At 49.5% G+C, this 255,299-nt stretch overlaps 9 protein-coding genes across 22 annotated transcripts; 6 read left to right on the plus strand and 3 right to left on the minus strand.

Annotated features, from left to right (window-relative positions):
* Positions 1-3,248: 3,248 nt before the first annotated feature.
* GAL3ST3 (galactose-3-O-sulfotransferase 3) lies at positions 3,249-6,827 on the minus strand (the record flags this gene model as incomplete). Its single annotated transcript, XM_081239387.1, has 2 exons — positions 3,249-4,410; positions 6,706-6,827. The coding sequence occupies 2 exons, from the start codon at positions 6,825-6,827 to the stop codon at positions 3,249-3,251; spliced, it is 1,284 nt and encodes a 427-aa protein (XP_081095513.1).
* Positions 6,828-13,555: 6,728 nt separating this feature from the next.
* Positions 13,556-27,328, plus strand: SF3B2 (splicing factor 3b subunit 2). Of its 3 annotated transcripts, none has more exons than XM_081241508.1 (22): positions 13,556-13,722; positions 13,882-13,931; positions 14,207-14,284; positions 15,072-15,320; positions 15,521-15,571; positions 16,698-16,815; positions 17,518-17,618; positions 17,970-18,066; positions 18,232-18,323; positions 18,712-18,927; positions 19,078-19,215; positions 19,536-19,616; positions 19,823-20,050; positions 20,873-21,022; positions 21,665-21,754; positions 21,867-21,974; positions 22,964-23,071; positions 23,382-23,524; positions 23,616-23,717; positions 26,349-26,448; positions 26,553-26,738; positions 27,079-27,328. In XM_081241508.1, exons 1-22 carry the CDS (start codon positions 13,590-13,592, stop codon positions 27,148-27,150), a joined length of 2,691 nt encoding a protein of 896 aa, XP_081097634.1. In that variant the 5' UTR covers positions 13,556-13,589; the 3' UTR covers positions 27,151-27,328. The 3 variants fall into 3 exon arrangements, with proteins under 3 accessions (XP_081097634.1, XP_081097636.1, XP_081097635.1); XM_081241510.1 differs by having other exon boundaries at positions 15,524-15,571; XM_081241509.1 differs by having other exon boundaries at positions 13,885-13,931.
* A 1,483-nt stretch (positions 27,329-28,811) lies between these two features.
* On the plus strand, positions 28,812-176,736 carry PACS1 (phosphofurin acidic cluster sorting protein 1). 2 transcript variants are annotated; one of them, XM_081238800.1, is made up of 24 exons: positions 28,812-29,367; positions 137,336-137,423; positions 148,208-148,297; positions 149,653-149,778; positions 152,383-152,527; positions 152,768-152,859; positions 152,954-153,034; positions 155,792-155,851; positions 156,655-156,815; positions 157,181-157,274; positions 161,760-161,839; positions 163,453-163,572; positions 163,711-163,846; positions 165,116-165,220; positions 165,925-166,031; positions 166,704-166,858; positions 166,994-167,104; positions 167,735-167,837; positions 168,234-168,276; positions 170,687-170,729; positions 170,981-171,116; positions 173,350-173,576; positions 175,004-175,123; positions 175,244-176,736. In XM_081238800.1, exons 1-24 carry the CDS (start codon positions 29,021-29,023, stop codon positions 175,357-175,359), a joined length of 2,886 nt encoding a protein of 961 aa, XP_081094926.1. In that variant the 5' UTR covers positions 28,812-29,020; the 3' UTR covers positions 175,360-176,736. The 2 variants fall into 2 exon arrangements, with proteins under 2 accessions (XP_081094926.1, XP_081094927.1); XM_081238801.1 differs by having other exon boundaries at positions 28,813-29,367; positions 161,760-161,840; positions 163,457-163,572.
* Positions 176,737-188,498: 11,762 nt separating this feature from the next.
* Positions 188,499-198,215, plus strand: KLC2 (kinesin light chain 2). 7 transcript variants are annotated; one of them, XM_081240393.1, is made up of 16 exons: positions 188,644-188,750; positions 189,433-189,707; positions 192,050-192,280; positions 192,406-192,475; positions 193,139-193,361; positions 194,015-194,102; positions 194,202-194,303; positions 194,401-194,574; positions 194,679-194,778; positions 195,421-195,470; positions 195,578-195,645; positions 196,079-196,187; positions 196,290-196,448; positions 196,525-196,649; positions 196,868-196,925; positions 197,252-198,215. In XM_081240393.1, the coding sequence occupies exons 2-16, from the start codon at positions 189,480-189,482 to the stop codon at positions 197,333-197,335; spliced, it is 1,869 nt and encodes a 622-aa protein (XP_081096519.1). In that variant the 5' UTR covers positions 188,644-188,750; positions 189,433-189,479; the 3' UTR covers positions 197,336-198,215. The 7 variants fall into 7 exon arrangements, with proteins under 7 accessions (XP_081096522.1, XP_081096518.1, XP_081096521.1 ...); XM_081240396.1 differs by lacking the exons at positions 188,644-188,750; positions 197,252-198,215 and adding an exon at positions 188,499-188,602 and having other exon boundaries at positions 196,868-197,224; XM_081240392.1 differs by lacking the exons at positions 188,644-188,750; positions 197,252-198,215 and adding an exon at positions 188,521-188,602 and having other exon boundaries at positions 189,469-189,707; positions 196,868-197,224.
* Positions 198,216-198,934: 719 nt separating this feature from the next.
* On the plus strand, positions 198,935-206,251 carry RAB1B (RAB1B, member RAS oncogene family). The gene is made up of 6 exons (XM_081239187.1): positions 198,935-199,056; positions 200,705-200,777; positions 201,070-201,165; positions 201,279-201,374; positions 204,560-204,691; positions 204,784-206,251. The coding sequence occupies exons 1-6, from the start codon at positions 199,043-199,045 to the stop codon at positions 204,976-204,978; spliced, it is 606 nt and encodes a 201-aa protein (XP_081095313.1). The 5' UTR covers positions 198,935-199,042; the 3' UTR covers positions 204,979-206,251.
* A 1,003-nt stretch (positions 206,252-207,254) lies between these two features.
* CNIH2 (cornichon family AMPA receptor auxiliary protein 2) lies at positions 207,255-213,130 on the plus strand (the record flags this gene model as incomplete). 2 transcript variants are annotated; one of them, XM_081239611.1, is made up of 6 exons in its annotated part: positions 207,255-207,335; positions 211,168-211,236; positions 211,680-211,727; positions 211,964-212,076; positions 212,178-212,321; positions 212,486-213,130. In XM_081239611.1, the coding sequence occupies 6 exons, from the start codon at positions 207,255-207,257 to the stop codon at positions 212,511-212,513; spliced, it is 483 nt and encodes a 160-aa protein (XP_081095737.1). In that variant the 3' UTR covers positions 212,514-213,130. The 2 variants fall into 2 exon arrangements, with proteins under 2 accessions (XP_081095737.1, XP_081095738.1); XM_081239612.1 differs by having other exon boundaries at positions 207,280-207,335; positions 211,059-211,236.
* Positions 213,131-213,522: 392 nt separating this feature from the next.
* On the minus strand, positions 213,523-217,656 carry YIF1A (Yip1 interacting factor homolog A, membrane trafficking protein). 4 transcript variants are annotated; one of them, XM_081239640.1, is made up of 8 exons: positions 217,455-217,656; positions 216,551-216,762; positions 216,282-216,386; positions 216,069-216,147; positions 214,686-214,743; positions 214,360-214,515; positions 213,819-213,912; positions 213,523-213,749 (listed from the first exon to the last, which is right to left on the minus strand). In XM_081239640.1, exons 1-8 carry the CDS (start codon positions 217,483-217,485, stop codon positions 213,579-213,581), a joined length of 906 nt encoding a protein of 301 aa, XP_081095766.1. In that variant the 5' UTR covers positions 217,486-217,656; the 3' UTR covers positions 213,523-213,578. The 4 variants fall into 4 exon arrangements, with proteins under 4 accessions (XP_081095766.1, XP_081095767.1, XP_081095768.1 ...); XM_081239641.1 differs by having other exon boundaries at positions 213,523-213,725; positions 217,455-217,653; XM_081239642.1 differs by lacking the exon at positions 214,360-214,515.
* Positions 217,657-220,049: 2,393 nt separating this feature from the next.
* On the plus strand, positions 220,050-223,808 carry TMEM151A (transmembrane protein 151A; the record flags this gene model as incomplete). The annotated part of the gene is made up of 2 exons (XM_081239860.1): positions 220,050-220,230; positions 222,477-223,808. Exons 1-2 carry the CDS (start codon positions 220,153-220,155, stop codon positions 223,806-223,808), a joined length of 1,410 nt encoding a protein of 469 aa, XP_081095986.1. The 5' UTR covers positions 220,050-220,152.
* Positions 223,809-242,234: 18,426 nt separating this feature from the next.
* Positions 242,235-244,854, minus strand: CD248 (CD248 molecule). Its single transcript, XM_081239809.1, has one exon. The coding sequence runs from the start codon at positions 244,824-244,826 to the stop codon at positions 242,517-242,519; it is 2,310 nt and encodes a 769-aa protein (XP_081095935.1). The 5' UTR covers positions 244,827-244,854; the 3' UTR covers positions 242,235-242,516.
* Positions 244,855-255,299: the final 10,445 nt, after the last annotated feature.

A 255,299-nucleotide genomic window follows, 5' to 3' on the forward strand; every position in this document is an offset into this window, starting at 1 on the left:
GCACATCCTTCTATAATCACAAAAGTCAAAGCTGCTGCTCGTCCATACAGTGCCTTTGAGCAAAAAGGCACCCTTACCTCAAAGTGCTTTCTCCTATCTGCTGGAAAACTCTTGGAATAGATGTGCCAACCTATAACATCTACAGCGTGAAGGGTGTCTGTCCCAAAGGAGCCCTGACGACTCCAGAGCGGCCACTTTGGGGACATTTCCACGTGTCGGGCACCGTGCTAAGCACCTTATCTCAACTACTGTTCACAAAGCTCCGGAGGGTTCATTTCACAGATGAGGAAAGTGAGGCTCAAATGCTAAGACCAAGGTCATGTAACCAGTAGGTGGCAGAGCCAGGGTTTGAATTCCAAAGCACTGATGGAGGTAGTTGCTTCCATCAAGTCACTGTCACCCAGGTTGCTGCTTACACATCTGTCCCAGACCTGAGTGTGAGCTTCTCAAGGAGAAGACATGCACAAAGGGCACAGATGGAAGGAGGCTCTCTGCAGGGCACTGGAGTCGCAGGGGCTGGGGCCTGTTCCTGTGGGCTGTGGTTGAAGCTGGAGATGTTCAGACCAGAGTCTCAGCCACTGAAGGCTAATCTTTGATTCAGTGTCTGCTTAGGGTCTGCCCTTGCTCCTACCTCAAACAGAGAAACCCTCTTCTATGGCTTGATAATTCCAGATGATTCCAGTTAGTCCCTGAATCCAGATTTTTCTGAGTCCGGAGTTGTGCTCTTTGCTGAAGTGGGGCAAGGTCTATAAAAGAGGCCCACCTGCCTGAGGATGAGGGAAGGCAGGAGAGGCCTTTCAAGGCAAACCTTAAAGGCATGTATGAGTTTTCCAGGAGGATACAGGGCACGGTGCAGGCTGTTCCTGGCAAAGGTATGACCAGATGTTAGGGCTGGGGGGAGCAGGGGCGGGGGACAGTAGTGGACAGACATCTTCTTGGCCTGAGGGCCACAGCATGTTTGTCTGCTTGTTTTTGGTTAGATGACTTTGAGTCTAGTACAATTCTTTAAAGCTGCTTAACACCAGAAACCTAATTATGTCTTTGCAGGTCTCTAATTATGTCTTTGCAGGTCTCTAATTATTGTCTTTTGCCTTTTCCAGAGTGCCACTGTAAAAAGTGCTGTGTTTTCAAGCCCAGGGAGAGTCATGTAATCTGCCAACTAAACCTTGCAATCTCCATTGCCCAACCAGGCCAACGATTGTCTCTGTGAAAGATAAAATGAAGAGGAGCTGACCGCAATGTCTTGGTTTCTTCACTTATCATTCTTTTGGGAAAGATCCTGGGCATCAGCCTAGCCTGGGGAGTGGGAACTTCTTTATTCTAGTGGCAGTGTGAGAACACTTAGGAACTATCCGTCTGGGTTCAGACTCTAGCTGTGTGACCCTGAGCATCACTTAACCTCTCCCAGTTTCAATTCCCTCATCCATAAAATGGTACCTATCTCATTAATTAATACATGTGAAGCCCTTCAACAGCAGCTGGCACATAGTATACCATGTTAGCTATTGTTTTTATTGCTTGTCCAGATGTGTCAATGTAGCACTGAAGAAAGTAACAGAAGAAGTCCTGATTCTCTGCTGGTCTTAACGGAGGTTTCATTTGAAAGTGCTGGGTGTATTACTGTGGAGGCAGGGAGTGGTCCTCATCTGAGTCCATGTTGTCTTCTTGTGGGGAAGGAAGACCAGTGGTGAAGTCAGTGACTCAAAAGGGAGATAAAGTCCTGAGTTAAGCCTCTCCTGACCTGAAACGATCCTCCTTCCAGCCTCTGCTCTGCCCAAGGAGGGGTTGTCAGTCCTATCTGCCTTGTTCCCGTGTCCCTAAGTTAGGGGGACGATGCTCAATACATGGTGCTGAAATGAATGAAAAGGAATGATTTAGATCTTCTCAAAGAGAAGTGAGTAGGGCTGGGGTGGCCAGTCTGGTGAACCCAGTCAATCAAGGGCTTGATGAGTGTTGTGAGCCTCTGGGAAGGGCAGTGATTGAGCCTGGTGATACCGAAAACGCAGCCTCCGTACACCGGTGCCTAATCGAATCTTGGAGACAGAGTTTTGGGGGAAGTAGGAAAGAATAACTTTATTGCTTTGCCAGGCAAAGGGGGACACAGCAGGCTCCTGCCCTCAAAAACTGTGTCCCACCTGGGAGGATTTGGTAAGGAGTTTTAGAGCAATGATTCAAGGGCGGGGTTGCTGATTAGTGTGTGTGCAGGGCCTGCACTCCTTTAATCTGGTCTCAGGTCATCTCTTGATGAGCTTCTCTGGTTACTTCTAGCCTCAGGCAGTCTTTTTCTGGAATGAAGAATGCTGACATCTTCCATTTATTGGGGGTTTTAGTTCTATAAAGCTCAAAAGATATTATGTGTGTCCCTTGAGGCGAACCAGGACCCTGCCCCAAGGCCCCAGTATTGTTCTTGGCGGCTCCTCCCTTGTCTCTGCATCCCCTCCCTTCCCTGATTAGCAACTGTTCGAATCGGCCCTTTGGAACTCAGGGAGGTTCATGGAGACGGGAGTCTGCATCCCCTACAAACAAGTAATGGGGGACACGGAAAGGCTTCTGTGCCAGGAGCCCCACAGGGTCCTGCTCGGTTTCACTGGGCCCCCATCCTCATGGTAACAGCCACACCTATTCTTGGGCATCTGCCTCATCCTCAAACGTGGGGAATCTGGCTTTTAATGAGTGACATACAATCTGTATATTTTAAAATATTTTATTAAAAACCAGGAAAACCAACCAAACAAAAAGCTCAACCCAAGAACTCTGAGCTCTGGGGGTCTGGGAGCAGCTTAGGTCTGCGGGAAGGGTGGAACCTGGAAGACGGACAGTGTGGGGGGGCCTCTGACCCCTGGCAGGAAGAGCAAGAGCCGGGGAGGCTGACAGGCAGCGCAGCCTTCCCCAGGGCTCAGCCCCTTTCTGTGGCATGGGCTCATCCACTTGGGGAAGACAGGTGGGGGTCCTCAATCCCCATAAAAAGGCAGGGTGGGCGGTTCTGCACGGGTCTCAGACCTCTTGGCAAAGCCACCAACCAGTTAGGACGGAGGAGAGGGTGGCCCGGGGCTCGTTCGGGCCTATCAGCACCCTCCTCAAAGGCGGGGTTCAGCTCCCCCTCAGGAGGTGGGCTCAGACGGGGAGATGCGCCCTCAAGTACTGCTGCAGCCCCTCTCGGGAGAAAGGGGCCCGATGGGGTGGGACCTGGAGGCAGCCCTAGGCAAGATCCTGGTGGGCAGGGCAGGGTCCAGACTCCCATCCAGAGCTCAGTGGCCCCGGGGCAGCGCCCGGATGGGCCGAGGAGGGGGATTGTCCAGGACCGGTTCGGGCCGGGGGCGCACGCCACCTCGGCGCTTCTGCTTGCGCAGCAGGTAGCTCGAGTACTGCACCTCGGGCATGGCCAGCTTGAGGCAGGCCTCGGTGGCCGGGCCGGCGCGGCCGCTGGGCAGGTCGTAGCCCATGATGTCCACCTTGCGGCTGGGCTGCCAGGGCTGCAGCTGCTTGGTGCGGATCTGCGCCGCAGGCCGCAGCACAGGTTCGTCACCAAAGCAGCGCCGCAGCAGGCGCTCTCGGGCCTCGCGCAGCTCGCGCGCCTCGCGCTCCACGCAGGCGCGGCCGGCGAGCGCCACGCGGCGCCAGAAGGTGGCGTTGAAGTGGTCGTAGAGGCCGGCGTCGAGCGCGTTCCAGGCGCGCGCGGCCCTCGCGAGAGCCGCGGGGATGGCGGCGAGGCGCGAGCTGGCGGCGCGCGCGTTGAGCCTGGCGTAGAGCACGTCGTCCAGGTCCCAAGCCAGCAGGCGCCGCAGCAGCACGAGCGACTCGTCGAAGTACTCGGCGATCATGACAAGCGAGAAGACCTCCTCCACCTGGCGGATGAGGCCGGCCAGGTAGGCGGCGTCGTCGCGCGGGCTGCGCTCGTTGTCACCGCCCAGGTCGTAGGCCAGCGTGTTGTGCGCGAACATGGCGAAGTGCTCGCCTGCGCGGTAGTAGGCCTCGGGCGCGCTCAGGAAGGCCTCGAGCGACGCGTTGGGCACGCGCCGGAAGGCAGGGCAGTACTGGTTGTAGTAGCTGAAGAGCGACTCGAACATGGCGGCCGGCTCGCGCAGGATGGTGACGTAGACGGTGCCCGGGGGCATGAGGCGCTGCAGCTCCGCGCGGTCGAAGCGCAGGTGGCTGGCCAGCATGTGCGGCGGCCGCGTGGCCGGGTGCACGAAGTGCGCCGAGAAGTTGCGCGGGTAGCAGAACTGGTGCTCGCAGCTCGGGTGCGGCAGGGCCACGGTCAGGTTGTGGCGCTCGGCGAAGCGGAACAGGATGTTCTGCACTGTAGTGCCCGCAGTCTTGTGCGTCTTCAGAAAGGCTACGGTCATGTGCTTGGGGCGCGGCGGAGAGTCCTGCAGAGGCGGGCAGCTCTGAGGGAACAGCTTGGGGTACCTGCAGGGTTCAGGGGGTGTGCAGGGAGGAGGGCGTCAGAAGGGTGCGGCTTGACCCTGCCTCTCCCCAAGGATGGTGGGGATGGGCCAGGGCCCATCCTGGGCTTTACCCACAGAACAGTAGAGGCGTATGATAGGCAGCCTCTGAGATGACCCCCAGTGATCCCTGCTGATCTCCTGGCATTCACGCTCTTGTGTATTTCCCTTTTCTTGAATATGAGTGGGACTTATTGATGCCTCTTAGGGAGTAGAACAGGGCAGAAATAGTGGGATGTCACTTGTGAGATTACATTATAAAAAGATTACGTTTTCTGACTTGGTATCTTTCACTCTCTCTAGGGCAGCTCATGCAGGGGACGAGGAGGTACCAGGTGGGAACAGTCCCCAGGGAACCAGGCCCTCAGTCCAGCAGCCTGCTTGAAGAGCTGAAGGCTCCTCCACCAACCACTTGAATGGGCTTATAAGTGGAGCCCTTCCAATCAAGGCTTCAGATGAGACTGCATCCCCAGCAGCCAACTTGATTGCAACTCTGTGAAAGACCTTGAGCCAGAGGTATGCAGCTAGGGCACACCTGGGTTCCTGACCCACAGGAGTGAGATAATAAATGTTTAATGTTTTTAGCTGCTAAGTTTTGAGGTAACTTCGTTACACATAAAAGATAACACAAGGACAAAGGCCCTTGGAGATCCTTGAGGAATTCCACTTCACAGATGTACAAACTGAGGAACAGAAGGAGAAAAATCATTTCTATAAGTCTGGCAACTCAGATTAAGTCACTAAATCCTCTTGCTCTCTGTCTTCTTTCCACTGGCTCCTCACATTGTAGGTGAGTGGCATGGGCTTTGAAGCAACCTGTTGTTATGTGATTCTATTAAGTCCTCTGGAACCTCATTCATTTATTCAAGTAGTAGTTTTTTAAGCATCTGCTATGTGCCAGGCGCCGTTCTAGGCTCAAGAAATATGATAGTATAAAAAACATAATAATCCTAGCCTTCATGAAGCTTTAATTTCTGTTTCCTCATTCCTGAAACAAGGGCCTTCGGGATTACAGGTGACCTGTGAGTTCCCTTCAGACTTTGAGTCACTCTCTTGTTTCTTTTCTGCCATCCTAAGTGTCATGTAACAAGGACAACTCTAAACAGCTTTGAGAACACCATTGAGACTTCCTATCAGTGGCTGGTTTGGGTTCAGGATAACGTCTACATGGATGCTCCTGAAGACCAGCAAATCATCTGGCAAGAGGGACGGGGCCCATTCACACTGTTCTCATGGGCAGACCATGTAGCAAATGGCGAGATTGAGGCCCTAAGGGGGTGCAAGGATTCACTGGGTCAGGGTTGCAACTAGTCATCACATGGTATCCTGTATCAGGGTGACTGGCTGGGTCACACATACATCATTCCCATTTTATAGATGAGCAAATGGGCTCAGAGAAGTGAGGAGGCTTGGCCAGCACAACAGTAGTGAGAAGTTGTTTGCAGTTCTCTGGGAGTGTGTGGCTGAAGCACATTGTCTCCATCTTGTCAGCTCCATCGTAGGGCCACAGTCCTACCCCCTCCCCTTTCTGCGAAACTGAGCTTTAGCCTACGCACAGGGGGTGTGTCCAAGCCCGATAAGTTCCCTGCCAACCTTTACGCTTGCCTTCATCCCATGTGAAAGCTGCAAGAGTGCCTTTTGCTGATGCAGATGGTTAATGGCCATGAGACCCACCCCCCCGGGGGCGGGGAGGAACCCCGTCCTTCCCATCCACGCGGATGTGCTTCTCCTTAATAGTCAGATTCTGTTTTTAGTTCTGGCCCCTTTAAATCCCCCTGTACCCCTTTCGGTGCCGCGGTGAATGCCTCTGGATCGACCGTCCAATCGTTCCTTCCTGCCTGTATGTAAGTTACCCACAATAAACTTCATAGTTGCGGTTTATGGAGTCGCCCACTTCATTTTTTGGTCTTAAAGTTCCTTCTCACTTTGGAGAATATTATTCACCATCTCTGCCTTCCGACAGGGAGGCACTCAGAAGGAGATGCCGAGGGAAGACTTGAGCTGGAATAGAATCCCAGATTACTCACTCAGCCCTTTGAATGAAGTCCCTACCCAGGGAGGTTGTGTGAATCTAAGGAGAATGTATGGAAAGCACTTCAGAACAGAGGGAAGGAGCAAAGCCCATCAGAAGACGGACTCTTCTGGCAGCTTTAAGGACCAAGAAGGAGAGCTCCCGTCAGCTAAGGCTAACCAGGCGGCTGACTTCTAGAGGAACCCAACTCCCGGGCCCCGCCCCCTCACCGAGGCCCCGCCCCCTTACCAGCTGAGCTGCGCCCCCTGGTGGATGAGGAGGCTTAAGGTGCTGCATCCTAGCACCAGCAGCAGGATTTTCCTGCGGCTCATCTTGGTGGCCTGCTGCAGGCGCTGGAGGATGGGTGGCATGATGGGGTATCCACCCCTGGACCAGCCAGGGCCTCACTATCCAGGACTCCCTTCGCCGGCACTCATGGGGGCTCTTGGGGCTCTGGTAGCAGGGCCAGTGTTCCTGTGAGGCCTGGCAGGAGAAGGAGGCAAACAGGTTTGTAGCAGGCAGAGGAGATGGGCTCTGAGCCCCAACAGGACTGCTGCAAAGGAGAGCTGCAAAGGGTGGGGTGAGCAGAGAGGCCAGGGAAGATCAGATTCCTACCTCCTGTTACCATGACCCTATCTCCACACTGCTCCAGATAACTTCGTCTTGGGTGGAATTACACGCTCTGGGGTCCGGCCAGCCCTTCAGGCTGTAGCCACTCCCTTCCTTGAGCCCTGTCTCTGCTTTTCTGCCTGCCCTTAATTGTCTTTGTTTCATGGCCATTTGTGTCTGTCTCCCCAGTAGATGTGCCTTAGCACCAGCACTTGGCTCGGGGCACAGAAGTCTCAGTTCGGGGTTTCCTCTCCTCTAGGACTCCTTGCCTCATTGCTTCAGCCAGCGGTTGGTCTTGACTCCCCAGACACTGAGCTCCTCAGAAACACTGACCAGGTCTTCACCTTCTTGAGTTTCTTGACATGAGGAAGAGGCTTTCTCTACATATTATACTACCACACACTTAATCCCATTTAATCCTCGCTGCAAGCCTAACATAGGTATTATTCCCATTTCACAGACAAGGAAACTGAGGCTGTAAGAGATGATGTCACTTGTCCGTGGTCATGCAGCTGGTATTAGCAGAATCTGGATTCAGATCTGTTCCTTCTGGCTCCAAAGTCCATGCCCTCAGACAGTATGTGTGCTGCTTCTACAGAGAACTGATTTCCCCATCCCTGCCCTGGACTCTGGCAATTCTGCATGCTTCTGAGCCCCGAGGGCCCAAGACCAATAAATCCACGAGGGAAAGAAAGGAGGACTTGAAATCCTGGAACCCTATCTGGATTCCATCCCCAGACACCTGAAACCCTGGCCACCTCATCAGACGATTGCAGTGAGAGGTGCCTGGCCAAGGGAGGGGGGAGGGGAATACAGAGCTTGCCCTGCTGAGACTCTTCAGGAGAGGTGGGCCTCTATCCCAGCTGAGTGGCAGCAGTGAGAGGCAGGAGAAGGGCCTGGTTTCTGGCCAGTCACCTGTCCCCACATGAATGTCTTGGCTCAAGGGCAGCTCCAGGGGAAAGTCAACTTCAGTAGCAATGCCTGCCCCCCAGTTAGGGTGGGCTCTCTGTCTCAGCAGCCTCAGTCTCCAGGTCCAGGTTTGGCTTCATCCTCGCACACACCCTTCTCCAAAGGGGAGGGGGAGCCTGGAACCTTATGGGCACGTGCATGTGTGTGGAACTAGGACACCTCAGTCCCAGGAGGGTTGAGGTAATGTTAAAACTCTTTTGACCATGACCTTCCCCTAGGCCCCTGCACTTGGCTTCCAATCCTTCTCCTTTAGCCCCCGCTTCCCCCAATTAATCCTGGATTACATTTAAATCTGTTTGGGTGGAAAGGTGTACTGGTTACGCCTTTCCCTTCTCTCCAGTTCCCATCACCTGGTTTCCTCCACCCCTGCAGATAGCCTTAATCCTCCCAGAGCCAAGGGGTATGAAAGATCCAGCCACAGAGGGCAACCAAGCTAAGGTCCCTCTGTCTTCAAGGATGGCTAGGGCAGAGGAGGGCTGGCGCTGCCCACGTGAGGCTGCCGGCAGGAGGGAGTCAGAGCCAAGGCCCTCTCAGGATGCACACCTTCTTTGCCTGTCACTTATCTTGCCTAGAGGACTTGGTGACCAGGCAGGAGTTTCCCAAGGAGGCCAAGTGGAGGGCCAGCCTATTCCCATCTTTGCTCAAGTCACTGAAACCACCCTATTTTTCAGTGGACTCTGGGTCAGCCAAGGAGAGGTCAAGCCTGGAGAGAGCTGCAGTGGGACTTTCCCTGGGAGACGCTTCAACCAGGCCATACAGAGAAGGGTGATGGGGTGCTTGGTAGCCCCCTCCATCCCACTCCCCTCCATGGCTTAGCCCTGGGCAGCCAGCCAGACCCCAGTCTGAGGCCCACTGGGTACAGGGTATCATCACCACAAGAATTCCCTGGACACCAGCCTTCCAAGGTGGGCACCAGCTTCTGCGCGTTCCCGGTCAATGACTGGATGCTCACCGCCTTCAGATACAGCCTGGTCCATTTCTGAGCAGCCTTGGCTGTTCAAAAGTTCTTTCTGGGACAGCTGGGATCAGCCTGCCACTGGTGGCACCCTCCTCTCCTTGTCCGCTTCCACCTTCCACTCTCATGGTTGCTAGTGCTGCCCTGCTACACCACACGAACCGTTTTTTCTCCATGACAGACCTTCAGGTATTTCAAAGCAGTAACCCTGTCTCCTCTGGGTGGGCACTCGGCCAGGCTAAACATTCCAGGTCCCGAGAGAGGGTGCTGCTCGGACACTGGAGGAGGCCTCCCTTCCCTTGGCAAGTTCACTCTGCGATGCCTATTCTGGAGATGGAGTCAGGTCACTGGCACCCAGGAAGGGGGCCACCTGGGGCTGGGTTTCTCTTTGTAACCTCCGGGGCGGTGTGGGGTGGGCGGCAGTCTGCTGGGGCCAGAATTTAGAGCAACAGCCCTGGCTCCTGCCCCTCACGTGTTTCAGACTACTCCCTGGCGTCCCCTGTGCCTTCTCTGTGGAGACAGAGTTTCTCTCAGTCGTCCGAGACAAGTCAGGGTGCCCAGCCTCATCAGAAAATCAGTGCTAATTTTAGTCAGAACAATCAACCTCAGGCTGCTGCCTGGTTTTGCAAATTGCTCTCCTTTCTCCAGGGAACCAAAGAAGAAATGGTTTAGCTAGCCAAAGCTTTGAAAACCGGCCTGGATGCCCACCCACTCCCACATAAGCCCTTTGCTCTCTCCCTGTAAGCTCTAGGGCTGATATTAGTGCCTTTGGAGGAGGGGGGGCACCCTGGCCTGGACCACCCGCATCTGACCGTCGGATGACCTGGAGACTCTATCCTTACCTGAGGATGGCACAGCCCACTGTATAGGGCAACTGCCCAGTGCACTAAAGAGGAAAGGGCCAAGGGCTGAGTGGGCTGCAAATTAGTGGCCCAGGAGATCAAATATTTTTCAACCTTCCACTTTTCCTTCCTTTCTTCCCCCCCACCCCCCGGCCTGCGCCAGGTCAGCCCCCCCTCCAGTCCCCTCTCCCTGTCATCCACCCCCACGTCATCCCTGCCTCTGAATTCCCTTCATCCTCCTCTCTCCATCATTACTGCCCACCCTCCCAGCCCCCATTCCCTCAATTGCATCTCAGCCTCCCCCAGGGATCGGTCACTGGGATCTGGTCCCCATAAGGGATAGGCCAGATTCGCTCTCTCACCCGCGTCCTCTCCTGCTCTGCAGGGGGCCAAGAGCCCGCCTCCTCATGCTCTTCGGGGACTGGCCCCCACGGCACCCTCCCGCCCAGCCGGCATCCCCCATCCTAGCCCGGTCCACCCCCGCGCCTCCAGCCCCAGGCCGTCCCGCTGCAGTACTCACGCTGAGCGAGCTCTGCTTTGACCCGGGTTGAGGGTGGTCGCCGCTACCTCCCAACCTTGGCCGCGAAATCCGCTGAGGGTCCGAGGGCGCTGGGGGCCCTGCGAGCAGAGTGCTGGTCGCTCGCCTCTCCGCGCCTGGATGGGATCAGGTGGCAGCGTCGGCTCAGCTCCGCCGCTCTTGGCTCTGCCCGCCGCCCGCCCCCCATCGCACACCGGAGGCGGAGGCGGGGCGGGGGCGGGGGCCGGCGAGGAGGGGAGGGGGAGGGGAAGAGGAGTGGGAAGGGGAGGGGGCAGCCCTGACTCGCAGGCTCCCCGAGAACACTTTCCGAGTGGCGTCTTCGCATGCGGGCATCTTCCCTGGGCGGCCTTGCAGAGTCTGGACACCCAGGTGGCCAGCTGCTTGCCCTCACTCTACAGAAGGGGAAACTGAGGCCTGGACGGTATCTGGATACTCCGGCTTTGCTGAGCATTTCTGGGCCCCACTGGTCACCCTTGGGCGGGGTAGGCCCTGGGAGAGTTAGAGACACAGGTACATGTACAAGTACCTACATGGTTTCCCCCCACCCCCTTCTCCTCTTTCCACCTCCAGCAGAGAAATACCCTCCAGCCGGGGGTCTGGTCCCATCTGTCCTCACACCCCTAGGGACCCTTTCCTTTCCAGCTCCTGCTGCTGACCCGGGAGTCCAGATCCGCTCACTCTTGGCCAGAACTGTAGTGGGCCTGGGACCCCTGCCTAGGCACTTGTGTGCTGGGAATCAGAGAACCCAAGTTCAACCCGGCTTGAACTTAAGTTCCAGAGTCAAGAGGCAACTTCCTGGGCCTGGATGCTTCCAGCTCTACAATAGGGAGCTGTTCTTGGAGCTGTTCTCAGGCTGCAGAGATGATACATGTGAAGGCTCTGTGTGAACTCTGTGTGAGGATCCTGAATTTTCTACTGCCTTCTTTGTCCTTAGCTCCAGCCACCTGGGAGCCGAGCAGCAGCAGCTCCCAAAGTCGTACCAGACACCAAGAGCCCCAGCCCCACATTTAGTTATGTGGTTCTCATGAACCCCTGCTTTCTCCTGCCTTCTTGGACTGGTATGGCAAGGATCCTGGAGCTGGGGTAGCCACCCAAAGCTGGGACCTTGCCTGGTATGGGAAGGAAGGGACTGGATTCCATTCTAGACCCACACAGATAGGTATCGTGTGAGGGTCCTTGTTAAGGAGAAGGGAATGGGGACTCTCAGAGTCAAGAGAACTGCTCGTGGTCCCAGTTTGGCCCCTTGGGGACATCAGTGTCTCTCTGCCCCTCAGTCTTCCCTTCCGCACAACTGGAGGAGGGTCATATCCTGCCTGGGTCCCAGGGCTGTTGGGAGAAAATGAGGCCCCACTTGGCCTGTCCTTTTCTGGCCCTGGCTACATTGCACCCTCACCCATCGGCCCTTAGTTTATCCTGCCTCAGAGACCCCCAACCTCTTCCCTAGCACGTACACATGCTTTGGGGCCTTTGGCCTCAGATGACCTGCAGTGGCTCTCCAGTTACAGGGAGCAGAAAGACACTTCCTTTGGGTCAGGAATGGTGCTGCCTGAGTGGGCTGACAAGCTGGAGGGGAGGGCACTGCTGTTCTTTCTTCTGTCCCTTCTGGGTTTGGCTTCTCCTCTGGGAGTGTCAGGAGACTGGGATGGCGGTAGTGATGAAAAGGGGAAGGGTCCAGGTTTGGGTGGGAGCAAAGAGAATTTTCTAGCCTGGGTTAGGATGTGAGCAACCTTCCTGGTCCACTCCTTTTCTTTGTCTCTCCTAAATCTCACCTTCCCTGGACCTGACATCCCATTCTTTTTCCCCTGCTCCCAGCTACTCCTCTGTTGGGGGTGGTTGGTGAAATAGAGCATGCTAGAGAGAAGATCTCAAAGATGTGGGTGTCAGGGGGAAGGGAGACCATTCTGAGGTTCCCAGCTCTCTCACCCAACACACACACACTCACACAGGACGGGAGCCTGGCTGTCAGTGAGAGAGCAGAGCTAGAATGGGAGAGGGACCTCACAGCTAGTGGCAGAGGGGGGAAGGTTAACTGAATTGACTGGTCAGGACAGGGAGAAGTAGAAGGTGGGCAAGCAGGGGGCACCCGCCCATCCCTCCCTCAGGGGCACAGGCCGCTGGTGGGGTAGGGGAGCAGCAGACAGGGTCAGCTGCAATGGTAGGCTGGTGGGGATGAGGGAAGAAAAGGTCCTGAGTTTATTTTCTTTATTTATTTATTTTGGCTGCGCCGTGAGGCCTGTGGGGTCTGTCTTAGTTCCCTGACCAGGGATGGAACCCCAGCCCCGCAGTGAAAGCACTGAGTCCTTGTCACTGGACAGCCAGGGAATCCCCTGAGTTATTTTCAAGACTAAAAAAGACCCAAATCCTGTAGCCAGAAAGACTGTTACATTTGCTTTTTTCTTTTTTTCCCAGTAATAATTTATTGAACGCCTCCTTAACGCCAGGTACTGCGAGCCAGTAAAAACTCCTGTCTTGGGGTTGGAAGTGCGGAGAAAGGGCAAGAAAGAATTCAGAACAAATGGTGGAGGTTTCGACGTGTTATGGGCACTCCAGGGCAGGAAAGGCGGGAGACAGCTTAGAGGAGATGACATTTGAGCTGGCCAGGAAGGTGGAAAAAGGGGCTTTAGTGTGGCCCTTCCCCCAGGTCGGCAGCTGGAGCTCAGCCGGGAGGGCCCACTTCGCTCCCGGCCCCGATCCCCTTTCAGCCCATTCATCCATGCCTGGGCCGGGGGTGGGCGGGCAGACAATCAGACACTGTTTTATCACAGGCATCGGCTGCAACCTCCCGCTTGGCGCCCACAGCGCGCGGCCGCCGGGGGAACGAGTCCCCCCGGAACGTAAGCGTCCGGGCCTCTCACGCCCGACCAGGGAGTCGGGCCGCAAGGCGGGAGGTCAGTGCTGCGGCCGGTGAGACGCTGAAAGCACGCTCTCCAGGCAGGTCCATCTTTCCCCGCAGCCCCGCCCCGGCTCCGGCCCCCAGTGTTCCCGGGGCCGTGGCCGGCCACCGTCCTCCCCTCCCGGCTTTTGACCCGCAGAGACCGTGACCTGCGCACTACAACTCCCAGAAGGCTTCGCGACCAGGCCGCTTAGGACCATTGGAGAACGGCACGGGGTGGGCCCTAATCGGAAACTAACAACGCTCGAACGCTGCCGGAAGTTCCGGGAGTGGGCTGGGAGGCTGGCCCGAGCTTCCGGGTTGGTCGCGCGCCTTCCTGCGGCTAAGATGGCGGCCGAGCATCCCGAGCCCCCTAAAGGAGAGTTGCAGCTGCCGCCGCCGCCGCCCCCTGGGCACTATGGTGCCTGGGCTGCCCAGGAGCTTCAGGCCAAATTAGCGGAGATCGGAGCTCCGATCCAGGGTGAGGAGCACGGGAGGTCAAGAGCGGGAAAGTGCAGGCCTGCGGGGAAGCGGAGCTGGTTACCCCGGAGACTCGGGGGCGGGGGTGGAGGCTGGCCGCGGGGGCCTGACTTGGGCCTGCTCCGCCTGACCTACCCCATTGATCCTGTGCTTTGCCCAGCAGGGAGTCGCGAGGAGCTGGTGGAGCGGCTGCAGACCTACACCCGCCAGGTAAGTGTTGGTGGCGGGACATCAGGGTAGGCCGAGCTTTTCGAGGAGGCATTAATGATCCCTCACAACTCGGTCTTCGTTCTTAACGTATCTCGGTACAGCAAGTGGGGTCTTGCTCTTTTTGCCTCTTCTTGCCTGCTCAGATATATCGGTCCTCCTAAGAGCCCAGTCCGAGCTCCGGCAGACAGGCGCTGGGTAAATTTTGTTGAACAGAGCGAATGTTGTTCAGTGGAAGAGCCCCTTTTGGGCTGACTCAGAGTCCTTCTCTTTCTCAGACTGGCATCGTCCTGAATCGGCCCGTTCTGAGAGGTGAAGATGGGGACAAAGCTGCTCCCCCTCCTATGTCAGCTCAGGTAAGGAGGTTGTCCGGCTTGATAAGATCCGTTTCTACTCACAGTAGCCCATCCTCTCACAGGGAATGTACGGGGGGGATGCAACTAGCCGATTGGGCAGGGAGGTACTGTGATGACAGAATTGGGAACTCTTCAGTTCTCCCTTGGTCCTGATCCTTGCCTCTTTGCTCGGTGTCAGGTCCTCCAAACACTGCATGTCATTTAAGATTCAGTTTAAATATCCGGAAGCCTGAGTTACTCCTCCCCCAGTGGAACGGAATCACCCTCTTCTCTGCCCTCCCAGCACACAGTTGCCATGTTATTCAGTGAGAAACTAGGGCTTACTCCCTGATTTGATTTCATACTCTCTATATTTAGTGAGTCCTTGGGGGCACACTGGCTCCAACTCCGCTCAACTTCCGTGTCTTTTCTGATCCAGGATTTGACTCTCTTTCTTTAGAGCAGTGGCTCTGACTTGGGGTCCAGGGACTTCTATGTGTGGGATGAGAAGTTCTTAGATGGCCTTTTGAGGTGTCCCTGAATCTCCTGAAATTGTATGCAAAGTCTGTGTTCGTGATATTTTTCTGGAGAGCAAGTTGATAGCTTCCGTTAGTTGGTGCCCCAGAGTTAACATTGCTATAGAGTATTCTCGATATCCCTGATATTGCTGTAGAGTATTCTTTTCCCGAGTGCAAGAATTATGCGTCATTTGACTTCACATCCCAGCACCTGGCTTATAGCAGTTCCCCCAGCAAATGTCTGCAGTTAGATAAATGCTGCCTAGTTAACGGTCTTATTTTCCCCACAGCTCTCTGGGATTCCCATGCCACCTCCCCCCATGGGACTCCCTCCTCTGCAACCTCCTCCGCCACCCCCACCACCCCCACCCGGCCTTGGCCTTGGCTTTCCTATGGCAGTTGGACCCCGCCCACCAAACCTGGGGCCCCCTCCTCCTCTCCGGGGGATCGAGCCTGTGGCGCTGTCAGAGGAAGACCGGCTAAAGCTGGCGCAGCAGCAGGCGGCGTTGCTGATGCAGCAGGAGGAGCGTGCCAAGCAGGTAGGGCAGGTGGCAGCCTGAGCCTGGGTCCCATCAGGGTCCCGAGAGGGGAGTGGAGCCTCAGAGAGAGCCAAAACTTCTGGGAAGGTCTGAACCAAAGACTTGGGCCCTAGGCTGGAAGAGGATGCCAGGAAGCAGAGTTGTGGCAGACTTGGCCTGTGGGGTATTGGTGCCGATATGAGCTTGTTTTCTTTTTTAAGCAGGGAGATCATTCACTGAAGGAACATGAACTTTTGGAGCAGCAGAAGCGGGTAATGCCTCCCTCATCCTAACCTTTGACCTCAGGGTCCAATTCGTTGTCTGTCACTTCTAGTGCTTAGTGTCTAAAACGAGAAGTACCATTCAAGTTTTCCATGGAGGGAATTCCCTGGCGGTTCAGTGGTTAGGACTCTGCGCTTCCACTGCTGGGGGCCTGGGTTTGATCCCTGGTGAGGGAACTAAGATCCTGCAAGCCGCATGGTATGGCCACAAAAAAAAAAAAAAAAAAAAAAGTTTTCCATGGAGGTTACCTCATCCTCATCTAAGTTCCAGTAGCTCCCAAATAATTCTCTCTTTCATGTAGCCCAAGGGTTGGTAAACTGTGGAGTACAGCCTGTTTTTGTATGGCCTGTGATGTAAGAATGGTTTTTATATTTTTGAAGGATCGTTAAAAAAAAAAAACAAAAAACGGAGAATACACAACAGAGTCTGTACAGACAGTCTGAAAAGGCTAAAATGTTTACTGACTGGCCCATTACAGAAAAGGTTTCCTGACCCCTACTAGTCTTACATGATATCATTTGAGGTACATTGGAGAGAACTCTGGGCTAATTTAGTCATTTGTATCAGATTTAGTTTAAACGTGATGGCTCTGAGTCAGGGAATGATACATGAGACATTCAGCCACAGAGATGCATTATATCAGTTGTTACCCCATAGGTTACTCAGGAGTATTAGAAAATAAGCATTAACAGCAACAAATATGGAAGTATTTACAGAGTACTGTCTTTGCCCAGATTGTGCTAGACCTTGAGGGGTGGGTACAAGAAAAGAATTCAGTGTTCCTTAGAAATAACTTAATCTCTTGGGGAAGAAAAATCTTGTTAAAAAACAGAAGGTAGTGTTTATTAAGTATTAAATTCTCTGTTAGGAACCAGAAGTTTCCCAGGGTTTTTATTGGTTTCATCTCCAGGGGTTTTCTTTTGTGGTGAGAGGGCTCCTTCACTTGGATCAATAGCCTGGAAGTGTGGGTGTGGCAAGGATGTCAGAACACGGGTGGTACCTGATTAATCAGTTCTCCCTGGGCCAGTTACCTGGCTGAAAGGCTGCATTTGCCAGGGGCTGCCTGCCCAACAGATTTCTAAAGCGGTGCCTCCAACTCCTACTTCCCTCTCGTAGGCAGCTGTGTTACTGGAGCAGGAACGGCAGCAGGAGATTGCCAAGATGGGCACGCCAGTCCCTCGGCCCCCACAAGACATGGGCCAAATTGGTGTTCGCACTCCTCTGGGTCCTCGAGGTAAGACCGTGGAAATGGAAGGGAAGGGCAAGGAAGACGATGACAGTTTTTAACTTTGGTATATATCACGTTAAAAAAGTGCACATATCTTAAGTGTACAGTTCAGTGAATTTTCACAAACTGAATACATCCGTACAACTAGCACTTGGACCAAGAACCAAAACTACCAGCACCCTAGTAGCCCTGCACCCTTCTAGCCACCCCCTCTCCCAAGGGTAACCATTACCCTGACTTTGAAGCAAGGAAGGTAATTTTTATTTTTTAATTTTTTTTTCAAATCATTCTTTTTAAAAAATTTTATTTTATTTTTGGCTGCATTGGGCCTTCATTGATGTGCACGGGCTTTCTCTAGTTGCGGCGAGCAGGGGCTACTCTTCTTTGCGGTGCGCAGGCTTCTCATTGCGTTGGTTTCTCTTTGTTGTGGAGCACGGGCTCTAGGCACGTGGGCTTCAGTAGTTGTGGCATGTGGGCTCAGTAGTTGTGGTTCGCGGGCTCTAGTGCACAGGCTCAGTAGTTGTGGCACACAGGCTTACTTGCTCTGCGGCATGTGGGATCTTCCTGGACCAGGGCTCGAACCCGTGTCCCCTGCACTGGCAGGCGGATTCCCAACCACTGAGCCGCCAGGGAAGCCCCAAGGAAGGTAATTTTTAAAATGTGTGATTTGTCTTTTCTGACTTGAGATTTTGTTTTTTCTCCTCTCAGTGGCTGCTCCAGTGGGTCCCACTCCCACTGTCCTGCCTATGGGGGCCCCTGTTCCTCGGCCTCGTGGTCCCCCACCACCTCCTGGAGATGAGAACAGAGAGGTGAGATTGCTGATTTCCTCCGAGGGACAGGAGAATGTGTTTTAGAAGGGGACTGTTTCTGGATTTTTTGAGAAGGATTCCAGAGAAGATGGAAGAACTTCTGGGGGTGGGGGGAGCCACATTTACTTAAAACATACTTAGGTAGGGCAGGAAGTAGGGTCTGGGAGACGTTTCTGGGGTAGGGTTCTGGGCTTCACTTTGAGGGATGCTGAGGGATGGTTGAATTCAGTTGGTGTTGTCCCCTATCTGCTGTTCCCAACACCTGGCCAGCAGACTTTCGAGTACAAGAGGTAGGAGTCGGAGGAAAGAGGGCACCGTGATCACCCCCTCTGCCTGGGTTGTCTCTGGCAGATGGATGACCCCTCTGTGGGCCCCAAGATCCCCCAGGCTTTGGAAAAGATCCTGCAGCTAAAGGAGAGCCGCCAGGAAGAGATGAACTCTCAGCAGGGTGAGCGTGTCACCGTGTCCCGAGGGCTGCAGGGACAGAACCTGCAGAGCTGAAGTCAAGTTTGCTTCCCTCCTCCCTCCCCCGAGGAGGATTTGAGAGAGAAACTGGCTCTTGGTAAAGAGGGGTTACCGCGAAGAGACTGATGGCCTCCTTCCTCCCTTACAGAGGAAGAGGAAATGGAGGCAGATACTCGCTCATCCCTGGGCCACTCGGCGTCAGAGACTGAGGAGGACACAGTGTCCATATCTAAAAAAGAGGTAACGGATGGAGCTGGGTCTGGAGGGGATGTCAGAGAGAGGGTTTGGGCCCTAAAATAACTCCTATTCTAAGTGTTCAATAAGCAGTAGCTGCTGTCTCGTGCCAGTTCTTTGTCCAAAGTGTCTTACAGGTATTTTTTATTCAATTGACTAAATCCTTTGAGTTCTGGGTATGATGCATGCTTCCATTTTAGAACTGAAATAACTGAGGTTCTGAGAGATGCAGTAATGTACTCAGAGGCACACAGCTTGAGAGGGGTAGAACTTTGTGGTCTGACGTCAAGGCCTCTTTTCTCAGTCACTTGGGGAAATGGGGTGAGGTTAGGGGTTGGGAGGCAAGCATGGTGCTTGGATTCCCTGACCCAGTTGGTTTTCCACGTTTTGGCAGAAAAACCGGAAGCGCCGGAACCGAAAGAAGAAGAAAAAGCCCCAGCGGGTGCGGGGGGCATCATCTGAGAGCTCTGGGGACCGAGACAAAGAGTCAAGCCGCTCCCGTGTCTCTGACTCCCCAGCAGCTGATGTGGAAATTGAGTACGTGACTGAAGAGCCTGAAATCTATGAGCCCAACTTCATCTTCTTCAAGAGGATTTTTGAGGCTTTCAAGGTACGAGGAGGAGCGCACCCGGCAGGGGCAGAGCCTGCAGCGTGGGGCAGGGACGGGGCAGGCGGGGTGAGGAGGGCACCTCTTCAGTGCCAGGTTCAGGAACCGGGGAGGGGCCCAGGGCTGGGGTTTCCATGCTGTCTGCCTCCTCAGCTCACTGATGACGTGAAGAAGGAGAAGGAGAAGGAGCCAGAGAAACTTGACAAACTGGAGAACTCTGCGGCCCCCAAGAAGAAGGGCTTTGAGGAGGAGCACAAGGACAGCGACGACGACACCAGTGATGACGAACAGGTGAGGCCCACGCTCTCCTGTTGGGGAAACAAGGACTCTGGGGACGAGTAGCTGAGATGCGTCCAGCGAGGGACCGTGGTGAACTCTTGCAGGGGAGAAGTCCTTTGGTGGCTTTAGTTTCAGGGTAAGCTGGGCGGTCTGATTCACACCTCAGAATCCTGCTCACAAGAGATGATTGTTCTGAGACTTCCCTGGTGGTCCAGTGGTTAGGACTCCACACTTCCACTGCAGGGGGCACGGGTTCGATCCCATGTTGGGGAAGTAAGATCCTGCAAGCCGTGCAGCGAGGCCAAGAAAAAGAAAAAAATGTCCTGTTCTAGGAAAAGAAGCCAGAAGCCCCCAAGCTGTCCAAGAAGAAGCTGCGCCGAATGAATCGCTTCACTGTGGCTGAACTCAAGCAGGTGAGCGCTGAGACGCTCCATCAGGGCCTGGAGCCCAGCTGGGAGAGCACAGGAGGAGCTCCCAGAACCCCACAGGGGGTTTGCTCTTGGGGTGGGGAGGAGGGCTTTGAAGGAGGCCCGGGACGGGCCCTTTGAGGAAGAGAAAGCAAGCAAGGTTTAGATTGAGAAGTTCAGGCTTTCCAGAGGGATGCTGCTGTGTTTTCCAGCTTGTGGCTCGGCCCGACGTTGTGGAGATGCATGACGTGACTGCGCAGGACCCCAAGCTCTTGGTTCACCTCAAGGCCACTCGGAATTCTGTGCCCGTGCCTCGCCACTGGTGTTTTAAGCGCAAGTACCTGCAGGGCAAACGAGGCATTGAGAAGCCCCCCTTCGAGCTACCCGACTTCATCAAACGCACGGGCATCCAGGAGATGCGGGAGGCCCTGCAGGAGAAGGTGAGGGCCTGGCTGGGGTTCAGATCTGCCCTGGGGGATCCACATCCTTAGCAGCAACCGGCTTCAAAATTGCAGCTGGCTCCCAAAACCCACCTATACATTAATTGTCTGATTATTTATTCTTCAGTTTAGAAGTCAGCACTGCATGTCACACATGGCGGGGAGGGCAGGAGGGGAAGGACATCTCACGAAAGGCAGACCTCACCTGTATGCTCAGAGCTCGCTCTCTTGCCCCCGCTGAGACTTCCGGTTCTGTGTGGTTCGGTTTGCCCCTTTGTCTCCTTGTCCCCCTGCCTGCACGTTGCCGGCTCTCTCATTTGCATACGGTGACTCTTCCCTCTGCAGGTTGCTGCGTCTGTAGTTCTCTGCCCCCTGTGTGAACCTGATGTACTTGTGGCTAGAAATGTATGGTGGTTGTGTAACTTCTTGAATTTAAAATTTTTAATTAAACACTCTCATTAGGTAATAGTTGCATGTAGTGCAGAAATTCAGGAGGTACCAAAGCGCATGGTGAAAACTGCCTCCCAGTTAGATTCTAGTCACCTAGCTCTCTGCAGAGGCAACTGATGAGCTCAGTCTCTTGATCAGATGGCTTAAAAAATATTTGACCTAGATGGCTGAGGCTGATTTCATATGTTACATCTATTTTGTTCAGCGTGGATCATGTAATTCTGAGGGGCTTGAGCAGGAAGGATTTTGGTGACTTCAGGAATGAGGCAAATGAGGCTTCACTCTGTCTCTTTTGGGAGTGGGGATTTAGACCTGCCAAGAGTTGAACTTGGTGAATACCTTTTATGGTGTGTCTTCTGCCATTCTCCACAGGAAGAACAGAAAACCATGAAGTCAAAAATGCGCGAGAAGGTTCGGCCCAAGATGGGGAAGATCGACATTGACTACCAGAAACTGCATGATGCCTTCTTCAAGTGGCAGACCAAGCCAAAGCTGACCATCCACGGGGACCTGTACTATGAGGTCCGGGAGGGGGTGGGGAGGCCAGGCTGGGCCTTTGGTCATGGCTGTGTAACTCTGGGTCAGAAGGGGTTTGGAAGCTGGAAATGGGTACAGGGCCCCTCTCCTCAGCCTTAGAGTTTGGAATGAGGTGGTTTTCTGAAAGAGAGATGCAGACTATGTCTTTAAGGTGATCACTGTTTATTGTGGGTGGTTCAGGAACAGAGGGGCCAAGGGCAGATGCTTTTAGGAAACGTTTAGTATTGAGGGTAGGAGAAAAGTATTTTTTTTTCTGGTGCTTGAAATAATTAATCACCATGATACCATGCAATTTTTGAAGTGGAAGGACCTTGGAGATCATCTTCTCGAACGTCCTCATTTAGCAGATGAGAAAGCCTGTCCTTAGATTTGGCCACGTTCTCATAGCGGGTTAGTGACTGCACTGGGAGTCTTGCCTTTCTCCCTACTTCCTGGCCTTTATTCCTTTCCCTACTCTAGCCAGGGAAAGAAGTGATGAGAATCAGAGTGGGAACTGGGTAGCCCTCAGTGGGACTTTGTGTCTGATGTGGATTCGGACATCTCGTCTTTGTTCTCATGTCCTCTTGCAATTGACCTCCCAGCGTGTGTCTGGTGTCCACAATACAGCATGCTTGGCTTTTTCCTCAGGGGAAGGAGTTTGAGACACGACTGAAGGAGAAGAAGCCAGGAGATCTGTCTGATGAGCTGAGGATTTCCTTGGGGATGCCAGTAGGACCAGTGAGTGCCAGTTATCTGACTGGGAAAGCAGAGAGGGGGTTGGGAATTGGGGCAGGAGAGAGACAAAGGGATAGGGTTGGGCAGATGGCATCCTGTCCTCTTTTTCCTGCAGAATGCCCACAAGGTCCCTCCCCCGTGGCTGATTGCCATGCAGCGATATGGACCACCCCCGTCGTACCCCAACCTGAAAATCCCTGGGCTGAACTCGCCTATCCCCGAGGTGAGCACTGTCCTTTCTTTCATTCTTAGCTGGCTCTACTTTTTTTTTTTGCGGTACGCGGGCCTCTCACTGTTGTGGCATCTCCCGTTGTGGAGCACAGGCTCCGGACGCGCAGGCTCAGCGGCCATGGCTCACGGGCCTAGCTGCTCTGCGGCATGTGGGATCTTCCCGGACCGGGGCACGAACCCGTGTCCCCTGCATCAGCAGGCGGACTCTCAACCACTGCGCCACCAGGGAAGCCCTGGCTCTACTTTTAAACTAGAGGATGATTTTCTTTTCCCTTTTCTCATTCTACCGTGTGTCCTTTTTTTTTTTTTTTTAAAGGAGTAAAATGGTTTTTGTTTTAAAAAAAAATCTGAGATGCTTGTCATAAATTGGTCAATCAGAATTGACAAGTACAAAGATGAAGACATCATCACGCACATTTCACCACTCAGAAATAACCAAATTCGGTATCTGGTGAATGTGTTTCCAGATAATCTCTCTGATATTATCAGAGAGATAGACAGATATAATTTTATCTCAGGAATGGCATTGAACTTATTTTTATTTAAAAAAATTTTTTAAAGAAAGATTTATTAAAGTGAAAAAGAAGTAATTGTTAAACTTCAGATAAAAATTTCTGTCCCTTAAGAGTAATAGATTCTAAAAGCTTACCAAAGTTAGGAAAAATCAGTAAGAAGTTGGACTCATGTTTTTTAAAGTGTATGTTTCAGTTTCAGATAGCATGGACTCTGCCACAAAGGCTGAAATTATTAGCACGCGTTCTGCTCCCATCTCCCCATCCTATTACCTCCAGATTTTTGTTGTTTACTACTTTTGCTTTGTAATGCTTTATAAGATTTAATTCTTCTCTGAAATCATAATCTCCAGAGTTCCCAGGTGTTAGTTCTTTGGAGTTAGTACTTTGGAGCATGACTTTTCTTTAGGGCTTCAGTGTTTCTTTTGGAGCATAGGAGTGGAACTGACTTGCTTTTCCTGCCTTGCAGAGCTGTTCCTTTGGGTACCATGCTGGTGGCTGGGGCAAACCCCCAGTAGATGAGACCGGGAAACCCCTCTACGGGGATGTGTTTGGAACCAATGCTGCTGAATTTCAGGTATGGGCCATGGCTGGCAAGCTTGGTCTTAGTTAAGGTCATGAAGTTCAGAGATAGTTGGTTTATAGCTTCATTAGCAGAGAGCTGTGTGTTCTGAAGTTTCAGAGCTGTGTGTTCTGAAGTTTCAGAGTCTGAAAAAGGGACATATGTTTTCCTGAGATGTAATGCAAGCTCCCCACTAGCATATGAGCTCTCTGTGGGTAGGGATTATTGTCTTTTTGTTTACTCTCATAGCCCTCTGTTTATAACCGCCTGACACATAATAGGTATATAGTAAACATTTGTTGAATGAATGAGTGGTGTCTTTCAGACCAAGACTGAGGAAGAAGAGATTGATCGGACCCCTTGGGGGGAGCTGGAGCCATCTGATGAAGAGTCTTCAGAAGAAGAGGAAGAGGAAGAAAGTGATGAAGATAAGCCAGATGAGACGGGCTTCATTACCCCTGCAGACAGGTGGGGGAAGCAGAGAGTCTGCATCTCTGAAGTGGTATGTCTGTCTTTGGGGGCCTTGTCTTTACTCCAGAGCTTGTTCCTCTCTTCACAGTGGCCTCATCACTCCTGGAGGGTTCTCATCAGTGCCAGCTGGAATGGAGACCCCTGAACTCATTGAACTGAGGAAGAAGAAGATTGAGGAGGCGATGGATGGGTGAGGGAACTAGGGAGGGCTGAGAGGGGAGGATTTTCAGCCTCTAGGTGGACTGGCTGACTTTTTGTCTCCCGGCCCCCCTGCCCCGCCTTTTTCTTTTTAAACAATTATTGAACACTAGCTCTGTGCCAGGCACTGCTCTAGGCACTGGGATATCTGCAGTGAAAAAGTCAGGCGAGGTAAATAAGTGATCAGAGAACAAGATAACTTCAGATGTGGATAAGACGTGTAGCAAAGGAAACTGAGTAATAGGATGTAGAGGGATTTGGGTGGTGGGGAGGCCTTTGGGAAGGCTTATGGAGGAAGAGGTATTTGGGCTGAGAGCTGGGGCAGAAAGAACTGTAGGAGCAAGTAAAAGAACACTGGAGATGATAATAGACAATTCTTATTAGTTAAATCTCTCTAAAAGATAATTGACCACTTAAACAAAAATAATAACCATGTAGTAGCCTTCCTTTTGGAAAGATACAGGATTCTAGGTTGACAGTGTTTTTTTCTTTCATTACTTTAAAGATGTTGATTCAGTGTCTTCTTTCTTGCATCATTTCTGACAGGAAATCTGTCATCATCCTTCCTTTGTTCCTCTGTGCATTTGTGCCATTTTTCTCTGGCTGCTTTTAAGATTTTCTTTTTATCACTGTTTTGAACAGATTATGACATGCAGTGTAGTACAGCATGTTAGTGTAGTTTTCTTCGTATTTCTTTCTTTTTTAAAAATGGTTTGGTGGGTTTTTTTTCCTTCTTTTTCTGGCCATGCTGCATGGCTTGCAGGATCTTAGTTCCCCAACCTTGTGAAAGCCAGGAGTGAAAGCAGTGAAAGTGGCAAGTCCTAACCACTGGACTGCCAGGGAAGTCCCATCTTTGTGTTTCTTTACTTGGGGTTTGTTAAGCATCTGGAATCTGTGCCTTTATAGTTTTTATTAATTTTGGAAAAATTCTGGCCATTATTTCTCCAAATATTTTTTTCTGTTCCCTTCTCTTTCTCCTCTCCTTTGGGAACTCCAATTATACATCTATTAGATTTCTTGAAGTTGACCTACAGCTCACTGATGCTCTGTTCATTTAAAAAATTTCTCATTTCTCTTTTTATTTTATTTTAGAAGTTTTCTATTCCTATGTCTTCAAGTTTGCTAATATTTTTTCCACTATTTCTAATCTGACATTAATCCCATCCAGTGTAGTTTTCATCTCTAGAAGTACAATTTGGGTCTTTTTATATCTCCTGTGTCTCTTATTTGACTTTTGAACATATGGAATCCAATTATAATAACATTTTAATGTACTTGCCTGCTAATGCTAACATCTGTGCCAGTTCTGTGTTGATTTAAGTGGATTGATTGTTTTCCTCATTGAAGATTGTATTTTCATGCTTCTTTGCATGCCTGGTAATTTTTGATTGGATGCCAGACTTTGTGAAATGTACCTTGTCAGGTCCAGAATACTTTCATAGTCCTATAAATCTGCTTTAGTTTTGTTCAAGGTTACAGTTAAGGTACTTGGAAACAGTTTGATTCTTTCAGGTCTTGCTTTTCAGGTTCATTAGGCAGGACTGAAGCAGTGCTCAGTCCTCTTCACTAGTGAGGCACAAGACCCTATACTCTATCCAGTATCCTGTTAATCAGGAGGTTTTTCAGTCTGGCTAGTGGGACGAGGTACTATTCCCAGTCCCGTGTGAAGAGCAGGCACGTATGATACCACTAATGCTTCCGGGAGGTTCTTTCCCTGGCCTTGGTAGTCTCCTCCCACACAGTACTCACCTGAGAACTTGAGGGGATTCTCTGTAGGTCTCTTGAGTTCTCGAGTCTCTGCTGCTTTCTCTTCTCCAGTTCTCTGTCCTGTGATCTCTAGTCGCCTTAGTCTCCCTGCACTTTCAGCTTCACCCCTTCAACTCCTAGAGTCCTCTGGGCTCTACAGGAGTTCCCCTCCTTATTCTGTAGCCTGGAAACTCTCAGTGCAGTAGGATGGACAATTGAAGGAATCACCTCATTTGTTGCCTGTCTCTCAGGAATCACTGTCCTTTGTTGCTTCGTGTCCAGTGACTTGAAAACCACTGTTTCATATATTTTGCCCATTTTTTGATAGTTTCAGTGGGAGGGTCAATCTGGCCCCTATTACTCCTTATCCAGAAGCAGGAGTCTCAAGTTTTGAGGAAGAAAAAGAAAGAAGGGTATTGGGGCTAGACTGTAGTGAGCAGGGATTAAGTACGGGACCAGATGATGAACCCTATAGGTCATGGTAAAGAGTTTGGGTTTATTCAAACAATGATCAGAAGCCTCAAAGGGTTTTGAGCAAAGGAGTGACAGGATGTGAATTCAGTTTTTCTTTCTGGCTGCTTTGTGAGAATAGATTTTCACCTCTTCCAGGGGGAGGGGTGGGGATGAAGTCATGGTCTGGGTTGGTATTGGTAGATTTGCTGTTGTATTTCAAGTAGCATTCTTGAAATAGGTGGCACTTCTTCCTCCCATGGGTCTCCATGACTTGCAGAGGCAGCTTGGGCAGAATTTTTCCCCTGGGTATCTTGGAACCTCGCTGGGGAGCTCGGTGGGGATGCTGCCCTTACTCCTTTTGCTGTCCCTCCTGGAGACCCTTTTATCCTTTGCTTTTTGGGCTTGACCCCCTCGTCCTTTGCAGAAGTGAGACGCCTCAGCTGTTCACCGTGTTGCCGGAGAAGAGAACGGCCACTGTTGGGGGGGCCATGATGGGATCAACCCACATCTATGACATGTCCACGGTGAGCACTTGGAGGACACCGCTTTTGGTTGCTGGGAAGGGGGGCAGGAGCTAGGGCTTCTGAGCTTCCCTTTGGAGATGACAAGGCTCTGATTCCTTTTCCAGGTTATGAGCCGGAAGGGCCCAGCCCCTGAGCTGCAAGGTGTGGAAGTGGCCCTGGCACCCGAAGAGTTGGAGCTGGATCCCATGGCCATGACCCAGAAGTATGAGGAGCACGTGCGGGAGCAGCAGGCACAAGTGGAGAAGGAAGACTTCAGTGACATGGTGGCCGAGCACGCGGCCAAGCAGAAGGTGGGCGCACACAACGGAGCCTGGCTTCGTGAGAGCCAGGGACCAGGGCCGCCTCTCTCAGTGGGCTGGTGTCCTCTAGTGGTGAGAGGAGGGAGGACGCAGTCAGTGCCTGCTGCCCTGAGCTTCCTTGGGGTTGGGAACCTAGGAATCCTCCAGTGGGCTGCCCTCTTTAAGAATGATGAAACAGGCACAGGAAGGGGAGGGAACTCATCCAATCTGAGAATTCCAGTTTCAGTACTTTTTCCACAGATGTATGTGGCTCTGTCAGGCTGCCCACCCTTTGTTTTGGGGATCAGACGATTGTTTAACCTGTTGTAACCTGTTTCTTTCTCTCCTACAGCAAAAGAAACGGAAAGCTCAGCCCCAGGACAGCCGTGGGGGCAGCAAGAAATACAAGGAGTTCAAATTTTAGGTCCCCTCCCACACCTGGTCCTCCTTTCGGCCCTTTGCCTGGACACCTGGGCTTCTTCACATATGGGTCCCCAAGAGCCAGCTCTCCTGCTCTTCCCAGGGGCTTGTTATTTCATGTTCTTATTTTAGACCTGTTTTGTAAATAAAGCTGTTTCCCAAGGAAAGAGATGAATATGTAACACTGCTGGTCCTCCTTCATCTTGTTTTAGTCCCCTCCTGCAAAAGAATGGAAACAGCCATTTTCTACAACCTGAAGTTGCTCCAGTGGCTGGGGGCAGGCACTTGGATCAGATGTTGCAGTTGAGACTGGTGATGAAGCTAAAGCCACACTGAGATTGTGTGTTTTACCACTGCCTGCTTTTGTAGGAAGGCTCTGGGGGAAGGACCTCCAGGTCTGGTTTGACCTTACTGGTGTGTCCTTGGGGACTAAAAATAGCCAGCTTAACGCCCTGGCTGGGCTGAGGAAGTACAGTGGGCTTGGGAAGTAGGCCAGGTCAGGCCTTCCTAATAGACCTTGCGGCCAAGAGTCCAAGTCATTACATGGGAGACAGCACAGCTCAAAGTCTGTATAGGTTGTCCTGAGTCCATGTGAGCCCCTGGGTGGTTTCATCAACCAGTCTCCAGGTTTTGGTGGGCGGGGGCTGCTTTCCAGGTTCTAGTCCCCCTGTCCTGGGAGGTCTTTCTGACAGGCTAGACTACGTTGGACCAATGGTTCCAACAGGCGTTTGCCAAGCATTGGGGAGGGAAGTCACATATTGCTGCCGTACCACTGATGCTGGTCCAAGTCCACCATCTGGGGTGCCTGCGTGCAGGAGGCTTCGAGATGGTTTCTGGAGCCGGGAGTGTGGGTGACTCCAGGGAGGATGAGGCAGTTGAGTAAGGCCTCGGGAGGAGTAGGATTTTAGAAATTTAGTAAGTGACGAAGCAGAAAAACATCCCAAGTAGAAGAAATTGAGGGTTGAGATGGCTTGGGACTGTGATGGTTCTTTGTGGGAGGGGGACATTAGGGGCAGAAAATAGGTGGTTGGCTCCAGATGGGTCAGGGCTTAACTTCAGATTCACCCGTGCCAAAGGCCTTCTGAACTCCAGGTCCTTGAGCCCTTGCCCACACTGGGGAGAAGCGGGGCGGAAACTGCCGGGCCCACAGGCGCCCAGTCGGCCGCTGGGTCTCCATCGCTCCCTCCGCTGGTCGTGACGGCGAAGAAGCCCCGGGGCCGCAGGGCGGGGGCCAGGGCGGAGGTCGGAAAGCGGGCTTGGGTGGGCAGCGGGTTGGGCCTCTGGTCCACAGACCCGAGAGGGCCGAGGCGCGCTCCCGCGGTAGCCCCCTCCGGTCCGGGGCCGCGCCCCGGAAAAGCGAGGTTTCCGCTGGCTCGGCTGCCGCCGTGGAAAGGACGACGCGAGAGAGGAAGGGGGGACAGCTGGCTGCCACCAGGCCGCGAACTTAAGGAGATGATCCGGCCGAGGGCGCCAATCGCTGAACCCTCTCCTGAAGAGCGAGGGGCGCGCACGCCCACAGGCCCGCCCGGGGCGCGAGCGCAAGCGCGAGCGCGGCCCCGGCCCCGCCCCTCGGCGCTGGGTGGGGCGGGCGCGGGCCAGGCCTCCCCGCCCCCTCCCCGGGCACGCCCACCTAGGGCTTTGGCGGCGCGAGCCGCAACTGGCAGCGGCGGGCGAGCGCGAGGACCGCGCGCCGCGAGGCCCCGCGCGTGCGTGCAGTCTCTCGCTCGCGCGCTCTGGCGGGCGGGCTGAACAGACGAGTCGAGCCCCCGCCGCCGCCGCCGCCGCCGCCGCCGCGACCGCCGGAGAAGCCTCGGCGTCCGCTCGGCGTCGCCTGATTCCCGTAACCCCCGTGCCTCCCTGCCCCCGGCCGGGCCATGGCGGAACGTGGAGGGGCGGGCGGTGGTCCCGGAGGCGCCGGGGGCGGCAGTGGCCAGCGGGGCTCTGGGGTCGCCCAGTCCCCGCCTCAGCAGCCACCGCCGCAGCAGCTGCCGCAGCAGCCGACGCCCCCCAAGCTGGCCCAGGCCACCTCGTCGTCCTCATCCACCTCGGCGGCGGCCGCCTCCTCCTCGTCCTCGTCCACCTCCACCTCCATGGCCGTCGCGGTGGCCTCGGGCTCTGCGACTCCCGGCGGCCCGGGGCCAGGCCGCACCCCCGCCCCCGTGCAGATGAACCTGTACGCCACCTGGGAGGTGGACCGGAGCTCGTCCAGCTGCGTGCCCAGGTGAGCGGCGGGTGGGGGGGACCGGGCCCTCGGGGGTCGCCCAGCCGGGTCTGTGACAGGCCCCCGCCTTCCTCCCCGTCCCATCGCCCAAGGGGGCACCCCGACCCTAGATTCTCTTTGGCTGCTTTGCCGCCGGGCCTGGCTCCTGCCCGGCCTCCCGGGACTCCTCCCGAGGGGACCCCGCCCTCTCCTGGCATCCCCACCTTATGTCTGGGGCCGGGGCCACCCTCTTCCCCTCCCTGAGCTGGGCCTTCTGGACTCTCAGCCCTGGGCCTCCTCTTGTTGATCTGACCGAATCCGGCCTTCCTGTCAGTTTCCCCGTGAAAGTCACAGACTCCTCCCGGCCTTGCCAGCTCCCGTGGGCTGTACCTACGTTACATAGATGTGGTATGGATCTCTTTAGATATTATTATTTCCCAGTATACTCGGCACGTGTCAAACTCGGTTGTCACCTTCTGCCAGGTAAAGCCGGTATAGTAACCCTTGGCGCTTCTAGTTTGTCTTTAACACACATGTTCATTTGTACTCCAAATACACACATTCTGTCCCGGCCTCTACGTCTTGTAAAAGTCCTATTTAATGTGTCTTCAAGTGTATTTTTCATCCTCTGCTCCCTCCTCACCCCCCCAGTAACTGGTCACAACTTCTAGCCCTGCAGGGCTACATAAAATTACTGCCTGTTCCTAAATTCAGTCCATTCCTCTGTCTGTTGGAACCATCTGGGGACTTTCCTTCCATTGGTAAAATATACCTGAGTTTGGGATATTTTCTGTTTCTGTTTTGGCAAGGCAGTCTTTCTCAAACTCTTTGGGGACAGTGTGCAACATCCTACAGTTTACTCCTTGAATAGACACCGTGAAGCTGGTTTCACCCAGGAAGCCCAGAGAAGTGCCTGGAGGTGGTCTTTTTTGTCACTTGTAAACTGAGTTGATTCTGTTGTCTTGGAGTCTGGCTGGCTCCTTACTCTGTCAGCCCTGTCTTGGGCAGATGGACGTGTAAGTGGGGTTGGGGAGCATTGTCTGGTTCCATCTTCAACTCTTTATTTCTCTCCATGCCTCCCCCTTTATTTTGAATTGTTTCATGCATGCAAAATTATATATGTCCTGGAAAGGATTGTAAATCAAAATGACAAGAAGTACATCTCTGTACTTGACTCAGCTTGAGAAAGAGCATTACAGTTGTGTTGAAGCCCTCGGGGTGCCACTTCCTGGTCACATCCTCTTCTTCCCCCTACAAAGGTAAACATTATTCTGAATTGTGTGTCTATCATCTCCCTGTCTTATAAAATTAGTTTTACTGACATATGTGCATCTCTAAGCTATGTTTTTTAGTTGTGGATGTTTTTGGAAGTTTATATAAATGCTATCATACTGTATGTGTTCTGTGGCCTATTTGTGTGTGTGTGTGTGTGTGTTTAAACTCAACGTTAAGTTCGTGAGAATCATCAGTGTTGTATGGTGGCTCTAAATATTTTCACTAATGGGTAGAATTTCATTGTATGAATATATCATAAAGCTCCTTTTGATGAACATTTGGGTCATTTCCTGTTTGTTAATACAAACAGTAATGCTGTAAATATTTTTGTCCAGGACTCTTGGTGCTCCTTGCAGAAGTTTCTTTAGGATGTCTTTATATGTAGGGGTGGAATTGCTGTTTGAGAGATACACGTCTGGAACATTTTTAGATAATGCTGACTTGTTTTCCATTAGCCCCCCTCTACTCTTCGTGTCCCTTGTGTTTCAGCGTTCACTTCACTAATTTATACTTTCTTTTTTCTCTGTCCTTTCTTCAGGGTAATCAGGAGCCACATTAGTTTAGTTAGGTTTGGCCAGTACCCTAACACACACCAGACGCCACTGGGAGTGTAGTATGTGGTGGTTTTCCTCTCTTGGTCCTAAGCAGGCCTGCCTTTCTCTTTCTGTACAGGCCCATCTATAGTTGAAGTATTCTCATCTACTTCTTTCAAACATAAAAGCGCTGGGTCCTTTCCTCCATGGGTCCAGTGTTAGTAATGCATGCTTGCCTGTTCTTCCGTCACCTCTATCACTGTTTGACTGGTGACATTTGGACAGCTGCCTTCTCTAGCTTGTTAGATCAGAAAGGCATGAGCCTACTGGCAAGAAGCTGCTGTGCAACCGAGGGGGATAAATAAAATCCCTGATTGCTCTTGATTTCCAGTCTGTCCCTATTGGTCACTGAAAGGTCCACACAATAAATTATTAGCCAAAGAAACAGCCAGGCATCCTGATCAAATCAGTAATTGTTACGTTGACTTGGTGTGAGAGCCTTAGACTGTCTTGTTGTTTTCACCTGCAGGGAGCATGCAGGTCTGTCATGTCTACCAACCAATCTTTGGGATTGTCAGCTGTCCTGCTCTGACTTTTTTTTTAACCGGCACCCTTGTGCCTCCCAGCTCTTTGTGGAACACTTGTGCTCTTTGGAGCAGGCTGTTTTATCTGCAGGATGGAAAATAACACCCTGTGGGGAGAAAATGGCCTGCTATTGGCCCTTCCAGTGATTAGAGTCATCCAGTTAATTTGAGGTCTCCTTAGTATGCTTGTTCACATTGTCTGGAATGTATTGGCAGCGAGCACTCTGTATACAGCACGCTGAATATCGTCTAGGATTAACATTCTTGTCTTGTGTAACTCAAATGAGACACAGATGTATGATTTGTATGCACTTGAGAAATGCACGCATGATTGTATGATCTAAGGTTGGATATGTATAAAATGTCCTGGGATTCAGTCTTGTGAAATTGTCATCCTCTTCCTAGTGCAGAGAAGCGAGTTGAAAAGTCGAGTGTTAGGAAGGTCATGCTCCTTTTGTTGATCCCTGTAGAAATATAATTTACTTTTGGAAAAAAAAATGTTTTCCTTTATTAGATGTTTAAATATAGTTGTTGTTTCTCAGGTATGTACTCTGCTCTGTCTTAACAGCTACTAAATTCTCTCAGAATCCATAGTATTTTTTTTTTTTACTTTTTATGAATGAAGAGCATACCTATAGTTGGCTTTAAAATAACTAAATTGTTCTTTTCATTGCCATTTTTACCAGCATTTTTTTAAAATAAAAAGATGTTTTTTTTCCTGATAGTAGATTTTTATTCTCACAAGGAATTTCAAAATTTTAACTGAAATATAATTTAACTGAAATATAATTGACATACAATATTATGTTGGTTTAATTTGCATTTGATTTGACATTTGCATACATTATGAAATGATCACCACGACAAGTCTAGTAACCATCTGTCTCCACACAAAGTTATTACAGTATTATTGACCATATCCCTATGCTGTACATTACATCCCTATGGCTTAAAATAAAAAGATCAATACACGTCCATGATTAGAAATTCAGGCAGTACAGAAAGGTGGAAATGGTAAAGGAAAGCCCCAGCCCTGTGTCTCTTCTCACTCCCCAGAGGTAATCATTGTAAAATACAGTTGGCTGTTGAGATTCTGTCACCAGCAGGTAGGTCTGTTACAGTTCCATTATGAAATTCACAGCTTTGGAAGTTGATGCTGTTTTCCCTCCACACTAAGGAGTGCTCCCTGGTCTGTGGTCCAGAGTATGGACAGTGGTGTGGCGCTGTCGTAAGTACCAGGTGGCAAGATGCTTGACGTTAAAGGCAGGGTTTTAGAGTATCATTGACCCTTTCTCTTTGGTCTTTGTATGGTGACATTTCCCCTGATGTTCTTTTCTCTTTTTGAGTTGCTTAAGTAGGAGAGACTGAAAAATTATTCAATTTCCTAAGTGTACAAAATTTCCTCAGGGGTGTAAAACTGACAGGAGACAAAATGTGCTCTGCTGTATCACCCACTAACTGTATCACATTTGTCTTTGAGTACAGAGCACATTTGGGTATCCTTATCTCTGTGCTTAGGGAAGGAGTTCAGTGGTTATCAGTCACATTTCTCCTTTAGACCACATTTGGAAAAAAAAGGGGGAGGTGACCATGGCCAAGTTTGTGTGACTGTCCTGCAATAGAAGTGTTAATTTCATGAAGGCACTTGAGGCCAGTTACCCCTCTAACCATGAAAGCACTGGGCAAGCCAGGATGTATTGCTGTATGTGCTTCCTGTGTGCTAGGGCAAACTCTCCCACACCTTAGCGTTTTCATCCATTGATTGGGAATACTTTTACTTACTATCCATTCCAAAATGTGGGTGAAATAAATATAAAATAGGACCTATAGATCTACAGGAGAAAGTACTTCTTAAATGATAGATGTAAGGTAAATGTAATTGATCAAATAAGAGAGAGCTGTTGAACTTTCTTTTATTTCCCTAGCATTAAAAGTCTTGGAAGCAGGGCTCCCCTGGTGGCGCAGTGGTTGAGAGTCCGCCTGCCGATGCAGGGGACACGGGTTCGTGCCCCGGTCCGGGAAGATCCCACGTGCCGCGGAGCGGCCGGGCCCATGAGCCATGGCCGCTAAGCCTGCGCGTCTGGAGCCTGTGCTCCGCAACGGGAGAGGCCACAACAGTGAGAGGCCCGCATACCGCAAAAAAAAAAAGTCTTGGAAGCATATTTGTATCTTAGAAGATTTGAATTTCACATTGTGCGTGTTGTAATAGAATATGCTCTCTATCGGAGTAATACAATCCACCGTCCCTGTGGAAGCTCAGATTCCTTAAGTCAGAAAGAGAATGACTTTCACAGAGTCTGTCTTACATGTATTGATTTACAGATCTTTTGGACACATTAGTGGTTATGTGATTTCCTTTTAAGCTAGATTTCCAATTTCTTAGCTGAGCCAATAAGCTGCCACTGTTATTAAGGTTGGTGCCGTCTCTGTGTGCACCAGGGAGGTGCAAGCCAGAAAGTGTTTGGGCTGTGTCTTTTCACTGCTTCACCCCAGGAGGCTTGTCCTGTTTTGGCCGGGACTTGAAGGCTCAGTGGGTCCTCTGAAATTTGGAGTTGGCTTGGCTTGGACCTGTGGTGTCACATTCTGGGAGTACTTTGGGAATCCAGGGAAGCTGTGGGAATGATTGCAAGAGTTGGTCTTTTTCCAGTGTGAGTTTGGAGTGGTATTAAGGGCTCTTGAGAAAAAACAGAGTTTGAAGTTGGCCTTAAAATGTCTTTCGGAGCCCACTGGGCTGGAATTGAGCAAGACGGTTTGGTTCTAGATTGGCGAGCCCTGACGCAGTCCTCCTTTCTCCAGGCCTAATTAAAGGAATAACCAGCATAACTTCAGAGGACTTTAGGGAACCAATGTGTGTGCCTGGGCACCAACTCTGGAGTCATTCACAGGGCAGTTATCTGATTAGAAAGCCTGCTGGACCTGCTTTCCCTTTTATGTTATTACAAACCAGAGAATAGCTGTAGTCACAGCTTAGGGAGCTGCTTAGGCAGACACGTGCCTGGCCTCTACCTTGGGTAGCGCAGTAGAGAAGGCCAGTAAATGATGATGTATTGTTGCTGAGCTTTTATATCTTCTAGAAAACAGTTACTTAAAACATTTTGTTTGACGTTCAATTATGTCTTAAGATCATAGGCCATTTCATCTTTTAAAGCTCTGCTGTTCAATACAGTAGCCACTAGCCACATGTGACTGTTTAAATATTAATTAAAATTGAATGAAATTTAAAATTCTCTTCCTTAGTTGCACTGGCCACATTTCATTTCACACCAGTCACGTGTGGCTGGTGGCTGCCATATTGGACAGGGCAGATCTAGAACATTTCCAGGACCACAGAAAGTTCTGTTAGATAACACTGTTTTAGAGAGAACATTGCCTAAGTGTGGGCATTTCTCGTATTAATATTTATGGCTTCTCCTTATTTGTTTAATTAGACTGAGTACTCAGTCTGTCCTCTTCCAGGTTATTTTAAAATGTCCCCTTTCTTCGCTATTCCAAGGGCCCATTAGTTTTCTTTTGTTAGTTTTCCCCCTTTAAGTGTTGTTACCTTCTAGTCTGTTCACTTCCTCCTGGAGGGAATTAGCTTCCTGGTGCTTCCCTGTCATTCGTTTCTCACAATTTTAGGTCTTAGTCAATATCTACAGAGAAAACTGTCTGGAGGCGTTAACTCCAAAATGGTTTTGGATGGTAGGATTATGTGTGATACTAATTTTTGTCCTTGTGTATTTTTTGGTGATTTCCAGACTTTCTGTAACAGACATGTATTACAGAAAAGACCAGTAAATGTTGTTTTAAAAAAATATATTTAGGGACTTCCCTGGTGGCGCAGTGGTTAAGACTCTACCCTCCCAATGCAGGGAGCCTGGGTTCGATCCCTGGTCAGGGAACTAGATCTCACATGCATCCCACCTGCTGCAACTAAGACCCAGTGCAACCAAATAAATGAGTAAATATTTAAATATATATATATATATATATATTTAAAGATGCGTATCAACTCTTCTCGGTTGTATACGTACCTCAAAGGAGGGAACCTTACAAATTTTATATCACTATAAAGATGTAAAAAAATAGGATTTATTGAATGGATGAAGACATTGGGGGGAGCTGAGGTTTCACTCCACTCACCTTCCTTTCTTGGTTCTAGAGTTGCTTGTTCATCTTTATTGATAGCAAAAATGGTGACTGGAGAATGCTGTAGCCTGTTGCCCACCTCATGGTGTGTGGATGGTGAGGCACAGGTGAGGAGGGGGCATTGATAGAGGCACATTAGTTATTTGATGTTCATGTAGCTTCTTTTATTTTATTTTTATTTTTTATTTTTGGCCACACCGTGCTGCATGCGGGATCTTAGTTCCCTGACCAGGGATCGAACCCGCACCCCCTGCATTAGGTGCGCTGAGTCTTAACCACTGGACCGCCAGGAAAGTCCCATGTAGCTTCTTTAAGATTGTAAAGTTTTTAAATACATTAAAGGTCAGAATATCTGAGTTGAGTTCTAGCTTCACCAATTTTTCTGACCCCGAGTACTGTTCTTCCTCTTTTCTCCTTGGAAGTAATGATCCTCCACGACTCCCAGATGAACCTGTGTTTCATTCATCCTTTCAGCACTTTCAGTTCGTTCTGTAAACAGAGGCACTACGTAATATCCAGAGCCTATTTTGGCAAAAAAATTTTTTAGAACTGTGACAGACCTCTTAGCAGTTACACCGTGAGTGGTTTACGCTGTATGTTTTTTTAGTGACCTGGTGCAGGTATAGGTAGGCGTGAAAGGAGTGATGTTTTAAAACTTGGTTCCTGTTACAGCACCTCCTCCTGTCTTCTTAGTCCGCAGACTCCTCCGAACGGCAGTCTGCCTCTCAGAGCAGTGTTCTGAGCAAGACTCCCCCCAGGTAACAGTTTGGATGTGGTAAGTGGAATGTTAATTGTCCCTGAGGAAATTTAGCCTGGTTATTGTGCTTAGATGTAGGAAGGTGTTTTTTCTTTACAGTTTTTCTCCAAAACTGTGTGTGTGTGTGTGTGTGTGTGTGTGTGTGTCTGTGTGTATCTGGCTTTGAGCTTCCTTTTGTTCCTTTTTTTATAAATGAGACAGAGATTCTTTGTAGTGTTTTTTTTTGTTTTTGTTTTTATAACAGTTGAGGAGAACACAAAAGGCTTAGGACATCAGTTGTCATTTATTTGGTCCCTCCTCCTGGACCTTTTCCTGTCTGTTGTTTAGAAACACCAAATGGCTTCAGGGGTTAGATAGTAGCTTCTTCCTCCCATGTCTGTGATTTATGGTGCCTGGAAAGCACATCGCACTCCCTCATGTGTAATTCTCCCCATCCTCTGTGACCCTGATCTCCTCCCAGAAGGTAACCACTAGTAGCAGTTCAGAGTGATATGTTACAATGAAAATCAGATCATGTCACTCCCCTGTTCATAATCTTCCCAGTTCATTCATTTAGCAGATGCTTGTAGGCCAGCCGGCATGGGCCACAAACAAAATCCTTGATCTCATAAAGTATACGTTCTGTTGGGTGAAGATAAGAGACCCTATCAAATAACTTTTCATCACACTTAGAGTAAAACCCTTTTTCTGACTTAGGAGATACTTCGGGGTGGGACTCTTCCCGTGGCTTCCACCTCGTTGCTGCCATTCTCCCCATGCTCACCTGGCTCTGGGCAAGCTGGACCCGGGCACGGTCACCCTGCCTTTGGGCTTTTGCACTTGCTGTTCCCTCTACCCGGAATGCTGTGTCCCCAGATCATCGTGTGGCTGGCTCCTGGGTCTCATTCAGGTCTCAGCTGACCTGCTACCTTGGAAAGCTTCTCTCATCTGCCCATTCCATCCTGGGAGTTTATAAATCTTCTTCACACCAGTTACCTTCATCTGAAATAAATCCTGTTCATTACTTTACATAGTAGTTACTTTATAGGTGCTTAATGGATACATTTGTCAACGAACAGTGCCTGTTTATTTGTAAAGTTTATTGAATGAAAATCTATCCTACACAGTTCTTTCATTCAACAAATATTTTTTGAGTATTTCTATATGCCAAATACTGCTCCAGGTGCTGGGGAACCAGCAGCAAACTGGTTGACGAAGCCCATTCTCCCCTAGAGTGAACATTCTTCTGGAGGGAGACAGATAATAAACACGTAATTAGGTCTATAGTGAATAGTCAGGTGGTGAGCAGTGCCATGATGAAAAACAAGTCGGAGTGCGGACTTGAGAGGGTTGGGTAGTGTGGTCAGAGAAGGCCTCTGGTGAGGTGCTGTTTGGGCTGATGCCTGGGTGAGGTGAACCAGACTGCTGAGCGTTTGCTATGTGCACAGCACCTCCGCAGGAAGGGAAGTCGAGACCTGGGGAGGTGAAGGCAGTTCTGCAGGGCTCCCCAGTTTAGAAGTAGGTGGAGGGCTTCCCTGGTGGCGCAGTGGTTAAGAATCCTCCTGCCAATGCAGGGGACACAGGTTTGAGCCCTGGTCTGGGAAGATCCCACGTGCCGTGGAGCAACTAAGCCCGTGCGCCACAACTACTGAAGCCCGCGTGCCTAGAGCCTGTGCTCCGCAACAAGAGAAGCCCCCTGCTCGGTGCAACTAGAGAAAGCCCACGCACAGCAATGAACACCCAGCGCAGCCAAAAATAAAATAAATTAATTAATTAAAAAAAATAACTTGGTGTCCCCTGAGATCTGTCTGGTTCTCATGGTTGACAAATAATATTTAATGCTTTATACTTTGTAATGTTGGGATTACAGAATGCTGCTTTATTACCAAGTTGTAGACAGTGAGAGGCTTCGTAGCACAGTGGCTACAGGTGTCAGTTCTGGAGCCAGTTAGCCAGGATTTTAATCCTGACTCTGTTTTTACTGTTTGAGTGACTTGGGCAAATTACTTAACCTCTCTAATGCTTCATTTTTCTCATCTTGTAAAATGGGCATAGTAATTGCCCCTACTGTTCATTTATTATGAGGATTAAATGAGATTAATACACGTTAAGTGCTTATGTGGCACATAGAAAACACTTAAAAATGTTACTATTACTCTTGCTGTCTTTATTGCCAGCCTAGCTTCTCTGTCTCTCCCCCACACCCCTCGAAAAACTGCTTTCTGTCTAGAATCAGGGCAACCTTGTTTATATTCTGATTTCCTCAGGGGGACCATTACAAGGTCTTGGGTTCACTTTGGCCACAGATCCCTGCCAAACCCCAAGCTTAATAGACTAGAAAGTCAAAGGAAAATATTTTGGTTCTCTGAAGCAGTGGCTGGGTCGGGATCCTGTTTCTACATCCTGCCAGCTTATATGAACGGAAGAGATGGTTCAGGCCCGGCCTGCAAACCACAACTTTGTTTTGAGCCAACTTGACTTGACAGCTTCCCTATTCTACCTGCTGACTTCTTTAGCTCTGTTTTGGCAGCCAGAAGAGCAACTAAACCGGTTTACAGCTAGCCATTTATCAGCAGTAAAAGCTGAGCGACTCCTAGGAAAATCAGGATTTAAACGGAGTTGATCTTTTTCTCTTTTCTCCTTAAGCTTTCCTTTTTATGTCTCAAACTGTAGAAAAACTGTATTCTACTTTTGTAGGAGAACCTGATAATACATTTAAGGCCTATTGTGAAACATTTGGATCTTTGTATACATGTCAGTTTTTTCCTTTAATAAGCACCAAGACTTTTTATCTTCCCATTTTGGTTAGAAACCCACAAATATATTTATGTGTTTCTGGTTCTTCCTTGAGAATATATAAAACACAGATTTACCGCTTCTCAAGTGTGGATGGTCACAATGAATGGGACCCTCATGGCGAACATCAGGGCTTGAAATGAAGAGTGTGGACTGGTACGTGGTGCGTAACTGTTTTTAAAGTCATATGTTTGCTTTTTTAGTTTTGTTTTTGTCTTCTTTTCTCCCTGTTGCTATCAGTATGCCTCCTTTCTGCTTTGTTGCTTCTAATATTCCATGAGCTGAAGAATCATATAGTCAAATAAGTTAAGAAGGAATGGGCTCTGAATATGAGGCTGAGAGTAATGGGCAGTGTAATCTGAGAGCGTGAGAGCCACAGCGGGGCTGTTTTGCTCACCTCTTGGTCCAGTTTGTGCTCTAGAGGTAGGCTTGCTGGTGAGTTGAGGGTGAGGGTTTAATCTTCTATTAAACTATTTAATCTTCTATTACTGTTATGGATTAGTAAGTAAAGCCCTATATCTAGTGCTTAGTTAAATCTGTTTTGATTACCTCTGGGCAAGTCACTTTTTCTCCTGATTTTTTTTACAAGTGGGGATACCTTTTTTGGCCTTGTTGATTTGTTATGCAGAGAAACAAAATATTTGTAAAACGTTTGAGCATCTGTATTCATAGAAATCATTACCTTAACATCTTTGGGTAATGGCAGTAAAACTATGAATATGAGGGTATAGTATTTGTAGGCCTGATTTACATTAGTCATCATTTACATAGCCTCTGCAAGTAGGTTTTTGTTTCGCACTTTCAGGTCGTATCCAATAGAATGTGGCAGCGTAATCTACCCTAAGTCTGTTGTTTAATAAAATTGTCTCCTCAAAATTAAAATATGTGGAAAGTAGACTACAGCATTCAGTCATCCATGCCATGTACTGTTTTTGCTGTGAATGAAAATGAATAAGCAGCTCTGGAAACCAGCGTCCTCTGGGAACATAAAAACTCTGTGGCTATTAATGGATTTAATTGTATTTCCACTCTGCCACCAAGATGTGCAATAAATTGTTTATGCCCTTATCTTGAATGGGGAGAATTGTTCATTAACTGTATATGATATCATTATCCCTTTGTTTTTATTACTTGTGGATAATCCCCTCTATCTTTCCTTTTTAAAAAAAGAAACTTACGAAAAGGAGCAGCTAAAATGTTATTAAACAGTGCCCATTAATCTCTTTGGTTGACTTTTCTCTCCGTGGAGGAAAAGGAAAGTGTCATCTCACTGGGAAGACAAATGCTTGGGTTGGGAATGGGACATGACCTGAACTAGGATTTGGCGTAGGATTAGTTTGGTGTGCTTTGGACTTAGGCCAGCAATGTGTTTGCTTATGTTCCAGAAGGGCCTCATTCTCAGGCAGCCTCACTGATAAATGAGTGCCCTGTGTCCGTGTGCTGAGGCGTCGTCTGATTGGAGTCCATTTAAGAGAACGTGTTATAGAACGTTTGTGGCGACGGCTCTGTTTGGGTTTGGGTTTTGTTTGGTTTTGCTTTGTTCTCTTTGGTGCTCATTCAGGTATTTCCTCCTAATTCTTATAAAATACCTGGAGGAAAAAAGTCAGCACGTTGTTATCATCTCTTTAAAACCACGTGCCAAAAACGCTTTGGCTCTAGAATCTGGTTTCTTATCCGGCTTTACCTCACCACGTGGGTTTGCATAAGTCTCTGTGAGTCCTCCTCTCCCTAATAGTAACTTCATGTAGTTGGCAGGTACTCCCCGCACAGAAACCGTATATGCCTCGTCACCATTTTAGACACCGAGGAGAGAGTGCTTATTACTAAGACAGGCAAAATCAAGCTCTCCTGGAGGTTACCTTCTAGGGGCAGAGGGGGCAGCAGGCAATAAACAAATGAGTGAGCAAGTGGTAGGGTATGTCAGACGGGGAAAATTAAAGCGGGAAAGGGGTATATGTGAGGCAGAGAGTGTTACCGTTTTAAATAAGGTAGTTTAGAAGACCACAGAGAAGGTGAGTCATCATGTGCAGCACACACTTAGGCAAGTCATTAGAGGGAACAGTAAGTACTAGTAGGTTCCAGGAACATCCGGGAGGCCAGTGGACTGGAGCCAAGTGAACAAGGTGGAGAATAGTGGGAGAGAAAGTCAGAGAAGTGAAGGGACCAGATCTCGTAGGCCAGTGTAGGACTCCGGCTTTGACCTTGAGTGAGATGAGGAAGCCATTGGGGATTTCGAGCCAGAGAAGAGGCATGGTAATGCCTTACGTATTAAAATAACCACGGGTCCCTGTGTGTAGCGTAGCCCGTAGAGAAGGGCAAGGGTGAAAGCAGGGAGTCCAGTTAGGAGTATGAAGATGATGTACTGGGAGCTGATGTTGCCTTCGGCAGGGTGGTAGAGAAGATGAGAAGTCATCAGAGTCGGGTATAGTCTTTTCAAGCCTAAAGGATTTGCTTATGGATTACATTTGGGATATGACAAAAGAAAAGGATTCAAGGACGACTTCAAGATTTCATTTAACCTCCTTGTGTCAGTTTTCTGTTTTTCACTAAAAAAATGATAGTGGCTGTCATCTCTTTATCATAAGTGACGTTATATGAGAATGAGATCTGTGTAACAGAACTCTTCAAAGCTCTTGAGGAAGGTTGTTTGTCTCTATTTTTGCCATTTGTGATTAACTGGGAATAAATTTCCTTGGGGATTTACTGGGCGATGGAATAATCCATAGGTTGGCAACTGATTGTGTTAAAAATCTAGATAAATTCTTTTTATGCTGTAGGCCATGGTGAAGGTGTTGGAGCAGCAGAGTCTCAACGTCCCTAATTATTCTACTGTCATATTTGTTTGGTCTGATATCTCCTCTGTGGTCTTTACCTATTTGATGGCTTTTGGTGAGGGAGCTCTATTGCAAAGGCCATTTACAGCCATAGCACCGACCCTTTGTCACTATCCCAGTGGAACTGAAAAATAAAAAACATCTGTTTTTGTTTTTGTTTTTTTTAAATGACTGGTTTGCTACAGCAGACAGCCTGTCTGTGCTTCCTAGGAGCTGCTCTATAAGGAGGACTCCTGCTGCAGAATGATCTAATTTGTGTAATCTTGAAGGTGGAGCTATTTTTGAAAGAGAACAGAAAAATAATGGAACCCTTTGCTTGTGAATGCCAAGCTGGATCTTACTGACTTAAAAGGAAAGGGGCTCCGTTAGATCTTGTAGTTTGAACTCTAATTTCCCTCTTGTCCTGCTCACCAGGTCTAGGTAAAATTTATAATAGATATATTTAGGTAATTGCTCTTGAAAATGGTAGAAAACATTTTAGATAAATATGTTACTTGTGATTTGGATAATGTGAGTAGCATAAAAGAGCAGTTACCAAATTCAAGAATTAGAATTCTCTTTACAGTTATTAGATAGACTGATGGTTTGTAACTGGTTCTCAAAACTATCAGATTTTATGGCCCCTTTTCTATCCTGAAATGCAATTCCCGGATAATCAGATTTACCAGCACGTCTACAATGTCTTAACTGCAATATAAAGGAAAAATAAAAGGAAAGCTGTTTGTGATGCAATATGTGTTTCTATATGTAAATTCTCAGAAGACGTGTGTAAGTGTTCACAGCACATTAGAAACCACAGCTGTCAGGTGCTTGCAGGTACACATCGCCTTATCTCTGTGGATATGGCTCCCATAGATAGAGATTGATACAGGTGTACTGCATGGGTGCCTCACGATATGTGGCAGTGCCATCGGTGATACAGTTTTCTAAAATGGTGGATAAATCTTCATCAAATTCTACACAAAACAGGGCCTCCCTGGTGACGCAGTGGTTGAGAGTCCGCCTGCCGATGCAGGGGATACGGGTTCGTGCCCCGGTCCGGGAGGATCCCATATGCCGCGGGGCGGCTGGGCCCGTGAGCCATGGCCGCTGAGCCTGCGCATCCGGAGCGTGTGCTCCGCAGCGGGAGAGGCCACAACAGTGAGAGGCCCGCATACCGCAAAAAAAAAAAAAAAAAAAAAAAAAAATCTACACAAAACAAAATATAGTCTTTTCTCTGTTTACTGTAGTTACATTAGTTACATTCCTGGAAAATCCAGTGTATATTGGTTGGTGAAAAAATCAATTAAGTTTCTATGTAAAATCTATTTAAATCTAGGCTTAGAACATTATAAGCTGCTTTTTATTTACATAACGTTTGTGTCTGGCAAGACCAAGGCAAATTTATTAGGAAACTAATGAAACTTAAGTTTCAAGGTCCTTTATTTGCCTTAAATTCAAAGCAAATTTATTATGGAGCTAATGAAACTTAAGTTTCAGGCTACTTCCGTGGCCCTATAACTAACTTTTTTTAAAAAACTTTTTATTCAAAAAATATAATATATAGTACTTAGCAAAGGACACATATAATAAGTACAATTGATGACTTTTTACAAACTGAACAAAACTAGCACCCATGGGCTTCCCTGGTGGTGCAGTGGTTGAGAATCTGCCTGCTAATGCAGGGGACACGGGTTCGAGCCCTGGTCTGGGAAGATCCCACATGCCGCGGAGCAACTAGGCCCGTGAGCCACAACTACTGAACCTGCGCGTCTGGAGCCTGTGCTCCGCAACAAGAGAGGCCACGATAGTGAGAGGCCCGCGCACCGCGATGAAGAGTGGCCCCCGCTTGCCACAACTAGAGAAAGCCCTCGCACAGAAATGAAGACCCAACACAGCCATAAATAAAAAAAAAAAAAAAAAAAAAAAAAAAACTAGCACCCATATCAGGAAACAACACATTACCGACACCCCAGAACGTTACCTTGTCTGCTTCTAATCACTGCCTTTGCCCCCACCAAAGATGACTAGCATCCTAACATGTAAGAGCATAAGTTATCTCTGCCTGCTTCGGTACTTCATACCGTGTGTACTCTTGTATCTGACTTCTTTTGCTCAACACGATGTTTGTGTGAATCAGCCATGTTGTTGCATATGGTTGCAGCTCATATATTCTTGAGCTCCTATATTCTTGGTGTTCCATGTGCGCATGTATCACAAGTTATTTAATCACTGGGCTGGCGGTGGTCATATAGGAGATTTCCCATATTGTGAATAGGGCTGCCGTGGACGTTCTCACCCGTCTGTCGGAGGTCATAAGCACTCTCGTACAGTTCATTTCGTTTCTCTTGAGAGGACAGCCAGGAGTGCAGTTGCTGGGTTGTGTGAGAGTTCCACTTGGGTCAGATCGCTACCGTCAGTTGGGATTGTCTTTTGCGTTTCAGTTATTCTGAGTGGAGGTAAAGTGGCTGCTCCAGTGGTGTTAATCTGCATTTCCCTCGTGATGTTGGGAACCTTTTCATAAGCTTACCAGCCGTCCGGTATCCTCTTTTATGAATTGTCTGTTCAGGTAGTTTTTCTATTGGGTTGTCTGTTTTCATTGAATTGTAGGAGTTCTTTTTCTTCCAAATATCTTCTCATACTCTGTGGGCTTCCTTTTTACTCTTTCAATGGTGTTGTTTGTTGAACACAAATTTTTAAATCTGTCCAGTTTATCCATTTCCCCCTTTATATTTAGTGTCTTTTATGCCCTGTTTAAGAAATCTTAGTCCATTCAAGATCATGAAGAGGTTCTCTAATATTTTCTTCTCAAGCTGTATTATTTTTCTTTCACATTTAGATCTGTAGTCCATCTGGAATGGATATTTGTGTGTGGAATGGAGGGTTAAGATACATTCCCCCCACATGGATCTTCCATTACCCCTGTACCATTTACTTAAAAGATCTTTTTTTTTTTTTTTTTTTTTGCGGTACACGGGCCTCTCACTGCTGTGGCCTCTCCCGTTGTGGAGCACAGGCTCCGGACGTGCAGGCTCAGCGGCCATGGCTCACGGGCCCAGCCGCTCTGCGGCATGCGGGATCCTCCCGGACCGGGGCACGAACCCATGTCCCCTGCATCGGCAGGCGGACTCTCAACCACTGGGCCACCAGGGGAGCCCAAGATCGTCTTTTTTGATGGAAATAAATGTTCTGTGTTTTGATTGTGATGGTGCTTACGCCATTTGTCAAAACTCATAAAACTGTACTCTCAAAATAGGTGAATTTTATTGTATATACATTAGACTAAAATTGAAAATAAAACAGAACAAAACTAAAAAAAAAAAAAGATCATCTTTTTCCACTGCTCTGCACGTCACCTTGATTGTAAACCACATGACATTTTACATGTGGGTCTATTTTTAGACTTTCTGTCTGTACCGTTGGTCAGGTTGTCCATGCTTGTGCCAGTGTTCCCCCTGCTCTACTCCTTGGTCTTTCCTTTATCTTTATAATAGTCCTATTACCTGGTGTTAAGTCTTCAACTTGGTGCTTTCATGATTGCCTTGACTTGTCTTTGCTCTTTCATTTCTTTTTTTTTTTTTTTTTTTGCTGTACGCGGGCCTCTCACTGTTGTGGCATCTCCCGTAGCGGAGCACAGGCTCCGGACGCGCAGGCTCAGCGGCCATGGCTCACGGGCCCAGCCGCTCCGCGGCATGTGGGATCTTCCCGTACCAGGGCACGAACCCGTGTCCCTTGCATCGGCAGGCGGACTCTCAACCACTGCACCACCAGGGAAGCCCTGCTCTTTCATTACCTTAAAAATTTTAGAATCAATTTTTCAATTTCCTTAAAAGTTTTTTGAGAATTTTATTAAGATTGCATTGACTCTGGATTAATATGGAGAGAACTGAAGTCTTTAAAGTATCGGGTCTTTCAGTCCATGGATGTGTTATGTCCCTCCATTTATTTAGATCTTCTTTCACTGATATTGCACTTTTAGCATAGAGGTATTGCAAATCTTTCTTTAGATGTATTCTTATATATTTGATATTTTAAAATCCTAGACCTAATTTTGTAAGTGTAATTTTGTATGCTTCTCCTATAGAGGACCCTCCAGCTTATAAAAGCTTTAGGCCCTACAAGACCTGGTTCTGCCCCTGGTCAGAGCGTTTCCACTTACGTGAATGTTGGAAATTGTGCAGGAAGCTAGTCATTTCTTAATTGTGCGGGACTCAAAGGAATTGTGGGTTGTAGGAGATCTGGCTTTCTTGTTTTTTCCACCACTGAATGTCAGTGAAGTCTCTAGTCACTGTGACAATCCAGAAAGCCCCCTGGAGGCGTTAGCACCACCATTATATTCCAGTTATGATACTCCATGATGTAAGTGTGCTTGAGTATCTTCCAGTGTGTTTGGCTTTTTGTTTGTTATAGGAAGAGACCTAAAGTAAACCAGCAATTTCAAATGTTGTCATCCCTAATCTAGACCTTAAAAACTAGCAAATGATTGATCTTCACAGACTTCTGTTTGCACAGATAGACTGGTAGAGTGGATTGAACACTGGACTTGCAGCCAGAAGAGTTTAATCCTTCCTTAAAGAAAAACTGTGATTTGGGGTTGGTTACCTTTTGAGCCTCCATCTCATCAGAATGGAAAGAAATAAGAAAGACTGTCCAGCTGACTACCCAGGGTTGTTGGGAAGAACAGATGAAATAATTTATAGGTACCGTCTTAAGTCTTAGAGTACTATAGAAAAGCCATTGAGTCAGTCTGTGAGTTTGCTAACTTCAGTTTTTGCTGGAGCTGTAGGCAGAATTACCAAGATGAAGTCTCCTAAACGGTATGGATCTGCCTAGTCTGGGGTTCTTTGAGTTTGGTCACTTTAGAGATAACTTATTCATGGAAAGTGGTGTCTGCTTTTTAAAAGCTGTGTGTTTATAGGAAGGCAACAAGAGCACTACTCTGTTGGGATTCCTATGTCTTAATTCAAATTCTGGTTTTCAACATGAAAGTAGGCAAACCACTCACTTTCCATTTCCTTCGTCATCTTACTGCTTAGAAATGCTTTGCGGATTCTGGTAAAATTTAAGCAAATTTTATGTTCCTCAGTGAAAGTTTCCATGTGAATATAGGTGTTACATTATTATAATTAAATTCTCATTCATATTAATTCACTATAACCCTGGCCTTCCAGCCAGTGGATTGAGAAATCCCTGGCCTGTTACTGGATGAAAAGGTGATAAGATTTTGGAATGTAAGCTGTGAGAGAGGAAGGATACTGTCTCTGCAGTTTTAACATGGAATATACTTAATACTCGTATGAAACTGAATTACAATGTGATCTCCTCACCCCCTCCCGTAACTAAGTCTCCGTAGTTAGTGTTACCTCTGGAACGCACCTTCTCATACAGACTGATGCTCGTTTGAACTGCATTTTGGTTTCATTTGAAGTTTCAACATTTGATTATTTTCCAACCTGGTTTTATTTTTTTTACTAGTCCACTTCCCCTTAATAGTTTCCTTCCCCTTGTTGTTGTATTTATTTCTAGTCAAAGTTGTACATATATTTCAAGAGTCAAGTAGTTCTACAAGACTCCTTTCAAAAACAATCTTTGGATAGTATCTGGTGAATTCCAAATGTGGAAGATTGTTTGGCTTTTTCACCATCACCTCATTCTCCCAATAAAATTGTAATTTTGGTTATGTTATTATTCTTTTATTATTATGACTTTTATTATTGTGACCGTAGAAAAGTCAAGTCACTGCTGAGCCGTGTGGCCAACTATGATTTTCCTCTCCTGGCCAATTTTTAGTTTTTCCAAGCATTCATAATCATCTTTTTAGTTTTGTTTGATTAATAGCTAATGTTAACTGAATACATAATATGTACTAGGTGCTGCTCTAATTGCTGTCCACGAGTTAATTCATTTAATTATCAGATAGGTAGAGATGTGCAAAGGGGTTAGGTAACTCGCTGAAGAAAGCCGCATTGCCAGAGTTTGGACCCTAGCAGTCTGGCCTCAGGATCTATGCTCTTAACTACTGTGCTACACTTTTTTCATTGTCTATTAATATGCACTTAAACATTTTTTTAATTGAGGTAAAATTTGAATGCAGTGAAATGCACAGATCTTGGGGTTATAGTTGGATGAGTTTTGACAAACATATACATTCATGTAACCAACACCTTAATCAAGAATGTTTTTGTCACTTCCAGTCATTCCCCACCTGTCATAGGCAGTTACTGTTCTGGTTTATATGGTCTAGATTATGTTCGTCTGTTCTTGAGCCTCATATAAATGGAATCATATATATTCTTGTGTTGACCTTCTTTTGCCAGATTCATCCATGTTGTGTGTGTTAGTGGTTCATTCTTTTTTATTGCCAACAAATACTACAATTTTTAAATCTATTCTCCTGCTGATGGACATATGGGTTGTGTACAGTTTTGGGCTTTTCTTTATAAGTCTGCTATGAATGCTCTTGTACAAGCCTTTTGTGGACTTACATTTTCGTTTCTTTGGGGGTAAATATGTAGGATTGGAATGGTAGGACTTAGTGTAGGTTTATGCTTAACTTTATTTTTTATATTATTTATTTAATTTATTTTTATTTTTGGCTGTGTCAGTTCTTAGTTGCAGCATGCGGGATCTTCGTTGAGGCATGTGGGATTTTTTCTCGTTGTGGTGCGTGGGCTTCTCTCTAGTTGTGGCATGCGGGTTTTCTCTTCTCTAGTTGTGGCGCACAGGCTCCAGGGCGCGTGGGCTCTGTAGTTTGTGGCACGAGGGCTTAGTCGCCCTGCGGGCAGGTGGGATCTTATTTTCCTGACCAGGGATCAAACCCGCGTCCCCGCATTGCAAGACGGATTCTTTACCACTGGACCACCAGGATGTCTCTATGCTTAACTTTATAAGGTGGCTGTGTCAGTTTACATTCTCACTTTCTGTGGCAGATTCTAAGGTGGCCCCCATGATCCCTGTCCCTTCGTATTTAAGCTTTAGTGTAATCCCCTCCCTTTGAGCGTGGGCGGGACCTGTGACTTGCTCCTTCCTAACAGAAAATGGCAGAGGTGATGGGATGTACGTGATTATGTTGCATCAGACTGTAGTGCCCACCCTGTGAGGAGACTCCCTTGCTGGCTTTGGAGAAACAAGTTACCATGCCGTGAGCTGCCTATGGAGAGGGCCGTGTGGCAGGGAGCTGGGGCGGCTTCAAGTCCACAGCCAGCAGGAAACGTGGCCCTCGGTCCAGTAGCCCACGAAGAACTGAATGCTGCCAACAAGGAGGTGAGCTTGGACACGGATCCTACCCAACTCAAGCCGCACATGAGACCACAGCCCCAGTCGACACCTTAATTGGAACCTTGTGGAGGATCCAGCCCAGCCACGCCTGGGCTTCTAACCCACTTAAACTGGGAGATGATTAACATGTGTTGTTGTAAGCTGCTAAGTTTGTGGTAATATTGTTGTGCAGCAGTAGATAACTAACACCAGCAGTATACAAAAGGTCCTGTTGCTCCACATTTCCACCAACATTTAATTTTGTCAGCCTTTTTAATTTTAGCCATTTGAATGGGTATGAAACGTTCACTCCTTGTGGTTTTAATTTGCATTTCCCTAATTACTAATGACATTGAATATCTGCTGATTGGCCATTTGGATATCTTCCTTTGTGAAGTATCTATTCAAGCCTTGCCTGTTTTATAAATTGTTTTATAAATTTTAATAATTTATTTGTAGCAGTTCTTTATATATTACAGACAAGTCCTTTCAGATGTAGGTCTGTGCATGTGACTGTGTGTGTGTGTGTGTGTGTGTGTGTGTGTCTGATATATATTCTTTTCTTCCAGTCTGTGACTGGGAGGAACTCCCACATCCCTCTTACCTCACCCATGTTCCCAAACTTTTTACATTTTTCCACATTTATTCTACTATGCTAGCTTTCTCTAAATTAGTTTTTCTGAGCCATCTGAGACCAAGTTATGTACATGATGCCCTACCACCCCCAAATACTCCCCCGAATCAAGTGCACTCCTAAATAACTAGTACACGGCCTCTAAGTCAGGTAATTAGCATTGATAAAACCCTTTTCTCCAATCCATAGACCCCAATCACATTTTGCCATCTGCCCAGCAATACCTCCTTTTGGTTTTGCTCCAGGATCCCAACAAGGAGCATGCATTGGATTTAGCTGTCATGTCTTTTCTTTTTTCTTTTTTAATATTTAATTTAATTTATTTATTTCATTGCTCCGGGTCTTAGTTGTGGCAGGCGGGCTCCTTAGTTGCAGCTTACTGGCTCCTTAGTTGTGGCATGCAAACTCTTAGTTGTGGCATGCCTGTGGGATCTAGTTCCCTGACCAGCGATTGAACCCAGGCCCCCTGCATTAGGAGCGCGGAGTCTTACCCACTGCGCCACCAGGGAAGTCCTCTGTTATGTCTTTTCGTGTCCTCCAACCTGGGATAACCTCTTAGTCTTTTCCTGTCATTCATGTCCTCAGCTCGTATGTTCAGTAGGATGATCTTCAAGCTGAATCTATTAATATTTGCTTGTTGACCAGGTTGTGATTTCTTGCCAAAAATATCACAGAAATGATGCTGTGAATATTCTCAGTACATCAGATCAAGGAACACATGGTGTTAACCAGTCCCATTACCGGTGATGTTAACCTTGATCATCTGGTCATGTTGGTGTCTGTGACGTATCTCTACTTTTCTGCAGTGTAAAGTCATTGCTTTTCTTTTTGTAACTGATGAGTATTTTGTGTGGAGACAGTTTGAGATTATGCCAGTATTCTGTTCCTCATCGCACTTCGAACTTACCAGCATTAGTGTCTTATCTAAATCAGCAAGGACTATGTGTTTGCCAAATGGTGATCTTTTTTTGTTTCCATTATTCCTTCTACATTTATAAATTGTTCTATTGTAAAGATGAGCCTTTATCATCTCCTTCCTCCCTTCCTCCCTTGCTCCTTTTCTTCCTTTCAGTATGGAGTTACGGATTTGTGATTTATTCATTGTGTTGTAATTTACTAGTGTTATTATTAATTTTGATGCTCAAAGTACTCCAGATTTGGTCAGTGAGAGCTCTTCCGAGCTGTTTCCCTTTTATATGTTCTTTGCATTCTTTGAACACTTCTAATTTTCTAGAACAAGATGTTCCAGGCTTATCTTGTGTTTTCTCTGCCCTGGCTCTGGAATCAGCCATTTCTCTAAAGAGTCCTGGTTCTTTTAGTGGAGGATGGTATCTAGAAGCCAAGATTGGAGGTTTGTTGTGCTCATTGTTACAGGATGTCATTACTTCTAGGTGCTCTCAGAAAACAGAGCCTGGGGCTTCCCTGGTGACGCAGTGGTTAAGAATCCACCTGCCAATGCAGGGGACATGGGTTAGAGCCCTGGTCTGGGAAGATCCCACATGCCGTGGAGCAACTAAGCCCATGTGCCACAGCTACTGAGCCTGCACTCTAGAGCCCATGAGCCACAACCACTGAGCCCGCGTGCTAAACTACTGAAGCCCACGCACCTAGAGCCCGTGCTCCGCAACAAGAGAAACCACTGCAACGAGAAGCCCGCGCACTGCAACAAAGAGTAGCCCCTGCTCGTCACAACTAGAGAAAGCCCGCATGCAGCAACAAAGACCCAATGCAGCCAAAAATAAATAAATAAAATAAATAAATTTATTAAAAAAGAAAAAAGAAAACAGAGCCTGGAAATGTAAGTATGTATCTATAGCACATACCCGCCCCCGCCGCCAAAAACACACACACACTCTCTATTTCTGTAGAGAAACCATATGTTTTTTTTTAAACTGTAAAAGACCCAGGAGTTCATACTAACACCTTCATTTCCAGTATAATACCTCAAGGTTCTCTCCAGCCCTACCCTTTTCCATGTTTGTTAGTACCTTTTTCAATTTCAAAAATATACCAAAGTAGAGAAAATGTGTAATGAATCCCCGGGACCTCATCACCCAGCTTCATTATCAGCTGATTGTTGCATCTGTATCCCTACCTCCTACCCCGACTTTCACTCCCAGATAATTGAAGCAAATCCCAGATGTCATAGGATTTCTTCTATAATAATTTCAACATATATCTCTAAGAGGTAAGGGCACGTTTTAAGAGTATATAACAGCGATACCTTTATCCCACCTAAAATAATTAAGTCCTTAAGTCCTTAATATTAACTACTTACAGTCAGTTGAGCTGGACTTCACAGAGAGAAGATTTAATAGTGGGAGGAAGAGAATTCAGGTTGAGGGAAATGTGGGTAAGTGACAGGGGTTACAAGACTGGTTTAGGGCTGCGGCAATGGAAGTGGAAAGGAAATGGCAGATACGAGTCATTGTGGAGGAAAACTCAATGGAATTGTCGCATTGCAGACAGCAGGTGTCTCTTCCCTCTGTTTCTGGTTAACGGTGTTTGAGTGATCGTTTCGAGCCGTATAGAAAAGGGTCAGCAGACCGAGTCCTACTGTCAGCCAGTGTTTGTAAGTAGTTTTCGGGCACACAGCCACATCCATTTGTGCACACATTGTCTACAGCTGCTCTCGCCCTGCAGAGGCAGAGTTGAGTGATTGCGACAGATACCCTGTGACCTGTGAAGCCCCAGATATTTACTGTCTAGCCCTTTATAGAAAACGTTTGCTGACCCCTGATCCAGAGGAAACTGGGTCCTGGGTTTAGTGCTCTCAGAAGGCTGTGTTGAATGTGCTGGTGAGGAGCAGCCGAGTTTGTGACATATACGAGTGAGAAGGCTGGGGGGGTTTGCTTTGTCCTGTCTTGATCATTCACTCTGTAGCCTGAGGAAGCAAGTTTCTCTAAGAATTTCTCTGCCTGTTTGCCTGTTACCTTATTTATTGTCTTTCTCTCCCACTAGTCAGGGATTTTTTTTCTTTTTTTTTCTTTTTTTTTTTTTGCGGTACGCGGGCCTCTCACCGCTGTGGCCTCTCCTGTTGCGGAGCACAGGCTCCGGACGCGCAGGCTCAGCGGCCATGGCTCATGGGCCCAGCCGCTCCACGGCACGTGGGATCTTCCCGGACCGGGGCACGAACCCGTGTCCCCTGCATCGGCAGGCGGACTCTCAACCACTGCGTCACCAGGGAAGCCCTAGTCAGGGATTTTTTCATATTTTGTTCACTACTCTATCCCCAGGGCCTGGATTAGCGCCAGACACTTAGCAGGCACTCAGTAAACAATTATTGAGTAAACAAGTCAGTGCATTAGTGTTTCTGCTCCTCTTCTGCATTAGACACATTTGGAGCTTCTTGGGGGATAAGAATGATGTATTTTTAGGTGACAATGATGCTATTATGTAAATCCATTATAATTTTCCCCCAACAAAGTTTAGAGACGTGTTCATCAATACAATGGAGTGTTAAGCAGCAACTAAAACTAGTAATTGTGAAGATCGTAGAAATGTGGGAACATGTTTTATAATGGGTCAAAATCTTATGCACACTGCCTCTCTAAAATATATATGAATATGGACAAAGGCTAGAAGATAATGAAAAAATGAAATCATTGTTTTAAGACAGTGGATTTTTTGGGTGGTTTTTCTCTCCAGAGTTTTCTTTAATACTGTTGTTTTCTCATATTTTCAGTAGTGATTTTTAAAATATATAATTTTTCTGTGCCTCTCCGCCCGCCCCATACACGTACCTCTGCTCCATGTCCAGAAATATAACCTTTAGCTTGGGTCACAAATAACGCAATAATCAGAAATTAGAGTTAGTATTGGAAAGGTTGGTGGGCATTATGGGTGAATGGTTCACTTTATCCCATGGTAAACTGCTACAGTATACTTCCCAGCAGGACATGCCTGTAAGCATTCTTGGTTAGAGCCTGATTTGGGTTTATATGTAAGCTTACATTTAGACAAAAGCCCTTTTATTTGAAATGGAACATGAACAGGCATGGTGGGAAGGAGTGGTCTGGGTGAGAATGTCTTATGTTTGCGTTTTCTCAAAGCAGTACTTCCCCCTTCCTCTTATTCTGAGATGCACGTTCTGCCTGGCTTTTCTTTTTTCCATAGAAAGGCAGCATTTTCTCGGGGATGCAGTCATTTGGAGCAGTCACGTGGTTTTCTTCCCATTTCACTTTTAGGCTGCCTTTAAAAACATGGATAAATCTTTTCTTTGTACCTCAGTTCCTCTATGTGCAAAATTGTTGTTCGCTATACATCTTCCAAGGATGTGGTGAGTTTATAGCCGTTTTATTTAAATAGGTATTTGTGTTTGTTCTTCCTAACTACGTTTCTAGGTTATATATAGTTGGTGTTCCAGCCATTGCCTCTAGGCTTCGTCTGAGTGTCTTGTCAGGGGCTGGAATTCTGCACTGCAAAACAAAATACAGAAAGATCCCACGATTTCAGCCTGCTCTTTAAGGGAATATTACCTCTCAGGTTTAGCAAATGGGAAGATGATAAAGTATCTTAGTTAATTCAAGGTAAAACCCAGAGTCCTTCCAGTGGTCTACAAGAGCCTGTGTGATATGGCTGTCTGCCCCTCTTACTAATCTGACCGCCTGCCACTTCCTCGTAGGTCACTCCATTCACAGTGGGCCTCTTGCACTTCCTTGAAAATGTCACATGACCTGCCTCTTTGCACTGCCTCTGCCAGTAGATACATGGTTCATTCTCATTCTTCTTCTAAGTGTTTACTCAAGAGTCACCTTCCCAGTGAAGTCTGCCCCAAGCCCTCCTTCCCCCATGTCGTTCCTGCTTCTTTTTGTCCATAGCAGTTGTCAACCTCTAACACACTATATAATTTTCTTATATATTATGTTTGTTGTTTACTGTCTCCTCCCTGCTCTTAACTAGAATGGGCGCTCTGTGAGGACAAGGATTTTTGCTGGTTTGGTTCACTGTTGCATCCCTTGTGGTTAGATTAGGGTCAGCTGTATAGTAAGTGCTTGGTAAATATTTGTTGAATATTTACAGTGATTGGGACACTGACTTTCACTTTCCACTTGGAATCTTACTTATGTGATTGTTACTACCATACCCCCTTGACCCCAGGGGTACTCTGTTCCCTTTAATGAGCAAAGGTGAAAACATCTCTTGGTTCTGCTTTGGCGTAACTGAGATAGGCTGGAGAGTTCAAGGAAATGTTTTTGTTTTTGTTTTAATTAGGGGGTGTTCATTTTATTTATTTATTTATCTATTTATTTATTTTTATTTTTGGCTGCACCAGGTCTTAGTTGCGGCATGCATGCGAGATCTAGTTCCCTGACCAGGGATCGAACCCAGGCCCCCTGCATTGGGAGCACAGAGTCTTACCCACTGGACCACCAGTGATGTCCCCAAGGAAACGTTTTGAGTGTTAAGAACAATGGAGAAATGAGTACAGAAAATGCAAGACATGTAGTAGTCTAGCTTATAGTGTATGACTCTTGAATCTGCCTTAGCTAGCTGGCTCTGGTATCTTGCATGCCCTATCCTAGTCTACCCATTTATGAGAAATCTAATCTTAGCTTTGAAGGACTAGTACTGACCTTGCCTTGATGTCCTTGCATGTGGCTCCATCTCATAATCTGCTACTGAGGAGCTTCCCCCTGTACATCTTCACAACTGTCAATGAGACCAATGGAACATTCATTTTCTAGTTTGAGTATCAGTCAGCTCGGGCTGCCATAACAAAATACCACAGACCGAGTAGCTTAAACAACAGACATTTATTTTCTCGCAGTTCTGGAGACTGGAAGTCCAAGATCAAGGTGCTGTCAGAGTTGGTTTCTGGTAAGACCTCTCTTCCTGACTTGTAGATAGCCACCTTCACATGGCCTTTCTTCTGTGTACACTTAGAGAGAGAGATCTTCCGTATCTCTTACTCTTCTTATAAGGACACCAGTCCTATTGGATTAGAGCCCCACCCTTATGACCTCATTTAACTTTAATTACTTCCCTAAAGGCCCTGTCTCAAAACACAGTCACATTGGAGGTTAGGGCTTCAATATATGAATTGGGGGTGGGAGTTGGGGAGAGGAGACACAGTTCAGTCCATAAGTGTCATCTCTTTTACTGGAACAAATAACATTATGCTTCAGCTGAGATAGCACACAGGTGGCATGGCCTTCATTAGTATTTTAGCTGGCATTTATTGAGAGCTAACCATGTTCCAAAATGCATGCTGGATGCAGGGGATATCCTGTACCCTGCCATCATGAAGCCCACGGCTCAGCAGAGGAGACAGACAAGGGTGACGGGTACTGTGAGGGTGCATCTATGTGTCAAGGAAAGCATACTTGAGGAGATTGTGTAATATTCTTGCAGATCTGTCAATAAATATATCCATAGCATATAGTGTACTAATACGGTAATAATACACATATACAGCAACAGGAAGGCAGTTCCTTCCACCTCTAGCCTAAACCCTCTTCCTTGTCTTCCCCTGGCTTTAGTCCTCCAGCCCCTCTCCCCAACCTTGACCCCCGCCCAACATTTTTCCCTTTTATTTTAACAATCCATGACTTTTCTTCTCATTCTCTATAGAAAGTTACTGATTTTTTTTTCTTATTAATTTTCCTTAACAAGTTGAGTTGAACATTTAGTTCTCTGTTCTCGTGTCTTAGCTTTCTGCAGAGGCAGTTCCTGATGCTAAGTGAAAACTGTTCCCATCAGAGCCTACTGTTTGCCATTAATAAATGCTAAAAGAAATTGTCAGCCAACATTAATGCTCTGTTCATAAAATTGCAATTACTGATGCAGCATTCTGTGAAGTTCTTACTATATAAATGGTACAAGTGATTTGATCAGTTATGACTCCTGAGAATTCCACACATAGTAAGCCAACATTTCTTTTTCCTTCTCAGGGGGATATACATAACATTAAGTTTGTTTTGCTTGCCATACATTTTAAACTGAGCTGGCTCTCCTGCCTGTGCCCAGGCACGTTTATGAGAGTGTAACTGATTTCTCTCACAGCATGGACATCGAGGGAGCAGCCTTCTCCTGCCTCAGTCTCATTAATGCTTTATGGTCTTGAAATAATCAAAAAGCACTTACTACTTGCCTTATTGCTTTATGACCCTGTGATAAACTACCAAAGCTCCTACCAGACAACTCCTGATTTTGATGGCACGGCTTTACCTCACAGCACACTCCATAAAGTACTCAGTCTAATAGATATTATTTGTGGTCCTTCTCTTTTCTGTTGGTTCTGTTCCCAAGTCTTTGTATATGATGTTTCTAGTCCTTGGGTTGTCAACTTCCCCAGATAGGTGACGTGCTGATCCATAAGTTGAACTTATTTTTAGTAGCTTTTATAATTGTGTAGTGGAGTCTTTTAAAGAAAGGGTTTTGGGCTTCCCTGGTGGCGCAGTGGTTGACAGACCGCCTGCCAATGCAGGGGACGCGGGTTCGTGCCCCGGTCCGGGAAGATCCCACATGCCGCGGAGCGGCTGGGCCCATGAGCCATGGCCGCTGAGCCTGCGCGTCCGGAGCCTGTGCCCCGCAATGGGAGAGGCCACAACAGTGAGAGGCCTGCGTACCGCAAAAAAAAAATAAAGGGTTTTTTTTAAAAAAATCTTTTTTCTTTCCTATTATCCTTTCCTTTTATCTTTCTGTTCCAATTTGGCTTGTTCATTCATCCATCTGTTGTTCTGTCCCTCTACCTGACATTTGTTGAACATTTACTAGGTGATAGTTGTTGTGGAACTTTCTTGGTCCTCTTGACCATAGCCCTGGCCTTCACATACTTCTTTTGGTCCCTGTAACCCATTTTCCTTTTCCATCCTCACATGGAATATTTTCTGATACTCTGATAGCTGTCGGTTGTAAGTAGTGAAGTTAATTTCTTCAGTAGATGATTCTCTTTTTTATTAGCTTTAGAATTTTACTGGCCTTGTTTTGTAAATAGGTCTATCACAAAGGCTATTATACAAACAGGAAATAAATGTGATTTTCTTTCTCAGTATTACTATAACTGACTCATGGTACCTTCATAAATGGAGAAACTGTCACTGTCAAGTAGAAATACAGTGTGAGCTGCACATGAATTTTTTTAAAAAACAGCTTTATTGAGATGGGATGCACATACCATACAATTCACTTACTTAAAGTGTGCAATCCACTGTTTTTAGTATATTCACAGAGACTGTACTTTAAAATTTTCTAATAGCCACATGAAAAAAGGGAAGAGAAACAGGTGAAATTAATTATGTATTTTATTTAACCCACTGTATCTAAAGCAAGTGTGATCAATGTAAAAGAATTTCCACTGCTTCCGTTTTTAAATTTAAATTCATTCAAGTTCAATAAAAAATTTAAATGTCATTTCTTAGTCGAACTAGCTTCCTTTTAAGTGCTCAGCAACCACATGTGGTCAGTGGTTATAACCCTATTGGACCATGGAGCTCTAGAAGGACAATCTTGTTGCAAGATGATACTGCCTCAGGCAACTGTAATATTTATTGAAAGTGTAAGTTTTCTGACTGTTTGGTAATGAGGCTGTTTTGGAACATGACTCAAAGTTATTTGACTGACATGGTTGAGAGACAGTATGTTTATTTGCTGTTGGACAGTGAGAGAGGAGGTAAGATGCAGAAGAAAGTCTTGCCAACGTGACTCCAAGAGGAGGCAAGAGTTGGCAGAAGATTTCACTTGGGCTATAGCTTTCCCATTCGCACACACTCATCCTCATACACGGATGCACTTAGTTGATATTAAGCACCTCTTTCTCATTTCTCATAAAGAACTATAATTTTGGCTTTTGTATCTAGTTTGTCCCATGAAGCTTTTCAGTGTTTTCAAGGAGGAAACAAAGGTATAGTGTTCTCTTTTTCTAGCCTTTTAATCTGCTATCTCCTACATGTTTACTTTTTCCTACAGACTCTTTACCACCAACTTAAAAATCATTAAACAATTTTAAAGTATGAGAAGTGGTAGTAACTTCAGGTGCTCCAAGATGTTAGTCAGGTAGTTAGTTACTGCCTTTTGAATACTTGGAGCTTACTGTATTGACTGGAAAAGTCTGGCAGTTCCTCAAAAGATTAAACAGTTTAACCATAAGACCCAGCAATTCTACTCCTGGATAGATACCTAAAAGAAGTGAAAACACATGTCCATACAAAAACTTGTACATGAAGGTTCATAGCAGCGTTACTCATAGTAGCTAAAAAGTAGAAACAACCCACCTGTCCATCAGTGATGGGTGGATGAATAAAATGTGGTATATCCTTACAGTAGAATATTTTTTGGCAATAGAAGTATGAAGTACTGATTCATTCTACAGCATGGGTGAACTTTGAAAACATTGTGCTAAGGGAAAGAAGCCTATCACATGCTGTATGATTGTATTTATATGAAATGTCCAGAATAGGAAAATCCATAGAGACAGAAGGCAGATTAGTGATTGCCTAGGGCTTGTGGGGTTGAAAGAAAATGGGGAGTGACTCCTAATGGGTATGGGGTTTCTTTTTGGGGATGATGAAAAGGTACTAAAATGGATTGTGGTGGTAGTTGCACAGTTCTGTGAATGCAGTGACAACAACTGAATCGTACACCTAAGTGGATGAATTGTATAGTGCATGTGAGTTGCATCTCGAAGTTTTTTTAAAAAGTGCTGACAGGCAAGAGTTCTCAGCAAGTTCTCAGTAAATGGTAGTTCTTGTCCTCTCCACATTGGTTTTACCTTCTTTCCTTTATTTATTCCCCCTGAGATAAAAATAAAAAGAAATTTAAAAAAAAAGAAAAAAAAGAAATCAAAGCTGAAAGCCTTCTGGTCTTCCTGTATCTTAAAAAAATTTTTTTTAATTAAGGTAACATTGGTATATAACTTTATATAAGTTTCGTGTGTACAACATCATATTTCTACTTCTGTATACACTACAGCGTGCTCACCACCAAAAATTTGGTTTCCATCTGTCGCTGTACAGTTGACCCCCTTAACCCGTTTCACCCTTCCCCCACCCCTTCCCCAGTGGTAGCCACCACTTTGTTCTCTGTATCTACGTATTTGTTTTTGTTTGATTTGGTTGTTCATTTACTTTGTTTGTTTTGCATATTCCACATATGAGTGAAATCATATGGTATTTGTCTTTTTCCATCTGACTTATTTCACTTAGCATAATTTCCTCAAGGTCCGTCTATGCTGTTGCAAATGGCAAGATTTCATCTTTTCTTTTCTTCTTTTTTTTAAAAATTAATTAATTTAATTTATTTTATTTTTGGCTGCATTGGGTCCTCGCTGCTGTGCACGGGCCCCCTCCAGTTGCGGAGAGTGGGAGCCACTCTTCGTTGCGGTGCGTGGGCTTCCCACCGCAGTGGTCCCCGCCGTTGCAGAGCACAGGCTCCAGAGCGCAGGCTCAGTAGTTGTGGCACACAGGCTCAGCTGCTCCGCGGCATGTGGGATCTTCCTGGACCAGGGCTCGAACCCACGTCCCCTGCATTGGCAGGCGGATTCCTAACCACTGCAGCACCAGGGAAGCCCTCATCTTTTCTTATGGCTGAATAATATTCCATTGCAAATATGGAATTGTATATATATATATACCACAACTTCTTTATCCATTCATCTATTGATGGGCACTTAGGTTGTTTCCATATCTTGGCTGTTATAAATGATGCTGCAGTGGACATGGGGGTACATGTAGCTTTTTGAATTAATGTTTTCATATTCTTTGGATAAATACACAGAAGTAGAATTGCTAGATAATATGGTAGTTCTAGTTTTAATTTTTTTAGGAATCCCTATACTGTTTTCCATACTGGCTGCACCATTTTACATTCCCACCAACAGCGTGTGGGGTTCCTGTATCAGTCTTCTTCAGCCCAGATTTCAGTGCTTTCCCGACCAATCCTACCAACCACATTTAGCGTTTTTCATATGTAACATATTATTTTCTTTTGATACTTATGTCTTGTAGATCTTATTATGCAGTGAGACCCTGTAGAGAGAAAATATTGGGGCTAGTGTTTAACCAGGGGCTATGCTTAAGCGCCTTGTCTGTATTCTGTCATTTAACCCCTGCAGTGACCCTGTGCCTCCACAGTTAACGAGCAGCACAGGTGGATGTGAACCGAGGCCCGTGGGCTCTGAAGTCCACGTCCTAACAGCTGTGCTGCTCTGCCTTCTTGTGAGCCCCACAGCCTCAGGCCCTGGGCTCTAGTCCCTATGTTACATTTTTGCTAACTGATTGTTGTGTATTCTGATACTTGTCCAACTTTTTTCCTGAAATACTCCCAAGAGATACATGAAGATGTATCACTAGGTGTCTTGTGGTATAGTCCAAAGGCTGCCAGCCACAAACACAAAATGGCTTTGAAATCTTATGTTTAATCATGAACAATTGTGTAAATCCAGCATTTTAGTCTTCATGTGTGTGCATTCAAATATAAAATTCATCCCTCCCTACCCCCTCACCCCCAAATCGCAGTAAAATTGTTCTTGGAGTCCGATTCATCTGGTGTGATCCAGGCGCACTGAGGTATATGTCAGAATATTTTCAGAAGCACAATTTTATAATCTGTTTCTCAGTTTCAGATACTATTCTCTGATACTATCAATACATATCCAGCACTGACTTCTCGTCTTAACTTCAAACTCATATATCCAAGTGCCTATTTGACATCTGCATTTGGACGTTTAATCAGCATCACAACTTCATTCTGGTGGCGATGGCTTGGACTACAGGGAGAGCAAAGAAAACACCTTGTAGATGTGCAGAATACGCTAGACTAGACTAGATTCTCCCCACAAGTCCAAACCTCTTTTTCCTCCAATTTTCCGCATGTCAGTAAATGGTACTACCATCAACCTAGTTGCCCAAGCCAAACACCTAGAAAGTATCCTAGATTCTTCTTTTTTATTCCTACTACATCTAATCCATTAGCAAGAGCTATTGATGCTACTTTTAAGATATCTTGAAATCATCCCCAGCTCTTCTCTTTTCTTTGCTTTCCCTGTTGTCCAAGCCATCACCACCTGCATCATGCAGTAGCTACCTAACAAATCTGCTTCTCCTCTTTGCCTTTACAATTCTTCTCTACACAGCCAGGGTGATGCTTTTAAAATGCAAATCTGATTATTTTACTCCCCTGCTTAATAGACTCCAGTAAAACCCAGACTTCTTGGCCCATAAGATTATTTGGCTTGGCCTCCGCCTGCCTCTCCAGCCTCATCTTTTACCCTCATTCACTACATTTCTTTCTTTTTTTTTTAATTGTTATGATTATTTTTTTAAATTATTTATTTATTTATTTGGCTGTGTCAGGTCTTGGTTGCAGCACACGGGATCTTCCGTGGTGGCACATGGACTTCTCTCTAATTGTGGCATGTGGGTTTTTCTCTCTCTAGTTGTGGCACGCAGGCTCCAGGGTGTGTGGGCTCTGTAGTTTGCAGCACACGGGCTCAGTAGTTGTGGTGCGTGGGCTTAGTTGCCCCGAGGCATGTGGGATCTTAGTTCCCCAACCAGGGATTGAACCCGTGTCCAATGGAAAGTGGATTTTTTACCACTGGACTGCCAGGGAAGTCAGTCCCTCGTTCACTACATTTCTATCACACTGGCCTTTCTGCTGCTCCTAGATGAGGAGAAGTTCAGTCTGTCCTTAGGGCCTTTGCACTTGCAGTTCTCTTTGCCTGGGATGCTTTGATCTTAGATAGTCACAAGGCCGTCTCCTTGGTGTCATTCAGATCTCAGCTCAGATAGGCCTTCCCTGGCTGCCGGATCTGAATTAGACACCCATGCTTCTAGCCACTTTCTGAATATGTTACTTTTAACTTTTTCTATTTTTATCCTCTCTGAAATTTTCTTTTATTTTTGTATATCTCCCCTTCTGCAGTCCCTCCCCTCAAAAAAGATTCTAAGTTTTACAGAAGAGGGATTATACTGTCTTGTTCATTACTGTGTCCCTGGTGCCTGAACAGTCCTTGGCAAACAGTAGGTCCTTAATATATGTTTGTTGAATAAGCGATTGCTTTTGCCATTGTACATAGGGCCAATGTAAGAATGGGACTTATGTTGAGCTGAGAGTATATGGACAGTGCTGAGGTAGAAAATGAAAGGAATGAAAAGCTTCTGGTGCCTTGCATGTTCATCACAGATTTAGTCATAATAATTCAAAACTGGAAACAACCCAAATGTCCATCAACAAATGAGTGGATAAATAAATTGTGGTCTGTACAGTAGAATATTATTTGGCCCTAAAAAGGAGTGAAGTACTGATACATGGTACAACATGGGTGAACCTTGGAAACATTACGCTGAGTGAAAGGAAGCCAGACACAAAAGAGCATTACTTATCCTTTCATTTCTACGAAATTCTAGAAAAGACAGATCTAATCTGGAGTGACAGAAAAGTAGTTAACCCAGGGTGGGAGTGGATTGACTGGAATGGGACACAAGAAAACCTTTAGGGTTTTGGAAATGTTTTATATCTTCAATATGGTGGCAATCACACAGGTATATAGATTTGTCAAAATGTATTGAAACATAAAATTTAAATGGGTCCATTTTATTATATGTAGACTATATCTCAATAGAGTTGATGAAAAAAACTTGTGGTGCCTGCATTTAAGAGCAGTTTGGATTTCTCGTTTACCTGCCTGTTTCTTGGGCAGATGACTTTTAAATTTCAAGATCCCCTGGTCACCTGCCGACTCATCCTAGACATGCTGGCATTCCAGTTCATGAATCAGTACCAGCATCCTTTGGTCTCTTGTCCTCTATCTCTAGTTGGCAAAGTATCTTTTTAATTGTAGTGCTGTTGGTTATTTTCAGATATGCTGTTGGAATTTGCCATCAAGGCTAGTTGGATTTCTTTTTTCTTTTTTGGGGACACACCCCTTGGCTTGTGGAATCTTAGTTCCCTGACCAGAGATTGAACCCAGGCCCTTGGCAGTGAAAGCATGGAGTCCTAACCACTGGACTGCCAGGGAATTCCCTTTCTTCCCTTTTCTGTTATTAAGTTTTTTTTAATATACAAGCGATATGTGAATGATGTGAAAATTTCTCCAAACTCCCCCTCTTCTCTCACCCTCCCCCAGTTGAAATAGTTATTAAGAATTTGGCATATATTCTTCTAGATCTTTTTCCCAAGTATTTAAGTACAATATGTGTACAGGTTCACGTAAATGTTTTACATAAGCAGAATCACTATGAGTTGTTCAGTTTGCTCTTTTCCTGTAACAAAGGTGTCTTGGAGATTTTTCCATTTCGTACTTGGAGGTCTCTCTCATTCTTTTTCATGGCTGTGTACTATTCCATAGAATTGACAAAACACAGTTTATTTAACTAATCCCACTAGGTGGATATTTAGTTTGTTTCTGATTTTCACTTTAACAGTCAATTGAATTTAGACTAATATAAATAATTTGTGTTTTTAAGGTTTTTCATTTCTTTCTTATTCAGTTATGTAATTATCCATACTACATTTTCTAAGCTTATTGGGGTGAGATATACCTCACTGATATTGTAAAGTTGGAACGACACTGTTTGAAGACCTTTACTTTGAAAGAAAAGGTTGAATATAAGTTCTCTGTGCTTGTGGGTTTTATTTATCATTGTGTCTTCCATGCTTTCTTTTAAGGTGTGTTTATAAAGCAACAGTAGTTACAAAATTGTATTACAGTTTTTATCTGGCTAGTTCAAAAGAAGCATACATCTCTAAGGATCAGAACTAGGACAATACAGGAAGTCAGCAGTTGGTTATAATGGTTGCTCTAGGTTAATATTTTCCCATTGAGCTGGAGTCAAGCCTACGTGAAAAATGTTTTTGTCTCCCTTTTTTTTCCAACTTGAAATCCTGTTAATACACATCATTGCCATGGAACTTGCTGTTATTGACCAGCTGTTGCTGGTTTATTAGCACTTGAAATGTTAAAAACACCCACAAAAACCCCTGTCTCTTCCCGTTTTCTTGCCCTGTATGTAAGAAGATACACATATATGGATAATTCTGATGTTTAAAGGGATTTAGGAGGTTGTATTTTAAGCACATGGGTTTGAGTGTCTCAAAACCCTCATGATACAAGCGCATTTCCTCTGCTCTGCTTTTGCGCCAGCGCTGGGGTTGGGGAACAGGCTGACGTTTGCGTGACCACCCAAGAGGGGCCCAGACTGCCTTCCGGTGAGGTTTTGACGGCTGCCTAGTTATGAAACAGTCTCAGGACACCGTTTCTGTCATATTAACTGACCTTGTTGTTAACCTCATCTTCCCTCCCCACCTTTCTTTTTCTGGTTTGCCTTTCCAATCTGTTATCACACTGCAGCATGAAGGCGTTGCAGTTGGTAGAAATTATGACATTTCTCTGGAGCTTTGAGTTGTCTTGGCTCTGAGCTTCCTTCCTCTTTGGACTTTGTGAGACAAACAGCATAGGCAGCCTGTCGTGTCTGAGGGTTTACATTCTTGTTAACCTTTTAATTTACTGTGAATAAGATGAATTAAAAACTTTTTTCCTCTATTTAAGAGTTGCCTTGGCAAGAAGCTGGAAACCCTAGAACCTTATTGCCAAGGAGAGTGTGGCTATTTGTTGTGAATGAGTTGTCTCTTATCGTTAGCGTGCAGCTAGATACCTTCAGTGGGAAAGAGACGGAAGGCAGCGCAACAAAAGCTTCAGAGGGCAAAGGGTAAAGTGAAGGGAGAGTTAATAAGCAGGAGACCTGGCCCATGGATTTTGTTCACTGACTATCCTGGAGGCATTTGAGTTCTCTACCTCACCTCCCTTCTTCGCCCTCAGTCAGTAGATGTTGAGTTTATCGTGGAGGCATGAAGTTGCCTTTATAAAAGGTTTCCAGCGGTACTAAGAAGTTAGTAAACATGAAGCCTTGTGTATTATCTTGCTTAAGGAAGACAGATCCTAGTAGAACTGCCTGTGATTCCTCTGAGAGTAATAGCTCGTAGGAGACAAGAGGTTTATTTACTAATTCAGAATATATTTATTGGGCATCTGTTAGCTACCAGGCATTTTGTAGGTTTTGGAAATGGAGTGGTAAGCAAAATAGATAAACTTCCCTGCCCTCGTGGGAACAAGGTTCTAGTTGGGAAGACATCTACTAAATAAGAGAACAGAAGTAAAATATGCATAGTGTGTTAGATAGTGACAAACGCTAAGCAGAAAAAATAAAGTAGGGAAAGGAGACAGGAAGTGTCGGGGGAGGTAGTGTGGGCTAATTATTATAACTGGTTTCCTTTTTTAAACTACGCATACTATCTTATGTATTCGAAAACATTGTCCTGAGCAGGGATCTGCTGGCTTCTCCGGACTGCCAGAGGGACCTCCGGCACAGAGAAGATTAATGACCCAGCAGTACAGGATCATCCACCCGACCATGTGTGATTGAAATATGTTTATTTCTCTTTTATGCTTTATGTGATAATGATGAGGTAGACTTTTCCATGTTGATTTTCACGTTATATCTGGTAATTGTGGCTTTTCAGGTTTTCTTCAAACGATTTGAAGCCATTGGTTTTTTTCTTGTTTTTTTTTTTGCGGTACGCGGGCCTCTCACTGTTGTGGCCTCTCCCGTTGCGGAGCACAGGCTCCGGACGCGCAGGCTCAGCGGCCATGGCTCACGGGCCCAGCCCTCCGCGGCACGTGGGATCTTCCCAGACCAGGGCACGAACCCGTGTCCCCTGCATCGGCAGGCGGACTCTCAACCACTGCGCCACCAGGGAAGCCCTATCGTTCGTTTTTGAGGCTAGTGTTATAGGACAGTAGCTTTTCCATTTGTGTTCTGCAGACCCCCAGCGTACCCCGAGCCTTTCTGGAGACTCAGTGGTCATTTTAAATTTATGCTTGGATCTTTTTCATGCAGATTAGTCTAAACAAGTTAGTCCGATGCCTGGCTTGAGGGAGGTATAAGTATGGAGAATAGATGGAGGGGTTGGTGCATATTTATAGGGCATAAACAACAAAGATTATTTAACAGATACAAAAAGTAGCTGAACCACTGATCTAGCTCCTTAGGTGTATGTCATGGAACCACTGTCAAGACTTTGTGCTGATATCTAGTGTCTATATAAAGATAAGAATTTCTGAGCTTATTCCTTTTTTATTTTCCTTTTTTATTTTCCTTATCACCCTTACCCCCGCTATTTTTGAACATCCGCATCGGCTAGGAATACAGATTTAAAAACAAACAAAAACATATACGAATGATTGATTGAATATATTATGGTAAGTGTTAGGATAGAGATAGACCCAAGTTTCAGTAAGAATACAAAAGTGGGACACCTCCCCCAAGTGGGAGTGGGGGATGGCCCAAGAGGCCTCCTGAATCAGTGACTCCAGAACTGAGTCAAGAAAAAGGCCGTAGCCTTGCTTTGTTGCAAACTGCTTTTCCTTTGATCACTTCTGCCTTTTACTTCTTTGTTTTAATGCGGGGTCAGCATATGCCCTCTGGCCCACTACCTGTTTTTCTATAGCCTGAAACCTGTAGCTTTTTAAGTAGTTGGGAAAAATCAAGAATAATAGTTCATGACATGTGAAAACTATATGAAATTCAAATTTTTGAGTCCAAATATTAAACTTTATTGGAACATCACCAGGCTCATTTGTGTATTGTCTGTGGCTGCTTTTTCTCCTCACTAACGTGCTTTTAATGCCCTACTGAAAGGCAGGAGGCTGCAAAAATGATGGTGGTGGAAAGGAATGCATGAAATCCTGTTATCTTCTGTTAGCTGGTTGCAAGTAATGTACAGGAAATGTTTGAGGCGTCTCTTGTCCTGTCTCCCACGAAAACATGATGCATCCATAGCTCAAGACACAGTGACAGGCATTTACATATATCATTCTTGTTTTGTCTGTTTTATGGGGAAATTTTTAATATTTCTCAAAAAGAAAGGATCTGGTATGAGTCAAAATGATTACAGACTGTGCTTGCCTCAGAGTAGGAAATCTGGGGTTCACTTCCAGTTGTGCTGTAAACTAGCCATAGGACCTAAGGAAAGTCCTTTACCCTCCCTACAGGTCTCTTTAAATGATAGGGTTGATTGGTGAATAAACCAGATAATCTCTAGGCACCTTTCAGCCCAGTAGAGATGATGCTGCTTGGTGGAAGGAGCATGCACTTCGGCATCAGACAGACCTGTGTGTACATCCTGGCTCTGTCACTTCCTACCCAGGTGACCTTGAGCAATTGATCTAAACCCTCTGTGCCTTTGTTAGCTCATCCGAAAGTGAGGCTGTAAGAATGAAGTGAGCACTTGTTCTTAAAACTTCTGGCACTAATAAATGTTTAATCTGGTATAATTATGATAATTATTGTCAGTCTGTGAACTCTTACTGTACATTATGAGACATTTAAAAAAGCAAAGATCTCCCAGCAGTTTGTTTTAATGATTTATTAATAGCCCATCAACTGTGACTTAGTACATTTGCATTTTTGCTGAACGGCTTCCGAAAAAACTGAGTTCTTTGAACCAAGACTTTCCCTAACTGATAAAATTTCTGCTCATGTTTTAACTGGAATTGGCACATAGACTGTTTGTCTTGCCTTGTAAACACATTCAGTGACAATTTCTATGCTTAAAGCAAATGATAGTGAGGAAAAGAGATTTCGTGTGTCATATCATCTTTCCTCTGTCTTAGCTACTTTCTTTTCTTTCCACCCATTCTCAATAATTGATTGAGATGTTTAATTAATAAGTTTAATTCTCCTTAGGAAGGTTAGTTTTGATGAGGCGACTTAGAAGTTCTAGTGTTTGCTTAGCATAATTTTTGATGGTTTAGAGGTAACGTAATTCTAGAGACAGTATTGGAGTATCAGTTCAAGACACTGCATTTTCTGTCTCTGAATAATTTTCATTTGATCTTCATTTTAAAAAGTCTATTGAAAAGGGCTTCCCTGGTGGCACTGTGGTTAAGAATCTGCCTGCCAATGCAGGGGACACAGGTTCGAGCCCTGGTCCAGGATGATCCCACGTGCTGCGGAGCATTTGGGCCTGTGTGCCACAGCTACTGAGCCTGTGCTCTGGAGCCCGCGCACCACAACTACTGAAGCCCGCACGCCTAGAGCCTGTGCTCTGCAACAAGAGAAGCCACCGCAATGAGAAGCCCGCGCACTGTAGTGAAGAGTAACCCCTGCTCGCCGCAACTAGAGAAAAGCCCGCGTGCAGCAGCGAAGACCCAACACAGCCAAAAAAAAAAAAAAAAAAACTCTATTGAACACTAATTATATACTTTATTTTAAACAATCTCAGTGTATGAAATATTTGTGTTTATGATTCGCTTAATGAAAAAGATATGGATTCCTTAAATAGCCAGCTTTCCTAGTAGGATCAAGATAATTATTTGAATTACATACATCTATATAAGATCACGTCAGTGCACAGTGAGCTAGACAAGGATTAGACTGTGGTTAAGAGCACAGGCTTTGGAGTCATGTAATACAGCTGCGGTTCAGAGCCTGGCTTTGCCATTTGCTAGCTGTGTGTGATCTTACCTCCTCGTGGGAGTAATAATGCTCAGGGTGGTTGTGAAGATGAAATTATACATATGAGGTACTTAGCGTGGTGCCTGATGTACAGTGAGCGCTTCCATCATATCCATTGTTATTGGATTATTTTAGGGATCTTTACAACGTATTGATATCTCTGAATATCGAACTGAATCTTGCTGTCTCTCAAGCTTCATTTATCTCTGTCTGATCTCAGACTCCAGCCATAGTGAGCTTGTAGTTCCCCTAAAATTCCATGGCTGCTTGCTTCTCTAAAGATATACCTAATGCTCTGTCCCCCTAGGACACCCTTGTCCTCAGTTCTTTTCCTCCCAACTTCCTTGTCCTTCAGGGCTCTGTTTGGGGGATTCTCCTCCATGAAGCCTCCCCCTGACGCACTGTCTTGTGCGTGCTTCCATAGAGCCCTGTGCACACCTCTGTCCACCTCCCGCATTGTGTTGGAAGGGACTGTTCATTTGCAGTCTCTCAGACTGTGAGCCTCTTAAGGGCAAGGTGTTCTGCTCAGCTTTGGAAATGCCGTGTGGCGGTGGACAAGAAAGAGCTGTTCTCAGGGCATGTACATCCTGTACATTTGGGGAAGACAAATATTTACATAATCGCGAGTACACACAGTGCTTCAGTAGAGCATTGCATGCAGTGGAGTGTAACAGGAGCTTTAGACCTTGTCTGGACACATCAAAGAAGCCTTCTTCTAAGGAAGTGATGTTTCTGTTTTGTTTTGTTTTGTTTTATAAATTTATTTATTTATGGCCGCATTGGGTCTCCGTTGCTGCACGCGGACTTTCTCTAGTTGAGCGGGGGCTACTCTTCGTTGCGGTGAGTGGGCTTCTCATTGTGGTGGCTTCTCTTTTGTTTCGGAGCGTGGGCTCTAGGCTCGCAGGCTTCAGTAGTTGTGGCATGCGGGCTCAGTAGTTGTGGCGCACGGGCTTAGTTGCTCCGTGGCATGTGGGATCTTCCCGGACCAGGGATTGAACCCATGTCGCCTGCATTGGCAGACGGATTCTTAACCACTGCACTACCAGGGAAGTCCCGGAAGTGATGTTTATGCAAGTTGGAACCTGGAAGATGTGTAGGAGTTAGCAAAGGGCAGAAAGGGGAGAGTTCCAGGTGGAGAAAAGTGCATGGATGGGGTGACTTTGGCCAGTTACTTAGCTTCTCTGTGCTTCAGTTTTCTCATTTGTAAAATAGGAATAGTGTGACTATTCTCAGAGGACTGTTGCACACATAAGTACTGTATGTAAAGTCATCGTCTTCTAATAAATATTTCTGAAATGAAGCACAATCAGTTCATGCAGGCCAGTTTCCGGGTCCAAGTTTATTTATTGAATTGTTAAACGTGTGGATTCGCTTACTGTATTTTACCTCGTAACCTTGCTCTTTACCTGTCCCAAAGCCTTTCTCATGTTTTAATGACAAGAATGGGGTATTTCGTTTTGTTTTCTTGTTTGTTTGTTTTAATTATAGAGATCCAGTTCTGCCTTTCATTGCTGCACGCAGCTAATGGTGTGCCCAGCCTTTTAGGTCAATAAGTGTCATCGGTTGGAATGCTTTTACCTTCAAGAAAAACAGAAGAGCCAACTCAGTGACTTAAACAAACAGGCAGTATTTCAGATAACAAGAAGTCTGGAGGTAGGGTGACTCCAAAGCTGGTTAATTCAGCAGCTGGGGAGCCACGTTCATTTTTCTTCTTCCTGCCCTGCCATCCCCAGAACACTGGCTTGTCCTGGCTGCTCCCGTGGTCTCAGGTGGTCTGTCGCCATTCCAGGTGTTGCAGATAGACACCAGAATATCCAGCTGAGGAAGAGGGGCCGTTGTTTTTCCTTGTCTGTCTCTTTATCGGTGGACTTCTGGGTTGTTTTGGCTATTATGAGTGAAGCTGCTAGAAGAAAGGAAATCAAAACCTAGGTAGGTTGATTTACCAGCTTCACACAGCCGGCTGGTTTGACACAGCAGTAGTGGCCTGCAGGGGAAAGCACCAGGCCAGGAGTGAGAGTTCCTTGTTTGGGCTTTACTTTGCCCTGGACTGCTAGTAATCAGGGTGTTTCCTTCTCCTGAAAAACGTTTGTTAGTCACCACAGGGTTCCCAGCAGAGCACTGACTGGAAACAGACTCAGGACATGCAGCCAGGTAATCCCTGAACAAGTAAATCCCAGTGGAACCAGAAAACTGGGTCTTGCTTTCCTTAATTGGAGCCTGACTTAGAATCAGATATTGAACTGGAAAGGAAGTATTAGCCATTAGAAAAAGAATTTAAATTACTGGTCTGTCCATATTTAGAATTTCTTGCAATCATTTCCACTGTATGTAACACTGAAATCCTTTGTGGTTGTCTGCTGCAAAAATGGATCTTTGACCCGGCAGCTTTAAATGTGTTTGACACCATTGGGAATTTTGAGAATTCTTAATTTAATCTGTGCTTGTCCAGAGGTGGAGGCTAGGATGAGGGAGAACTCGATGCTTTTGTACTGAAGGTTATGCTGTTTGTAAGAGAGGCCCGTGCTTCTGGAACTTATGTTACCAGGCAGTAGTTACTGGCATAATAATTATCATATTCTAACTTTTACTTCTGAAGGGAGTAAGAACCAGCCAAGCACGGAGATGAGTAGGAGGTGGCTGGCAGTGGAGGGCCCTGTAGCTGTTAGTGCAACATCGTGCTGCAGGTGGCTGAGGGTTTATCAGAGTGGGAAAAAGAGAGAGGCCCCAGTCGTCCTGCCAGCGACTCTAACTTCCTGCGCATGGCTCAGTAACAGTGGGCCTCTCCCCTGGACTTGGGTGAGGTTGGAATGTACACTTGCTTTCCTCTTCCCCATCCCAAATGTCCCAGGTTACCTCTTTAATTTAACTGATTCGTATTCTCTTTTGTGATAACTTAGTTCTTGTCAAGCAGGGACTTGCCCTGCCAAAGAGAGCAGGAAGGTCACTTTACCGGGCCCTCTGGTTCCTTGTGTAAACAGCATCCACAGCCCTTTCCCTCAGAGACTCAGATTGTTTAGACTCACGCATCTCCCTGAAGGGAAGGAGGAGGCATTAGAGTAGAAACACATGCAACTCAGCAGGTTTCTCCGAACAACCAGTGATCTGTGATTTCTCATGGTAACCTTCCACCGATTCACTCTTCATACTTCTTCTCTGCACCTCTGTTTTCTGGTTGGTAAAATCTGGATGTCGCTGGCTCTGGAGGAAGGTTGTAAAGAGCTGATGAAGGAGGCTGGACCTCGTCAGGGATAGAGAAGGGCCTTTCCTCAGTGGAGAAGCGTATGGCGGTCACTCTTGCCTGGGTGATACCTGTGTGCAGAGCCAGTGTTGAGGGTGGAGGAGAGGCCTAAGACTGCACCTCTCCTCTCGGAGATAAGACGTGCGCAGAAGATGGACGTGGCAGCGTGTGTTCAGTGTGTGACTTCAAGTAAGTGATACATGGATACGATGGATGGAACCATCTGAGACAGTGACTCAAAGCCTATTTTTCCTTTGTAGCAACACCACCGTCCAGAATCAGTCTGTTAAAATGGGGGTCAATGTCCTATACTTTTACACTTTTCTAGATTATATGAATCTTATAAACTATCATAAATGCTTTTCTTTTCAATTAGTTGAGGAAAAGACTATGGTTTTCAAAACGTGAGACAAAGAGAATATGGAACATGATATGTGTCTCCTGATAGAGGTCCACGATACTGCCCATAATGTAGCCTTGCCAGCTATAACAGAACCTGAATTTGTTACAACTTCTAGCTCTTATTACAAATTTATAGGGAACACAAGGGACAGAAACTTGGTAAATGTTTTTTAGGGAAGCAGTCAGCAAATTCCAAACTGCAGGTGCTTTATAGGACAAACTAGTTTCTTCAACAAATAAATTATAAGGGGGGAAAGAAAAGATGGAGGGGACACCTGTAGATAAAAAGGGACTTAAGAGATGAATGAACCAATAGTAATATATGGATCTGATTCAGACAAACATAATGAAGGCAAAAATGTGAGGCAATCTGAGAAATGCAGGTACTGATTGATTATTTCATGGTATTGAGAAGCTTATTCTTAATTATTTTAAGCGTTGAAAATGGTTTTTTGTATATGTTTTAAAAGAATATCCTTCAGAGATATGTACTGAAGTATTTACACGTGAAGAGAAATAATGTCTGGGATTTTCTTCAAAATAATCCATGCAGGGGCGTGGGCAGGAGTATAGATGAGACAGGATTGGTCATGCATTAAAAATCATTGAAGCTGAGTGTTTGGTAAATCACTTTCATTATACTCCTCTACTGTGTGTGTGTGTGTGTATGTGTGTGTGTGTGTGTGTGTGTGTGTGTGTGTTTTAAATTTTCCAAATATTAAGTGAACCTTTTTTTATATTAGAAAAAATATAAAGATGGGTATCTTGACAGAGGGCAATCAGTGGTTGCCTGGAGCCAGGGTGGAGGGGTGGACTGATTGCATAGGAGCATGAGGGAACTTTTGAGGTGATGGAAATATTCTACATCTCGATTGTGGTGGTAGCTGCATTCATTTAAACTCATCAAACTGTTCATTTAAAAATGGGTGCAGGCAGGACGTACTTAGTGATGAAAGGGAAAAACCTACAACCAAGATTACTCTACCCAGCAAGGATCTCATTCAGTTTCTATGGAGAAATTAAAACCTTTACAGATAAGCAAAAGTTAAGAGAATTCAGCACCACCAAACCAGCTTTACAACAAATGCTAAAGGAACTTCTCTAGGCAGGAAACACAAGAGAAGGAAAAGGCCTACAATAACAAACCCAAGACAATTGAGAAAATGGTAATAGGAACATACATCTCGATAATTACCTTAAAAGTAAATGGATTAAATGCTCCAACCAAAAGACACAGGCTGGGGGGATGCATACAAAAACAAGACCCGTGTATACACCGTCTACAAGAGACCCACTTCATTCAGACCTAAGGACACATACAGACTGAAAGTGAGGGGATGGAAAAAGATATTCCATGCAAATGGAAATCAAAAGAAGGCTGGAGTAGCAATTCTCATATCAGACAAAATAGACTTTAAAATAAAGACTATTACAAGAGACAAAGAAGGACACTACATAATGATCAAGGGATCAATCCAAGAAGAAGATATAACAATTATAAGTATTTATGCATCCAACATAGGAGTGCCTCAATACATAAGGCAAATGCTAACAGCCATAAAAGGGGAAACTGACAGTAACACAATCATAGTAGGGGACTTTAACACCCCACTTTCTCCAATGGACAGATCATCCAAAATGAAAATAAATAAGGAAACACAAGCTTTAAATGACACATTAAACAAGATGGACTTAATTGGTATTTATAGGACATTCCATCCGAAAACAACAGAATACACTTTCTTCTCAAGTGCTCATGGAACATTCTCCAAGATAGACCATATCTTGGGTCACAATCAAGCCTTGGTAAATTTAAGAAAATTGAAATCATATCAAGTATCTTTTCCGACCACAATGCTATGAGACTAGATATCAATTACAGGAAAAAAACTGTAAAAAATACAAACACATGGAGGCTAAACAATACGCTACTAAATAGCCAAGAGACCACTGAAGAAATCAAAGAGGAAGGCAAAAAAATACCTAGAAACAAATGACAATGAAAACACGATGACCCAAAACCTATGGGATGCAGCAAAAACACTTCTAAGAGGGAAGTTTATAGCAATACAACCCTACATCAAGAAACAAGAAAAATCTCAAACAACCTAACCTTACACCTAAAGCAGTTAGAGAAAGAAGAACAAAAAAACCCCAAAGTTAGCAGAAGGAAAGAAATCATAAAGATCAAATCAGAAATAAATGAAAAAGAAATGAAGGAAGCAGTAGCAAAGATCAATAAAACTAAAAGCTGGTTCTTTGAGAAGATAAACAAAATTGATAAACCATTAGACTCATCAAGAAAAATGGAGAAAACTCAAATCAACAGAATTAGAAATGAAAAAGGAGAAGTAACAGCTGACACTGCAGAAATACAAAGGATCATGAGAGATTACTACAAGCAACTATATGCCAATAAAATGGACAACCTGGAAGAAATGGACAAATTCTTTGAAAAGCACAACCTTCTGAGACTGAACCAGGAAGACAGAAAATATAAACAGACCCATCACAAGCACTGAAATTGAAACTGTGATTAAAAATCTTCCAACACGGGCTTCCCTGGTGGTGCAGTGGTTGGGAGTCTGCCTGCCAATGCAGGGGACATGGGTTCGAGCCCTGGTCTGGGAGGATCCCGCATGCCGCGGAGCGGCTGGCCCCGTGAGCCACAATTACTGAGCCTGCGCGTCTGGAGCCTGTGCTCCGCAACGGGAGAGGCCGCGATAGTGAGAGGCCCGTGCACCGTGATGAGGAGTGGCCCCCACTTGCCGCAACTAGAGGAAGCCCTCGCACAGAAGCGAAGACCCAACACAGCCATAAATAAATAAATAAAATTAAAAAAAGAAAAAAAAAAAAAGAAAGTTTTAAAAATCTTCCAACAAACAAAAGCCCAGGACCAGATGGCTTCACAGGTGAATTCTGTCAAACATTTAGAGAAGAGCTAACACCTATCCTTCTCAAACTCTTCCAAAATCTAGCAGAGGGGGGAACACTCCCAAACTCATTCTATGAGGCCACCATCACCCTGATACCAAAACCAGACGAAGATGTCATAAGACAAGAAAACTACAGGCCAATATCTCTGAAGAATATAGATGCAAAAATCCTCAGCAGAATACTAGCAAACAGAATCCAACAGCACATTAAAAGGGTCATACACCATGATCAAGTGGGGTTCATCCCAGGGATGCAAGGATTCTTCAATATATGCAAATCAGTCAATGTGATACACCATATTAACAAATTGAAGGATAAAAACCATGTGATAATCTCAGTAGATGCAGAAAAAGCTTTTGACAAAATTCAACACCTATTTAAAAGCTCTCCAGAAAGTAGGCATAGAGGGAACTACCTCAACATAATAAAGGCCATATACGGCAAACCCACAGCCAACATCGTTCTCAGTGGTGAAAAACTGAAAGCATTTCCTCTAAGATCAGGAACAAGACAAGGTTGCCCACTCTCATCACCGTTATTCAACATAGTTTTGGAAGTTTTAGCCACAGCAATCAGAGAAGAAAAAGAAATAAAAGGAATCCAAATTGGAAAAGAAGAAGTAAAACTGTCATTGTTTGCAGATGACATGATACTATACATAGAGAATCCTAAAGATGCTACCAGAAAGCTACTAGAGCTAATCAATGAATTTGGTAGAGTTGCAGGATACAAAATCAATGCACAGAAATCTCTTGCATTCCTATACACTAATGATGAAAAATCTGAAAGAGAAATTAAGGAAACACTCCCATTTACCACTGCAACAAAAAGAATAAAATACCTAGGAATAAACCTACCTAAGGAGACAAAAGACTTCTATGCAGAAAACTATAAGACACTGATGAAAGAAATTAAAGGTGATACAAACAGATGGAGAGATACACTATGTTCTTGGATTGGAAGAATCAACACTGTGAAAATGACTATACTACCCAAAGCAATCTACAGATTCAGTGCAATCCATATCAAACTACCAATGGCATTTTTCACAGAACTAGAACAAAAAATTGCACAATTTGTATGGAAACACAAAAGACCCCAAATAGCCAAAGCAACCTTGAGAAAGAAAAATGGAGCTAGAGGAATCAGGCTTCCTGACTTCAGACTATACTAAAAAGCTACAGTAATCAAGACAGTATGGTACTGGCACAAAAACTATGTTGATCTATATTAAAATATAGATCAGTGGAACAGAATGGAAAGCCCAGGCAGAGATAAACCCATGCACATATGGTCACCTTATCTTTGATAAAGGAGGCAAGCATGTACAATGGAGAAATGACAGCCTCTTCAGTAAGTGGTGATGGGAAAACTGGACAGCTACATGTAAAAGAATGAAATTAGAACACTTCCTAACACCATACACAAAAATAAACTCAAAATGGATTAAAGACCTAAATGTAAGGCCAGACACTATAAAACTCTTAAAGGAAAACACAGGCAGAACACTCTATGACATAAATCACAGCAAGACCCTTTTTGACCCACCTCCTAGAGAAATGGAAATAAAAACACAAATAAACAAATGGGACCTAATGAAACTTAAAAGCTTTTGCACAGCAAAGGAAACCATAAAAAAGACAAAAAGACAACCCTCAGAATGGGAGAAAATATTTGCAAATGAAGCAACAGACAAAGGATTAATCTCCAAGATATACAAGGAGCTCATGCGGCTCAATATCAGAAAAACAAACAACCCAATCCAAAAATGGGCAGAAGACCTAGATAGACATTTCTCCAAAGAAGATACACAGATTGCCAACAGACACATGAAAAGATGCTCAGCATCACTAATCATTAGAGAAATGCACATCAAAACTACAATGAGATATCACCTCACACTGGTCAGAATGGCCATCATCAAAAAATCTACAAACAGTAAATGCTGGAGAGGGTGTGGAGAAAAGGGAACCCTCTTGCACTGTTGGTGGGAATGTAAATTGATACAGCCACTATTGTGAACAGTATGGAAGTTCCTTAAAAAACTAAAATTAGGGCTTCCCTGGTGGCGCAGTGGTTGAGAGTCCGCCTGCCGATGCAGGGGACACGAGTTCGTGCCCTGGTCCGGGAAGATCCCACATGCCGCGGAGCGGCTGGGCCCGTGAGCCATGGCCACTGAGCCTGTGCGTCCGGAGCCTGTGCTCCGCAAGGGGAGAGGCCACAACAGTGAGAGGCCCGCGTAACAAAAAAAACCCCAAAAAAACTAAAATTAGAACTACCGTCTGACCCAGCAATCCTACTACTGGACATATACCCTGAGAAAACCATAATTCAAAAAGCAACATGTACCACAATGTTCATTGCAGCACTGTTTACAATAGCCAGGACATGGAAGCAACCTAAGTGTCCATCGACAGATGAATCGATAAAGATGTGGCACATATAGACAATGGAATATTACTCAGCCATAAAAAGAAATGAAATTGAGTTATTTGTAGTGAGGTGGATGGACCTAGAGTCTGTCATACAGAGTGAAGTAAGTCAGAAAAACAAGTACCCTATGCTAACACATATATATGGAATCTTAAAAAAAAAGTTATGAAGAACCTAGGGGCGGGACAGGAATAAAGATGCAGACGTAGAGAATGGACTTTAGGACACAGGGAGGGGGAAGGGTAAGATGGGACAAAGTGAGAGAGTGGCATGGCCATGTATACGCTACCAAATGTAAAATAGATAGCTAGTGGGAAGCAGCCACATAGCACAGGGAGATCAGCTTGGTGCTTTGTGACCACCTAGAGGGGTGGGATAAGGGAGGGTGGGAGGGAGACGCAAGAGGGAGGAGATATGGAGATATATGTATATGTATAGCTGATTCACTTTGTTATAAAGCAGAAACTAACACACCATTGTAAAGCAATTATACTCCAATAAAGATGTTAAAAAAATTTTTTTTTAACATAAAAAGGTGCGCTGAAAAAAAAATTGGTGCGTTTCGGGAATTCCCTGGTGGTCCAGTGGTTAGGACTCAGCGCTTCCACTGCAGGGGGCCTGGGTTCGATCCCTGGTTGGGGAACTAAGATTTCGCAAGCATGGCCAAAAATAAATAAATAAATAAATAAAAATAAAATGGGTGCATTTTATTGTACATAAATTATACTGTAATCAAGCTGACTTAAAAGTCTATTAAAAATGGATAAGAAGGGTTTTCCCGTTTTGTACATATAGGGTCAAATGGTCATTTCAGAGGTTAATGCTACCTAGCACTGCCAGGAACAGGAATCATCCGACTTGTGCTGCATCTCTTTTTTTCCCCCACTTAAAATGAACTTTTATCGTTTGCATTTCTGATTTTGCTGTAGCATCTCTGAGTTTCCTTGCAGCCATAAAGTCGACTTGAATTCTGTGATATGTTTGTTCATGTGTCTGTCATCCAAATGGACATGCCTTTTGATGCTAGAATAAATGATGCTGGGAGGGACATCTAGCCATAGCCAGTGAGCATTAATTGAACATTCATTTAGCTACATTATAACAGTCAAGAAGGTTCGGTTGAGTTCTAATTTTGGTTTATTTTTCATCCAGTCTACCAAGCAACAAAGAGGTCAGCCAGTCAGCATTGACTGAATCTATTCTTTGCAGCAGCCACTGTGCTGAGTCCTGGGTTTATGAGGGTGAATGCGATCTAACGCTCAGGGTGGGAAGCTCGTCGTGGATGCATGTAGTTGCAGCGGTGTGATGAATGCTGTGGTGATAAAGGTGGGTGCAGGATACAGCGGGGCTCCATTTGCACTGTGCCCTGGTGCCTGCCGTCCTCCCTTCCAGCTCCCTTAATCTCCTGTTAAGTCAGATGAGTCAACTGACAGAATGTCAGCCAGTTTGGGAAAGACAGTTGGAACCGATGAACATTCCTTTTGCCCTGTAAAATTTGTTGTTTTTCCTTTTAGATCTCAAGTGCAGAGCTGAACATTGTACTGACATTGCAAGACCCCTCTCATGTTATTATTTCTCATTATTGTCATTTTCCGTCTCTTCCATTCCCGTTAACTCCTTCTATAATGTAATGAGTTCAGAATTTATCCTTGGATATGTTTGTATCCTTGTATGATTTGTTTTGTAAATTTATATTAAATAATATTATGTCATACTTCTCATTTTGATCCTTTTTTCATTTAAAACTACATTTTTAAATTCTGTCCATGTTGTTGCATTTCTATATTGCGTTTAGCTCCTTTATTGTATTTTATCAGTAGCATCTACCGCATATTATTTATCTATTTCCCCTAGTGATGGACGCCTAGTTTGTTCTCCAGCTCCCTGCACCAAAACAAGTGTTCTGATGGAAATCCTCACATGTATCTTCTTAGGGACTTGAGCAAGAGTTTCTCCAGCTAAATACCAACAGGTCTAATTGTTAGGTCCCAGAGTATACTCACATTTAATTTCACTAGGTGTGGCATGACTGCTCTCATTATATTCCCACCACAAAGTGCAGCACGCAGTATCTGACTTTCAGACTTTTGTCAGTTTGGCGAATGTAGCGTGTTGTTTTGTTTTAATTCCTGACTGTTAGTGGGAACGAGAATCTCCGTGTTTACTAGTCTTTGGATTTTCCTTTTATGGATTACCTGGTCTTATCCTTTTCCCATTTTTCCAGATATTAATCCTAAATCAGTTATAAATGTTGCAGCTGTCATCTCCTGGCCTTACCCATCTGTTAACTTTGCTCATAGTGTCCTTTATTCAGCAGAAATCTTTCATTTTATGTTTTATTTTATTATTATTATTTTTGGCCATGCCTCGCGGCTTACGGGATCTTAGTTCCCCAACCAGGGATTGAACCCGGGCCCCCTGCAGTGGAAGTGCTGAGTCCTAACCACTGGACCGCCAGGGAATTCCTGAGAAATCCTACGTTTTAGTATGTCATTTCCTTTGGTTTTTCCAAGTATAAAGATTTGTGCAGGGCTTCCCTGGTGGCGCAGTGGTTGAGAGTCCGCCTGCCGATGCAGGGGACACGGGTGCGTGCCCCGGTCCGGGAAGATCTCACATGCCGCGGAGCGGCTGGGCCCGTGAGCCATGGCCGCTGAGCCTGCGCGTCTGGAGCCTGTGCTCCACAACGGGGGAGGCCACAACAGTGAGAGGCCCGCGTACTGCAAAAAAAAAAAAAAAAGATTTGTGCTTTTTGATATCTTAAGAAATCTTTTCCCATCCTCAGGTCACTAAGAAATTACCCTATATTTTCTTCTAATTAGAAGAAACACATTAGGTTTACATGTGTCTCTTAAATTTGCATCTTCAGTTTGATTGTTGCATCTCTAAATTTGTATACCCGCTGCCTACCTCATAGATCCATCTGAATATCTAATAGATATCTCAGACTTAACATTGCTAAAACAGATCTCTTTATTTTATCCCTTTCCCATTAAAAAAAAAAAAATCTCTCCCAGTCTTTATTCATCTAAGTAAAAGGGCACCACCATCCACCCTTTTGCTTAAGCCAGCAACCTAGGTAGGAGGCCTCTTTGCTTCTTTCCTTTTTCATGTTCCCCCACAGCCAATCCATCAGCAAGTCCTAAACATTCTAACTCCAGAATAGAGCACAAATCTGTCGCTGTCTTTTCAGCTCCATCCTCTGCTGCCCTAAACCACATCGCCATCATCTGTCCTCTGGAGGCTGACGGTGGCCTTCCCGCTGGCCTCCCTGCTTTCAGTGTAGCCTCCCCCCAGTTCATCAGCAGCCAGAGGAACCTTTCACAAACACCAGTCAGAGGGTGTCACTTCCCTGCTTAGAAAAACCTCTGATCATTTCCAATCACAGAATAAAATGCAAACTCTGTTTACCTTAGCCTTAGGACCAACATGACCTATCCTTGTGCATCCATCTAACCCCATCTCTTGTTCTGCTGCAGCCAAACAGGTCTATTTTTTGTTGCATACTGAGCCTGTTTCTTCCTCCGGGCATTTGCATGTGACCTGGAATGTTCTGCTGCTAGCTATTTGCATGGCTGGTTCTTGTCTTTCAGTTCTCAGCTTTATGTTACCCCCTCAGTGTAGCCTTTCTTAACCACTCAGTCTGAATTAGGACCCTTGCCCCATTCTCCTGTCTGTGTCATGTTTTTGGTAGTCATTGTTACTCTCCCATGTCGTGTTATTTGTCTGTTGTATATATTCATTGCATCACTACCTCACCCTGCTTTTCAGCTAGCTTTACAAGAGTAGGGCACCGAGTCTCTCCTTCACGGTTGTATTGGTATTTACAGCTATGCTCTAGATATGGTGGCAGTTAGGACATCTGTTTTGAATGAATGAATAGGCTTTCGAGGCAGCGTCTCTTGCAGAGTCGTAAATGGCCCATGTGCTTCCGGCTGGAGGAGTTGCTCTTTGCTTCTCAGTGAGAGGAAGGCAGCTGTCATTTTAGAGCCTCGATGAGGATCTGGCTCTACCACTTACTGGTTTTGAGGCCTTGGGCGAGTCACTTGTCTTCCCTAGGTGTGTTCTGTCATTTATAGAATGGAGATAACACGTATCTTATTGGTGTTTCATGAGGAATAAATGAAATTACATGAGAACACCTAGCAGGCACCTGGCAGTGTGTGCCCCCTACCCTCTGTCTCAAAGCAAAGCTGCCTCCCTGAATTCTGAAAGCTCATTCCCTTCTCTGGGCCAGCTCCTAAACACCAAGTGTCTGATATAAAAATGATATTTCTAAGGAATTCCCTGGCAGTCCAGTGGTTAAGATTCTGAGCTTTCACTGCCGAGGGCCCAGGTTCAATCCCTGGTCGGGGAACTAAAAAGAAAAAAAAAGAAAAAGATATTTCTAACATTTAGTTATGTTATATAAGTTTTAAGCCAATATTATTAAAATTGCACAGATGAATAATTATTCCTATTCCACTGAGGGAGCAGGGCAAAGCAGTCAGTACCCAGGGACATCACCTAAAGACAATTTGGGGGCACTCTGTGTAGTCTAAACTACTAAACCAGCTTTTGCCCTTTCTGTCCGTTTTCTATGTTCTCCATTTTTATACTCTCTTCTCTCCTCTCTGCACGAACCCTCAGCCTTCTTTCCTCTCGGCCTCCTCTTTGGCTTCTCTCGTGGCTGCTGGAGGCCTCACTGTTGACTGACTCTTAGGGTTAAGGATGCTGTCAACCCCAGTACAGATCATCGGAACAGCCAGTATGTCTCATGGTTTATAATATAAAGTAATATAGGTCAAGAGACGTCTTGGAAAGATTTTGCCTGCCAGCAGGTTTGAGGGATGAGGACTACACAAAGTAGCTCCCGAAGGGACAAATTTGCTTGTATGTGTTATCCAGGCTCAGATATTTAGCAGACCTTTTTGTTAAATGTATCTTAAAAGCAATACTTTCTGCCTTTTTTTAAAAAAAAAATTGTGAATCTCTGGCATCTAACGGAAAAAAAAAACAACTGGACCAAACAGTTATACCAGTAATCTTTGTCCTGGTTAAGTGTGATACCGAGCGAGACATTTAACTTCCTACTTTTTCAGCCGCCTGTGAAATATACCCCATGTTTATTTGCGTTTCTCAGAGATGTGAAAAGCTAGCTTTAACATATCCGTGAAACATATCTATCCTTGAGGTCACTGCTCCAGTCCTCTCACCCCTGCCCCCCGCTGAAATCCCTATTCGCTTAATTCCCCTGCACCACAGCCTGGGTCTGAGGGGCCTCAGCACACTGTGTGCTGCCCCGGGATGGTTCAGGGTTCAGAGCATCAGGAGCTCCTTGAAGAAATTTCTCCAGCTTTCCCTGGCCTTCCTTCCTTCTGGATACCAAATGACACTGTCATTGCCCTTTCTGATTTGGATAAGCAAATACAGAAACATGGCAGGTAACTGGTTTTGTTTGTTTTAATTTTTTTCTTGATTACCTGGCTATGAAAGCATTTCTAAAGCTTGATAGATTAATATAGTTTTCCAGTTTGGGAATATGCTACAACTATCGGAAGTCCTGTTAGAGATGTCTCTCCCACCTGGAGCAGCTGAGTTGTCCTGGCTGATGGTGCCCCCTGATGGCCTGTAGAGAAACTTGGCCACGGTGTCATCTTCCTCTTTTCCCACCTTCGCGGGGGATTCTCTCCCTACCTCTATACGCATCTTTTTTTTTTTTTTTTTTTAATTTATTTATTTTTGGCTGTATTGGGTCTTCATTTCTGTGCAAGGGCTTTCTCTAGTTGCGGCGAGCGAGGGCCACTCTTCATCGCAGTGTGCGGGCCTCTCACTGTCGCGGCCTCTCTTGTTGAGGAGCACAGGCTCCAGACGCGTAGGCTCAGTAGCTGTGGCTCATGGGCCCAGTTGCCCCGCGGCATGTGGGATCTTCCCGGACCAGGGCTCAAACCCGTGTTCCCTGCATTGGCAGGCGGATTCTTAACCACTGCGCCACCAGGGAAGCCCTCCTATACGCACTTTTATTCTATCTTACATTTTAGATAATTATGCTTCAGATAAGCCTTCTTGCCTCTTCTTTGGGCTTCTTATTTAGTGCTCTCTTACCTCAAAAGCATCTTATTTCTTGTCCTCACTCATTCTTTTCATTATACTTTTTTTTTGCATACTTTAATTTCAGAACAAAATGAACAAAAAGCCTTGATACACAGCATTCAACCCTCATGTCAAAGGTGGAAAGGGATAGGGCTTTGAGGCCCTTGTATCCTGCCTTAGACAGAAGGACTAACCATCAGCAGAGGGAGCCAGGTGGGCCAGGACTACCGGGCCTGCTTCTGAGGGAGCCGTGAGGATCTTTTCATTATACTTTTGAACTAAAATCTTTCCCCCATCACGGCTAAAAAGCACTCAGTGGCATGTCCTTATTAAGGCAAAAAGCAGCACCAGATTTTGAAGTGAAAGCCAACTTCTGGAGCTCTTGAGAGATACATTAGGAGCTCCCTTCAGAACCTTAACAGATTTTTGTTCACCCTCTCAGCCTTCTTCAACTAAATTTGCTTTGTCTTAAGTATTAGAATTCAAAGTAAATAAAACAGTTCTTCCATTTTATTTTACCTTATAAATTGCTAGTATTCCAGTGGTATTTTCTACTTGGAAAAGGTGCCCATGCTCAATATCTCAGGTACTTTGTGGGTTCACCGTGCCTGCACTGACAGGCTGGCCGAGGGACCCGCCTCCTCTTAGCTCTCCTTCTCTCCGGCTCTCCACATTTTTAGTGCCGTTTCAGATTCTACCCAGTTGACTTGCAAAACTCACTGCTGGTTTATATCCTGTTTGTAAGCTGAATTTTTCTACCATATTTGTTTGTGCTTTTTAGCTCATAATCAGACTATAGTGAAAGTGACCTTGACGTCGATGTATCTCTCATGGGTTATGGGTTACGGGTTTTATACGACAAAGAACCACACTAGTGAGACCTCATACTTAACTCTCCAACCCTAATTCACTCTCTTTTAAAACCCTTCTTTTGCTTTTAGTAATGAAGGAGCAGGAGCAATGAATGAAGAAGGCTTGCCCAACCCCCCCACCATAAAACCCTCAAAATACTCCTGAGTATGGAGTCAGAGGTCAACAAATCATTTATACCCTCCCCACTGTCCCCCTTCCCCCAGAGAACATTGTACTTATAATGAAGAGTTACGAGTGATAAGCACCAGGGTTTCCAATCTTTTTGGAGTTGTGAGAGCCTAACGTTATTTGATTTTGTGCTGTGAACTTTTCCAGAGGTGATGTAATCTGTGGGATAGAATTGCATAATTTCAGAGTTTGACGGAACCTCAGAGATCATGTTGCTTAGTTTCCCATCTTATGTGGTCCTCCCTTCCAAAAATTTCCTAAAATTTGGCCAGTTAGCCTTGGCCTAATTCTTAGAAAGTTCTTCTGTATGTTCAGCTGACATTTAACTCATGGGAATTTCCACCGTCAATCCTGATTTAGCCATTTATAGCAACACATGACTCAATGTTTTCACTCTTCCACAAGAATGCCCTTCAGCTATTGGAGGACAGCTCTCAGCCTCCTTAGTCTCTCCAGGCTGAGCTTTCTCTTTGGTGTATTGGGCTTTTTTCTTGATGATTTTGGGAGTCTTTGTACATTAAAGAAAATAGCCCTATGTCTTTGATATGAGTTGTAAAATTTCTCCTACCTGTTGTCATTTTTCTTCAGGTTTTGTTTACAGTGGTGTTTACCATGCAGATTTTTTTTCTTAATGTAATAAAATGTATCAACTTTTTAAAAACAGATTTTATATCCTAGATTTTATATCCTTCGGATTTTGTTCATGCTTAGAAAGACCTCACCTACTTTGAGGTTATTTTTAAAATATTTTCCTCATATTTTCTTCTCATACTTTAATGGATTTGTTTTTATGTTTAAATCTTTAATCCTTCTGGAATTTATTTTGATATAAGATGTGAGTTAGAGGTTCAAATTTATTTATTTTTCCAGTTAGCCACCCAGTTACTCCAATACCATTTATTAAATGATTCATTTTTCTCCCACTGATTTGAAATGCCATTGTATTAAGTTCACAATATACTTTTGGACTTATTCCCAGGATTTTTCATATGTTTTGCTGCCAGGCAAATCATCACACATTTTATACCTTCGTTATTAAAATTTTTAGCTGAAATGTCAAACTTTTTATATACTTATTATAGTTCAGTGTTCAGCCTGTCATCTGGCCTGTCAAGATGGCCTGATTCTTACTTCTTGCACTAGCAGTCTCTTGCTTTGAGCCCCCTGCAGGTTAATAAGCATCTCTTTTCTGTCATTATCCAGGCCGTTGATTAAAAGAGTGACAAAAATATTGGTCAGTGTAGGGCTGTCCTGTGAACATCAGTGGAAAGCCACTGCTCATTTTCCTATATCAGAGATGCAACATGATGTGTTAGAGCTTAGGATTTTACTATCTGTTGCAAGACTTTATTTGGGCATCCCTTATTTTCACTGTTTCTCAAATTTTAATATGCATAGGAATAACCTGAGAATCTTGATAATCTGCAGATTCTGATACAGTAGGTCTGGAGTTGGGCCAAGATTCTGTATTTCTAACAAGGCTCCAGACCGTGCTGGTGCTGCTGGGCCACGGACTCACCCTATACAGGACGGAGGCCAGGGCGAGTCCAGCGAGATGCCCTGGATGCCCCATTTAAGGAGGCACTCTCAAGTTTGCTCAGGTGGCAATCTTGCACTTGGGTAAACCTGAGAATAAGTACTTCCTTAAATTTTGTGCCCTAGGTGCCTTCTAATCCCAGCCCTGATGCCATGTTTCTTAGAATTGTTAGAGTCACTACTGATGAACTAATAGGACTCCTGAGAGGTGAGACCTTGCTATCTTCCTTTGCAAACAAGTTCCCCCGGTGATTTCCAGGTGCACCAACGTTTGAGAAGCACTGAAACAGACATTTAGAAGTTCCGACTTCTAGGATTAATTTCTTAAATAAATCCCGTCGTGACACTAATGCTTACAACCTGAGAACATCATGGAACCATTTGCCCTTAGCATGTCTGATGTGCTGAGCCCCAAATACTGACAGTGGTTGCTCAGGTGGTGCCAAAACACAGACGAAAAAAGCCTCCTTGAATTTGACGAAACCAGCCTTCACCTCTGTATTGATGACTCTTGTAACACGAGCTCAAAATCAAGCTCTTACATGGTATTAAAAGCTTAATTGAAAATGTGCTATCGGCCGGTGCATCTCAAACGTTAATGTGTATACAGATCTCCTGGGTGTCTTGCTAAAATGCAGATTCTGATCTAGTGGGTCTGGGGTAGGACCTGGGATTCTGCATTTTAACAGGCTCTGAAGTGATGCCGAAGCTTCTAAGCTACAGCTACAGAACACAAAAACAGGGAGAGTTTTGACTGGCCTCTAGTTAAGTTCTTAACTTCTTTCTAAAGTATGAGAGGGTTTTGGTTAGGAATGTCTGGAGGAGTTCTTCATGGCTTTCACTTCAGGAAACAAGGAAAGAAGCTTAAATTGTTTCCCCTTTCTTGCTGTTATAAACAATGCTGCAAAGAATACGTTCATCACATTCATTATTTTATGTACACTATACATATTGTCTTATGCAGCAATGTTATTCCATTTTAGAAAGCCTTGAAATGTATTTATCTTGAACTTTTTATATATTTAATGCAATATTATTATTTTTATACCTTTCAGTTCTCTTTTGGTGGATTTGGAAAGTATTTTCTCACCCCTAATGTTATTAACACTGTGTGTGTGTGTATATATATAAAACACTGTATATATATGTGTGTATATATATACATGTATATATGTGTGTGCGTATATATGTGTATATATATATACATATATGTGTATATATATATATACATATATATATAGAGAGAGAGAGTGAGGGATTGTTTTTCTGTAACCCAGGTAGAATGTGCTCATCTCTTACGAATCAGCATCTTATGAAAAAAGAGGAAGTGGATAATTTCTGTCAGATGTAAACCTGACACTTTCTATAATTCAGAGCTGTTAGTTTAAACCAGATGGGAATGGAACTCATGAAGAGAAAGAGCAGGGGAGGTTTCGAGTCAGCTGCCGTCTAACACTGCTTTTCCTGTTAGAACAGCCCTGAGACTGCGTTGATCTGAATGATGTCCAGGGTTTTTACATTCCGTCCCCTTACATGTTAGCCACCTTCACTGGAAAAACCCCAGATCCATAAATGGTATTTGTGTCTGGAATGCCATCACTGAGAACACAGAGTGACTCACAAACCACAGTTTAGCCTACATTGACTCCAGCTGTATGGCTTGACTAGAAATTCTGTTATTTATAGGTGGGTCAGGTCATTCTATCCAGTAAAGACCGTATGAGAGGGACTTTCCTGGTGGCACAGTGGATAAGACTCCACATTCCCAATGCAGGGGGCCTGGGTTCGATCCCTGGTCAGGGACCTAGATCCCACATGCATGCCACAACTAAGAGTTAGCATGCGACAACTAAGGAGCCTGCGAGTTGCAACTAAGGAGCCCACGTGCTGCAATTAAGGAGCCCGCCTGCTGCAATTAACACCCGGTGCAACCAAATAAATAAGTTTTTTTTTTTTTTTAAAGACCGTATGAGAGGCTGTTCTTCCTGATGCAGCTTTTTAAACTGCAGTCAGGTGGTTCTGTTAATGAAAATGCCAAACAAAAGGAGTGATTTCCCTCCCGAGCAGTATTAGATTATGGTGTTGTCAAGAGTCTTGCAATTGAATTACCTTCTTGTAATCCACCCCACCTTATCAGTTAACTCCAGTTGTAATGGACTGCTGACTTCCAGGGACGCCGTGTGGATTACTTAAAACCTCTTGCTGTCTGGAGGAGACAGGATCTGCAGCATTTCCACCTTCCTCGGGTGGCGTATTCCTCACTCCCACGTTGGTGAGGCTATAACATCCTGGAGCAGCCGCTAAGTGTGTTGGGCAGTGGGCGTGTGGTCATCTCACCGCTGATGCCCTCACTGCATGTCCTCAGCTGGATTGGATCTGGTCAGGCCAGTGACTGCTCTTCTCTCTTGCGTCAGCCTGTCACGTGGTACCACCAACCCAAGAGAAGCAATGAGTGAGAAATTCCCTTTGCCATTATGTTTGCCCTGATTTAACATATAATGCTCAGTCTGGGAAGCCATGTACTGCTGAAGACTTTTGTGAGGAAAAAGCATTTTAAGAAGTTTCAGACGCCATTTGCAGTTACTTGAGGGTGGGTCGTGTGGAGTAAACGCTCTTTCACAAACTCATTGTCAACGTAGCAACAATATGGAAGAATGCTTTAGTTTTGGGAGGCGCGTAACTGTAGAACTAAGAATCAGAAATTCTTGAACTTTGATTCCTGTCTGCCTCTGACTGATAACTGACTGTATTTAGCTTTTTCTTTTTTTTAATGTATTCAACTGTTCCTTTTTTATTAATTAAGTAATTTATTTATTTGGCCGTGCCCTGCGGTATGTGGGATCTTAGTTCCCTGACCAGGAGTCGAACCTGCACCCCCTGCATTGGAAGCATGGAGTCAACCACTGGACTTCCAGGGAAGTCCCTATTTTGTTTTGTTTTTTTTTTTTTTTTGCGGTACATGGGCCTCTCACTGTTGTGGCCTCTCCCGTTGCGGAGCACAGGCTCCGGACGTGCAGGCTCAGGGGCCATGGCTCATGGGTCCAGCCGCTCCGCGGCATGTGGGATCTTCCCGGACCAGGGCACGAACCCGTGTTCCCTGCATCGGCAGGCGGACTCTCAACCACTGCGCCACCAGGGAAGCCCCCTATTTAGTTTTTTCTTGAGTTGGGTTCTAAGAAAAAGAACAGGCAAACAGTTAGTAACAATAATACCTGTTTGCTAAATGACCAGATCAAGCCACGTGATAGTTTGCAGTTTCAATAGGGTAAGATACAGCAATGAGAGCCGTTTCTATTACAAAAAGAAACTGTATCACATTGAGGAAGGAAACAAGGTTTATTAGAGTGAGGGAAAATAAATCCCAGGTTTGTTACTGGTACAAATAAACACAGAAGGCTATCAGGGCAGTCTGCCTTCACTAGAGATCTGGTAACCAGCTCTCAGGAGCGGGGTGACTTGAGATGCCAGCCAATAGAGAGAATGTGTGACTTACAGGGAAGGAAAACAAAAAGTAGCCAAGCAACTTTCTTCCATAAAAGAGTCAAGGTGAAACCTGCTCCTGGAACCTAGATAAGACTTGAGGGAAACACAGGCATTTGGTTTACTTTTAGACCAGGTAGAGTTGTAGAGCCATCTTTAAAAACGTTATATTTTGCTCCTTCTTTGTAATGGCATAGGAAGACAGCTGGGCATGAAGGATGCTCACTTTCCTTTATGATCCCGTATTTGACTTATAATGTGGTGTTATGTCATGTGGCCGAGTGGTACACTGAAGGTGAAAGAAGATTTATAAGTAGCTGAGGACAGAGGCAGGGCTTTGGTGAGTGGAGTGAGGAAGTCTGCAAATCTCTCCTCAAAAAACAGTGATAAACTGGACAAAGTTGTCAAAAACAACCATTTCAGGTCTGAGGAAAGAGCACACATGCCAACAGCAAATTGAGAAGCATTTGTCCATAAGAAACTGCTGAACTTCAGATAAGGACAGTGGGAGTTTTTGATGTTCTTAGCCTGGGACTACTTCCTGCCACCCCCAACCCATTAATGTAGTCGTTCCATCGTGGGGGTGGTGGGTTTGGGCAGACCGTAAAAGCTAGCAACTGGCTGCCAGAGGAAACGCACTTGATATGGAGCAGACGGTGAAAAGCCCATGCCCACTGGCATTGTCAGTAAAAGTTATGATCTCGGTGGCAAGCAAACAGGCAGCTCTGGTAGCCTAACTAGCTGCCCCACTTGGGTCAAACAACAGACTGTGGACTAGCCAGAACCTTAGCAGAGGTCCTAGAAATGACAGCCACAGACAGGCTTGAAAAACTCTCCACACGTTCCTGACCGACTGGAAGCCGTGCACACATGTAAGACTAGACAGGTCCCAAGCTAACCACACAGCCCTGGTCGGCTGGGCAGCTGAATGGATGTACAGAGGAGATGCAGGAGGCCCTGGGAGAAAGTCACAGTTGGGGCAGACCTGAACTGTGCGTTCTTAACCCTACACAAATCAATGTGCAGAGGTTGGAAGTCTCGCTGGCTCCAGATGTGTGAGCACAACCTTTAACCAATCATTGGCTGATCACTAAACCTTGTAGACACAGGGGCAACCCCTAGGAAGTCAGGTCTAAAAACAGAAACAAGAACTGAAAGAAAAGAAAGCACCTGAGTAGAAACATCATGGCTGCACATCACGGAGGAGACAGATTCTGCAGATTTAGTCCAGGAAAATTACTCACAAGGAAGGGTGTCCACTTAACGTAAGTTGTAAAGTATGAACAACAGGATTTGGTTAAAAAGAGAGAGCAAAAGAAGCACAGAAGTATGTGCTCAAAGGTTGGTGGACGCACATACACACATTTTTTTTTCCCTTGGATTTTTAACAGTGATCCTCCTTGGAGGTTTATAGGGATGTTTCTTTCACTTTGCTATATATTTCCAAAATAAACTAAATATTTTTTCTACAGTGTATCAGTAATACTTCGTAAACATACACACACAGACAGAAGTAACTCATAGCATAACACTAACTGTGATTTGGAGTTGTGAGATTTACTAAATCAGGTACTTAGTCTATAAGCAGCACTTAACTGTCTACCTCCCTTCCACCTCCTGTGTTTCTCCTCTTCTGTTTTTGTTTTTGTTTTGTTTTTCTTTACATGTCAATTTGTACATCATAAAAATCTTTGGGAGCAAAACTGATCTTATTCACATTATTCACTTTTCTTCCATCCCATTTCTGTGTTCCTATTACATATATGCATTGCTTATAGCAGACCATCTGTAAATATTTATACTTTGAGACATATACAATCTCATTATTCCATACAGCAGTTGGAATCCAGTACAGTAAATGTTGAACAGTTATTCAGCCCACATTCTTTCTCCTCCCCCCAAAATAACCATTGAGACGATCAAAATAAAGCAAAACAAAACCAAAACAAAAGAAGAGCTTTATTTTTCCCATGTCCTTCATTTGCTAAATGTAGAACAGACTGAGTTGTGGTGACTCCTAGGCAGGAAAAAGATTCATTTTCTAGAATCAGAATTCTAGTTGCTAGCTTCTTTAATTTGAGCCCTGGGCTTTTCTTTTTCTTTTTTTTTCACTTTATGTTTCCTCTTCATTAAAATAGGAAGAGCAGCCCCAAGCCTTTTCTGCCTTTGACTTTATTACATGCAACACATGGACTGCTTGACTTAAATTTTCTAAAGACAATTAGGTCTTCACCAGTGAGATTGTTGTTCATTATTTTAAAACTTTTATGACTTATAAATATTTTGTATAGCGCTATGCTTTTTAAAGGTAAGGTGTTAGTTTAAAAAAAATCTAAAAAGTATATTGAGTTGTAAATTATTCTCAGTTGGATTAGGAAATTTCCAGTAGAGGAGGTAGAGTGAAGTGGTTGCTCAAGCCCTCCCACAGATAGTAATTAGAAAATCTGGACAAAATAAAAGAAACTACTAAAAGCACCCAAAAGCAGACAGAAGCTGGAGGAGGAAAAATTGTAATTGGAAGGAGCAAGACCTGCAAGTTTGTGGGTTTTTTTGCCTAAAGGTGTGCTTCAGTCCCCATGGTGGCTACAGTGGATGAAGTGGCAGTGAAGACAGCCGTACAGGTGAGAGGTGACAGAGAAGGGAGGTCAGGGGTGGAGGGTAGAGGAAACATGCGGGGAAACGCTGGAAGCAAGAGAGAACTGCAGAAGGGGTGAGGCCCAACATCTGAGTAAAAACACTGCCCAAACCCCTTGTTGACTGCTCTATTAGTCGGGATTCTCCAGAGAAACAGAACCTAGAGGATAGATAGATATATAGCTATATAGCTGTATAGGAGGAGATTTATGATGGGATTGACTCACGTGGTTATGGAGGCAGAGAAGTCCCACGATCTGCAGTCCGCAAGTTGGAGACTCAGGAGAGCTGGCAGTGTAATTCAGTCTGAGTTCAGAGGGCTGATGGTATAAGTCCCGAATTGAGTCTAAGAGCCCAAGAGCCAGGAGTGCTGATGTCCGGGGGCAGGAGAAGATGGATGTTTCAGCTCAAGCAGAGAGAGAAAACAAATTGGCCCTTCGTCCACCTTTTTGTTCTACTTAAGGCCCTCAGTGGATTGAATGATACCCACCCACACTGGGGAGGGCCACCTGCTTTACTCAGTTCACCAATTTAAGTGCTAATCTGTTCCAGAAATACCCTCAGACACACCCAGAAATAATGTTTCACCAGCTATCTGGACACCCCCTAACCCAGTCGAGTGGACACATAAAATTAACCACAATTAACCATAAAATTAATTACAATGGTTAAATTCCAAATGTGCAAGAGAGACACCAAGGGACCCAGCAAAACAAAAAACAAACAAACAAGTAGAGGCAAGAAGGAACCAGTCCTTGAAAGACAAACCTATACGAGCTGAGATCTGTAAATTTGATGCCTTTTTTTTTTTTTTTTTTTCCTTAAGATGAGTTAATTCCTAAACTACACAGCTCAGGCGGGAGAAAACTGGAGTCTTACTGGCTTGGGGTGTCAGAAGACAGACCCTGAGACTGGCAGAGCAGCTAGAAAATTAGAGGGAAATTACAAAAACACAAAAATTGCAGAGTGTGAGCCCTCAAATCTGAGTATAAGCTGCCCAGGTCTTTGGCTGTCTGCCAAATTACACAGGTACAGGGGAGACCCCAGGGAGCCAGTCTGAAAAAGTAGTACCTAGAAGCTGTAAGAACTGAGCAGCTTTATCAGCTGCTGCGTACCAGGGGAAGACCAATATGTGGTTTGAATCTGGGCAAGTTAACTGCCTACTAGAATAAAAAAAAAACCCAACAATCCTTAGAAGGACACAGCAGAGTCCAGAATTGCTACAAGATCTTATATACATTGTCTAGCTTTCAGCCTACAATTACTAGATATATAAAGAAACAGGAAAGTGTAACTCATACTCAGGAAAAAAAAGCAATTAATAGAAGCTGCTTCTGAGTGTCTTAGTGGGTACACATGTTGGATTTTGTAGGCAAAGACTTCATTCAAACCAGTTATACATATGATCAAAGAATTATAAGAAAATATCAGAGAATTAAAGGAAAAATAAGTGAACAGAGGAATTGCAACAAAGAAATGGAAACTATGAAAAAAATGGAAATTTTAGGGCTGAAATGAAAGTAACATCAAAATTCACTAGATGTGCTCAACAATTTTGAAATTACAGACAAAATAATCTGCACTCAGAAACAGAGCAATAGAAATTACCCAGGTCAAAAAAGAGGGGAAACAATATTTAAGAAAAGGGAACAGAGCCTCAGAGGCTTGTAGGACAATATGAAGTAGTCTGATATAGCTGTAATTGAAGTCCCAGAAGGAGAAGGGAAAAATGGACAGAAAATAAAATCTGAAGAAATTAATAGCCCCAAACTTTGTAAATTTGATAGAAAACACTGATTTACAGATCCAAGAAATTCAATGAACTTTAAGCAGAATAAACACAAAGAAAAGCACTTGTAGGTACATCATAGCCAAACGGCTGAAACCAAAGATAAAAGAAAATCTTGAAAACAGAGAAAAATGACACATTACATACAAAGGATCAATGTTACAAATATGGCTAACTTATCAGAAACAACGGAGGCCAGAAGACACTGGAACAATATATTCAAATGCTGAAGGAAAAAAAACTATTAACCAAAACCTCAATATCCAGATAAACTGTCTTTCAAAAATGAGGGGTAAAGACATTTCCAGAAAAACAAAAACAAAATTTGTTGCCAGGAGACTTACACTAAAGGAAGTTTTTGGAATGAAGGGAACTGGCAGATAGTAACTCACATCTACAGGAAGAGATGAAGAGCACTAGAAACGGGAAGTAATATGGTGAATGTAAAAGACTGTATTTTTTTCTTCTCTAATTTCTCTAAAAGACATATGACTATTATTTTTTATTTTTTTATAAGTTTATTTATCTTATTTGTTTTATTTTTGGCTGCGTTGTGTCTTTGTTGCTGCGTGCGGGCTTCCTTTAGTTGTGGCAATCGGGGGCTCCTCTTCGTTGCAGTGCAGGGGCTTCTCATTGTGATGGCTCTCTTTGCAGAGCACGGGCTCTAGGTGCACAGGACTCAGTAGCTGTGGCATGTGGGCTCAGTAGTTATGGCTTTTGGGCTCTAGAGCACAGGCTCAGTAGTTGTGGCGCACGGGCTTAGTTACTCTGAGGCACGTGGGATCTTCCCGGACCACGGTTCGAACCTGTGTCCCCTGCATTGGCAGGCGGATTCTTAACCACTGCGCCATGAGGGAAGCCCAACAATTACATTTAGAATGGATACACAACAAGATCCTACTCTATAGCACAGGGAACTATATCCAATTTCCTGGGATAAACCACAGTGGAAAAGAATATTTTTTAAAAATGTATACATGGGGGCTTCCCTGGTGGCGCAGTGGTTGAGAGTCCACTTGCCGATGCAGGGGACACGGGTTCGTGCCCCGGTTCAGGAAGATCCCACATGCCGCGGAGCGGCTGCACCCGTGAGCCATGGCCGCTGAGCCTGCGCGTGCGGAGCCTGTGCTCCGCAACAGGAGAGGCCACAACAGTGAGAGGCCCGCGTACTGCAAAAAAAAAAAAAAAAAAAAAAAGAAAAAATGTATACATGTGTAAACAAAACCAATGCATAATCACTTGGAATATTAGTGCAAAATTGCATTAGCCACATCTACTTTCTTGCTCACCCATCAACAAAGCCCTTGAGAATGGCATTTCTTAAGCATCATAGGCCATCTTAGCCTTCCACACATCCCATCCTTTGCTGTTCACCAAACCATTTTGTTTCCTTTGACTATTTTGATCTTTAACTGTATCACCCTCTTTGATGAAGTTCTGAATTTAAAAGCTATGTGACCGACTCCCTCTTGTGAGAACACCAGAATCACAACTAAGTGCTGAACAATCATCAACAGGAAGACACTGGAACTCACCAAAAAAGATACCCCACATCCAAAGACAAAGGGGAAGCCACAGTGAGATGGTAGGAGGGGCGCAATCACAATAAAATCAAATCCCGTAACTGCTGGGTGGGTGACTTACAAACTGGAGAACACTTATACCACGGAAGTCCACCCACTGGAGTGAAGGTTCTGTGCCCCATGTCAGGCTTCCCAACCTGGGGGTCTGGCAACGGGAGGAGGAATTCCTAGAGAATCAGACTTTGAAGGCTAGTGGGATTTGATTGCAGGACTTCGACAGGACTGGGGGAAACAGAGACTCTACTCTTGGAGGGCACACACAAAGTAATGTGCGCACTGGGACTCGGGAAGGAGCAGTGAACCCATAGGAAACTGAACCAGACCTACCTGCTGGTGTTGGAGGATCTCCGGCAGAGGCAGGGGGTGGCTGTGTCTCACTGTGACGACAAGGACACTGACAGCAGAAATTCTGGGAAGTACTCCTTGGCGTGAGCCCTCCCAGTGTCCTCCATTAGCCCTGCCAAAGAGCCTGGGTAGGCTCGAGTGTTGGGTTGCTTCAGGCCAAACAACCAGGTGGGAGGGAACCCAGCTCCCCCCATCCGCAGACAAGGGGATTAAAGTTTTACTGAGCTCTGCCCACCAAAGCAACAGCCAGCTCTACCCGCCACCAGTCCCTCCCATCAGGAAACTTACACAAGCCTCATCCACCAGAGGGCAGGCAGTAGAAGCAAGAAGAACTACAGTCCTGCAGCCTGTGGAACAAAAAACACATTCACAGAAAGATAGACAAGATGAAAAGGCAGAGGGCTATGTACCAGACGACGGAACAAAATAAAACCCCAGAAAAACAACTAAATGAAGTGGAGATAGGCAACCTTCCAGAAAAAGAATTCAGAATAACGATAGTGAAGATGATCCAGGACCTCAGAAAAAGAATGGAGGCAAAGATCGAGAACATGCAAAAAATGTTTAACAAAGATCTAGAAGAATTAAAGAACAAACAGAGAAGAACAACACAATAACTGAAATGAGAAATACACTAGAAGGAATCAATAGCAGAATAATAACTGAGGCAGAAGAACGGATAAGTGACCTGGAAGACAGAATGGTGGAATTCACTGCTGCAGAACAGAATAAAGAAAAAAGAATGAAAAGAAATGAAGACAGCCTGAGAGACCTCTGGGACAACATTAAATGCAACAACATTCGCATTATAGGGGTCCCAGAAGGAGAAGAGAGAGAGGAAGGACCTGAGAAAATATTTGAAGAGATTATAGTGGAAAACTTCCCTAACATGGGAAAGGAAGTGGCCACCCAAGTCCAGGAAGTGCAGAGAGTCCCATGCAGGATAAACCCAAGGACAAACACGCCGAGACACATAGTAATCAAATTGACAAAAATTAAAGAAAAATTATTGAAAGCAGCAAGGGAAAAACAACAAATAACATACAAGGGAACTCCTGTAAGGTTAACAGCTGATTTCTCAGCAGAAACTCTACAAGCCAGAAGAGAGTGGCATGATATACTTAAAGTGATGAAAGGGAAGAACCTGCAACCAAGATTAATCTACCGGCAAGGATCTCATTCAAATTCGATGGAGAAATCAGAAACTTTACAGACAAGCAAAAGCTAAGAGAATTCAGCACCACCAAACCAGCTCTACAACAAATGCTAAAGGATCTTCTCTAAGTGGGAAACACAAGAGAAGAAAAGGACCTACAAAAACAACCCCAAAACAATTAAGAAAATGGTAATAGGAACATACATATCGATAATTACCTTAAACGTGAATGGATTAAATGCTCCAACCAAAAGACATAGGCTCGCTGAATGGATACAAAAACAAGACCCATATATATGCTGTCTACAAGACACCCACTTCAGACCTAGGGACACATACAGACTGAAAGTGAGGGGATGGAAAAAGATATTCCATGCAAATGAAAATCAAAGCTGGAGTAGCAATACTCATATCAGATAAAATAGACTTTAAAATAAAGAATGTTACAAGAGACAAGGAAGGACACTACATAATGATCAAGGGATCAATCCAAGAAGAAGATATAACAATTATAAATATATATGCACCCAACATAGGAGCACCTTAATACATAAGGCAACTGCTAACAGCTCTAAAAGAGGAAATCGACAGTAACACCATAATAGTGGGGGGCTTTAACACCTCACTTACACCAATGGACAGATCATCCAACAGAATATTAATAAGGAAACACAAGCTTTAAATGACACAATAGGCCACATAGATTTAATTGCTATTTATAGGACATTCCATCCAAAAACAGAAGACTACACTTTCTTCTTAAGTGCACGGAACGTTCTCCAGGATAGATCACATCTTGGGTCACAAATCAAGTCTTGGTAAATTTAAGAAAATTGAAATCATATCAAGCATCTTTGCTGACCACAACGCTATCAGATTAGAAATCAATTACAGGGGAAAAAAACGTAAAAAACACAAACACATGGAGGCTAAACAATACATTATTAAATAACCAAGAGATCACTGAAGAAATCAAAGAGGAAATCAAAAAATACCTAGAGACAAATGATAATGAAAACATGACTATCGAAAACCTATGGAATGCAGCAAAAGCAGTTCTAAGAGGGAAGTTTGTGGCTATACAAGCCTACCTCAAGAAACAAGAAAAATCTCAAATAAACAATCTAACCTTACACCTAAAGGAACTAGGGAAAGAAGAACAAACAAAACCCAAAGTTAGCAGAAGGAAAGGAAACATAAAGATCAGAGCAGAAATAAATATAAAGAAAGAAAACAATAGCAAAGATCAATTAAAGTAAAAGCTGGTTCTTTGAGAAGATAAGCGAAATTGATAAACCATTGGCCAGACTCATCAAGAAAAAGGGAGAGGACTCAAATCAAAAATTTCTAAAATTAGAAATGAAAAAGGAGAAGTTACAACAGACACCGCAAAAATACAAAGCATCCTAAGAGACTACTTACTACAAGCAACTCTGTGCAGAAAAATGGACAACCTGGAAGAAATGGACAAATTCTGAGAAAGGTATAACTTTCCAAGACTGAACCAGGAAGAAATAGAAAATATGAACAGACCAATAACAAGTAATGAAATTGAAACTGTGATTAAAAATCTTCCAACAAACAAAAGTCCAGGACCAGATGGCTTCACAGGTGAATTCTATCAACCGTTTAGAGAAGAGCTAACACCCATCCTTCTCAAACTCTTCCAAAAAACTGCAGAGGAAGGAACACTCCCAAACTCATTCTATGAGGCCACCATCACCCTGATACCAAAACCAGACAAAGATAGTACAGAAAAAGAAAATTACAGACCAATATCACTGATGAATATAGATGCAAAAATCCTCAACAAAATACTAGCAAACAGAATCCAACAACACATTAAAAGGATCATACACCATGATCAAGTGGGATTTATCCCAGGGATGCAAGGATTCTTCAGTATATGCAAATCAGTCAGTGTGATACACCATATTAACAAATTGAAGAATAAAAACCATATGATCATCTCAATAGATGCAGAAAAAGCTTTTGACAAAATTCAACACCCATTTATGATACAAGCTCTCCAAAAAGTGGGCATAGAGGGAAACTACCTCAACATAATAAAGGCCATATATGACAAACCCACAGCAAACATCATTCTCAATGGTGAAAAACTGAAAGCATTTCCTCTAAGATCAGGAACAAGACAAGGGTGTCCACTCTCACCACTGTTATTCAGCATAGTTTTGGAAGTCCTAGCTATGGCAATCAGAGAAGAAAAAGAAATAAAAGGAATCCAAATTGGAAAAGAAGAAGTAAAACTGTCACTGTTTGCAGATGACATGATACTATACATAGAGAATCCTAAAGATGCCACCAGAAAACTACTAGAACTAATCAATGAATTTGGTAAAGTTGCAGGATACAAAATTAACGTACAGAAATCTCTTGCATTCCTATACACTAACAACAAAAGATCAGAAAGAGAAATTAAGGAAACAATCCCATTTACCATTGCAACAAAAAGAATAAAATACCTAGGAATAAACCTACCTAAGGAGGTAAAAGACCTGTACTCAGAAAACTATAAGACAGTGATGAAAGAAATCAAAGGTGCCACAAACAGATGGAGAGATATACCATGTTCTTGGATTGGAAGAATCAACATTGTGAAAATGACTATACTACCCAAAGCAATCTACAGATTCAGTGCAATCCCTATCAAATTACCAGTGGCATTTTTTACAGAACTAGAACAAAAAAATCTTAAAATTTGTATGGAAACACAAAAGACCCCGAATAGCCAAAGCAGTCTTGAGGGAAAAAAACGGAGCTGGAGGAATCAGACTCCCTGACTTCAGACTATAGTACAAAGCTACAGTAATCAAGACAATATGGTACTGGCACAAAAACAGAAACATAGATCAATGAAACAGGACAGAAAGCCCAGCGATAAACCCACACACCTATGGTCAACTAATCTATGACTAAGGAGGCAAGGCTATACAATGGAGAAAAGATAGTCTCTTCAATAAGCGGTGCTTGGAAAACTGGACAACTACATGTAAAAGAATGAAATTAGAACACTCCCTAACACCACACACAAAAATAAACTCAAAATGGATTAGAGACCTAAATGTAAGACCAGACACTATAAAACTCTTAGAGGAAAACATAGGAAGAACACTCTTTGACATAAATCACAGCAAGATCTTTTTTGATCCACCTCCTAGAGTAATGGAAATAAAAACACAAACAAATGGGACCTAATGAAACTTAAAAACTTTTGCAAAGCAAAGGAAACTATAAACAAGACGAAAAGACAACCCTCAGAATGGGAGAAAATATTTGCAAATGAATCAATGGACAAAGGATTAATCTCCAAAATATATAAACAGCTCATGCAGCTCAATATTAAAAAAACAAACAACCCAATCTAAAAATGGGCAGAAGACCTAAATAGACATTTCTCCAAAGAGGACATACAGATGGCCAAGAAGCACATGAAAAGCTGCTCAACATCACTAATTAGAGAAATGCAAATCAAAACTACAATGAGGTATCACCTCACACCAGTTAGAATGGGTATCATCAGAAAATCTGCGAACAAGAAATGCTGGAGGGGGTGTGGAGAAAAGGGAACCCTCTTGCACTGTTGGTGGGAATGTAAATTGATAACAACCACTATGGAGACCAGTACAGAGGTTTCTTAAAAATCTAAAAATAGAATTACCATATGACCCAGCAATCCCACTACTGGGCATATACCCAGAGAAAACCATAATTCAAAAAGACACATGCGGGCTTCCCTGGTGGCGCAGTGGTTGAGAATCTGCCTGCCAATGCAGGGGACGCGGGTTCGAGCCCTGGTCTGGGAAGATCCCACATGCCACGGAGCAACTAGGCCCATGAGCCACAACTACTGAGCCTGCGTGTCTGGAGCTTGTGCTCCTCAACAAGAGAGGCCGTGACAGTGAGAGGCCCGTGCACCGTGATGAAGAGTGGCCCCCTCTCGCCACAACTAGAGAAAGCCCACGCACAGAAATGACCCAACACAGCCATAAATAAATAAATAAATAAATAAATAAATTAAAAAAAAAAGACACATGCACCGCAGTGTTCATTGCAGCACTAAAATAGCCAGGTCATGGAAGCAACCTAAATGCCCATCGACAGACGAATGGATAATGAAGATGTGGTACATATGTACAATGGAGGATTACTCAGCCATGAAAAGGAACAAAATTGGGTCATTTGTAGAGATGTGGATGAATCTAGAGACTGTCATACAGAGTGAGGTAAGTCAGAGAAAATATCGTATATTAACGCATATATGTGGAACCTAGAAAAATGGTACAGATGAACCAGTTTGCAGGGCAGAAATTGAGACACAGATGTAGAGAACAAATGTATGGACACCAAGGCCAGAAAGCAGCTGCGGGTGGGGGTGGTGGTGTGTTGAATTGGGAGATTGGAATTGACATGTATACACTGATGCGGATAAAATGGATGACTAATAAGAACTTGCTGTATAAAAACATAAAATTCAAAAATTCAAAAAAAAAGCTATGTGACCGAATTTTCAAAAATAAAAAGTTAAAAGAAAAAAAAGATAAATAGGAATGTCTATACTGTGGGTAGTAGTGATAATAAAATGATCCTATTAATCTAATTTCACTAGGCCAATGAATAAATTCCCACTTGAAAGCTCAGCCAGATAAGAAAGTGGAGATTCGATAGGCTACATTTTCTTTCCACAGGAGAACACTTATTTGGATTTAAAAATAGATAACTGGGACTTCCCTGGTGGTGCAGTGGTTGGGATTCCGCCTGCCATTGCGGGGGACACGGGTTCGAGCCCTGGTCCGGGAGGATCCCACGTGCTGCGGAGCAGCTGAGCCCATGCGCCGCAGCTGCTGAGCCTGCGCTCTGGAGCCCGTGAGCCACAACTACTGAGCCCGTGTGCCGCAACTACTGAGGCCCGCACGCCTAGAGCCCATGCTCCACAGCAGGAGAAGCCACCGCAGTGGGGGGCTCGTGCACCGCAGCGAAGAGTGGCCTCCACTCCCCACAACTAGAGAAAGTCCGGGTGCAGCAATGAAGACCCAACGCAGCCAAAAATAAATAAATTTAAGAAAAAAGATGGGCTTCCCTGGTGGCGCAGTGGTTGAGAGTCCGCCTGCAGATGCAGGGGACACGGGTTCGTGCCCCGGTCTGGGAGGATCCCACATGCCGCGGAGCGACTGGGCCCGTGAGCCATGGCCGCTGGGCCTGCGCGTCCGGAGCCTGTGCTCCGCAATGGGAGGGGCCACGGCAGTGAGAGGCCCGCGTACCGCAAAAAAAAAAAAAAAAAAAAAAAAAAAAGAAAAAAGATGATTCTTAAAAAAAAAAATAGATAACTTAGGAAGTGAGTATTCACAGTATCAAGGGATTCGCTCTTGACTTCCTATCAATAATAGCTTTTCCCAAGTCAGGTTGGATTCTTGGCAGAATACGACAAGTAGCATGAGAGGCAAACATGCTTTATTTTTGGAGCTCAGCCAGATGGATAGTGGTCTATGTCGTGCGTTGAATGGTGGCCCCCCGGAAAAGATACATCAGTGTGCTAACCCCCAGTACCCGTGAATGTGGCCTTATTTGGAGAGAGGGTCTTGCGGCTGTAATTAAGGATCTCAAGATTAGATCATCCTAAATTTAGGGTAGACCCTTAGTCTGATAACTGGTCTCCTTAGAAAGGAGAGGGAGATTTGAGACACAGAAACAGGAGAGACAGACACAAGGGAGAAGGTTATGTGAAAACAAGAGGCAGAGATTGAAGTGATGTGTCTACAAGCCAAGGCATGCCAGAGACTGCCAGCAGCCACCAGGAGCTGTAAGAGGTAAGGAAGGATTCTCCCCTAGACTTCAGAGGCAATGCAGCTCCACTGACACCTTGATTTTGGACTTCTGGATGTTAGAACTATGAGAGAATAGATTTCTGTTGTTTTAAGTCATCAAGTTTGTGGTAATTTATGTCAGCCCTAGGAAAGTAATACAATCACAAATGAAAGTAAGACATATTGGAAGTTGTCAGGGAAAATTATTTTATGCAAACACACAAAAGTACATTTTCTAAGACTTGTGCATCTTTTGTATCTTAAAATTTTACAGGGAGTAAATTTGGGATGGGAGGAGTCAAATATATCATTTTAGATGTAAACAATCCTGAAAGGCATTATCAAATGACCCATTTTTATTTTATTTTTTATTTTTTATTTTTTTGTGGTACACGGGCCTCTCACTGTTGTGGCCTCTCACGTCAGGCTCCAGACGCGCAGGCTCAGCGGCCATGCCTCACGGGCCTAGCCGCTCTGCGGCATGTGGGATCTTCCCGGACCGGGGCACGAACCCGTGTCCCCTGCATCGGCAGGCGGACTCTCAACCACTGCGCCACAAGGGAAGCCCGACCCATTTTTATTTATTTATTTATTTATTTATTTATTTATTTATTTATTTATTTGGTTGTGCCGGGTCTTAGTTGCAGCAGCCAGGCTCCTTAGTTGCGGCTCACAGACTCCTTAGTTGCAGCCCACCAGCTCCTTAGTTGTGGCATGAGAACTCTTAGTTGTGGCATGCATGTGGGATCTAGTTCCCTGACCAGGGATCAAACCTGGGCCCCCTACATTGGGAACGCAGAGTCTTAACCACTATACCACCAGGGAAGTCCCAAAATGACCCTTTTAAAAAAAAATTACTTTATTGAAGTATAGTTGATTTACAATGTTGTGTTAATTCCTACTGTATGGCAAAGTGATTGTTATACATATATGTATACACATTCTTTTTCATGTTCTTTTCCATTATGATTTATCACAGGATATCGATTATAGTTCCCTCTGCTGTACAGTAGGACCATGTTGTTTATCCATTCTCTATATAACAGTTTGCATCTGCTAATCCCAGACTCCCAATTCAACCACCCCCACACCCCTTGGCAACCACAAATCTGTTCTCTATGTAAAATGACCCTTTTTATTTGTAGAATTGGAGAGAGAGAGGAGAGATTGAATCAGGTAAACATAAGCATAGCCATTAAATTTGCCATTAGAGAATAATTTAAAAAGTACTAAAAAAAGATACTCACAACTTAATTTTATTTCTTATTAATACAGAAAATTGATTACAGTTCTTCCTTTGAAAATAGTTGTTGGTAAAGTCTGACCTGATTGTCTTCTTATCCCAGTATCTCAGTCCCACTCAACATTTGTAATTGCTTTGAGACCAGGCGTATTTATTTTTTAGTTTATTGCTTCTAACATTTCTGATCCAAAGCTAAATTCTGATCTTAGGTCTAAAATGTGTGCTTCTGTTATTATGCTCATTCAAATGCCAGCATTCTTTTCAAGGTGGTAGCTCTGTGAATAGAAAACTATGACATGCGGGATATTCTTATTTGAAGCTCTATGGTTTCAAACTCTAAGATAATGGTAGTTCCTCTCTGTGAAGTCCTTTATCAAGAATGCCTAAGGATTATCCTGTTACCTCACCTCTAAGAGCAGCTGTTTGTTTCTGGAGCCAAATGTGGGTCCTGCCTTGAGGTGGGATAGATAAGAGAGATTAGAGAAAGATGGAATTATCTCTGGAAAAAAAGAAGCCAGCTGGTTATACAGTATTTAAAATATATATATATTTGAAGGTAAAATGGCAAGCTGTTTCAGCCCCCAACATGACCTACTTTTTAAAATGTTAATTATCTCTGTAGAGAAAGCCACCTTGAATCCAGATTACACAGTTTTCTTATTTTGTTTGTTTAAACATTGTAAGAATCTGTCAGAGGCTGAATGTTGGGAGAGGGGAATAAAGGAAAGAGAAGGCACATGAGAAAGGGAAGGAGCCACGCTAGCAGTTGGGTGTTTCCTTCCTGGCTCTTCAGATCGTGTGAAGCTGCAGCATCTGAATGGCTATGACACCTCCATAACTGGGGATAAGAGCAGGGATCTCTGGTTTCAGCCTCCTGCTGTTACTGTGCTTCTTTTGAACTTTACAGAGTTAAAGATTTCTTTCTTGTGTGTTATTCACTTTATTGGTCAAGGCTTATTACAGAGGAAATTCAGATCAGCTCCTCATCTGTGTGATTTCAAAAATAGTACAATGATCCTGGGATAATGATATGGCAGGACACAACTGAAACTTTCTGGGCACTTGTGTGCTATATCATTTTTCCTGTATATAATTCTAGAGTGAAACCAGAGCTACTTTAAAATAAATCTTTTCTATTTGATTGACTTATTCCATTTCAGGTCTCCAGTCACCTCTCTTCCCCACATTCTCAGATAAAACTTATTTTCTCTTTTTCCAGGGGAACTCTGAGAACCACAGGGGACCTTAGATAAGACCACTTGGTCCCAACATTTTCCCAAGCAGCTGAATGCTAGAAAATGTGAATTGTTAGACTCACACACTGGTCAGTATGGAGACCAAGTTCCTCCTTCTGTACCATGTTGCTCTTTCTCCAGCTCAAAATTTTCTCCTCCATCCTCACCTCCATCTACAACTGCTTATAGTTCTCAGGAGAAGGGATACTTCAAGCTTTTGTTTTTACTACTCCACTGCAATGACTGATGTGGTCACCAGTATTCTCCATTTTGCTAAATCCAGTGATTAGTTTTCTCTCCTCAGCTTACTCTGCTTCTCAGCAGCGTTTGACACATCTTCTTAAGCGCTTTCTTCCCTAGGTTCATGCAGGCACATTGTTTTCCTACTTCACTGGCAGCTTCTCTGTCCCCTTTACTGGACCTTTCTCCTTGCCAGACTTTTATGCGTCGGAACGCCAAGGATTCCATCCTTGACCTTCTTTCTTATTTGAACATTCCTCTGGAAGATCTCAGCCATTCCCATTGCTTTATATATCATCTTTATGCCAGGACTCCTAAATCCATATCTCTAGCCTAATTTTTCCCTTGAGCTCAAGACTCATATAGCCAGCTGTCTAGTTATTGTTTCCACTTGGATATTCAAGCTATCTCAAACTTAAGAATGTCCTGACTTTTCTGCCCTATTCACCCTAAAACTTCCCCCCAACTCCCTCATCTCAGTAAACAGTACCACAGTCCATCCACCCAAAGCCCAGCTAGCTTATAGCGAACTTATGATGGGCCAGGCACTTTTCTCAGTGCTTTTATGTATATGAATCCTGACAACAACTCTGTGAGTTGGTATTATAATCCTCATTTTACAGATGAGGAAACAGGGGCATAGGAAGATGAAGTGGCTTACCCAAGGTCACATAGCCAGTGACGTGGCTCCTGGTACACAGGGCAGGAGTTTCTCCAGGAGTGAAAGTGCTAGATCATGGGTTTCACTCATGTTTGGCTTCATAAGATGATACCCGATAGTTTCCTGAGTGATTGTACCAGTTGAAACTCCCACTAGCAGCATATGAATTCCTGTCGCCTCACATCTTCCCCCACATTGAGTTTTGCCTATTTTGTGAGCGTAAAATGATAATTTTGAACTATAGGAGTTCTATATATTCTAGACCCTTCTTCAGTATTATGAATCTCAGATATCTTCTCCAAGTTCATGATTTGTGTTTTAACTCTCTTTATGGTATCTCCTGATGAACAGAAATTCCTAATTTTACTATAATTGAATTTCTCAATGTTTTCAGTGTCTTGTTTGAGAAATCCGTCCTTCAGAGTATGAAAGATATTGTCCCATATTTCTCCTACAATTTCGCGTTTCACATTTAAGTATTTAATCCACTTGGAGATTATTTTTATATATGGTGTGAGGTGTGGATCTGATTTTTTTTTCCATTTCATAGTTTTTTCTTTTCCTAATTATTGAAATACTGCCTTTTTCTTCTATCAAATTTCTGTACAATTGTGAAATTGTTTCTGGGCACTCTGGTCTGTTCCATTGGTCTACCTTTCTGTTCCTTCACTAATACCATACTACCTCAACTAATACTGCTTTACAATAAACCTGGATATCTGATAGGCTAATTTACCCACCTCATTTCTCTTCTTCAAGAGTGTTGTTGTTTTTTTTGGTCCTCTTCCTTTTAAATTTTAGAATTAGCATCTATGGAAAATCCTATTGGAATTTTGATCAGTGTCGTATTAATTTTGTATAACAGTTTGGAGGGTGAATTGAGATCTTGATAGTGGAGTTTCCCTTATACATGAACATGGCATCTCTTTTACTTGTTTAATATCTCACAACAATATTTGTGCATGGTCAACGTAGCCTACAACTACGTAGAGGCCTTGCCCATCTTGCAGAGAGGGAGGCAGCTTGGAGGGGTGCTAAGAGCAAAGGCTCCAGGACCATACTGCCTGGGTTTAACCCTTCACGTGGCTGCTTACTAATTGTGTGATCTTGGATAAATCAACCTCTCTGTGCCTCAGTTTCCTCCTCTGTAAAACAGGGCTAATAAGAGTTTCTATTTCATAAGGAGACACAATGCTCAGCTATTAGCTCAGTTGTTAGCTTTTGCTATTACTCTGTTTTATCTCAGATGTCTAATTTTTGTTGCTTTGCAAATAGTATCTTTTTTAAAAATTACGTTTTATTTCTTTGTTGCTGGTGTTTAGAAATGCAACTGATTTTCAGAAATCTAGCAACCTGGTTAAACTCTCATCAATCCTAATAATGAGAAATCTTCTGGATTTCCCAAATCATATCAACCTGCAAATAATGAGTTTTGTTTCTTCCATTAAAAATTTTTAAAAAATATTTATTTAGTTGTTTATTTGTTTGTTTGTTTGTTTATCTTTGACTGCACTGGGTCTTCATTGCTGCACCTGGGCCTTCTCTAGTTGCAGCAAGCAGGGGCTACTCTTCATTGCGGTACATGGGCTTCTCTTTGCAGTGGCTTCTCTTGTTGCAGAGCACGGGCTCTAGGCACACAGGCTTCAGTAGTTGTGGCATGCAGGTTCAGTAGTTGTGGTGCACGGGCTTAGCTGCTCCACGGAATGTGGGATCTTCCCAGACCAGGGCTCGAACCCATGTCCCCTGCATTGGCATGTGGATTCTTAACCACTGCACCACCAGGGGAGCCCCTGTTTTTTCCATTTTATCCTTGTATTTTTATGTGTTTTTTGGTTTTCTCCCTGGACTGGCTAGGGTCATGACAACAGTATAACCTTGAATGGAAGTGGGAATGGTGGACACTGTGTGTTATTCTTGGTTTTAAAGAGAAGGTTCTAATGCTTTACCATTAAGATTTTTGCTGTAGATTTTTGGTATGTACCCTTTATGTCAAGGAAGGTTTTTCTATTCCAAGGTTGCTAAGAGCATTTATCATGAATGGACGTTTACTTTCCCAAATGCTTAATATGATATGATCATATTGATATAATCATATATTTTGTCCTTTATGATCATATATCTTGTCCTTGAATCTGTTAATGGAAAGTTGCATTAGGTTTTCTAATGTTAAGGCATCCTTGCATTCCTGTACAAATGGGTCATGATGCATTTTTTAATACATTGTTAGGTTTAGTTTGCTAATATTTTGTTTTGAAATTTTGCATTTTTGATTGTAAATGAGATTGGCCTTTAATTTTACTTTCTTGGGTACTAAGGATATGTAAATCTCATGAAATGGATTGGAAAGTGTTCCCTCTTCTTGATCCTCTGGAAAAATGTGTGTAAACTTAATATTATCTCTTCCTTGAATATTTGATAGAATTTGCCTCTAAAAATTATCTGGACCTGGTGTTTTCTTTTTCAGAAGAGTTTAAATTACTGCTCAATGTCTTTAATGGTTATACAGCCATTCAGCTTTTCTCTAGCTTCCTTAGTCATTTCTGTTACATTGTATTTTTTAGGAATCTGCCTTTTTCATCTAAGTTTTCAACTTTATTTGAATAAAAGTGTTTTGTGGCATACTGTAGTAAATCTCTGCTTTGTCTGGAGTATGTCCGTTTAAAAAACGATTCCAGGTTTCTAAATTTTATTAGTCTACTAAGTCATATATATTTATTTTCTATTTTATGAAATTTGCTTTATCCTCATCATTTTCTTACTTTGAGATTTTTTGGGTTTATTTGGCTGTTTTTTTTTGTTGTTGTTTGGTTGGTTGGTTTGCTTTGTTTTTTTTTTTTCTTCTTACTGGCTGCTTAATTCATTTATTTCAACATTTCTTCTTTTCTAATATAGCCACTTAAGACTGTTGTTTCCTCTAAAAAACAACAATAAGATAAAATTTCCTCTAAGAACCTCTTTAGTGGCATAACAAAGTTTTGATATACAATGTTTTAGTTAATTTTTGGTTCTGAATATTTTCTGAATATTTCTGATTTCTATTATGATTCTTTTTCCAGTGTTTCCTTTTTTTAACCTTTTTCCTCTGTTTCCTTTGAATTGGTTAAGTTGGGTTTTTTTTCTCTCACATTCCATTTAAACTACCAATTTGAAAGATAGACATTCAATTTTCAGTTTCTTGATGATTGCTCTCAAAGTTTGAAAGTGAATACCTAAGAGTTTAAGTTAGTTAGTTTCCATTTTCCTCTGAAACAATTCAGGGACCTTAAAAACATTCTCTGACTTCAGGCAGTTCCTCTTACCATGCATGCTATAATATTTACTGTGGGTAAATTAGACATAGTCATTCTTGTTTCATAGTAGCAGTTTGTTTAAATATACCCACATTTTTACGATTTTCTTTGTCCATCATTTCTTTTTCTATCCTTGACCTTGATCTTCTAGGACCATTTTCTTATTTTTATAGTATAGCCTTAAGAAGGCATATTAATGCTCAAGCCAGCCTCTAAGGCGCCCCAATGATTCACCCTCTCTGGGATTCACACTTAGTATCCCTCCCACACCGAAGAAGGCTGACCTGTGTAACCATTAGGATATCGTGGAAATGATGGAGTGTGACGTCTGAGGCTAGGACATAAAATACGTTGCACCTTTGCCTTGCTCTTTCTTGGACCACTCACTCTGCGAGGAAGCCAGCTCCCATGTCCAGAGGTTATCAATCATCCCTGGGAGAGGAACTGAGGCCACTTGTCAACCGACAGCCAGTACTTGTGAGTGAACCACCTGGAAAGAAAACAGACCCTGCTGTTCTGGTCAGGATGATTGCAGCCTCGGCCAACATCCTGACTGAAACCTCCTGAGAGACCTTGAGCCAGGACCACTCAGCTCAGCTGCTTCTGAATTTCTAACACACAAAGAGTGTGAGATAATAAATGTGTGTTATTTATAGTCACTTGTATTGTTATTTAGCAGTAGATAAAAGTAATACACATAAACTCTCATAAACTCTTGGTAGTAAACTCTCAGGTTTTGTTATCTGAAAATGTTTTAACTAACATTTAATTAAAATAAATGTTTGTGATTATGTGGAGAAACAGGAACTTCATACGTTGCTGGTGGGAATGTATAATGGCACAGCCACTTCGGAAAATAGTTTGGCAGTTTCTTAAAAAGCTAAATATAAATTTACCATATGACCCAGCAATTCCACTGGTAGTATATACCCAAGAGAAATGAAAACATGGGTCCACACAAAGACTGATATGTGGATGTTCGTAACATTGTTATTCATAGTAACTAAAAAGTGGAAACAACCCAAATATATATATGTATCATATTTATAATAGATGATTATTCGGTAATAAAAAATGAATAAATAAAATACTGATACATGCAACAAATGGATAAACCTCAAAATCATTATGCTAGGTATATATCCTTTATGTACAGCTTTATAGAAGCCAGACACATATTGTGTATTTCCATTTATATGAAATGTCCAGAAAAGACAAATCTGTAGAGACCGAGAATGGATTGGTTTCTTGGGGTGGTGGGGAACAGGGATTGAATGTAAATGGTCAGCAAGGGATCATTTTGTTGATGGAAACATTCTAAAACTGTATTGCGGCTGCACCATCTGGTAAATTTACTAAAAATCATTGAGTTGTGCGCTTAAAATAGGTGAACTATGTAACATGTAAATTAAACCTCAATAAAACTGATTTTTTTTAAGTCAGTTGTCAGTCTGATTGTTTCTTATTTGTCTTTTTTTCTACAGGAGCTTTTAAGTCTTCTTGTCTTTGGTGTGTTCTGCAGATTTACAGTAATATGTCTGAGTGTGGATTCATTTTTATTTACCCTCCTTCGGATTTGTTGGACTTTCCAAATCTGAGGATGGGTGGCTTTGGAAAATTCTGGAGAATTCTTTGCTATTATCTCTTTGAATAATGTCCCTCCCCTAATTTCTCTATTTCTCCTAGATGTTCATTATATTTCAGATCTAACTTTTCTGTTTTCTTTTATTTCATATTTACCATTTCATTGTCACACTGATGACATTTTGTATAATTTCGTCAGATCTGTTTTCCATGTTACAAACTCTCCATCAATTCTAATGGCCAGAGGCCATGGTGTGCGCTTGTTAGAGAATATTACTAACCAGAGGCAAATGTCAGCTCCCATTTAGTGCCTAATCTCCGTGAATTTAAAGTGGAGTGGAAAAAAAACAGAGTTTCCACCTGACAGTTTTCTAAAAAATGTTTTTAACCCTTTTTGCACTGGTACCAACTCATCTAGAATAAAAGAACCCGATACTTATGTCTGACTGTGGCACCTTTAACCTAAGACCAATTAATGTGTTCTTTATTCTAAAGTCAGCCACTAAGAGACTTTACTTATCCTATTTTCTTGTTTGCCTGGAATTGACACTGCTTGGTGAAATGGGTTCATGAATAATCAAGTAGTCTGTATAGAAATTCCCACTCATTTTTCAAGGGCACAATTGTAGAAAGTATGTTTACTTGTTCAACAGTATTTTCACTGAGTGCCTACTGTGTGCTGGACACTCTGTTAGGTGCTTGGATTGCTGTGGTCAGATAAAATAGCTAAAATAGATGTTGTCACTGTCCTCACTGAGCCTAGCTTGGAGACATATTAACTGAGGCTGAGGGGTACCAGACATGATCAGGCTGCTGGTTCAAAAAGATCTCTAACCACAAGGTAAAGAACAAATTGAAGGGAAACAAGAGTGTAGGTAGATTGGTTAGGAGGCTGTTGCAGAAGTAGGTTATGGTGTCTTAGACTAGGTTGGGATTGGTGATAATAGAAAGAAATGGATTTGAAAGCTCTTTCGGAGGTATTGTTGACAACACTTGATAATGGTTTGGATATGAAGGCAAGGGAGAGAGAGCCGTCTGTCGTAGGTTACTCCTAGGTTTCTTGTTTGCTTAATAGAATGGATTGTGAACAGTGAAAAGGACAAAGTTTACTAAGGAAAGTTTGGTTTTGAACGTGTTGAATTTGAGATACCATTGATACTTCCAAGTAGAACTAACTGCCAGCCAGAAAGCAGTTGAATATACAAGTCTAATGACTGGAGGAAATATGTAACTGATAAGTTGTCTCTGTATAGGTCCTTATGTATAGGTCTCTAATTCTCTGGTAAAATTCTCCATCTTTTCGTCTCCTTTTTTCATCTTTTCTCCTGTTTGTGTTTTCTTTTTTTGTTGTTCCTGTTTGTTTTTTAAACCAGATTAATTATTGTTATTTTTAGGTGCTTTCCAGCTAACTCCTAACATCTGGGTCATCTTTGGGTCTCTATCAGTCTTTTTTTTCCCCCCTTAGTTATCAATTGTATGGTCCTGTCTTTTGCCATGTTTAGTAATGCCAGGCATTGTATACAAAAAAAAAAAAATTGTAGGAGCTCCAGGTGATGATATTTTCCTCCAGTCAGGGCTCACTTTTCCCTCTGCTTGGCAGATCACCTTAATCTAGTCAGAGGCTGTGCTAGATGGAAGTTGAATTTGCAGTTCTGGTGAGGCTCAGACTTTCTAACCTCTGGTTCCCCCCAGCCCTCCTGGGTTTCCCACTGAGACCTCATGTGTTCTCAGGACCCTCTTCCCTGATAGAGACCACATTCTTAGTCTAACAAAACTGCTTTTCAGGAGATTCTTGCTTAGGTTTTTACTGCCTCATACACCATCAGTATTCAGCAAACATCCTCAGAGAAAAACTGGCAGTGTGCATGAAGCCACCATTTTGCTCGTGTCTGACACAAAGCCCAGATTCTCTGCCTCCTGCCCATATTCAGAATCTGTAATTTACTGCAAAAGTCAGCTCTCTTCTCAAGATTGTCTTCTCTTGGCCCCTCCAGAAACTCTCTACTACTTTATTTTTTTATTTGTTAAAGGTTTTCTCCCTATTACTTTTTTTAAAATAAATTTATTTTATTTACTTATTTATGGCTGCGTTGGGTCTTTGTTGCTGTGCGCGGGCTTTCTCTAGTTGCGGTGAGTGGGGGCTACTCTTCGTTGCGGTGCACGGGCTTCTCATTGCGGTGGCTTCTCTTGTTGCAGAGCACAGGCTCTAGGCACATGGGCTTCAGTAGTTGTGGCATGCAGGCTCAGTAGTTGTGGCACACGGGCTTAGTTGCTCCGTGGCATGTGGGATCTTCCCGGACCAGGGCTGGAACCTGTGTCCCCTGCATTGGCAGGCGGATTCTTAACCACTCTGCCACCAGGGGAGCCCTCTACTACTTTAAAGTAGACCGTTCCTGTATTTTAGCCAGCTTTTTCCATTTTTCTTGGCAGGAGTGCTGATCTGCTGCAGCTTCTCCATTCTTCTATGAAGTGGAAGTCCAGCCTCTCTTCCTGTGAACTTCTTAAGGGTGGGGATTTTGTGTATTTTGTATTCCCTCAAAAATTATCATAGTAGTACATGGCGGCTGCTTAAGAAAAGTTTAGTGAATTTACTCTCCATTTTTAGTCTTTAGATCTGCCTCATCTTTTCCAGAGTCTCGAACCAGTGTGATCTCTCGTTGTTCTTATTAGATATTGAGTATTTTACTAAAGATTGAGTAGATATTTAAGAATATTTAGAAGAGGTATACTATATAAATATATAAAGAATCGACTTCCGGGTAAGATGGCGGAAGAGTAAGACGCGGAGATCACCTTCCTCCCCACGGATACACCAGAAATACAGCTACACGTGGAACAACTCCTACAGAACACCTACTGAATGCTGGCAGAAGACCCCAGACCTCCCAAAAGGCAAGAAACTCCCCACATACCTGGGTAGGGCAAAGCGGAGAGATTCCCGCACAGAGGATCGGTGCCGAGCGGCACTCACCCGCACGAGAGGCTTGTCTGCTCGCCCGCTAGGGCGGGCGGCGCTGGAAGCTGAGGCTCGGGCTTCGGTCAGAGCGCAGGGAAAGGACTGGGGCTGGCGGCGAGAACTCAGCCTGAAGGGGGCTAATGTGCCACAGCTAGCCGGCAGGGAGTCCGGGAAAACTCTGGAGCTGCCGAAGAGGCAAGAGACTTTTTCTTCCCTCTTGGTTTCCTGGTGCGCGAGGAGAGGGGATTAAGAGCGCTGCTTAAAGGGGCTCCACAGAAGGGCGCGAGTCACGACTGAAAGCGCGGAGCCCAGTGACGGGCGTGGGACGCTGGGGCTGCTGCTGCCGCCGCCAAGAAGCCTGTGTGCGAGCGCAGGTCACTGTCCACACCGCCCTTCCGGGAGCCTGTGCAGCCCGCCACTGCCGGGGTCCCGGGATCCAGGGGCGGCTTCCCTGGGAGAACGCACGGCGCGCCTCGGGCTGGTGCAACGTCACGCCGAACTCTGCCGCTGCAGGCTCGCCCCGCACTCCGTGCCCCTCCCTCCCGCCCGGCCTGAGTGAGCCAGAGTCCCCGAAGGGGCTGCTCCTTTAACCCTGTCCTGTCTGAGCGAAGAACAGACGCCCTCCGGCGACCTACACGCAGAGGCGGGGCCAAATCCAAAGCTGAGACCCAGGAGCTGTGAGAACAAAGAAGAGAAAGGGAAACCTCTCCCAGCAGCCTCAGAAGCAGCGGATTAAAGCTCCACAATCAACTTGATGTACCCTGCATCTGTGGAATACATGAATAGACAACAAATCATCCCAAATTGAGGAGCCAGGAGTCAGTGCTGTGCCTCTGAGGTGGGAGAGCCAACTTCAGGACACTGGTCCACAAGAGACCTCCCAGCTCCACATAATATCAAACGGCGAAAATCTTCCAGAGATCTCCATCTCAACACCAGCACCCAGCTTCACTCAATGACCAGCAAGCTACAGAGCTGGACACCCTATGCCAAACAACTAGCAAGACAGGAACACAACGCCACCCATTAGCAGAGAGGTGGCCTAAAATCATAAAAAGTCCGCAGACACCCCAAAACACACCACCAGACGTGGACCTGCCCACCAGAAAGACAAGATCCAGCCTCATTCACCAAAACACAGGCACTAGTACCTTCCACCAGGAAGCCTACACAACCCACTAAACCAACCTTAGCCACTGGGGACAGACACCAAAAACAACGGGAACTACGAACCTGCAGCCTGCAAAAAGGAGACCCCAAACACAGTAACATAAGCAAAATGAGAAGACAGAAAAACACACAGCAGGAGAAGGAACAAGATAAAAACCCACCAGACCTAACAAATGAAGACGTAATAGGCAGTCTACCTGAAAAAGAATTCAGAATAATGATGGTAAAGATGATCCAAGATTCTATTTCCCAGATCCAAAATCTTGGAAATAGAATAGACAAAATGCAAGAAACAGTTAACAAGGACCTAGAAGAACTAAAGATGAATCAAGCATCGATTAAAAACACAGTAAATGAAATGAAAAATACTCTAGATGGGATCAATAGCAGAATAACTGAGGCAGAAGAACGGATAAGTGAGGTGGAAGATAAAATAGTGGAAATAACTGCTGCAGAGCAAAATAAAGAAAAAAGAATGAAAAGAACAGAGGACAGTCTCAGAGACCTCTGGGACAACATTAAACGCACCAACATTCGAATTATAGGGGTTCCAGAAGAAGAAGAGAAAAAGAAAGGGACTGAGAAAATATTTGAAGAGATTATAGTTGAAAACTTCCCTAATATGGGAAAGGAAATAGTTAATCAAGTCCAGGAGGCACAGAGAGTCCCATACAGAATAAATCCAAGGAGAAATACGCCAAGACACATATTAATCAAACTGTCAAAAATTAAACACAAAGAAATCATATTAAAAGCAGCAAGGCAAAAACAACAAATAACACACAAGGGAATCCCCATCAGGATAACAGCTGATCTCTCAGCAGAAACTCTACAAGCCAGAAGGGAGTGGCAGGACATAATTAAAGTGATGAAGGAGAAAAACCTGCAACCAAGATTACTCTACCCAGCAAGGATCTCATTCAGATTTGATGGAGAAATTAAAACATTTACAGACAAGCAAAAGCTGAGAGAGTTCAGCACCACCAAACCAGCTTTACAACAAATGCTAAAGGAACTTCTCTAGGCAAGAAACACAACAGAAGGAAAAGACCTACAATAACGAACCCAAAACAATTAAGAAAATGGGAATAGGAACATACATATCGATAATTACCTTAAATGTAAATGGACTAAATGCTCCCACCAAAAGACACAGATTGGCTGAATGGATACAAAAACAAGACCCATCTATATGCTGTCTACAAGAGACCCACTTCAGACCTAGAGACACATACAGACTGAAAGTAAGGGGATGGAAAAAGATATTCCATGCAAATGGAAACCAAAAGAAAGCTGGAGTAGCAATTCTCATATCAGACAAAATAGACTTTAAAATAAAGACTACTAGAAGAGACAAAGAAGGACACTACATAATGATCAAGGGATCGATCCAAGAAGAAGATATAACAATTGTAAATATTTATGCACCCAACATAGGAGCACCTCAATACATAAGGCAAATACTAACAGCCATAAAAGGAGAAATCGACAGTAACACAATCATAGTAGGGGACTTTAACACCCCACTTTCACCAATGGACAGATCTTCCAAAATGAAAATAAATAAGGAAACACAAGCTTTAAATGTTACATTAAACAAGATGGACTTAATTGATATTTATAGGACATTCCATCCAAAAACAACAGAATACACATTTTTCTCAAGTGCTCATGGAACATTCTCCAGGATAGATCATATCTTGGGTCACAAATCAAGCCTTGGTAAATTTAAGAAAATTGAAATTGTATCAAGTGTCTTTTCTGACCACAATGCTATGAGACTAGATATCAATTACAGGAAAAGAGCTGTAAAAAATACAAACACATGGAGGCTAAACAATACACTACTTAATAACGAAGTGATCACTGAAGAAATCAAAGAGGAAATTAAAAAATACCTAGAAACAAATGACAATGGAGACACGACGACCCAAAACCTATGGGATGCAGCAAAAGCAGTTCTAAGAGGGAAGTTTATAGCAATACAATCCCACCTTAAGAAACAGGAAACATCTCGAATAAACAACCTGACCTTGCACCTAAAGCAATTAGAGAAAGAAGAACAAAAACACCCCAAAGTTAGCAGAAGAAAAGAAATCATAAAAATCAGATCAGAAATAAATGAAAAAGAAATGAAGGAAACGATAGCAAAGATCAATAAAACTAAAAGCTGGTTCTTTGAGAAGATAAACAAAATTGATAAACCATTAGCCAGACTCATCAAGAAAAGAAGGGAGAAGACTCAAATCAATAGAATTAGAAATGAAAAAGGAGAAGTAACAACTGACACTGCAGAAATACAAAAGATCATGAGAGATTACTACAAGCAACTCTATGCCCATAAAATGGACAACCTGGAAGAGATGGACAAATTCTTAGAAATGCACAACCTGCCAAGACTGACTCAGGAAGAAATAGAAAATATGAACAGACCAATCACAAGCACTGAAATTGAAACTGTGATTAAAAATCTTCCATCAAACAAAAGCCCAGGACCAGATGGCTTCACAGGCGAATTCTATCAAACATTTAGAGAAGAGCTAACACCCATCCTTCTCAAACTCTTCCAAACAATATCAGAGGAAGGAACACTCCCAAACTCATTCTACGAGGCCACCATCACCTTGATACCAAAACCAGGCAAGGATGTCACAAAGAAAGAAAACTACAGGCCAATATCACTGATGAACATAGATGCAAAAATCCTCAACAAAATACTAGCAAACAGAATCCAACAGCACATTAAAAGGATCATACACCATGATCAAGTGGGGTTTATTCCAGGAATGCAAGGATTCTTCAATATACGCAAATCAATCAATGTGATACACCATATTAACAAGTCGAAGGAGAAAAACCATATGATCATCTCAATAGATGCAGAGAAAGCTTTCGACAAAATTCAACACCCATTTATGATAAAAACCCTGCAGAAAGTAGGCATAGAGGGAACTTTCCTCAACATCATAAAGGCCATATATGACAAACCCACAGCCAACATTGTCCTCAATGGTGAAAAACTGAAACCATTTCCACTAAGATCAGGAACAAGACAAGGCTGCCCACTCTCACCACTCTTATTCAACATAGTTTTGGAAGTTTTAGCCACAGCAATCAGAGAAGAAAAGGAAATAAAAGGAATCCAAATTGGAAAAGAAGAAGTAAAGCTGTCACTCTTTGCAGATGACATGATACTATACATAGAGAATCCTAAAGATGCTACCGAAAAACTACTAGAACTAATCAATGAATTTGGTAAAGTAGCAGGATACAAAATTAATGTACAGAAATCTCTGGCATTCCTGTACACTAATGATGAAAAATCTGAAAATGAAATCAAGAAAACACTCCCATTTACCATTGCAACAAAAAGAATAAAATATCTAGGAATAAACCTACCTAAGGAGACAAAAGACCTGTATGCAGAAAATTATAAGACACTGATGAAAGAAATTAAAGATGATACAAATAGATGGAGAGATATACCATGCTCCTGGATTGGAAGAATCAATATTGTGAAAATGACTCTACTACCCAAAGCAATCTACAGATTCAATGCAATCCCTATCAAACTACCACTGGCATTTTTCACAGAACTAGAACAAAAAATTTCAAAATTTGTTTGGAAAAACAAAAGACCCCGAATAGCCAAAGCAATCTTGAGAACGAAAAACGGAGCTGGAGGAATCAGGCTCCCTGACTTCAGACTATACTACAAAGCTACAGTAATCAAGACAGTGTGGTACTGGCATAAAAACAGAAAGATAGATCAGTGGATCAGGATAGAAAGCCCAGAGATAAACCCACGCACATATGGACAACTTATCTTTGATAAAGGAGGCAGGAATGTACAGTGGAGAAAAGACAGCCTCTTCAATAAGTGGTGCTGGGAAAATTGGACAGAGACATGTAAAAGTTTGAGATTAGATCATTCCCTAACACCATACACAAAAATAAGCTCAAAATGGATTAAAGACTTAAATGTAAGGCCAGAAACTATCAAACTCTTAGAGGAAAACATAGGTAGAACACTCTATGACATAAATCACAGCAAGATCCTTTTGGACCCACCTCCTAGAGAAATGGAAATAAAAACAAAGATAAACAAATGGGACCTAATGAAACTTCAAAGCTTTTGCACAGCAAAGGAAACCATAAACAAGACCAAAAGACAACCCTCAGAATGGGAGAAAATATTTGCAAATGAAGCAACTGACAAAGGATTAATCTCCAAAATTTATAAACAGCTCATGCAGCTCAATAGCAAAAAAACAAACAACCCAATCCAAAAATGGGCAGAAGACTTAAATAGGCATTTCTCCAAAGAAGATATACAGACTGCCAACAAACACATGAAAGAATGCTCAACATCATTAATCATTAGAGAAATGCAAATCAAAACTACAATGAGATATCATCTCACACCAGTCAGAATGGCCATCATCAAGAAATCTAGAAACAATAAATGCTGGAGAGGGTGTGGAAAAAAGGGAACACTCTTGCACTGCTGGTGGGAATGTGAATTGGTACAGCCACTATGGAGAACAGTATGGAGGTTCCTTAAAAAACTAAAAATAGAACTACCATATGACCCAGCAATCCCACTACTAGGCATATACCCTGAGAAAACCATAATTCCAAAAGAGACATGTACCAAAATGTTCATTGCAGCTCTATTCACAATAGCCCGGAGATGGAAACAACCTAAGTGTCCATCATCGGATGAATGGATAAAGAAGATGTGGCACATATATACAATGGAATATTACTCAGCCATAAAAAGAAACGAAACTGAGCTATTTGTAATGAGGTGGATAGACCTAGAGTCTGTCATACAGAGTGAAGTAAGTCAGAAAGAGAAAGACAAATACCGTATGCTAACACATATATACGGAATTTAAAAAAAAAAAAAAAGTCATGAAGGACCTAGGGGCAAAACGGGAATAAAGACACAGACCTACTTGAGAATGGACTTGAGGATATGGGGAGGGGGAAGGGTAAGCTGTGACAAAGCGAAAGAGAGGCATGGACATATATACACTACCAAACGTAAGGTAGATAGATAGTGGGAAGCAGCCACAGAGCACAGGGAGATCAGCTCGGTGCTTTGTGACCGTCTGGAGGGGTGGGATGCGGAGGGTGGGAGGGAGGGAGATGCATGAGGGAAGGGATGTGGGAACAGATGTATATGTATGACTGACTCACTTTGTTATAAAGCAGAAACTAATTTAAAAAATTAAAAAAATAAAAATAAAATTAAAAAAAATATATATATATATATATAAAGAATCACTTTACAACAAACACCCAAGAACCTACTACCCAATTTAAGAAAAAGAATTTAGTCACCGAGTTCCTTATATATCCCTCTTTTTTCTCATCCTTTTCCCTCCCCCTCAGAGGTAACTGCTATCCTCAGTACGTAACTGTTTTTATCATTCGCTTGAATATTTGTCTTCCTAAACAGTGTATTATTTAGTGTTGTGTTTTGAGCTTTATGTACATAGATTCACATTGGGTGTATTCTGTTTTCTTACTGTTGTGTATATCTGTAATTCATTCATTTCCACGGATGTGTAAGTAGTATTCCATTGTATTACTGTGTATGCATGTATGTTGATAGACATTTGTGGTGTTAGTGAGTTTTTTGTTTGATCTTTTTTTTGGGGGGTTTTTGCGGGGGGGAGTCGCAAATAGTCATACTAAAGACATTTTTGTGCATGTCTCCTGGTGGGTTATATCTATTAATATTCACTGTACTACAAATTAGAATAGAAATGTTTAAAATGTTTACTTATTAACTTTTTAAAAAAACAATGATTTTAAAATTAAAATAATAAAATAAAAATTAACATTTTTCTGAAAGAAAAACTGTGGTTTCCAAAACCACAAAATTAATGAGAAATATGGCATGGTTTTACATTTTTTTCAAATCTCTTTACTGTCTTAATAGAAAACCACTGATTTCTCCTGTCTGCTTCTGCATTCGACTTGTTACAGTGTCACACATGAGTGGAAAACACTGCATATTTGGGAGAGAATGAGAGTGAAAGAGGAAGAAACATCTTGGAATTATTTTGAAAATAGTTTTGGCCTTGCATACCTCTTGAAAGGATTCTGAGGGTTCCAGACCATACTTAGAGAACTACTGCCCTAGGGTCTGTTCACAGACTGAGCCCCAGGGTGTGTGTGTTCTCTGCCTTTGCTTTGTAAAGCCAAACTCTTTGCAAAAGTGGATAGACCAAGTTGCCCTCCCACCAGCAGTGTTTAATTGTTCTGATCACCGTAATCACATCACCTGATGTTGTCAGATTTATAATTTTTGCTCCTCCAGTGGAAGTGAAATAGTATCTCCCTGTGGTTTGATCTGAATTTTCCTTATTACTGATTGGTTTGGGCATCTTTTTATATGTTTATTAGCTATCTGCTTTCCTTTCCTGTTAAGTGCCTATCTAGTATTTTTCAGCTGTAATTCAAGTTTCATTCTTCCTTGTAAAGTGAGATAAAATGTTTTTTGTTAAAATACTCATTACGGAGTCAAATTGACCATTCTCATTACATATTTTTATTTGAGCAATAATTTTAACATGTGAGGGAAATATTTGAGATTTAAAACATGGTTTAGGCTTCTCCTTGATTTCTTTAAGTAGCCGTTAAGTCGCACTTTTGCAGGGGAGAACATGTATTTGTTTTGGTTTGATATAATATTCAGCATTTAGCATCTATACCCATTCTAATTGGAGGGAATGTATTTGGCTGAAGAGGTTTCTATTTTTTATGTCTCATCTCTTTGAGCCTGTAAAATGGAAATAGTGTATTCAGTTCCAGTATTCTGGGATTCTAATCTACTTTGTTTAATCTTTACCCTTATATGAGTGGGCTTAGAATTAGTTTTATAGATTTTTTTTCCTCATTTAAGCCATAGATACTTTTTATTTTTTTATCTTTAAAATTATTTATTTTATTTTATTTATTTTTGGCTGCTTTGGGTCTGTTGCTGCACATGGGCTTTCTCTAGTTGTGGCGAGCAGGGGCTACTCTTCATTGCAGTGCATGGGTTTCTTATTGCGGTGGCTTCTCTTGTTGTGGAGCACGGGCTCTAGGTGTGCGGGCTTCAGTAGTTGCGGCACGTGGGCTCAGTAGTTGTGGCTCGCGGGCTCTAGAGCACAGGCTCAGTAGTTGTGGCACACCGGCTTAGCTGCTCCGCGGCATGTGGGATCTTCCCTGACCAGGGCTCGAACCTGTGTCCCCTGCATTGGCAGGCGGATTCTTAACCACTGCATCACCAGGGAAGTCCTGATACTTTTTAAATAGTACCTTTTAGTGATTGATTATAGCCCTCTGATTTCTTTTTTATTGAAGTATAGTTAATGTACAATGTTATATAAGTTATGGGTGTACAATATGGTGATTCACAATTTTTAAAGGTTATACTCCATGTACAGTTGTTGTAAAATACTGGCTATATTCCCCATGTTGTACAATATATGCTTGTAGCTTATTTCATACCTAATTGTTTGTACCTCTTAATCCCCTACCCCTATATTGCCCCCACCCCTCTCCTCTCCCCACTGGTAACCACTAGTTTGTTCTCTGTATCTGTGAATCTGCTTCTTTTTTGTTATATTCACTAGTTTGTCGTATATTTTAGATGCCACATATAAGTGATATCATATGGTATTTGTTTTTCTCTGTCTGGCTTATTTCACTTAGCATAGTACACTCCAAGTCCATCCATGTTGCTGCAGATGGCAAAAGTTTCACTCTTTTTTATGGCTGAGTAGTATTCTATTGTGTGTGTGTGTGTGTATATATATATGTATATATATATATATATATATATATATATATATATATATATATATATATATATATATATATATATATATATACCGCATCTTTTCCATTCATCTGTTGTTGGACACTTAGGTTGCTTCCGTATCTTGGCAATTGTAAATAATGCTGCTATGAATATTGGGATGCATGTATCTTTTCAAGTTAGTATTTTGGGGGTTTTTTGGATATATACCCAGGAGTGGAATTGCTGGGTCCTATGGTAGTTCTATGTTTAGTTTTTTGAGAAACTTCCATTTTGTTTTCCACAGTGGCTGCACCAATTTACATCCCCACCAGCAGTGCACGAGGGTTCACTTCCCTCCACATCCTCACCGTTTTTATTTGTGTTCTTTTTGTTGATGGTCATTCTGACAGGTGTGAGGTGATATCTCATTGTGGTTTTGATTTGCATTTCCCTGATGATTAGCGATGTTGAGCATCTTTTCATGTGCCTGTTGTATGGCCCTCTGATTTCTGTTCAGCCTGTTTCTTTTACTCAAATTGTTTATTTTTTAATTTATGGATTTTCAAAACTAGGAAAAATAGTATGGTGATCCCCCATGTACCTGTCACCTAGTTTTAATAATTATCACTATTAAAAAATCTTTCTCCTAAAATATAAATATATTTTTTGGTAAGAAAAATAGATATTTTAAAAATGTAAACAATACCAAAAAACTTAAAGAAGAAAATAAGAATAAGGTAGAATCCCACTGTCCAGCAATGACCACTGTCAGAATTTGTTTGAACAGTCTTCCATTTGTGTGAAAACTAAATGTGAGAGATTTAACAAAAATGGAATTATACCATAATTATTATATTACGTTTTCTCAATTTAATATGTATAGATCTACATCATCCCTTATAGTAACTATACATTGCTTTTTATATAAATATAATATTTATTAATCGGTTCCCTATGTTTACTGCTCTATTTATCTTCTTATTTCTAAAAATGGGATTATACTTTCAAAAGGTATGCATATTAAAATTTTAATACTTATTATGAAACTGCTCTCTAAAAACTGAAAATTGCTAATAGGTTTCATTCCTGCCAGTGGTACATTAGAGTGCCTTTTTCCCATATTCTCACAACCCTGGGTCTTGTCACTCTCATTTTTTCAGTATGGTTGATATTTGTATTTATCTGATTAGTAGTAAAATTAAATATCTGTTTATGTTTTTTTCACCACTCCTTTTTCTTCCTTTGTGAATTGCCTGTTAATATTCTTTGCCAATTTTTATTTTGAGGCATTTGTTTTTTCTGTTGATTTGTAATAACTCTTTGCATATTAAGGATTTGACATTTTATCATATCACAAATATTTTTCATTGTAGTTATTAAAATCTTTAAATCTTTTTTGGTACATTCAGATTTCTTTTTTTATTATTGATTTTGCTATATAGAAGTTTTTTATTTTTATGTGTATCAGTCAGTTCCTTTATGGGTCTGATTCGGTGTGATGCTTAGAAAGCCTTTCCCCACCAGAAGATTAGTTTTTTAATTGTCCATATTTTCTTCTGCTACTTTTATGGCTTTCTTTCTTTTTTTCTATTTAAATCTTTAATCCAGCTGAAATTTACTTTGGTGTAAGGAATAAGATAGGGATCCATCACTGTTTTTGTTCAAATAGCTAGCCAGTTTTCCAGTACTATTTATTAATTGAGTAATTCATCTATTTCTTGCATACAGTAAATTCCTATTTATACTTGGGTCTAATTTTGGACTCTGTTCTCTTCCATTGATCTTTTTGTTTATTCTTTTCTCAATACCAAGGTATTTTCATTACTTTGGCTTTAGAATACATGTTAATATCCTATTGGATCAAGCTCTCTTCATTATTCTTTGTCCCAAGAAGTTTCTTGGCATTTTTCTTTTCTTCATTTCTTTCTTTCTTTCTTTTTTTTTTGTTACTATGAAATTTAAAAAACCTACAGAAAAGAAGAGAGAGGAGTTTAGTGCAGCCCCATATATATTAATCTCCTACCTTGAGCAATTTTAAAATTTTTGTCCTATTTATTTTTTTCTGAAGCATTTTGAAGTTAATTAGGAAATCATTTCCTCCTTGAATACTGCAGCAAGCATCTCTACCTACTTTCCAATTATATTTATTATTATTTTTGATTAATTAACTTATTTTTGGCTGCATTGGGTCTTCGTTGCTGCCCCAGGCTTTCTCTAGTTGCAGCTAGCGGGGGCTACTCTTCGTTGCAGTGCACAGGCTTCTCATTGCGGTGGCTTCTCGTTGCAGAGCACGGGAAATAGGCACATGGGCTCAGTAGTTGTGGCGCACGGGCCCAGTTGCTCCGCGGCATGTGGGATCTTCCCGGATCAGGGATGGAACCCGTGTCCCCTGCATTGGCAGGCGGATTCTATGCCACCAGGGAAGTTCCTCCAATTATATTTAATTATTGGTTAGCATCCGCATTAAGCAAACGTTTGATTTTTATATATTTATTTTGATATTTTCTTAATGACTCCGCTAGCTTTTTGGTTGATTCTCTTGAGTTCTAGTACACAGTCACACACCTGCAGATGGGATAGTTTTGTCTCCTCCTTACTTCTATATCATTTATTTCTAATTACTTCTTCAGCCAGCTTTTTTTTTTTTTTTTTTTTTTTGCGGTACGCGGGCCTCTCACTGTTGTGGCCTCTCCCATTGCGGAGCACAGGCTCCGGACGCGCAGGCTCAGCGGCCATGGCTCACGGGCCCAGCCGCTCCGCGGCATGTGGGATCTTCCCAGACCGGGGCACGAACCAGTGTCCCCTGCATCGGCAGGCGGACTCTCAACCACTGCGCCACCAGGGAAGCCCCTCAGCCAGCTTTTAAGACCAGTTTTATATAAGTAGCAGAGATAGGCCTATATGTTGTTACTGTCTTCAGAAGGAATGCTCTGGTCTCTCACCTTCAATCCTGATGCTGACTATATGGAAAGTATATATGTTTAAAGTTCATGTTAAGGAGGTATTTTTCTATTGTTCTTTTCCCAAGGGTCTTTTAAAATTAGGAATGCATGTTGAATTTGATCAAATCCCTTTTCAGCATCTAATAAAATAATTGTATTTTTTTAGCTTATTAATGTGATAACATGTATTTCTAAGTTCCTGATATTCAACCATGCGTGCCTTGGGAGTCTCCTTGGATATGATATATTTTTGTTTTCATATATTTTATTGGTTCTTGCCCCTGTTATTTTTGGCTGCACCCTAGAGGGTTTTTATTTGTTTGTTTTTGTCCTTCCCACACATGCCCTCTACCTCTATCACTGAAACACATGGATTAAGGGGTTGTCACAATGAGGGACAGTAATTTAAGTGACTAGGACTCGTCCGATGCTGACGGCATGTACCCTTTTTGAGCACTTCTGATGTGCCAGGCTCTGTGCTAGGTGCTTTCCCATTTGCTAGTTCACACGGCAGTTCTATTTTATAGATGAGAGAACGTACACTTCAGTCTCTCTGTCTTACTAAGGGGCTGCAGACCTGAAAATTTTCCTGTCTGATTTTAATAGGCAAGCCCCCTCCACATCTCCCCACACATTCGAGGCCTGTTTTCCTATCCAGAAGACTATCATCAAGAACTTTGTAGAAAGAGGGGAAAATGTTATAAATCTTGTTGGTATGTGCAAGTGATTGGCATTTATACTCCAAAGATAAACATATGCTGAGTAGCTGAAAATTAGGGATTTATTCATAACCTTACATTCCTCTGCTTCGTAGAGTCACATCTGATGGCTGGGGAATAAAACGTGTCTAAGCATCTTCCTGGGTTCTGTTTCTTGTTTGGGTCTAAGTTTTTCTCATTCTCTGGTGTTTCTCCATTTGAACAATGCCTAGTGCCATCCGATTTCTTGCGAGACAGATAAAAACAGGAAATCTTTTTTCCTCTTATCCATTCACTGGAAAATCCACTCTCCTCTGCATCTCATTCAGCCCATCGCTTCCAAGTTGTGCCTTTCCAGATGATAATTTAGTCACTTTACTTTTTTTTTTTTTTTTGCCGTACGCGGGCCTCTCACTGTTGTGGCCTCTCCCGTTGCGGAGCACAGGCTCCGGACGCGCAGGCTCAGCGGCCAATGCTCACGGGCCCAGCCGCTCCGCGGCATGCGGGATCCTCCCGGACCGGGGCACGAACCCGCGTCCCTGCATCGGCAGGCGGACTCTCAACCACTGCGCCACCAGGGAAGCCCCAGTCGCTTTACTTTTTAAAAATCTGCTTTAGGGCTACTCATTTTAAAATAATAATGCCTTAGTTAATTGTTTCACAGTGAAAATTACGCTGTTTCACGTGAAGTAATAATTTCAATATCTACATAGTCAAGTAACTTCGTAAGCAGTAAAATACACTGCTCAGAAATTTACCTTTCACGTTATTGTTATTGAAGCTCATGCAGACTTCTACAGGCGCCCTGTTAAAATGGAGACAGTTTTAGAAATGGAGTTACTGTCACAAAGAAAAACCTTTCCCATAATTTTTTTCTATTGATTTGCACTTTATCCTGATAAATGCTGTTGTAGGGGGAAGGCAGAGCTCACTCTTCCCATTTTAGGATTAAAGAACTGCAGAGGAGAAAAGCGAGACTTGCTCACGTGACACAGCCATTTCTTGTTGGGACAAAAGAATGATCCAGGTCACTTGGCTTCTGGTCCAGCATTTATCTGCTCTGGTCCCAAGAGGACTGTCGGTTTGGTTCAGAGACTAGCTCTTCAGTTTTTTATTTCATCCAGATCTTTGTTTCTCCTTTCTTCCCCCTTTTCTGTCTAAAATATGGCCACTTCATTGTTCACTGATACCCTATCAGAATGGGGATGGGGACCGGGGATGGAATATGAGACTGTTTCTCTCCTGGTGAACCCCTCTAGTTCTGGTTTGCTTGGGGATAAGTTTGAAACAACTGTTAAATGCAGATTGGAGATCATTTGTAGGTAGCACTTAAGGCTGTTTCTCTTTTATCTTACAGCAAAACACAAACTAGAATAATTTAGAAGGTTTCAAAAGAGCCTTATTATATTTTTGTTCCATTTTCTACCTAGTTATCAAGCTTTATTTTTATTCTTTCAGATTTAATCTAATAGGATCTAAAGAAAACAATTTCTTGAGAGAATTTACTTGGGCTCAAATAATATGTCCTCACTGAAGGCACAGTCAGTTACTCGTGATCTTCTTTTATGTAATTTAGTACTTGTATTATGTATGCATTGTTACATTTGTTGACAAATTGTTCAATATACTTAATTCCCATCCTCTCACAAACTGCTCAAAAGCAGAGATTATGCCTCATGTTTCTGTGTACCTCACATCTTCTAGCACAGAGCTGAAGTTCAGAGAAGATGTACAGTAAATGGTTGCTGGAGATCTTGCTGGGCAAAGAGAAAGTCTTTAACCCAATTCTAGATGCCGTCAGTGTTCCTCTGACTTCATCCTTCGGGTGGGTGATCGCAGTGAGGATGTTCTCCACGAGGGCTCGAGTGCCAGTGAAGTGGGAGAGAAATGGCTCAGTGCAGGGGATGAGGGTGGAGACCAGGAGCTCCCTCCTCTTTACAAGGGCAGTTGCCTCACTGTTCTTATTGGAAGGAAGTTGATCCCATAGAAGAGCTAACCAAACACAGGCTTAAACAGTCAACAAGTAAGAGTGATGATGATGATGACGATGGTAATGCTGATGGGTCCAAGTGTAGCGTTTACTGCATCTCACCATATGCCAGGCCCTGTGCTGCCTTTCAGTCTCTCAGTTAATCCGGATCACAGTGTTATTAAGTAGAAAGGGTTTTCTTCATTTTATGTGAGAAAACTGAGGCAAAGGGGTCACCAGGGTTACCTAACGAGGAAATAAGGGGTGGGATCAGGAAAAGATCAAGATGCAGAAGGAAGGACCACCTTGAAATCAGGGGGCCATGATTTGATGTTTAATAAGGGACTTAACTAAGATTTCCAAGTGGAGTCTTTAAAAATGACAGTAAACAAGTCCTGTTATCAATATATTTTCAAAATTCCTTTGCAGAGAGCAAGATTATCTTTGAGCTGAATAACCCGGGATCCTCCTTTATAAGTCCTTTGGATTCCAGCCATCCTTGTGATATTGTTTTACTTTAAACCATTGATTTCTTTGAGTTCTAGTACCTAGAGGCGTGCCTTTCTCTGTCTGGCTTTTCACTGACGTTCCGGAGGTGGACTAGCTGGGGAACCCCAGCCATACCTTCGATTTGAAACCCCCTTTGATTAAGGATTTTTATCTAGAACTGCCCTCCCACCTAATCCCCAGATGAGGAGGTGGCTAGGAGGGTGGGGTACAGAGGGGTCTTCATTCAGCTCCCATATTTCTAAGTGGTGCTGTGGGACCTGCTTCCAACCCTCTGTACTGTGGAGTTTCCTAGTTAGCTCTCTGAAGTGCAGAAGACGAGGGATTTGGTTCTTTTAGGGATCATGGAAAGAATCTTTTTTTTCCTTCAACTTTTGAGAAATCTTCCTTTCCTTCCATAAGGATGGGAGTCGGGATTTCCTTATAGGGCATCACCCATTAAAATGGACTCTAGGAATAATTCAGCTGGTTTTCTTAAAAGTATCTGGGAGCTGGTGACTAAAGTCCTAACATCTTGGGAATCTATTCCCATATATTAATAATAGGTTTACCGGGACTTTCCTGGTGGCGCAGTGGTTAAGAATCCGCCTGCCAATGCAGGGGACACGTGTTCGAGCCCTGGTCCGGGAAGATCCCACATGCCGCGGAGCAGCTAAGCCCGTGTGCCACAACTACTGAGCCTGCACTCTAGAGCCTACGAGTCACAACTACTGAGCCTGCGTGCCACAACTACTGAAGCCCGTATGCCTGGAGCCTGTGCTCCGCAGCAAGAGAAGCCCACTTGCCGCAACTAGAGAAAGCCCGCACACAGCAACAAAGACCCAACGCAGCCAAAATAAATTAATTAATTTTTAAAAAAAAGAATAGGTTTACCTGCATATAACAAAAAATAAGAAAAGATTTATATAAGATAGCGGCTTATTGCTTTCTCACATAAAAAATAAAAAATCCAGAGGTGAACAGTCCAGGGCTGATAGAGCAGCTCCCATGGTGTCGTCAGGGATCCTGGCTCCTCTCTTTCTAATTGACGTTCCTGACACATGAATTGAATTATCACAGTTTCCTCATGGTCCAAGTTAGCTGCCGGAGCTCAGGCCATCAGCCTGCATCACAGACCAGAAAAAGGAGAAAGGACAAAAAAGGGTCCTGTCACGTGAGTGAGCTCCCTTAAAAAAAAATCTTCCCACATGTCCTACCTAATACATCCACTTACACATTGGCCAGATTTCAGTCACGTGTTCTCACCTAGCTGCAAAGGAAGCTGGAAAGCGTGGTCTTTTATTTCAGGAAGCAACATGTTCAGCTAAAAACTGGTGCTCTGTTATTAAGTAGGAAGGGGAAGATAGATGTTGGGTAGGCAGTTAGCAGACTCTAGCACACTGGGTAGAACCTTCCTTTTAAAACAAAACAGCTTTGGACTTCCCTGGTGGTGCAGTGGTTAAGAATCCTCCTGCCGGGCTTCCCTGGTGGCGCAGTGGTTGAGAGTCCGCCTGCCGATGCAGGGGACACGGGTTCATGCCCCGGTCTGGGGGGATCCCGCATGCTGCAGAGCGGCTGGGCCCGTGGGCCATGGCCACTGAGCCTGCGCGTCCGGAGCCTGTGCTCCGCAACGGGAGAGGCCACAACAGTGAGAGGCCCGCATACCGCAAAAAAAAAAAAAAGAATCCTCCTGCCAATGCAGGGGACACGGTTTCAATCACTGATCCAGGAAGATCCCACATGCCGCGGAGCAACTAAGCCCGTGCGCCACAACTACTGAGCCTGCGCTTTAGAGCCCGCGAGCCACAACTACTGAGCCTGCACACGTAGTGCCCGTGCTCTGCAACAAGAGAAGCCACTGCAAGGAGAAGCCCGCACACCACAATGAAGAGTAGCCCCCGCTCACCGCAACTAGGGAAAGCCCGTGCACAGCAACGAAAGCCCAATGCGTTCAAAAATAAATAAATAAAATATAAATAAATTTTAAAAACAGCTTTATTGAAGTATACTTGATATACAGTAAACTGCACGTATTTAAAGTGTATAATTTGACAACTTTTGACACAAATACACTGTGAAACCATCACCACAGTGAAGATCATGAACATATCCATCACTCCAAATGTACCCTTTGTAATTGCTCCTTCCCGCCCCCTCTATGTCGGGGGTCCCCAAGATCACTGATTCTTCTTTTTTTTTAAATTAATTAAAATTTTTGGCTGCATTGGGTCTTTGTTGCTGTGCACAGGCTTTCTCTAGTTGCGGCGAGTGGGGGCTACTCTTCGTTGCGGTGCACGGGCTTCTCATTGTGGTGGCTTCTGTTGTTGCGGAGCACGGGCTCTAGGCATGGGGGCTTCGGTAGTTGTGGCTCGCGGACTCTAGAGCACAGGCTCAGTATTTGTGGCACACGGGCTTAGTTGCTCCACGGCATGTGGGACCTTCCCGGACCAGGGCTTGAACCCGTATCCCCTGCATTAGCAGGCGGATTCTTAACCATTGCGGCACCAGGGAAGTCCAGGTTTGAGGATTCTTAGGAGAACTCACAGGATTCAGTATATAGCTGTAGTCACAGCTATGATTTATTTCAGTTACAGGATACAAAAGCCAAGTCAGGGGGGAAAGTGCATGGATAAAGTCTAGAGGAAACCAGGTGCAAGATTCCAAGAGTCCTTCCCCATTGGAGCCACACAGGACATAATTCTTCCAGCACTGGATCGTGATAACGCATATGAAATGTTCTTACCAGGGAAACTCCTTAGAGACGTACTGCCCAGATTCTTACTGGGGGCTGGCCAGTTGGGTACCCTCTTCCTAGCACATACCAAAATTCCAGACTCCCAGAGGGCAACATGTATTCAGCATAAACCACATCATTTGTAAAAAACAGTTCAGGAACAGAGAGCCACTCTTAACCAGTTCTGGAAGCCCTCCCAATATCCAAGTACCAGATGTCAGGCAAGGGCCCATCCTGTAAGCAGGCCTTTTCTTGGGCCTGCTAGTTAATGCTTTTCTGTACACCACCACCCCGTCCCCATCCTAAGGTAACCACAGGTCTGCCTTCTGTCACTAAAGCTTTGCATTTTCTAGAATACTTTGTACCTCTTTTTTGGCTTCTTTCACTCAGAATTATTTTGAGTTCATTCGTGTCATGTGCATCAGTAGTTCATCCCTTTTTATTGTTAAGTAATATTCCATTGTATGGATATACCAGTTTGTTTATCCATTTATCTGTTGTTGGACATTTAGGTTGTTTCTAGTTTGGGGCTATTTCAAATAAAGCTGCTGTGAACATCCAGGTACAGTTCTTTGTATGGGAATATATATTTCCTTTTCTCTTGGGTAAATACACAGGAGTGGAATGACTGGATCATATGGCAGGTGTCAGTATAACTTTTTAAGAAACTGCTAAACTGTTTTCCAGAGTGACTGTACATTTTACATTACGGTCCACAGTGTGAGTTTCAGTTGCTCTACATCCTCACCAACAGTGAGTAATGACCAGTCTTTTAAATTTAGATTTTCAAGCAGGAAGGTCGTGGTCTCTCATTGTGTTTGTAATTTGCATTTTCCTAATGACTGGTAAGGTTGAGCATCTCTTCATATGTCTTGCCTTCTGTATACCTTCTTTGGTGAAGTGTTTGATCAAAACATTTGCCCATTTTTTTCACTGGGATGTTTGTTTTCCTAACATCAAAATTTGAGAATTCTCTACGTATTCTAGACACAAATCTGTTAAGGTGATTTGCAAGTATTTTATCCAACTCTATGGCTTGTCTTTTCATTCTCTTAATAGCATCTTTCAAATTCATTTTGACAAAGTCCACTTTTCTCATTTTTTAATTATTTTTTTATTTTTAAATTTATTTTAAATTTTTTTTACAATTTTCTCATTTTTTTCTTTTAGGGATTGTTCTTTGGTGTCATGTCTAAGGAATCTTTGCCTAACCCAAGGTTCCAAATATTTTTCCTGTGTTTTTTCCTTAGAAGTTTTATAATTTTATGTTTTACATTTAGATTTGTAGTCCATTTTGAATTAATTTCTGTAGATAATTTAAGGTATGAATTGAAATTCCGTTTTTTTAATATGGGTATCCAACTCAAAAAATGTATGTCTCTCTATTTATGTCTTTAATTTCTCTCAACAATGTTTTATAATTTTCAGTGTGTAGGTCTTGTACGTTATTTGTCAGATTTATCCCTGTATATGTCATTTTTTTGGATGCAGTTGTAAATTGTATTTTTTCAAGTTTCAATTTCTAATTATTTGTTGCTAGTATATAGAAATACCATTGATTTTTGTATATTGATTATATTGATCTTGTTTCCTACAACTTTTCTAAACTCACTTATTATTCTAATATTTTTTGAAGATTACATCAAATTTTCTATATAGATAATCACATCATCTGAAAATTAATTCCAATCTTACATACCTTTTTTTTTTTTCTTGATTTATTTGGTCGCACTGAGTCTTAGTTGCAGCAGGTGGGCTCCTTAGTTACAGCATGCAAACTCTTAGTTGCGGCATGCATGTGGGATCTAGTTCCCTGACCAGGGATCAAACCCAGGCCCCCTGCATTGGGAGTGCAGAGTCTTAACCACTGTGCCACCAGGGAAGCCCTGCATTCCTGAGATAAAACCTACTTGGTCGAGGTATATTATTCTTTTTACATATATTGATAATTTTAATATATTGTTTATAATATTTTGGATATATTGAGTTAAATAAAATATATTACTAAAGTTAATTTCACCTTTGTTTTTACTTTGTTAAAAATATGGCTATCAGGAGAAATTTAAATTACAAATGTGGCTTGCACTATATTTTTGTTAGACAGGAAGTTTACAGTCAGGATACGGGGATAGAGCTAAGATTGAAACAGATTTGCTGTCTCCCAGTTCCTTTCCTCCCATACTCTCTTAAATTTATTCCAGTTAGGCTTTCGTTTTCACTTTTCCAGTGAAACCGCCCTTGTTGAGGTCCTCAGTGGCTTCCATATCGCTAAGTTCAGTGATCAGTTTTCAGTGCCCCTCTTGACCCATCAGCAGCAAGTGATACAGCTGACCATTCCCTCTTGGCTTCTAGAATATCACGTTCATTTGATATTCCCCCTGCCTCACTGGTTAATTCTTCTTCATATCCTTTGCTAGTTCATCCTCTTCATCTCTCTGTCTTAATGTTGAAATACTCTTGGGCTCAATCCTGGTCCTCTTCTCTGTGTACTCACTCATCCTCATGATTTTAAATTCCATCTTTATGCCGCACTTCCGTCTTGATGTTCCCAGCCCGCAGGCAGACTTGTGTATCTTAACTCTCTGCTCAACATCTCTACTAGACATCTCAAATTTAAAATGTCCAAAATTGAACTCTCAATCTTAAACTCCCAAAACCTGCTTTGCCCAGAGTTTTCCCCATCTCAGTTAATGATAACCCCATCTTTCCAGATGTTCAGGCCCAAAAACTTGTGTCTTCAACAATATATCCAGAATTCAAACCACTTTTCACCACCTCCACTGCCCCTACCCTCCAAACCTCTGCCGTCTGTTGCTTGCACTACTGCAGTTGCTTTCTAACTCTCAACCTTTTCCCCTTTTCCCCTTTTCCCTTTGCGTCCCTCCATTCTGTCCTAATAGAACAGCTAAAAGAATCCTATTAAAATGTAAAACAGGGCTTCCCTGGTGGCGCAGTGGTTGAGAGTCCGCCTGTCGATGCAGGGGACACGGGTTCGTGCCCCGGACCGGGAAGATCCCACATGCCGCGGAGCGGCTGGGCCCGTGAGCCATGGCCGCTGAGCCTGCGCGTCTGGAGCCTGTGCTCCGCGACGGGAGAGGCCACAACAGTGAGAGGCCCGCGTACCGCAAAAAAAAAAAAAAAAAGGAAAGAAAGAGTTTTATTTGCTTTGTGTTAGCAGATCTTAGCAAGTGTTTGGGGTGAGGTGAATTTAAAATTAGAATTCAGTTCTGTTGATCTGGATTTGTCCCCCTTTTCTCAAGAATTACTTGAATTTCTTCAACATGTATTCTTGTTCACCTGGTTTTAGCTAGAGGCTGTTTTAAGAAAGTGTTAAACTTCATTAACAAATATTTGCCGAGCAGCTGTACTGGGCCCTGCCCTTTGGAAGAAGGCCCAGAGGTGAGAGAGTGGGCACGCGAGGAGCAGAAATGAATTCGGGGCGACTGGAGCTTAGAGAGTAAGGAGGAGGCCCAGAGGTGAGACCTATGCGAAACGGGGAAAATGAGCCCCAGACCGAGTCGGGGTCTCAGGACCTGACTCGGGTCGGCAGCATCCCACCTACAACTTGCCATCCTCCAGAACCTCACCACGGAAAAGGATGTTTTAAGGACTTGAACCACTCAAACCAGAAGCAGAAAGGCAGCATCTGCAGTTTCCCTCCCAGCTCCTCCTAGAAGCCCAGGGTAGCCCTGCCTTGGGAGGCCAAGGTCGAGTCACATTAGAGATGCCAAGACTCCAGAGTGAGGGACAGTCCCCTTGCTTTTAATTAAGGGGAATTTCCTCATTGTGGCACTGAAGATTTTCTGCATGTTTGAAGCAAAGTTTGGCTGAAATCGAAATTGTGGTCATTTAAAGCATTTCCTGCCAAATGGTTTCTGTTTTGTTTGTGTGGATTTTCTCTTTGTTGCTACAGATTTACGTCTGTAAATGTTTCAGGTGTGCTTAGACATAAGGTGGAACTGAAGCTGGGCAAGCAAAATAAACGCTGATGCCCCCTCCCTGGTCTACTCCCCACTCCCAGAAACTGCTCCCACATATTATGAGTGAAAAGGCATCTTGGTTTTGGCTGGAGATAAAGGGACATCCACAGACATTCATGGAATAATGTACCTTTTTGACACTTAACCAAGTACAAAAGTTAAATAAGAGGGATGCTACACTGCTGTCTTACTGATGGTAGACACAGTAAACAGCATTCTAACATTCTTCCTTTAGGTAAAGCAGCATTTCCTCAACAGATTGTCTGTCACTTTTCTCATAAGTTCCTTACATTTGACTCGATCTTCTTTCTCGAAATTTTTCTAGGCTGTTCAGCTTGACCCTGAAGAAACTTGTCATGCTAAAAGAAATGGACAAAGACCTTAACTCAGTGGTCATCGCTGTGAAGCTACAGGTGAGTTGAACAGGATTGTTTGTTCAGAACCCAAGGAAGCTAGATGACCTTGTGCCCACTGTCGGGGCTTCAGAGATGCTGGTAGGGGACCAGCTCTCTCGTCCTTCACTCAGCAAAGCAGGTGCAATAGTGGGAAGACGACTGAGCTCATGCGACCTACTGGGTCCCAGTTCTGCATCTTAGTTAAAGCACTCAGTAGCTTTAAACCTTAGTTTCTTTGTCTGAAGGATAAAAGTGGCTCTCCCTTCCCTGCCTGTCTAACAGGATTAGCATGAAGATCCAGAAGTTCATGCTTCTGGATCTAGAAATTCAGAAGTTACTAGGGTGGCTAGAAATTCAGAAGTTACTAGGGTGGCTAGAAATTCAGAAGTTACTAAGGTGGCTTGTGTAGGTTTTGGTCTTATTCCTGGGATTTCTGGGTATAAGGAGGTGTATGGGCTGGGGAAGCAGCTTTGGCGGTTTTCTATAGGGTGGAAGAAACTTGTAGGTTATTATTTCAGACTTGACAGTTTAAAATTTACTGGGGTGTTTTGTCTTCTGAGTCATCCCCACATTTAATTCCTTGAAATAACCTCAGTATCTCCAAGGGACCCATTTCACAAACATTCATATTCTAAGCATTCGGAATTTCAGTTTCAGGAGAAACTGAACTCCAGAAAGGTCAAGGAATTTACCTGTTGCCAGGTGACACCAGGTGGCAGAAGTGGGACTAGAAACCGGAGAGCCAGTAACGTATGTAGACATTAAACTCCGACACCAGGGCCACCTTAACTGATCAGTCCCTTTTAATGACGATCCCTAAAGCTTACTGAGAGTCTGAAATGCCTCTGGAACCATTAAACGATGGAATCCTTCAGCTTAAGACTGGTGCATTTACTGAGTTCTATTTCATGGAAAAATAGTGAGCTGTAAGGAAACTCACTACTAACCAGAACATTTGATCACTGGCTCACCTGTTTGTTGTGCAGCAGTTTCTTGGCTTCACTAAAACCCACGTCTGTAGCATTTCCGCAGTATGTGAACCATACACTGAGGTCCTCAGTTCTCTTTCTGAGATAAATACATTATGTTAATTTAGTCCTCAAAACTTGAAACTCTTCAATTACTCCTTATGATTTCCTGTGTGTCCCTTATATTCAGGCTCCCTGTTCATCTTTGTGCATAATTCCTCTCGATTGTGTGAAACGTTTCTAGACACTGTGGGTTGAAAAAACAAGTGTGGGACCATGAGGGGCGAGTGGAAACTTGCGGTGTCTTTTCCTCCTTTCCCGATTTCGCACCTGTTTCTGGGTCACGGGCAGTGTTCCAGTTTTCGGGAGTTATTTGCATAGCTAAAAGCAGTTGCTTTCCAGTGCAAACACTGTTGGTACAGTTTTGAAAGTTCCTTGCTGCTTTTGCGTCCCCGCAGTTAAATGCCTTTGCCAAAAGAAATAATGCCTTTTATTTCCTGATTAAATATTTAGCATTCTGTAAAATTTTAAGTTATATCCCAAAGCTACAAATATCCTCCACTTTCTATCGCTTGACTTCCAAAAGCAGCTGAAAGTAATTACAGATGTTATCACACCCCTTGATCCAGTCACTTATTTATTCATTTACACATTAATCTAATAAATATTTATTGAGCACCTGTTACAGGCCAAGTGTTCTAGGCACAGGGGACTCAGCAGCGAACAAAACGCACCCAAACCCTTGCCTTTAAGGCCCTTTACGTGCTGATAGAGCAGCAATTCTCAAAATGAGGTCTGCAGAGCCTGGGCTCCCTAAGACCCTCTCAGGGGATACGTAAGATCCAAACTGTTTTCAGGATAATACTGTGGCTTTACTTGCCCCTTCCACCATGTTGACATTTGCATTGAAGTTACAAGAGCAATGGCTGGTAAAAATGGCTGGCTGGCCCTTAGTGCAAGGCAGGGCAGCTGCACCAGAAGGTCAGTAGTCACTGTATTGCCTACCATCGCAAACCAGAAGGAAGAGATGAAAAGCCAGGTTTGCTTAAGAATGTCCTTGGAGAAGCAGTAAAAACTGTTAATTTATTTTGTCTCAACCTTGGAATACACAACTTTTTAATAGTCTGTGTGATGAAACAGAAATGCGCATACAGCGCTCCTGCTTCACAGAGGAGGCTACCGTTGTCTCGAGGACAAGTCCTCATACAACTGAGCTGTGCATTGAAGTAGCTGCTTTCTCATGGAACACCATTTGTACTTGAAAGAGGGGCTTACAGACAAACTGGTTATTCAGACTCAGGTATTTGGAAGATACTTTCTTGAAAATGAACAGAGTAAGCCCGTTCAGAAAATGAACGGTTGCCCACTTTGAGGGAAACAACTGAGAATATTTTAGGCCAATAACAAATGACATTTGAGCTTTCAAGTGAAAACCAGAATTTTGGAAAACTTGTCTTTGTCACTGTAAGCTTAACAGCTTCCCAGTTCTTTTTATTTATTTATTTGTTTGTTTGTTTGTTTATTTATTTATGGCGGCATTGGGTCTTCATGGCTGAGCGGGCTTTCTCTAGTTGCGGTGAGCAGGGGCTACTCTTCGTTGCAGTGCACGGGCTTCTCATTGTGGTAGCTTCTCTTGTTGCACAGCACGGGCTTTAGGCACATGGGCTTCAGTAGTTGTGGCACGTGGGCTCAGGAGCTGTGGCTCACAGGCTCTAGAGCGCAGGCTCAGTAGTTGTGGCTCATGGGCTTAGTTACTCTGAGGCATGTGGGATCTCCCCGGACCAGGGCTCGAACCCGTGTCCCCTGCACTGGCAGGCGGATTCTTAACCACTGCGCCAGCAGGAAGTCCCAGCTTCCCAGTTCTTAAAGACTTTCCTAAAAAGGTCTGTGGTGATAGTAACTGGCGTGATTTTTTATATTGTGTAATGAGTAACATTTGAAAGATTCGCGTAACTCAGTGAACCAGTATTTTCCAAATGACCAATGCATGAGGTCACAAAATTGTGCTGGGTAAAGATCCATTCAAAGAACAAAACAGGTCAATGGATTGGATTTTATTTTTTAATTTTTGTTTAGAAATAGATTTAAATTTACAGAAGAGGTGCAAGAGTAGTACATAGAGTTCCCATATACCCCTCACGCAGCTTCTCCCAGTGTTAACATCTTTCTTAACCATGGTATTTATCAAAACTAAGAAATTATCATTGGTACAACACTATTAACTAAATTACAGACTTTATTCAAATTTCCCAGTTTTTCCAGTGATATCCTTTTTCTGTTAATTGACTGGATTTTAATATATAACAGACTATAAAACCTTATTGATATGGTTTCAGGCTCTACTTTGCGACTAACCTTTAAGAGACTACCACTTGTAGAGTTTTGGTATACTATCAAAGAAAAACAGTCCACCATTATTTGAAAAGGCTGTTAAAATGTTCTTCCTTTTTCTAACTTCGTATCTCTCTCAGTCTGGATTTTTTTAATATACTCAACCAAAACAATATTTTGTTAACAGATTGGTTACAGAAACAGATATGAGAACCTGGTTGTCTTTTATTAAGCCAGATGTCAAAGAGGTTCACAGAAGTGTAAAAGTATACCATCTGCCTCATACACAGCTGTTAGGTGTGTACAGTGGTGCAGACACTGTGGAAAACAGTCTGGCAGTTCCTCAAAAGGTTAAACACAGAGTTACCATATGACCTAGCAGTTCCACTCCTAAATATTACCCAAGTGAGATGAAAACATGTCCACACAAAACTTTGCACACAGATGTTCATGGCAGCATAATGGCTGAAAAGTGGAAACAACCCAAGCCCATTAATTGATGAATGAATAAATAAAATGTGATATATCCATACAATGGAATATTACTTGGCAATAAAAAAGAATAAAGTACAGGGACTTCCCTGGTGGCGCAGTGGTTAAGACTCCTTGCTCCCAGTGCAGGGGGCCTGGGTTCAATCCCTGGTCCGGGAACTAGATCCCACACGCATGCAGCAACTAAGAGTTCTCATGCCACAACTAAGGAGGCTGTGAGCCGCAACTAAGGAGCCTGCCTGCCACAACTAAGGAGCTCACATGCTGCAACTAAGACCCAATGCAACCTAATTAATTAATTTTTTTAAAGAAAGAATAAAGTACATTCATGCTACAATATTGATGAACCTTGAAAACATACTAAATGAAAGAAGCCAGTCACAAAAGACCACATATTATATGATTCCATTTTATGAAATGTCCAGTATAGACAAATCCATAGAGTCAGAAAGTTAAATTAGAGGCTGCCTAGGGCTAGAGGGATGGGAAGGTTGGCAGAGCGACAGACAGCTAATGAGTACGGGGTTCCTTTTTTGGGTGGTGAAAATGTTGTAAAATTGATTGTGTTCCTGGTTGCACAACTCTGAATGTACTAAAAGCCATGGAATTGCACACTTTAAATGGGCAGATTGTGTAGTATTTGAATTATATTCTAATAAAGCTGTTATATACATTAAAAAACGATGCCCTCTTCTTAATAAACTGTTTTTGCTTTAGAGAAGATATTTTTCATAAAAATATTTTTATGTAAACACACAATAGGTTCATCACAGTTATTTTTAAATGAATTAATACATATTTTTAATATCTCAGTTTAAATTCTTAGTGTGGTAAGTATTGAAAGATACATGTACATAAACAAGAGCTATTTGGGGTCCTCAATAATTTTTAAGAGTCTAAAAAGATCCTGAGACTGAAAAGTTTAAGATTAATCATTGTAGTGGAAGGAAAGAGACGATAAACATTAATTAATTAATTAATTAATTTTAAAAAAGGTAATTTTGAAATTGGACTCAAGTTGGTAGTGCCTGGCTCCTGGAAGAAGCAAATACTGGGACCCATGAAGGGCTAAATCTTTGGAGAAGGTTGGCAAAGATGAGAACAGTACTGTGCCATGCTTCGAAAGCGCATGAGCTGGCCATGATCCTGTGGCTGCACCGCAGCTACATCCTGTTACCCGCATGGGCAAGTTCACGTTCACAAGTTTGCAATTCAGATAATGCGTTTGGGACAGAAATGTTTACAGGTATTTATAGCATATATCTGGATAGTGAGAGTTCAAACAGTGAGGGCCGCTGCTGTTGGAAGGTGATATGTCCCGGCAGGGGGTGGGGTGGCGGGGGGGATGTCAAATCAATAAAATACGGTGAAGAGGATGGAGCATGCCATGCCCTGGGGTGGAGGAAGTTACACATCGTATGTGGTGGTCAGGGGTGGCCTCACTGAGAAGATGACTTTCATTCAAAGACTTTGAAGGAGGTGAGGGAGGAAGCTGTGCAAATATCGGGAGGAAGAACACTGCAGGCAGAGGGAGAAGCCAAGGCAAGGCCCTGAGGCAGGAACGTGCTGGCAGGTTTAAGTCTGGCAGGGCGGAGAGGCGGTGGGGCGGCAGTCAGGCTGGAGGGGAGTGCGAGGAGGAGGAGATGAGGTCAGAGAGGTAGGGGGAAGCGTGTGCGCAGTAATGGCAAGGTCTCTGGCTTTCATTCTGTGTGAATTGGAGGGTTTTGAACAGGGAGGTGATGGGGTTGTTCTGGCTATAGAAGACAGACTGTAGGTGGGAAAGAGGAATCAAGAAGCCCAGCTAAGAGGCTCTGACAGTGATTCTGGCAGGAGATGAGGGCAGCACCAGAGCTTTGGCCTCAGGGACTAGAAGGGTGGAAACGCCATTAAGTGAGATGGGGAAGACTGGGGAAGGCAGGTTTGGGGGGAAATATCCAAAATTCAGCCTATCACATGGTATTTGAGGCGGCTGTTACACATGCGAGGGGAGATAGTGAATAGACAGTTGAATATGTGAGTTTAGAGTTCAGGAGAGAGGTCTGGGGGAGAGAAACAGTTTGGGAAATCATCAGCGTATCTGAGACCATAAGGTGGATGAGCTGCCCAGGAGCGGAGGGAGCCGTTACAGAGAAGAGAACAGGTCTAAGGATTGAGGCCACAGGCTCCCCAAGACTAGGATGTCACGGAGGAGAGGAAGGACCTGACACGGAGACCAGGAAAGAGCAACTGAGGGTGAGAGGAAATCCAGGAGAGTGAGGTGTCCAGGAGGCCACATGAAGGGAGAGCTGCTGGAGGCAAACAAAGAGGAGCCCTCCTCATGGAGCTTATCGGAGACCCTGCCAGTGGAAGTCGTGGCGGAGTTACGAGACAATGAGAGAAGTCTTCAAGAGCAAAAGTAGACAGCTCTTGGGCTTCCCGGTGGCGCAGTGGTTGAGAGTCCACCTGCCGATGCAGGGGACACGGGTTCGTGCCCTGGTCCGGGAAGATCCCACATGCCGCGGAGCGGCTGGGCCCGTGAGCCATGGCCGCTGAGCCTGCGCATCTGGAGCCTGTGCCCCACAACGGGAGAGGCCACAACAGTGAGAGGCCCACGTACCGCAAAAAAAAAAAAAAAAAAAAAAAGTAGACAGCTCTTGAGGAGTTTGCTATAAAGGGGAGGTGAGATGTGGGGTGGCAGCCGGCAGGGCACGTAGCGAGACAAGAGGGGATATTTTTTTTAATGAGAGAAAAAACATTAGCCTGTTTGCTAATGGAAATGATCCAGAAGAGAGACGGAAGTTGATTGTATAGGAGAGGAGAGAATGGTTAGAAGAGCCTCCCTGAGTCCGTGAGCAGGGATGGAGGGATGGAGCGGCTGACATCGGGTGGGGGCCGGGAGTCCGTCCGTGTAACCGGAGGGGAGGAAGCTGTGGGCATACAGACTGGGCAAGGAGCTAAGTGTGGTGGGCGTTCTTTTCCTATCGCTTCCATTTTCTCGGCAAGGTAGGAATCAAGGTTATTCGCTTAGAGTGAGGGAAGGGGTGAGGAGGCGTTGGGGTGTGAAGAAGAATGGGAGGTCATCTCGTGGAGTGAAGGGGCTGGTGCCCGGACTTGGGAAAATGCAGTGATCGCCGGGCAGCCCTGCAGGCCCACATCACGTTTGGGGTCATGAAGTCAAAGTCAGAAGAGTTAGCAGATTGTATGATTCTCTCCAGGCATGTTCGGCTGGGGCAGCTGGATTTGTACAGGGTTGTAATGGACCAAGTGAGTGCAGAGAACAGCAGTGGGCAGAGGCGCTAGGGCGTGTGCAGGGACCGCTCGTCCAGACTGACGGGAGCATTTAAGCCGAGTGAGGAGGAAAGAGGGGACCGAGGGCATGAGGAGTGAAACATGGTGGGGGGATCAGTGGATCACACGCCTGGTGGGTTCAAGGGATTATTGCTGCTGACAAACAAGCGAGAATGAGCTGGAAAGTTGGGAAGTGGAGATCAGAGAGTGGGGTGCATGACACTGAGATGAGGCTTTGGTCGTCATTATCAGTAGCCATAAGGCCCAGAGTGTGACCAGGTGGGTGAGGTGGCTCAGACAAGGGTGAGGACAAGACCACTGGGAGAGGGAAACCACGGGGTTTAGGGGCCAGGACATTGGAAAGCACACGTGTCAAAATCACGAAGAGGGACTTCCCTGGTGGCGCAGTGGTTAAGAATCCACCTGCCAATGCAGGGGACACGGGTTCGAGCCCTGGTCCAGGAAGATCCCACATGCCACGGAGCAACTAAGCCCGTGCGCCACAACTACTGAGCCTGTGCTCTAGAGCCCGTGAGCCACAACTACTGAGCCCACGTACCACAACTACTGAAGTCTGCGTGCCTAGAGCCCATGCTCCGCAACAAGAGAAACCACCGCAATGAGAAGCCCACGCACCGCAATGAAGAGTAGCCCCTGCTCACCACAACTAGAGAAAGCCCATGCGCAGCAACGAAGACCCAATGCAGCCAAAAAATAAAGAAATAAAGAAATTTAGACAAGGATGCTTTCATCAGTACGTTATATTATCGTTAAAAAAAAAAAAGAAATCATGAAGAGTTACAGCGGGAGTAGTGCTGGGGAAAGAACAGGGCGTGAGGAGCTAAAGTCAAGAAATGAGCAGGGATGCTGGCAGGTACAGACAAGAGCCAAAGCCAGGAAGAGAGGCTAGACTAGGGGCATCCACTCAAAGCGGGAGTTTGGGGGAGGTGGAAGGGAGAATGTTCTGGAGCTGCTGACGAGGAACAAGGAGGACCCTGCCCCACCCCCAAGCCCAGCAGTCAGCCCAGGAAGCAGTGTCCTCAGGGCGGAGCACGTTTCAGCTGTGCAGGGTTTCTCAGCAGTGCTGTGGGGCTGTGCTGTGCCTCGTAGGCCGGTCGGCAGCAGCCCCGGCCTCTACGCTCTAGAAATATCACGCACGCACGCACGCACATACCCCAGCTGTAACAATCAAAAATGTCTCAAAATTTTGCCAAATGTCTCCTACCCCTGGTTGAAAACCACTGCTATATATAAACCACATTTTCGATTCTCAGCATTTCTGAGACTCATTGTCCAGAGACTTCTTAAATCCTAAGAGCCTATATAAATTCAGGTGAAAACTTTGCCAAGACTCTTGTTCGTAATAGAGGTTACAAAAAGCATTATCTAATGCATGAGGCAGAGCTTCCTTTATTATTTTTCACTGGCATAATATAATGCTATTCTAATGTTAAAAGCATTGGGTAATACTACACTTAGGAGATTTTCCTTCCTTCATTATACAAAATCTGTATTTTATAAAAGCAAAAATTAGAAATGGATAAGAAACCTAAAAGTTAAAACTAAATTTTTTTCATTCCTAAAGGAAAACAGAGTGGAATATCTACTCTAATACGGCAGAATAACTTCATTACTTGGAATAGGCAAAGATTTCTTAGCTAAGACCCAGAATGCATTAACCATAAAAGAAAAAAAAATAATAAAGTGGACCAGATCAGAATTAAATACTTCATCAAAAGATACTATTAAGAAAATGAATAGGCAAGAAAATATTTACGGTGCATATATCTGACAATTTCTTGTATAAATAAAAAATTTATGTGCGAATAACAAGATAAACAAAACAAAGAAGTTTGATCAGTCATGTCATAAATGGAGATTTACAGCTAACCAATAAACAGCTGAGAAGGCACTGCATGGGCTGAGTCCTCAGGGAGATGCAAATTGCAGCCACAGTGATGGATCTCTCCGCACGTGGCCAGTAGAATCCACGCGTCCAGGACAGACCACGCCAGATGCAGCTGCAGGTGGAAAGTGGTACTAACACTTTGGAAATCAGTCTGGCGGTTTCTCATGAAGCTACATATGTGTCTACCCTAAGACCCAGCCATTCCTCTCCTAGGTGTACGCCCAAGAAAAAGAAGACACATCCACTTGTGTGGATGACTTGTACAAGAATGGCAGCTTTAGCCATAATAGTCCCAAACTAGAAACACCCCAAATGTGAAGTGTTAAGTGACAGGTGAACGGAAATCACACGTGTACATTCATGGGACAGAATTCTGCTCAGCAGTAAAAAGGAACAAGCTTTCGATACACTCAACAACCTGTATGAACCTCAGACACATTATAAATGTTGGGCAAAAGAAGCCCGACCAGAATAGTACACACTGTATGATTCCATTTATATGGAATTTTAGAACAGGAAAAACTGACCTATGGTGAAAGAACTCAGAACAGTGCTTTCCTCTGAGACAGGAGTGCAGGATTGACTGGGAGGCATCACAAGGGATTTTTCCAGAGTAATACCAATGCTTTACATCTTGATAGAGATGTGGGTTACACGGGTATATACATTTACTAACTCATCGATCTGTATACTGGAGATCGGGGCACTTCACTGTGTTAAACTCAATTTTTTTTTAAGTAGTCTTTTTTTTTTTTTGCGGTAGGCGGGCCTCTCACTGCTGTGGCCTCTCCCGTTGCGGAGCACGGGCTCCAGACGCGCAGGCTCAGCGGCCATGGCTCACAGGCCCAGCCGCTCCACGGCATGTGGGATCCTCCCGGACCGGGGCACGAACCCGTGTCCCCTGCATCGGCAGGCGGACTCTCAACCACTGTGCCATCAGGGAAGCCCTAAAGTAATTTTTATAAATATACGGGCATTCCTCAGGCTCTCCTGCTGATCTCTTTTTACATTGAGGAACAGTTTAACCCAACTTTATTTATTTATTTATTTGCTGAACGCGGGCCCCTCACTGTTGAGGCCTCTCCTGTTGCGGAGCACAGGCTCAGGACGCACAGGCTCAGCGGCCATGGCTCACAGGCCCAGCCGCTCTGCGGCATGTGGGATCCTCCCGGACTGGGGCACGAACCCGTGTCCCCTGCATCGGCAGGCGGACTCTCAACCACTGTGCCACCAGGGAAGCCCAACTTTATTTTTAAGAGCTAAAAACACTATGGTGTTTAACCCAGCGTTAGGTTTGGCGGAGCGGGGGTGCCGGGGAGCACGGCACGGGAAGCGGGGGCGGGGGGAGCCGTGCTAAAAGGAAGAGTTCCTGGAAAAAAAATTATATCAAACTGAGACTGGGAAGGTGAGTTGGTTAGCTGTGTACAGAAGCATGAAAGAATATCCAAGAAGAGGAAACAGAATGTGGAAATGCCCAGAGACGGAACAGTGTGGCCGAAGTGTCAGACGGGAGGAGGGCGGCTGAGGTGCGTGGGGAGAACTGCCACGCCTTGGGGTGCGACACCACTGCCTCTCCCTCAGGAGCGGTGGGAGAGGAGAACTCGGATGCAGTAACAAATCATTTTCATGTGAAAACCCTTTGCAAACGGACAGCATAATACATGTAAAATCATATCTGTGGTAGTGGCTTGATTTTGATCAAGTACAACAAAAAGACTGGTGGAATACTTGAACTGGTAAGAATCTTTGTAGAGTTTAGATGTTGTTTGCAAACAGTATTTCTTTTGGTCTGATTTTTGGTGATACAGCTTTGACCTATTTTTTCTTGGTTTCAGGGTTCAAAAAGGATTCTTCGCTCCAACGAGATCATCCTTCCAGCCAGTGGGTTGGTGGAAACGGAGCTCCAGTTAACCTTCTCCCTGCAGGTGGGAACCTGCTCAGTCGTAGGTCATTAATATGCCATGTCTAGCCCAATCCCGAACAGTCCTCTAATCTGGAGACTGTTTTATCTGAGAACAGCCATAGCCCAGTGATTTAAAGTCACCTAGAGCTTCTGTGGCCGGCCTGGAGGACCAGAGAGATCACCCAGACAGCCACAGCAAGGGCGCCAAGACCCAGATGGGCTGCTGAAAAGTACACCACAAATCGTTCTTTGGTTTTTTGTTTTTGTTTTTGCGGTACGCGGGCCTCTCACTGTTGTGGCCTCTCCCGTTGCGGAGCACAGGCTCCGGACGCGCAGGCTCAGTGGCCATGGCTCACGGGCCCAGCCGCTCCATGGCACGTGGGATCATCCCAGACCGGGGCACGAACCCGTGTCCCCTGCATCGGCAGGCGGACTCTCAACCACTGCGCCACCAGGGAAACCCTGTTTTTTTTTAATTGCAGTATAGTTGATTTAAAGTGTTGTGTTAAGCTGCTGCATAGCACAAGGAGATCAGCTCGGTGCTTTGTGGCGACCTAGAGGGATGGGATAGGGAGGGTGGGAGGGAGGCTCAAGAGGGAGGGGATATGGGGATATATGTATATGTATAGCTGATTCACTTTGTTGTACAGCAGAAACTAACACAACATTGTAAAGCATTTATACTCCAATAAAGATGTGAAGTAAATAAATAAATAAATGAAAAGCACTAAAAAATAAAATAAAATGTGTTAATTTCTCCTGTACAGCAAAGTGATTCAGTTATACATATCTATATATGTGTGTGTGTGTATGCATTCTTTTTCATATTCTTTTCCATCATGGTTTATCACAGGCTATTGAATATAGTTCCCTGTGCTCTACAGGGGGACCTTGTTGTTTATCCATCCTGTGTGTAATGCTTTGCCTCTCATTCTTCTTCCCCTTTTCCTCAGACAGAGCTGTTAACCCCACCATCCCACCGCACTCGGCCCCGTCTCCTCTCCTTGGTAATCCACGCCATGCCCCCCAGCAGAGGCGGATGCTTCAGTCTTGTTTTGCCCCCATACTGCAACCTCCATCCCTTCCCTTCTCCTCCTTATCCGTCCCAGTATGTCTGTCTCTCCACATAATACCAGTACCCCAGGTTGCAGTGCACGGACACCCGATTATCTGGCAAGGGAGGAGGCTGTTTTCTGAGCGTGTGTGGACCACCCCGCTGCGGAGTGGAAGCCAGGCGCTCCCCTCGCCCCTATCACCCCCTCGTGCAGCTGGGAGCCAGTGAAGCACAGGAAGGTGGCACGTCCTCTCGCAGCACCAAGACCCACCGAGGACCCAGTTGCTGATTAACTGTGCTTGGCTCTGTTTTGTGCTCGGCAGTACCCTCATTTCCTGAAGCGAGATGCCAACAAGCTGCAGATCATGTTGCAGAGGAGAAAGCGTTACAAGAACCGGACCATCCTGGGCTATAAGACCCTGGCCGTGGGGCTCATCAACATGGCAGAGGTGAGAGAGGGCGGCCTCTGGACAGTCAGCCTTTCGGAGCCTACGAGAGACACCAGCCCAGCCAGTGATTTTCCCAGCCTGCTGTTTGGGTGTTTTGGGTGTTCTGTGTTACAAATTAATTCTTTTATTGGAAATTCAGGACGCACTTCTTTTTATCGAGAACTTTCTCCCTCATGAAAAGTTTTTTCTTTAACTTTTAAAAAAATGTCAAACTTAGAGAAAAGTTGTAAGAATAGTATAAAGAATTCCCATCTACCCTTCACTCAGATTCATCAGTGTTAACATATCTGCCTTATTATTGTCTCCTACATACACGTTATGCAGTTGTTTTCTTTTCTGAACCACCAAAAGTAAGCTGGTGCCCCATCACACATAGTTAATACGTACTGGGTCTACCACGAAGATCAGGACATGAGCACCGACACAGGGTTGCCCTCTAACCCGCAGTCCCCACCCAGGTCATGCCAAGCGACTCAGGGATGTCCTTTGCAGGCCCAGGGTTTCATCTGGGATTATGGGCTGCACTTAGCTCTTGTCTCATTCGTCTCCCTCGACCTGCAGTCCCTTGGATTTTCTTTGTCTTTCATGCCCTTGACATTTTTTAAGAGTACAGGCTCTTTTTTTTTTTTTTTTTTTTTGCGGTACGTGGGCCTCCCACTGTTGTGGCCTCTCCCGTTGGGGAGCACAGGCTCCGGACGCGCAGGCTCAGCAGCCATGGCTTACAGGCCCAGCTGCTCCGTGGCATGTGGGATCTTCCCAGACCGGGGCACGAACCCGTGTCCCCTGCATCGGCAGGCGGACTCTCAACCACTGCGCCACCAGGGAAGCCCCAGGCTCTTTATTGAATGTGCCTCAGTTCAGATTTGTCTGATGTTTTCTGAAGATTTACATTCAGCTTCTGCGCTTTTGGCAGAATTACTGCAGCAGTAATGCACGCAGCACTCAGTGTTGATTTGTTCCGTTACTGGTGAGGCTAACTCTTATCGCTTGGTTAATTTAAGATGGTGTGTGCCAGGATTTCCAGTATAAAGTTAATTGATACATATTTTGTTCTTACCAATGAAAAAAAACATTTTATGGGGAGGAGATATTTTGAGACTATATAACAGTCTCTTTTCCCCTCATATCTTCACCAAGTAGTTTTAGCCTCTATTAATGATTCTTGCCGGAATCAGTCATTACTTTGATGTTTGCCAGACAGTGAATTTCCAATCCCACCGTTCCTTCTCTATTTATTAGTTGGCCATCTGCTGTAAGATACAGCTTTCCCTTCTTCCCCATTTACTGATTGATTCATTTCTTTGTGTCAGTTATGGATCTGTGGATTCCTGTTTAATTCAGTGGGGTTTAGTCTGCTACTATCATTATTTATTTTGATGCTCAAATTATCTCGAATTTGGCCAGTAAGAGCCTCTTCAAGCTGATTCCTATATCCTTTTTTATATGCCTCCTCGTTCTTTACATGCTTCTTTAGTTTCTGGTACAAAATATTACAGGCTCATCATGTATTTTCCCTGACCCAGCCTCAGAATGAACTGATCCTCCAAAGAGCCCTGGTTCCTTTTAGCAAAGAATGGTATTTAGAAACCAAGATCTAGATGCTAGAGGTGCTCATTTTCCCAATTGGGGTATCATTGCTTCTCCTCCCTCTCAGCAGACGGAGCTAGGAAATACATGTATACATATGCATATGCACATGTATATACATACATATCATGTCTATTTCCACATCTGTATCTATCTGATCATGAGCTCACATTCCAGTCAGTTCCAATCAGCACCTTTGGGGTTCCTCTAGGCTTTCTCCTTTTCATGTTTTTAATTCCCTTCTCAGTATGTTTGCTCATTTGTGCCTGGTGAATCTTCTCAGCCCTGACCAAGGGGAAGAGGAAAGGGGCCACAAATCAATTTTAAAACCTATTTCTGTATTTTAGAACATTAAGTAAGAAAAATTTTGTGGCCATAGTAAAAGATGAGATAGTCCCAGCCCATCTTTCTCTCCTCTTCATGTTTTGTATCAGAAAGAGGGCCTGGGGGGAGTGAAGTATGTGGATGGCACGTTTTGCCAGCTGTGTCAAGCCCTTATTGCCAGGCACAGGTGGCCTGGTACAGGTGGCCATGGTCTGCAGGCCGGCCTCATGCAGCCTTGAGAGCTAGTCTCTCTGTGAAAGACTTAAACTAAAATGCAGTCCTAGAGATAAGCAGTCATTTTCAATCTCAGGCCTTGATTTTTATCTCTAAGCACATGGCCTGACCCGTGGCTGACACTTCTGGAAGTAGTTTTAAAGTGAGACTGGGGACTTCCCTGGCGGTCCAGTGGTTGGGACTCCGCACTTTCACTGCGTGGGCCCTGGTTCAATCCCTGGCGGAGGAACTAAGATCTCACAAGCCGCGTGGCACAGCCAAAAAGAAAAAAAAAAAAAAGGTAAAGTGAGACAGGCAATAGGAGAACAGTAGGCGTGAATCTGGAAGATAGTGAAAAAGAAAATGTGTTAGCAGAACGCCGTTCCCAGTGGCTCGCCTGTCCGTTGGGATTTGTGAAAACGGGCTGCCCTGCGGCACTGTCCATAGCGAGGTGTGTCCGTGGCCGCCCCGTGCTCATAGGTGATGCAGCACCCGAACGAAGGCGCCCTGGTACTTGGCCTGCACAGCAACGTGAAGGATGTCTCCGTGCCTGTGGCAGAAATAAAGATCTACTCCCTGTCCAGCCAGCCCATTGACCACGAAGGAATTAAATCCAAGCTGTCTGGTAGGACGTGTGCGGTGGTGGGAAGCCCTCCCCATCAGCTGATCTCCATCCCAGGAAAGCCTAACACGTTGCTAGGAAAGAGGGGCTGAGAGCTCCCTGGAAATGAAAGGCGGGGGTCGGGGCGCTCTCCTCCACCCCAGCTGCGTTTCCACTTGAGGAGAGCATGGTTCCAGCCAGCCAGAGCCTCTTAGACCAGATCTTCCCCCTGCGAGGTCATCTTATTAAGGTGTCTGTTTCCAGACCGTTCTCCTGATATTGACAATTATTCTGAGGAAGAGGAGGAGAGTTTCTCATCAGAACAGGAAGGCAGTGATGATCCACTACACGGGCAGGTAACTTTCCACAGCCCCTCAATAAAGCTGCCGAGAAGCAGTTACAGACCCTCCTAGGGTTTCCCAACCTCATTCCATCCCCCTACCCACTTAGGACCTGTTCTATGAAGATGAGGATCTTCGGAAAGTAAAGAAGACCCGGAGGAAACTAACCTCAACGTCTGCCATCACAAGGGTGAGCCTCCAAGGTCCGGGGAATGTTTTAGCAGAGATTTTCAATCGGGGGGTAGGATGGGAGTGGTGGATTCAGACTTCCTGGGGGCTTTTTTTTTTTTTTTTTGCTGTACACAGGCCTCTCACTGTTGTGGCCTCTCCCGTTGTGGAGCACAGGCTCAGCGGCCATGGCTCACGGGCCCAGCCGCTCCGCAGCATGTGGGATCTTCCCAGACCGGGGCGTGAACCCGTGTCCCCTGCATCGGCAGGCGGACTCTCACCCACTGCGCCACCAGGGAAGCCCCCTGGGGGCTTTTTAACATCTGCACAGGGCCATGCCCTCAAGGCTGTGATACACCCCTCGGTACCTCCACCTCCACCACCAGCTAATTAAGCATCACTGTTGCAGAGAACCGGCGTTACTGATAGGAGCGTGTTATATTCTTCAGGTTATCTTAGGATAGAAGAAAGGTTGAGAAAACTTGTTGTAGACTTTGGAACAGATGCTTCCTTGGGGAGCAGAACCCCTCAGACACCCTCCCTCCCTTCTCCAGGTGATTACTTCAGGTTTCGTACTGTCCACTGCATAGACAAGTCCAGTCCTCTCTAGGAGCATCTCCATTTGGAATCATTTGTTGAACTTAGCCAGAAATAGTAGGCTAGTGCTTGGAACTGTGGGCTTGATACAGTGCCTGCCTTAATGGATCCAGAACCTTAAGAGACCAGAGGCCTTTGGATTGCGTCTCCTGCACACGAACTCCTCAGGGGTCACTACTTTTGGTGAAATTAGAGTCCTGGACTGAGATGCTTAATACCTGAATTTCTAGGTTAACTTTGACCTCTTCTGGGGTTCCCGTGCCAGAGTGCGGGGGAGTCAAAAGTGCCAGGAGCTTTTTGGAAGAGAAGTTCACAGTTTCATTTGTCCCCAGAGGCATCCTGATTCTCTCTAGCACAGAGCAGCCCAGGGACCCCGAGAGCAGAGATTCCCGTCACCTTCAGGAGTGAAATAAGTGGAGGCCAGACCTTCCGAACATGTCGTATCTGAGCCTGGTCCACTGCGAAACACACTGTCCTCTCTCCAGGCATCCTTGGGTATCCCTGGGCTTCAATGTATGATAAATCCTCAAGGCTGAGGCCTTGATTCCCCCACTGGATGATGACTAGAGCGCGCGTTTGAACTGTTTCATGGCCTCAGGCTTCTAATCCTTGATAGGTGCTCCTAGGCCGGGTAAGGCCCATCCTGGCCTCCAGCCCACCCTGTGCTCTGATATCAGGCAGAGGCTGGAGGTCGCTCTCTGTTGTGGCTCCTCCTGCTAAGTTTTTCTTTTTCCTGTGCTGTAACCACAAAGAGGCCCCGTTTTCTTCCCAAAGGTGCCCCCTGGAGCTGTATAAATCGCCTCTTCCTGTGGTCGCCTCCGTAGCTTCACCGGTTATACGACCAGAGCTCAGTGCTCCTTTGACGCCCACTCCCCGAAAGGTGTTATTATTTTTTGTGTTAACTGCAGGCACTTTCCAATCAGATTTCCAGAGTAATTGTCCTTTCATTCCTGTCTCCCGTGCACATGAATCCTTCTCTCTCTACCAAGAGCACTTTGTTCTAGACATGTTAATTGACTCGGCGTTCTCTGAACCGTCTTCTGCGTCGCGGTCGCTGTGGCTCCCGTTCCTCCTCTGCTGTGGGTGCCCTTCCACCTTGGGGAGCCCCGCCCTTTCTTGAAGGCCCAGCTCAGTCTCACCCACAAGTTAGTCTCCCCCATCCCCAGGTGGTGAGTCTGTCATCCAGTCAGGAGGTGCTGAGGGCCACAAGCTAGTCGCTGTGCCTGGGGTTGGACACATAGAGATAAGGAAGGCCCGGCCCATGCCGTCAGGGAGCTCACAGTGTCCAGTGACACAGACCCGTCTACACAAGTGACCGTAAGCCCGTAGGGCAGGCGCCAGACGAGCTCTGCATCAGGGGCAGCGATGGCCCTAGGGGGAAAGTGACCGGCTCTGAGCAGGACAGCTTCGTGGGCAAGATGCCAGGAGATGGGTTTTCTAAGAGTAAATAGAACTGTGCCAAGCGGATCTGGGGACGATGTTTAGTCAAGGCAGAAGTTACCATGTAAATGGCCCAGAGGGGTGCCAAGTCGTCAGCCGTTAGTTCCCACCTAAGTGGGGTGTGAGGAGTTGGGTGGTGGGTGAGGCCAGGGTCAGGCAGAGCCAGCCCTCAGCAGACACAGGGTGACACCCAAGTTCTTGAGGCTCTGGGGCCAGTGAAGGCCTTTCATCTGGGGAGTGACGAGGTGAGATCTGCATGTGGAACAGTCACAGTGGACTCTGGAGGGAATGAGACTGGAAGTGGGGTGGGAGGAGCTAGTTGAGGGCGGTTGGTGGCCCCAGAGAGGGGTGAGGAAGGAAGCTGGACGGAAGCGGTGGGATTTGGGTGGACAAGAGGGTAGGAGTCAGCAGCCCTGGGCTGGGGGTCAGGGGAGACTCCGGGTTCAGATTCAGTGACTCCTCGGTGCCTGGGTGACCAGGAGGGGGAATGCACAGCGCAGAGGGTGAGCTCCGTTTTGGAAACGTCGAGTTTGAGGAACCTGTGTGTATACAGGTGGCTCTCACCGTGGTTCTGAAGTTCTAGAGAAAGGGATGAGCGGGAGGTGACCATGGGCAGTTACTGGGCTGGGAGTGTGGCCCCGGTTCTTCACCAAAGCGGGCCCTCGATCACTCTGCCGACTGGAAGTGATCGCCGTCCACAGGGGGCTGCTGGCTGAGGACTACTGTGGCTTTGTCCCTACAGCAACCTAACATCAAACAGAAGTTTGTGGCCCTCCTGAAGCGGTTTAAAGTTTCAGATGAGGTACGACCCCTTACTCCCGAGCTGGATGGTGAGTAGAATTCCCGGAGTTTCACCCTTGTTCCTGGCGCACAATCTGGAGTCCAGATTCCAGGAACCCCATGTGAGGGGGTAGCTAAAGGAGGGCGTTCCGCTACTTGAAAAGAGAAGGAAAGATTTACATGTAGCACCCAAGGTTCCATGGTACTCGAAGCAGGGGCACATGCTTCTGCCCAGCTTTCGGGTGTGGGGTGTCCAGCACAGATCCAGTTGCTATTGTTCAGTTTTCCCTCCTGCCCCGAGGGGAACATCGTGAGAAGCAGCCTGTGAGGTGGGAGCCTCCTCCACGGCGTCAGGAACTGGCCGCTGAGAGAAGCAGTGCCTTCCCTGGGCTCTGGCAGGCCTGGAGCCAGTTTTCATGGGCTCTCTTCTCAGTGGACTGAGACAGGGATGGAGATTTGTCCCCTGCGGGCTCTAGAGGAGGCCAGCACGAGCCCGCCAGGGCCCCAGGCGTCTGGGTTTCCCTGCGCCTGTTCCTCGGGAGAAGTACCGTCTCAGCCCCACTCTTCTTCCTGACGCCGGTACCCGGCGTGGGGAGCACTAGGGAGGCTCTGAGAGGGGACGGTGGCCTCACCACGTCCCTGCTCTCAGGATCAAATCACAGAAAGGACACCAAGACCACCCTGATGAGCGTGAAACTATGGCACGTCCCTTCAGGGGACTGCGTAGGGACGCCAGTGGGGCCTGCCCAGGAGGAAGGAGTTTCCTGTCTGCCATGTTGTTAATAGGGGTAGCCCCAGACTCCAGGGTTTTGTTTTCTCCCACAGGTGGGCTTTGGGCTGGAACACGTATCCCGAGAACAGATACGAGAAGTGGAAGAAGACTTGGACGAGCTGTATGACAGTCTGGAGATGTACAATCCCAGCGACAGTGGTCCCGAGATGGAGGAGACAGAGAGCATCCTCAGCACGCCAAAGCCCAAGCTCAAGTGAGGCCCGCACCCCCTCTGTCACACTGTCTCTCTAGGCCATGGCAATCTCCTAGACTCCCCTCCCTCACCACCCCCCACACACCATTACCCGGGAATCTCGGTTCCTCACCCCTTCTGAACCGCCTGCCGTCTGGATAAAGCTCGCTGCTTTAGCCTCTAACCGACAAAAGCCCCGATAGGACTCTCCTGAAGTCCTTCGGTCCAGGTCCCTACTGGTCCAGCCTCGGCTGTGTCCTTCCTCGCCGGCATCCTCGAAGCCCGGGTTGTCGATCTTTCTTGAACACCAGCTCTGCCTGGCTGTCTGTGAGCTGCTGTTCTGGGCCCTGGCGGCCACTGACCCTGGCTGTGCTTCTTTGCCACAGGCCCTTCTTTGAGGGGATGTCGCAGTCCAGCTCACAGACGGAGATTGGCAGCCTCAACAGCAAGGGCAGCCTCGGCAAAGACAGCACCAGCCCTGTGAGCAAGACCAATGGCTGTGGGGTGCGGGAGTGGGACCAGGGGAGAGTCAGGGCTTAACACTGGGCCCTCTGCTCCTGGCTCATTTGGGACCTGCGGGCCATCTCATCTTGTTTCAGCCTCAGTTGTCATCTCAGTCCTGCTGGGCTCTAGTGCTCTGAGGATATTGCTGTGGCCAGGCGGGTGTTCTTTATGGTCTGTTCCCACCATGACCTGGCTCCTTCCCTCCCGGAACACACAGTGCCTCAAGACCTCTTCCTCAACGCCCGTCATGTGGTAGCTGGGAGTGTGGCACCCGGCCAGTGGTGGCGATTCTGCATCCAGGCTGGGGAGAGGGTGGATGCAAAGGGGCAGGAAGGACCCAAGGTCTGTCCAGGAGAAATTACATGGGCTTTATTCAGAAAGTGGGCAGTGCCGTCGAAGAATTTAGAACTCGGTGGGCTGGTTTCCATTTTGCCTGGCGAGCCAGAGGGAAAAGGAGCTGTCTACTGCACACCCCAGAGCTCCACATCACCCCAGGACCACGCTCTGTCGCTCTTTGGGAAGGCTCTCCCCAGCAGTGGAGCAGGGGCAGAGGCCCGGGTTGATGCTGTACCTGCCTCGGGCCCTAGGAAGCTGCCCTCCCCCTTGTTTATGACCAAAGGCAGGATGACGTGCCTGATTTTAGTGCAGTTTTCGGTTTGCTTTGAAAGCCCAGTGTCTTCTCTGTAGATCAAAAAAACTGAATCCTTTAAGTCCTCCTGCTCTTGCCGCTTTAACAGAGGGAATACAGAACTCACCCTGCGCGTAGGTATTAATTGTGAGGAAACGACCTGAGGCCTGTGAGGCTCTCCATCACCTGAAAAGAAAGCACTGTCTATGGAAGGGCTGCCTGCCGCCGGTCCCAGGTGTCTGCGGAAGTTCATGGACTGCCTGCTGCCACCAGGTGGCGCTGTCGTCCACGTAATCCCTCTCCCTACTGAAGGCGCAGCAGGGTGATCCGGCCCTAGAACAGCGGCACCACGTGGCCTTAGCGAGTAAATGTGGGATGGGAAATGGCAGCCCCCACCGAGAATCCCTCCCCAGAGAAACCTCAGGCCCGCCACTTGCAGACCGGGCACTCTCAGCCTTTCCAGCCCAGGTTCCTATGATCTGAGGCTGAGGAGGCCTTACTTGACTAGTTCTGCTCAGGATGTGGCTTGGGGCTGCTCTTTCTCGCAAGGGGGCTGCTGGATGGCCCTGCTGAATCATCACTGTCCACGTGGACAGATCATTGGCCACTGGAGCCAGATTCCATAGCGAGTATAAATATAAGGGATGACTCTTCTAGAGAGAAACCTGGGACCTGGCCAGGGGAGGACTGTCTTACGGTGTCCTAGGAATGCAAAACAAGGGCCCTACTGTAACACAATGCAATCAAATTTTAAATGAGATTAATGCCCCAGAAATGCTAAGCGTGACACCTAACATATGGTGACCGCTCAATAAATTTTAGGGATCGTCGTTACTAAATCAGTAAGAGAAACTACTTTCTACTAATGAAGCTGTTTCTGGGTTGATAGAATTTGTAGGTTCTACATTTAGTCTCAGCTGCATGGCTTATAAAATTTAAAGAGAAAAATCACCTTGATGCTCTGGGCCTCAGGTGCCTTACTTGTGAAGTAAAGGTGTTGGCCCAGGAGCCCAGTTAGCTCAAAAGTCAATGGAGTATCAGTCTTTACAGTGTGATGGCCTAAGGATCCCTGTTCAAGCCAAACATTTCTTTGGGGCAGGGTAGGGCTGGTTTGAGAGCACATGCTCTGGAGTCAGACTTCTGGGTTTGAATCTTGACTCCACTGCACTGCACTGCACTGACTGTGTGATCTGGGCAGTTACCCAGACTTCGTGTCCTCATCTACAAATTGCATGTAAAAAGGACATGCCTTACAAGGCAGTTTGAAGATCCAGTGGGAAAAGGCAGCTAAAGCCTCCAGCATGGCGCTTGATTGATGGTTGGATTGATTTACGGCATGGGAAGCATCAGTAAATGTAAGCTGCTTTGCCATTGTTATTATAGACCCTGAGAGCCATTCCAGCTCTGGACTCCTGAAATTGATAGAATCTAGATGTCTTTTTAGTGAGTTCTTCAAATTCTGGTTCCCTGGGCCAGATTTCAGACTTTGCTGGTTCTCTGCGATATTTCTATTTTGAAGAGCTCCATATGTCTTGATGTGGGTGTGGAACTTTGGAATCCTTTAGTATGAAAGACACTTTGGAAACTACAGAGCGAGGCTGAGCTCTTACACAGAGAACTTCTAAACGTATTAGGGAAAACATACGGGGATGGTGCATCCACAGGCAGGCATGCACATGCTGCCCAGCTTTTGTCCTCTCTTCCCTGATTTCCTAGCATTGTTATTCATTTATTTTTCTTAACCTTCCTTTTTGTTCCCCAAATTTCAGAGGGTTCAGTTTTATCACTAGAACCAGAAGGAATTTCTGCTGATACAAATTATTACAGCTGTCGAGTTTTCCCAAGACTTGAGCACACAGTAGCAACATAATTTGGTTCTTGGAGCTGATAACAGGAGGCCCCGACAGCGCTTCAGTAGGGGCGGCCAAGAGATGGAGACTTTCCGCCAGGACTGCCTGCTGCTAAAAGTTGCTAATTCCACAGCACTGTAACTAATGGTGCTAGGGACCAGTACTTCGTAAACTTGGGAGCCTAAAGTGCCACCGCACTCTGCCCCCTCCACGTGCGCACACACACACACAAGCACGTGCACCCCCTGCAGCAGCAGCCAGCGTCGCCCCCAGGCACAGCGCCTTGCACCGCCACATCTGCCTCGGAGCCACACAGTTAGGCAACACAGCTACTGCGCTGCTGGGGTGAGAAAAGCCTAAAGTATTTATAGAAGCAGGAAGAAGAACTGGGAGAATCGGGAGTTTGCTCCCGGTGGGACTGACTAAAACATCCAGAAGAGTCAGTGCACAGCCCGCAGGTGCCCCACCCCGAGTCCACCTTAGAGCACTCAGCACATCTCAGCACAGCGCTGTGCCGTGAAACACCGCTCTGCTGTCGGAGGGCTGGACCACAGGGCTGCTGCCTGAGAGCCTTCCAGTAGGATGGTGTTATCGCCCCGATTCCTCCTCTTTAAAACGTGTTTAATTCATTTGTCATGCTGAGATCCCAAATTGAGTGAAACCATCTTCAGTCTTAAGTCTGATGAAGAGTTCTCTGGGAGTGTGGACTCTGTTAACACCGGTTATTCATACAGACAATGTGTAAATGAGCTAGCCGTGCAATCTGGAGGCAACCTGCTGTGCGTGGCTCTGAGCCAAACCGTCTCCCCCTCAGGGGTCACAGGGTCTGGATAAAGTGTGTTAGGTTAGTTTTGCAGACGGCTCAGAGCAGTCGTCCTCAACCAAGGGTGATTTTGCCTCCCAAGGGACATTTGGCAAGGACTAGAGACATTTCTGTTTCTCACAGCGGGGGTGATAGGGGATAAGGGGCTGCTCCTGGCATCTAGTGGGTGGAAGCAGGGATGTAGCTCAAATCCTGCACAAGATGCCCCTGAGCAAAGAAAGACCCGCCCCAGATGTCGGCGGTGCCCACGTGGAGAAACCCTGGTTTAGCGTATGACGTGGGCCTACTTTTGTGGTCCTTGTTCATTAGTTTGCTGAGTGGCCCCTTGAGCTTATTGGGCCATTTCTCTGTACTCTGTTATTTACTCAGAGAAAAGGCTTTGTTTGGGTCATTGGGAGGAGGTGGGATATCCTTGATCCTTTCTGATTCCTTGGTTCCCCACAAGAACCAGAGACCCACTGAGGCCAGGACTTTCCCCATAGCTAAGACCCACAACCCGCAACTGCTTATGATTTTGACATTGGTGTCTGCACAGCCAGAAGCAGCATTAGCAAGTGTGAGAAATCTGGTTATGTATCTGTATCTGCAAAGTACATTTTTAATATTTATGAGAAATGCTAATAAAAGTTGGGGACAAAGGGAGAATTATTTCACACCTAAATGGCTTAGTATATTCTGTTTGAGGGTTTTCCAGATATTTCTACCAAGCAAAAAGCATTTGGCTACCATGGATGTCTTTAGTCTCGAAATCAAAGACGTGAACTCTGAGATTCCCCTTTCTTCTTAGCAACTCTGACAGCAGAAGAGGCCCTGTGTGCCCCTCCTGGGCAAGGGTGTTTACCGAATCCAGGGTTAAGACTGACGCATCCCACAGCCATGCCATCTGAATGTTGAGCTTCTCTTTCCTGGTGACATCTTGTGAGAGTCAGAATTTCTGGGTTCCGCATCTCGCTGTGTTATTAATTTAACGATCGCAAAATAACTGACCTTTCTGAAGCTCAGTTTTCACAAAAATATGCTCCTTGTAAGATGAAAGTCCCAAAGATTTTGTGAGGTCATCAGATTAAGTGAAAGTATTTTGAGCTTCCAAGGGACCTAGAAAACAAGTTAGAGTGGTGGTTATCTGGATTGATGATGACTAATTATTATAACTTTTGCAGATGGAATTGGCTGCTTTAGAAAAAGTCAAATCTGCTTGGATTAAAAATCAAGATGACAGCTTGACTGAAACAGACACTCTGGTATGTATGGTTCGGGCTCCTGTTCCAGCTGTTTGAAATAGTCTTTGGTGCCTTTAGAAATAAAGGCAAAAAGATCCTGATGATTGCCCTGAAACTTTGGCCTAACTCTGTGGACTTGTGAATGTACTGAGTGCCCTTCCTCCCAGAATCCTTACCCATGGAATATAACGCTCTTCCCCAAACTAGCAAACTAGAAATGTCCCCATTCTGCCCTTTAGTTAGATCTGATCAAGCGCTAATTTCGATAATTTCTCACTATCTGTCACCCTCGTTTACTTCTCAGATACGATGACCAGTATCTTCCCCCGAAAAACCATCCCTTCCTCCAGGTCGCTTTTACAATGGCCAGACAGCCCACAGCATTAAGTCTCCAAGGGATTACTAGTCAGCTCCTTCCGCTAAGAGATGTTGGAGCTGCTCAGGGGTGCATGGGATGGATCGGCTGGGGTGCCCAATTTAATTACACACAGGTTGAAATTCCACACACATAACACGTGTTGAGCACTGAAGGTTAAAAGATGAGAACACCATGGATCCACCTCCGGGAGGAAAGCCAGCCGGGGCACACCTGGCGCAGAGGCTCTGTGGGGCCCGGGAAGGACAGAGCCATTCACCTGAGGGGAGGGCATCTGAGCTGGGCCTGCAGGTTCTGCCACGGTTCAGCCGGTGGGACTGGAGGCCGGGCCCAGCAGATGGGAGGGAACAGAGAACTTGACCAAATACCGTCTGGGGGTGTGCTGCGCATCCGCCTCACGGTGGGAGCTGCTAGCTGAATGGAGCCCGAGGAGGGATTGCTTCAGGCTTATGTTTCCTATAGTAAATAATATGCTGCAGGAAGGATCTGGTGTCTGACAAAGCCTTAGGTGGATTCGACATTCCTGTAGTTCACCCGTAATCCGAGTAACCCGTCTTCCACTTTGGCCCATACTGCACAGCGGTCGTTTCAAAATGAAGTTCTAGGGGCTTCCCTGGTGGCGCGGTGGTTGAAAATCCGCCTGCCAATGCAAGGGACACAGGTTCGAGCCCTGGTCCGGGAAGATCCCACACGCCGCGGAGCAACTAAGCCCCGTGTGCCACAGCTACTGAGCCCGCGAGCCACAACTACTGAAGCCCGTGCGCCTAGAGCCCGTGCTCCACAACAAGAGGAGCCACCGCAGTGAGAAGCCCGTGCACCGCAGCAAAGAGTAGCCCCCACTCGCCGCAACTAGAGAAAGCCCGCACGCAGCACCGAAGACCCAACGCAGCCAAAAATAAATAAATAAAATTTTTTTTTTTTAATGAAGTTCCAGTCATGTCACTTCCTGAGTGAAACACTCTCCTTCCCACCTAGAGAAGCTATAGATCATCAGCCCAGGTTTGTGGGTTGTCAGTTCATAAACGTAGGGTACGGACTGAATAGCAGGAGATGGTGCGCGGTACAGCGGGTGCACTCAGCTAAATTAAACACTCACGGTGTCCTCGTCGGGTGGGGTAGGAGTTGGAGAACCCTGTGCTTCCCGGAAAAGAGAGCAAGGGACTGACTTTCTCATGACGGTCATGGGCCCTGGCAGGAACCACGAGGCTCCCATGATCACCGAGGGGAAGTAACCCTCACTGCTTCCTTTCCTCCGTGGCAGGAAATCACTGACCAGGACATGTTTGGAGACGTGAGCGCGAGTCTGGTTGTGCCAGAGAAAGTCAAAACTCCGATGAAGTCCAGTAAAACGGACCTCCAGGGCTCTGCCTCTCCCAGGTACTCAGGGTTTGAAGACGCTCCTAAAGCGTCAGGTAGAACGAGGGAAGCCCAGCAGGAGGGGCCTCAGGAGGAGGGGGCAGGCCGTGGCTCTGGGTCAGGGGGCTGTCTAACCGCCTCCTTCCACGTCTGTGGCAGCAAAGTGGACGGCGTGCACACCCCCCGGCAGAAGAGGAGCACTCCCCTGAAGGAGCGGCAGCTCTCCAAGCCCCTGAGCGAGAGAACCAACAGCTCCGACAGCGAGCGGTCCCCGGACCTGGGCCACAGCACGCAGGTACCCCCGCCTGTCGGGCGCCCCTGGACCTTGGTCTCTGTTCCGTTGTCTCCTCGGGCGGTCGGGTGAAGAGGAGCGGGGAGTACTTTGAACGGCTCTGCATAAAGTCTCGAAGACAGACCTAAAGGGGGAAGTCTAGCATGCTTGTTATTTGCCACTGCTGAGGAGTTGGTGGGGAGCGGGGGACGGAGCAGGAGACTCTGGCTTGTTCTGCCCCCATCAGACCTTAGTGGAGACTGAGCGGGGACCGCGGTTCTAGGGACAGCAGCCCTCGGCTCTCACGGGACGTCTGCTCTGAGCTCTGATGCCCTTAGTGCTGCTGTGGGCCAATTACAGTGGTTTCAAGCTGGCACGTCAACAGTATTTAAATGTTTTGATTGGGCTTCCCTGGTGGCGCAGTGGTTGAGCGTCCGCCTGCCGATGCAGGGGACGCGGGTTCGTGCCCCGGTCCGGGAGGATCCCACATGCCGCGGAGCGGCTGGGCCCGTGAGCCATGGCCGCTGAGCCTGTGCATCCGGAGCCTGTGCTCCACAACGGGAGAGGCCACACCAGTGAGAGGAAAAAAAAAAAAATGTTTTGATTGAAAGACCTAAGAGAGGCTGGGGCAGGTGCAGAAGGAACTGGCCCTTGGGAGTCCTGTTCCCTCTGAAGGTCAGTCTCCAGGGGAAGGATTCTCCCCCGACAGACCTCCTGCTCTCCTGAGGTCAACGGCAGGCCTGTTCGTTTCCCCGATACATATCATTGGAAGGGAAGTTTGTGTCCATGTGGCTTCCTGAGCTGACGCTCTTATAGCTGAAAATGAACCCGGGACTAGAATAGCCCGGTGCCTGGGGCGAGGTGTTGTCCTTCTAGTTAATCACTGTTCCTGAAATACCTTTGTTCCCTGTGCCGGGGCGCCCCCCACACAGCCTCCTTGCTGCTCTCATTAGTTCTCTCCCCGTCGCTGCCCTCGTTTTCCATCCTGTGAGCACCTGCTTGCTGTCGTCTTCCTCCTCCCCTCCCGCTGCCCTGCTTCATTGCCCTTCGGGGCCCTTCCCACTCTGGCAGGACGGCCAGCTGTGCTCCTGGCGCCCCAGCCTGTGTTCTGAGGCCTCGCTTTGCCTGTTCTTGATCCCCCTCCTTCCCCTTATGCTCCCCGGGGCCGGTGGGATCCCGGGTCTCCCACACAAGTCCCTGGTAGCTGTTCTCTGAGTACCCCTGCCCCAGGAATTCTCAGCCCTCCCCTCAAGCTCCCTGGGGACTGCCCAACAGACGCTTGTGTCCTTGTAGATTCCAAGAAAGGTGGTATATGACCAACTGAATCAGATCCTGGTGTCGGATGCAGCCCTCCCAGAAAACGTCATCCTTGTGAGCACCGCTGATTGGCAGGGCCAGGTAAAGCATCGAAGGTCGCAGGGCTGTGGAGGAGAGATTCTGGGGAGCAAGAGACAGATTTGAAAGGCAAGGTGTGGGGAAATAGGAAATCACCCCCCTTTGTCAGGCACCCCCCTGCCCTGAACTTAGCCCACAGTTCTGGACTCTAGTCCCAGTCCCGTCGTCTTCCCACGTGTGGGGCTTAAATCACCAACTTTCTGTACCTCGGTTTCCTCAGCTTTAAAAAAACAGCAGTATCGCCTGTCATGCCTGCCTTCCTGGCCCTGTGTCTCAGGCAGCATACCGGAAGGGAGGTGCCTCGAGGAGCACCAAGTGCTGTGAGACGCCAGAGGCGCCCTGGTCTCCACGAAGGCCGCTCGGCGGGGGCAGAGCAACAGCAGCCCCTGTCCCTCCCGCTCCCGGCGTCCACCCGGTCAGGTCCCGGGGCCGCCTCGCGTGTGGGCGACAGAGGCCGCGTTAGAACCTAACGAGCCCTAGGTCTTCCCACATTTCCGCGTGAGCCCATCTACGTGGGGTCCGGCCCTGCCGTCTCCTCGCTGGCTGCCAGAAGCCCGACCTTTGCCCGGCTGTGGTCTGAACGACAGAGGATGGGGCCCTGCAGCTCGGTCTGGGCCTCGCCGCCCTCCTGGCCTGTGGGGAGGCAGTGCCCCTGCTGCGTGGCCTCACCTGTGTCCCTGCTCCTTCCCCTCCCCCACCGCACACAGTACGTGGCAGAGCTGCTCCAGGACCAGCGGAAGCCCGTCGTGTGCACCTGCTCCACGGTGGAGGTCCAGGCCGTGCTGTCTGCCCTGCTCACCCGTATCCAGCGCTAGTAAGGGCTCGGCTCTTCTCCTGCCCTTTGGGGTTCCCTCTGACCTCATCCTCCCACCCTGATTTCTAAGCAGTGAGAGAACCTCCCGGCCTCATCAGGCCAAGAATTCGCAATTGGTACCTGGTTGGGCAGCGTCAGACCGCGGTGCTCTGATGCCCCGGCTGGCCCCAGAGGGTTGGGGTGAAGATGTCACCTTCCTGCCCGCCTGCCTCCCCGCCTGGTCCCCTGCCACACCTTGAGTTGCCTCGTCCTCTTCTTAAGCCCATGACGAAGAAGGCCGGGCAGAGAGAGCCCAGGGTTTTACAAGACCTTTTACTCCCGTCCCTCCGACTACCCAGAGTCGGGGCCTTCCCTCCGTGGGAAAGAGCTGCGGGCGTTCCCGGGTGTCTGTGCTCGTGCCCACCGCCAGCCCCAGGGCGCTGCCGAGTTGTCTCCCCGTGAGCCTCGGCCCATTCTGCCTTCCTTCTAGACAGTCCCCTGCCCTCTCTGATCCTGGGTTTTTCTCTTTTTGCAAAAGCGCTGTGGTTTATTGCCTCTCTCTGTATTATTTTGTTCATTGGTTTGTTTTTTCCTGTGGGCTGTTGAGATCAAGTGAAGTCTGAGCTTGGGGCCTTCCTCTGAGCAGGATGCAGGCCCACCTGACCTGGCCGTGCCCCTCCCCTTGCTTCCCAGCTGCAACTGCAACTCCTCCATGCCGAGGCCGGTGAAGGTGGCAGCGGTGGGCGGCCAGAGCTACCTGAGCTCCATTCTCCGCTTCTTCGTCAAGTCGCTGGCCAGCAAGACCTCCGACTGGCTGGGCTACATGCGCTTTCTCATCATTCCCCTCGGTAAAGGCTCAGGAGGGCCCACTCCTGAAGCGGGGTGGTGGCGCTGGGTCCCAGGAAGTGACGGGCAGGCAGACCGAAGCCTGGGTCATTACTCACCCCCTCACCAGCTTTCCTTGTCTGGTTTCGACCTACCAGGTTCTCACCCGGTGGCCAAGTACTTGGGCTCCGTTGACAGTAGGTATAGCAGTACCTTCCTTGATTCTGGCTGGAGAGATCTGTTCAACCGCTCAGAGCCCCCGGTGTCAGGTAACGGCCCCTCGTAAGGGACCGAGACAGAATGTGGCCTGATTTCTGGAGAGCCAGGGGCGGGGGGCGTGCTGCTTCTCCTCCCTGTGGCGTGTTCATTTTTTTCAGTACTTATTAAAAGGAGGCCTATTAAGCGCAGCCCTTCCACTCTGGATGTGTTTAGTCTGTGCCATTTGCTCTGCACAGCTGGAAATGAGGGCCGTGAGGGTGGCAGGGAATATGAATAACGCTCCTGAAAGACAGAGGAGAGGTGGCAGGGATGGGCGTGAGCTTGGGCTCTGCGGGGCCGGGAGGTGGTCAGTGCTCCCACAGGCCTTGCAGGGAGTGCCGGGCAGACGTTGGACGGGGAGGGCAGACTGCTGCAGTGGTTCCAAGGTCGCTGCAAGCAGAGATGGAGGCAGGGGCGAGCCGAGCCTGGGAGGGGCAGGCTGGGGAGGACGGCACGCAGATCGGATGGGAGGACAGCTCTTTGCTCCATGATTCCTTAGGTTCAAGCCAGCGGGTCTTTAGAGCCCTTTCCGTGCCTCAACTCCTGGGGTCTTCTGGTGGGACTCAGGAAGGGGGCTCTGGGAGAGGGTTTTTGGGCTCGCCTGCTGAAATGTCGGCGTTTGTCTCTTGGCTTCTCTGCAGAGCACCTGGACGTGGTCGGGCGGGTGATGCAGTACGTCAGCGGCGCGGGCGTGACACACCAGCTGCCCGTGGCGGAAGCCATGCTGACCTGCAGGCACAAGTTGTAAGTTGACCGAGGGGTCGGGTGGGGCCGGATAAACCTTAGGGCTCCTTCGCTTTGTCATACCTTCCTTCTCCCCACCCCATTTCCCTTGGTGAGAACTCAAGAGGACATGAGAGTGTTTTTTACTGCCTCCCCCCAAGGCGTTCCCTTCCTTGCCCGGGCCTCCACCCGTGTGGGCGCCCCTCAGTGCAGACATGGGAGCAGTGGTAGAGTGTGCAGAATCAGAGCTCTTGCCTCCATTTGGTGGCTCCTCGCGCCATCTTGAGGCGCCATGGGAAGTTGTTATGTAGTGTCTGGACTCCCTTAAAGCCACAGTAAAACATGGAAGGCTTGTGTCCCCATCTCTGCACGAAGTCTCACCCCCCAACTGTAAAGCTTTCCTGTCTCTCCCAACAGCCCTGATGAAGACTCGTATCAGAAGTTTATCCCCTTCATTGGCGTGAGTACAACTCCCCTGTTCTCCATACCCCACCCACCCATTCTCCTGGCCTTCCTGTCCTGTGCGTGCGCATGCACACACACACAGGACTCATCTAGGCAGCAGTTCCCATCCGGAGGTGATTTTGCCCCCAGGGACACACAGGACTCATCTAGGCAGCAGTTCCCATCCGGAGGTGATTTTGCCCCCAGGGGACATCTGGCAGTGTCTGGTCTGGAGACAAGTTTGGCTGTCACAGCTGGGGACGGGGGTGGTACCGGCATCTCATGGGTGGAGCCCAGGGACGTGCTAACCATCCTGCAGGGCACAGGACAGGCCCCCGACAGAGAGTGATCCAGCCCCGAGTGTCAGCAGTGCCGAGGTGAGGGAGCCCCGGGCTGGGACAGGCACCGAGCTGTTCCTTTCAGTGTCCTTTCCCGATCAGGGGCCATCCCCAGCTCACCACGGGTGTCTCGTGTTGATTACACCAGGCGCTGAACTTGGTGCCGTGGCCTAGGGAGTGATGTCCAGGCCGTTGGTTCTACAGGCTCCAGGGAAAAGAAAGCTGCCTCGGGGATAACGATAGATGATATTCGTAGAAGTCCGAGGAGTCGGTAGCCTTCAGAGTCAGGTGGACACCAGGCGGAAGAGGCTCTTTCCTCCTCCTGCTTAGTCAAGGCAGTCTCTACACGAGCGGATCTTGAACATAAAAGGAAAACCTCTTGGGTGTCTCTGGTGTCAGGTGGTACCGGCCTTTGCTGCATTTGGCAGTAGCTAGGCCACAAGGCAGAGACCGACCAAGAGAGGGAGACCAGAGGGGACAGAGCCGGTGCCCTCCCGGGGCCGAAGCACGACACAGACGCGTGGCTGAGAACTCTGATTCCCATTTGCGAGATGATTGAGTTTCTCTTCCAAACCAGCTGGTATCTTTTCCTACAGTCTCCCTGAGGATCCTCCCAGCTTCTAGGGGAGATGGGGCGTGTGCGGGTGAGGGGCCCAGCTCCCACTGTCCCTGTTCTCTGTTCGTCCCAGATCCTGGGCATCTCGAGAGATCTTGGGAGAGGCCTGATCCTGGGGAGATCCTCTGTAAAGCCTCCTGTCTGCCTGGTCCAGTCAGTCCCCATTAGCCACTGGGGCTGCTCCCACAGCCCCGCCGGAGGCCCGGGGCCGTGGCCCGTAGCCGAGGCTGGCAGTCTGACCCACATCTTTGTGAAGCTGTGGGATCTTCATGGAGCCGGGGGTCACTGCCTACTCCAGCCTCACAGCAAGACAGAGGGATAGAAAAAATTAAAAATTCAAACAGGGCTTCCCTGGTGGCGCAGTGGTTGAGAGTCCGCCTGCCGATGCAGGGGACACGGGTTCGTGCCCCAGTCCGGGAGGATCCCACATGCCGCAGAGCGGCTGGGCCCGTGAGCCATGGCCACTGAGCCTGCGCGTCCGGAGCCTGTGCTCCGCAACGGGAGAGGCCACAACAGTGAGAAGCCCGCGTACCGCAAAAAAAAAAAAAAACAAATTTAAAACAAACAAAGGAGCTGGCAGCCTCGTGCAATGCCAGAGGAGCGAGGGGAGAGGAGTCGTGTCCAGAAGTTCAGAGTATCGATGTGTTACTTTCTGGGAATTAAAATCAGGATGTGTAGAGGATCGGGAACAAATTTCAGTGAATGGCAGCGTTGTGCTCTGATCCACGTGTGACCCCTGCTCCCTGCCGTCCCCGGGGCCCAGCTTCCGTGACCTCCCCCCCTGCTGTGCCTGTGCCGGGTGCTGGGATTCACCTGTCACCTCAGGCCCCAGCCCTGACCTTCATGGTCTGTCTCTAGCTGTGCCCCTGGCTGGCCACTGGAGGGCCCCCTCTGTCCTTCCCAGAATTCTCTTAGAGGAATCTAAAATTCTCTGGGGAGCGGAAATGGACCCCACCATTGCCTTGCGGGGAGGGAACGGCGGTGCTGGGGACCCCCTCCTCATTGGTGTTCCTCCAGATTCCAGGAAGTCTGGAAAGGAGGGGCCTGCTCCCAGCATGTCAGCGTGTTCCAGCATGTTCGCTGGGCCTGGTGCAGCACACGCGCCACCACCCCCCCAAGCCCCCGCCGCACCCTGCTCCTGTCTGCTGAGGCTTTCTCCCGGTCCTCCCCTCTCTCTGACATGAGACGACGGCCTCCTGCTCAAGTGGTCTTAGAAGAAATGAAATCAGGATACGAAAGTGCTTCCCACCCTGCAGGTGGCCTTGCCTGCATCCCCAGAGAAGAGCTGCAGGTCTCCTGTGCCCCTGACTTATTGTTTGCAACTGGGTTTTTTCATATCTCTTAACTATCCGGGCAAAGAGTTTTAAAGCCTACGATCCAACAGTGTGCAGTGGCGGCCGCTGGTTCCAGCTGATCAGAGTGCATCCAGCTTTGGTAGGAGGATCTAATGCGGCATCTCTTCTCCCTCCCAGGTGGTGAAGGTGGGTCTGGTCGAAGACTCTCCTTCCACTACAGGTGAGCCTGGGGCCTCTTGGCCTCTACAGGGTGAGGGTGGTGCCTTGCCGTCTCCTTCCTATTCGAACAGGCCAGAGGGCGAAGACTCAGGGGGTCCCAGGCCAAGGCAGAGCTCGAGCCTCGGGGCGAGGCAGTGGCCGGGGCGGAGCGGGGAGCAGGCTGCAGCTGAGACGGGGGCGCCTCGACTCCCTGGCACCAGCGGGTCAGGACGGCTTCCCCTGCCCAACTGTGTCTGTCTGTCCCGCTGGCAGGCGATGGTGATGACTCACCCGTGGTCAGCCTTACTGTGCCCTCCACGTCGCCACCCTCCAGCTCAGGCCTGAGCCGAGACGCCATGGCCACCCCTCCTTCCTCCCCGTCCATGAGCAGCGCCCTGGCCGTCATGGGGTAAGCCTGTTGCCGGTTCCTGTCTTTCCTGCCACATCCCTCCATCGGGGCAGCAGCCCGACTGATTTCCCTGTTGCCACAGCATGTAGGACGGTGACACTGAGCTTGGAAGGTGGCGGGGGGACGGAACGAGAGCAGTGGAGCTAGGTCACTGGCCAAGCAGGTCATCACACAGCTCTGTAAATGCAGGCTCCCGTCTGTCCTGTCTGCCTCACAGGTATAAGGTCGAGTGAGACAAAGGGCAGAGAGGCCCTTGGTAGCCTGTAAAGTGCTGTGCATGTGTCTCGTTGTAGGACTGCCCAGTGTGGTACAGGGAGTGTGGGCGTGGGCGTCACACACACCCGGATTTGAGTCCCAGTTTGTGGTTTGTGTTACGTCCACTGTGTTAGCTTGTGTTAAAGAACAGATCACTCAGTGACACTTGTTAAAGCAAGAGAGACTTTCTCCACGTTGGGAACAGTCGCCATAGGTGTCGGGACCGCCTCGATGGGATTTTGCAGTGAGAGAGGGATGGGACTTGACTCCAAACCCTTGAGCAGCTGGGTTTACAGTCCAGGAGCAGCGTGGGGGCAGCGGGTGGAAAATCACCAGGAGGAACATCGGGAGTGAGGAGGGGTCTGATTCCGGCTAAACGGACCTGACAGGAGCCTTGCTGGCGACACTCCTGAGGGAAGGTGGAGGGTGCGGAGCCTGATCAGAGATCCAGGGTGACCAGAAACGCGGGCCGGGGGCTTCTTGCCAGAACTGGATTTTCCAAGGAAGTGCACAGGTGGGCCCGGGAAGAGGTGCAGGAGCCTGACTGAAGTTTGGTCAAGCAAAGAATCTTTGTCACTTGGGCAAGTTACTAAGCCTCATTTCAACTCCGTGAAAGTAAAGGTGAAATAGCCACATCAGTCTTGCTGTGAGGCGGAGATAAGACCGTGCATTAGTGCCTGGCACGTGGAGGTGCGGCCTCCTTCCAGGCACTCAGTCTGTCCACCACTGAAAGGCTGCCGCGGCCAATGACACGAGCAGGACCCTGTTCCAGAGCCCAGGCTCCTGGGCCCCAGCAGTGCCAAAGCCACAGAGAGAGTGCTGTGAACAGTTAGGGAGGGGTGGCTATGAAGGGAGACGAGAATTTCTCTAGGATGTAAACTATCCAAAGTTTAGATCAGGCGGGCAGGGAGGCCTCCGGGAGCTGACCAGAGAGGGGGTGGGCAGGAGGGCAGTCCCACAGCGGGGCTCAGGGAACAGCCTTCGAGGTGGGAAAGGGCTGAAAGGAGCCCCCGCTCCTTCTTCCTCCCCGTTCCCTTTCTTCTACCCTCACCTTCCTGGTCTTCTGGTGATGGTCCACGTGGAGCAGAGAGGGTAGGCCCTGGCCAGTGGCTTTTCCAGAACCCCCAGTGACAGAATACGAAGTGTTCTCGGGGCGGAGCCCAGACCCCAGCCCTCACCCTGTCTTGCCCCTGTCTTGCCCCTTCGCTTCCCATCGAGGGTCTGCCGCTGACTTGCCGAAGTGCGTGAAAAGGAGGAAATCCCACTGCAGGTCACATCGTGACCTCACGGTCCAGGCTTCCTGGGTGCCTGGGGGCCAGCCTTACCCCGACCTCCTTTCCCATCCAGTTTAAGCTGGTTTTTTAATGGAACCACTGAATCCAGGCAGAAAGAGAAACGTCAGATGACTTTTGTAGCCTGCACCTATTGTGTCTGGCGCCTCCTTTCAAGAAAACATCAGCTCTTTTTCCCCTTGGAGCTAAAATTATCCCTGAGCTAGAAGTGCCATAAACGGGAGAAAGCCACAGGTCGGCATCCGTCAGCTCTCCCGGGGCTGCTCCGGAGCCGCCACGGTGCTCCCGCCCCTGTCCCACTTAATCTCACCCACGCTTGGGGGGGCTCTGCCCCGGCTCTGCTCGTGGGGGGGTGTGCGTGTGTGTGTGTGTGTGTGGCCTTGTGTATGTGTGTGCGCACTTTCTCCCTTCGTAAAGCTTCCTTCCTCTCTGCTTCCCTCGTTCCCGTGTGACTTTTTATTCGGTTCCCTCATGTGGACTCGGGTCTTCACCCTCTCGTGGCTGTGTCCTCGGATCAGCCTGATTCTCCACTCCCACACCAGCCAGTGCTGTGAGGCTGGAGGGAACCCGGAGCCACTTAGCGGGTGCCTCCCCCGGCCCCTCCCAGACCCTGGCGGGGCCCTCTCCACCCCGTCTGCCCTGTGGTCAGGAACTGAGCCCGCTCTCCGGCATCGCCCCTTCTCCAGGAGCCCCAGCAGCCCGTATGGGGACGTGATTGGCCTCCAGGTGGACTACTGGCTGGGCCACCCTGGGGAGCGGAGGAGGGAAGGTGACAAGAGGGACGCCAGCTCCAAGAACACCCTCAAGAGCGTCTTCCGCTCGGTGCAGGTTTCCCGCCTGCCCCACGGTGGGGAGGCCCAGCTTTCCGGCACCATGGCAATGACCGTGGTCACCAAAGAGAAGAACAAGAAAGGTAAGTGACATGTGAGGCCACAGGCCATCAGGGCCACCAGACCTCCCCGTCTGTCTCGGGGGCTGGGACAGGATGTGCTTCTGGGAGACTGTGGACGAGGACAAAGGCAGCACACGTATCATGTGATCCAGCCTGGGGTCCCGCGGGGGTCCCGCCTCACCTTGTGGGACGAGGCCATTCCTTCTGTCACAGAGGAGACCTCGGTCCCCAGGGAGTCACTGGTCCCTACCTGCAGAGCATCGGCACCTTAGGGGCTGAGGCAGTTTGTGCTGCTGTCAAGAAGGGAGACTTTCTGGCCACCGCCCTCCGGGATGGATGGTGTGACAGGGGAGGACATGTCCCCCTGCCGCAGCCCCACGGAGCGGAGCACTCGCACCCAACCCTGGAGGCCACCCAAGCCTTCGTGAGCAAACGGCACGGCTGTTTTTAAGAATTCGGGGTGGGGGGGGCTTCCCTGGTGGCGCAGTGGTTGAGAGTCCGTCTGCCGATGCAGGGGACACGGGTTCGTGCCCCGGTCCGGGAGGATCCCACATGCCGCGGAGCGGCTGGGCCCGTGAGCCATGGCCGCTGAGCCTGCGCATCCGGAGCCTGTGCTCCGCAACGGGAGAGGCCACAACAGTGAGAGGCCCGCGTACCGCAAAAAAAAAAAAAAAAAAAAAAAATTCAGGGGAACGGAGCCCAGCCTAGAGGAGAGGGTGGCTTCAGCACCAGCAGTGGCGGGGGCGCGGGTCCCGTGCGCTGGGAAAGTGAGGCAGGAACCGCCACGACCAGGCCACCGTGGGGACGTCACTCGCTGCTGTCGGTCCCCGTTGGGAAGCCACACAGCTGGCTCTGCGCCTGCAGAAGCTGGCAGGGTGACTCTGGGGCGCTTGCAGCCCCCCAGCCGTCAGAAAGGGGCTTCCTTCACTGCCGGGCCCCGCCTTCCTCCTCTGGGCACATCCAAAGCAGCTGGGCCTTTCCTTTCATGCCTCTCTGGAAGAGCTCCCCCGGAGGGCGGGCAGGGCCTTGCCAGACCCGCAGCCAGAAGCTGCCGGGGCACCCAGAGACCTGCCTAGGGCGTCCCGGGGCTGAGCTCACGCAAACCCTGCCGCACGGCCTCCCCGCGCAGGCGCGCGAGCTGGTGGGAAGGAGGCACCCGACAGGGCAGCAGACCCCCTCCCCCACAGGCTGCCGGAATGTTCGAGCTGGAAGGGACTCGGAGACCATCTGGCCCTGGGTCCTCGTTATTCAGTGAATATATCGAGGCCCAGGGAGAGGAGCAGGAGCTTGCAGACCTTGATACGTAGCCCGGAGCCAGGGAGCAGGGGAGGAAGAGTCGGCTGTCTGCCGTTCACCTCCCTTCCCTTGGGGGGAGAGGGCAGTGGACGGGGGAGTGTGGTGGCCGCTTTTCAGGGGCTGTGACAAGGCGGTTCCTGCTTGCTTTCCAGTTCCCACCATCTTCCTGAGCAAGAAGCCTCGAGAAAAGGAGGTGGATTCTAAGAGCCAGGTCATCGAAGGCATCAGCCGCCTCATCTGCTCTGCCAAGCAGCAGCAGACCATGCTGAGAGGTGGGGGTGGGGGATGGGTGGGGGAGGAGGGGGGCAGGGGGGCCGTGGCCCTCCCCAGCCACCCTGGGAAGATGGCCTTAGCAGCCCCGGTCACCCCCTTGCCTCCCCTGTCACCCCCAGTGTCTATCGATGGAGTCGAGTGGAGTGACATCAAGTTCTTCCAGCTGGCAGCCCAGTGGCCCACCCACGTCAAGCACTTTCCAGTGGGGCTGTTCAGTGGCAGCAAGGCCACCTGAGGGCACCGTCTCCTGGCTCCTCTCCCTCCTGGCACTGCCACCAGCCTCACCGCCTGCAGGCAGGGGGAGGCCAGCAGGCCCAGGCCCAGCGTCCCCTTTCCTGGCCCCGGGGCCTGCATCTCCCTGGCCCGGTCCTGAAGGACACTGCCACCGGGGACGCTGCTCCCCACCCCCCCTCCCCCCGCCATGCTGGGTCCCATCCGTGGGCAGCCCCCACCCTCCCTCTCTCCTTTTCCTCCTCTCCCTCCGTTCCAGGCCCAAGGCATGTTGATTTTGCCTTTTGGCAGCCAACCCTGGTCCCTGGAACTGAGTTCTCCGGGCCTTCCTTCGCCTGACGTCCAACCTCTTTCTCCACGTGGCACCAGTTCCCTTCCCGGAAACAGGAAACCCAGGGTCCTGGCCCATAGCAGGGGGTCCAGCCTCCCCCATCTCCCCCAGGATCTCGTTTTCTAAAGCTCAGCTGCCAGATGCCACTCAGCCGGCCCCCCTCTAGTGGGGCCCAGAGCCAAGGCCACTTCCCACTGCTGTGGGGTGATGGGCCACGACCCCTCCTGCCCACTCACCCCAGGACAGCATTTCTGAGGCCACGCGTGGGTTTCTGGGGTGGAGAGGGCTCCGTGGTCTCGCCCATGCAAGGGTTCACCGCGCCCAGGTGCCCTGTAGGTGCCACGTGTGTCCCTGAGCGGTTCTTTGGTTGTCCGCACAGCCAGTCTCTCGGTGGTTCCGTGTGACTCACCTGGGCGCTGGTCCCTGTCCTTGGGTCTCCCCCTGTTGGTGGCTCTCCTCCCCAGCCTCCTCCCCCACGCCCCCAGCACACCTCCGCCTCTGCCTGCAACTCTGGACCCGGAGAGATGGGAGGCACCCCCATCCAACGTGTCGTCTGTGGCCCCGGTCCCTTCGGCTCCCTGCTCCCTGTGTCCATCCGTCTCCTTTCCCCAGTCTGTCCTCCCCTCCTCACCTGGACCCCTGGCCTGGGCAGGCCCCATCCTCCTAGCCAAGCCTCCCTCTCTCCACGGCCTCGGGGGGCCTGAGCCCCTCAGCCCGCACCATCGGCCTTGGCCTTCTCGCGGAGACGCGGAGCGCGTGGGTGGAGCTCCAGCTGCAACCCTCCCAGCCCACCAGCGCCTCCGGAGCTTTGCCATGGCCCTCTCACCCCTTCTAGAAGTTTTTGCACAGAACTTCATTTTGAAAAGCGTTTTTCTCATTCTCCATACCTCCCCCAAACTCCTCCAGCCCTTCCCCCGGCTCAGCCCTGCTGTCCAGAGCATCCCTGGGGCTGTGCTGCTCACTCAGCCGGAGAGAGGGGCGGGGTGGGAGGGACTAAGAGGATGTTGGATTTTTCATTCAATAAACTGGTGATTTCTTACCAACGAGCAATCCTTAGGCTTCTGCGCCTCTCATTGTGACACAAGATCTGTCCAGCCTCGTCCCCACTTCACGCCGCGGCCACTTCACTCAAAATCAACTGGGGGGACTTCCCTGGAGGTCCAGTGGTTAGGACTCTGCACTCCCACGCGGGGGCCCCGGGTTCGATCCCTGGTCGGGGAACTGGGATCCCGCAAGCCGCGCGGTGCAGCCAAAAAGGAAAAAAAAATCAACTGGGAGCTGGCTGGAAAGAAGCAGATTCCTATTTGCTTGATGATAGAAACAGAGGCGTGAAGGTGTGTTGCCCTGTGTGAGGCAAGCCGAGGTCAGGAACAGAAGTCACACCGTTCCCACTCTGAAACCCCATTTTTCTCAGGCACTTGCCATCCCCAGATCCCACCTCCCAAGGCAATGACACATCGTCGGCAGCTTCCACTCTTCCAACTGGAAATTAGAATTCGGCTTCTCTCCCGCTGCTAGGCTGACGTCCTGCCACAGTTTCCGCAAGTTGGTGAAGTCTGAGGCCCAGGTGGAGGGGGTGAGCTGGGGTCCATCGTCAGGCTCGCTTTCCTGCCCGCCCTTAACCTTAGAGGTGACGGTCAGAGCTCCTGCTTCTTGGAAGCCTGGCTCTTCACGCGCTCCCGGGACAGAGGCCTGCACGCCAGTGCCCAGAAGTGCCCAGAAGTGGGAGCTTGCATTCCCCCCCCCCGCCCCCTGCCTGCAGGACACAGCCCCAGAGGAGTGGATGGCCAAGTGGGGCAGGCTGTCCCTGGCTCCCCAAGTCCTGCGGCCAGGTCACCTAACAGAGGGAGGCTCTGGGACCCAGCAGTGTGGCCACCCAGGCTCTCCGGGCCTGGAAGATGGAACCAGTGCCCGTCTTCCAAGGGTCAGAGTCCAGTCAGGTACCGGAAGTTGTCCCAGAAACGCAGTCTGCACGTTACTTCCCGGATGAGGGGTACAAGCCGGCCAGTGAGAGGAAACGCCAGGAGAGGGCGAGGCTGAGGTGGGCTAGACAGGTACAGAGCCAAGGCGCCCACGGAGGCTCCGGCAGGGCAGGGGCCTGGGGACCTGGGCGCTGGTGGGGGTCCCGAGCGGGACGGGCGTGGGACAGATGGACTCAGGTCCCAGCTCAGAACCGAGAGGGGAAGCAGACGACGGAGAGATGAGCGTGAGGAGGCGGCGTGAACTCCCTGCCGACCTGACTCCAGCCTCGGCCTCCTGCCCACGGAGACCAGCACCCTCCCCCGCTCCTGCCCTGGCCCAAGGTCCCTCCCGCCTTCTCCAGGGCTTCCTCCTGCTGCGCCCCCTCTCCTGCATCATCAGTTCCCCCACTCCACCAGGTGGTTTGCAGTAATAGCTCCCTGGTTCTAAATCCCCTCTGGCTGCCACACCATGTCTCTGCTCCCCTTACAGCGAAAGTCTTCAAAGGGGGGTGTTGCAATGTAAATAGAAGTGAGAGTTTTCTTTCTTCTGAGAGCAGGGAAAACAAAGGGAACAGCGAACAGGCTAGAGAAGAAACAAAACCTAAACTGAAAGAGTTAATCACTCCTTGGTTTAACTGTCACTAATTGGTAGTCAACTAGATTTGTACTTTATAAAGCTAACCTCCCAGACACTACGTAATTTACATTCGGCACCCATCACCCCTAACTCTTATGTGACTTACATCCCATGCCTCTCACTCCCTAACCTTATTACCGCCCCCACCACCGGCACTCATATTCTGTACAGCACTGGTAACAAATCACCCCCTATAGTTTCTGCGTTTCAGAAACAGGATCACCGGCTGATAAACCAGAGGCAAACAGATGCAGTTACCAGAGTGCCAGACCCCAGTTACCAGGCGGCCTGATGCCATCTATGACTGCTTTGAAATAATGCAAAGGAAAAGAAGAATACAAGACCTTCATTACTTTGATCCTTATCTTATACCCCGCACTGCAAGCCCCACATATAGAATCTTCCCTGATTCCCAAGGAGGGAGGGCACAATTCTTGAGGCACTAGCCTGCTGTGTCTTCCCTTCTGCCTGGCAGAAAATAAAGCCATCTCTCTCTTCCTCCAAAATCCCTGTCTCCGTACTTCTGTTCGGCCTTGGTGCACAGGGAAGCCGATATTTCGGCAACAGGGGCTGTTCGGGGTCCCTGTCTCCCGTCCTCCCACTCCTCGGGCTTGTTCCTCACTGCCCCATCAGGAGTTAGGAGTCCCTTTGCCAAGGTCACTGATGACCTGGGCTGCCAGGTCCAAGGCTCAGTTTTCTTGCCTGACTGACTAGGAGCATCTGATGCCCATGATCACTCCTCGCTCTGCCTGTAGATGGCGCTCTGCTCTCCCCACCCCCGCCCCCGCCCCCCACCCCTTCCCGCCTCCTTCTCGGGCTGCTCTTTCTGGGCCTCCCTTGTACCCTCCTCATCTTCCCGACCTCTGGCCTCCCCTCTCCCCTCACCCAGCCCCAGGGTGGGAGATACTCCCTGTGTGCAGACTTCCCGACTCTGTAGTTGCTGAGGCCTGAATCTTTAAAATCGTCCTCAACACCTCTCTCTCACACCCAGCATCCAGTCTCCCGGCAAATCCTATAGGCCTTCCCTTCAAGACAGACCCAGAGCCCTGCAGCGCCTGGCCACTTTCACTGCTGCTCTCCTCTCCTCTCCTGTCTGGATGTCATAGTAGCCTCCTAATTACCTCTGCTTCCACCTACTCTACCTGTAGCCTATTCTCCACACAATGGCCAGAGAAAGCCTTTTAAAATGTTAATTAGATCGTGTTAAATTACTGATCCAAACTGTCCAATGGCTTCCCACCCCACTAGGAATATAATCCAAAGACCTCCTCACAACCTCCAGGGCCTACCTGATCTGACCTGCCTGGGGCTGCTTATCTGATCTCCTCTCACTCTCCCCCTCACCCGCTGGCCTCCTCCGCATTCCTCAGACACAAGGTGCACATACTGCCTCAGGGCCTTTGCACAGAGCCATCCCCCCCTGCCCATCCTGTTCCTGCCCCTGGATCCATATGACTTGCTCCCTCACTCTGGTCTCGGCTTAAATGCCACCTCAGAGAGGCCTTCCCTGTTCAGCCTCTCTAGAATAGCACCTCCCTTTTCTCTCACCCTTTTGTTTTTCTTATTAGCATTTCTCACTCCTTGGCATTTAATTATTTGTCTCTCCCCACCAGAACGTAAGCTCCAAGAAAACAGGAACTTTTTTTTTTTTTCTTCTGCTCTATCCTTGGCACCCAGGATACTGCCTGGCTCATCATAGGTGAACAAATACATATTTGCTGACAGAATGAATGAAAAGCCTTTGCGCTGCTGGAATGGATGGGACTCCTCATCCACAGTTGCTACTCAGACCCTTCAAGGCCTCAGCCCCAAAGGACACCTGAGTTTTCTCGTAGGCGTGGAGCAGCAACATAGACTCTTACTCTGAGCAAAGAGGAGATAGAGGGTTGTTCAGGAATGGTTTCCAGGATTCCAAAGGCAAGGCAGCTCTGGTGGAAGATGTGCCCCAAGACGGCTCACCAGGGGCCAGGCCAGAGCAGAGCCGCCCATGGGGCCACCAGAACAGAAATGTTCTTTAAAGGCAAAGGGGTGGCATTTTGGTGCAGAAGGTAGAGGACCCGCTATCTGATCTGCACACCAACTCCGGACTGGTTTTATTTTTTTAATAAATTTATCTATCTGTTTATTTATTTATTTATTTATTTTTGGCTGCACTGGGTCTTCGGTGCTGCGCGCGGGCTTTCTCTAGTTGCTGCGAGCAGGGGCTACTCTTCGTTGGGGTGTGCAGGCTTCTCATTGCGGTGGCTTCTCTTGTTGCAGAGCACAGGCTCTAGAGCGTGCGGGCTTCAGTACTTGCGGCACACGGGCTCAGTAGTTGTGGCTCATGGGCTCTAGAGCGTGGGCTTCAGTAGTTGTGGTGCACACGGGCTTAGGTGCTCCGTGGCATGTGGGATCTTCCCAGACCAGGGCTCGAACCTGTGTCCCCTGCATTGGCAGGCGGATACTTAACGACTGCACCGCCAGGGAAGCCCCCAGGTTTTATTTTTTATTTAAATAAACTCTTGGAGAACTCCCTGGAGGTCCAGTGGTTAGGACTCCGCACTTTCACTGCTGAGGGCCTGGGTTCAATCCCTGGTCGGGGAACTAGGGTCCCACAAGCCGCCTGGCGTGGCCCATATAAATAGATACATAAATAAACTTTTTATTTTAGAATAGTTTTAGAACTTACAGAAAAGTTGCAAAGATAGAACCAAGAGTTGCTGTGTACCCCTCACCCAGTTTCCTCTATTGTGTATGTGTTCCGTTGGCATGTACATTTATCATAACTAATGATGATGATTAACTCAAGTCCACATTTGACTCAGATTCCTTAGTTTTTCCCTAATGTCTTTTCTCCATTCCAGAATCCCATCCAGGATACCACACTACGCCTAGTACTTGGGGCTATGACATTCTCTCAGACTTTCCCTATTTGGGATGACCTTGACAGTTTGGAGGAGGCATTTTGTAGGATGCCCCTCGACTGGGATTTTTCAGCACGTCATGCCAAGGGTACATGCCATCGGCACGATATCCCCGATGATGCTAACCTTGATCATTTGACTAGTCAGGTGTCACCCTCTTTCCAAACCGTGCTCTTCAGAAGGAAGTTACCAAGCACAGCCCACACTTAGGGAGTGAGGAGTTTTCTCTTCATTACTTGGGATTCTGTACTGCAGATTTCAGGTCAATGTGTTCAGCAACTGAACTTTCATCCCCCACTGCTGTGTCCAAGGACTAAGGGCAGAAATCGCCCTGTCACGGTCACTACGGACGTTTTCTTTTAGCCAGGCTGCTGCTGAGTGCTTCCCGTGGTTTATTTCACTGAATTCTTAGAGCAGCCCTAGGAAATTGATTCAGCTGATATTTCCTTTTTACCAAGGAGGATGCCAAAGGTCAGAGAGCCTCGCCTCCCAATTCTCAACTCTCATTTCTAACCATTTACTTGACTTGAATACACCCAGGCATCTTGAACCTCATGTGGCCAATACAGAACCCTCCATGTCCCTCACTCCTCCCCCGTCTTAGTAAGTAGCACCAGCATCCATCCTATTATTACTCAAGCCAGAAACCAATGAGCCAGCCTCTGTCATCTTGGCAACTCCTGTGCATTCTGCCTCCCAAGCGCCTCACTCCCTTGCTAGAGGCCTTCAGTGAGTGGCTTTCTAATGCCTTTGAATACAGCTGCCCAACCCCACGGTCCTTCAGCCTGCACGGTCTCCCCACCCCACCTCTCTAATTTCACTTTGAGTAGCTTCGCCCCCCCTGCCCCCCCAGTGCTCACCACCCTCGGGCCACACCTGAACTTACAGTAATCAGCTCCCTCCTCCTCTCTCCACCTTATACGCTCTCCCTGGCCTGCTGAGTGTCCCCTTTTCCTTTAGGGCGTAGCCTGCACGTCACCTCCTCAGAGAGGTCTTCCCAACTGCTCTGCCCCAAACCCCACTGTTAGTCTCTACCTCGGCCCTTTCATCAGTCGGGACGTCCACTGTCACCCGCAGTAAACGTCTGTACCATGTTAGAAGGAGAGCTTCAGGGAGGGCAGGGACTCAGGCTGCCTCATTGCTGTGTCCCCAGCCCCCATCACTCTGGCACAAGGCAAATGCTCAAAGGCCAGATAAAGGAATGAGCAAGGGGGAAAGTCACTTGTCTGACACACTCAGAGTGGCCAAGAAGGAGCCAGATTTCTAACCCAGGTCATCGGACTCCAGGCCATCTCTCAAGGCCCTGCTCAGATCCCAACTTGCCAACCCTCCATCTGTCCTACATGTATTAAGTTCCTACCGTGGGCCAGTTCCTGTCCTAGGTATGATGACACACGGATGAATCTAGGGCTGGGTCTTTACCTATACCTATACGGAAACTCTGAGCCTCGCAGGGGAGACAGACAAATAGACAATTGCCACAGAGCATGAAAGTTTGCTTGGGAGCACACAGGAGGGGCAGCTAAGCCAGCCTGGGAAGGGGTGTACAAGAAGATGTCTCAAAGGAAACGACGACCGACATGACAGGTGTTCTGGTGCAGGAAATAGCAAAACTAGAGATAAGACAGAGTCTGGCCTATTCTGAGACTCACACGTGCTTTAGTGGGGCTGAAAGCAATGGAGAGTGATGGGGCAGAAGAGAAAGGAAGTGGCCAGAGCACTGAGGAGCCTTGTGGATATTATTGTTACTACGCTGAGCCAGAGCAAGGACCGTGTAATTTATCGTGAGATCCGTAGGGGCCAATAAAGGGTGTTAGGCAGAAAAATGAGATGACAGAATTTATTTATTTTTATTTATTTAGGTTGCGCCGGGTCCTTAGTTGCAGCAGGAAGGCTCCTTTAGCTGTGGCTCGAGGGCTCCTTAGTTGTGGCTCGCCAGCTCCTTAGTTGCGGCAGGCGGGCTCCTTAGTTGTGGCACGCAAACTCTTAGTTGCGGCATGCTTGTGGGATCTAGTTCTCTGACCAGGGTTCGAACCCGGGCCCCCTGCATTGGGAGCACGGAGTCTTAACCACTGCGCCATCAGGGAAGTCCCCAAGATGATAGAATTTAGAAAGATCACCTTGCTACCACATGTGGGAGGAAATAAGAATGAAAAGTGAAAACCGGAGGAGTTCGAAGGGTGTGGCAGCAATTTAGAAAAGATGCGATGAAGTCATAGACTAAGGTAAGGGTAGAAGGGGAGGTGGAGGAAAATGGAGACTTGAGTCCTATTTAAGAGGCAGAATCGAGGTGTAGGTGGCTGGTTGGAAAACTGGGTCAAAGGAGAGAGAGTCGAGGATGGGGACTGGCCGTCTGCTGGGTGAACGGGCCGATGGTGGAACATCCCTGGTGGAGATTTGGGTGGGAGATGGTGGGTTTAGGGCAAGGTGGGCGTGTGCTATTCAGAGGTGGAGTTGAACATGTAGGTCTGGATGGAGTGCAGGGGAGTTCTCCCGGCTGGATGGAGATTTGAGCACCCTTAGCGTGGGGAAGGGCCGCTCTCAGGGAGACGGTGAGATGGGTCCTGGCCGGGCTGCGCTCCCTCTGTCCTGACCACGCAGGGCACCTCCTGCCACCACCAGACTTCTCAGCACTCGTCATCTTCAGACTCTCGCCTATTTGCTGCCTCATCTGTTCCTCACTTTCGATCTGAATGTTTTCCCTCCAACGACACCCTAAGCGGAGACTGCCCTATATTTCGTGTATTTTCTCCCCACTCTCCACTCACTAGCACAGGGTCTGCCAAATAGTAAACTTGATGATACTAATGATAATAACTACTAGTAATAGTGTCTGTTATGTAGAGGGCATAATGTTAAGGTCTTAACTCTGCTACTTTATTCTGTTCTCCTGAGGACCCAACAAGGTAGGTATCAGGAACCTCATTTTACAGATGAGGTAACAGATGAAGTTGCAGCACATGCCTAAAGCTCCCCAGCCAGCAAACAGAGAAACGCAGCTCTGGACGCAGCTGAGTCTGCCCCCAAAGCCTGTGTGCCCTCCCGCTAAGCAGGACATGGACCCTTCCAGTCTGGCTGGGAGGCCACAAGGAAGAGAGGGTGCAGATTTGCCCCATGGCTGCCAGGACAGGAACCAAAAGCCTCTCAGGGAGCTCTGAGCAGACTTGATTCTTAGCTCAGTGGCAGAAAAACTGGCAACCAGAACCAAAACTGGCACCTTGTGTTCAAGGTGAAACAGCTCCTCAGGAATTGGTGAGCTGCCCGTCATGGTCACGGAGGAGGGGTTGCATGAGACATGGTCTTTAAGGAACCTCCAATCTTGAGCGCTTGTGGGTGAACCTGCTGATGTTTCTCTTTTTCTTGGCTGTGCCATGCAGCATGCAGGATCTTAGTTCCCCGACCAGGGGTCGAACCCGTGGCCCCTGCAGTGGAAGCGCGGAGTCTTAACCACTGGACTGTCAGGGACGTCCCGACCTGCTGATGTTTCAAGGGGGATGATATGCTTGGGAAAAGCGCCCACCCCCACCACCACTTCAAAGAAAAGGCAGGAAGCTAGCCAAAGGGAAAAGATTGACTTAAGAAAGCAGATTTCATGCTTCCAAGGGTCCAAGGGGAAGGGGTGGGAGCAGTAGGAGTGATTTTCAGGGAGAAAACAATGTTGAAAGTAGCGAGAACAACTTCCGCAGACAAGGGACAGGAGGAGGCAAGCTGATGAGCTCCGTGGAAAATGGCGTAAGAATCACCATTGGGCATGGACTCCTTCCTTTCTTCTCCATTAACTGAGCACCCATCAGCAGCCTGGCACCAGACCAGCAGCTGCAGGGCGGGGGGTCGGGTAGTGGGGAACAGAGCAGGGTGAGGTAACAGTCCCTTCCCTTGGGAGAGAACAGCGTAATCCTCAGAGACAAGATAAAAAGCCGAGTGGCTAAAAAGATTGAACACATGCAAGGTTACGAACTGAAAGCAAGATAAGAGCCTGAGAACCCGGCAGGGAAGGCCCAGCCTTCCCTCTGCGTGGCACACAGGGAGAAGCAGGGCCAGATGCCTAAAGAGAACCACAAAGAAACCACAGAAGCCTAAGGCTAGCAGAAAAGCTGGAACAGGAACCCAGCAAAAGTCATAAAGGGAGATTGAAAAATGTTCTCTCCGTTTACCTGGAAAAAGGTGATAAAAGGAATGTGCTCCTTTATTAGATGGAGAGAAAACACAATGTTAGAAAGCCCAGGCTTTGTGTTTGTGCTCGAGTATGTGTGGTGTGCATGCATGTACGTGGGCCTGTAAACCCATGCACGTGGGGGTGTGAGTGTGGCACATGGGCGTTCAGTGCCCCTGGGTGAACCTGCCTGAGGCTGTGTGTTGAGGGTGCGTGCGTCTGTGCTTCGTGTGGCTGTGAACAAGCAACATGACCTCGGTCCTCTTGACCTCTACTCTATGGGGTCAGTCTCCCTTATACACTGGGACAAAATGATGTGGACTCTGGATTGGAGAAGGGCACAGTGGTCACCTCGTGCAGCCGCCTTCCCCTCTTTGGGCCTCACTTTCCGTACTTGTAAAACAAGGACATTGAAGCATTGGCTTTCAACCCAGGGAGCACATCATGGACACCGCTGAAGTTTCAAAATAATAAGAGATGCCCAGGACCCACTCTGGCACTACTGAATCCCAATCTCTAGGAGAGCCTTCTAACAAAGTTCCTTCCCAAGAGGTTCTGAAACCTAGCCTTGTTAAGAAGAGCAAAGGTGCCCTGGGCTCCAGATTCCATTTCCTCCCCATGAACTTGACAGCGAGTTGGGTGTGCATTCATGGTATGATGGAGTCTGTTTGCACAAAGGCAGGCTTATCACACTGCAGCCAGTGCAACTGTGGGAGATAGGGCCGCTGTGTAGGCTAAAGACCTCAAATGCAAAAGACTCCAGCCTTTAGGGTCCTGGATGAAAACTGACCCGATGAAACTAACAAAGATAAACACAAGCTCTGGACTGAGGCAAACAAGGTAATCCGCAAACACAAGAAACTGGTAACAGCAGGTGCTTGGGGGAAGGCAGCTGCATGACTGAGGACAGTGGTCAGTGAGAAAGAGCTACCTTTCACTGTAACTTGTATATGCCTTTTGAATGTTGCATCATGTGAATGTATCAACTGTCTTTAAAAATCACTGGGAGGGGGCTTCCCTGGTGGCACAGTGGTTGAGAGTCCGCCTGCCGATGCAGGGGACACGGGTTCGTGCCCCGGTCTGGGAAGATCCCACATGCCGCGGAGTGGCTGGGCCCATGAGCCATGGCTGCTGAGACTGCGCGTCCGGAGCCTGTGCTCCACAACGGGAGAGGCCACAACAGTGAGAGGCCCACGTACCACCAAAAAAAAAAAAAAATCACTGGGAGGGACTTCCCTGACCTTCCAGTGGTTAAGACTCCGAGCTTCCAATGCAGGGGGTGCAGTTTGACCCCTGGCGGGGGAACTAAGAGCCCACATGCTGTGTGGTGCGGCCAAAAAAAAAAAAAAAAATCCCTGGGGAAATATCACTGGCAGAAGCACAGAATCGGCAGAAGAACCTGGCTGGATATAAGTGGGATGCACGCAATCTAGGGTTTTAGCTGACAAGCTTACCCTGAGCAGACACCGTACCGTGGCTGTCAAAGTCAACCTGACTTTCAGCTTCACGGTGGACAGTGGACAGGTGGTGTGCTCCTTAGGGGGGGACTATCCCTCTGTGATCTGTGCAGTTCACTCCCTGTCTGGATCCCTGCGCCCTGGGCTGAGCACCACATTCGGAGTAGTGTCTGGACTGACATGCTAAGCCACACCCAGAAAAGAGAAATCAGGAGGGGGAAGGGTCAGAAACTGCACAGGAGTGGGTGAAGGGACCCAGATTGTCAGCCCAGGCAGGGGGAACACTGTATGGGGCACCATCACTGTCTCCAAATAGCTGCTTTGGCAAAAGGGAGCAGACTGTCCTTCCTGGGGACAGAGCTTCAGTTTGGTGTGGGCAGGCACTGTGGGCAGGTCCTCTGGGGGCTAAGGAAAAGCTTGCTAACTTTCAGAGCCATCTCACAGCAGAATGTAGCGGGCTCCCTGTCACAGGACATACTTGAGCTGGCGGGGTGCCGGACCATCTCTCTGTCAGAGATCATGCCGAGGGGATTCTCACATCCACAAGGACACTGAACTGGGTACAGTCTGAGTCTGAACCCACCCTGACTCATGAGGAACACCCCAGGCCCCTGGATACCAGTGCCAGGGCTTGCTTGGCAGGTGTTGTCTCTCAGGGTGGTTATCCTGCTGTTACCCACTGGGATGTCGACCTAGAAGCAGTGCTGGTAGAGCTAAGGTAGCCAGCAACCCAGGGCTGCACAGCACCAGCCCTAAACCTGGGCCAACAGGTGCGCCCTTCTGCCTTTTAAAATAAACAGCATTTACTGAGTGCTGCTATGTGGTAGCCAAGAGCTACTCTGAGAGTGAACAAGACAGGCAGATCTTGGCCTGCATTCTAGGGAGGAGACAGAAACTGACAAGGAAAATGTTAGAAGGAGTAAATGCTACAGAGGGAATTAAATGTGTGCTTGAAATGGGCTGGAGGGCTGCTTTACATAGGGGGTGGGGAATCAGGGAAGAGCTCTGGGAGGAGATGACGTCATCATCACCTTGTCCTGATCATCCGGCCCACAGAATCTGTGGTGGTGCTCACCCACAGGGTCACGAGTCTGTTCCGGCCGATGCCCAACTGCCCCTTGCCATCCTTTTCTCCCTCACGGCCGGAAGCCTCCGTCCTTTCCTACCAAGAAGCAGCCCTAAGATGCCGAGAATCCCCTACTGGGACAAGGACAGCTCCGAAGGATTTGGGTGGGGCATAACCACTCTCCAGAGACAAATGAGCCTGGGGTCAGATCCGCGAGATTGGGATAATAGCAGTGCCCGCTTTATCCGGTCTTTGCAAGCATTAAATGTGTCATCGCACTTAAGGCATCCAAGCGCCCCGCACACAGTAAGCGCTCAGAAAGTGGCAACTACCTCAATAAATGTCAATAAATGTCAACTGTCTCTTTCTGGACTCTGAGGAGGCCGGGCCTTTTCCCTGGGCCCCAGTTTCTTCCGCCGCCCTCTCTGGCAGCGGTACAGGGCAAGTTCAGGTGCACATCCTCCCCAGGCTGTGCACATCCTCCCCAGGCTGTCCACACCGCTGTGGCCTCGGGGCGGGTTACAGCGGAGGAATCCGAGGCCGCAGGAGAGTAGGAGGTGGCCGCTATGAACCTAAGCTTCGGGCAAGCCCACGCCCGGCGCCTCAATGACCACGCCCCATCCCCGAAGGCCACGCCCCCGGATCCCTTCCCCTTGCCTGGAGTGGGCCCAGCCGGCGTGCTCCTTTAAGGCAGCCAGCGGGCCGAGAAGAGTGTTTAGCCCCCTCCGACGCCGCCAAGGTACGGGCTTCACCTTTAAGGCGGCGCAGGGACTTCTGGGAAGGCCGGCGGGATGGAGGCGGTGGGACCTGCTCACGGCTGCTGGTCCGGGTGAAGCGGGGCGGGAGCCGGAGCTGGAGCGGGAGGCGGGCCCGAGCGGGAGACGCAGGTCCACGCGGGCCGATCGGGCCGGGAGAGGGGGGGCTCTGGGTCGGCCTAGGGGAGGGGTCGTCTTGGGCGCGGCCTGTGAGAGGGCCCGGCCAGCCCGCGGGGAGGGGGCGCGGTCCTGGGTGGCCGGGGGCAGGAGCTCGGCCTTTTCAGGGGAGGGGTCCGCAGGAGGTCGTGCTGGCCTATGGAGCGCGGCCTGGGGGGAGGAGGGGACGAAGAACCCGAGATCTCAGCTCCTTAGGGGAAGGGTCTCCCCAGGGTCGAGCTGCCCAGGAGGAGGGGCTCTGTGGCTCGGCCAGCCTGTTGGGAAGGGGGCTGCCCGAGGGGGGCTGGGGCCGGATCTCCCAGAGGGACGGTGTCTCCGCACGGGAGTGAACCCCCCAAGATCCCCGTAGGTCCATCCTCTGGCGCGCCCTGCTCTGGCTAAGGGAGTCTCCAGGGAAGCCCCGAGACTGGGTCGCCTAAGCCGGCCTGAGCCAGTGGTCTGGGCCGAATCCGGGTCCAGCCTCGCCGGTCGCACCGCATTGCGTCTCCCGGGCCAAGACGAGCCGGGCGCGCCCCCTGTAGGCCGAGCGCGGGCACGGTGCGGTCTGCTGCCTGGGGGACAGGGCACCCCGGGGACCCAGGCGTCCGGGGACCCTAGGTGTTTACCTAATCCGGGGCGGACGGCGGCGTGGCCCCAGGCCCGGCACCCCCTGCCCGCCCTCTCGCCTTCACAGGCGGCACGGCCATGGCCACGATGGTGCTTCCTCGGGAGGAGAAGCTGAGCCAGGATGAGATCGTGCTGGGCACCAAGGCCGTTATCCAAGGGCTAGAAACCCTGCGCGGGGAGCATCGTGCCCTTCTCGCTCCCCTCGTCGCTCATGAAGCTGGTGAGGCAGAGCCCGGCTCACAGGAGCGCTGTGTCCTCCTGCGCCGCTCCCTGGAGGCCATCGAACTGGGGCTGGGGGAGGCCCAGGTAGGCTGGTCTGGGGTGCTGAGGAGGGAGGTCATGGGAGGGGTGGAGCCTTCCAGAGGAATCCTGGCAATGTGGTAACAGAATCAGAAGGGAAGGAAGAATCTGTCCCCTGGAGCCTCATGGTAGGATCCCAGTAAATATCTGTTGAAGAAATGGATGGGCTCTGGAGACCCCGGCCGTGCCTGGCCCCAGGAGAGCCTGATCATCTGGCTTCTCTGCTAGGTAGCAGAGACTGCATGGCCTAAAAAAAACAGAGGAAATCCTTAAAGATCCCCCCATTCATTCTTCTATTCATTTGTTAACAGGTAAGTTATCAAGTGCCTACTATGTGCCTGGCAATGTGTTAGGTGCCAGGGCTACAGGTCCAACAAGACAGATGAGATCCCTGCCCTAGTCCAATAGGAAGAGAGTCAGAAATACACATATATTTATTCAATATTATGATAAGTTTTCCAAAGAAAAAAACAAGATCTTGTGATAGCCTTAGCTATCGGTCAAGCAAGACTTCTGAGGAAATGATATTTAAATCAAGACCTGAGGAAAGGAATGAACCAGCCTCCAGAGAAAGGAGGAAAGTGAGAGGGTGCATGTACAAAGGTCCTGAAGTGGAAAAGATCTTGTTGTGGAGGGAGAACTGAGAGACCTGTTTAACTGGAGCTTCATGAGGAAAGAGAGGGACAGAAAAGGCCTGCAGAGAAGGCGGGGACTAGATCATGCTGTGCCTTATTAGTTTGGGTTTTATTCTCAGGAAATCAGGAAGCCTTTGGAGGGTTTAAGCAGTAAAGGGACACAGTCTGGCTTAGGTTTCAAAAACTCTCTCTGGCTGAGGGGTGGAGAATGAACAATTGTGGGTCAGGGTGGAAGGAGGTAGCAGGTGTTAGGAGGCCACTGCTAGAATTCCAATGAGAAATGGTGGGTTGGGCCATGAGGGTAGTAAGAAGGGGGTCAGTCCTAGACGTTCTGGAAGTAGGTCCAGTAGGGCTTGGGAATGGACTAAAGGAGACAGAGAGGGGCAGGGAAAGTCCCAGGTTTGTGGTTTGAGGAAATTAAGAGGAGGAGAGAGCCTGGATGGGTCAGGAGTTCTGTGTGGGCCCTCTTAAGTTGGGGCTGCCAGGATGACATGCAGACGGAGCTATCCAGGAGGTGCTGGGGTGTACAAGGAGTAGACTCTCGGGCAGAGAGTCTTGGCCCACTCAGATCTTGGCTGAGTCACTGCCTGGCTCTGTGAATCCTGGGCAGGTGGTATCACCTTGTTTTTAAAATAGGGATCGTGCCATCTGCTGTAAATACTTCCAGGCTGTTTAGGATATTTTTTAAAAATAGCTAGTGGTTGTGAAAACACCTGTCACTTAGGCGTTTGCTAATCAACTAGAAAGCACGGCGTCCCAGACTGCCTGGCTCTCTGGGAGGGCAATATGTCGGGCATTCACTCCTCGGCCGGCTGACTGCCAGGTGCGGAGGTGAACACACACGGCCCCCTCCCAGTGTATACAGGCACAGATGGACAACAGGATGGCATGGAGGTGGGGGAGGTGCCGTGCTTTCCGGGGGCTGAGGGCATAAGAGGCTTCACTGCAGAAGTGACCCTGACCATGAAGGACGGAGAAAGGGTAGAGTCGAGGCAAGGCCCCAAGGCGGGAAGAGCCTGGAAGCTCAGGAAAGGAGTCGTGGAGTTTGGGGAGAGGGATGGGAGCGGAGGCTGAGGCCTCTGGATCCCCTTACCTGCCCCTGTGGTTTTCCAGACACTGGGGTTTTAGGACACACACCCCCTCCCCTCCCTGGGAGCTGCAGGAGGACAGGGGCTGCCCTGGCCCCTTGGCAGAAGTCAGGCTGGGGTCTTTCGGTAGCCCTTCAGTCGTCTATCAAGGTCTTTGGGAAAGCGCTAGCCCTGGGCCAGGGGCAGCGGTATAGTGGCTCTGGCTACAGGGCTTGAGTACAACTCCTAGGAGAGACAGGGAACGAGTGGACGGCTCTGGGAAAGGGCAGCACCCCAGCTGGCGCTCTTAATGATCCGAGCAACCCAACAAGGTGGGAACTGGACCATCAATGTGGAGGACCAGCTGGAGGCTCAGGAAAGGGGATGGTCTATTTCAGAGTCCAGCACAGCCAGCCTGGGAGCCCAGGGCTCCTGACCCCAGAAGGAAGGACTTAGGAATCCCCAAGCCTCCTGGTTTCAGGTCTCAGGCTATGTTGGTCTCTTTGGGGCCCTGGGGCAAAACTCCCTTGGTGAGAGGAGAACTTCGGGGCCCTCAGCCCTGCGGCTCCTCCGGGCCTGGCTCTTCTCTGGGGCCCAGGCTGGGGTGTCAGCAGGGCTCTGACCTCCGTTCCGGCTGGCTGCGCAGGTGATCTTGGCGCTGTCGAGCCACCTGGGGGCTGTAGAGTCGGAGAAGCAGAAGCTGCGGGCTCAGGTGCGGCGCCTGGTGCAGGAGAACCAGTGGCTGCGGGAGGAGCTGGCAGGGACGCAGCAGAAGCTGCAGCGCAGCGAGCAGGCCGTGGCCCAGCTCGAGGAGGAGAAGCAGCACTTGCTGTTCATGAGCCAGATCCGCAAGCTGGACGAGGACGCCTCCACCAGCGTAAGCCCTACCACGACCACCGGGCGGGGCGGGGGCACCTGGGGGCAGGGAGGGGCAGCAGGGAGCAGGCCCGCCGACCCCTGGGCTGCCTCCTTTCCTGACGCCCGTCCCATCTTCCTCCCCAGGAGGAGAAGGGGGACGTCCCCAAAGACTCTCTGGATGACCTGTTCCCCAGTGAGGAGGAGCAGAGCGCAGGTGCGGGGGGGGGGGGGTGGCCGGCTCTGGGGGCGGGAAAGGAAGGCTGTGTGAACTCCTGGTCCTTGGGACCCAGAGGTCATGGAAAACAAGGTCTGAGTGGCTGCCGTGTTCTTTCCTGCCTCGTTTCTGATTATAACATCCCAGCATTAGAGCTTAAAAGGCGGGTTTTACATGTTGCTTCTCTCGTCTCCCAAGTTCTGTGAGAAGCAGGCATCACAGTTCAGAGCTTTGGAGCGGTCTGGCCTGGGCACGAGCCCTGCTGTGCCTCCATTTGCTCTGTGACCACTGGTAGAGTTTCTTTCCTCCCTGAGCCTCCTCTGAGAGTTAAAAGGGGACGCATGCACAGTGCTGGTCCCCGGGCCAGTACTGGCCTTGCTGACCGTGTGGCCTGTGTATCAGAGCCTCTCTTCTGCACGTGAGGAGGCTGAGGCTCGGGGGTTAGGCGACTTGCTCTGGGACACACAGCTTGAAGCACCGGAGCTGGGACTCTGCCCACTCTTCTTGTGGGGTGACTAGACCCACTCTACAGATGGGGAAACTGAGAGCTAATGGTGACTTGCCCAGGGCCACGTGTGTGGTCGGTCAAAGGTATGGCTGGCATGTGCCGGCCCAGCTCAGGGGGCACTTGGTACATCTGACCTCTCGTCCTTGGCTTTGCAGCCCCCAGCCCTGGAGGAGGAGACGTGGCTGCCCAGCACGGGGGCTATGAAATCCCAGCACGGCTCCGCACCCTGCACAATCTGGTGATCCAGTACGCCTCTCAGGGCCGCTATGAGGTGGCCGTGCCACTCTGCAAGCAGGCCCTCGAGGACCTGGAGAAGACGTCAGGCCACGACCACCCTGACGTGGCCACCATGCTGAACATCCTGGCGCTGGTCTATCGGTGAGGGCTCCTCCAGCTTCGGTCACCCATGGGAGCATTCTTCCTGAAGGCTCCAGCCCTGGTCACAAATCCTCAGGGACTGCAGTGGGCCAGCACTCGGGTTCCACCAGGCAGTTGGGTGACAGAGAAAGAAGGATCTTGTCCCTGGAGAGGGCCAAGCCCACAGGGTGCCTGAGCTACAGACATGAATATGCCTCAGTCTGGTGGTGGACAAAGGTTTGGACATAACCAGGGAGGGGACGGCACACGAGGGCTCCGGGGGCACACCTTCTCCAGGCACCAAGGCTTGAGGAGGGCCTTTGGTGAAAGTTGAGTTTGCCCAGAGCACAAGAGGGTCGGAGAAGGTCTCCTTGGCAGAAAGGCCACCATGAGCAGAGGCCCTGGGGAACAGAGGACAAGGTGCACTGGGCATGGGGCAGTGAGGGTGGGATCTGGGGGAGTCTGGCTTGTACCCCAGCACTGCATGCCCTTCCTGCACAAAGCCCCCCAAGCCAGAGAGCAGGGCCTGACCACGTCTCCCCACGCTCTGGGTCACACCCCATCATGCTCACTCATTAGTAAGTATAGGAAGAGTGACCACAGGGATCTTGGGCCACTAGGAGGAGGGCCTTGGGCTGGAGGATAACCCTCATCGTGCTCCCACCTGCCCCCAGGGACCAAAACAAGTACAAGGAGGCTGCCCACCTGCTCAATGATGCCCTGGCCATCCGCGAGAAGACACTGGGCAAGGACCACCCAGCTGTGAGTGAGGCTGGGTGGGAGGTGGGGGCTTCCCCTCCCCCCCTCCCCCCGCAGCTCCCAGGTCCCGGGTCATGGAGCCTCCACTCTCCCACCCCCTAGGTGGCTGCGACACTGAACAACCTGGCAGTCCTGTATGGCAAGCGGGGCAAGTACAAGGAGGCTGAGCCCCTCTGCAAGCGGGCACTGGAGATCCGGGAGAAGGTGGGAGCAGGCAGGGCTGGGCAGGCCAGGTGGGCTGGGCAGACGGGAGACGTAGGCCGGCCCCGAGCCCAGCCACCGGCTCCCGCTCCTGTCCCAGGTTCTGGGCAAGTTTCATCCAGACGTGGCCAAGCAGCTGAGCAACCTGGCCCTGCTGTGCCAGAACCAGGGCAAAGCCGAGGAGGTGGAATACTACTACCGGCGGGCACTGGAGATCTACGCCACACGCCTTGGGCCTGACGACCCCAACGTGGCCAAGACCAAGAACAACCTGGTGTCCTGGGCTAGAGGGGGCTGGAGGAGGGGGGAGGGGAAGGGAGGAGAGGAAAAGGCGCAACTCCTTGCATCCTGCTCACCCTCTGGGCCCTGCCCCTCCAGGCCTCCTGCTACCTGAAACAGGGCAAGTACCAGGATGCAGAGACCCTGTACAAGGAGATCCTCACCCGCGCTCACGAGAAGGAGTTCGGCTCTGTCAGCGGTGAGCATGGCTGCTGTGTGCCCCAGCTCGCAGGCCCGCTCAGCCGTCAGCATCTAGGACGAATACCTCAGCCCGGCAGGCCTCACGCCTAGGGTCTGGCTGGTCCGCAGCCACTTGTGTGCACACGTGAGCACACACACCCAACTCACAGCCCCCTGGGAGGTTGTACCCGTGCAATGCCCTCCCTTTGCATACCCGTGCCCTCGGCCCAGAGCCTCTTCCCCTTTCTCCACTGGGCAACTCACTCTCACCGTGAGGGCCCAGCACAGATGTCTCCCACTCTGGGAAGCCACCCTCTGGTCCTTCACGGTCCGTCACTTCCTGCTCTGGGACCCCTCAGCCTGGCCCGTCATTCAGGCCTAGCATCGTCTCGCACCGTGGGCCTGAGGTTTGTAAGGGTGTGCTCCCCCCACCCCCCAGTCACAGGCCCCTCAAGCACAGGCCTGTGCCACAGGCATCTCTGTTCCAGAGGAGCATCAGTCATGTTTTGGGTCTGTTTCTTGTTGATTCATTCATTCAGTGAAGCCCAACCCTGGTCCTTCTTGAGTACCCCTGACCTCCCCCCAGACCCCAGTCATGTGTCCAGCCCAGCCAGGAGAGGCCCACATGAGAGGCTGGTGACAGCCCCCTCTCTCCCTCCAGGGGACAACAAGCCCATCTGGATGCACGCAGAGGAACGGGAGGAGAGCAAGGTACCTCTGTGGGGCAGGGCCGGGGCAGATGTCTGTGGAGGGAGGATGAGGCTGGAGGTGTGTAGAGGGGAGGGCCTTCTCCCACCTTCCGCTTATCTCTCCCCCAGGATAAGCGCCGGGACAGCACCCCGTATGGGGAATATGGCAGCTGGTACAAGGCCTGTAAAGTAGACAGGTGAGGACAGTGTGGGGGGACTGCGGGGCTAGCAGAGAGCTGGGAAGCTGCATCCTGGGTCGGGGCCGGGGCCAGGCTCCACACTCCATACTGCTCAGCCCCAGAACACACACCTCTTCTCTGTCAGCTCATCTTTCAAGGCCCAGGTCACAGGCCACCTGTCCCAAGAAGGCTTTCTGTCCCAGGACAGCCTGATTATTTCTCCTGGGTTTCCCAGCTTTTAGTCCTGGTGGCAACATCCCACCTAGGGCCCTCAGGTGATTCCCCAAAACAGGGGAATCCAGGCGGACCTAGCACAGGGCCTGACACACAGGAAAGGCTCGATTTCGGTCGGCTGGATGGTTCCTCAGGGCCAGCGTGGGCTGGGTGTCAGGATGGGCCCTGGCTCCTGGGGAACACGGAGCTGGAGACCGTCCCGCTCTCCCGTCCGCAGCCCCACGGTCAACACCACACTGCGCAGCTTGGGGGCCCTGTACCGGCGCCAGGGCAAGCTAGAGGCCGCGCACACGCTGGAGGACTGCGCCAGCCGCAGCCGCAAGCTGGTAGGGCAACAGGCACCAGGGGTGTGGGCAGGGACCTGCGTGGCCCTGTGTGTGATCCAGTCAGGGCCCGTTGCTCCGCCTGATGCGCCCACCCTCCCTCAGGGCCTGGACCCTGCAAGCCAGACCAAGGTGGTGGAGCTGCTGAAAGACGGCAGCGGTGGGCGCGGAGACCGCCGTGGCAGCCGAGACGTGCCCGCGGGTGCCGGGGCTCGGTCTGAGGCTGACCTCGAGGAGGCAGGGCCTGCAGCCGAGTGGAGCGGGGTGAGTCTAGGGGCTGGACTGGGCCAGGAGGCTGTGTAGCCAGCGTGGCACAGAGACGAACCCGTCTGCCCCACAGGACGGCAGCGGCTCCTTGCGGCGCAGTGGCTCCTTCGGGAAGCTCCGAGATGCCCTGAGGCGCAGCAGTGAGATGCTGGTGAAGAAGCTGCAGGGTGGTGGCCCCCAGGAGCCCCCAAACCCCAGGTGAGCCGTCCACCCTGGTGAGCCTCTCGAGAACCCACCCCACAACCTACCAACCCCAGCTGAACTTCAGACCCAGGGTGAACCCCCTGTCTCGCTCAAGCTCCACCCACCACCAATCTCCCTTCCCATCAGCCTCCCTCCCCTGCCCCAAGCTGACCCCTTCCCCCATCCTCCCCCAGTTCCACCGTGGGCAAATCCTGAATGCCCTTTCCCCTCAGGATGAAGCGGGCCAGTTCCCTCAACTTCCTCAACAAAAGTGTGGAAGAGCCAGTCCAGGTACGGGTGGATAGTTGTGGGCACTGGGCAGCTGAGGCCCCGGCCCCAGGCCTGCATGTCCTGCGTACTTGCCGAGCTTCTCAGGCATGTCTCTTTATCCAGCCACACTTCCTGTCTCCATCCCAGGCCTGGCTTTGGGCTGGACCCTGGGGAGACAAATGAGGGAACCTCAGCTCCCGCCTGTGGGCAGCCAGTGGCAGCACAAACTGTGGAGGTGGGTGGGAGTGTCAGGACCCCAGGGACTCTGACTAGTCAGGCCCCTTCGGGCCAGGGAAGCGCGCACTGGCAGCAGCACGGGGCTGAGCCACCTGCCCCTCTGCCCACAGCCTGGAGGCACAGGCCTCTCTGATAGCCGCACCCTCAGCTCCAGCTCCATGGACCTCTCCCGACGGAGCTCCCTTGTGGGCTAATCCTGAAGGGGCAGCCGGTCGCCAGAGCCTCCACCCGGCACCATCCCCACCCCAGCCCTGCGCATGGGCCTGCTGCTTGCCCCTCCTGTCTCTCCCAAGAACCCCTGTCTTTTCTGTTCAATCTCAGGGTAACCTCCTCCCTTGCATCTCAGCCTGAGCCCTGGAGGCTGGGCCTGCCCACTCCAGCTCTACCCCTTATTTATTCCTTCCAGCAGGGCCCCCTCTTCCCTAGGTTCAGGGCCAGCGGAGGGGCTGGCCGGGGTCTCCAAAGGTAGAGAGAGGCTCAGTGGCCCCCCCTCCGCAGACCCCAAATCCAAGAACACTAAGCACCTGCCGTCCCTTCAGCACCCTGCCCTCCCCCGGCCGTTGCTTCTGTATATAGAGAAATAAGTTATTGGCCGCACTCCTCCCCTCAGTCCTTGGTACTATCCGGCCTCCCACCCTTCTTTAGTGGTACCGCCCAGGCCTTAATCACCCCCATTCCGCGCGGTGGTATCTCCCAGGCTCCACATCTGAGGGGCGGTGCCTCCCCAAAGGTTCCCTGGGCATTCTCGCTTTCCTCCCGGCCTCTGAATGGTGCGCCCTGCCCCGTGTCCCAAGACGGAGAGCCCACCCCCTGTCCGTCCTCTCACCGCCGGGCTCTGCCCTGCAGCCTGGTCTTATGCACTGCCCCTCCCGCCCGGCCTGTCCAGGCTCGGCCTGACCCCGCCCCGGGCACCGCCCGTAGAGCCATCCTGCCACGCCTCCTCCCACGCCTGCAGCTTCTTGCTAGGGGCAGTGATGGACCCCTGTGGCAGGAGGGGCTGCCCCAGTTGGGAGGTGAGGCGGTCGCTCTCTATTTTCAAATGTTGCTGTAGAAATAAAGACGGTTTGACTCTGAGCTGGGCTTGTTTTGGGGCGGAGCCCGAGGGCTCCTAGCGTCTCTACGTCTCTACATTGGGGGTGGGGACAGGAGAGGCTGCGAGTGTGTGTGCGTGTGCGTGTGTGTGTGTGTGTGTGTGTGTGTGTGTGTGTGTGTCGCTCACGTCTGGTCCCGCGCAGCTGCAACCCAAATAGGCTTCTCCTATCCCGGAATTGTTCGGAGCCCCACAGATTCAGGATTTTTTTCTAACAACCTTCATCTCTGAGATTCTGGAGACCACGGGCTTTGATCGAGCTTTGCCCCTTACCAGGCTGTTTGACCTTGAGCGAGTTACCGAGGCTCGATTTCTTCATCTATAAAATGTGGGTGACACCTTCTTCCTGGGGTTTCTGCTGGGAGTTAGGAGCGCCAGCACAGGAAGAACCCTGGATAAATGAACTTTTACTAACGCTGCGGGGAGTGTAAGGATGAATGCCTCTGTCGGACAGACGTGAAACGTGTCAGCGCCAGCACTAAACTGAGGATCTAACGCCGGGATGCTGTCAGGCTCCCGAGCGCGGTCCTCAAGCCCAGGTACTTCTAGGGAGCGAACTACAAGCTCCAGAAGGCAACGCGCGGCGATGGTGGGGCGTGGGCTAGGATTACGCCTGCGCAGCGGGGGGCGGGGTGAGTTGCACAACGTAAGGAGACTACAAGTTCCAAGAAGCCACGCGACGAGGTCCCACTCCGGAGTGTTTGCGCCTGCGCTTCGCGGGCGGGGCCTCTGGGGCGGAGCGGCCACCATCTTGAAACGGGAGGCGGAGCAGAGCCGACTGGGAGCGACCGAGCGGGCCGCCGCTGCCGCCATGAACCCCGAATAGTGAGTGCGCCCCGCCCGCGCCGTCCGGCGCAGCCTCGATCCCGAGTACGGGGCTGTACGCTTACCGGGGTTGTCCGGCCCGGGTCAGGACTGCGCGGCGCCCCCACATCCGGGTCCCTCTTCCGCTGACCTCCTCCCCCCCCCCCACATCCGGGTTCTGCCCCTCCCCCGAGGGCCCCAGAACCCCGGCTCGACGCCCCGAGTTCTTGCACCCGGGCCCGGAGACTGCGACCCCGAGGGGCACCACTTGGATCCCGAGGCACCGGCACTAGCAGGCCTTGTCGGTCAGGTGACCCCGCAGCCCCGGTCTTTCCAGGCCTCAGTTTCCCCACCTGCTGCCTGAGAGTAGCGGTCTGGGTGCTGACGACGGTCCTGGCATTGTGGAGCCCACCCCCAGAGTTTCCGGTCTCGGTCCAGATTCGGGCCCTTTAGGTCAGGTCGTACATTCTGCTCTCCAGTCCTCCCGGAATCCGGTTCCTGGGGGCTGGCCCGCTGGGTAGCTTTTCCGCAGGTTCTTCCCTCCGGGGCTGCCGCTTTGCCCTTTACCTGGATCAAAATGCCCTGCCGCTCCCAGAGGCTGGTCCCTTCCCGCCCTCCCCTCACCTTTGCGCCGTCACACCCCTTCCCTTCGCCGTCACCCTGCCGAAGAAGTTTAGATGAATGTGGCATTTGCTTTCTCCCTTCCAGTGGGATTCTTTGTTTCTCAAACTTTCCTCACTTCTTGGTCACTCCCCCTACGGGTAGGTGGCCCACATCTCTGCCCCGACTTCTCATCGACAGCTTTCCCTTAGTGTCAGTTATCTTCTTCCTCTTTTGCCACTTCCTTTTTCTCCTCCAGATCCTGGCCTCAGATTTCCTTGGGGAAGGGTGAAGCTCTGAGCTGGATTATAAGGGGTAACAGAGAAGGGAACCAACAGGCTTTCACAGAGACTTTGGAGTCTGAACATGGTTTCCAGTATTAAAGTTAACAGCTGTGTAACTTAGGGCAAGTCGCTTCCCTTCTCTGGCCTCTGGTTTCTTCATTAGTTGGGAATAACCGGCACTCACTTCATTGGACTGTTGTGAGGCTTAAATGAGATGATGCATTTGAAGTACTTAGCACAAGGCCAGGCACCAGTAGGAACTGGATACGTTTTAACTGCTATTATCATTGCCGCTTGTTAACCATCTCTTTTTGGAGGTTTCATACCAGGCTCTTTACATAGGTATTCAGTTAAGTTCTAGGCTGGGCCCTGGCTTCCACTTCTGGGGCCTCCCCTGCCACGTCAGGTACGGCACTGGGCAGTGTAGGAGGGTTTCCCTAAATAGCCCCTACTGGACCCAAAACCATGGAGTCTGTCAGGAATCAGGGTAGGATACCCAGCTCTGTCACCTAACTGGTGTGATCCTTGGCAAGTCACGTCCCTCTCTGTGTCTCCGTTTCCTTCTCTGTAAAGTGGGAATTCAGATGCACCCCTTTGGGCCAGCTCTGTTATGGGGAGTGGTCAGCCCTCCCCATCCCAGGACTTGTGGGAGGATCTTGTGAGTGCTTTAATACTCTAATCCAAGGCACACCTCACAGTGTGGGAGAATGCTATAGTTTTGACTCCAGGATAATGGCGGGTGGGCTCCCTGCCTTCCTTCACACCTTCCCATCCTTTCTCTCCAGTGACTACCTATTTAAGCTGCTTTTGATTGGTGACTCGGGCGTGGGCAAGTCCTGCCTGCTCCTGCGGTTTGCTGTAAGTAAGAAGCTTCCCATACCATCCATCTGGGGTCCTGGCTGGTGGCCGGAGGGAGATGGGGGCAACCCAGAGTATAGTGGTTGCAAGACCTGGGAGACCAAGGATGAAGTTGCAGGACTTGCCAGCAACATATCTGACTGAACAGGGGCATAGGGCTGGCAAGTTGGGGTGCTGAGAACTGGGGCTCAGCAGTTAGGAGCTCATCTGGGGCAGGACACTGGAGGGAGGTTTTCCAGATGAGCCTCAGACCTGTTCACTCAGGCCATTTCACTGGTCCCTGATCTTTCAGGATGACACATACACAGAGAGCTACATCAGCACCATCGGGGTGGACTTCAAGATCCGAACCATTGAGCTGGATGGCAAAACCATCAAACTTCAGATCGTGAGTGTTGCTCCTCCCAGAATCTCTGGTGCAGAGACATCTGTCTTGGGAGGGGAGGGGCCCTGGGCATGGAGCCCAGGGCTGACCTGCCCCTCTCTCCTGCTGTCTTGTAGTGGGACACAGCTGGTCAGGAACGGTTCCGGACCATCACTTCCAGCTACTACCGGGGGGCTCATGGCATCATCGTGGTGTACGATGTCACCGACCAGGTACTCCTGGGCTCACCATCCCCCACTTTGCCTCCTCAGCCTCAGGTCTTTGGCTTTTGCTGCTTTTTACTGTTCCCGTCCTCTCTTTCTCATGCTGCCCGAAAAGGAGACTGTTCTCAGACTCATTTCACAAGGAGGGAAATAGCTGCAGACCTGGATCCTCCCCAGGCCCCGCTGCAGGGCCTTGGCAGAACCAGGCCTCACCTCCCTGTCAGACTTGCCACTTTATTCTAGACCTTCCAGGCACCTGTCTTTTGTGGGGGGGTTAGTCAGCTGCTTGGTTGCTGTGCTGGGCCCGTGGCCTCCTGGGTAAAGACACTGTGGAGAAGCGATTGGAGGGCCTTACACAAGGAAGTGAGGGAGCCCTGCACTCTGGGCCCAGTGTGAGCAGAGTTCTGGGAGCCCTGTGTCTGCTGTGGCAGCGTTAGTCTTGTGTCATTGGCATCAGTGGTGGTGTTAACAGCGGGAAACAGTCCTGTCACGCGTTAGAGTTCACAGGTTCTGTCACAGCCCTTTGATGCTTGTAACACTCCAAAGAGGTGTGTGTTATATTCCCATTTTACAGATGAAGAAATGGGTCGGGGTGATAGGACTTTCTTAGGCCCTGCAGCTAGTTAAGTGGCAGAGACAGAAAGCCCAGGCCTACTGATTCTACCCGCTTTGTTTTTTTTTAAACTTTGTTGCTTCATGGGGGTCAGGCCGTGGGGACATGGAGATACTTGTATCAGCCCCAGTGCAGGAGGAGTCCCTGCTCTGAGGGGCAGCTGGGCTGTTCAGCTCACCAGAGACTCATGATGCGTCCTGGACAACAAGCTGTGGGTTAACTTTGCTCCACTCAGACAGAGGTCACCAAGGACCTCTAACTGCCAAAACTTGTGACTTCATTTCAGTTTTTGCCCTGATTGATCTCTCATGGCTTTTAACTCTGTTCTCTTCCCTCTCTTTGAAAAAGTTACTGTCTCAAGCTCTGCCACCTCCTGCTGCAGCAGATTCTCTTTTCAGTGACTTCTTACTGGTCCGTCGTATCCTGCCCCGCTACAGCCCCAGATTCTGTGCTTCTTGATTGCCCCAAGCCGCCTCCTGACTCTCCCTGCACAATTCTGGCCACCTTGTGGTTTGGCTTCTTGTTTTGTGATTTCTACAACTAAAGAGCTATCACTGTGGATCTCCTCCTGTGTCCTGCATTCTGCTGGCACTTTTTGTCTGTGTTAATTCTCATGTTCACAGTATATAACCCAGTGAACTCAGTGGTGGCATCCCTCTTTTCCAGATGAGGAAACACACTTAGACGTATGTTGAGTTACCTGCCCATGGCTTCACAGTCAGGAAAGGCAAAGCCCGTGTTTTGAACCCAGGGTTCTTTGCTTCCCAGCACATCCTTTCCTGCCTCTAGACCGCCTTTAGGCCATCTGCAGAGCTCCAGACCATCTGCAGAACTCAGCTTGTCTGGTGCTGGTCTCCCCATCTCTTCTTGAACTGGCTTCTGCATCCTCATCTTTATAACAGAGTCCCTGTTGGCCTGACCAGAAAACTCTTCCCTCCCCTATCCTGTCAGTCCCTGGGCCCCTCTGTTCTCCCCCATCATCTCTCCCAGATCCGTTCCCTCGTAATAATAGCAGTGATGAGGATAATGGCAGCTCTTGCTAATTAAGCGCTTGTTATGAGACAAGCCTGCATTCATTATCCCATGCTCACAACAGCCCCACCAGGAGGTACTGTTTTACAGAAGTGAGGAAACTGAGGTTCAGAGAAGCCAAGTGACATATCTAGGATCATACAATAAGTGGCAGAGGTGGGGCCTAACCCAGGGTGGTCTGACTCTCAGTCCTGTGCTCTTGCCTGCCTCATTCCCTGGCTCAGGGCACATCTTCTCTGCCCTGGATTATGCCAGCCGTCTCCCAGTTGGTCTCCATCTCCTTGCCGGTCTGATCTGGCCTCTGCACTCCTGCCAGGACTATCTTCCCAGAGCACAGGTGTGCTCTTGCTGCTCCCTTCCTAAGAAAACCTCTACTGGCTCCTGGTTATCTACGATTTGGCCAGGCTAAGACCCTCCCTGCTTGGGCCTGCTTTCTCTCCCTCTCCTTCGCTGCTCAGGGTCTGTGTCCCAGCCGCTTTTAGCTTTTCCTCCTCCCCAAAGGCAGCACGCCCCTCCCACGCCATCCCATGACCTGGCGTATGTCTTCTCCTCCCCTTGCACCTTTCCCCGTCCCTCCACGGGCACCCACACGGGGGTGGTTCGTCCCTGCAGGTGTAGCTCGGCTGTCATCTCCCCAGGCAGAGGTGATCCTGGAGCTCCACCAGCTCCTGCCTTCCATCCCTGCAGCGCTTGGTTGCCCTGTCTTGCCATTGTGTGTGCCGTAGTCTAGTCCTCCATTGTCCCCTGAGTGCTTTAGGGCAGGGCCCAGGCATGATTCCATTATTTGAACCCAGTGCCCAGCACAGGGCCTCGCCTGGGACATGGCAGGAGGTGTACGTTTGAACCCAGTGTGATATCACCAGACCTCTGGCTCCTAAGAAGGGAAAGCGGCTCTAGCTCAAGCATATTCCTAAAGGTTCTGTCCTTTGTCGGTGTGCCAGGCGTCGGGGGTGGGGCGCAGCAAGCTGCCGGGAGAGCCAGGCCGAGCGCAGAGGCTGTCGGTGCCAGAAGTAGGACGAATGTCAGGCCCTGTTCCCAGGATACCTATCTCCCCCGTAGGCCAGGGTCTCCTCTGTGAGGATCCTCCATCTACCACTGGGCTCCAAGGTTTCAAACCTTAAAGGGATTTTAAGGCCACTGTGGGGACTCTGTAATTCTCACTAACCTGTTCTCCTTTGTTTCTGTCTTCCCTCTGGCCTCTCTCCTGATGCCATTTGCTCCCTCCACGTGGTTAGGCCTTTTCTGTGTCTTGGGGAAACACGAGCAGCTGCAGGAAGCAGAGCTGGCTGGCCCTTGGTCTAAGCTGTTGAGGTGTCGGGGCTGTTGGTAGACAGCCGGGGCTCTGCTGGGCCTGGCTCTTGGGGTCTCAGACAGAGGAGGGCAGGAAGGAGCGCTAAGCCTGGAGGAGCTTCCTCTGGGTCCCTGAACCCAGGGCGCCTGCCTTTCTCAGGAGCCCAGGACAGCCATCTTCCCCTCAAAACCCCTGTTCTCAGGCCTGGCATAGGGGCAGGAGGTGGGAGCAAAGTAATTTTTGATCTGGTCCCTCTAGGAATCCTATGCCAACGTGAAGCAGTGGCTACAGGAGATTGACCGCTATGCCAGCGAGAATGTCAATAAGCTCCTGGTGGGCAACAAGAGCGACCTCACCACCAAGAAGGTGGTGGATAATACCACAGCCAAGGTGAGCAGGCCTGGGCCAGGCCGCCCGGGGGGGGCGGGGCCTGCCGCCCCTCACCTCCTCTCCCCTTCTCTTTCCTCCTCTCCCCTTATCAGGAGTTTGCAGATTCTCTGGGCATCCCCTTCCTGGAGACGAGTGCCAAGAACGCTACCAATGTCGAGCAGGCGTTCATGACCATGGCTGCTGAGATCAAAAAGCGGATGGGGCCTGGGGCAGCCTCAGGGGGTGAGCGGCCCAACCTCAAGATTGACAGCACCCCCGTGAAGCAGGCTGGTGGCGGCTGTTGCTAGGAGGGGCTCGTGGGGTGGGACCGGAGGTGGCACCTTCTCCAGATGATGCCCCTGGAGGGGGCAGGAGGTACTTCCCTCTCCCGGGGCATTTGAATCTGTGGCTTTGGGGTGTCCTGGGCTCCCCATCTCCCTCTGGCCTGTCTGCCTGCCGCCCTGAGCCCCGGTTCTGTCAGGGCCCCCAAGGGAGGACACCCAGGACCTTTGGCTGGGGTGAGGGTGTGGGCTTGCTCTGCTGCTGCCTCTGGGTGACTTTAAAAGATACCCCACCACACACCTTTGGGACGAGGACTCTCCTCTGTCTGTCTCCCTCCCCCTGCCCCCCGTGTATGCTGCAGTGGGTTTCTCTCCTTACTCGTCCTCCTCCCCTCCCCTGCGCACCCCCCTTCCCCAAGAGCTGAGGGCCTCCCTGGCCTCTACTGCCCCTGGCTGCAGTCAGCACCTGGGGCCAGGAATGGGACCAGGGGATCCAGGGCCCTGGAATGCAGGGCCCTGGGCTGGACCTCAGGACGGGCATGGGGCCACAGGGGCCCAGCAGCCCACTTTCCTCTCCTCCCTGCCTCCCCCGCCGACACACCCTCACAGCTCGAGCCGTCCAGCTGCGGTGGGGTCTGAGCACATCTAGGGCAGGTGGGTGGGCAGCCGCGCTGGGCCTGTGTCTTGAGCCCAGAGGGAGCCTGCTCCTGCCACTCCCTGCCCTGCCAGAGCCAGGCCCGTGTGCTGCCTGCCCACCGTGCCCCTTTGTCCCCAAGGCAGGCGGAGGCGGGAGGCCCACCGTGCCAGAGGCTGGGCACCAGCCTTAACCCTCACTCCGCCAGCACCTCCTCCCTTTCCCTGAGGCAGCACATCTGGCTTATTCTCCCCCTTCCGTCCCTTGGAGCCTATGAGGGCGGATCCTCATCCCCTGTCGCTACTTCTCTGGGAATGTGGGTGCAGCCCAGGGTGGGGGGGGCCTCTCCACTTAACTCCCTCCCACCCAGGATGCTAGCCCCCTGCCTCTGACACAGCTTCTTCCTGCAGAAAAACAAACCTTTGATCTCTACCTGAGAAGCCATGTCCCTTGTGCTGTCTCTTGCCTGTCCCACCTGTGCCCTCCCCTCCAGCTTGTATTTAAGTCCCTGGGCCGCCCCTTGGGGTGCCCTCCCAACTCCCAGGTTCCCCTCTGGTGTCATGTCAGGCATTTTGCAAGGAAAAGCCACTTGGGGAAAGACGGAAAGGACAAAAAATAAATAAATTTCCACTGGCCCTCGGGTGAGCCGAGGGTTTTTGCAAGGAAGTTGTGGTGGCCGAGTGTGGTCTGTGGTGGGAGCTGCCTTTGGGTGGCGGGGAAGGAACTGGAGCCCTGGTCTTGGTGGGCTGCACAGGGGTCCTGGCTTGGGCTGTGTGTCCTAGGGTTGCTGTTGAAAGGCCTTGACCCATTTCCTGAAGCCAGGAGAGCTGCCTGCTTGTGCTTCTGTGGTCTGTCCCCACGGGCCCAGCACGGTTCCGGCCGGCCGGGAGGGCGGCTGGCGGCCGTCAGTGAGCACCTGGTGAGCCGCCGCCGCCGCCGCCGCCGCCGCCAACACCCACACAGGCGGGTCCGGGATGGGGAGTTGGGCCGCAGACCTTGTGCCCCGCTGGGTCTGGCCCGCGTCCCCTTCGGCCCCCTGGCTCAGCCCCCTCTCCCGACTTTTTCTGGGTTCAAGCCAGGTGTCTCTGACCCCTCGGTCGGTTACAAGTGCTTTGCACTTTAAGACCTCGGTCCGACCTCCGTGGCCGGCGAATGAGGGCAGGGGTGCGGGCACCCGTCCGAGTGGACCGAGTGTGGCAGTGGTGGGCTCGTTGTGTGACGTGGGGGTGGGGGTGGGGGGTTATGCCAGGGATGTGCGCCCATGCTTACGTGTCCCTGAGGTTGGGGCGGGGGTGGCGCCCTGGCCGCGCTGGCGGAGGGGCGCACAGAGACCCAGCCCCGCCCGCCCGAGGCTGCTCGCACGGCGGCCCCGCCCCCGGCTCCGCCCCGCCGGCTTCGCGGGCTGGAGAGCGAGGGAGCCGCGGGCGAGGGATCGCAGGATGAGCGATTGGGGCCCGGGCAGCCGGCAGCGGACGCGCCCCCCGAGCCCACCGGCCCGCGCCCCACGGCCCCGCGGCCCCGATCCCGGCCGCGCCGGCCGCGTCCCCCGAGCCCGCGCCCGAGCCCTGCGGGCCATGCCCGGCCGGCCCTAAGCGCGGGCCGGGGGGGCGTCCCCTTGCGCCCGGGCCCCGCGCTGGCGCCCCCCGGGCCGCCGCCCGGCGCGGGGGCCATGGCGTTCACCTTCGCCGCGTTCTGCTACATGCTCACCCTGGTGCTGTGCGCCTCTCTCATCTTCTTTGTCATCTGGCACGTAAGGCCGGGCTGGGGCTGGGGCTGGGGCTGGGGTCGGAGTGGGGGCAGGGGGCGCTGGGAGCAGGAGGGGGACGGACGGATGGTCTCAGGGCCCGGAGAAACTTGGAGCCTCCTCTCCGCTATCCCCCATCAGTCGGCTACTGTTCGCCCCATAAACACCCCCATCATCGGCTTCCTTCCCGGGCCCCCCCCCCTTTCTCCGCCGCCCCCGACTGTCTGTGGGTATGTCAGTCGGTCTCTGACCCCCCTCCCCTGCCCCATGGCAGCCTTGGGGTGTGGGGCGGAATTCTGGGATTCTTGTTCCTTTCCCTCCTATTTCCCCACCCCCCAACCCCCGCCATCTAGTCGCCCCCGTTTGTCCGTCGGGCAGTTTGTCTGTCTACTCTCCCCACCCCCTTTGTGGGTTTTTCCAGCCAGAGTGATGGAGCCAGTTGCTATGGCAACTGCATCTGTTTACAGGACCCACAGACCGCAGAGCCCATTAACCCTTTCCATTCCCGCCCCCCACCCCCACTCCCTGACCCAGCAGTGATTGGCTCTAAGCAGCCCCAGAGACCTAACCCCGACCACCAGCTCACCTTGGGTTTCCCTACCCCCTCCTGTTCGGGCTTCCCCCCCACTAGGTTTCCTCCCCACTTTCCAGCTTTCCTCCTCTTCCTGCCCCCACTTTCCTCTTTGTCTCCTGTTTCCTTTGGTCTGTCTCTCTCTCCAGCCTTGCCTCACACCTGGTTCTTCAAAACGTCCATTTCTTATCCCTTATCCTGATTGCCTACCTTTAGAGAGGGTCCCTCTCCCCCACTCTCTGGGGCCTTCTCAGTGGTCCCCTGCCTGTCTCCCTACTACTCACTACAGAGCTATCAATCAGCCTCCAGCTTATTTTTTGGGACCCTTGCCCCCCACCCCCTTTACTGCCCTCTCTTCTATGTCCCCTGAGGTTTCAGCCACCACCCTATCCCCTCCACACGGCCTGTGCATCTTGGCCCTGGCCCTCTCAGCTCAGCATCCTCTGCTTGTACGTCCAGCACACACCTCCCTGATCATCGCGTTATCCCCCACCGGTCTCTCTGTACCCGCTTCCTTCCTCTTCCTCCCCATTGCCTCACCTGCTTCTTTCTTGGTCTTCCCACTTCATCACTCCTTTCTTTTCCTGGGACCTGCTGCCTTCCTGCTCCGTGGTCCTCCCTGGCCCTTGATCAGTCTCTCCCTTCATCATCCCCTGCTGTCCCCTTGCTGTCTGTCTCTTTTACATCAGGATTCCATGGACTCTGACTGCGCCCCTTCTGTGTGAGGAGTGAGCCCCCATAGACACCTTCAGACACACACACCCCATCTGCAGCCCTCTCTCTTTTTGGGTCTCTCAGTTGCTTTTTCTTTTCTCTGCCCCCTTGTCTGTTTCTCTTTCCCTTCCTCCATCTCCCCTAGGTCCATCTTGGTCTCTCTGAGCCTCCTGTCTCATCCCAGGGCCTTGGACAATCCTGTGGGGTGGTGGCAGGAGGGCTGGAGTCCTGAGGACTGGAAGGAATTGAGAGTCACGGGCTGGGCACACAGAGCTAACCAGCTCCTGGGAGGAAGGCTCCTGGAATTCAAGAAGCCCCTTTTTGGGCCCCTCCCCACCCAGAGGCCTCCAACAGCCTCTGTGGGGGTCCCTGTCCTCAGGGGATGCTCAGAGCAGACCTCCATCCAACACACCTGTGTCGATGCTCCTGAGAACCAGGCTCTGGGCGGCTTTGGGAGAGACAAGGATGAATAAGACTCAGGCTTCGCCCTTCTGGGGCTCCCAGGCTGGGAGAGAGGGCCCAAGTGCTCTCAAAAAAAATACTCGTTGAGTACCGACTACGTGTCAGGCACTGTGTTCCCTCAGCTGTTTAGCTGGACGATCATAGCAAGTCTCTTGTCCTGAGTCTGTTTCCTCATCGGTAAAGTGGGCTTGTTGTATATACAGCAGAGTGTATATAAGCCCAGAGCAAGGCTTGCCAAGGGGTGTGCGGGTGGGGAGAGGAGGTGTGGTCCTCAATCCAAATTGGTAAGAACTAGATAGAACCTTCCAGGGCAGGACCCCAGATCCCACCGCAGACCCTGAGCCTAGGCCCCACTGGTCGCTAGGCAACCCTGGTGGGGAGTGACGCGTGTCTGCTGTCACCGTGGGGGATTGTTTGTTCCAGGGGGCTGAGTCAGCGCCAGGCAGCCTGGGGGGGTGGGAGGTGCAACACTCGCTGCCTGCTGGTGGTGCCAGCTCTGGGACAGACAGACGGCACCCTTCCGCTCCCTGCTGGACCCTGTTGCTGTGCCTGACAGGCAGGCGGCTGCCCAGAGTCAATGGGGAGTTGGTGGGGCTGCTCCAGATGGGCCCAGCTCCCTCCAGGAAGCCCGTGTTCTCTCCCTTCGAGCCTTAAGGGGTCCGGGATGCTTGGGGGTGGTGGGCCCGCTGCCTCATCCTAGGGCTGGTGCTCAGGGGAGGGGACTCCAGAAGGCTCCTCTGCCAGCCTTCCTCCCATGCCAGCTCCCCCCCAGGTCTGCCCCATCATCCTCTCAAACACCTGCTCCCCCCAAGTGTTTCCCATCCCAGTGAGGACAGTGCCGTCCACCAGATGCCCCGACACCCAAAGTCACCTTGGGCCCCTTTGCCTCCACTTCACCGCCATTCAAGCCCTCTGGCTTCTGGCTTCTAAATAGCTCTGGAATCCATCCCCACCTCTCCATCCCCACTGTCCCTCTCTTCACTCAGATCACCACACCTCCCCCCCGAGCCCCAGCCGCAACACTCCAATAGTCCCCTGACTGGTCTGGCCTGAGTGTAGTAAAGTGGTTAAAATTTTAACTCTGGAATCTAACGGGTTTAGAAACCTGGCTTGCCACTAACTAGCTATGTGGCCTTGGACAAGTCATTTAATCTATCTGTTTCCTCATCTGCAAAACGGAAGTGATAATACTAGCACCTACGTCATCAGGTTGTTGCAAGCATCAAACGAGTTAACAAACATAAAGCCCGTTGGCATGGAGGAAGCATCATGTATGTCTGGGCTGGGACCGTTAGCCAGTTTGTGCTTCCTGTTCGGTCAACCCTAAAACATCATCCTAACCACCCCGCTTTGCTGCTTTATACCCCTCGATGGCTCGCTCCCCTTTACTTCTTTGTTGAAGTCCAAACATCTGGTCCTGCCTCACAAGGCACCCATGTCTGGCGCTGCTGACCTCTCCAGCCCATCTTTCACCATTCCCGTCTTTCTTCCCGCTCGCCTCACGCTTTCACTTTAGCCATATAGAACCTGCAGGCTTCCTAAATGTTCCTTGTTCTTTCAACCCTCTGCCTTTGTACCTGCTGTTCCTGCTGTTCAGACTGCCTTTCCCGCATTCGTTCACCAGACAAACACCTACTCAAGAGTCCAGCCTGAACTCCCCATCCCCACCCCACACTGGATCAGGCACCCGACCCAGGTTCTTCCTGCACTCCACAGCCCTGATCACCCTGGATGTAGTTCACAGTTTTTCTCCCAAGTCTGGGGTTCCTCCCGGGTAGGGGCTGTGTCCCAGGCTTCTGGGACCCCAGTGTTCAGCACAGGGCCCAGCGGAGAAGACACTATCTCTTGGGATGTTTTGGATGGAGGTGTAGTGGACATGTCCTGAACTGGGCATCAGCACACTAGAGTTCCATTCCAAATTGTTGTGTGACCTTGGGCCAGGCCCCACCCCTCTCTGGGCCTCAGTTTCTCCACCTTTGCAGCACGTCCCATCTGGTCCGATCCCCATGTGTGAATCTTATGCCACAGAAGAATGCGTGGGGGGCCATAAGCTGCTGCCCCAACCCTGACGGGCACACGCCCCTCCCCCAGATCATAGCCTTTGACGAGCTGCGGACCGACTTCAAGAACCCCATCGACCAGGGGAACCCAGCGCGGGCAGTAAGTGATACATGTGCTGTGCCGAGGTGTGTCCGTCCGTCCGTCTTGCCATGTGTCGCGGGTGGAGGACGGCGGGGGGACAGGAAGACGGAGGTAGAGGGGACGGTGGCCGTGCCCCTTCCTCTGCCTTGTCCCCGCCCCCAGCAAACACCTGGCTCCGGCTCAGGGCTCGGGTTCCTCCTGGCGGGGCAGCCGTTGCCAGGCTCTGGGCCGTTGCTGTGGAGACGCGGGTGAAGATCCCTCCATGGTGACGGTCGCTATGGGGACGGCGCGGCTGCTTTGCTGCCGCGCCGCCGGAAACGCCGCAGAGCCTGCTCTGGCGCCCCCTGGCGGCCACGTGCAGGGAGTGGAGGGGCGTGGGAGAGGGGCGTGGGAGGGTGGCGGGGCGCCCCCAGTGCCCGCTCCTTCACCTCCACCATTGCGGTCTTTTCCTCTCCCTACAGCGCGAGCGTTTAAAAAACATCGAACGCATCTGCTGCCTCCTGAGGAAGGTCAGTGTCAGGGCTAGGGGCAGGAGGCTCCTAGCCGAGCTCAGCGCCACTGTAACCCAGAGCCGGGCCTTCCCCCTCTGCGGCCTGTTTGATCTGCTCTGCCACGTGGGAGGGAGTGGGAGGCTAGAAGCCCTTTCAGTCCCCAGAGGTGATGGTGGGTGGGCACCTCCCAAGTGCCCCTGAAGCCTGGATCTGTCCTAGCACCTGGCCGCTGACCTCTCACCCTCACTCCCCAGCTGGTGGTCCCAGAATACTCCATCCACGGCCTCTTCTGTCTGATGTTTCTGTGTGCAGCAGAGTGGGTGACCCTGGGCCTCAACATCCCCCTCCTCTTCTACCACCTCTGGAGGTGAGGGTAGCAGCTGCCTTCGGGAGGGTGAGATGGGAGAGCGGGGCAGGATGTGGGTAGGAGCCTTGAGGGTGGGCACTCAGGCCCCTCCCTCCCCCCAGGTACTTCCACCGTCCTGCGGATGGCTCTGAGGTCATGTACGACGCGGTCTCCATCATGAATGCTGACATCCTCAACTACTGCCAGAAGGAGTCCTGGTGCAAACTCGCCTTCTACCTGCTCTCCTTCTTCTATTACCTGTACAGGTGAGGTCCTGCCCATGGCGCTCAGAAGTCCAATCCCAGGAATGGCTGGGCCCCAAGTTCCTGCCCTTGGCCCTTGATGACTGAGGGCAACCTAGGGCGCGACAGGGCTGGTGGCCAGCAGCGGGCATGCTCGCGACTTGGCTCACTGCCTTGTCTTCCCACAGTATGGTTTATACGTTGGTGAGTTTCTAAGGGGGAAGCCGGCCAGGGAGCGAGCCCAGAACGGACCGGACGCCTGTGCACCCCCAGCCCTGCCCCTGGGCCGCAGAGGCCTCAGCCCTGGGGAGGGAGGGGGCACTGGTGCCCCCAGCCTCCTCTCCCCCACCCCCAAACTGCTGCTGCGGGGACTTCCCGCCTTCAGAGCCCCCTCCCCTTGGACTAGGGCTGGGCAGAGCTCTAAATAGGGGCAGGAGCCCCTCTGCCAGCCTGTGGGCATGGCAGTCAGTCCTGGAAGGGGCGGCACCTCCGGCCTTGTCCACTTCAGAGGGCACCTAGGCCCTGCCACGGGGCAGGGCTTGACCCTGGAAGTTCTGGGCCGCCCCCTCCACCCACCCCCGCCCTGGGGCTCCCCCTGCAGGTGGGGCGGTACCCACACCGGGAATGAGCAGGCTCAGCAGGGGGGCAGCCCCACCCCTAGTCTGCCCTCCCCCCTCCCCCAGGCTTTCTCTCCAGACCCCTCCCTGTCCCCCCTTGCCCCAAGCCCAGCCACCCTGTCTCTTGGACCTATTTTCTATGTTGCCTGGAGGAGTCCAGCACCCCCTCCCCGGCCATTTGTGACAAAATATGAATAAACTACTGCAAACACGTGGGCCCCAGTTCTGCTCCTAAAATGCTTAAAGAGGAGATGGGGGGAAAGGGCCTGCATAGGGGGCAGTCCTGAGCTAAATCCTTAGCACAGCTGGCCTCAAGCCACTGGCCTACAGACCCCACTAGCGACCTCCTCAGATGGATCAGAGGCCTTTGAGGTCTCCTTAGCAGCTGCCCACTTCCATCCTCACTTTCTCAGCCACAGATAAACAACTATTTCTGCTGAAACACTTCCATCTGCCTTCCGAGGCAGCATCAAGGCCACCAACTCCAGGGAGCCCTCCCTGGATCCCCCTCCTTCGAGAAAGCCCAAGCCTGGTCCCCTGGGCAATGCAAAGGCCCAGAAGTGTTGGCAAATCCCCCCATAAGCCCCAGAAACAAGGCTCAAACGAAATCAAGGAAACCAAATCTTCAACGTATGGAAAAATCAGTGCCAGTGGGGACCGGGGGTCACCGGACCAGGTGGAAGGTCAGCCAGTATATCATGAGGGGCTGAAAGGCTGCAGCTCCCAGAGTCAGGTAGAGCTGGAGACGTTGCCGGGGGGCCGGGCCCCCCACGCTGTCGGGGCCCAGGGCTGCTGTTTGCAAAGAGCGCGCCTGGAATAAAGGAGAGAGCTGAAGCTGGGCCGGGAAGGGGGAGCTTGTCCCCAGCTCCGACCCCAGGAGAAGAGGAGCCAGCCCCAGACTCACGATGAAGTACATCAGCGCGGATGAAGTCCAGGCCAGCGCCACGTAGTAGCCATCGCTGCCGAAGAGCAGGCCCGTGAGAACACTGAGGATCATCCTGCAGCGGGCAGGGGTGGGGGAGGGAGGAAGAGAAGGCTGGAGACCTCCCAAGGGTCCAGGCCTGAGACTGCCCCAGAGCCCAGCCTAGACCCCACCTACCATCACCAGGGCCCTTTACCCCCAACCTGTCCCCCCAGGGACCTAGACTCCAAATGAATTGGGAGGGCCAGGACTCAGCCCTAGGACCTGGAGCTGAGACCCCCGTCACTACCCCAGCTCACCCCTCTCCCCTGTGCTCCCAGGGTGACTCTCAACACACTCCTGACCTCCTGAGCAACACTGAGCCGGCCCTGAGGAGGCTGCTGAAAACAGGTGCTCCCTCTAGTAGAGGAGCGAGAGGGGGTCCAGGGTCACAGTTCGAGGCTGTAGCTATGCAGGCCGGGAACCCAGAGCGGTAGGCACCCCCGACCCAGGCGAGCCTCCCGCTCGGCCCACAGGTGCTCACCCCACGTATTTGTAGCCGCTGTAGGCCAGCAGGTGGAAGGTGCTCAGGTCGCTGCGCACGGCGGCCAGGTAGAAGCCCAGGAGCAGAGCTAGCACCTCCATCACAACCCACGCCAGTGCCGTGCTTGCACACAGGCCCAGCACCTCTGGGGAGAACCTGTGGCCGTGTGGGGGTGGGGTGAGGGGAGCCCCAAACCAGCCATCCCGTGGCAGGTGCAAGACTGGGGGCACCGGTGGACTTGGGAGCTGGCACAAATCCCCTAGGGAGGTGAGGAGAGGAGTCAGGAGTGGGGAAGTGGTGGGAATGCGGAAGGGGTTGGCACTGACCTTTTCTGAATGCCCAGCGCCATCCCAGCCAGCAGCACGTAGGTGATGAAGGCCATTGCTGCCAAGAGCCAGAGAGATGCCATCAGCCTGGTTTCCTCAGCCAGGGCCACCCCCCACTAGGTATTCAGAGCCACTGACACCCCCGTACTTCCTTCCCTGCATATCCCAACATGCTCGACCTCCACACTCAGCTCCCCAGTGCGCTGCCTGGGATGCCTTTTCCTGCTCAGCCCTCTCCCACTGTGTAAATGCTACCTGACCCTTCTCTCAGGACCACGAAGCCACCTCCTTCCCCGTCCCTGTACTAGGAAACTCACCAAAGTTTCCTGCTGTGTCTCAGAAACTACATCACAGGCCAGAGTCACCTCTGCTATTTTCACAAAAGCTCAGACGGCAGCTGGGTTTTCACAGCAATTTCAACTTCTCAGTCCTGTCCTCTGCCCCCTTCAAGCACCAGAACTGATGTGCCCACAAGAGGGCACAGTGTCTGGAGACGGCAAACCAACTCTACCACCTATAAGCTGTGTATCCTCCAAGATACTCAACTCTCTCTGAGCCTTGGCTTCAACGTGTAAAACAGGGGTGGCAGTTCCTGCCTTACACAGTGACTATGAGAGGGAAACAAAATGAAGGGGGGGAAGAAGAACCTGTGTCTCTCCCAGGGCAACTGAGCTGTTTGGCTGCCCTCCTGGTAGCCCTTCTGAGGGCTGGCCCGGGCATACTCACCCCTCCTCCAGCGTGTCCACCAGGGGCCTCGCCTTGTGCAGGCCCCAGGACAGAGAGAAGTCAGATGCAGAGTCTGCCAGCCACTGCACAGTGTGGGCGGCCTGACCCATGCCATGTAGACAGGCAGTTGTGGGAACCCAGAAGGGAGTGACCACCTCCTCAAAGAAGGGGATACTGAAGCAGGCCTTGGAGGACAAGTAATAACAGTGATAACAGCTAATATTTACTGCGTGCTTCCTGTGTGCCACGTGCTGGCTGAGCACACACATCCCTTCGCTGAATTTCCACAACAGTCCTCTGTGGTACGAACTGTTGTTATTCCAGTTTTTCAGGAGCATGAAAGTAGCCACCTGAGGTCCCACAGCTGGAAGTTGCAGGGCCAGGTCTAAACCCAAGGCTCCAGGCTGGGGAGGGACATGGTCTAAGTCAAGTGGCAGGAAGGTCTCAAAGGGGAGTACCCTGAGAGCACACCCAGGAAGCTGCTTACTGGTCACCCCACTCTGCCTACCTGGTCTACCTGGCATCTAGGGACACCACAAAAGCCACACACAAAAGCACCAAGAGCAGAAGCTGAACCAACACACGAGCCTCTCTCTTCTCGTTGGCGCCTCAAGGCACAAGTCCCCCCGTAACTCCTAGCCCAGGTCAAAGACTCACTGGGGATATACAGGTCGGGGGCGTTGAGGTCTTGCCGCGGGGGCAAAGGCACATCACGACTGTACTGTACTTCCCAGTTCTGGTGATGGCAGCAGCAGCCAGGTTAGGAGGAAAAGACGAGAGGAAAGAAGGGGGTTGAGATCTGGGGGCCAGACTCTGGGGCAGGATGAGGGAGGCAAGGGGGTCCACCAGCTCAGCTGGTAGGCAGCTCACCTGGTGTGTGTAGGGGAAGACCAGTAGCCCTAGCTTCTTGGCCACATAGGCTGTGTCCACAGCGAAAAAATACTTGAGTTTGTTCACAGACACAAAACGGTGCAGCTGGGAGGGGAGAGAGGAGGCTGTGGGCAAGCTGTACCCCAAACCTCAGGGTGCTCCTCTATGTGCTCCTTCCCTGAGGGCTGCTGTGAGGATTAGGTGGGATCCCGTGATGCCCCAGCCCTGGCCAGAAATCCTGCCACCCTTGCCCTGGGGGTGGGCCACACCTCCTTGTGCACCATGTCCTTCCCATGGGATGCGATGGAGCCGCCATAGGCCATAGCCATGTTGGCCACTGGGTCCCCAATCAAGTGGTTGACATTGAAGGCCACGTCGGCTCCTGGGGCTGGGTATCCCCCCGGCTGGCTGGAGTAACCACCGCTTGTGTCATCGAAGAGAGGAGGGGGATCCGGAGCTGCCCGGGCCCTGTGCTTGGAGCCTGTGGGTTTGTAGGTACCAGAGTAGGTGACAGGAATACCAAGCATGAGCCCAAACCACTGCCCCTTCCGCAGGCTGGGCAGCCCTGTATGGGTCCTGGGAGCACCAAGCAATCAGTGAGGGAAACTAGCTGGACGAGGAGTAGCTGACCCAGGAAGAACTTTGGTGAGGGATCCTTCTGGAGAGGTGCTAAATGTGGGCAAAGAAAGAGCTGAGGCAGCCCCTGGAAGTGGTTGCCCGTCTGAGGGTTCCTGGGGGCCTCCTCAAGGGGACTGATTTCTGAACTGAGACTTGGAGACTGAGTTTGCTAGGTGAAGACAATTGGCAGGGAATCCCCGCGTGAACAAGGGTGGGAAAGGCGACGGCTGGGTACGCGGAGGCCCTGGGCAGTGGTGAGAAACCCTGCCAGGGTCATGACAGGGAAAGGAAGTTTGGGAGGCAAACCCCATTCATGCCCGAGTCGGGCACGGGGATCCCAGCAGTGCTGTCAACGCCCGGTCTGATCTCAGGTTTGGGCCGAGAGGGCGAAGTCCAGGACGCGTTGCACAGTCTCACGGGTCAGGAATCCGAATGACATTCGCCGCCCTGGGCAGCAGTCACGGCCGCCCCTCTCCCTCAGGGTGAGCGGGCCGCGCAGCCGACACTCCTCGGGCCGATCGGCCCGCGCCCCCGCCCACCCCACGCCCCACGCACCGTGGGCTCCGTAGCCCGAGTGATAAGCCATGGCCCCGACGCTCGCTCTCTCCGAGGGCCCGCTGCGTCGCCTCGTGGTACGAATACTAGTGAGGCAGCTGCTTCGTTTCTTAGGAACCGACCGAGGTTACCGAGCAGCCAGACACGTCCCCGTCTTGTCCGACGACAGCAGCATGTCCTCAGCGTCATCCTCTGCCGCCTGCCATTGGCTCCTCGGCGGCGCCGGCTCGCCCATCCCCTCTCCCAGTTGGTTACTGGCGTGCCCTCGCCGAAGCGGATTCGGCAGTAATCAACTTCCGGGCGGGGGGAATAGGCGGAGCAACTTGAGGCGCTCTCGGATTGGATAGTGCGGTTGTTAGTTCGCGGCGGAGCAGCCAATAGAAGGGTCAAGGTAGGAGGAGGTTGAGAAGTATTTCCGCGCCTGCGCACTGGAGCACTTGACGCTCTACCTGCCACGACTACAGCAGGAGACTCGGCGGAGGCTGGCGGGGGCTGGAGTCCGGGAATGAAGTTTCGCTCGCGGGACGTACTCCAAGAGGGAGTGGGACGGTGGGGCTATGACCAAGCCCTATCCCTCGGGGCTCTTTCCCCTCCTTCTCAATGCTAGCTTTCCTTCCCCGTCCTCCATACTTCCCCCAGTACTGGCGCGGAGCCCGGGCAGCCGGGGCGGGGGTGGGGTGGGGTGCTGGTAGGAGCCCGGGCCGAGCAGTGACTGCGCAGCCCAGCGAGCTCCGGGATGCTGACTCCTCCTCCCGCCTCCCACCACTCGTTTCCGCGCGGGTGCTGTCCGCTGTCTGGTGCTGAAATTCCCTACCGCCACTGCCGCCATCCTGCAGGCTCCGAGGGCCTGGGCTCTACACAGACACACACACACACACACACACACACACACACACACTACATGTTTTGAAAAACCGAGGTCACACACACACACACACATTACATGTATTGAAAAACCGAGGTCCGGGTCCGAAGTCCCAGAAATTGGGTGGTAGTAAATTGGGTGGTAATAGTTGGGATAGGATCCTGCACCAGGCTTGTCCCGTCGACTCTCCCGTGCTCCAGATGATTTGTGGGTGGAGGTGTGCCGATTCGCCTCCTGAAGCTGTGGTTGCAACTCCTGAGTCATTGCCAGCCCTTCAGTCATCTCGAAGTGAGACCCCCCAAGCCTCACTCATGACCTCAGGGGCTCCTTTCTCTCCACCTTTCTCTCATTCCCACCTTCCCCGGAGACAGTCTTCGGGGCCTCCCTTCACACAGACCTCCAGCCACCACTTTCTACAGAGCAAGATCAGGTCCTCTTCGACCTGCCTCTAGTTAGCTACCCAGTGTCCAGTTACACCAGGTGACCTTCCTGCTCTCCGAACTCAATCCACGTGGTCCAGTTGCAGTGCCTTTGCCCAGAAGTCCCCTCCACCTGGGATGCCCTCATATCCACTTGTCCGAAACCTAATTATCCTTTAAGAGTCAGTTCAACTTGTGCCTCTCAGAGAGACAGAGGGAAGAGTCCTGGCTTGGGACGGAGGCCGGAGGCCAGGCTTTAGGCTCCCTCTGGGTGCAGTAGTTTGCCCTGGATGTAAATTCCATGAGGACAGGGCCTGTGTCATTCTCCACTTCTACACTTGTCTTCACGATGCTTGTGAATGCTTCACAGTACTTGCATATAGAAGACACCTAATAAACATCTGCGCCTAATAATTTTTTTTTTAATGGATGAAACTCTGGTTCAGTCCTTTTTTCTCTCTACCGTTTCGGTTACTTCATCTTTAAATGGGTAGGGGTGTTGAACAGAATGGTCTCTGAGTTGCTCTTTGGGAAAAAAAAAATTCACAAAACAAACCCCACCTAGCATTGCAGCTCCCTATGTCCCACCAACTGATTGTCTACCTTGGGGGCTAGGCCCTGGCCCAGGGGCAGATGTGAAGGTCTGAGGCCCCTGAGGGTCAGAGAGCAGCACTGGGGCCACCAGTACCTGGGAGGGGGTCCTCTCATGTGGGACAAATCCCACTCGCCTGTACAGCATGATGAATGTGCATTGAATCCAGCACCTTTCCATCCCCATTTCTCCGGTGGGAAAATTGAGGTTGGGGGTGAAGGGTGCCAACTCAAGATCACAAAGCCTAGGGCCCCGGTGTCCTGGCCTTCTGCTTGCCTGCTCTAAGTGGAGCCCAGCTCCTCTGTCCAGCTAACGAGGCTCACCACAGCCTTCAGGGCTGTAACTGCCCCCTCCACCACCACAAGCGAGGCTTCAGGGGTGGGGTCTGGGTGAGCTCAGGCCTGGGTCTACTCAGAGATAGGACCCCGCGGGTACCCACTCTCTTCGAGATTCATTTTACAGCAAGGGAGGCTCAGGCCCCAGAGAGCAAGGACTCGTCCAAGGTCGCAAGCTCGATCGCGGCAGGAAGGGAACCCAGGCGTCCGTCCGCCCAGCCTGGGCTTCTCAGGGGCGGGGGCAGCACCCGCGGTGCCAGGCGCTGCCGGCGGCGCAGAGGGTGCCGCGGGGGCGGGGTCAGCGGAGGGCGGGGCGCCGGGCACCGCGGCTGCCAACGCCTCCGCCGCGCTCAGGGTCTATCTCCGCGCACTCCCTCCGCGGCCACTGAGCCGAGCGGACGCCCACTGGGGCCGCGCCGCAGCCCTCCGCGCTCCCCCCTATCATGCCCCGGGCCCGGGCGGGGGCCGCCCAAGCAGCCAGGACACCATGCCCGAGGGCGGCGGTGGCGGCGACGGCGGGGAGGTGCCCGCGCTCATCCCGGACGGCGAGCCGCTGCGGGAGGAGGTACCGGCTCTGTGTGGTGGGGGCCGGAGCCGGGGCTGGAGCGGGAAGAGGGGGACAAGGGAAGGGGCGACCCCCGAGGCGGGGGCTGAGGAGGGAAGTCCGGAGACCCTGTGGCCAATGACGTCACTGGGGTATCCTGCGTCCTGCAAGAGGTCCTGGGACCTAGGGGCCCACGTAGGGGTAGGGGTGGGGTTGGCTGGGAAGGGGTATGGGGGCAACTCCCGCCCCCGACGCCCCCTCATCCCGCCTCGCCTTCCTGTGACGTCAGCACCTGGCCCCTGCGCGGCCCCATTCTGCAGCGCTGCCCCTCACCCCCAGAGCCCCGGGGTCAGGCCCCCAGACACTCACGAGGTGCCTGGGCGGCGACTGCAATGCAGCAGTGGTAGCGGGGACTCGGGGAGCGGGGAGCAGAGGGAGGAGGGGAAAGAGGGAGGGAGGTGGCCTCTGGTACCCCTTCTCCCTCTCCCTGAGGTGAGGCCCCAGGGCCCATCCTGCTGGTTGGGACCCTCAGAATGGCCCCTCCTCAGTCCTAGCCAGGAAGAGGGTCTGCAGGGCTGTAGGGCCCAGTGTGGGGTGTTGGGGGTGGTGGGTGGTGAGTAGATCTCTGTGTGTGTTTCGGTGGACAGAGGGTGCTTGTGGGTGTGTGAATGTCAGTGCGTGCTCCGCACACCTTGAATGGGATATACGCGCCCTATAGTCAGGCGAGGGTCTGGTGGGTCCCTTGGCTTGGGTGAAATGCTCACGTGTGAGTGCATGTGAGTGTCTCGTCCTGCGGTGTGTGGGTCTCTCCCGGTAGAGTCTGTAGGGTGTGGGTGTCAGGTCGCAGTAGGGGTGGGGGCATGTGCACCGTGGTAGGTAAGGGGCTGCCGTGTCCCTGCGCTTCAGTGAATGTGTAACATTTATGTGCATCTGTGTGTCCTGTAGTGGGTGGGTTGGGGGAGGGGATGCGTGTGCACCTGTGCGCCAAGTTACAGTGGGGGAGGGGGGTTGCGCCCTGGGCTCTGGTGAGGGTCTGCTGCGTACTGGATAGACAGGCAGAGGTCACATTCCCGGTGGGGGGTTCTTCCGTGAACTTGGGGTGGGGTGGGGTGGGGGTCGCGGATGAGGTTAGGTGCATCCCGCTGGCCCCGCAGGTCAGGGTAGTGGTATGCCTCTGTGGTGGGCGGCTGCTCTGGGCTGGGGTGGGGACAGTTCCTCTCCTCCTGGGTTTCTCACAGCCTGGTGGGGGTGGGACTGTGGGGGAAAAGGTGGCCCCTTAACCCCACCCCCCACCCCGCTGCTTCCTCCAGACCACGTCTTCCTTCTCCCCCTTTTCACCCCTTCTCTCTTCCCCCTTCTCTCTCCTTAGGCACCTGGGGATGAGGCGGGAGCCAGGCTGGCAGCCCGGGCCAGGGAGTGGTCCCTGCTGCCCAGCAGCTGTGTCCCGCCCCCCCTCAGCACAGATGGGGAGTGGAGGACGGCACTCCATCTGCTCCCCCCCACCACCGCCCAGACTCACACCTCTCCCTCTCTTCCTCTTTCTCCTTTACTTGAAAGCCTCGCCCAAGTCTCCTGCTGTTTCTAGCGAGACCAAGGGACCAGAGGGAGTTGCGGGGTAACGGTAATAGTATTTATTCCCATGGCCAGACCCTGTGCTAAAATCTTCACACATTATGGTCTCGTTGAATCCTCACAACAACCCCAGTTTACAGAGGAGGAAGTTGAGGTCCAGAGAGGATGAGGGAACTGCCCAAGTCATACAGTGAGTGGCGGAGCCAGCAGCCAATCCTGGGCTCCTAAGCCCATGCTCTTCACCCCTAGGACCCCTGCCACCCTGGCTTCCCACACCACCAGGTCCAGGAATCAGTGCCCAGAGAGGGCAGGGATATGGCCACGATCACACAGCAAATCGGGAGCAAAGTCAGGACCAGAGCTCAGTTTTCTCAGTGGCCAGTCGTGGGGGAGAGGGGGGTCCTCTCCTCTTTGGGCAGAGATGGGTCTGTTTTGTCCTACATGCCCCTGACTGAGAGATGACAGGGCACAGTGGAGGATAGGCTTGCGGCAGAGAGGCCTGGGTTTGAGCCCTGCTGCTCGACTGTCAGTTGGCTAGAAGGGTGAGGCCTGGAGCAAGTTGCCCCATCCCTCAGAGCCTCAGTTTCCTCCTCTGTAAAGCGGGGACACAGCACCACCTCCTTCAAGGGGCTTCCGCAGAGCAGCAGGCACAGCTGACGGCCGCGGGCTGACCCACGCCTCCCCTCTCTCTGCAGCAGCGGCCCCTGAAACAGTCCCTGGGGAGCTCCCTGTGTCGCGAGTCGCACTGGAAGTGCCTGCTTCTCACGCTGCTCATCCACGCCTGCGGCGCCGTGGTGGCCTGGTGTCGCCTGGCCACGGTGCCACGGCTGGTGCTGGGGCCCGAGGCGGCCCTGGCCCAGGGGGCTGGGGGCCCGCCACCCACCTACCCAGCCAGCCCCTGCTCGGATGGCTACCTGTACATCCCACTGGCCTTTGTCTCCCTCCTCTACCTCCTCTACCTGGCCGAGTGCTGGCACTGTCACGTGCGCTCCTGCCAGGCACCGCGCACCGACGCCAACACCGTGCTCGCCCTGATCCGCCGGCTGCAGCAGGCGCCGCCCTGCGTCTGGTGGAAGGCCACCAGCTACCACTACGTGCGGCGTACCCGCCAGATCACCCGCTACCGCAACGGCGACGCCTACACCACCACACAGGTCTACCACGAGAGGGCCGACAGCCGCTCGGCTCGGGGCGAGTTCGACTACTCGGCCCACGGCGTCCGCGACGTCTCCAAGGAGCTTGTGGGCCTGGCCGACCACGCGGCCACGCGGCTGCGCTTCACCAAGTGCTTCAGCTTCGGCAGCGCCGAGGCCGAGGCCTCGTACCTCACCCAGCGGGCCCGCTTCTTCAGCGCCAACGAGGGCCTGGATGACTACCTGGAGGCCCGGGAGGGCATGCACCTGAAGGACGTGGACTTCCGCGAGTCCCTCATGGTCTTCGCCGACCCTCGCAGCCCGCCGTGGTACGCGCGCGCCTGGGTCTTCTGGCTGGTGTCGGCGGCCACGCTGTCCTGGCCGCTGCGCGTTGTGGCGGCCTACGGCACGGCCCACGTGCACTACCAGGTGGAGAAGCTCTTCGGCGCCAGCTCGCCCGCGCCCGGGGCCGGGCCCGGCGGGCCCCCGCTCTCCCGTGTGGCCACGGTGGACTTCACCGAGCTCGAGTGGCACATCTGCTCCAACCGGCAGCTGGTGCCCAGCTACTCAGAGGCCGTGGTCATGGACGCCAGCTCGGGCGCCTACCTCCGTGGCTGCCAGCGCTGCCGCCGCTCCGTCAGCAGCAACTCGCTGCCCCCCGCCCGGCCCAGCGGGCCCCGCCTGCCTTTTAGCCGCAGCCGCCTCTCGCTGGGGGCCGGGGGCCGCGCCACACCGGGGGTCTTCCGAAGCCTAAGCGGGGGGCCGCTGGGGCGTCGTGGAGAGGACACGGAGCCCCTGGAAAGCCCACCGTGCTACGAGGACGCCCTTTACTTCCCGGTGCTCATCGTCCACGGTGACAGCGGCTGCCAGGGGGACGGGCAGGGTGCGCTCTGAGACCCACGCGGCCCCCAGACTGACCCTCTCCCCACCATCCCACCACGGGGCTTCCATGCCTGAGTAATTGTTATCCAAAACAGGAGGGAAGACAGACCAGCACACAAGGGATGGGGTGGGGTTGGAGCCCTTAGACAGGCTAACATGCAGGGACCCACGGTCATTTTAGGGGCGGGGGGACACCACCGCGGTTGGGTCTACGAACCGTCCCAGCATGGCTCCCCTCCACCACCACCACCACCACGTCCCACCCCCTGCGATGGCGGACGATCTAGCCTCGGGGCCTCTCAGGCTGCGCAGGGAAGGAAGTTTCCAGAAAACCTGGGCTGGGGGAGGAGTCCCGGGGACAGCTGTTGCCTGCAGCAGAGGGCTGCCTATGGACTCTTCCCTGCATGGCTGAAGCCACGTCGGGGGCCCTCGAGCAACCCAGAAGCACAAATTGGTGGTTTGGGGCCGACCAGCTGGGCTGGCATCCATGAACCTGAAGACCCGGCTATGGCAGCACCACGGCCTCGGCCCCACTACCCTCCCAAAGTCCCCACCCTCCTTCCCTGACAGGCCCGTCCCTGCCTGCCCTCTGGCCTCTGCTCAGGGCCAGTCCCTGATCAGACTCTGTGGCGCGGCCCCTCTACCAGGAGCCTGGATCTTGGAGCACAGCCCTGTCCCACCCCAGCCCCCTGTGTTCCCTGGTCCACCCTCCCCTGCACATCCAGTCACCCCTGTAACCCGGGGTTCCTTCCCAGGGCCCCATCTCAATTCCATATTCCCTGGTCTCTGCTCCTGGCCCCAGAAGTCCATGTCCATCTCTGTCAGCCACGCACACGCCTTCCAGGCTGTGTCCTCTCATCGCCCCCTGACTTCTCTGCTCTTTACCTTCCTGATGACCCACGGGGCTCAGGGCTACTGGGCATCCGAGGGGCCTCGGCCCCAGCCACAGCCTCTTGGACGATGCCCTTGCTCTGCCATGGAGGCCCCTGCTTCCCCCGTCCCTGGGGCCTGGCCCAGGGGACACCAGCCCTCCCCCAGGGAGGAGAGAGTAGTCCCTTCCCTTCCAACTGGGGCTTCCACCCGCTCTCATGGGCCGGTGGGGGAGGGAGGAGGCAGAGAAGATGCAGATAAAATAAAAGGTATGAAATGGAAGGTCTTCTCACGTGCATTCCTGGGTGGTGGGTTCAAGGCCACCACAACAAACACAATGGGCCATGTTGGGTCTGGGAGGGGATGCAGGGTGGGGCTGCAGCACCCCCAGGAGAGGGTGAGCTCCCTGCCTGGCCTGGGGTCTCTGAGACTCAGATTTGGGTTGCTCTGAGCAGCTGACTCCGACCGACCGGTGTCTGGGTCGCTTCTAAGAGACTGTCCAAGTGGCCCCTCTTCCAGCCCAGCAGCGGTTTCCATTCTGCTGCTGGGTGTGCTGAGGACTAAGGGAGTGTGGCTGGTCCCCAAAGTGGGAAGAAAGAGGTATAGCCTGTGGCACAAGTTCAGTTCCCCCGATGGCTGTTGGTGTCATGGATCTGGGGGAATGGGCACTGAGCAGGTCAGAGGACGCAAAGCTGGAAACAGCCAGCCCCAAATCAGGGCATGGGGTCTGAAGATGGAAGAGGGCAAAGGAAGGGCCTACCCCAGTGGTGGAGCTCCAGCGGCCCTTGGAAGTGACGTCTTCCTGTACAGCTGTGCAGGGTGTTCACTGTGCAAGAGGCAAGTGTGGGTGGAATCCCACCTGTGGGCCACTCCTCAAGCCCTGGCATGAAGCCGCATCCACTTGGATGAAGGGCGCCCTTTTCTAATCCATCCACATGCACCATAAGGGCCAGTGGTGGCCCTAGAAGAGTGATGAGGATGAGTGGGATTCCCCCAGGCAGAGACAAGACGAAGGGTGCTCTGGGCGGTGGGAGCTGCCTGCACAAAGGCTTGGGTGCAGGGCGTGAAGCAAGGGTGGAAGCAGAGCTGTGGGGGAGGTGGCTGAGGCCTTCAACACCAATCCCTTAACTGGGGGACTGCCCTTAAACTGGGGCAAACTGGAGCCCTGGAAGGTGGTTGAGCAGGGAAGTGACAAGCTCAGGGCTGCATATTAGGATTTTTAGCAAAATTCCAGCTGCCTGCTGGCCACATGGGGAGGGTGGAGTTAGAGACCAGAGCTTTCCCTGTGCATCAGCCCACTACCTCACAGGGGGTGAAGTCAAACCTTTGTCCAGAAGCAACTTAGGTGGAAAACTCCGTGGTGCCCAAACATTCAACGAGGCTGCAGCAGGCAGGGGGACAATGTGTGGCTCCAGCTCATCCCCATGGGGAAGATTTCCCTCTTCCATCATCCTGCTCTAACACCTCAGCCACTAATGGCCCACCAACCACTATCCACTCTCCCCTCCTCAATGCCAGAACCCCAGTTTTACTTTAGATGACGATGAGCCCAGCTAAAAGGCAATATTTCCAGCCTCCCTTGCACATATGGTGTGGCTGTGTGACCTAATTTTAGGGTATGAGATATAAGGAGAAGGTCTTGGAAGGGATTTCTAAAAATGCTCCTTGAAATAGAAACAATATCGGTGAAGGTTAGTTATGTCCTCTTGGCTTCATCCTGCATTCCGCCTGGAGTGCAGATGTGAGAGTTGGAATTCCAGTAGCTACTTGGGACCTAGAGATGACCTTGAGAATTGTAGCCATGTGCTGAGGATAGCAGAGAAGCAAGATAAAAGACCTGGGGCTGGGAATTCCCTAATGGTCCAGTGGTTAGGACTCTGAGATTCCACTGCGGGGGAGCACAGGTTCGATCCCTGGTCAGGGAACTAGGATCCTGCATGCCGTGCGGCGTGGCCAAAAAAAAAAAAAAGACCCTAGGCTTCTGATGACACCATAGGTGTGTCCACATTATCCCTGGGTTGCCTGCTTCCAAACCCTCTTAGTGAAAAAGAGAAATAAACCATTAGTTTGTTTAAGCCACTGTTTTTTCTTGTCTCTATTACCAGCAGCCCATACTATTACCTATTTCCCTCTGCACCACAAATTACCCCCAAACTTAGCGGCTTACGACATCAATAATCATTATTATCTCTCCTGGTTTCTGTGGGTCAAGAATTCAGACATGGCACAATGGGAGTGGCTTATCTCAGTTCCATGATGTCTAGGGCCTCTGCTGGAAGAATCAAAAGCCAGGAGTGGAATCATCCAAAGGCTCGTTCACTCACACGTCTGGCAGTTGATGCTGGCTGATGGCTGAGGGCCTAACTAGGGCTATTGGCTGGAACACCACAAGAGGGCCTCTCCATGTGGCTTGGGCTTCCTTTTTTTTTTTTTTTTTTTTGTGGTACGCGGGCCTCTCACTGTTGTGGCCTCTCCCGTTGCGGAGCATGGGCTCAGCGGCCATGGCTCACGGGCCCAGCCGCTCTGCGGCATGTGGGATCTTCCCGGACCGGGGCACGAACCCGCGTCCCCTACATCGGCAGGTGGACTCTCAACCACTGCACCACCAGGGAAGCCCTGGGCTTCCTTTTAACTTGGTGACTAGGTTCCAAGGACAAGTGTACCAAGAGAGTGGAGGCTGTATTGCCCTTTGCGGTCTAGCCTCAGAAGTCACATGCATCACTCCTGCCCCTTTCTATTGGTTAAAGCTATTACAAAGGTCCACCCAGTTTCAAGGTGAGGGAACAAATGTAAGACCCCACCTCTCGCTGGAGGCTTGTCAACATCACATTGTAAGATTAGCATGTGGGATGGCAGGTATATTATTAGTGGCCATCTTCAAAAATGCAATTGATCAATGAGCCAAATGCCATTCCTAACAAATCAACATCTATAGACTGGTCTGCAAAATTAGCACCAACCGTTTTTTGTGTTTTGTTTTGTTTTGTTTGTTTTTGGGGGTTTTTTTTGGCTGCACCGTGTAGCCTGTGGGATTGACCAGGGGTTGAACCCAGGCCTCGGCGGTAGACCACCAGGGAATTCCTGAACACCAACCATTTTATGATGCTTGTTTGAGGGAGAAGGTGGTGGTATATCAGATGTGGGCCTACTAGGGGCAGAATGACATGCTCAGGTCCTTTATTTGGGCCCTCTAGCCTACAGTAGATTAAATATGGCCACAAACTCTTTGTAGCTCATCCCCTCAAGAGGTGGAATCCATTTCCTTGCTCTCTAAATCTGGGCTGGCCTTATGACTTGCTTTGTCCAGTAGAATGTGGCAGAAGTGAGGCTGCACCGCTTTGGAGACTAGGCCTCAAGAGGACTTGCAGCTTCCACCTGTGCTCTCTTGGAGCCCCGAGACCACCAGGCTGTGAAGATGCCCAGCCTAGTCTCCTGACAGATGAGAGGTCACATGCCCCAGCCAAGAGCCTGGACATGCCAGCCCAAATGGAGCCACACAGGACTGTAGCCACAGGAATGACCCCCAGGAAAGAGTAGCAGACTAGCAGACGAACCACCGAGCTGATCCCACCCCAAATTGCTGACCTACAGAATGGTGAGAAATAAGAAATCCTTGTCGTTTCAAGCCACTAAGTTTTGGAGTGGTTTGTTACATGCAGTGGATAGCTGATACAGACTCTGAACCCGTTTCCACCTCTTAATGCAGGGTCACTGGGCCTGCACAGCCTGGCGAAACTGGAAACCGCAGTGTCTGCTGGACAGCTCCCATCTGGTGGTCTGGTGTCTCTTGTTCACGTGTTTGGTCTCTATTTGAGCCAACAGTGAACCAGGATACTCCATTCTAAACCATTCTCAAAGGAGAATAATGGCTGAGGAAGGGGGCAGAGCTTTGTCCCCAGATCCCAGAGACCTCTGCCTCTGCTCTCTGATCGAGGCCTGACTCGGCTCCACACAGCATGGCTGAAACAAGGTGCCCGATCTCCACACCCCCAACCCTGCTGCTCTCGATTGTTTCCATCTCAGGAAATAGTGTCACCACTGTTGCTTAAGCCAGGTGCTTGTATAGCAATCTTCTTCTTCATAGTTTTTTTTTTAAACTTTGTATTACGTAAAATTTCAAAGACTACAGAAGTAGAGAGATTGGTGCAACAAGGTCCTTTGTCTCCAGCGCCCAGCACCGCAGCCATCGCCCACCAGGACCAGTCTTATTTCACCCCCACACACACACCCCCACTTCTCCCCGCTCCAACTGGACTCTCTCGAAGATCTGGAAGTTGTAACATTTGATCCATGAACACCTCCCTCACCCCTGAAGTGACATCTACACCCAGGATTCTGCCTACAACACATCTCTCTAAACACCCCCAGTCCTCTCCAAGCCACCACCTTGCTCCAAGTCCCCCTAGGGGGTCCTCTTCCAGTGATAACCTTGGACTCCAACAAGCCTCCCCTCCTTCGCATCCCCTCCAGCCCATGCAGAATCACCTTAAAATATAAACCAAATCACATCTCCACCTCACTCAAAACATACCAGTGCCTCAGGACTTCCCTGGCAGTCCAGCGGCTAAGACTCCGTGCTTCCACTGCAGGGGGCACGGGTTTAATCCCTGGTCAGGGAAGGAAGATCCCGCATGCCGCATGGTGTGAAAAAAAAATAGATAGATAGATAGATAGATAGATAGATAGATAGACATCAGTGCCTCAAGGAAAACCCAGACTCCTGCCCTGGCCCTCAGACCCCTGTGAGGTCTGGTGGACATCCCCAAGCTCCCCTCTCCTTTCGGAGCTCCAGCCACGGTGGCCTCGTGCCTGATCCTACAACAAACCAAGCTCCTTCCCGCCTCGAGGTCTCGGCACATGCTGTGCTAGCCCCAGGAGCCTTCCTCATCCCCAGCTCTTCCCGAGACGCCCTGACCGCTCTGTCTGAAGCCATCCACTGTTCTACCTCTGCTCCCTTTACATTTCCTTTCTGCCACTCACCATAAGTGGCAATTATTTTTATTTATGTATGCATGAGGTTATTATTTGTTTCTTCTCTTAGAACTAAGTTATGGGAGGCAAATGGTAACAGGTGCAGACCTTTCAGTCTGATGGAGTTCCAATTCTGCCACTACCTCCTGAGTGGCCCTGGGCAAGTTACTTATCCTCTCTCTCAGCTGCAACATGGGAGATAATAATAGAATCTTCTGACTTCCACGGGTTGTCATAAGGATTAAATAAGATAATATGCCACCATCACAAGATTGTAAGTCAACTATAAAAAATAAATAAGTAAATAAAATCACAACAGTACTTAAAAAAAAAAGATAATATGCCACCATGGTAAAAACAGGGTTTGCAGCATAGCAAGTGCTCAGTAAATTTAGCTATCATCATCATTTGTACTATTATTGTTATTAATTATAAATAGGTACTCCAGGGCTTCCCTGGTGGCCCAGTGGTTAAGAATCCACCTGCCAATGCAGGAGACACGGGTTTGAGCCCTGGTCGGGGAAGATCCCACATGCCTCGGAGCAACTAAGCCCGCGAGCCACAACTACTGAGCCCACATGCCACAACTACTGAAGCCCGTGTGCCTAGAGCCCGTGCTCCACAACAAGAGAAGCCACTGCGATGAGCAGTCTGCACACCACCACGAAGAGTAGCTCGCCGCAGCTAGAGAAAGCCCGCGCGCAGCAACGAACACCCAATGCAGCCAAAATAAATTAAATAATAAATAAATAGATAAATAGATAGATAGATAGATAAGTAGGTTCATATTGCGCATGCACACACACACTCACCAACAGCCAGAACAGCGCCTGGCATACAGTCGATGTCCAGTGAACATGTGTTAAGTGAATGATTCCACAGCTTCTACCAACACCTCTGGGGTTACTGGGGCTACAAGGTCCTGAGGATTGGCTGGTGGCCCGCTTCACCTTCTCCTGTGGCCCAGACCTGCCAAAGCAGATTTGCATCACTCAGCCTCACTGGAAGTGGAGCTTTATCTTCCTTGGCCCATGGGCCCGAGAAGGGCAGCCAGGGAAGTGTGTGCTGCCTCCCCAACCCAGAGCAGCCCATGAGGTTTTGTGTCCCCTCTGTGGATGCAGACCCAGAACTACCAGACCCCTAGAGCACCCCCAGGTGTCAGGCCCGTGCACTTTTTGTGAGTTTCATCTTCCTTCCCAGGTCACACCCACTGCCCTCTGTCCTCCAGAGCCCCTGAGTATGAATTTATCACTGAAGTGGCTGGAAAGGACAAGGACACGTCCCTGAGTCAGGGTGGAAAGGCGAGCTGCTGCCCCGCTGGGTGAAGGCACAAAGCCCCTGGGAGTCAGAGCAACAGCAACGAAGAAAAGCAGAGCGCCCACATTGATAACTGCACACCAAGTGCCAGAGGCTGTGCTGGCTCTGCTCCAAGGAGGAGTTTCTGTCCAGTATGTCAGCTGAGACCAAAATCGGCTAATTTTCAGTGACCTGTGGTTGCCCAGGAAAAGACAGTTGTATTTTTCTTCTTTTTGGCTGCTGTTTGTAAAACTTATAAAATAAAAGTGACCAAAATAAAAATACTGATTTTTTTTTCAGTAGAAGAGTTTTAATTTTTGTGTTATAAAACACAGTGTGGGTGGACTTCCCTGGTGCTGCAGTGGTTAAGAATCCGCCTGCCAGTGCAGGGGACACGGGTTCGAGTCCTGGTCCGGGAAGATCCCACATGCCATGGAGCAACTAAGCCCGTGCGCCACAACTACTGAGCCCACATGCTACAACTACTGAAGCCCATGCGCCTAGAGGCCGTTCTCTGCAACAAGAGAAGCCACCGCAGTGGGAAGCCCGCGCACCAAAACAAAGAGTACCCCCCGCTGGCTGCAACTAGAGAAAGCCCGTGTGCAGCAACGAAGACCCAATGGAGACAAAAATAAATTAATTAATTAATTAAAAAAAAAACCAATGCAGCCAAATAAATAAATATTGTAAAAAACCACAATGTGTTATAACTAATATTTTAATATTAGACTAATATTTTAATAAAAATCAAGTTCAAAACTCTAAAAAACACTTATAAAACAAGCATAAGATCCTTGAAAATTTCAGACTCTGTGGACAGTTATGAAGTTAGGAGTTGGAGGGGAATTCCCCGGTGGTCCAGTGGTTAGGACTCATTGCTCTCACTACCTGGGGCCCGGGATCGATCCCTGGTTGGGGAACTAAGATCACGCAAGCCACGCGGTGTGGCCAAACAAAACAAAACAAAAACAAAACAAAAACAAAAAAAAGCACATTGCTCGTTTGTTTGCTGGGAAAGCAAGGGGCGGAACGTGAAGGACTCACCAGTGAAGGTGGCAGCTCCAGTGGTTTCAGGGACCCCCAACTGTGGGGTAGAAAGGAAACTCCAATCTCCATCTTCAACCTGGCCCTCTTCCTTGAGCTCTGGATTCAGGCATACAGGTACCTTCTTGAGTAGCCCACTTGGGTGACCTCCAAATACGGCAAACACAACAGAGCCCACACTGAATATCACCCATCTCTCCGAAGTGGCTGCTTCTCCCATGTCTCCGCCTCCATGAATGGCACCACCAGGGGGAGCCAAAACCCGGCGGCCACAGTCCTCCTCCTCCACATTCAGCCAGCCGCTGGATCCGGTCCAAATCCACCTGCCAACCACCTCTCAACTTTACTCTCTCCTCCCATCCCAACTCTGCTTCTGCCTCGGTTCAGATCACCACCCTCTCCTGCCTGGGCAGGGCCCTGGGTGGTCTCACCTTACATATTCCTTTTTTCCCCAGTTTTATTGAGATATAAATTGGCATATAGCACTGTATACATTTAAGGTGTACAACATAAGGATTTGACTTAACAACATTAAAGTAATAGAAAAAATTTTTTCCTTGTGATGAAAACTCTTAGAATTTATTCCCTTAACAACTTTCATATAACAGCACTGTTAATTATCTTGTCATGTTGTACATTACATCCCTAGTACTTATTTATCTTATAACTGGAACTTTGTACCTTTGACTACATTCATCCAATTCCCCTTCCTCCCAGCCCCCACCTCTGGTAACCACAAATCTGATCTCTTTTTTTATGAGTTTGTTTGTTTTTGAAATATGACTGATCTATGACACTTTGTTAATTCCTTGTATACAACATAGTGATTCAATATTTCTATACCTTTCAAAATAATCACCATGATAAGTCTAGCTGTCATCTGTCACATACAAAGATATTACCTAATTATTGACTATATTCCCCACACTGTACATTTCATACCCATGACTCATTTACGTTGTACTGAAAGTCTGTACCTCTTAATCTCCCTCACCTATTTCTCTCCCTGCCTCTCCTTACCTTATGTATTCTTGCTGCTCTCCTGTCCGGTTACTTTTGTAACCCTGATCCCTTATGGAGTCTCTGATGCATAGTACGGTCTTGATAAATATTGGACAAGTGAGTGAAGGGGGGGGGGTTCCAGTGGCCTCTACTTGACCCTTCTCCCTGTAATAGCCCTTGTTCCCATGGGGATATGGGGCTCTGCATGTGTCAAAATGTCCTAAATTACACACAGGAACCAGGAAAATAGTCCGAGGTGGGTACTCTGTGAGCAAGCTCTGTGGTAGAGCCTATACTAGGGATGAAAATTAAAATCTACTCTTTAATTATTTCCTTATTAGTGAGGGAAACTGCCACTTAGAGGTTGCCTGCCGCTTTAAACCAGTTGGTGGCTCTGTAATCTTCCCCTTCTGAAAGACTTCCCCTCCTCTTCAACCAACAAAATTGCAGGCACATGATCCAAGAAAGCCCAAATGGATGCTTGGAATGTAAATTTTAGGCAAAGTCTCAAATATTCTGAGACTGGCTGGGGACAAGCATCCGGCAGTGGCCTGATCACGCTGCTCCTGAGTCCCTGCTCCAGCCTCCCAAGCTACCCCAGCTTCTGCTTGTTTCCAGGTCTGACTTTCAGCCCACATTAATCCCACAGCTCCCAATGTCCTACCAAAGATTCCCTTCTATTTTGCTTGACATCGAAGTTTGCTGACTGGCTGGGGGCCAAGGTGCCCCTGGGAGGAGAGCATTTGAGACCTCTTTTCCTTTTGAGGTTTAAAGTGATTACATAGAGACTTCCCTGGTGGCGCAGTGGTTAACAATCCTCCTGCCAATGCAGGGGACACGGGTTTGAGCCCTGGTCCGGGAAGATCCTACATGCCGCGGAGCAACTAAGCCCGTGCGCCACAGCTACTGAGCCTGTGCTCTAGAGCCTGCGAGCTACAACTACTGAGCCCGTGTGCCACAGCTACTGAAGCCCGCGTGCCTAGAGCCCATGCTCCGCAACAAGAGAAGCCACTGCAATGAGAAGCCCATGCACCACAACGAAGAGTAGCCCCCGCTTGCCACAACTAGAGAAAGCCTGCATGCAGCAACGAAGATCCAACGCAGCCAATAAATAAATAATAAATAAACAAATAAATAAATAAGAAACAACAACAACGCATAAAGTGATTACACAGCCCCAGATGCTGGTGATGGACTTGAACTGAGATCAGATGGCAGGAAAGAACCCCAAGGACCCCCAAGAGGGGGTGGCTAGACATAAATTCAGTACAAGGGTCTGGATACAGGCCAAAGCTGGAAACATCTCCTGATGCAGCCCCTCACTCTCAAGGCTGTGACAGCTGTGGCGGGTACACTCTCCCCTCCAGTGCCATGGCCACATGACCAGGAATGACTGTTGGGTGAAAACTGGCAGCTAACAGCACCTCTCCCAGCTGTCTGGCTGCAGCAGAAAGTGGCTGGCAACCTCTCACTAGTAAACAAGCCGACAAGAAAAAGAAGATTTTATCATCTGTCCTACTGGGCGCTGCACTGCAGGACCTGCTCGCTGTGGCTAGAGGGATCTCACACCAACCCAGCATTGTTCTCCTGGTCCCTAAGTGTGGCTGTCAGAACGATGGCCCCAAATATGCCCACATCTTAATCCCCTGGAACCTGTGAGTATATTACCTTACATGGAAAAGGGGATTTTGCAGATATGATTAAGGTTAAGAACCTTGAAAGAGGGAGATTATTATCCTGAAATATCCAGGTGGAACACCCATTTTAATCAGTCCTTCGAGGCTTCTTTAATCAGCCTGTCTCCTTTTTTTTTAATGTAAAAAATTATTTATTTATTTATTTATTTGAATGGATAAAGAAGATGTGGCACATATATACAACGGAATTTATTTATTTGAATTTATTTAGTTGAATGGATACATTTATTTATTTGAATGGATAAATTTATTTATTTGAATTTATTTATTTATTTGAATGGATAAAGAAGATGTGGCACGTATATGCAATGGAATATTACTCAGCCATGAAAAGAAACGAAACTGAGCTATTTGCAATGAGGTGGATGGACCTAGAGTCTGTCATACAGAGTGAAGTTAAGTCAGAAAGAGAAAGACAAATACCATATGCTAACACATATATATGGAATTTAAGGGGAAAAAATGTCATGAAGAACCTAGGGGTAAGACAGGACTAAAGACACAGACCTACTAGAGAATGGACTTGAGGACACGGGGAGGGGGAAGGGTAAGCTGGGACAAAGTGAGAGAGTGGCATGGACATATATACACTACCAGACGTAAAACAGATAGCTAGTGGGAAGCAGCCGCATAGCACAGGGAGATCAGCTGAGTGCTTCGTGACCACCTAGAGGGGTGGGATAGGGAGGGTGAGAGCGAGACACAAGAGAGAGGAGATATGGGAACAGATGTATATGTATAACTGATTCACTTTGTTGTACAGCAGAAACTAGCACACCATTGTAAAGCAATTATACTCCAATAAAGACGTAAAAAATATATTTATTTATTGGGGCCGCACCGCATGGCATGCAGAACTTCCCCATCTAGGGATCGAACTCATGCCCCCTGCAGTGGAAGCACAGAGTCTTAACCACTGGACCACCAAGGAAGTCCTAATCAGCCTATTTTCAATGGCCACTGAGAGCAGAGACTCTCTGGGACCCGGTGACACATCAGTCTGTGAGGTTGGTCGGCTAACAGGTGGGATAGACTGATTTTACCATTCTGTTCTCCGAAGCCTCGGAATTTTTTCCTCTGTATTATTCCAAGGAGGTCTGACTCTTCCCAGTGTGGCCAGTGCTAGGTCGGGGCTGGCGTGAGCCCTCTGAAAAAGCTGCTGTCAGATGCCTGCATTAGAGTAAGAAAACCCAGCTTCCCGTAAGGCCCTCCAAGACAATCCATGAGTTAAGACCTAAATCTTCACTTTCTGCTGCCTGGTAGTGTACCCTCAAAGCCAGGTTTGCCTCTTCTCCACAGGCTTCCGCCATTCATCTTGGGAGTGATATCATCTTTCTAATCTGATTTTGCCCACCCACAGGCCTGTTTTGTTTTTTGGGTTTTTTTTTAAATGTTTATTTATTTATTTATTTTCTTATTAGTCATCCATTTTATACATATCAGTGTATACATGTCAATCCCAATCTCCCAATTCACCCCACCACCACCACCACCATCCCCACCCCGCCGTTTTGTTTTCATTTTCCTACTTCTCATTAGTTATCATGGGACAAACCTGGCAATGGAGTAGAGCAAGGGGGAGGGGCAGGGTTCCAGGCACCCGCAACCTCGCACCTTCTTCCCGCTCCTCACAGGCGTCCTCCTTCAGAATCCTGGCGTCTAACAAGATCCTTCCTTCGATGCAGGGCCCGTGCACTGCGGCAAACTCATGGGGGTGCCATGAAATCTTATAAAACTTTGAGGGAAACACAGAGATACTGGCAATTGGCAAGCTGCTAGCTCGAGGCAGCTCGCAGTTTCAACATCGGATTGCAGTACGTTCCTTTCGATGACATAGTATCTTTGCACAGCTGGATTTTTGGCAGCTGCCATGATAAAAAAGCAAGTACCACAGGGAAAGTCAGTGCGGAACAGGAAATGAAGGTGACGGTGTCCTGTCTCACTCCAAGTTTTGAGAAGTGGTGCACACACCCGTCAGCAAGTGATTGTGGTTATTTAAGAATAAAATATTTTTGATTCTTTCAGTGTATGTGTATTATTTTCTCAAAGGACCACTGAGGTATTAAAACACAAGTACTTCTTACGCCATTTGAACCTGACTATTCATTAAATGGAACTGTTGGGTGTCCAAGGGACACCATGAAAAACTCAACTGAGACACTCAGGACGTGGTGAACCGGCAGTGTTTGGGGACCTCCGCCGTAGGGACTTGGTGGGCGTAGGATGTCAGTTTCTGTGGATTCAGCTCTCCCGTGATCAGTTTCTGGACTCTGTCTTTAGGGCTTCCCACTGCCAGCTAAAGCAGACAGCATTTCCTACAGGAGGTTCTTGCAGCCAGCCTGAACGTCCTCATAGGCTTCCATCAAGAAGCCTGCCTCTCCTCATAGAGAGACCTTTCTCGTCTCCAGCAGATTATTGTGGCTATCATAGGTACTATAGTATGCACATTTTTCAAATGAAGAACGATTAGGGAACCTGCCTAATGTCCCCAACCCTCAGGTAGTGGAGCTGGAATCAAAGCAAGGCTGTCTGGTGCAGGGTGCCTGGTCTTCTGTTTTTTGGCTGCAGTGGGTCTTCGTTGCTGCGCGGGCTTTCTCTAGTCACCGCGAGCTGGGGCTACTCTTTGTTGTGGTGCTTGGGCTTCTCATTGCGGTGGCTTCTCTTGTCGTGGAGCTCTGGCTCTAGGCACGCGGGCTTTAGTAGTTGTGGCTCGCGGGCTCTAGAGCGCGGGCTCAGTAGTTGTGGCGCACGGGCCCAGTTGCTCCGCAGCATGTAGGATCTTCCCGGACCAGAGCTCGAAACCATGTCCCCTGCATTGGCAGGCGGATTCTTAACCACTGTGCCACCAGGGAAGTCCCTAGGGTGCCTGGTCTTAACCACTGCCAGTTGGTCTCCTGGAAAGAAATCCCCAAGCTCACCAAAATCACGCTAAATCATGGCCACTCTCAGGGCCCCTAAAGCTGCATCTGGTCTGGGCCCCTTGTCTGGATCCCACGAGGTCACAGGCCATGCCTCACTTAGCATCATCATTCACCAAAACCACAACTGACTGTGAGGAAGGCTTCACCCGCCCCCCACACCCAATCACATCATGATCAGCCTGGGAGCCCACATCTTGCAGCCTCACCCCTAAAAGCAAGTTCCCTGGGAAGTGAGCATTTTCTGATCAGAGACATGGCAGTCATTATGGACTGGCTCTGCTCTAGGGGTGAGGATCACAGACTCCACCTGGATTCAAGCCTCTACTTGCTAACTTGGTAAAGTAGGGCAGGTGGCTTCACACAAGGCACTCAGGCAAGTGCCTTCAGCTTCCTCATTCATAAATTGTGGTAAAAATGGCAATTCTTGGGCTTCCCTGGTGGCGCAGTGGTTGAGAGTCCGCCTGCCGATGCAGGGGACACGGGTTCGTGCCCCGGTCCGGGAAGATCCCACATGCCGCAGAGCGGCTAGGCCCGTGAGCCATGGCCGCTGAGCCTGTGCGTCCGGAGCCTGCGCTCCGCAAGGGGAGAGGCCACAACAGTGAGAGGCCCGCATAACGCAAAAAAAAAAAAAAAAAAAAAAAAAAAAAGGCAATTCTTGGGGATTGTTATGGTTCTTAAATGTTCTTTTTTGAAAAATTTACTTATTTTATTTATTTATTTTTGGCTGCGTTGGGTCTTTGTTGCTGCGTGCGGGCTTTCTCTAGTTGCGGCGAGCAGGGGCTACTCTTCGTTGAGTTGCGCAGGCTTCTCATTGCGGTGGCTTCTCTTGTTGCGGAGATGGGCTCTAGGTGAGTGAGCTTCAGTAGTTGTGGCAAGCGGGCTCTAGAGCGCAGGCTCAGTAGTTGTGGCGCACGGGCTTAGTTGCTCCACGGCATGTGGGATCTTCCTGGACCAGGGCTCGAAGCCGTGTCCCCTGCATTGGCAGGTGGATTCTTAACCACTGCGCCACCCCCCCAGGGAAGCCCTTTTAAATGTTCTTTAAATGCTATGGTTCTTAAAAGGTTCTTAATGTAAAGCCCTTAGAATTGGGCTAGGCATATAATAAGTGCTGCAAGCATCTACTATTCTTTTAATTAGTATTTGGCACCAAACCCCACTCGCATTTGTAGAGGCCAGGACACCAGAGGTGGAATCCCCTCTGGAAGGCATCCCACTCCCCAGGCCTGAGTTTGCCGGGGGTGGTGCTGAAGCAGGGAGTGCTGGCACTAGTTGAGCTCAGTAGTTAGTTAGTTAGTTAGTTCCAACCCCCCTCAATTATAGCTCCCCGGTCTGTTCCAGTATTGTCTGTAGAATGTTTTATTGAGTTCCTAGCGCTGAACTCCAGCATCTCCAGGGCTCCCTGGAGACCCACCCCCCAAGCCCCATCTAGTGTAGGAGTCAGCAGACGAATATTTTCAAATGTAGGAATGAGCACTGATATAGAGGTCGGCCTTGAGGTCAATTCCGTTCGAAAAACTGTGACTGTAAGATCCCAGCTGAGGACCCCTGAGCCCAAACCCACTCCCTCCCGCCAAACACACACCCCTATGAAAGGTGTCCACACATCCCAGCGCTAGCTGGGGGAAGGGAGGGCCTGGCACTAACAGTTCTCGACCCCCAGGTGAGACGCTGTGCTTTCGCCCCTGGGAAACAGGATTCAAGAGGAAGAACAGCAAGAGTCCCACCAGCTGCTATAAAGACTGGCAGGGACAGCCTTAGCTTGAGGACCAATATGAAGCCCTCTTGGGGGTCTTCCAAATACGACCCCCTGCGAGGGCACCTGCGAGCAGATCTGCCGTTTTGCCGGGGGAACTCGGCAGATATTACAGTAATACAAACAGTTAATAAATTAAGCAACTATTCATTGAACACTAGTGCGCTCTGGGAGAGGCCGGATTGAGGCTTTCTGGTGGCTTCAAGCCACCGAAAGTAGGTGGCGCCAAAGGCCCATTCATGGACACCGTCCGCCGGACTCTTTTGATACCGTCTCGGAGCTCCCTCCAAAGAACCCGCGATCTGGACGAAAGGAAACCGGGGGCAGGGAAGGAGAGTGGGCGCCCGGGTCGGGTCCAAGGGGCATCCTGGTCAATAGGGTTCGGACCCAGTAGTCTGAGCATACCCAGAGGCAGTGAGGACTTCGAGGGTCCCAGGTCCGGAGCGGGTGTGGCTTACGTCCTGAGAAGGTGGGGCCTAGGGTGGGTGGGGCTATACATTAACAGGAGGCGGAGACTGAGAGGAGAGGTTGGGTTACTTTCTCCGCGTGGTTGATGCCTGTGCTCAAAGCCCCAGAGAGCAGCGCCCTGGGTGGGCGGGACTTAAGGGACCATCAAGGGCGGGGCTTCTGGGCATTCTTAGTGGGAGAGCCCTGGGGCTCTGTGTAGGTGGGCCATTACCTCAGTAAGAAGCGAAAGTGTGTTAGCCGTACGTGGGCGGAGCTCTTCCCTTGGTGAGGCCGGTCTGGGGTCCCGACCCTACGATTTTGGATGCTGGGGGGGGCGTGGCTTGTAGCTGGGGGTGTAGCCTGAAGAGGCGCTAGAATGGAACGCGGTGAACTCCTAGAGGGCGGAGTTTGCATCTCTACCGGACAGAATTAATGGCTCTGCGGGATTCCTACACTCGTGGACCTAGTCCCCAGCTCTGCAAAGGGCGGAGCTGCGTGAGGAGAATGTGTAAACTCTGGGCGGAGTTCATACCTCCTGGAAGCTGCAACTAATAACTGCCAGTCTCCTAGCGCAAGCTGCGCTTAGGAGGCGGGGCTATGGCCCTGGTGGGCGGGGCCTAGGTACTGCCTTGGCCGGGGCGGAGCTGATAGAGCAGAGGGGCGGGGCAAGCGCTCGGCGAGAACCTCTGAGCTGGCAGGGGGCGAGGCTTGTGGCCTTGGCGGGCGTGGCCTCTGGAGAGTTCCCGAGGGGACGCCAGACAGCAGTGGGTGGGCGTGGCTCGTAGCTCCGAGAGGCCAAGCTGATAGTGCAGGCCCGGGTCGCGCCTGGAGGAGGCGGGGCCTGATTCAGTGGGCGGAGCCTCAAACGCAGCTCTGGGTCTGGGCGGAGCCCCATTTCGGCGCTAGTGGGGGCTCTGCCCTGGGAGGCTGTCTGTTTAGGGCCGCACGCAGCTCCGCATCTGGTGCTCATTACAGGATGACAAAGAGCCGGCTCTGGGCCCCCTTCCCCACTCCCATCCCCGCCCTCTGACAGCAGTGCTTTTAACTCCTTCCTGCCCTCGGGGCGCTGTGGATCTCCTGCCCAGGGTCACAGGAGGGAGCTCTAGTTCTCCCCGTCCTGGCAGGCTTTGTCAACCCCCAGTCTGCGCCCCCCACCTTCTTCTCAGACCTAGGCCTTTGGACCACCTCGCGACCCCCACTCCCATCCAGTGAACCTCTCCGGCAGCGCCTCCAACGTTAAAAGCTTGGGCTGGATCTGTCGGGGGCGTCTGGTTTGAGTTAGGGGAACGTGAGAGCGGAGGGGGGGCGGTGCGTAGCGTTCCCTCCGCCCCCTCCGTGCCGCCCCCCACCCCGCGCCTCTATTCGTCCCCAACTCCCGCCCCTCCTCTCCTGGTCCCTTGGGGCCCAGCTCAGCCTTCTAGCCCAGGCCCAGCCCCTGGGGTCAGAGGGTGACAAAGGGCACTGCATAGGAAAGGGGGCTCTGGGTCACCCCTCCTCGCCTGCCCGGGTGGTCGCGGTGGTTCTGCACCGTCCTAATTAGAGGTCCCTTAGAAGCTGCAACTGAAAAATCACAGAGGTGGTGGGAACCCACGCCTCCCCCTCCCCCTGCCACGCCTCCCCCTCCTTGGTCCCCCCAAGGCAATGAGCCCAGGATGAGGGAGGTTGCTGGGTCCCCACAGGCTGTGATTTTTTTACCATCCCCTCCTCCCGTTCATGGCACATCTCAGCCTGGAGCAGCCTGAGCCTTGCTCGGTCTGCAGTTCTCCCTCTCCCAGCACCATCCACACAGAGAAGGGCACAGTGTGGCCCAAGATGGGAAGGCCTTGCTCAGGAGGCTGCCCAGGGAGCTGAGTGTGGGGTCTCGCTCCTGAGTTCCTGGCTCTCCGAAGCCCAGCTTCTAGGCTCTGACTCCCACCGCCTCCCCAGAGCAGAGAGGAGGCGTGCCTCCCATCACCTACAACCCAGGGGGGTGACGGCACCCTTGGCTCAAGCCGCCTGAGCCCTAGCCACCAAATTCTGGGCGGCCTTTGGGGAGAGGAGGGGAAGTACCAGAGCTCACCCTCTAGACCGCCTTCACTCCCCAGAATCACCAGGCCTAGAACTTGCCTTTGACCCCCTAAACCCCAGTTTGGCTCCAGTTCAGCAGAAGCCCTCATTCCAGATTCAGTCCCACCTTCTAAGAGTTATGGTAAAAGGAGGAACCAATATGAAATTCTCTTCATGCCGAACCTCCCACTCCTAGGCTCTCTGTGTGACCTTGGGCAAAGTTCTGCCATCTCTGGGCTCCTGTTTCCCTGAGAATCTCTAAAGCATACCGTGCCTTGAGGAGTCTTACCTTATTTCCTGGGGAGCCCAAACAAGCTGAAGGAAGATCCCCTCCTCCTTTTTTCTGAGTCCTCCCAGACCCTCCCCTCAGGCACCAGTGGGGGTCAGGAGCTTTGGGTGAGGTTGGCACCCCGTTTATTGGAGAAGACCCCAGAACCCACCCCCTGAGGTCCTGGGGGGCCTTGGCATCTCCTCCGTCATGAGTGCTGGGCCAGGAAACAGAGCTCCCAAGAGCCAGGTCTAGCGGTTGACTGAGAGAGAAGCCTGGCTGGGCCCGGGGGACCAGGAAGCCTTCTGTCCAGCTGGGCAGCCCCCGTGGGTCCCTGGTGCAGCCTGGCCCATGTGTCCAACACATGCCCCTTCCCCCACCCCACAGAGCGGGGGCTGCGCCCCATCACACGCTGGTTCTGCAGGTCTGCACCCCTGTGAGGCTGCCCCGGTGGGGCGCGGGTTCCGTTGAGCCCTTGCTCCCGGCGTGGGTCACCCAGCGATAGCAGTCGGTCACGCGCTTATTGGGCGCGTGGGGGCCACAGCGGGTACAGTACACGATGCCCAGTGCAAGTAGGACCACCAAGAAGACGCATGTTGGCACTAAAAGTGCCACCAGCAGCCACCGATCATCCCTGCGGCTGCGGCCTGCTGAACTGGCCTCCCCCAGGGCTGTGGGGACCGCCGAGGGCAGCCACGGGGCCAGGTTGGGGTCAGGGGTACCTTCCCTTGGGACTTGTGGGGCTTTGGAATGGGGGTGTGTTGGGCTAGCGAGTGAGGTCTGGTTAGTGGGGCTCTCTGGGGGCAGGGGAGTGTGGAAGGCTGGGGGTTGGGTGGCAGCAGGCACGGGGACTTGATGGGCAGGCAACACAGGGGGCCTGGAGGTAGTGGTCAGAGAAGGCTGGACAGTGGAAGTAATGGGATGGTGGGTGGCCTGGGCTTTGAGGACCGGGATATCTGGGGTCACAGGGGTTTGATGGGCGCTGGAGGTGGTGACCAGAGGGGCGTGGTTAGCTGGGATTCGAGGCAAATGAGTGGTGTTCTGGGTATCAACGACCTGGATATCTGGAAACATGGGGGACTGGTGAGCGGGAAACAGTTCAGGATATTTGGCTGAGATAACTGGGGGCCGGTGGGCAGGGGTCGGTCCTGGGTATGTGGCAGAGATAACGGGGGGTCGGTGGGCAGAAGGCAGATCTGGATAGTTGGCTGAGATCTTGGGGAACTGGTGGTCAGAGGGCAAAGCTGGCTGTACTGCAGGGATCACGGGGGGCTGAGGGGCAGGGGTCAGGGGTGGACGCGTGGCAGAGACAATAGGGGGTTGGTGGGCAGAAGGCAGTGGGGGGCGTGTGGCAGAGACCACCACAGGCCGGGTGACAGAGAGCACTGAGGAGTGGTAGGGGACCCTAGGGGCACTAAGCGGGGGTGGCCAGGTGGGGTCCAGGTAGGGCATCCGGGACTCTCTGTCCTCTGGGAAGCTAGGTCTATAGGCCAGGCCAAAGTCAGGTGACTGCGTGGCCTCCATCCACGGGATCCCAGGCATCTCTGTCCAGCCACCATCGAAGACCTCCCAGGCTTCATCTTCATCCTCTTCATCCTCCCCATCATCCAGCAACTCGTCCCCAAGGTCCTGGGAAGCCCGGGCGCCCATGGCCCCAGCGGGGCTGCAGCTGATGCCATCAGCCTCCAGCTCGTGGCCCTCGCTGCAGTAGCACTCAAAGCCACCAACATAGTTGACGCACATCTGCTGGCACACGCCGGCAATCTGGCATTCATCTGTGTCCACGCAGCGGTGCGGCTCATCCTCGGCTGGCCGGAAACCCAGGCGACAGTGGCAGCTGTAGCCCTGTGGCCCTCCAGGCTCACACTGCTGCTCACACAGGGCATGGGCACAGGGGTCCTCGCAGCTGCGCCCATCCACTGCCAGCCGGAAGCCCTCGGTGCAGCGACAGGACACCCGACCGTCCGCCTCCTCCACGCACTCGTGTTCACAGCCCCCGTTGTCCGGGCCGCAGCCGGTACCGGGGCACAAGGGCCCAGTCCGCGACCAGCCCACGCCACCGTCAGGCTGCTTCACGCAGAGCAGAGAGGCTTCTCTGCCAGTCTGGCATGGCACGGCAGCCACAGAGCCGAAGGGCAGCCACTGAAACTCTGCGGAGACCAGGTGGAAGGGCGTGGTGTAGACGGCAGGGCCGGCCTGGCCTGCCTCATCGGGCAGCGCTGGGCAGGAGCCCTCGAAGCCAAACTGGCACAGGTAGCCATCGACGGCCAGCGTGCACGAGCCCTCGAGCCAGCGATGCTCGCCACTCGCCTCAAGGGCCGCACAGCGCTGGGCCGGGCAGGGCCCACCCGTGGCGGGCTGGGCCCAGTTGGTGAAGGCCGTGTCCTGGTCCCCTGTGGTCCACGTGAAGCCCCGCAGTGGGCGCTGAGGCTGGCAGTGCCGGGCCTGCCGCTGCAGCCCGATCCACAGCAGCCGGCTGGCCGGGCCGGAGCCCACCAGGCTGTCCACGCGCCGGGCCTCCTCGGGGGTCCGCGGCGTGGCCAGGTCGCCCCCCAGCTCACGGCAGGCCCGCCAGGCCTCCAGGAAGGTGCGGCGCCGCGGGAAGAGCGCGTAACAGCTGCCGGGGCCGCAGGCAGCGCGGGGCTCGGCGGCCCAGGGGGCCTGGCCCAGCGTAGGCACCGCGGCCGCCCAGGCCAGCAGCAGGCGCAGCAGCATCGCGACGCCCCCCGACTGGCCCGGGCCGGGCCGGCAGCCGCTCTTGACAGGGGGAGGGACTGGGGCCTCCGGCAGGCGGGCCGGGGGCGGGCCCGGGCCGGGCTCAGGCCTTGTAAGGAGTGGGCTGGGGCCGCTGCCAGCTCCCTGCTCTCGCTCCCCCGGGGCCGCCAGAGCAGGAAGCAGTCGGGCGGGGGGCAGGGGTGGGGGGTGCTGGGAGAGGGGGCAGGGGAGGGGAGGAGGCGCTGCTAACGGACTGGGAGTCGAGGAGAGGAGACCGGACGACCCTCAGAAGACTCCAGCGCCGTCTGGGGCTCTTGGCGGTGGGTTGAGGTCGCTTCCCAGAGACTCACAGAGACCCCAATGGGGACACACTGACCTCATCACACCCGTGAACAACTGCTTGTCATGTGTGTGGAAACATGCTGTGACTCACGCTCTCACGTCACACACGTGTGTGTGCCCCTCTCCACACACAAGAGCACTCTCTCGATACTCTCCCTTCGTCCCAGAGTTGCACATACTCTGACATGCTAAATCCTTTAGGTGTACATGCGAAAGTGGTGTGGCGTTCTGCAGGCCCTAACACAGGAAGTCACCCATCTTCGCATGCAGGCCCTGGATGTGGGAAGCACCTCGATCTCACAGGCGTGGGCATCCGCAGCCCTCATTTATATACTGAGCTCCTACCTCTGCCCTCAAGCCTCCTGGCTCCAGCTGGACCGGGTGTTGCGGGTGGCCGGGGAAGGAGGAGGGGCAGGGGGCTGCCCTCCCTTCACCTCTGCTCAGCCTGGGGCCCTGGGAACCTGGACTTAGAGGGGGAGGAGGCGGCCCCCAAACAGGAAATGCTTCTCTGGGCTCCCTACTGCAGGAGGGCAGGGTGCATGGGGGAGGGGGTGGGCAGGGTGAGCAGGGCTGGCTGGGAGGGGACTGGTGAGGGGCCATGTATGGACATGGGGCACACAGTGGTACACACGTGTGCGTGACACAGGCGTCACATGTGTGGAGCCCTCCTTGCCCCCAGACAGGGCCTGCTGCGTAGGCCTGGCTGGGGTCCTCTTCCCGCCCCTCCTGGAAGCCTCTGGAGGCATGTGTACCGAGCCCATTATTCAGGATGGTCCCTGGGGAGCTGGTTGTCAGATTAACCCTTGCACACCCACTGCACTCTTAGCAGAAATTTGAGCCGGGGCGGGGATGCTGAGAAGAGGTTCTGCCCCTCAGCATGCCTTCCTGATCCAGCTTCCCACTCTGCCACAATCGGCTGTGTGACTGCAGGAAGTCGCTGACCTTCTCTGGGTCTCCATTTTTCTTACCTACAAAACGGGGCTAACGTGTCAGGGCCCTTCAGCTCAGCAGGGCTATTGTATCACGGCACTCAGTGTGTGCAAATGTGCTTTGTCAGCTGCAAAGCATGAGACAAATGTTCCTTAGTCTTCTGAGCAAATCTGGGGGGGGGGGGCGGGGGATGGAACCAGGGCGGCTTTGCTAACCTTCTTACAATGGCAGGGCTGGCCTTGCAGACGCAGCCAATCCCCTTGAGAACCAGGACTTTAGAAGGGCTTGCTATATGCCAGGAAGGTCGTTCTTTCAAGGTTTACATCTGTGAAGCACAGAGAATTATCCCCCTTCTCATGAGAGGAAAGTCAATGCGGGGCAGTTCATCCTTCCACTGGCTCAGACCCAAAGCCTTGAGGTCATCCTTGACTCCTCTTTCTCCCACACCCCACATCCAATCTCTCAGAAAATCCTGTTGTCTTCACCTTCAGAACAGATCCAGAATCTGACTGCGTCTCCCCACCTTTGCCACCCATGTCTGGCCCAAGCCACTACACTTGTCCATTTAGATTTGTGCAACACCCTCTCCTCTGGTCTCTCTCTTGCCTTCTCCATCCTGCCAGGGGGATCTTTTCAAACCCCAAGTCAGATCCAGTCACTCTCCTGCTCAGAACCCTCGAGGCCCCCGTCTCACTCAGAAGAAAGGCCAGTCTTTACTACGCTCGGCCTCCAGGCTCTTGTGATCTCCGCGCAAACTCCCTCTCTCATCCCTCTCCCTTCCCCTCATTCCCTCTGCTCCAGCCACTCTGGCCTGTGGATGTTCCTCAAACTCACCAGGCACATGCCTACCTCAGGGCCTTTGTATTGGCTGTTCCTCTGTTTAGAACACTCTTCCTGCAAGATGCAAAGTCTCTGCTTCTTCACTTTCTTCAGGTCTCAGCTCAGGCATCAACATCCCAGACCACCACCCTCCTCCGCCATACCCTGGGGCTCCCTGGCCCCCTGGTCTTGTTCCATTTTTCTCCTTTGCACTTACCCCTATCTGACATGGTATATATTTGCTTGCTGGCCTGAATTCCCCAATAGCCAGTGTTTCTTGCTGTCGGTATTATTGAGATTCAGGGCTGGGTAATGATATCTTCTGGAGACTGTGTTGTGCATTGTAAGATGTTTAGCAGCATCCCTGGCTTCTGTCTAGATGCCAGTAGCATCCCTCCAGTTGGGACAATAAAAAATGACTCCTTGGGACTTCCCTGGCGTTCCAGTGGTTAAGACTCCACGCTTCCACTGCAGGGGGCGCAGGTTGGATCCTGGGGAACTAAGATCCCGCAAGACTCATGGTGTGGCCAAAAAAAAAAAAAAAAAGACTCTAGACATTGCCAAATGTCATGTCCCCTGGGGGCAGCATTGCCCCTAGTGGAGAACTCCAGCCCTAGGAGACTGCGAGCTCCATTTTGGCAGGGTCATTGTCTTATTTCCTACTGTATCCCCTGAGCCTGGAAAGCTCCTGGCCCACAGATGCTGCTCAATGGGGTTTGCTGAACGAAAGAATGAATGAATGCATTCATGAATGAGTGAATGAGACTCAGCTAAGTGAAGAATCTGGCTCAGGGCAACGCAGCGGGGATGGTGCAATTCTGCCTGGAGCCAAAGCCCACCTGCTCCCCACATTCACCCAGCCTTCCCCAGAAGTCATACCATCCTAGACCTGGGAGATCCCTGGAAATCAGCAAGCTTTTTTGTGGGTGGGTACACTGAGGCCCAGGGAGTCTCAGAGAGAGTGTGTGGCAGGGCTGGGACCAGAACCAAGGCCTCGGACCCTTCTTCCAGTTCTCTTTTTGCTGCAGTGCCCTGAGGAGTCGTTGGAACGGTCTGAGAGTTGGGTATGATGTCAAGAAATGAGGATGGAAGGAAGGCATGATGGGAAGAAGGCACAGCCTAGACAAAGTTACTGAGCTGGGAGAGCTCAAGATGTGTTTGGAGAATACAAAGGACTCTGCCGGGGCCGGGAGGGAGGTTTAGGGTTAGAGGGACAGTGAAGACTGGAGAGAAAGTATCAGAAACGGGGTAGAGGCCTGGCCTGGAAAGCGGTGGAGCTGCCCCTGGAAGGCTGGACTCCATCATGGGGGTCACGGGGAAGAGGCGTGATGAGAGATCCCTGTGGCTGGTATGCGGTGGGTGGAGGGGGGACTGGAGGCCAGGGACCAGTCAGGAGGTTGCTGCAATAGTCTGGGAGAGGGGAGGGAGCTGGCTGTAGATCTGGGTAGCAAGGCGGGGCAGGCTGGGGAAGGCAGCCGCTAGAGGCTCTTCAGGGGCGGGTGGGGGCTGGCCTGAGCCTGGTCCAAGGGTGTGGCGGTCCCAGTCATGATTCGGGCAATGGCCAGTGCTGGGGCGTCTGAGGGGAGGCTGAAGGCCGTCTGGCAGTGGGCGGGTCAGATCAGAGGTCAGGACTACAGCCTCAGCGGGGGTGAGGCACTGGGGGGCAGGCAATCAAAGCAGGAGGAGGAGGGTCAAAGGCCAAATTCCAGATGGCCTGGCTGGGCAAGTGGAGGGAAGCCTGAGCCAGGAGGCGGGCGGGAGTGGGGAGGAGTGGGACACCCTGACCCCAAAAGACTAAGGGTTTGGTAGGTAGAGAATGAGACTTGGAGATGCGCCTGGGTGCCCAGTTTGGGTGGGCATCTAGCACTCACCTACCCCCCACCCCCAGGGCCATCCATGTTGGGAGAGGTGGGGTGGAGGCTGCCTAAGAATTTCCTACCCTAGGGCTTCCCTGGCACCAATGCAGGGGACACGCGTTCGAGCCCTGGCCCGGGAAGATCTCACATGCCGCGGAGCAGCTAAGCCTGTGCGCCACAACTACTGAGCCTGAGCTCTAGATCCCGCGAGCCACACCTGCTGAGCCCACGTGCCACAACTACTGAAGCCTGCGCACCTAGAGCCCGTGCTCTGCAACAAGAGAAGCCACAGCAATGAGAAGCCCGCACACCACAACAAAGAGTAGCTCCCGCTCACCGCAACTAGAGAAAGCCCATGCAAAGCAATGAAGACCTAACCCAGCCAAAAATAAACGAATGAATTAATTAATTAAAAAAAAACAAGAGGGCTTCCCTGGTGGTGCAGTGGTTGAGAGTCCGCCTGCCGATGTGGGGGACACGGGTTCGTGCCCCGGTCTGGGAGGATCCCACATGCCGCGGAGCGGCTGGGCCCGTGAGCCATGGCCGCTGAGCCTGCACGTCCGGAGCCTGTGCTTCGCAGCGGGAGAGGCCACAACAGTGAGAGGCCCACGTACCGCAAAAAAAAAAAAAAGAATTTCCTACCCTAGTCAGGAGAAGGTATATAGTGGGCGCATCATCATGGATCTGGGGGTGAGGGGATAGAGAGGGGCTTGTTGTGGTCTTCATGCCAGTCCTGTTCAGCCTGACTCATTTTGGTTCCCCCATAGCACAGAGAAGTTGCTAACTGATGCAATAAATGCTTGGAGGATGGGGGGATAGATGGATAGATGGATGGATTTAGGAATAAGTAAGTGGATGGATGGATAGATGGCTAAGTAGATGGGTGTGTGGATGAGAAAATGTTTAGATGTGTGGTTGGGTACAGGGAATCAGGCAGAAATGCTAATTTATAATTAGCCGCCACCGTGATGGATGGCACACCCAGAATGTAACCCTATGCATCTGTAGGAGTACAGCCCAGGAGGACGGGACAGCTTGGGCCACCAGCAGCAGGGAGCATGTGTGATGCTGCCCTGTTACCACACAGCCTGTTTTCTCTGTTGGGGCCTGAGGCCAATGTGTCTCCCTGGCTGGGGTGGGGACAGCTCAGGACACCATGCGTGGCTGACTCACATTGGGAGTCAGGAGGCTGGGGTTCCCTGCTCTGATCATGGCCCTTTTGGGGAGAGCTCACCTCAGGAGGGCCATGGAAACAGAAGCCCACTTCCCCAGAAGGAGCGTTGTCTTCCAGCTACTGGGACAAGCCAGACGGTGATTCTGGATGCAGTATGTGGACCTGTTGGTGTTGGGGTGAAGGTGGCTTGCAGAGGGGCTGGCCCTCAGAGGGCCCAGTGGAGCAGCCAGCATGGGGGAGCTGAGTGTGGTTGGGGGGCGCCCCCCCGGGCAGGAGTCCTAGAGAGCATTGGCACGAGGGCCGCTGAGCCAGCACATTGCTTTGTGTACAAATCACCTCCTTTCCTCCTTTCTCTTTTGTCCCCATCCCCCCACCTCTCTCCATTTCTAAATTCTTCCCAAACCACCCCAGCCTTCAGGCTTCAGGAGGAAGGGCCAACGGGTGGGCGGGAGGCGCCTGGTCTTGGGTGGGAGACGTCCCAGGGCAGGAGTGGGGAGGGAGGGGAATCTGGGACGGAGGGGGTTGATTGCGGCCCCCTCCCCTGCCCCACGTGCTGTGCTACACCCTGTGTGCTTCTGGATGGGAGAGACCCACAGGAGGGGTGTGTTGCTGGACCGGACAGGGTGGGAGAGAGAGGCTTGGAGAAGGTGGGACCCAGGAAGAAGGGGTGTCTTCCAGGCCTGGCCCCTGGGGTAAAGGATTCTGACAGCTGGAGGGGGCTGAGGTGGGGCAGAGGTATCCTTGTCATACAGAGAGACTGTGTGGTTTGTGGGTGAGCCTTGGTGTCTGTGCATGACCGTGTGTTTGTGTGTGTGTGTGTGTGCGCACGCACGCTTGTGAAAGCCTGGCACTGCTGTGGGTGTGCACAGCTGGTTGACGTGTGTGTCCTCGAGGGCCCGCACGTGTGCCCACAGCTGTGAGGGGAGAAGCATATGGCTGCCCCTGGATTGCCCAACCTGGGCCCAACTGGAGCCCCAGTCTCTCTCCTGGCAGACGCCTGACCTGAACATCTGGCCACATCTGCCCAGGGGGCCATGAGTCCTGGAGCCCCCATCAGCGCTAGAGGGGCCCGGCCCTTCCCCTCAGTGTTCACACGGCCCAGAGAGGGACAAGGCTTGCCCTAGGTCACACAGGTGGAAGCAGAGCGGGGACTGTACCCGAGCCTGGGGATCCCAGAACAGGTGCTCTCCCGGCCCTCACTGTTCTTGTCCTCCCTCTGGAGCCCTTTGCCCGTGCGGCTCCATGGAGCCTCCCTGAAGATGGTCCTGCCTTGGCCCTGCCGTGTGCTCCAGGGACGTCCCGGCTGGCCCTTCTCGGGCCACAGCTTCCTCATCTGTGTGAAGGGTACCTATGCGAGTGGACTCTCTGATCCCTGTGGCGTCTGGCAAAGGCCTGCCACCCAGGGTGACCCACTCTTCCCCGTTTGCTGAGCACTTGCCTGGTCTCAGCACTGAAAGTGCCGTGTCCCTGGAGCCCCCCTCAGCCCCGGGCAAACAAGAACGGTTAGTCACCGTGTCTCCAGGGACGTTTCACTTTCCACCTCATCCTTTCCACTGCTACCCTGGTCTCCGCCCCTGCCGTCTCCGCTGGCACCTGGAACTTTCCCCTTCTCTTCCTGCCCGTTCACGGTCCCCAGGGACCTCTGTGTCTCACTGTCCCTCCCTCTGACTGCAGGGTTTCTTCCTCCCTGTTCCTCTCTTCCCTCTCTGTCGAGGTCTCTAGCTCCCCTGTCTGTCTCTGGGGTCCCTCTTTCTCCTCTCCTGTCCCCAGTATTGCCACCTTGTTAGTTTCTGGGGTCTCTCTGTCTCCTCTCCTGTCCCCAGCATTGTCACCTGTTGGTTTCTGGGGTCTCTCTTTGTCCTCTTCTGTTTCCCCCTCTCCATCTCTGGTGTCTCACCCACTCTGTCTCCTCTCCTGTCCCCAGCATTGTCGCCTTGTTGGTTTCTGGGGTCTCTCTGTTCTTTGTCCTCTTCTGTTTCCCCCTCTCCATCTCTGGTGTCTCACCCACTCTGTCTCCCTGTTCCTGTCCCCGGGTCTCTGGCCCGCCACCTTCCCTGGGTGGTCCAGGCCTCCCTTGCTCCTCTCCCCCAGCGCGCACCCCCAGAGCTGGCTGGGGTGGGAGCCAGGTCTGGGGGCTGTGACCGGGCCGGGAAGGGGAACCCGAGCAGACATGGTATTTCTGTTAGGACTTCAAAGTGGAGCAGAGCCCGAGGCGGGGGTGCTGAGGGCTGTCGGGGGTGGGCGGGGTGGGAGGATGGCGGGCAGAAGCCAGACTGAGGTCAGCTCAGGCCCCTCCCTGGTGAGGGTCCCCTTGGTGACACACACCTCCCCCGTGGGGACACTGAGACCCAGAGTGGGAACGGAGGAGTGGGCTATTTTGGTGCAGAGTTCCAAGAAAGGCACTTCCTGCACCCCCGCCCTGTCCCCAAGCCCATCCTTTCTTTCTGTCACCCTGCAGGAGCAGCTGGGTCCTCTGAGCATCAGCCCGGCCTGGGAGGCAGGGGCTCCGGGGGCAGCAGGAGCAGGGGGCTGCATCTCAGCAGGAAAACATCCCTGGCGCTGGGACAGGCGCGCGTTCTCAACTCTCTGGCGGAGGCCTTGCCTGGCAGGGCAGCGAGGGTCTGTAACCCTGTCGGCCCCGACTGGGCCAGGCTGGTCCAGCCCCTCGAGGCCTCTGGGGGCCACTCGGGCTGCCTGCCCCAGGGCCCAAGGGGCCAAGATGGCCGTGAAGGTCACCCACCCCTGCCCCCCACCCTTGGCCTAACCCCTGCTAAAGACACCCAGCTGCTGGGGCCGGGAAGGCACGGGGGTCAGGGGCCCAGGCCATGGGCGGGGTGGGCGGGAGGGACTGATTGTCTCATCCTGCGACTCAGATCTGTGTCCTAAGCCCCTCCCAGGAGCCAGACCCAGCAGACACCCCTTCAGCCTGGGCCACCCCCTCGGGAAGCCCCCCTCCCAGACCAGAGGCTTGCTCTGGACCCAAGACCCTCTGGTCTGAAGCCCACCCAGGCCTCCAAAGCCCCTGCCCCTGGACCAGTCCCCCTGCCCCCCTCCCCCAGGCACTTCCCGTGAATCACTCAGGCTGGAATCTGATGAGCTCAGGCCTCCCCGCCCAGTGCTGCTGGCCTCTGCCTTCTGCCTGGCCAGTGGGGTCACCACGCCCCCAAGAGGGTCTTCTCAGCAACTCCCAGCCCCCACCAGGGTCCACCATGGGGTGGGGTAGCTGAGTGGTGGCAGGGATAGGCCACGGCAGGGGGTGAGATTAGTCAGGAGAAGGACTTGGACCTCTTCTGCATCATCAAAAATATAAAAAAGTATGTGTGTCGTTATGTTGTATGTGTATCTCTGTGTGTGTCTGCACTTGTCTCTGACTTTGTGTGTGTCTGCACTTGTCTCTGACTTTGTGTGTGTGTGTCTGCACTTCCACGCCTGTGCAGCATGGGAAGGAGCAGGCGTGTCTGAGAGGGGGCCTTGGGTGTGTCAGCGGCAGTCCTACAGGGGTAGGTGTAAGCGTGCCATGGGAGTCCTTGTGGAGCAGGTCACCACATGTCTCTGTGTCGGCCTGTCTCCATGTATATCAGGGTGTCACATTCTGAACCCGAGGGGGAGGGTGTGAGGGAATCTCTCTGAGTTTGCGGATCTAGGGATGTCTGCGTCAGGGTGTGGCTCAGAGGAGGGGCCAATGTGGGTCACTGTGTCCCATCCTGCAGGGCATGAATGGCTAACAGTGTCAGGGTGTCCTAACACTCTGGGTGTTCCTGTTAAGGGTGGCGGTGCTCAGGCTTCACTGTAGGTGACCCTGGCAGGGCAGGGTGTCACACAGCCTGTGTGCAAATGTGAGTCAGGGTGCTTGCGTGTTAAGTTGTGGGCATGAAGGCGGTCACAAGGCCATGGCGGGGAATTAATTGCTTGGTGTTGAAGTTCAGTCAGGGTGTTGTGGGTCTCAGTGACCGCCTTCCTCGCCACCCTAGCAGGGTCCTCTCTCAGGCCACCCCACAGGCCTGGCTCCTGAGCCTGCCTGGCCAGAGAGCCCTGGGGGGGAAGAGGCCGCTCTCTCATTCCCTTCCCAACCTCCATTAGCAGGATCCCCATTCGCAGGACGGTCCCAGGGCCCTTCCTGGCACCAGGCCCTGCACAGGTCCTCTGAATGCCCCGGGTCCCTGGGTGGCCTCAGGAGAGAAGAGAGAACCTGGCATGTGACTGGGAGTGGGGCACGCCCGCCCCCTGGTGGCAGCAATGGAGGATGCGCCGCCCCATGTCCCAAGCCATGGGATGAACAGTTAGGCCGAGTCTTCCCGAATCAATCACTCCACATATACTTACTACGTGCCAGTTCCGGGCCAGGCATTGTTCTAGGCCCACAAGATTCAGCAGGGAACAAGGCCGACTTGGCTCTGGCCTTCTAGTGAGGAAGACAGACAATAAACAAGGGAACTACTGTGAGGTGGTAAGTGAAACATTTCCAAGTGAGGAAATGACTCTGCTGCTCCTCCAGAGATCCAGGCGTCAGGGTTCCAGCCCTGCCCTGCAGCGGTGGCTGCTGGAAATGGCACGACACCTCTCAGAGCCCTGACTTCCTCTTCCAGAAGGCCAAAGGTGGAAGGCAGTAGTGGGAGTGGGAGGGGCAGTACAGAGTCCGAGCGCACAGTAGGCTTTTACTGCCCAGATCACAGCTATCTCCCTCTGGCTGGGACTGCGGGTGCTTGGTCCATACGGACACAACAGACTGCGGAGTGGATGAGTAAACAACTCCTTCTGTTTTGGAGGATTGCAGAATCCGAAGCTCCATGGAACCTGGTGTCTGAGTCCTCTGCCCTGTAACAAGCCACTTTGCCCGAGCAAGCCTCAGTTTCCTCATCTGTAAAATGGGGATAGGGCTTCCCTGGTGGCGCAGTGGTTGAGAGTCCACTTGCCGATGCAGGGGACACGGGTTCGTGCCCTGGTCTGGGAAGATCCCACATGCTGCGGAGCGGCTGGGCCCGTGAGCCATGGCCGCTGAGCCTGCGCATCCGGAGCCTGTGCTCCACAATGGGAGAGGCCACAACAGTGAGAGAGGTCTGCATACCGCCAAAAAAAAAAAAAAAAAAAAAGGTATAGTAAGATCAGTTCTAGACCAGCCTCTCATTGCCTGCCCTGCCTGGAGCCCCAGCCCCTGTCTCATGACCCTTGGTCATGCTGATTTATCTGGCCAGGACCCCTAACCCATCAGAATTTCTTCAGAAGGTAAACCAGAAGATTCAGGGAGCAGGCAGGGCCTGGCAGTGCTCCAGGGAGCCACTGCTGGGGGCATGCTGAATTCTCAGAGCCAGGAATTAGGACTGAGCATGGGAAGGAGGTGGGAAGGGCTTGCAG

The sequence above is a fragment of the Mesoplodon bidens genome (assembly GCF_964165515.1).
Source record: "Mesoplodon bidens genome assembly, chromosome: 7".
NCBI classification, from domain to species: Eukaryota; Metazoa; Chordata; class Mammalia; order Artiodactyla; family Ziphiidae; genus Mesoplodon; species Mesoplodon bidens.

Excerpts from the sequence above, each read along its gene's own strand:
- PACS1 (XM_081238800.1), top strand. The coding sequence starts at position 29,021 with ATGGCGGAACGTGGAGGGGCGGGCGGTGGTCCCGGAGGCGCCGGGGGC. Across the intron at positions 157,275-161,759 it reads GCAAAGACAGCACCAGCCCT|ATGGAATTGGCTGCTTTAGA; the intron begins GTGAGCAAGACC and ends TAACTTTTGCAG. Across the intron at positions 163,573-163,710 it reads CAGGGCTCTGCCTCTCCCAG|CAAAGTGGACGGCGTGCACA; the intron begins GTACTCAGGGTT and ends CGTCTGTGGCAG.
- SF3B2 (XM_081241508.1), top strand. The coding sequence starts at position 13,590 with ATGGCGGCCGAGCATCCCGAGCCCCCTAAAGGAGAGTTGCAGCTGCCG. Across the intron at positions 16,816-17,517 it reads CACTCCTCTGGGTCCTCGAG|TGGCTGCTCCAGTGGGTCCC; the intron begins GTAAGACCGTGG and ends TTCTCCTCTCAG. Across the intron at positions 19,216-19,535 it reads ACACCAGTGATGACGAACAG|GAAAAGAAGCCAGAAGCCCC; the intron begins GTGAGGCCCACG and ends GTCCTGTTCTAG.
- RAB1B (XM_081239187.1), top strand. Across the intron at positions 201,375-204,559 it reads TGTACGATGTCACCGACCAG|GAATCCTATGCCAACGTGAA; the intron begins GTACTCCTGGGC and ends TGGTCCCTCTAG. Across the intron at positions 204,692-204,783 it reads TGGATAATACCACAGCCAAG|GAGTTTGCAGATTCTCTGGG; the intron begins GTGAGCAGGCCT and ends TCCCCTTATCAG.
- CD248 (XM_081239809.1), bottom strand. The coding sequence starts at position 244,826 with ATGCTGCTGCGCCTGCTGCTGGCCTGGGCGGCCGCGGTGCCTACGCTG.
- YIF1A (XM_081239640.1), bottom strand. The coding sequence starts at position 217,485 with ATGGCTTATCACTCGGGCTACGGAGCCCACG. Across the intron at positions 216,763-217,454 it reads CTCGGGCTACGGAGCCCACG|GCTCCAAGCACAGGGCCCGG; the intron begins GTGCGTGGGGCG and ends ACAAACCCACAG. Across the intron at positions 216,148-216,281 it reads TCTTCCCCTACACACACCAG|AACTGGGAAGTACAGTACAG; the intron begins GTGAGCTGCCTA and ends TGCCATCACCAG.
- KLC2 (XM_081240396.1), top strand. The coding sequence starts at position 189,480 with ATGGCCACGATGGTGCTTCCTCGGGAGGAGAAGCTGAGCCAGGATGAG. Across the intron at positions 193,362-194,014 it reads ATCCTGGCGCTGGTCTATCG|GGACCAAAACAAGTACAAGG; the intron begins GTGAGGGCTCCT and ends ACCTGCCCCCAG. Across the intron at positions 196,650-196,867 it reads CAGGAGCCCCCAAACCCCAG|GATGAAGCGGGCCAGTTCCC; the intron begins GTGAGCCGTCCA and ends CTTTCCCCTCAG.